Raw genomic sequence first — 288,358 nt, 5'->3', positions numbered from 1 at the left:
GTACACGGCGAGATGTTCCATGTAGTGGGTCTGTGGCTCAGACTCTGGAAAATAGCTGATGCAAACATTGAGAGACACGTGATGTGTTGATCTAAGAGGTGGGTCTTTAAAAAGACCTTTTCTGAGAAACTTGCTCGTAGACAACTGGAGTGTCAGCGTGAAGCATGAAGTGTTACATCATATGTATACCTGTTCTTTATTTATCCTTGCCATTTTTAGGGCATAGACCATAGAAGTCTGCCTGGCACTGGCCTTGTTCCAAAATTTCTGAAGTTGTCAAAAGCACCCGAAAAGCTCCACTCCGGCCTATCCAAATCTACTCAGCCTCTATCAGGGCCCAGCACAGGTTTTCCTACCTATTCTTCCCTAAGCTTCTTTAGATCTAATTCTTCTAAATAGGATTCCTTTGTGTTTGTCCCTTGCATTTTTGAATTCAATTACCGTTTTCATCTCCATCATCTCCCGCGGGAGGGCATTCCAAGTATCTACCACCCTCTCAGTGAAAAAATACTTCCTGACTTTATTCCTGAGTCTGTCCCCTTTCAATTTCAATTCATGCCTTCTAGTTCTACCACCTTCCTGTCTTTGGAAAAGGTTTGTTTTCAGATTAATACCTTTCAAGTATTTGAACTTCTGTATCATATCATCCCTGTTTCTCCTTTCCTCCAGTGTATACATATTTAGGTCAGCAAGTCTCTCTATGTATGTCTTGCTGCCTAAACCCCGTACCATTTTCGTCACTTTTCTCTAAACTGCTTCAAGTCTTTTTATATAAAACCTCCAAAACTGAACACAATACTCCAAGTGGGGCCTCACCAATGACTTGTACAGGGACATCAACACCTCCTTTTTTCTGCTGCTTATACCCCTATGCAGCCTAGCATACTTCTGGCCACGACCACCACCTTGTTGAACTGTTTTGTTACCTTGAGCTCTTCAGACACCATCACCCCAAGGTCCCTCTCCTGAGCCGAGCTTACCAATCTCTCCCCTCCTATCTGGTATCTCTCTTTTGGGTTTCTGCACCCCAAGTGCATAACTCAACACTTCTTGGTGTTCAATTTTAACTATATATAATTTATCACAGGACCACAAAATTCACATAAAATATATTAATACCTTGAATAATATCTGATTGCTAGACAGAGGGAGAAGGAATTATTTCTTACTGCTAATATTGATGACATACTTTTTACTTGTTATGACAGAGAAAGTTGCATCATGTAAATACTATTCCATATTCACATGTAAAGCCTAAAATCAAAAATGATCAATAAACTGAAAATCAACATGACCAGTAATCACACGCACCACCGTGAGCTGAGGTGCATTCTGGGTTGGAGTCCGCCCGGGCTCAACGGTTGCCAAAATATGCGCGTTAACAAGAAAATGTAAAGCGGAGATGCAGCGTGCCTTTTGAGAAAGCGTTGTAGCGAAACCCGGCCAGAGTCAAGGTCAGGCAGCATTGAAGGTTTACTGCATTGAAAACAGATGATCAATTTAAGAGGAGCAGTATACTTTTTCATGGACCAGGACCCGTAAGAAATTTCACTGTAACTCATCCAGTTCAAGAGGAGCAATCATCAGAGGAATAATGTTGGTTACACAGCAGTGTGGGATGATTTGTTACAGCAATTAAGTTGGAGTGGAGTGGAGGAGTGGCCTAGTGGTTAGGATGGTGGACTTTGGTCCTGGGGAACTGAGGAATTGAGTTCGATTCCCGGCACAGGCTCCTTGTGACTCTGGGCAAGTCACTTAACCCTCCATTGCCACATTGAGCCTGCCATGAGTGGGGAAGTGCGGGGTACAAATGTAACAAAAATAAATAAATTTAAATACAAACAAGGAATGAGGAACAATTGCTGGTTGGAAACTAACATTACCTACATAAATGGTTCTGAGAGTTTTTACTCTGCAGGTGTTTTCGGAAGGTGGAGGAGCCAATGATGCTAGCCACTACAGTTGGTGTCCAAAATAGATGGTACCCTGGGCTTATGAGGCTATATTAATTTAAGAAACAATTTAATGACAGTGGATATAAGTGCCAAAATAGCAACCTCTATTCAGAGTATTTGGCAAATTGATAGTTTCTAATTTAATTACTCTGTGCAGTATTTTTTTGAATTTTTGAGAACATTAACGCATGGCCATTAATATAAAAATTGGCCATTTTACTGCTGCACCAAAAATGGCCTTAGTTCGTGGGAAAGACCCGTTTAAGGACATGCTAAGACCAGTTGTTAGGGCTGATTTGTTTAAAAGGGCCCCTATGTGTGTCGGGGAAGGGAGGGGGAGGGAATGAGCCACACTAAAGATATTCCTGAAGTTGAAATTCAGAATAATATGAAAGGGAAGTTCACTCTGCTTGTGGTGCTTCTCTCTATACAACATGCCGCGGCCTTAACACAGAGCAAGTGAAAGCAGGCCTGATTTACAAAAGATTTTTCTCCCATCTGTTCCCGAAAACATTTGCTAAATAAGCACCAGTGTTGTGTTTGCAAGTAGAAAATAATAAACAGCAAAAAAAAAAGTTTTTAAAAATGCAGACATTTGGCTGGTCCTTCTGGGCAAAATAATGGAAGCAGAGAGCCAACAGTATGTAGAAGTGAGCATCACTGTTTACCTTATTTTGTTTTTCTTTCTTTCTGTTTGGCAAGATAATGAACTGGAGATTCAGTAAAATATCTGAAAATAAAAGTCAACGAATGAGCTGCGGGTGATATCTTGTTATTGAACAAACTTAGGGGCTTACAAAGCTGCAGTAAACATTAACGCATGCTTACCGCATGCAAAACAATTGTGTACCGTGGGGTGCGTTGATGCATCCCGTGGTAATTTGGGGCTGTGTGTGCTACCCACGCTCTAAAAGATAACATTTATTTTTTGATGTAGGGGGGGGGGGGGGGCGTGCCTGGGGATGGAGAGTGGACATGTTCTGTGCTAGTTGGTTAGCCTAGCTACATTGCCGTGCGCTAACCAATTAACACTAACGTATGAGCCCTTACCGCCTACATGATGCATGGCAGTATGGGCTCGTGCGCTAATCTGTTTTAATGGTCACATGCTAATGGCAAAATGAGCGTCTGGCCAATACATTTTTAAAAAAGGAAATTTGGCCATTTTACCCCGCTGATAAAAATGGCTTTGGTAAACAGGAAAGACCCACATAAGAGCCCACTAAGGCCACTTTTTGGTAAAGGACCCCTTAATTTATATGACCAGGGCTGGAAAAATCACAGGTGCCAGGTGCTTAGTGGCCTGATGAAGAGACACCGGCAGAGATGAGACCGTAGACTCAGAGCCAAGATGTTATCATGAGAAAGTTACAGTGACTTCTGCTGCAGGGGCCAGGGGGAGAAAATTGAGGCAGTCACAACTGGCAGGGCCAGGACCAGAAAGTCATAGGGGTCTTCTGCAGTCGGGACCCTATTGCTGGGCTCTGGAGAAGCCTGTAGGGAGAGGAAATGGATGAGGTTATGAGCAGGGGCGTAGCCAGACCTCGGCGGGAGGGGGGTCCAGAGCCCAAGGTGGGGGGGCACAGTTTAGCCCGCCTCCCCCAGCCGATGACCCCCCACCACTTTTGACCCCTCTGCCACCGCTGACCCCCCTCCCGCCGCCAGGTACCCCAACCCCCACTAGCTGAGGTCTTCAGCGCCAGTCTCCAGTGCCTTCGCTGATCTGTTTCTATCAGTCATGACTCCTGACGTCCTGCATGCAGGTCCTGCATGGGGCTACATACAGGAAGTGCACGCAGGACATCAGGAGTCAGGAGTGACAGAAACAGATCAGCGAAGGTGCCGGAGACTGGCGCTGAAGACTTTGTCTGGCAGAGGTTGGGGACTCCCACCAGCAAAGGTACGTGGCGGCAGTGGGGGAGGGGCGGCGGCGAGAGGGGGGGATCGAAAGTGGCGGGGGAGGGGCGGCAGCAGCGGGAGGGGGATCGAAAGTGGCGGGGGAGGGGTTTGAAAATAGAGGGGCCAAGGCTAAATCTTTGGGGGCCCATGACCCTGTGACCCCACCTAGCTACACCCCTGGTTATGAGGGAGAGGAGAAAGCTAAAAGGAGGCTCCCTCCAAAGGGAAGCAGAGTACCTGGAGAAGACAGAAAGAGACAGTGAATACAAGTAATCATAAAAAAAAGACCCAAATAGAAATGAGGTGTCTACATGTAGACTTATGACTTTTGGGGTTCCACAAGGCTACACTTTATCTCCGCTTTTTAGAAATATGTTCTTGCCATCACTGGCCCCACTGGTGACTGCTTTTGGTTTTCCAGGTTTTGCACATTCTGATAATACACAGATAATTGTACCCTTCTTCTCCTGGTTATACAATTGTTAAGCTTAATTATTGCTTGATTGAGATCGAAAGATAACTGATTGGTGCTTAACGCAAGAAAACCAGAACTGTTGGTCTTTGGGGACTTAGATTGGATGCAGTTGCCAGCTCAAGTGATGTTTGATGATGGTGTGGCTCCAGTGAAGGATTCATTATGGAACCTGGGAGTTATTTTAGACTTTGATGATTTGTTTCAATTGCAGATTTCCTCAGGGTTTATTAAAGTTTCTAAAGCTGTTGTTTGATTAAAATTTTTAATCATGATTAATCACATTTTTAATTGCGCTCCAGAAGATTCCCCTCACTCCCACCAAGAGCATATGCCCCGTTCCCGATACCTCCCAAGAGCATCCACCCCCATCTTAGGTCCTTCCAGAGCACCCACCCCTTCAAACCCCTCCCCCCAGAGCCTGTACGGTACTCCCAAAACACCCACAAAGCATTTGCCCTCCTCTTAAAGCCCCTCCAGAGCATCTATTCCCTCAAAAGAACCCCCCTCCTGAAGACCCTCCAAGAGCATTACCTCCCTCCTGAGGACCCCCCCCCCCATAGGCCCCCTCTGGCCTACCTGAAAGATGCCCTGGTAGTCTATGGCAGGACAAGCAGCAAGACTACCACTAGATGTCATGGCTGCCATTTGAATCCAGAGACAGCACAGGTTGGTACCACTTTTACTGCAGTGTGGATAATGGTCTCTACTCACTCCTGTACCTCTGAGGCCATAAGGGAATGAGGTTAAGAGGGAAGATCATTTCCAAGGCCCTACTGTGGCTTCTTTTTTGACAGAAGTCTTTCACATTCACACCAGTGTTCTCAATATCTGACCAGGCAGGGCTTGTCTGAATAAAAGCAAAATTCTTAAACCAGTTTTCTGGTGGTAGTCAGTGAAGCAGGACAGGCACAAACTAAAGCAAACTCTCTGATTTTCTTCCTTGTAGCAGGTGGTTCTTCTGGTGCTGGGACAGGGTGTGATCAGCTTACCAGACTCCTCCTCCTCTTTCTTTCTTCAGATTCACCAAGTCCATCATTCACCTTGTAGACTCTCAGAACCTCCATGGACCTACAAAGAGCTTTCCCAGATTTTCGAAACTTTTCACATCAGACTCCAAGTTACTTCTTACTTCAGTGATTCCCAAACCTGTCCTGGGGAAACCCTAGCCAGTCAGGTTTTCAGGATATCCACAATGAGGTAGATTTGCATACCAATGAGGCAGTGTATGCAAATTGATTTCATGACTATTCATTGTGGATATCCTGAAAATCTGACTGGCTGGGGTTCCCCTAGGACAGGTCTGGTAATCACTGCCTTACTTCAGAGTGGAGGAGTAGCTTAATGGTTAGTACAGTGGGTTGAGAACCTGGGGAACTGGGTTCAATTCCAACTGCAACTCCTTGTGACCCTGCACAAGTCTAGGGTTACCATTTTTTGTCCTAAAAAAAAGAGGACACTTGTCCCGCCCATGCCCCACCCACTTTCAGCCCTCACCCCGCCCCTTTCATGCCCTCATCCCGCCCCTTGTCACACCTCACCCCGCCCCCCTGTCGCATTTTCCCCTCCCCCTGGTCACCCCCCTCTCCTCCCCTTACTCACTATCTTCCCTGGTGGTCTAGTGACCTCTTTGGGGCAGGAAAGAGCCCCCTCTTTCCTGCCCGGAGGACTGCTCTGCATCCTGTAATGCTGCCTGTGACGGTCTCGGCGAGATTCAAAATGGCTGCCGAGAATTGAAGTCTTGCGAGGCCGCTTCAATTCTCGGCGGTCATTTTGAATCTCACCGAGACCGTCACAGGCAGCATTAAGGATGCAGAGCAGCGCTCTGGGCAGGAAAGAGGGGGCTCTTTCCTGCCCTGAAGAGGTCACTAGACCACCAGGGAAGATAGTGAGTAAGGGGAGGGGAGGTCCACAGCCCGCCCGTTTGTCCAGAAATCCAGACAAACGGGCAGGCTGGCCAAAACCCATCCGGACGCCCGGACATGCCCTCAAATAGAGGACATGTCCGGGTAAAGTCACTTAACCCTCCATTGCCCCATGTACAAACTAGATTGTGAGCTCACTAGGGACAGAAAAAATACCTTCATATAGTATATGTAAGCCGCTTTGGTTGTACCCACAGAAAGATGGTATGTCAAATCCATGATCCTTTACCCCTTTTTTCAGTGGTGTAGGAAGGGCGGGGTGGTGGGGGCGGTCCGCCCTGGGTGCACGCTGCTGGAAGTAACCTGTTCCGGGGCAGAGGGAGCAGGGAACCAGCGGAGCCGACAGGCGCGCGGCTGCTCTCTGCACCCTCCATCCAGTGACGTAGCCAGACCTGACATTTTGGATGGGCCCAGAGCTAATATGGGCGGGCACTATGTATATAGGTATGAGTCATGTTTCATGGGATAGTCTACATAATGCCTTAACGTGCACTTGATGACAAAATTATCTGCCCAACAGATGTTCTGCATCAACATAAACCACATACATAATTTTATGGAACACAGAAATTTTTTAAATACATTTAAAAATGTCAATCCTGCACTATCCCACAATTCTAGGCAGGTTACAACTGTTATAAACATAAACTTCACGAGAAGAAACTTCTCCCAAAAGTGCCAGCCAAAACACACACCACCTAACCAATTGCACACCCAAAGCATCACAGTATATGCCACTTTGAGTCTGTAAATGGACAGAAAAGCAACAGGTAAGTGTACGCATACCTGTGTAATTGGTAGCTTTAAGTGTGCTATTGGCTAAATAGTGTATGCTCTAGCTGGCACCCCTAGGAGAGGTCTCTTCTCATGTGATTTAAATTGGTCTCTTCTACCCTCTGATTAATAGTGTGTAGAACATACATAAAATTTTGCATATTAATTACTAGACAAGCAACACTTAAACTTGACAAGACATAAGTCTGCTATAATGGCAAACATCTAAACACACATCACAGTATCCTGTAAAAATAATTACAGCAATGGCACACATCCTTCAAACTTTGCTTTATAAGAAATTAAATTGAATTAAAATGAAACTCTCCTTTCATTGGGGCATATGGAATCACATCTTCACTTCATCTCTTTTGTACAAACGGATTATTCCGTTTTGAACATGTTTCAGGGACAAGTGGTTTTCATAAGTCAAAATAATAAAAATATTTTCTTTCATGCAGATCTCTCGTTTGTTTAAACATAACTACATGGGCTATAAGCCCCTAATGCAGTCCATTGGTTTTCTTATATTTTGTCCTTGTGATGACTTATACTGTGCTGAAACTGGAAATGCAGTGAGACAGAGTTGTTCCTCCTTGGTTAATTTGAGGCAAGAAGCTAAGAAATTATTTACTCTGGTCTTACAACAAGGACATCCCATCAAGCTATCATCATTTGGAAAACATAAGCGTCATTCAGCTCCAACTGTTTTACTGCTGCTTTCCCTTAGCCATCATTATTCCTAGGACTCATCTATATACAAACACAGAGCTTGGAGACAAAGATTAACCCCCCACCCCCCCAAAAAAAAAATATATATGCCTTTCACAACCAAACAGACTTTACAGAACTGGAAAATGTTGGCACACACCCCGACTGATCCTTGACTTCTGTATGATGGTAGTTCTGCCCCATCACCCAATATTTCTCTCTTTAATAGCAGCGATAAACAATATTAAGTGCACCTTTATAATATACCACCGTACCCCACAAAACAAAAGGAGCAAGTTCCCACAAACCATCCCCCCTCCCTTGACCCAGACACAGGAAAAAAAATACTTCAAATGCTCCCATGTATCAACCCAATTCATATCCCTTAGTGCATATCTTGGTTGTTACGTACATAAAAATGCCATAAAATAAGTAAATAAATAGATTGATAGAAACTCTGAATGTCAAGCACCTGATTCTCATAATGTCTGCTTTAGTGGCCCTTCACCAGGAGGAAAATATCTCCACACAAATACCTCACGTGCTAGGGTGGTCCCCACAAGCAGCCTCTCCAAATGACACACTGATGATCACAACTCACAATAAATCACAACTCTACCCACGAAAAGTTGTCCCGTTATTATACTTTCTCTGTGTACATCCGCATACTGCACAAGCCGGCTTGCTTAAAAACACAAGCGAGATCAAACAAGAACGCCACCAACAATAAAGAAGGACAACGTGGATGCAGCAGCCCACAGGCCCATTTGCCCTGCCCCGAGTGCACGGGGATTATGGCTGTGCGCGAGGGAGGGAAAACAGACCAACCTCTGAGTCCGTGGCCTCAAACCCTTTGCCGCCATGCTGTCTCCCGCTCTCAATTCAACCCCTTGGGTCCTGGCTGGGGGCTCACTGGAGACGACGAGATGAAACCTGGCCAGAGCGATGCATGCACTGCAGGGCAGACCGCGTAAGTGAGCATATGCTAGAGGAGAGGCAGCAGGCAGCCGTAGGGAACGGAGACAGAGCAGCAGAGAGAAGTAAACCACTATATGGGTGCGGTGCGTAGTGGAGCGGTGCAGAGTGGCGCCTTGCATCTTCCCCCCCCCCCCCCCATCCGATGCTTGACTCCCGAATAGCAGGAAACAAAGCAAGGCGGTTGGAGGTGCTTCACTGCTTTCTGCACATTTACTAATGCGATTGGACTACTGTGTGTAGCTGTGCAGGATTGCTGGCAGCTGATTGGTGATCAATAAGACTGGGTGGGCCTGTGCCCACCCAGGCCCACCCGTAGCTACGCCCCTGCCTCCATCAGAGAAGAATGCACCCTGGGGGGGGCCTGATGCACCGGGGAGGCGGGTGTCATTGCGCTGGAGGGAGGGTTGGAGGGTTGATGAGCCGGGGAGGGGGGTGTCATTGCGCCAGGGGGGGGCTTGATGTGCCGGGGAGGGGGGTGTCATTGTGCTAGGGGGGAGTGGCATGCTGCACCCTAGGGGGGGGGACGCCGCTGCACCCAGGGGGGTGCGCAGTGGCGATCCGCCCCGGGTGGCAGCCGACCTAGGATCGCCACTGCCTTTCTTCATCCATGGAATCCAGGTGGAAGAACCCTACCCTAAAGGTAGGTTCCTTCAGTCACAAAGGGACTTGGAAATAAAACATCCACAATATCAATCTTCTTCAGTCTTTAGGTTACCTTGGCCCTCAAGACCTTTCCCTGGAAGTCCAGATATTCATCTTCTGAGCCCTGACTCCTCACAGGAAGGTTTTCAGAGATGGGAAAACTTCTTCAGGTAATAAATAGAAATAAAACAAAACATAGAAAAGAAAATAAGTTGATACTATTTTATTGGACTAACTTAATACATCTTTGATTAGCGTTCGAAGTACTTGTTAAGTACTTTGTTATATCCTTGTTTACTACCGAAAATAGTTTCTCCTGGGCGCAATGTGTCCAAATAGGTTAGCCTTGGGCATACTGTGACCAGTGGCATAGCTACATGGGGCCATGGGGGCCTGGGCCCCCCAAATTTCCTCTGGGCCCCTGGTTTTGCTGGCGGGGGTCCCCAACCCCCATCAGCTGAAGTGTTGACCAGTGCCGGTCTCCGGCGCCACCGCATTGCCTGCCCTGCTCTGTCTTCCCCTCACATCTGGAACGCTCCTTCGCCAGCCAAGGAATTTGCTGCAACAGTGGGTGGGGAGTGGTAGGGCGGCAGACAAAATGTGCTCCCCACCTCGGGCTCTGTCCCCCTCCCACCGCGAGGTCTGGCTGCACCCCTGACTGTGGCAGTAATGAACTGCATGCTTAAGCCAGGGTGTGTGGCCTGTCATCTCAATCTCTCAAATGTACCGCTAATGCTCACTGTAGAATTTGCATTGTGCCAAAGAGAGATTACGTATAGAGTTCATAAGATGTAAAGTGTGTAGGCAATTTATCAAGGTGTACTTGGAAGTTGTATTTAATTAAGTCTGTGACAACCACCATGATGGAAAATCTTTCTGCCACATTTTCTTGGTTTCTGACTATATTTCTTGGTATTTCAGGATCTTACTACTACTACTACTACTTATCATTTCTAAAGTGCTACTAGACATACGCAGAGCTGTACACTTGAACATGAAGAGACAGTCCCTGCCCCACAGAGCTTACAATCTAATTAGGACAGACAAACAGGACAAACAAGAGATAAGGGAATATTAAAGTGAGGATGATAAATTAAGGGTTCTGAACAAGTGAATATTCTCTTTCTTCCCTTCTCCCTTCAGCCCCTGCCTTCCGATCACCCCCCAGCCTAGTGCAGGGAGCCCTCCCCTCCTTCCAGCACTCTGCTGACCTTGTTCAGCTTCAGCTTCACACACCCAAGCCCCCGCCATTGTCTTTAAAAACTGGCTATGCAGGTCCTCCCACCTACAAAGGCAGCCACAGGAGCTATGAAGTTTTGTCCTGAAGATGACGTTTCATGAGTGCAAGAGCTCTCTCTCCCCCCCTCCCCTCCCCATGTCCCAACCAGAAGCGGAGCCAGGATGAGGCAGGTTGACGGCGTGGGGGGAGCGAGTGCGGACTTCTGCCGGCGCACATTTTTAGTGCAACAGGACGAAAAAATAGGTGCTGGCGCAGCAGAACCCTGGGGGAGCAGCCGCTCCCCTGGCACCCCACCCAGCTACGCCACTGGTCCCAACTACTGTTCTGGACTTCAGGGGCCGATGCACAAAGGTCGCTGTTAAATTTCCATGCATCTCATTTGCATGCCGTCGGTCGCTATTTGATACTCAGTAAGTTCACCTGCGGCTGCCATATTTAACGGTGACCTTTGTGCATCGGCCCCTCTTTCTATCTGGACATAAATTTTCTTCCATCAGAACTTTTGGAGCCAGCTACAAGAGGAGTCACCATTTACAGCTTTTACTTTCAGAATCTACATATACCAGCTTTATCTATGCTTGCTTTCTTCTATCTTGTTAGGACACTTGAAGGAGCTGATCTTATGGCAGATCACTTTCCACACCAGTCCACAGTGGTTAGGAGGAGATGCTCCTGCTACTGGGAACTGCTGAGCTTTTCAACATTTTTTCTCCTACTGTCTATAAAGTAAAAATGTACAGCAATCTGGAGGTGAAGATTTATTTAATTAAAGAAAAGCACTGATTAGTTGCAGTACAGAAATGATTAGTAGTAGACGTACGCAGCGCTGTACACAAAACATGCAAGGGACAGTCCCTGGTCATCAGAGCTTACAATCTATTCAAGACAAATAGGACAAATAAGGGATTAGGGAGTTATTTATTGTGGAAATAATTAAAGCAGACATGGGTACTGAACAGGTGAATAGGAGCTAGGAGTAAAAGCATCCTAAAAAAAGGTGAGTTTTGTTTTTATCTAGGGTTGGATAGACCCATGAGGACCAGCTGTGGTAGGCTGGCAAGCTAGCCATCTACCAGAGAAGGTCCCCTGAAGGCTGTTATCTATTTGGCTGCTATCTGACTCCCAACCGGTAATTGTGTGCTTGGGTATTATCTTACTAGCCAATTTTACCCCAAAAGTTTAACTAAGTCTCTAAATATTCTATAGGAAAGAGTAAGGGAACAAGATGCAAGAATAATCAGCTTTATTATAGCTTACCACAATAATACAGCAGGATCAGGTATACAAGCAGATGGGTGTACAGTCGGACAGCACTTCGTGTGGCAAGTCAAAAGGTCTTCTGACACGCCCTAAATCTTCCTGCCTTATATACTCTCCTAACTCCATTCTAAGTAATGAGGCCCATAAGCTACAATGTTACACTTGTTTACTTCAAATTAGCTGACCACAATCTTGCTTAATTGGAAAGTTGACACCTAGATTTTAAAAGGGTCAGAGATGGTGCAAGACTAACAACTCAGGAAGTTTATTCCTGGCATATAATGGAGTAAGGTGGAAGGTACAGAGGCTGGAGATAGCAATGAAGGAGAAGAGGTCAGATAAGAGACCGAGGGGCCATTTTACTAAGCCGCATAAGCGTTTATGTGCGCCAAAACGGAGTTACTGCCTGACTACCGCATGGCTGTTGCAGTGATTTCATTTTTGACGCGCATCCGATACACGCGTCTGAAAAATGTTATTTTCGGGCGCACGTAATGGGCTTGCGTAGGTCATTATCGCCCGGATTCTTTACCGCTAGGTCAATGGCTGGCGGTAAGGTCTCAGATCCAAAATGGACGCGCGCCAATTTTGATTTTGCCGCACATCCATTTTCGGCAAAAGAAAAGGTCTTTTTTACAGGCACGCTAAAAAATGGATTGGCACGCGCCCAAAACCTGCACCTACACTACTGCAAGCCATTTTTCTACGCGCCTTTGAAAAAGGACACCTTAAAGATGAATGTAGTTCCTGGGGAGAGATACTGAGCAGCAACAGAATGAATGCATTTAATGTTGTCCCAAACACTGTGAAAAAAAGGGCTTGATTTAATGTCTCCTGTCTTTCCTGCTCTTGCAGTCAAGTCTTTCTTCTGGTCACCTGTAACGTGTCTTTTCAAACACTCTGCCTTAAGGACTGATGTGTCTTCTGTGTGATGCCAACAAGCCGCATGACCTGGCCTGGAATATGTCTTTTCTGTTGCCTGTGGGTTCATTGCCAAGTGTGGACTATTGCTGCACAGAGAGAATGATTTGGGATGCTGACAATTCAATTCAGTACAAAATGGCAAAGGAGTGATAGAAATCTGTCAACCTTGAACTAAAGTCTAAAAGTGGAATTATGAGAACATTATTTCTTTGAGAAGAGAATCTCTGCTCTGAAAAGGATTGCTACTTTTTTCAAGGAGAGGAATGCTGCAAAATATTTTTAAAAATTTTTAAATAGGAAAGAAAGTCTCTTCATAACATGAAAAAACAGAATGGATGTTGCTGTTCCATGACAAGGAGATGTAATGGTTGTTGAAAGCGTTGTTCAGTTTCTCTGGAGATTGGAACAATAACTCTTCAGTACTGTCAAATAACTGAGACTGTTGCAAACAAAGGACATTGTTAATAGACTCGCTTTTTATCATTTGCTACTAAAGGTTCTCAAAACAAAGATTAGTCTGCACATGTTTTGCTTGACATTTTGGGTGGACTGCTACAATTTGTCTATGAGGACAGCCTCCTGATGCTCGACCTGTGTGAAATTATTACAAGCGGTGGTGCCTAATGAGGATTCAGCCCACAAAAGTATACTGTAATGAGGCCAGACAGCGCTGAATTACCTGCTGGATCTAATTAATCTTACACCTGCCACCTGCCAGAATCTGGCTGTCTGGAGATCTTCACCTTTCCCTATCTCAGGCTCATCTGTGATGCCAAGATTCAGCGCTTGCTCCTGGGTTCAGTTCCAAGAAGCAGCAGGGACAAGTAGAATATGTCAAGTGACAGGTGTACAATTACCCTCCTCACAGAGGAGCAGAGACCTACTTACGTAAGGCAAAATACCTATGCTAACAGTCAGCCTGCAAAGCATGTATTTATCTAGTTGATAAGGTTCATTGCCATTGTCATGTGATGCTTTAGTGTTACCCCTAATACCCTATCCACTTAGTTAACCCACTCCTTATTTCTGGGATAAGTAGCATAAAATGTTTTGTACTTTTTTTTTGGATCTTGTCAGGTATTTGTGACCTGGATTGGCCACAGTTGGAAACAGGATGCTGGGCTTCATGGACCTTTGGTCTGTCCCAGTGTGGCAACGCTTATGTACTTATGTGCTTGGGATTCTGAATGGAATCTTGCGACTCTTTGGGGTTCTACATGGAATGTTGCTACACTTTGAAATTCTGCATGGAATCTTGCTGTTCTTTAGAATTCTAGAATCTTGCTATTCTTTGGGGTTCTACATGGAATGTTGCTACTATTTGGGTTTCTGCCAGGTACTTGTGACCTGGATTGGCCACTGTTGAAAACAGGGTGCTGGGCTTGATGGACCTTTGGTCTCTCCCAGTGTGGCAATACTTACAGTGGGGGAAATAAGTATTTGATCCCTTGCTGATTTTGTAAGTGTGCCCACTGACAAAGACATGAGCAGCCCATAATTGAAGGGTAGGTTATTGGTAACAGTGAGAGATAGCACATCACAAATTAAATCCGGAAAATCACATTGTGGAAAGTATATGAATTTATTTGCATTCTGCAGAGGGAAATAAGTATTTGATCCCCCACCAACCAGTAAGAGATCTGGCCCCTACAGACCAGGTAGATACTCCAAATCAACTCGTTACCTGCATGACAGACAGCTGTCGGCAATGGTCACCTGTATGAAAGACACCTGTCCACAGACTCAGTGAATCAGTCAGACTCTAACCTCTACAAAATGGCCAAGAGCAAGGAGCTGTCTAAGGATGTCAGGGACAAGATCATACACCTGCACAAGGCTGGAATGGGCTACAAAACCATCAGTAAGACGCTGGGCGAGAAGGAGACAACTGTTGGTGCCATAGTAAGAAAATGGAAGAAGTACAAAATGACTGTCAATCGACAAAGATCTGGGGCTCCACGCAAAATCTCACCTCGTGGGGTATCCTTGATCATGAGGAAGGTTAGAAATCAGCCTACAACTACAAGGGGGGAACTTGTCAATGATCTCAAGGCAGCTGGGACCACTGTCACCACGAAAACCATTGGTAACACATTACGACATAACGGATTGCAATCCTGCAGTGCCCGCAAGGTCCCCCTGCTCCGGAAGGCACATGTGACGGCCCGTCTGAAGTTTGCCAGTGAACACCTGGATGATGCCGAGAGTGATTGGGAGAAGGTGCTGTGGTCAGATGAGACAAAAATTGAGCTCTTTGGCATGAACTCAACTCGCCGTGTTTGGAGGAAGAGAAATGCTGCCTATGACCCAAAGAACACCGTCCCCACTGTCAAGCATGGAGGTGGAAATGTTATGTTTTGGGGGTGTTTCTCTGCTAAGGGCACAGGACTACTTCACCGCATCAATGGGAGAATGGATGGGGCCATGTACCGTACAATTCTGAGTGACAACCTCCTTCCCTCCGCCAGGGCCTTAAAAATGGGTCGTGGCTGGGTCTTCCAGCACGACAATGACCCAAAACATACAGCCAAGGCAACAAAGGAGTGGCTCAGGAAGAAGCACATTAGGGTCATGGAGTGGCCTAGCCAGTCACCAGACCTTAATCCCATTGAAAACTTATGGAGGGAGCTGAAGCTGCGAGTTGCCAAGCGACAGCCCAGAACTCTTAATGATTTAGAGATGATCTGCAAAGAGGAGTGGACCAAAATTCCTCCTGACATGTGTGCAAACCTCATCATCAACTACAGAAGACGTCTGACCGCTGTGCTTGCCAACAAGGGTTTTGCCACCAAGTATTAGGTCTTGTTTGCCAGAGGGATCAAATACTTATTTCCCTCTGCAGAATGCAAATAAATTCATATACTTTCCACAATGTGATTTTCCGGATTTAATTTGTGATGTGCTATCTCTCACTGTTACCAATAACCTACCCTTCAATTATGGGCTGCTCATGTCTTTGTCAGTGGGCACACTTACAAAATCAGCAAGGGATCAAATACTTATTTCCCCCACTGTATGTACTTACGTAACCCTATAGACACATGGAAGGTCCTGCCAAACACTGCTTAGGCCCCACTAGCTGGCTTTCTGCTTGCCTCTGGGCAAGTGCCCAACTCTGCAAGCTATCTATTGGTGGTTTCTAGGGACATTGGACTCTCACTAAATGCAGGGGTCACATAGTTCCACTAAATGCATCTAGAGCAGGGGTTCTTAACCAGTGGTGCCTGGAAGAGGTCAAACGGGGAGGGGGGACAGTGAAGGGTCTTGAAATCTGAGGTAATTTATTGAAACTTTCTAGACAGAGTGAAGACAGAGTGTGCTACTGTAATTTTAGTGTCATGTTAACAATTAGTACTGTTAATAGCAACATATGTAGCTGTTACTAGTCACTAGTGAACATGTGGTTTAGGAAGGGGGTGCTGCGAGTGAGGGTGCTGTGCAGTTCAGGGGGGAGGGGATGACATCTTGACTGTAAGTTGAATACCGTCAGTAATACTTGGGGATGAAATGTGGGTACAACCAAGACTACGTCATGTTTGACTGCCTCTGTGGTTGGCATGGTGGAGACCTGACAACTGGCATTTGAGCATGGGTGACTGGGGCCCACACAGAGTGGCGGGTGTGGCTCGGGCCACCTTGTTGGGCAGACTGGATGGACCATGAGGGTTTTTACCTGCCATCATTCACTGTGTTACCGTGAGGGTTTCATTGCTCAGTTAAAGGGGTGAGGGAAGAGGTCAAACAGGGTGCAGAGAAGGTTCTTGAAATCCGATGCAATTTATTGAAACTTTCTAGAGAGAGTTTATTTTTGATCTAGTAGGGCAATTAGCTAGCTTGTGTCTTGGTTTTCTCACAGACCATAGACAGGCTTGCCTAGCCCTAGCAATGGGCCATAAACTTTAACAAGTGTCTATTTGTTTGCTTCAAACAGGTTCTGAATTAATATAGAGCCATTTTCAGTGAAGGACCAATATGAGTGATAGGTAAAGAGGTTACAAAGGGCAAATGATGAATATTTGAGAAAAATGCCAAATAAACAGAATTATGTGAAGGTGACCTTAGAGGTCAGAGTTGAAGAATACCAGATAAGTAAGAGAGAGAGAGAGAGAGATTTATTTTCTTTATACTGAAATTTGGACTGATATAAATAGTAAATCAATTTTCTGAAATACTGGGATAAAATAATTTTTATTGTAACCATTTATTTACTCTAATACATTTTAGCATTATTATAAAAGAGAAAAACTGAACTCTTAAAGTGTTTTTCCTTTGCCAGAAGGGCTTGCTTTTTTTAGTCTTTTCTGTTCAGCTTCCTTTTAGAGGCAAGAAGAGAGTGCCCTATATACATAGTACATCTGTGTACTAGTGTAATTTTAGTGACATGTTAGCAGTTAGCATTATAGGGGGTCTTTTGCCAAGCTGCATGTAAAAGGCCCTGTGCTAGCAGCAGGGGTTATCGTTCCCATGCGCCAGGACCATTTTTTTTCTGCAGCCAGTAAAAGCCTCCCCCCCCCAAAAAAAAATGGCCACGCGGTGAGATAATTCTTACCGCATGGCCATGCAGCAGGGAGCCCTTACCGCCACCCATTGACATGGTGATAAAGGCGATAACCTGGCAGTAACTGGGCAGCATGTGGCAATGCCTGATTACCTCTCGGTTATCGCCATGCAAGCCATTTCTGGGGGGGGTTTCTTTTTCCGCCCCAAATGGCGCACTCGGGGCGGGACTACTGCTGGCAGCTGCATTGGGCCGGTGGTAGTCCTGGAAGAGCAAGAGGTAAGTCCATGTTAGGCTTACCACCACTCTATAAGAGGGCCCCTAAGTGGCTAACAGTGACATATATAGCTGTCAGTAGTCACTAGTAGACACGTGGTTTAGAAAGGGCTTCACTGATCAATTAAAGGGTTGTGGGAACCAAAAAAGGTTAGGAATTGTATTGGAGTGGAATAAGTTGCCCGATAAGCTTAGTACGCTGTTATGACCTGGTTTTACAGCCTTCCTCACACAATAATTACTGTGGATTCTTTTGGATTCGTATTAGGTAAATGAGACTTTTATTAGAAGTTCACTTAAATGGAGAGTGTATAAGTCATTATTGTCTTAGATACACAATGATTAAGCTACATAGCTGAAGAGAAACAATAATAAGAAAAGAAACAATCATTACATCACTGGTCATTAATTACTACATCCAAGGAAAGCCAGGAGTCTCTCGACCAGGAAAAGCAATAATAAACAATACATCATAATACACATACATCACTGGTCACACATCTCCCAGGCTTTTTACATCAGCTGAGAGAAGCCCCTCTTTCAGCGAAGCCAGAGTGTTGCAACCAGGTATTTAGGGTCCTATACGGCACATCTGCCTTAGTGGTGTCAAAGGTGTATAAAGGGATAACTGAAGGGCCCTTTTTTAAAGCCTACGTGCGTCAATTTTGAGTTACCACCTGGCTACCGTGTGGCCCTTACGGTAATTTCATTTTTTACGCACGTCCGCTATGCGTGCCAGAAAATAATTTTTATTTTCTGGCGCGCAGCAAAAACTGGGCAGTAATCATCATTCTATGCGCGTAGGCGATTACCGAGTGAGACCTTACCGCTAAGTCAATGACTGGTGGTAAGGTCTCAGACCCAAAATGGATGCATGGCAATTTTTGTTTTGCCATACATCCATTTTCGGCAAAAAGTTTAAAAAGGCATTTTTTACAGGTGCGCTGAAAAATGATTCTGTGCGCGTTCATAACACGCGTCTACACTACCACAGGCCATTTTTCAGCGTGCCTTAGTAAAAGGGCCCCTTATTTTTTAAGAACTCTGGTTTGTTTTGTCTGAAGACCTTGAAAATCACATATAGAGTTTTAAATTTAGCCCTGTAAACTTACTGGTAGCCAGCGAAGGGTGTGATGTGGTCATGCCGCTTGCAGCATGGAGTCTAATGGTCAAAGCAGCAGGCTGAGAATCAGGAAAGCCGAAAATGGACGTGTGGCAAAATCAAAATTGCCATGTGTCCATTTTGGGTCTGCGACCTTACCGCCAGCCAATGACCTAGCGGTAAAGTCTCAGGCAGTAACTGGGTGGTATTGACCTATGCCCGTCAAATGCCACTCGAAGCACGTCAGAAAATAAGAATTATGTTTCTGCCGCACTTATCAGATGCGCGCCAAAAATGAAATCACTGCAACAACAGCCACGCGATAACCGGGTGGTAACTCCATTTTGGCCCGCATTGGAGGCGTGTAGACGCTTACACGGCTTAGTAAAAGGGCCCCTTATGTTCTTATGTAGGAACATAGGGGTGTACAATAGAACTCCAGTTCCGAAAAGAACAAGGTCACAGATACAGTACTGCTACTACATCAAAAAAAAGAAAAAAGAAATAAAATATACTCACCAGTTCCAGAGCAGTATCAACACCCAAATGCTGATAATTCAGCCCTTCTTCCTATGGATTAGTCAACAGCTATATATAAAACCAAATCTGGTGTTGTTCTGGGCAGATGTTTGGGATTAGTTGCAAAGGATTTGGGGGTTTCGGGATTCTTTTCTACCAAAGTATGTAATCTGGAAGTCAATTTGCACCCCGTTTATATTTGCAGAGAGTGATAAACTGCTTTTTGACTTCTTGGTCCTATTGCGTTGAAATTAATAATATCGCATTGGAAAGATAACTCTCCAGTCAATGTCATTCTTTGGTGGAATTGGGTCTTATTGTACAAGAAGTATGAGCAACTGGTGGTGGGAGGCGGGGCTGGTGGTTTGGGAGGCGGGGATAGTGCTGGGCAGACTTATACGGTCTGTGCCAGAGCCAGTGGTGGGAGGCGGGACTGGTGGTTGGGAGGCGGGGATAGTGCTGGGCAGACTTATACGGTCTGTGCCAGAGCTGGTGGTGGGAGGCGGGACTGGTGGTTGGGAGGCGGGGATAGTGCTGGGCAGACTTATACGGTCTGTGCCAGAGCCGGTGGTTGGGAGGCGGGAATGGTGGTTGGGAGGCGGGGATAGTGCTGGGCAGACTTATACAGTCTGTGCCAGAGCCGGTGGTGGGAGACAGGGATAGTGCTGGGCAGACTTTTACGGTCTGCCAGAGCCGGTGGTGGGAGGCGGGGATAGTGCTGGGCAGACTTATACGGTCTGTGCCAGAGCCGGTGGTGGGAGGCGGGGCTGGTGGTTGGGAGGCGGGGACAGTGCTGGGCAGACTTATACGGTCTGTGCCAGAGCCGGTGGTGGGAGACAGGGATAGTGCTGGGCAGACTTATACGGTCTGTGCCAGAGCCGGTGGTGGGAGGCAGGGCTGGTGGTTGGGAGGCGGGGATAGTGCTGGGCAGACTTATACGGTCTGTGCCAGAGCCGGTGGTGGGAGGCGGGGATAGTGGTGGGCAGACTTATACAGTCTGTGCCCTGAAGAGCACAGGTACAAATCAAAGTAGGGTATACACAAAAAGTAGCACATATGAGTTGTCTTGTTGGGCAGACTGGATGGACCGTGCAGGTCTTTTTCTGCCGTCATCTACTATGTTACTATGTTACTGTGTATGTTTTTCCCTGTTTTTTCATCCCTTCTCCATCTCATTTAGCCCAGACATTGCTACAGTACTTGACCAAGGATGATACATTATGGTTCTCAGAAATGGACAACTTTCAACCTCTTTCTTTTATCAGCTGTCTAACTGTATTGCCTAATGCTTGATCTCAGCTTAACGTATAACATTGTTTTGTATAGTATAAGTTGTTGGGTTTTTTTTCTTTTGTTTGCTGTATTTTTGAAAACCTCAATAAAAATATAAAAAAAAAAAACCCAAATCTGATATATATCAAAATCAAATCATATTTCTTATTACAAATCAAAGAGATTAAGATAAAACTAGCTTCATAACCAGGAATATTGACTGTATAGGTCAATTCATTGAATAAACGGATGGGATTCCTCAAAAGTAATACTAGAAGAGGGTCTCTGAAATGAGATGAATGTAGCCTATCACACCAATAAATAGATGTAGATATGAAAAAAGTTGATCTGTATCTATCTATCTATTTATGGGGTAATTTTACTAATCTGCACTTAGAACTGACCTGCGCAACGACTACAGCGTGGGTTTCCTATAAAATGGCTGCATTTTCCATTTCCTCAATTAATGGCCATGCGCTAATTTCCCAATTGTGCAAGGCCATTAGCGTGGGAGCCCTTAACCATGCTTATTTTCTAGGCGGTAAGGGCTCCTGCATTAACCACATGCTAATCAGCGTGTTCACAGCCTTAAAGTTGTGACCTGATAACATCAGCTGAGCCATGGGGGGGGGGGGGGGGTGGCTGAGGGGCTTGAGGTAAGGTAGGGTGAACGGTAAGGGTTAGGCAAGCAAATCTCTCTCATGAATATTCATTCTGGATATCCTAAAAACCTGACTGGCTGGGGTGGCAGGTTTGGGAGCCACTGGTGTACTGGAAGATTTCTGATCGGTTTGTTAGGTTGCTAGGGGGCAGGGGGGTTGATGGGATTTTCAGCAGGCAAAAGTTGTTTTGGCTGGGAGGTAGAGGAAAGGAGGAGGTTCAGGGATTTGAGGTAGTCGCCCGCCCTTCCCTCCCTGGGTTGTTGGTTGGTGGGGTTTTTCTTGGTGGGTTGCGGGCAGGGGTTTTTTTGGGTAGTTGATTGGTCGCAGCTTGGTGGGGTGAAATTTTGTGGGCTGATGAAACTGTTTGGGAGGCCTTTTGTAAAGTGGGGAAATAAACGAAAATAATGAATTGGCTACATTATGTGCAACCGCCACGATTATTTTGCAAAGTCCTGCTCTACTGCGGATTTTTGGGATTGGATGGGAGTAAGGCCGAGTGCTTGGTGAGGCCAGTTCAGCTCCGAATGGCTTCATTTTTGACAAGAAAAGAAAGGTCTCTCTAAGATTTGGGTTTTCTGGTAACTTATTTCTGGTAACCACTTCCCTAATTGCAAGGGCTTGAAATACAAGGCGCTGCACGCGTCAACCTTTTCTTACATGAGCACGCAGTTCTGGAATACACTGCCGCGCAACCTGAAAACGATCTACGAGCAAGCCACCTTCCGCAAACTATTGAAGACCCATCTTTTTGAGAAAATTTACGGAAAGAACCAAAACACATAAAGCCCACACTCACTGTTCAGTAATGCATCAATACAGCCACTTCTGAATTCTCATCCCCCCGTAATCTCACCACACTCATACCTTTACTCACAGAAAATATATACCAAATGTTTTCCTGTTATTATACATTGCCCCTTTTTGTTTCCGTTATTTCCTTCCAATGTTTCAGTGCTCTTTTCCATTATTATATTCCTTAACGATACTTTGACTTTGTCTCGCATAACTCATCACAATGTAATCCATAACCGAGTTGTAACAAATTGTATTTCCATGATTCATAATATATTGTAAGCCACACTGAACCCGCAAAAAGGTGGGAAAATGTGGGATGCAAATGCAATAAATAAATAAATTATGGAGTTTAAATGAATATATTTGATAATTATGCAAAGGTGTTAATAAAGCCGCAGCCCATTTTATGCCAAACAGGTGTTTTGTTAATATATTTGTCTGGCTGGGCTATTTGGAGCATGGTGTGAATGTTGATTTTATTTATTTATTTGTTACATTTATATCCCACATTTTCCCACCGATTTGTAGGCTCAATGTGGCTTACATAGTACCGGAGAGGCGTTTGCAGACTCCGGTGTAAACAAATACAAAGTGATGTTGTGGTAAGATAAAGTTCATGTGGCACAGCCACAATCGGGAATCGTACAAATGTTCCATTTGGCTCAAATTAAGCCCTGCTGAAGACTCCAAATTTCAGTGGATCCTAACTCTGACCTCATTTCCTCTCTGAGCCTCAATAAGCCCTCTACAGCTCCCTCTAGAGGAAAATTGTCTGGAACACTGGGCTCCTTTTGCAAAGCCAGGCTAGTGATTCCCATGTGGCAAATGAGAGGAAGCTGATAGGAATTAAATGGGCTTCCTCTCATTTGCTGCGCCGGGATTCACTAGCGCAGTTTAGTAAAAGAGGCCCACTGTTTTAGAAGTCATCCTCAAACATCATTGACCAGATATACAGCAACCAATGATGTCACAAATTATGTACTAATTTCCAAGCGCACTTGAAATATATCACCTGTATATATACTGTATTATGTTTTCCAGTTTCCAGAAAGAAACTGACAGAATGCAAGTATCACAAGGGCTAGCAGTAAATTTGAGAAACTGAGGTCATATCCAGCGTCCTTGGCTTAGAGAAGTTCTTATCTGTCCTGATACTGCAAAACAAACTCCCTTGGTGACACCATCCTGAGAGAGAGAGAGCGTCAGATCTCAGGAGACAAGCTTGTACTAGGTGGAAATTTACTTGGCTGTGTAGATTCTTGTAAGACCCCAGGAGTCGATTCAACCTGGAGTGATCTGAGCTGTTGCAGTAATTTAAATCCAACAGGCTGGGAAGAATTTTGAAATCATTTTTTACAATAAAAAGCATTATGTATATTACCTTCATACACTGGGCTTGCATCTTTGCCATGGCTTGCAAAACGTTTTATTCATGTACTTTGTTTCTAATGCAGACAGGAAGAGGTTAAAAGAACAAGAGACGGAATTTTCAGTGAAGTGTAAACACCTGCCAAACAGCACTGGAAACTGCAATAAATATGCCCACAAACAAACACAAAATAGTATTAAGAAAATTCAACACCCTCCTACAGAACTATTTCTTCCGTCTTGTTTTGGCAACTCCTCAAGCCTGGGTCTCAAAATAAGTGCATGGGAAAGGAATTGCCAGAGTGTAGGGAACCCTTTAGAAAGATCTCTTTTTGCAGCTTCAATACGAGCCTGTGTTGAACCCCACTACGACTTTTTCTCCTCACGCGTTTAACTCTTTTTAAAGCGCTTTTCCATCGTCGCAAACCTGAAGCCTGAATTCTTGGGCTGTGGCTGACGTCATCGAAGAGCTGACGTCACGGGATAGCAGCCCGCAGAGAGATGACGCTGAGCGCAGTCACTCCACGGCTATTGTGCAGCCTTTGCGGACAAAAAGGGGGCGGGACCCAAAACTGAGCGCCTTATTAAATAAAGGCTTCTCTCCCCCCACCACCCTCCCTCCTTTAGAAAGTAATGTCAATAAAATTCATTGAACCATCTTATTTTTTTCTCCTGGACTTTTTTTTTCATTAGTTTTGAAATTTTTCTTCTCCCCGCTGATCCAGTAAAATCTAGAAAACGCACAACGATGAAAGTGCGTTTCTTAGGCTGTAATAATCCCGCTAATTGCGAAAGAGATCTCAAAATGATACAGCTTGAGAAACAGATCAGTAAAACCCAAGGGCATCCCTCCCATTTGGCGCCTGTCAGGAACGATTTTGGGTTTGTTTGTTTTTTTGCTTGTCCGTTTAATATTTTTAGGTTGCGCGATCACCATCAGAGATGAATCACTAGAGACACCGAGAAAGTCCCCGACTTTTAACCTGTAAATGCACGACCCCTGGGCATAATAACCCTGTAAAGAAAAGTAGGAAGGTGATGTGACAGTTGGATCCGGAGCATCCTCCTCAGCCAGCGGCGGATCCCCCCTTTCAGTGCAGCTGAATGAGCATCGGCTGGAATTAAAACCGGGAAGCGAACCCAAACCTTATCCGGTCTCACAGTGCCCTAAGAGGGGAGGGAGGGGGGGACCCCTTAGGGCCTGTGCATAGGACGATCGTCATGGTTACTCCTCTGACAGTGGCTCGATGGTCACCCAGAGAGCCAGCTGCAAGAGTGCATTGATCGGTAGCAAAACCGCTCGCTGGCTCCGGAGCAGGGTCCCCTGTCATCTGAAGCCACCTTAGCACCCGGGTGGCACACACAGCTCCGAGCGCCTGCCCTTCACTAGAAGACGAGTGTGTGTGTGTGTGTGTGTGTGTGTGAGAAGAGCCACATGTTAGATTTCTTGCATCAAACGGACTTCAAGACAGTCATTGACTGATGCGTTTGGGGTGTGTGTGTGTGTGGAAATTCTCCAGACGCCCCTGGAAATCGTCAAGTCCAGGAAGCTTTGGGACGCTGTCTGGGCACCGCAAGGAGATTTGAATGCCACATGTTGCTGAGATTTCTGGGGCTTTTTGGTTTGTTTGGTTTTTTTTTTTGAAGGAGAGGAGCTTTTGCCAGCTGCTTCTTTGGGGGGGTTTCTGTTCTTTTCCTTCCCACACCCACATCTGAACTCGGACAACATCTGAGGGGGCTTCTGTCTGAGATAAAAGGTAAGGCAGTTGCACAGTATCAAACCGGGCTCTTGCTTTTCTGACTTACCTTGCAACTTTCTAGAGGAATAGGTTGCAAAGCACAAATTGCCCGATGTTTTTGGTGTGTTTTCCCGTAGCACTAGGGTCTGTGGTCCTCTGCCCTCCCCGCTTAGACGCGCAAAAGATCAACGTGTAACAATGCAGATTTGCGACACTCCCCTTCTCCGGGGGTGAATTCGTGCCCTTCCAGGGCACCTGTGTCTCTCTGTATCTTAGTAAAAGCAACCTTGCTCTGCCTTTCCAAATCCACAGCACAGCAGCCTTTGCTTCCCTCCAAAACTAACAAGTTCCTGACGTTTCCTCATGAGCGTTATTTGCTGAAAATATATATATTTTTTTGCAAGTGATTTTAAATTGTGATTATTAATTTTAATACATCTAGATCCCTTTCCATTGCCTCACCTGTTATGCTGTGGGTATCCTAGCAAGAGGGGTTTTAACATTATAGAAACGTTTCAGCTCTGGAGAGCGCTTGGGGGGCTCTTGCATTCAGAACCAGATGCTTTTTTGTCATTGCCTTGCTCATAAATACATCTGTGGCTTTCAGGGGCTCAAGCGAGCTAAGGTCTAATACTATGGCAGCCCTTGTTATTATTATTATTTGAACTGGCCACTTGTTTTTCCTTTCATTAGATGCCAGGGATTTAATGCCATGACTGTGTTTTTGTATTAGTCAAGGCAGTGCCTGGATTCATTCTTAAAAAGCCCACACGTGACACCTAACTTGTACGTTTTTATTTTAATTACTCAAAATGCTGAACTTCCTGTTGGGGACTAATGTCATTAACTTAATTAGTGAGTATTGGAAGGCAGATGCTGTGCTGGAGAGATGCCAGTTAAGTAGGGGGTGAGATGGTTCAAGGGGTCAATAGCCGAGTGGTCCTGTTTTTGGCAACATTTTTCTCTGTTTCATTCCTCATCCAGCTCCAGCAGATATGATGAAAGAATGGACAATAGATGTAGAGGGGATGTGCCAGGAAGGAGAGCATATGAAAAACAAACGATATATAGGGGGAAAAGGAATTCAGATGAAGGGACTGGCACAGGAAGTAGTCTCCCACTGCCACAGAGAAAGGCTGGCAAAATGTACTACCATAAAGGGAGAATGGAGAGAGAAGGAGGGAATGGCAGAGCATGGCATTAATATGTAGGCACAGCATAAGGGGGTATAGTCCTGAAGCCTTCATAATTTTTTTCATACATGAAAACAGGGATTAACAAGGAAAAAGAACTAACATGGCAACCACACAACTGCCTCCTTTTATGATTTTTTTTTTTGTAACAGCGGTTAGCGTATCTGGGTTTTAAAACAGTTTGGACAAATTCCTGGAGGAAAAGACCATAGTCTGCTTTGAGGTAGACATGGGAAGCAACTGCTTGCCCTGGGGTTTGTAGTATGGAATGTTGCTACTCTGAGATTCTGCCTGGAATCTTGTCACTCTTTAGGATTCCAGAATCTTGTTATGCTTTAGGGTTCTATATGGAATGTTGCTACTTTTTGAGATTCTGCGTGGAATCTTGTCACTCTTTAGAATTCCAGAATCTTGCTATTCTTTGGGGTTTTACATGGAATGTTGCTACTCTTTGAGATTCTGCATGGAATCTTGTCACTCTTTGAATCTTGCTGTTCTTTGGGGCTCTACATGGAAGGTTGCCACGATTTGGGTTTCTGCCAGGTATTTGTGACCTGGCTCGGCCACTGTTTGGCAAACAGGACACTGGGCTAGATGGACATTGATCTGGCCCAGTATGATTACTCTTATGTTCTTATGTTACAGTTTGTTGCATGGAGGGTGGGGCAAGCAGTGTACCATGGCCTCCCTAATCATTGATTACAGAGACAGTCTTCTTTCCTTCCACAGATGCCAAGCAGACAATACAGATGTATTCTGAACTCACTAAAGAGACACTACCACACATTTCCTAGACATTCTCATACATGTGACTGCTGACACAATACACAACTTCAAGGTTTCTCACCTGTAACACTTGATGGACTGAAAAATGTTTGCACAAGAATAAATGATTATTAATTCATGTGAAGCCTCATTGTCCATAAGATGTTGAGGTAGGAATTGGGATGTCCAGGTCTGGGCATTCAGCATTCAATCACCAACCCCTTGATATTCAAAACTATTTAACTCACCAGAAATGACCACTGACTGGTTAAATAGCATTTTGTTGCCTAACAGCAAACGTTCAGTGCAAGATAACTGGTTATCTCCACTGAATCTTTGCAGTCAGCGCCAAAACGTTAAACACCTCTACCACGCTGTCATTTCCGGCGATTACTGCCAGGTTAGCACAGGAGCCCTTACTAGTAAGTGCTCCCCCTCAAAACGGCCACGCGGTAAGTGCTTTACTTGCCACCTGGCCATTTCCTGCAGGAAAGCGAGACCTTCTCTTTTGCTCACTGCGGTAAAAGGGGGCCTTGGCAAGTGTTTAAAACATGTGACAATGCCAGCACCCTTTTGACGCAGCTTGGTAAAAGGGGCCCTAAGTTTAGTATGCAACTTAGATCACATAGATAGCTATTAAGTTAACTGGCCAGCACTGAGTATTTGCTTAGCTGGTTAAGGGAAATGGTACAATATACTGCCTTTCTGAGGTTTTTGCAACTACATTCAAAGTGGTTTATATATATCCAGGTACTTATTTTGTACCAGGGGCAATGGAGGGTTAAGTGACTCGCCCAGAGTCACAAGTAGCTGCAGTGGGAATTGAACTCAGTTCCCCAGGATCAAAGTCCACTGCACTAACCACTAGGCTACTCCTCCACTAGCAACATTCCATGTAGGATCTCAGATAGGGAAAGGGAAATGGGACTTGATATACTGCCTTTCTGTGGTTTTGAAACTACATTCAAACCAGTTTACATAGTATATACAGGTACTTAGTTGTACCTGAGGCAATGGAGGGTTAAGTGACTTGCCCAAGATCACAAGGAACAGCAGTGGGATTTGAACTGGCCACCTCTGGATTGCAAGACCAGTGCTCTAACCACTAGGCCACTCCTCCACTGGCAACATTCCATCTAGAATCTCAAATAGTAGCAACAGAATCTCATTTAGTAGCAACATTCCATGTAGGAAAGGGAAATGGGAGTTGATATACTGCCTTTCTGTGGTTTTGAAGCTACATTCAAACCAGTTTACATGGTATATACAGGTACTTAGTTGTACCTGGGGCAATGGAGGGTTGGGTGACTTGCCTGGAGTCACAAGGAGTTGCAGTGGGAATTGAACTCAGTTCCCCAGGATCAAGGTCCACTGCACTAACCACTAGGCTACTCCTCCACTCATTCCACCAATAAGAGCCAACCTCATCAGTGATGTCACAATGGCTTGATTGCCCAATACAGTTCCCCAGGATCAAAGTCCACTGCACTAACCACTAGGCTACTCCTCCACTCATTCCACCAATAAGAGCCAACCTCATCAGTGATGCCACAATGGCTTGGCTCACTTCTGATATTGTGATGTCATAAGGGAAATGGGGAAAGGGAAATGGGACTTGATATACCGCCTTTCTGTGGTTTTGAAGCTACATTCAAACCAGTTTACATGGTATATACAGGTACTTAGTTGTACCTGGGGCAATGGAGGGTTGGGTGACTTGCCTGGAGTCACAAGGAGTTGCAGTGGGAATTGAACTCAGTTCCCCAGGATCAAGGTCCACTGCACTAACCACTAGGCTACTCCTCCACCAAAAAAATACCTATATTCAACGCCGGTCACTGGAAACAGCCCGGCATTGTATATCCAGGGTCAGCTCCAAATGAGGTACTTATGCGGGCTGCCTCCCGCTGGCAGAATATCGGCCATGTATTTTACAAAAGGCTTGGCTAAACGTAGAGCTGTTTGAAAAATATGTATAAGGATGCCAACAAATATACATGTATTTGCTGCCATACCCAATGGGAATAGCCACTTCACAGGTTTACACGTTCAAAAAACAAGAGAGCAGCAACATCGCCACTCAGAGATTTACACGTGTAAACAACAGTAAGGGAAAGGAGATGGGTCTTGATATACTGCCTTTCTGTGGTTACAATAAAAGCAGATTTATATATTATATACAGGTACTTATTTTGTACCCAGGGCAATGGACGGTTGTGGCTTCCCAGTGTAACTGTATGGCATGTGCCGATCTTGCAAAATATACCATGCAATTGTTGGCGCTTACACACGTGAATCCTGGGTTTCACAAACCTAGGCGTAGAAGATGAGCAAGTGTTCCTAATTTTTCAGCTGGTGTCCAGGTGAGCAGGTACCTGACATGCCTGCCTCGAATGGGGACATTTTAAAAATATACATGCATTCCCAAATACATGTATATATTTTTTTGGCTCACAACACCACCACCCATTACACACACTCTTTAAGTCCATGTGCTCCAGACTATCTCCACGTCTGGAAATAATCTACATGTATTAATGCCAATATATAGATTCTCCCTAAGCTTCCACAATGACCTCCTATGTTTATCGACTGCTTATGTGTGGAGTGGAGGAGTGGCCTAGTGGTTAGACCACTGACCACTGCTGCTCCTTGTGATCTTGGGCAAGTCACTTAACCCTCCATTACATAGTAACATAGTAGATGACGCCAGAAAAAGACCTGCACGGTCCATCCAGTCTGCCCAACAAGATAAACTCATATGTGCTACCTTTTGTGCATACCTTACCTTGATTTATACCTGTCCTTTTCAGGGCACAGACCTTATAAGTCTGCCCAGCACTATCCCCGCCCCCCAACCACCAGCCCCGCCTCCCACCACCGGTTCTGGCATAGACTGTATAAGTCTGTCCAGCACCATCCCCACCTCCCAACCACCAGTCCCGCCTCCCACCACCGGCTCTGGCATAGACTGTATAAGTCTGTCCAGCACCATCCCCGCCTCCCGCCATGTGACCCCCTATGTTTATCAACTGCTTATGTGTGGAGTGGAGGAGTGGCCTAGTGGTTAGACCACTGACCACTGCTGCTCCTTGTGATCTTGGGCAAGTCACTTAACCCTCCATTGACAGGGAAATACTCAGCGTACCTGAATGTAACTCACATTATGTAGTATACAGGGCCAGTGCTAGTCATTCTGGGGCTCAGGGCAGAAATTTGGGAGGGGGGGGGGCTCAAGGCTGCACTTTTTTCTACTTGGGTAGGGTTGGAGGCACCTAGAGCATGACTCTGTTTACACCCCTCTAATTCAGGCCCTAGTTTTAAGGCCCTGTATCAGCCTGAATAATATTTTGCAGCACTATAAATAATAATCTATAAATAATCATTTGGACAGTTCAGAATAAAGGCCCCAGAAGATAAGGATTTCATGGAGCTTAATGGCTGCCCTAATGGGACAACTTCCCTATGAGGAAAGGCTAAAGCGGCTAGGGCTCTTCAGCTTGGAGAAAAGGCGGCTGAGAGGAGATATGATAGAGGTCTATAAAATAATGAGTGGAGTTGAATGGGTAGATGTGAAGCGTCTGTTCACGCTTGCCAAAAATACTAGGACTAGGGGGCATGCGATGAAGCTACAATGTAGTAAATTTAAAACGAATCAGAGAAAAGTTTTCTTCACGCAACGTGTAATTAAACTCTGGAATTCGTTGCCAGAGAATGTGGTAAAGGCGGTTAGCTTAGCGGAGTTTAAAAAAGGTTTGGACAGCTTCCTAAAGGAAAAATCCATAGACCGTTATTAAATGGACTTGGGGAAAATCCACTATTTCTGGGATAAACAGTATAAAATGTTTTGTACATTTTTGGGGGATCTTGCCAGGTTGTGACCTGGATTGGCCACTGTTGGAAACAGGATGCTGGGCTTGATGGACCTTTGGTCTTTCCCAGTATGGCAATACTTATGTACTTATGTAATTCCATAGCCGATATCTTTGAGGGCTGTTGAGTTCCAAAGTGTCAACCCTATAGTTCACTAATACTGGGGTTTCATCAAATAGTGAGAACAGTTTCTAATAGGCAAAGCCAATGCAAAAGCTTTGCAGGCAATGCTATTCAGAGTGCACAGTCTTTTAGTGCTGGGCAGACTTATATGGTCTGTGCCAGAGCCGGTGGTTGGGAGGAGGGGCTGGTGGTTGGGAGGCGGGGATAGTGCTGGGCAGACTTATACGGTCTGTGCCCTGAAGAGGACAGGTACAAATCAAGGTAGGGTATACACAAAAAGTAGCACATATGAGTTTATCTTGTTGGGCAGACTGGATGGACCGTGCAGGTCTTTTTCTGTCGTCACCTACTATGTTACTATGTTTTGAAAGATTGCACCCTCTTTGCACAGAGGAAGCAAAAGAAGTTATCAGCAAATGAAAAACACAAAGTAGTAAATGGAGAGCAAATGCGGGCTCCGAAAAAAAAGTAACGTGGAGCGCTATTCTAGAATCGGTGCTCCGAATTGCGTGTCCTTTATAGAATAGCGCAGCGGTTCTCAAACCTAGTCCGGAGGCACCCCAGCCAGTCAGGTTTTCAGGATATCCGCAATGGATATTCATGAGAGAGGTTTGCATTCAGTGCAGGCAGTGCATGCAAATCTCGCTCATGAATATTCATTGTGGATATCCTGAAAACCTGACTGGCTGCAGTGCCTCCAGGACCAGGTTTGGGAACCACTGGAATAGCGCTTAGAGGCGATTTCCATGCCAAACTTTGGGCACCAGGATTTAGAGCAACTAATAAATCCTGGTGGGTAAATTAGGTGCAGATTCCCCCCCCCCCCACACACACACACGCACACACTGAATTCTATAATACTGTGCACATATTTAGTAAACACACATGCCCCACCCATGCCCCTCTCATGGCCACGCTCCTTTTGAGCTGCACACTGAAAGATTGGCTTGCGGATTTTTATAGAAGATGTGCACGCAGATCCTAATGATAAATGGGATGGGATGACTTCCCTATGAGGAAAGGCTGAAATGGCTTGAGCTCTTCAGCTTGGAGAAAAGACTGCTGAAGGGAGATATGATAGAGGTCTATAAAATACTGAGTGGAGTGGAACAGATAGACGTGAATCCCTTGTTTACTCTTTCCAAAAATAAGGGCCACGCAATGAAGGTACAAAGTAGTAAATTTTAAAGCAAATCGGAGAAAATAGACAGGTACAAATCAATGTGTAATTAAACTCTGGAATTCGTTGCTAGAAAATGTAGTAAAAGCAGTTAGCTTAGCGGGGTTTAAAAAAGTGTTGGATGGCTTCCTAAAAGAAAAGTCCATTAAGCCATTATTAAAATGAACTTGGGGAAAATCCACTGCTTATTTGTAGGATAAGCAGCATAAAATGTATTGTATTGTTTTGTGATCTTGCCAGGTACTTGTTAACTGGATTGGCCACTGTTGGAAACAGGATACTGGGCTTGATGGACCTTTGGTCTGTCCCAGTATGGCAATACTTATGTACTTATGTACTAATTGGAGCCAATTAATTGTAATGGTTGTTAGTGCCCATTTATTGCTAGTTAATTGCTAGTTACTAAATTAAGATGCGCACACAACGGGCATGCAATTTTGGGCAACATATATAGAACCTGGGGACAAATGTCATGTCTGCTTGTTTTTCTTTGTTAATGACACGTAACGATAGTAACTATCCCCCGAATTCAATGTAGTGCGCCCAGAGATCTGCACCAAAATCTAGGCATAGTCTATAACAATGCGCATAACTTAATTGGCTTATCAAGCTAATCAGTGTTGATAACAGCACTTAACAAGCAATAATGAGCACTAATTGGCAATAATTAGAATTTACGCACACAACTCGCTAAGCGCATTCTGTAACGAACTGCACCTAAATTCTAATGCATGTCTATTGCGGGCAAATGGGCATTTTGTGGGTGTTCCAAAAGTTACACATGCAGTTATAGAATATGGCCTAGCGTGTGTAAATCTATGCGCAGGGATTTAGGCCATGTTTTTGTTGGCCTATATGGACGCACATAGTTTTAAGCGCTAGGATTTCTGCCTAAGCATATTCTATATACTGTGCTTAAATCTAGGTACCGTTTATAGAATACACTTAGGTGGAAATCTTTACCACGCGGATATTTTAACCGCCATATGTAGAATGTGGCCCTATGTCATTAACAATTCCCATGTCTTGGCAAAGAACTGCTCATCCCTAGTGTAGAGCACTGAAGCAGAGTTCCGAAACCTCGCTCCCAAGGAGATTGTCCAGATCTTGCTCTGATATCGTGAAACAAAGAGGGAAGTGGACCATAGCACATGCATCGGTATCTAAAGTCTGCAGATTATTGTCTCGGTAATATGGCTGCCATGTTAATCTGCTTGGATGCATAGTCATCAAGGTCAACAAAGAGGAGGTAGATGAAACAATTTTGTTGGACTAATTGAATACATTTGTGACTGGCTTTTGAAAGTTACGCTCTCTTCATCGAGTGAGTGCAAAATAAGCTAAGTCAATGAGTGGCCGGGCAGATCCGATAGATCTGTATGGGCAATGTGGGACACTTGTATCCTCTGCTGGCATTCGGATCATATCGCCAAAACCTGTCGTTTCTTTACCTACAACATTAGCAAAATTTGCCCCTTCCTTTCTGATTACGCTACCGGAACCCTTATCCACACCCTTGTCACCTCTCGTTTGGATTATTGCAATTTACTTCTCACTGGTCTTCCGCTCAGCCATCTCTCTCCTCTCCAATCTGTCCAAAATTCGGCGGCACGACTTATTTTCCGCCAGAATCGTTATACCCACACTAGCCCGCTCCTCAAGACTTCACTGGCTCCCTGTCCGCTTCCGCATACAGTTTAAACTTCTCTTACTGACCTTTAAGTGCATCCACTCTGCAGCCCCCCATTACGTCTCCACTCTCATCTCTCCCTACATTCCTCCCCGTGAACTCCGCTCACTGGACAAACCTCTCTTGTCGTCCCCCGTCTCCTCCACTGCTAACTCCAGGCTTCGTTCCTTTTCTCTCACGGCACCTTATGCCTGGAATCGACTTCCTGGACCTATACATCTAGCTCCATCTCTACCTGTTTTCAAATCCATGCTGAAAACCCACCTTTTCACTGCTGTTTTTGGCTCCTAGCCTCTACTCATTTGCCCTCCCTTGTTCCTTCCTTTCTTCTCACCCAGTACTTCCCTCACCAGTAACTGTCTTGTCTGTCTGTATTATTTAGATCGTAAGCTCTTTTGAGCAGGGACTGTCTCTTTGTGTCAGGTGTTCAGCGCTGCGTGCGTCTGGTAGCGCTATACAAATAATAATAATAATAATAATCTTAGGTAAGTGGAAGTAACTTTGAATCCCCCTACCAGCATTTCACCCCTTCTCTTCCCCCCTTTCTTCTTACTTGGTGCTTTTTCTTGGTTCCTTTCTTAGAAATGTTTTTGTTCTTAATCTGGATTTCTGTGTAGCATTCATTAAGGCTGTTATTAACGAGGTCCCCCACTGAGATGAGAAAGGCCATTGTTTTAATGAGGCAAATGTCATTGTTGACTCCCACCACATTTATCCAGTATTAAGTTGATCAAAATAAGTTGAAAATACAAATGCATCACATCACGCTATTATAGAATAAAAGGATTGGAGTGAAAGGGGTCTGGGTATGTCTGTGGAGAGTTGAGAAGTTGGAAGGAGGCTGACAGCAGAATTTGCAGGCACAGAAAGATTATGTCTGGCGATGGGTGAGGAAACCAATGTCACTATGACGTCTCTTTGCATTCCTTTCAAAGTGTGATGGTATTCATTTTTCCGGTGTCTTACATTTCCTTTTGGTATTCCAATCCTAGGATTATTGGTGCAGTCCTCTGATGAATTTCTGAAACATTCTTTCGATTAGCACATAGCAAACCAAGAAACAGAAAAATGATGGCTGATAAAGATCAAACAGACTGTCTAGTCTGCTCAAACATATTAACTACTAAATTCTACAATCCTTTACTTCCGAGATCCTCTGTGCTTATTGCATGCTTTCTTGAATTCGGGTATTGCCCTCATCTCCATGACTTTCCCTTCCATGCATTTGCCACCTTTTCCTTAAATAAATATTTCCTTAAATTACTCTTGCATCTACCCCATTTTCCTCTCACCCTATGCCCCCTCATTACAGGGTTTCCTTTTAATTGGAAGAAGCTGTGCAGGTTATAACAGCATTTAAATGTTTGCATCCTATCTCCCCTATTCGGCTTTTCTTCCAAAGTATATATATATATTGAGATCTTTAAGACTGTCTCTATATAGCAGTTGACAAAGACCACTGAGCATTTTAGGAGCTGCCTTCTGGACCATTTCCATCGGGTTTATATCCTTTTTTAAAGCATGGTCTTGGGAATTGCACAGAGTCTTCTAAATGCAGTCTCAGGAGTGACTTATACAGAGGCACTTATCACTTCCTTTCCCCTGTTGGCCATACCTTATTCCAGCGGTTCCCAAACCTGGTCCTGAAGGCATCCCAGCCAGTCAGGTTTTCAGGGTATCCATAATAAATATTCATGAGAGAAATTTGCTTGCAGTGGGGGCAGTGCATGCAAATCTCTCTCATGAATATTCATTGTGGATATCCTGAAAACCTAACTGGCCGGGGTGCCTCCAGGACTAGGTTTGGGAACCACTGCCTTATTCACTTGAGCATCCATCTGGCTTTTGCCGTTGTCTTATCTACCTGTTTGGCCACCTTAAGATCTTCAAATATGGTCTCTTATTCTTTCTTTCATACACAGAAGTACTTCATCCCTTATACTATACTGCTCCCTTGGGTTTCTGTAGCTTAGATAACATAGTAACATAGTAGATGACGGCAGAAAAAGACCTGCATGGTCCATCTAGTCTGCCCAAGATAAACTCATATCTTGAATTTGTACCTGTCTTTTTCAGGGCACAGACCGTATAAGTCTGCCCAGCAGTATTTCCCGCCTCCCAACCACCAGTCCCGTCTCCCATCACCGGCTCTGGTACAGACCGTATAAGTCTGCCCTCCCCTATCCTAGCCTCCCAACCACCAACCCCTCTTCCCCCCACCTGCTCCGCCACCCAATTTCAGCTAAGCTTCTGAGGATCCATTCCTGCTTCACAGGATTCCTTTATGCATATCCCACGCATGTTTGAACTCCGTTACCGTTTTCATCTCCACCACCTCCGGCGGGAGGGCATTCCAAGCATCCACCACCCTCTCCGTGAAAAAATACTTCCTGACATCTTTTTTGAGTCTGCCCCCCTTCAATCTCATTTCATGACCCTTCATTTTTTTTTTTAGCTTTAAATATTAGCTGCCTTGCTCTAGATCATTCCCCAAGCTTCATATGATCCTTCTTGTTTTCCATACCTTCCAGATTGTCTACCTTTACGCAGATTTTGGTATCATTAAGAAAAAGGCAAAATTCATCCAACAGACCTTCTGTGACATTGCCTACAAACGTGAAACAAAAAGAAATGAGGAGAAACCAAGGAGGATACAAAAAAAAAACTTTATTAGGTTTCTAAAAAACGACCCTACAAAAACATTGAAAAGAATCAGACCAAGGATCAACCCCTGCAGCACATCACCGATAACGTCCTTCTCCTCAGAGCAGACTTGATTTAACGTTCTTCCTTGGCTTCTCATCCTTCCTTTCTCATATCCCTGAAGAGTTTGGTGTAAACCTTAAGACAGTGATTCCTAAACCCGTCCTGGGGGAACTCCAGCCAGCCGGCTAGGAAAGCGGATAGAATGTTGGGTATTATTAGGAAAGGTATGGAAAACAGGTGTGAGGATGTGATAATGCCATTGTATCGCTCCATGGTGCGACCGCACCTTGAGTATTGTGGTCGCCGCATCTCAAGAAAGATATAGTAGAATTGGAAAAGGTGCAGCGAAGGGCGACTAAAATGATAGCGGGGATGGGACGACTTCCCTATGAAGAAAGACTAAGGAGGCTAGGGCTTTTCAGCTTGGAGAAGAGACGGCTGAGGGGAGACATGATAGAGGTATATAAAATAATGAGTGGAGTGGAACAGGTGGATGTGAAGCGTCTGTTCACGCTTTCCAAAAATACTAGGGCTAGGGGGCATGCGATGAAACTACAGTGTAGTAAATTTAAAACAAATCGGAGAAAATGTTTCTTCACCCAACGCATAATTAAACTCTGGAATTCGTTGCCGGAGAACATGGTGAAGGTGGTTAGCTTGGCAGAGTTTAAAAAGGGGTTAGACGGTTTCCTAAAGGACAAGTCCATAAACCACTACTAAATGGACTTGGGAAACATCCACAATTCCAGGAATAACATGTATAGAATATTTGTACGCTTGGGAAGCTTGCCAGGTGCCCTTGGCCTGGATTGGCCGCTGTCGTGGACAGGATGCTGGGCCCGATGGACCCTTGGTCTTTTCCCAGTGTGGCATTACTTATGTACTTATATGGTTTTCAGGATATCCACAATGAATATTGATGAGATCGATTTGCATGCAGGCCTCCTTAGTATGCAAATCTATCTTATGCATATTCATTGTGGATATCCTGAAAACCTGAGAGCCTGGAGTCCCCCTGAGACAGGTTTGGGAATTGCTGCCTACTACTACTACTATTTAGCATTTCTATAGCGCTACAAGGCGTACGCAGCGCTGCACAAACATAGAAGAAAGACAGTCCCTGCTCAAAGAGCTTACAATCTAATAGACAAAAAATTAAGCAAATCAAATCAATTAATGTGTACGGGAAGGAAGAGAACTGACAACGTATTAAGATTACAGGCTGTGCGAAGTTTAATCCCGCTTACTACATTTCCTTCAACAAGCAACTTGGAGCCAGGTGTACTTAGCATTTCTCCCACAGACTCAGAATAGGAAAATCCCTACCTGGATACTGTCCCTGTGCTGAGACACAGGGGTTAAGCTCTTGAAGGCAGGGACAGGTATCCACTTGTCTTTTATGGCTGGTCAGTTATAAAAGATAATACATAGGACATGGCAATAAAAAGCTGGTGTCAGATCAGGGCTGTATAAAGAATCTTCATATTGATTGTTTAATAAAGAACAGCTGTATTTCTCCCTTCAAACCGTGCCCTTGAGTGTGTTCTCAATTACGAGGAGAGGCTACTTGTTTTGGAAGTCGCAGAGGAGTGCTTTCTTAGTTAATATTGGAAAATACATTTTTTATTTGCATATGACCCGGCTGTTAAAACCTGATGTGGGCAAAACACAATGCTACCTGGCTTTTTGCTACCTTTCTGAATAACTTTGCTTCCCCACATTGAGAAAAAAATTGGTCTGGTCTGGTCTGGTCTTTTCCAATTTCCACCAATGTAAAAATAAGAATGGAATAAAAAACCCTCGTCATTTTCAGATTGTTTAGCCATTAGATGACTCCTATTTTTTTATTTTTGAATTTGGAAGCCTGGAGTTTGAAAAAAAGAATAGATTTGTTTGTGCATTGTAAATGGCCCATTGGCTAGCCTGAAACTGTGCAGTATCGCTCAGTTTTAAAGAACTGCTAGTGACCCAGAAATTCTGAAAAGCTGCACAGTCTTTGCGCATGGGAAGTGGAGAAAGCGTTTCTGTTCTTGTAGCTTTACCAGTCCCCTCGAGAACTCCGTTCTGTGGATAAATCTCTCTTGTCCATCCCCTTCTCCTCTACTGCTAATTCAAGACTCCGTTCCTTTTATCTTGCTGCTCCTCAAGCCTGGAATAGACTTCCCGAGCCTGTACGTCTAGCCCCGTCTTTGGCCGTTTTCAAGTCCAAACTCAAAGCCCACCTCTTTACCACTGCTTTTGACTCCTAACTCACTTGCCCTGTCCTTTTATCCTCACCTCTTTATTCCCTTACCCTTAATTGTTCTGTCTGTTTACCTGTCTTATCTAGATTGTAAGCTCTTTGAGCAGGGACTGTCTTTTTGTGTATGGTGTACAGCGCTGCGTATGCCTTGTAGCGCTATAGAAATGATAAGTAGTAGTAAAAGAAACTAGATCTTTTGTGGACTACTATACCTTTTATCGTACTGTCCTATTATGGATCCAGAGATGAGATTCAAGACGAATACATCTGAAGGAGAGAGCTGTGTAGATCTGAACACTTGTGCGCATCCCTGTCCGCCTCTGTTCTTCAGTTACAAATAGCAAACAATTTGAGTAAACAGTGTCTTAATGGCTTATGTCTTGTGGGTCAAGTCATAATCTGTCTTGTGGGTCAAGTCATAACCTACCACCTTGGTTTTTGATTTGTATAGAAGATGCAACCTGTTCTGACCTGCACAGCCTTTTTTGAGATTATTTCCCATTATTTACAAGTGGCTTTCTGTTAACAGGAGATATCACAACAGAATACAGAGCTCCTAACAATTCCTTCAAGAGGTGACATCTTTAGATGATAGAATATTCATTGTTTGTCAGCTCCTAAACGAACACATCTCAGACTTGGCAAGCTGATTTCACTATGCAGTAACTGTTTTCATTTGCTGTTCCGCTCTTCATAACTGTGTAATAGAACATGTTTTTTTTTTTTGTTAATGGAGTACAATAAAGTGCAGGGACAGATTTAAGTTTTGACCAAAAATCAGATTCTTTTGTAGAATTTCTCAGTGAGTACTTCTTCTGTCCCCCCCCCCCCCCCCCTTACTTCCTTCCCCGGGTTCCAATTTCCTGTACCTTCAAGAAGGAAAATCAAAATTCACAGAAAAGAAAACTATGCAAGGAAAAACTTGGGCAAAATGTAGAGTGGGATTCTTGCCGGAGGAACGAAGAACCCCAGGGATGCTGTTTACACAAGTTTTCACTTTTGACTCGTAACCACTTGCAACCACTCGCCTCCACCTACCCCTCCTCTCCTCCTTCCTGTACACATTAATTGATTAGATTTGCTTACTTTATTTTTTGTCTATTAGATTGTAAGCTCTTTGAGCAGGGACTGTCTTTCTTCTATGTTTATGCAGCGCTGCGTATGCCTTGTAGCGCTATAGAAATGCTAAATAGTAGTAGAAATAGTAGTAGTCTCTTGTAATCAGAGGTGATATTGTGATGTCATAATGCCTCAGGCCACCAATAAGAGCCAACCTCATCAGTGATGTCACAATGGCTTGATTGTCCTATACTTGGCTCACTTTTATTACATAGCTCTTTGAGCAGGGACTGTCTTTCTTCTATGTTTGTGCAGCGCTGCGTATGCCTTGTAGCGCTATAGAAATGCTAAATAGTAGTAGTAGTAGTAGTAGTCTCTTGTAATCAGAGGTGATATTGTGATGTCATAATGCCTCAGGCCACCAATAAGAGCCAACCTCATCAGTGATGTCACAATGGCTTGATTGTCCTATACTTGGCTCACTTTTATTACATAGCTCTTTGAGCAGGGACTGTCTTTCTTCTATGTTTGTGCAGCGCTGCGTACGCCTTGTAGCACTATAGAAATGCTAAATAGTAGTAGTAGTAGTCTCTTGTAATCAGAGGTGATATTGTGATGTCATAATGCCTCAGGCCACCAATAAGAGCCAACCTCATCAGTGATGTCACAATGGCTTGATTGTCCTATACTTGGCTCACTTTTATTACATAGCTCTTTGAGCAGGGACTGTCTTTCTTCTATGTTTGTGCAGCGCTGCGTATGCCTTGTAGCGCTATAGAAATGCTAAATAGTAGTAGTAGTAGTAGTAGTCTCTTGTAATCAGAGGTGATATTGTGATGTCATAATGCCTCAGGCCACCAATAAGAGCCAACCTCATCAGTGATGTCACAATGGTTTGATTGTCCTATACTTGGCTTACTTTTATTACATAGCTCTTTGAGCAGGGACTGTCTTTCTTCTATGTTTGTACAGCGCTGCGTACGCCTTGTAGCGCTATAGAAATGCTAAATAGTAGTAGTAGTAGTAGCAGTACCGTCTGTTCTTCCCCTTCCTGCTCTTGCTGAAAATGAAATATTTCAAAGATGTGCCAACGCTCTGACTTATGGCTTTTCTTCTCTTTCCTTCCTGCCCTGCTTTGAACTGGACCTTCAATTCAGGCTTTATCCTAGAAGTAATTTATTAATTATGTGTGCATATCCCAAAGGCCATCTTCTTCTTCTAGAGTCTCTTATCAGTTTAATAACATAAAGTTTAATACATTTTCATTAGTGAAATTTATCTTCATACGAGTTGCTCTACTGCAGTACATTCAGACCGTGCTTAATCAAGATCTAAATTTGAAAACAGAGGCAGTGGTCACCTTATTAAACACAGGCTATGGTATTCAGTCTCAGAGCGGCTTTACCTGTAGCACAGTGACTTGTTACCTCTGCTAGTCCTTCAGTTTTAGGGCGACTAGAGGCTGCTAACCGTAGCTTGAACGAGCTGGGAGGGGGCTTGTCTTAAATACTTGAAAGGTATTAATATAGAAACAAATATTTTCCAGCGAAGGGAAAATAGTAAAACTAAAGAACGTGAATTGAAGTTGCGGGATGGTAGACTTAGGAGTAACGTCAGGAAATTCTTTTTCACGGAGAGATCGGTTGATGCCTGGAATGGCCTTTCCGAGGCAGATGGTGGAGAAACAAACAGTGGCGGAATTCAAAAAAGGCGTGGGATGAACGCAGAGGATCTCTAATTAGAAAATGAATGTTATGTTATGTTATGTTACGTGGTGCTTAGAGGGCAACTCTGGCTGTAAAAACTAAGGGCTAGATGCACTAAACTTAACGAGCCAGCAACGTGGGTTTTAAACTGGTTCTAGCCAGTTTAACGTGCAAGTAGTAAACCGGGACACGCACAAAAGGGCACTGTCCTATCACGGTAGCAGCTAACGAAAACGGAATGCAGATGAGCAAATTAGTATTATAATGTGTATAATTCGTATTATAATGAGATGCACTACCGTTTTCCGATCCCCTTACTGTGGAAAACCTAACGGGAGGTCTGCACCTCTCGTTGGGGCTGCTGTGAGGGAATCGGAAGGAAAAAAAAAAAAGAGAAACCCTGCAAGTAGGGCTCACTTTCTCTCAGCGCGTGGGGTTCCCGGGAAGTGGCAGCTGGAGGCGAGGACCGGATCTCCTGCCCTCGCTCCAGCCTCGGGGGTGTCTACCGACAGAAATTGTTTTTTTTTTTGTTTAGACATCATGAGACTACTATGCGCAGGTACTTTCTAGCCCTTCTCTGTTCCCTCTCGGTGGCTGTGGCTGCCGCTCTGCCTTCAGTTTGCTTCTCTATCCTGCTTATAATCGAACGAGAAAAACGCCCAAGTTCCGACCTAAATCGGGAGATGGACGTTTATCTCACAAAAACGAATAAAGCGGTATAATTGAAAGCCGATTTTTGGACGTTTTCAACTGCACTCCGTCGCGGATGCGGACAACGTTGATGGGGGGCGTGTCGAAGGCGTGGTGAAGGCGGAACTGGGGCGTGGTTATCTGCCGATCAGAGATGGGCGCCTTTCGCCGATAATGGAAAAAAAATATGCGTTTTTAGCGAGAATTTAGGGCACTTTTCCTGGACCCTGTTTTTCCACGAATAAGGCCCAAAAAAGTGCCCTAAATGACCAGATGACCACTGGAGGGAATCGGGGATGACCTCCCCTGACTCCCCCAGTGGTCACGAACCCCCTCCCACCACAAAATATGCCGTTTCACAATTTTTTATTTTCACCCTCAAATGTCATACCCACCTCCCTGGCAGCAGTATGCAGGTCACTGGAGCAGTGGACTTCAGGCAGGTGGACCCAGGCTCATCCCCCCCCCCACCTGTTACACTTGTGCTGGTAAATGGGAGCCCTCCAAACCGCCCCCCAAACCCACTGTACCCACGTGTAGGTGCCCCCCTTCACCCCTTAGGGCTATAGTAATGGTGTAGACTTGTGGGCAGTGGGTTTTGAGGGGGATTTTGGGGGCTCAACACCCAAGGGAAGGGTGCTATGCACCTGGGAGCTGTTTTACCTTTTTTTTTTTTTTGTAAAAGTGCCCCCTAGGGTGCCCGGTTGGTGTCCTGGCATGTGAGGTGGACTGGTGCAGTACGAATCCTGGCCCCTCCCACGAATAAATGTCTTGGAGTTATTCGTTTTTGAGCTGGGCATTTTCGGTTTCCATTATCGCTGAAAAACAAAAACGCCCAGCTCAAAAAAAGATAAACGTCCATGTTTTTTCGAAAATACGATTCGGTTCGCCCCTTCACGGACCCGTTCTCGGAGATAAACGCCCATGGAGATAGGCGTTTCTGTTCGATTATGCCCCTCCATGGGTGTTAAGGAGGAGGGGTGAAAGAAAGGTTGAAGGGCGACAAGATGGCGGCTTCCAAGCAGCGCTGCATGCCTGGGTGTTTAAACTAGCCGTCTCTCCCGGCTCTGGCAGGCAGCTAAGCCCTTGTGCAGCGGGATCGGACGTGCTGCTAACACCCCTTGTTGTTTTTTGAGTGGCATGCGCAGAGCAGCCAGCATAAAGCTTGGCTGCTCTGCACATGCTCAGCTGGCCGACTGGCTTGGAAGGAAATCGCATGCAAATGAGCTAGCAGCGAGCAGCTCATTTGCATGCGATTTCCTTGATGCATGCCCGTTTCTTACCGATTCGCTAAGGAATCGGTAAGGGAAGGGCTTTAACGTTGTTGTTAGTGCATCTACCCCTAAGGCTGGTGCTGGGCTGGCTTGTACGGTCTGTGTCTGGCATATGGCAATCCAGTTTAGGATGGGCTGGAGAGGGCTTCTACGGAGACATCAGTAATTTGAAACGTGAGGGCAGTGCTGGGAAGACTTTTACAGTCTGTGCCCCGCAAATGACATGACAGATTCGGATAGGCTGGACTTCTATGGTCTATGTCCCAGAAACACCAAAGAAAGACCACGATCAAGTATATATTCTCATATTCATTGTTAATTTTAACCTTGAATTGATAATGAATGTGACTGCTGGAAGGCTCTGCTGTCATTTACTGTGTTATTATAAGTGTGGCCATTCCTGTACTGTCAGCACAAATTATTATTATTATTATTTATTGCATTTGTATCCCACATTATCCTACCTATTTGCAGGTTCAATGTGGCTTAAGTATGTAAGGTTAAGCAAGGGTAGAAGGAAGAAGGAGAGGGGTGATTAAGGTAGTTATAGTAGTTGAGCTATCTTGACTGAGTGGGTTGTCGGGTGGATTAGTGTGGCCGTTCGTTCTCATTGTATGCCTTGTTGAAGAGATATGTTTTCAGGGATCTGCGAAAAGTAGTTGTTTCGTTGATTGTTCTCAGGTCTGTAGGCAGTGCATTCCACAGTTTCGTGCCCAAGTACGAGAATGTCGTATCGTGCATCTACTTGTACTTTAGTCCTTTACAATTGGGAAAGTGCAGGTCGAGGAATTTGCGGGAAGCTCTTGTGCATCCAGCTTCTGCTATATAAGCACGCAACTATGGAACGCATTACCAAACGCTGTGAAAACAATGCATGACCCATCAAATTTCTGGAAATCATTAAAAACTACCTTGTTCAAAAAGGCATACCCTAATGATCCAACGTAAAACGCCTGAACCCTGCAACACAACGAAACTAATACTCGAACTGGACAAAACTTAAACTCTTCCTCCTTGATTCCCTAATCTGTCTGTCACACATGAACTTTACCACAATAACACTCTATATTTGTCATACCAGAATTGGCGATCGTCATCACGGTACTATGTAAGCCACATTGAGCCTGCAAATAGGTGGGAAAATGTGGGATACAAATGCAACAAATCCTATATAATAAAAGGCACCTCCAACATTCTGAAGCTGACTCATGGCTGAGGCATTCCTGCTCTCTGTATCCATCTCCTGAATTGACATCACGTACTTCCGGGTTCGTCACAAGCAGAAGTGACCAACCACACGAGGTTTCTCGGCTTCAGAATGTTGGAGGTGCATTCTATTAAATAGGATTGGTCAGTTCCCTGAAGCACAGCCAGAGCTCAGCGTCCTGCACAGTAATGTTCAGACACCAGAGAGAGAGGGGGGACCTGACACCAGAGAGGGGGGGGGAGAGGTATCTCTGTCACACACACACACTCTCTCTCTCTCTCTCTCTCTCACACACTCTCTCTCTCTCACAGTCAATGTCTTTCTCTCACACACTCTCACACACTCTATGAGGCATATTTTCAAAGCACTTAGCCTTCCAAAGTTCCATAGGTTTCTATGGAACTTTGGAAGGCTAAATGCTTTGAAAATATGCCTCTCTGTCTCACACTGTATCACATTCACTCTCTATGTGTCACATGGAGGGGCATAATCGAATGAAAACGTCTATCTCCATGGGCGTTTATCTCCGAGAACGGGTCCGTGAAGGGGCGGACCGAACCGTATTTAAAAAAAAAAAAATAGACGTCCATGTTTTATTCAACAATGTGTGAGCTGGGCGTTTTTGTTTTTCAGCAATAATGGAAAATGAAAGCGCCTAGCTCAAAAACAATTAAATCTAAGGCATTTGTTTGTGGGAGGGGCCAGGATTCGTAGTGCACTGGTCCCCCTCACATGCCAGGACACCAACCGGGCACCCTAGGGGGCACTTTTACAAAAACAAAAAAAAAGGTAAAAGAGCTCCCAGGTGCATAGCACCCTTCCCTCGGGTGTTGAGCCCCCCAAATCCCCCCCAAATCCCCCTCAAAACCCACTGCCCACAAGTCTACACCATTACTATAGCCCTAAGGGGTGAAGGGGGGCACCTACATGTGGGTACAGTGGGTTTGGGGGGCGGTGTGGAGGGCTCCCATTTACCAGCACAAGTGTAACAGGTGGGGGGGGGGGGATGGGCCTGGGTCTACCTGCCTGACGTCCACTGCACCTCCTAATAACTGCTCCAGTGACCTGCATACTGCTGCCAGGGAGGTGGGTATGACATTTGAGGGTGAACATAAAAAGTTGTGAAACGGCATATTTTTGTGGTGGGAGGGGGTTTGTGACCACTGGGGGAGTCAGGGAAGGTCATCCCTGACTCCCTCCAGTGGTCATCTGGTCATTTAGGGCACTTTTTGGGGCCCTATTCATGGAAAAACAGGGTCCAGGAAAAGTGCCCTAAATTTTCACTAAAAACGCATATTTTTTTTCCATTATCGGCGAAAGGCGCCTATCTCTGATCGGCCGATAACCACGCCCCAGTTCCGCCTTCACCACGCCCCCATCAACTTTGTCCGCATCCGCGACGGAGTGCAGATGAAAACGTCCAAATTCGGCTTTCGATTATACCGCTTTATTCGTTTTTGTGAGATAAACGTCTATCTCCCGATTTGGGTCACAATATAGGCGTTTTTCTTTTTCAATTATAAGCTGGACAGTCACTCACTCACTCTCTAGGTCTCATACACTCAGTCTCACAGAGAGTCTGTGTCTCACACACACTCTCTCTCTCGCACACACTGTATCTGTGTGAAACACACTCTCTCTCTCTCACACTGTGTTTCACATACACATTTGCACACACTCTCATTCTCACACACATACTCTCTCTCACACAGACACACTCACACCTAGACTAACTCTCTCTCTCACAGACACACTCGCACCCAGACTCACTCTCTCTCTCTCTCACACACACACACTCGCACATTCACTCTCTCTCACACACACAGTCACTCTCACAAACACTCTCTCAAACATACACACTCCGGGGAAAACCTTGCTAGCGCCCGTTTCATTTATGTCAGAAACGGGCCTTTTTTACTAGTAAATAAATAAATAAATCTACAGTGCCGCGTGCTAACCAATTAGCCCAGGATTAGCATGTGAGCCTGACCTCATACAAAATAGGTAGTGGAAAGGACTCACACAATAATTTTTGGCAATCACCACGTACTAGTGGCAACATGAGTTCATGGCTACAAATTTGGTAAATTTATTTATTTATTTATTTATTTGTAGCATTTGTATCCCACATTTTCCCACCTATCACCAATTCCGGAAAAGAGAAATACATAGTTAAAATATGGAGGCGACAGAGTGGAATTAGGTAGTCAGATAAATAAAGTTCATTTTCGTAATAAGAAATAAAAGGTAATTGGATAAAACTTCAATTGTAGTAGATTAGCTTGAACAATCAGGAATAAAGAGTTACGTTTTGTGTAGTTCTGGTGTAAATTTTGTTATTGGTATTTAGGATGGATCTTTGTGGTATGCCTTATTGAATAGGTTAGTTTTCAGTAATTTTCAGAAATTATTTTTGTCGTGTGTTGCTTTTATCGATTTTGTTAATTCATTCCATATTTGCGTACTTATATAAGAGAAACTGGATGCATATGTTGATTTATATTTTAGTCCTTTACAGTTGGGGTAGTGGAGATTCAGGAACGTACGTGATAATCTAGTAGAATTCCTGGTTGGTAGGTCTATAAGGCCTGACATATACCCCGGAGCTTCACCGTGTATGATCTTATGAACCAGAGTGCAGACCTTGAACACAATCCAGCTTATAATTGAAAAAGAAAAACGCCTATATTGCGACCCAAATCGGGAGATAGACGTTTATCTCACAAAAACGAATAAAGCGGTATAATCGAAAGCCGAATTTGGACGTTTTCAACTGCACTCCGTCGCGGATGCGGACAAAGTTGATGGGGGCGTGTCGAAGGCGTGGTGAAGGCGGAACTGGGGCGTGGTTATCAAGCGATCAGAGATGGGCGCCTTTCGCCGATAATGGAAGAAAAATATGCGTTTTTAGCGAGAATTTAGGGCACTTTTCCTGGACCCTGTTTTTCCACGAATAAGGCCCCAAAAAGTGCCCTAAATGACCAGATGACCACTGGAGGGAATCGGGGATGACCTCCCCTGACTCCCCCAGTGGTCATAAACCCCCTCCCACCACAAAATATGCCGTTTCACAACTTTTTATTTTCACCCTCAAATGTCATACCCACCTCCCTGGCAGCAGTATGCAGGTCACTGGAGCAGTTATTAGGGGGTGCAGTGGACTTCAGGCAGGTGGACCCAGGCCCACCCCCCCCACCTGTTACACTTGTGCTGGTAAATGGGAGCCCTCCAAACCGCCCCCCAAACCCACTGTACCCACATGTAGGTGCCCCCCTTCACCCCTTAGGGCTGTAGTAATGGTGTAGACTTGTGGGCGGTGGGTTTTGAGGGGGATTTGGGGGGCTCAACACAACGCCCAGCTCACAAATTGTCGAATGAACATGGACGTCTATTGTTTTCGAAAATACGGTTCGGTCCGCCCCTTCACGGACCCGTTCTCGGAGATAAACGCCCATGGAGATAGACATTTTTGTTCAATTATGCTCCTCAATGCGTTCTCTCAGTGGAAGCCAATGTAATTTTTCTCTTAGGGGACTGGCATTTTCGTATTTCGTTTTTCCAAATACGAGTCTGGCTGCCATGTTTTGTGCAGTTTGGAGTTTCTTAATGATTTGTTCTTTGCATCCGGCATAAATTGCACTGCAGTAGTCTAGTTGACTTAATACCATTGATTGTACCAATCTGCAGAATATTTCCCTTGGGAAGAAAGGTTTTATTCTTTTGAGCCTCCATATTGATTGAAACATTTTCTTTGTTATGTTTTTCGCATGGCTTTCTAGTGTAAGATTAAGGTCAATTGTAACTCCTAGAATTTTCAAACTGAAACAGGAAGGGTTAAGTTTGGGGTACTTATAATGGTGGGTTTGTAATTGTTATGTTGTGATGAGAGGATGAGACACTGTGTTTTATCTGCATTGAGTTTCAATTGGAATGCATCCGCCCATGAGTTCATAATTTGGAAGATGTGTTTGATTTCTTTAGTGATTTCTGTTAGCTCATGTTTAAACGGGATATAGAAATAGAAAATAGAAAATCGTCCATTTCTGGCTGTAGTAAAAACAGCCTTAGCACACGAGAAAAACCTGCGCAAGGGCATTCTAAGGCCACTTTCTTCTGCAGCTTTGTAAAAGGACCCCTTACGCTCCTGTTTACTGAGCTGCACTAGTGGCTTTCCCGGCGCTAAGGCTCTGTCGGCATTAACGCTGGGACATCCGCTAGCACAGCTTAGTAAACAGACCCCTTAGTTTGCTCTCAGCAGACCTAAAGTAAGTATATAACTTATCTGGATAAGGATTGAAAATCGGCACTGTCCGGATAATATTTATTTATGGATTTGTATTTGCTATACCGCCTTTGCTAACTCACAGATCAAAGCAGTTGTGGGGAGTGGGTTTTGGGGGAGGATTTGGGGGGCTCAGCACCCAAGGTAAGGGAGCTATGCACCTGGGAGGTATTTTAATGTTGGTTGGTGTCCTGGCATGTGAGGGGGACCAGTGCACTACGAATCCTGGCCCCCCTCCCACGACCAAATGCCTTGGATGTGTTCGTTTTTGAGATGGCCGCCTTTGGTTTCCATTATCGCTGAAAACCGAGCCCGGCCATCTCAAATCCGCCCAAATCCTAGGCATTTGGCCGGCCCCAAGCGTATTATCAAAAGAAAAGATGGCCGCCCATCTTTTTCAATAATACGGTTGGGACCGCCCCTTCTCGTAGCCTTTTCCGGAGATGGGCGCCCTTAGAGATGGGCGGCCCCTTTCGATTATGCCCCTCATTGCCGCATGCTGCCTGATTACTGCCCAAGTAGGTCGTTAGTCCTTACCACCAAGTAATTAGGTGGCGGGAAGGACTCAGGCAGTAAATAGCCGCATGCTACTTTTAATAGTAGTGCATGGCCATTTTACTGCCCCATTAAAAAAAGGCCATTTTATCCACCCTAGTAAAAAATGTCCCAGTACAGGCCGATTTCACATGTCCAAACTAGCGCAGGCCACTTTTTACCTCACCTTAGTAAAAGGGCCCCTATGTTGATTATTATCCTAGTGTACTGCTAGTGCCCTAGAACAGGGGCATAGCCAGACTTCGGCGGGAGGGGGGTCCAGAGCCTGAGGTGAGGGGGCACATTTTAGCCCCCCCCCCCGGCGCTGTCGACCCCCCCCCCCGCTATTTTTGACCCCCCCTGCCGCCGCTACCACCACCAACTTTGACCCCCCTGCTGACGACCCTCTCGACCCCCCTCCCGCCGCCAACCCTTCCCCGCCGCCGTCGGCTACCTTTGCTGGTGGGGGACCCCAACCTCTGCCAGCCGAGGTCCTCTTCTTCCGGCAGGACGTCAGACTCAAAGAAACAGAACGAAGCCTTGCGCCGGAAGAAGAGTTCCAGAGTTTAACTACTCGTTGAGTGAAAAAATATTTCCTCCTATTGTTTTTAAAATATTTCCATGTAATCTCGAGTGTCCCCATGCCTTTGTACTTGTGGAACTAGTAAAAAATGGATTTACTTCTACACCACTCAGGATTTTGTAGACCTCAATCATATCTCCCCTCATCTGTCTCTTTTCCAAGCTGAAGAGCCCTAACCTCTTTAGCCTTTCCTCATACGAGAGGAATTCTATCCCCTTTATCATTTTGGTCGCTTTTCTTTGAACCTTTTCTAAATCCACCATATCTTTTTTGAGATACGGCATCCAGAACTGAATGCACTACTCATGGTCCGGTCGCACCATGGAGCGATACAAAGGCATTATAGTAAGGGCTGCTGAGAGGGGGCGGAGGGGGGGGGGTGGGCAAGATTCCCCCAGGACCGGTCTCCAAAGGGGGCCCGGCGTCAGGGTCTGTCCCTCTCCTGCCCTATGTAATGTCTTTCTGCCCGACTGTGTAATTCTTACTGTCACTGGTCCTCTTTGTAACGTAATCCGCTTCGAACCTTTTGAGGTGTGAGCGAAATATAAGTCTATACAATTCCATTCTATTCTGTGACTTTGCTTTTATCTCAGCAATTCAAAGCGGATTACAAAAGATAACACATTCCTAGCTGGAAGGAATTACATCAGAATAGAGACATGGAAGCATTTCCCATTCATTAAAAGATATGAACCTATTTATAAAACGAAAACAAATACGTTTTAAGAGCTTTTGTTAACCAAAGAAAATAAGTCTTAATTAAATGAATCTCAGCCGGTGAAAGTATTTCACATTCCTGTACCCTGAAATGAAAAAGGATGCTCCCACAATGGTTTCTGATTCAAGATCAACTATATACAACAAACAAGTTATTGACGATTTGCCATAGAAATTATTAGGAGGAAAAAGAACTTTAGTGGCTGGGGTTATGTCTTAATTTTTCTTTAGACTAATAACCCGCCTACGCTCTGCAGCACAGCTGTTTCACCCCGGCTTTGTCAGGAGCGATTTATTACTGCAGCTGTTCCTAGAACCTTAAAAAACATATATAGCAAATAAAGTTCAGTTTTGACGTTTTGGATATGGGCTTAAAATGGTTACATTACCTAACTATATTGCGTATAAGAGCGTAGAACTTAGCAGCAATGATTCAGATAAATACTGGAAGCATTTGAATGAAAATAAAACGAATTAATTAAAGAGAAAAAGAAAATATAAAGGTCATTAACAATCGGAGGTTCTTTAAGAACTGATGAAGAAGTAGGCGGGTTATTAGTCTAAAGAAAAGTTAAGACGTAGCCTGAGCCACTGAAGTTCTTTTTTCTCCTAATAATTTCTAGGGCAAATCATCAATAACTTGTTTGTTGTATGCGGAGGGGCATTTTCGAAAGGGACGTCCAAGTTGCGATTTCAACGTCCTTGCAAAACGGCCGGATCCAGAGGTGGGGAAACCCGTATTTTCGAAACAAGATGAACGTCCATCTTTCGTTTCGAAAATACCGTCAATGACGCCCAAATCCTTAAATTTTGCCGTCCCTAGATTTGGATGTCCCTAGGCATGGGCATTTCTGATTATCGGCGACTTTTGAAACTAAAGACGTCCATGGCGGGGATGGTGCTGGGCAGACTTATACGGTCTGTGCCAGAGCCGGTGGTGGGAGGCGGGACTGGTGGTTGGGAGGCGGGGATAGTGCTGGGCAGACTTATATGGTCTGTGCCAGAACCGGGGGTGGGAGGCGGGGCAGGTGGTTGGGGGGCGGGGATAGTGCTGGGCAGACTTATACGGTCTGTGCCCTGAAAAGGACAGGTACAAATCAAGGTAAGGTATACATAAAAAGTAGCACATATGAGTTTATCTTGTTGGGCAGACTGGATGGACCGTGCAGGTCTTTTTCTGCCGTCATCTACTATGTCACTATATGTTACTATGTTACTATGTCAAAAATGACCAAATGCAAGCAATTTGGTCGTGGGAGGAGCCAGCATTTGTACTGCTCTGGCCCCCCTGACATGCCAGGATACCAACTGGGCACCCTAGGGGGCACTGCAGTGGACTTCCTAAATTGCTCCCAGGAACATAGCTCCCTTACCTTGTGTGCTGAGCCCCCCAACCCACTACCCACAGCTGTACATCACTACCATAGCCCTTATGGGTGAAGGGGGGACCTAGATGTGGGTACAGTGGGTTTGTGGTGGGTTTTGGAGGGCTCGCTGTTTCCTCCACAAACGTAACAGGTAGGGGGGGATGGGGCTGGGTCTGCCTGCTTGAAGTGCACTGCAGTACCCACTAAAACTGCTCCAGGGACCTGCATGTGCTGACATGGACCTGAGTATGACATCTGAGGCTGGCATAGAGGCTGGCACAAAATATTTTTACAGATGTTTTTTGAGGGTGGGAGGGGGTTAGTGACCACTGGGGGAGTAAGGGGAGGTCATTCCCGATTCCCTCCGGTGGTCATCTGGTCATTTCGGCCACCTTTTTGTGCCTTAGTCATAAGAAAAACAGGTCCAGGTGAAAACGTCCAAGTGCTCGTCAGTGACGCCCTTCTTTTTTTCGATTATGGGTCAAGGACGTCCAAGTGTTAGGCACGCCCGAGTCCCGCCTTCGCTACGCCTCCGACACGTCCCCTTGAACTTTGGACGTCCTTGCGACGGAGTGCAGTTGAAGACGTCCTAAACCGAGCTTCGATTATACCGATTTGGACGTCTCTGGGAGAAGGGCGTCCATCCTCCGATTTATGTCGAAAGATGGACGTCCTTCTCTTTCAAAAATGAGCCCGATAGTGATTCTTTCAGTCTATCAAGTAAAGCCAAAGAAGAGAGTTTGTATGATTCATGATCAAGCAATAATGTCTTCGAACTTCTCAAGCCAGACCTATTTTGAAAAAAAAAAAATAGGAGTGGGCCTCCAATCATACCTGAATTTAGCCCGTGAAAACATTTATAAATCAAACAGGCAATTGAAAAATAAATCCGAGATTCTATTCTCAACTAATTCTTTCAGATGAGAAGTAACCTCACTATGGGGCCCTTTTGCAAAACGGCGGTAAGCCCAATGTGAGTTTACCGCTCACTAAAAAGCAAGCACCGCCGGGCTACCGCAGCAGCCCGGCGGTAGTTCTCACCCCCAGCGCATCGTCAAATCCGTTGCTACAAAAATCTTTTTTCTTTTTGTAGCACAGGATTTTACCTGGCGGTAATCGGGCAGTGTCGTGTGCTGCCCAGTTACTGCCGCGTCAGCGAGGAAGCTCTTACCTCAATGGTGGCGGTAAGGGCTCCCCCCCCCGAAATGGCCGCGCGGCAAGTGCTTCACTTGCCGCACAGCCGTTTCTTGAAGGAAAGAAAGACCTACCTTTTACCCGCTGCGGTAAAAAGGGAGCGCATCGTGCATCATAAACACATGCCGATGTCGCAGCTTGGCAAGAGGGGTCCTGGATTTACTTATTCTGAAAATCAGTCTGGCAGTAGTTTTTTCGCAGAAGTTATCAATAGAAATCAAACAAAATAAAACATGGAAAAGAAAATAAGATGATACCTTTTTTATTGGACATAACTTAATACATTTCTTGATTAGCTTTCGAAGGTTGCCCTTCTTCCTCAGATCGGAAATAAGCAAATGTGCTAGCTGACAGTGTATATAAGTGAAAACCTTCAAGCATTACTATGACAGTAAAATAGATACTATTGGAGATTCTACATGGAATGTTGCTACTATTGGAGATTCTACATGGAATGTTGCTATTCCACTAGCAACATTCCATGTAGAAGGCTGCGCAGGCTTCTGTTTCTGTGAGTCTGACGTCCTGCACGTACGTGCAGGACGTCAGACTCACAGAAGCAGAAGCCTGCGCGGCCACATTGGTGATCTACAAGGGCCGACTTCTACATGGAATGTTGCTAGTGGAATAGCAACATTCCATGTAGAATCTATAGAAATCAAACAAAATAAAACATGAAAAAGAAAATAAGATGATACCTTTTTTATTGGACATAACTTAATACATTTCTTGATTAGCTTTCGAAGGTTGCCCTTCTTCCTCAGATCGGAAATAAGCAAATGTGCTAGCTGACAGTGTATATAAGTGAAAACATTCAGAAGTTGCAATCTCTTCCTTTGTTGCCTATTTATGTATTGTATAGTATAATGAATTATACTGGTAAAATGCATGAAAGTAAAGGATAATGTGTAATTTTGCATACCATTTATAGAATTCGGGGTTAGGTGTATAAATCTACTTGAAAACTGATCCCATGGGAATAAATCTGCTTTGGAACAGAGTAAATGATGGCTGACAGGTACTGGCTGGGCTCAGCTAATTTAAATGCGCTGGTTTGGTGCCAGGGTTTATACAGATACAACTTTCGCTGTGTCTCCTGCGAAGATCAGCAGCAGTTGAGATCAAACCTTTGAGATGCTGGCTAGGAACAGACACATGGACTTAATGTCATGTGTCCAGGCAACTGCTTTCCATAATATCTGGATCTCAGAGATGTAATTGCCTTAACTGACCAAGAGATATCACCATAGATTTATGCAAGGGCTGCTGAAGGACTATTTACTGAACAGAGGGTGATTACGCTGAAAGGAAAGGCAGCCTGAATAAGCACACATCAAAGTATGATTTTAAAAAAGCTATAATGAAACCCATGGAAAACCCTATTTAACAAGCGAGGAGAGAGAATATTCAGCCTACGGGACTGCAGAGGACAGTGAGCTGAGGTGACAGACTAGTAGCTGGTTTTTCAGGAGGCTCCATCTGTATCAGGGACCGATAATCAAACCTGGTAATGTCATAAGTACATAAGTACTGTCACACTGGGACAGACCATTATAGGTCCATCAAGCCCAGCATCCTGTTTCCAACAGTGGCCAATCCAGGTCACAAATGCCTGGCAAGATCCCGAAAACGTTCAATGCATCTTATACTGCTTATCCCAGAAATAGCAGTGGATTTCCCTCAAGTCAATTTAATAATGGTCTATGGACTTTTCCTTTAGGAAGCCGGCTAGACCTTTTTTTAAAACCCCGCTAAGCTAACCGCCTTTACCACATTCTCTGGCAACAAATTCCAGAGTTTAATTACACAGCGGTGCAAACTCATTTATGGGTTACTTTCAACCTGCCTGCTTCGTGCGCAAGCCAACACTTTTGCTGTGGTTATGGCTCCAGGCGACTGGGCCTGCTTTCTAAGCATGTAGTTTTGATTAAAGACTGTGCACTTTGCTGAAGCCCTTGCCCTCTTCGTGCCCCTGGGAGCACCTCTTCACATTTGAAGCTGGGAAGTAATGAATGCTGCGATTTCCACCACTAAATTGCTATTTTTCCCCAGGAAAGGGCTTTCCTTATTACTCTCCTCTTAGTGCTGTTTAATAAGTTCAGGGCTCAGCTTCTGGAAGCTTCTACTCTACATAAATGCCAAGACTAAGTGTCTGGGGCTTCTGCTATATAATAAGAAAAGGGACTGAGCTCCTGATATAGGGCAGGGACTTGTCTCCGGGGTGTTTCTGCGGTATGATAAAGAAGGGACACAACTGTGAGCTGTACCAAGAAGGGGAAATTTGATAACAGGTAACAGGGTAGATAGGCTCTTCCAAAAAAACAATGAGATGTGGGGTTAAAAGGATGATCTTTATTGGAACAATACAGTGGATCTCAGTGTCATTGTTGATGATACGTTGAAACCCTCTGCTCAGTGTGTGGCGGCGGCTAAGAAAGCAAATAGAATGTTAGGTATTATTAGGAAAGGAATGGAAAACAAAAGTGAGGACATAGTAATCAGTCCATGGTGCGACTGCATCTCAAATATTGTGTTCAATTTTGGTCACCGCATCTCGAAAAAGAATGAACAGAATTAGAAAAGGTACAGAGAAGAGTGACGATAATGATAAAGGGGATGGGTTGACTTCCCTATGAGGAAAGGTTAAAGCGGCTAGGGCTCTTCAGCTTGGAGAAAAGACAGCTGAGGGGAGGTATGATAGGGGTCTATAAAATAATGGGTGGAGTGGAACAGGTAGACATGAATCATTTGTTTACTCCTCCAAAAATACAAGGACTACGGAGCATGCGATGAAGCTACAAAGTAGTAAATTTAATACGAATTGGAGAAAATGTTTCTTCACTCAACGTGTAATTAAACTCTGGAATTCGTTGCCAGCGAATGTGGTAAAGGCGGTTAGCTTAGCGGGGTTTAAAAAAAAGGTCTGGCCAGCTTCCTAAAGGAAAAGTCCATAATCCGTTATTAAATTGATGGGAAAAATCCACTGCTATTTCTGGGATAAGCAGCATAAAATGTATTGAACTTTTTCGAGATCTTGCCAGGTACTGGTGACCTGGATTGGCCACTGTTGGAAACAGGATGCTGGGCTTGATGGACCTTTGGTCCGTCCTAATATGGCAATACTTATGTACTTATGACTTGTGGTACAGCTGCTCTTGGATGTCTGAGTGTGTGGCTTCTACTGCGAGCATAATACTGTGCAAGGCACAAAGGTAAATATATGCAGACCATTCCTCAAGCTTCGCTAGATCCGTTCTCATGCCGGCCACACCCTCCACCTTTCTTGACCCGCCATACCTTTCTTGGCCTCTCATTTTGTCATTTCTCTTCACCTCTTTGATCTCAGCACCTTCTCCCGATCTACCCTAGTATCGTCCTATCTTCTTGCCTTTTACAATTTGATTCTCTTATTCTCTCCTGACTCTGCTGCGTACTTCGGATGTGATCTGCAGCACAATACAATTGACAGCTGATTTTGGCGTTCTAGCTGGTGCTTTGAAGGTTACTATGCTGAGAGAGCGTGCGCTTGGCTTTCCAGGGAGTGACAGGTTTTCCTCTCTCTCCCCTTCCATTGTTTGCGGTTCCTGTCCAGGTGTCAGGTCTAATGCAGGTCTAATAAAACCCGGTATTAGAGAATGACTCGGGGACAAACTTTGTCCCCGTTCCCACCCCATCCCAGGGCCGCCGAGAGGGGGGGACAGGGGGGATAAAAGTCCCCGTGCCCGGGCCTCCCCGGGGTGCTCAGCGCCGCCACAGTCCGGCCCACCCGCTCTCCATCGCTCCCACAACTAACCTGAAGCGCCTTCATCTTCGATGCAAGCAGCAGCAGCAGGGCAGGCCACTCCTTTCTTCCATGTCCCGCCCTCGCCTGACGTAGCGTCCATGAGGGTGGGGCAGGGAAGGAAGGAGAGGTCTGCCCTGCTGCTGCTGCTTGCGTCGAAGATGAAGGTGCTTCAGGTTAGTTCAGAGGGCCCGACACTGGCAGCGGCTGGAGGGGGGCCCGGCAACCTCGGGTGGGGGGCGCAACGTGATGTGACCTCGGGAGGGGGGGCCCGGGAGCGGCCTGGTCCTGGGCCCAGCCCCGGCTCTCGGTGGCCCTGCCCCATCCCTACGGGTTCTCTTTCCATCCCCACACCGTCCCACAGGTTCTGCGTCCGTCACCATCCCGTCCCCGCTGTGCAACTGTTATTTATAAATCACAAATAGAAAAGAATAGTAAAAACGAACAACTTGTCTTCTTAGAAGATGTGCTGGTAGCAGGAATGTACAGGTTCCCCCGTGCAAATATTGCAGGCTTTAACTCAGATAGGAGAGGTTCCTCCCTACGGTTGCTAATCCATTAGCTCCCCTGAAGACGCCAATACCTTGGTGAAACGTGGTCCATGTCGGGAACCATGAATAGTGAACAATGGACATTTATTTTCATGAATATGAAGTAAAAAAAAAGTTTCGCTCCGGCTGGAGGCTCGCACAGTTCCAGCATAGCAACATCCCACTGGCTAATGAACAATATAACACACCAGCTATAATCAACACAAGCTAAGTTGATACCCATTTTTTTGAAATGCTGTGAGCATAGATTGTTTAAGCTGGTTTCTACTCTATAGGTGTGGAGGCGGGGAGTGCTATGATGGTGGCATAGGTGGTTTTACAATATCTCGAGCCTTCGAGTCGCAGTAAAACACCAAAAAAACTGAGCACAATTTGAAATTTTTATTCATATGACACACATTTTTTTTTGCACATGTAGATTGTTTTTTAAAGTCAGCTTATTTTTGGTTTCTGTGAGAATTTGTAGATACAAATCAAGGTAGGGTATACACAAAAAGTAGCACATATGAGTTTATCTTGTTGGGCAGACTGGATGGACCGTGCAGGTCTTTTTCTGCCGTCACCTACTATGTTACTATCCTGCTTATTTTCAAAAGAGAACGGCACCCGTCTTCCGACACAAATCGGGAGATGGGTGCCCTTCTCTCAGGTGCGGCCAAATCGGCATAATCGAAAGCCGATTTTGGCCGCCCACATCTGCAGTCCGTCGCAGGAGCGGCCAAAGTTTAAGGGGGCGTGTCGGGAGCGTAGCGAAGGTAGGAATGGGCATGGTTAACACATGGGCATCCTCGGCCGATAATGGAAAAAGAAGGGTGGCCCTGACGAGCATTTGGCCGACTTTACTTGGTCTATTTATTTTCAGGACCAAGCCTCAAAAAGGTGTCCGAACTGACCAGATGACCACCGGAGGGAATCGGGGATGACCTCCCCTTACTCCCCCAGTGGTCACCAACCCCCTCCCACCCAAAAAAAATTAAAAAACATTTTTTGCCAGCCTCTACGCCAGCCTCAAATGTCATACCCAGCTCCATCACAGCACTATGCAGCAGAGGCATATCTGAACTTCGGCGGTAAGGGGGGCCAGAGCCAGAGTGAGGGGGCACATTATAGCCCCTCCACCACCACCACTGCCATTACCGACCCCCCCCCCCCCCCCGGCCACCACTGCCGACACCCCCCCTGCCACCGTCACCTACCTTTGCTGGTGGGGGACTCCAACCCCCGCCAGCCGAGGTCCGCTTCCTCCTGCCGCTGCCTTTAAAAATATTCCTTCAGCTGGCGGGGGACCCCAACCCCCGCCAGCCGAGCCGAGGTCTTTTAAGTTCTTCTTCATCCTCCGTGCTGTTCAAAGCTGCTGAATCCAGTTTCGGAGTCTGATGTCGCAGCACGTTGTACGCACGTAGGCGCCTTCGCGCCTTAGTGAAAGGGCCCCTTAGTCCATCTTTTAAGGGAATAAAATTCAAAAAGGTTTTTGGAAAAGTCCTTCTCTTATCAAGCTGTTCAGGCTTGGAATAATTTACCATTCAATTTAAAGAATCAGTTTGCTTACGTGTCATTTCAGAGGATTTCAAAACCTTTTTGTTTGAGAATATTGTGAACTCAACTGCCTAACTTTTGCGATTTTAACTGTAATGTATAATTGTAATATGTTGTGGTAATCTTAAGACGACCTTTTACGAAGCTGCGGTAAATGGGGCACTGAGGTGGCATCAGCGCGTGGATTTGTTAAGCGCTGAGGCCCCTTTCACTGCAGCGTTTTTGTTTTTTAAAATAAGAAATGGCTGTGCAGTAAGTACAAACTTGCCGTGTGGCCATTTCCTGGGGGAGCTCTTACCGCCTCCCTATTTAGGACTCCTGCGCAGCGCTGCCCGAATACCGCTGGTGGTAAAAATACAAAATATTTCTGGTTGTGCTGGAAATGGAACGCAGTGGGGGCAGCAGTACCGCTGGTGGACCGGAGGTAGTGCCCGATTGACGCACGCTACCGTGGCATTGTAAAAGGATCCCTTAGTTTGTCAGTTGGTTTTGGACCTTAAGAGAAATAAGCGAGTTAGAAATGTCAATTTAGATTAGATCTTCAGCGACAGTAACTAGTTAAATGCCACTGAATGTCAGAGGATGGGCCCTGCAAAAGCGATTTAAAAGGCCCAGGGGCATCTTCTGCCCAGTTAAATCACTTTGAGTATCGACCTGATAGTGCTTTTAAGAATGTGGTACTTAAATCCATCCATCCAACTGGAGGCGCTATAGCTTACCTGGAAAGGTTGACGATGGGCCCATCATTTACTCTATGGAAAATTACTTGGATCTGATAAGCTTGAGATCATTTTCAGTAGGACAGAGGTGGAAAGTGCTCTAAATCCAGGCACGTAGATAATTACCTCTCCCTCATTTTCACTGAGATTGAAAAGACCTGAAAGGACAGCACTGAATAATTTAGAGACGTCAAAATCATCTCCTGGCAGAGATTTAAGGGGCAGTTGGGTGATGTGTTAATGGCTGTAGCTTCATAGTCTGATGAAAAGAGAAAGGAAAGAAGGATATTCTGCGAAGGGCAGATTTTCATCATATATGAAAAGGCTTCAGGAAATAAGGGGGCTCAGAATATCCTGTTTCTTCTTTATAACATCAATAAATGATCATCAAAAGATCCGCATTTGCATTTTCCCCTAATATATGCCATCTGGGTAGTTCTGGGATGGGCAAATAAGAAAAAGGAGGTAAAAAAAAAAAAAACCTCACGATGCCGTGAGATGTAAAACAAAATAGTGAGGAGAAACCAAGGAGGATACCAAAAAAACTTTTATTGGGTTTCTAAAAAAACGACCCGACACGGCCGTGTTTCAGCCCTAAGGCCTGCCTCGGGGGTCTTGATCAATCTCAGGTGTTGCAGTGTAATAAAATATTCAGTTTCTGTAACTGACAACAGGCCATTTGCAAAGGAGAAGAGACCAAAGAAATTTTTGATTTTCCTAAAATTGTGCATAAATTCTCACCGGTGTATAATATTACACTGCAACACCTGAGATTGATCAAGACCCCCGAGGCAGGCCTTAGGGCCGAAACACGGCCATGTTGGGTCGTTTTTTTAGAAACCCAATAAAAGTTTTTTTGGTATCCTCCTTGGTTTCTCCTCACTATTTTGTTTTACATCTTTAGTTCTGGGATGGTCAATGGCTGGAGCTGGGCAGAGTTGGCATTTACCCAGTTAGAGGTCCGCTAAGCACATGACTGCCCGGTAAAGTTAGGAGGAGAAGAAAGTACCAACCTGAATATCACCAGGTACCCAAGAAAGTAATGCCGGGCAAGTTTTACATGAATATTCAGTGCCCATCGGTATAAAAAAAACCCACTGACTGCTGCGGCTCTATATTGGGGGGGGGGGGGGGGGGGGGAGAGGGAGGTTAGTGTTGATTTAACACACTTTATTATAAGGTTCTAACTGTGTTAAAAAAAATTTTTATTAACATAGATGCTAATTGCAAGCACTCTAGTATTTGCTAAGCTCTTAGAAGGCTTGGTTTCAATTCACTTAACTGCATATTTGGATTGACGTGGAGGGGCATTTTCGAAAGGGATGTTCAAGTTTTGATGAGGACGTCCTCACAAAACGTCCCGCTCCAGGGGTGGGGAAACCCGTATTTTCGAAACAAGATGGACGTTCATCTTTCGTTTCGATAATACGGTCAGGGACGTCCAAATCCTGAAATTTGGTCGTCCCTAGACTTGGTCGTTTCTCATTTTCGGCGATAATCGAAACCAAGGACGTCCATGTTGGAAACAAATCCAAGCCATTTGCTCATGGGAGGAGCCAGCATTTGTACTGCACTGGTCCCCCTGATATGCCAGGACACCAACCGGGCACCCTAGGGGGCACTGCAGTGGATTTCCTAAACTGCTCCCAGGAACATACCTAACCTTACCTTGTGTGCTGAGCCCCCCATCCCCCCCCAAAACAACCCACTACCCACAACTGTACACCACTACCATAGCCCTTACGGGTGAAGGGGGACACCTAGATGTGGGTACAGAGGGTTTTGGGTGGGTTTTGGAGGGCTCGCTGTTTCCTCCACAAACATAACAGTTTCAGGTACACCACCGCAGTAACATCAAAAAGACGGGCACGTTCTGAGTGACCACCCAACTGCAGCCATAAAGGGACAGGAGAATTATTTCTGTCATTTCATCTCCTCTAAGCGTTCGCATATTATTGAAATAGCTTGCAAACAATGTGGCTCATTGCACAGTCCTTGACTCCTTTTATGGATTAAGAACTGGTTGAAAGATAGGAAGCAGAGAGTAGGATTGCGTGGCCAGTATTCTCAGTGGAGGAGGGTAGTTAGTGGGGTCCCGCAGGGGTCTGTGCTGGGTCCGTTGCTTTTTAATGTATTTATAAATGACCTAGAGATGGGATTAACTAGTGAGGTAATTAAATTCGCCGATGACACAAAATTATTCAGGGTCGTCAAGTCGCAGGAGGAATGTGAACGATTACAGGAGGACCTTGCGAGACTGGGAGAATGGGCGTGCAAGTGGCAGATGAAGTTCAATGTTGACAAGTGCAAAGTGATGCATGTGGGTAAGAGGAACCCGAATTATAGCTACGTCTTGCAAGGTTCCGCGTTAGGAGTTACGGATCAAGAAAGGGATCTGGGTGTCGTCGTCGATGATACGCTGAAACCTTCTGCTCAGTGTGCTGCTGCGGCTAGGAAAGCGAATAGAATGTTGGGTGTTATTAGGAAGGGTATGGAGTCCAGGTGTGCGGATGTTATAATGCCGTTGTATCGCTCCATGGTGCGACCGCACCTGGAGTATTGTGTTCAGTACTGGTCTCCGTATCTCAAAAAAGATATAGTAGAATTGGAAAAGGTACAGCGAAGGGCGACGAAAATGATAGTGGGGATGGGACGACTTTCCTATGAAGAGAGGCTGAGAAGGCTAGGGCTTTTCAGCTTGGAGAAGAGACGGCTGAGGGGAGATATGATAGAAGTGTATAAAATAATGAGTGGAATGGATCGGGTGGATGTGAAGCGACTGTTCACGCTATCCAAAAATACTAGGACTAGAGGGCATGAGTTGAAGCTACAGTGTGGTAAATTTAAAACGAATCGGAGAAAATTTTTCTTCACCCAACGTGTAATTAGACTCTGGAATTCGTTGCCGGAGAACGTGGTACGGGCGGTTAGCTTGACGGAGTTTATAAAGGGGTTAGATAGATTCCTAAAGGACAAGTCCATAGACCGCTATTAAATGGACTTGGAAAAATTCCGCATTTTTAGATATAACTTGTCTGGAATGTTTTTACGTTTGGGGAGCGTGCCAGGTGCCCTTGACCTGGATTGGCCACTGTCGGTGACAGGATGCTGGGCTAGATGGACCTTTGGTCTTTCCCAGTATGGCACTACTTATGTACTTATGTACTTATGTACTCATGAACTTTGCAAACACTTTTCAGATGGAAAGGATAGGTGACGATATGCATAGCTTTGCATATGAGGCAGTAGCGGTCTCAGTGTTTTGATCTGTGAATTCAGTACCTGTCTGATAGAATTATGATATGCTGATATTTTTTTGACATAGTTGTCCAACACATCCAATACAGACTCCTGAGGCAGGCCTTTGGCCGAAACACAGGCCCATGTTGAGTCAGTGGATGTGATAAAGAAATGGATTTTACAGTGTCATCTTTCAGCTTATAGGCATCTTCACTGCGTTTGTATGCTTACACTGTCATTTACTGGGCCATTCTTTCTTTCTAATTATTAAAACTAAGGGATCCTTTTATTAAGGTGTGCCAAAAAAATGGCCTGCGCCGGTGTAGGCTTGTGTATTGGGCACACGCAGGTTCATTTTTCAGCACGCCTGCAAAAAAGGCCTTTTAATTTTTTGGGGCAAAGTAAAAATTGGCGAGCGTCCATTTTGGGCCTGAGACCTTACCACCACCCATTGGCTTAGCAGTAAGGTCCCACACATTAACTGGGCGGTAATCGTCAGCACGCGTACACTGCCGATTACCGACTGGTTAGCACCACGTGGTAGAAAATAAAAAATATTTTCTGCCGTGCGTATCGGACACGCCTAAAAATTAAAATTACCGCCCGGGTAGCCAGGCAGTAATTCTAATTTGACCCACATTGTATGCCCCTAAATGAATTGAGTATTTCTGGGAAGGTACAGCAGTGATTTCGAGGGGTTTTGACAGGAAGGATTTATAGTGTTAAAATGAAAGGAAAGGGAACTTGATATACTGCCTTTCTGAGGTTTTTGCAACTACATTCAAAGCGGTTTACATATATTCAGGTACTTATTTTGTACCGGGGCAATGGAGGGTTAAGTGACTTGCCCACAGTCACAAGGAGCTGCAGGGGGAATTGAACCCAGTTCCCCAGAATCAGAGTCCGCTGTACTAACCACTAGGCTACTCCACTAGCAACATTCCATGTGGAAGCCTGCCCTTGCAGATCAGCAACATGGCCACGTAGGCTTCTGTTTCTGTGTCAGACTTACAGAAACAGAAGCTTGCTCGGCCGTGTTGCTGATCTGCAAGGGCAGGCTTCTACATGGAATGTTGCTAGTGGAATAGCAACATTAACATTCCATGTAGAATCTCAAAAGTAGTAACATTCCATCTAGAATCTCCAATAGTAGCAACATTCCATGTAGAATCTCAAATAGGGAAAGGGAAATGGGACTTGATATACCGCAACTACATTCAAAGCGGTTTACATATATTCAGGTACTTATTTTGTACCAGGGGCAATGGAGGGTTAAGTGACTTGCCCAGAGTCACAAGGAGCTGCAGTGGGAATCCAACTCAGTTCCCCAGGATCAAAGTTCACTGCACTAATCACTAGGCCACTCCTCCACTCATTCCACCAATAAGAGCCAACCTCATCAGTGATGTCACAATGGCTTGATTGCCCGATACTTGGCTCACTTCTGATATTGTGATGTCATAAGGGAAAGGGGGGGGGGGAAGGGAAATGGGACTTGATACACCGCCTTTCTGAGGTTTTTGCAACTACATTCAAAGCGGTTTACATATATTCAGGTACTTATTTTGTACCAGGGGCAATGGAGGGTTAAGTGACTTGCCCAGAGTCACAAGGAGCTGCAGTGGGAATTGAACTCAGTTCTCCAAGATCAAAGTCCACTGCACTAACCACTAGGCTACTCCTCCATGGAAAGTGACCTGTGGGGTTCCCCAGGCTCCCCACTGTCCCCAATTCTTTTAAATATTTTGGTGAGCTCTTTTGGGGTTCGGTCTACCAGATTTGGGAATTTGTTTTTACAGTTACGCAGATGAGATTATGCTGCTAATACTGGTATTACTAAGTATTTGTGATGCTATTTCAAATTTTACAATAATGTTTTAGAGTTGTGGGCTACCTCTCATCAACTGAAAATAAATAAGGGAGAAAACTAAACTTCTGTGGCTATATATCTGACAGCGGAACCAAGACCCTTAACAAATGTGGCTATTGATAATGTCGCTATAGCTTTGCAATCCTCCTTGAAAATACTGGGAATTATCCTGGATCCTTTGCTGAAATTGGATTTACAAGTTAATGCAATAGTTCGCAGTGTCTTTTGGAAGATAAGAAAGCTGAGTCACCTATGCTGTTATTTTCATATAGATCAATTTTAGATCAGAGTTCAGGCTTATATCTTATCACAGCAGGACTACTGTAATCTTCTCTGCGCAGGCTGCTTTAAAAAATTAAGCAATGAGCTCCAGGATCCAGGGCCGCCGAGAGACTGGGCCAAGCCCGAGACAAGGACGCCCCCGGGCCCCCCCCCAACCCAGGTCGATGGGCCCCCCTCCACCCGCCACCGGGTCCCCTCTCCACCCCTGGGCCCTCTGTACAGACCTTAAGCACCTCACCTTCGAAGGCGCAGCAAGCAGTGGCAGACCACTCCTTCCTGCCGCTGCTTACTGCGCTTTCGAAGGTGAGGCGCTTAAGTTCAATGCCAGGGAGCGACGGAGGGCAGGCGGGCCGGACTGCGGCGGTGGTGGCGGGCCCCCCCCAGAGGCCCGGGCCCGGGGAATTTTGTCCCCCCTGTCCCCCCCCTCTCGGCGGCCCTGCCAGGTTCTGCAGAGTACTCTGGCCCGACTTACATTCAATGGAAGCAAATTTGAGAGAGCAACCCCATTGCTATACAAATTGTACTGGTTGCCAGTGGAGGTCCAAATATTTTTTAATTGGCCTGTATGATTTTTAAAACAATACCGTATGGCTGAGTCCAGAATTTTAGGTGTTGTCCGGGCTGTACCACTGTGATGCTGGCTTAGAATTCTAATTTATTTATGAGTAGAGAGATGTGGTAGCCGTGTTAGTCCAATTTTAAAGGTAATCGATAGAAATAGAATAAAATAAAACAGACAAGAAAATAAGATAATACCTTTTTTATTGGACTAACTTAATACATTTTTTGATCATTTTTTTGATTAGCTTTCAAAGGTAACCCTTCTTCGTCAGATCAGAAATAAGCAAATGTTGGTAAATAACAGTATATATAAGTGGAACTTCAAAGCATTTCAGTCACAGTCTAACAGGATGAGGGTGGGTTAGGTGAGGGACAGGAAGGGCCGGGTGGATGAGGGACAGGGACATAGGTGACAAAGCAGTAGAATTTTATGATCTTTGTTAAGTCCTGTCTGGTGGGTGTCAAAATATTTAATCATTCTGACGTCAAAGCAATCAAAGAAACATCTATCTTTCGGAAATCTCTGAAAACATTCTTCTTCAACAAGGCCTACAATGAGAACTTAGTGAGGTTATAAGTTCTCATTGTAGGCCTTGTTGAAGAAGAATGTTTTCAGAGATTTCCGAAAGATAGATGTTTCTTTGATTGCTTTGACGTCAGAATGATTAAATATTTTGACACCCACCAGACAGGACTTAACAAAGATCATAAAATTCTACTGCTTTGTCACCTATGTCCCTGTCCCTGTTCCTGTCCCTCACTCAACTATGAGCGCACACTTCCTATAATTACCCTAACAGCTCTCTTCCCTCTTCCCTCACCTCTTCCTAAGTGCTACACATTACTAATTGTATCCGATATCCTGTTATGACAATGTTATCAAATCTATGTAAGCCACATTGAGCCTGCAAATAGGTGGGGGAATGTGGGATACAAATACAATAAATAATAATAATAATAATTACGTTCCTGGATTGTCATAAAGTTTCCTTTTAGTATTGGAACCATAAAATCATTGATACAGTGTTCTGGTTTTGTAAACTGCTGTCCCAATATCCTGGTTGGCACTGGCATTTTTCATGTGATGTCTATGTAAATTAAATCTTTTCTTGAGCATCTGGCTTGTTTCTCCAATGTAGCACCCTTCCTTGCATTTTTTACACTGAATGCTATATACCACATTGGAAGATGAGCATGTGAAGGATTCCTTTATGTTGAATATTTTTCCTTTGCGAATGACCGTGGGATCCTGTGAAATGTTTTGGCATAGGGAAGTTTGAATAGCCCGAGTCCACTGGCGGACTAACAAATGGTTTAAACAATTACGGATTCAAAAACATCAAATCAAGTAGCCACTGCTCACCCTCGGATTGAAAGCATGGAGTGGTGCTACTCTTTGAGATTCTACACAGAATCTTGTTACTCTTTAGGATTCCAGAATCTTTCTATTGTTTGAGATTCTAAATAGAATGTTGCTTCTATTTGAGATTCTACATGGAATGTTGCTACTAATTGGGATTCTTCCAGGTACTTGTGACCTGGATTGGCCGCTGCTGGAGGCAGAATACTGGGCTAGATGGACCATTGGTCTGACCCAGTATGGCATAGTTTGCAGCTGGATATATTGCGAGGATGTGTGCCATTCTCTTCTTTTTGAGACTGTGTTGGGAGCTTACGTCTCATAGTGGGACTAAATGAAATAAGAAGTGTTATCAAAACCAAGGCACAAATTAACATCTCCTCATGAGCTACTTGTACATCGTAATGTGTGCAAGGGACCCTAAGGCTTTGCTTTGCTTTCACTGACAGCTGAATAACTCGCCAGGCTGCTGTGACATTTGCTATCAGGATTTCACCTCCTGGCCTGCAGTTCTGAGCTGCAAAGATGAACTTGGCTTTCAAGTCCTGGATCCCAGTGTAGTATGGTTGGCAGATAGCTGCAGGGTACAGAGATGTACAGACATTTCTTTCTTTCACATAAAGCAGCAGCACTGAAAGCGACCTTCAGAGATTTCTGTTAACTTGTTTCTTGTCTCTGTTTTTCCCTTCTAAAGCCTTATTTCCTACATTTATATATTTTCTCTTTTTCATTTTTAATAAAATATGTGTCTCTTTTGATTATGGCCGTATGTCTGTTGGACTCAGTTCAATTGTTTGGAGTCATTTCTTTACTGGTAAGATACATTTCAGAGGATTGTGTGGGATAAACATAAAGGAATCCTGTTCAGAAGAAATGGATCCTCAGGAGCTTAGCCGAGATTGGATAACAGAGCCGGTAGTGGGAGGCGGGGCTGGTGGTTGGAAGGTGGGGATAGTGCTGGGCAGACTTATACGGTCTGTGCCAGAGCCGGTGGTTGGAAGGCGGGGCTGGTGGTTGGGAGGCGGGGATAGTGCTGGGCAGACTTATACGGTCTGTGCCCTGAAGAGGACAGGTACAAATCAAAGTAGGGTATACACAAAAAGTAGCACACATGAGTTGTCTTGTTGGGCAGACTGGATGGACCGTGCAGGTCTTTTTCTGCCGTCATCTACTATGTTACTATGTTACTATGTTGGGAGGCGGGGATAGTGCTGGGCAGACTTATACGGTCTGTGCCAGAGCCGATGGTGGGAGGCGGGGATAGTGCTGGGCAGACTTGTACGGTCTGTGCCCTGAAAAAGACAGGTACCAATCAAGGTAAGGTATACACAAAAAAGTGGCACATTACTTGGGCAGACTGGATGGACCGTGCAGGTCTTTTTCTGCCGTCATCTACTATGTTACTATGTATTTCAGAGGATTGTGATATATTGACTAATAAGTTACTCCTTGAAGATGCCTATTCTTCAGGTTTTTACATCGATTGCATTTAGGGGGCAAGAAAACTGCTCAAAAGAAGGGTCTTTCTAAGACAGAAGAGAATCTATTCCTGTTACAAAATAATCCTTGACGATATTACTACTACTACTACTACTACTACTATTTAGCATTTCTATAGCGCTACAAAGTGTACACAATGCTGCATAAACATAGAAGAAAGACAGTCCCTGCTCAGAGAGCTTACAATCTAATAGACAATAATAATAATAAAGCAAGCAAATCAATTAATGTGTAGAGAAAAGAGGAGAGGAGGGTAGGTAGAAGTGAGAGGTTACAAGTGGTTACGAGTCAAAAGCAATGTTAAAGAGGTGGGCTTTCAGTCTAGATTTAAAGGTGGCCAAGGATGGGGCAAGACGTAGGGGCTCAGGAAGTTTATTCCAGGCGTAGGGTGCAGCGAGACAGAAGGAGCGAAGTCTGGAGTTGGCAGTAGTGGAGAAGGGAAACAGATAAGAAGGATTTATCCATGGATCGGAGCACACAAGAGAGTGAGCATCTTTAAAAAGTTGTGGTCATACACATTAGGGCCATAAACATTACACAGAAACAAGCGTTTTCAATTAATAGTAGCTTTAACAAAAAGAAACCTATTATTGGGATCTTTCCAAATCTGGTGCACACTAACATCCAGCCCCTTCCGAAAAAGAATCAAGAGTCCTGCTTTACCATTCAAAGCTGGAACCTCTACTAACTCTCCAACCCACCACCTCTTGAACTTCAAAAGTGCTCTGTGGTAGATAAGTGTGTCTCTTGCAAAAAAAAGCCAGGTCCGCTCTCTGACCATTCAAAGCCTGCAGGACTCTGCTTGTATTCTGAGCCTCCTCCAAACATTATACAAAGTTCAAGCAGCCACTGCCCCTCACCCCTTCCTCTTGTTTTCTGTTCCTGTGTGGGGGTTTATAGGATCAGCATAATGACAGATTTTGCCTGCCCCTTGACCTTGTGATCCTAGCTTCCACTGCCACCCATCCTCGCAGTTTCTCATCAATTACCCACTCCTACGATACCATTGTTCATAGTCGCAAGTTATGTGTTTCTTACATAAGAACATAAGAGTAGCCATTCTGGGTCAGACCAATGGTCCATCTAGCCCAGTATCCTGTTTTCCAAACAGTGGCCAAGCCAGGTCACAAGTACCTGGCAGAAACCCAAATCGTGGCAACACTCCATACTACAAATCCCAGGGCAAGCAGTTGCTTCCTATGTCTGTCTCAATATGGACTTTTCCTCCAGGAATTTGTCCAAACCTTTTTTAAACCCAGATACGCTAACCGCTGTTACCACATCCTCCAGCAAAGAGTTCCAGAGCTTAACTATTCGTTGAGTGAAAAAATATTTCCTCCTCTTCGTTTTAAAAGTATTTCCATGTAACTTCCTCGAGTGTCTTGTTGGCGCTTACGTTTCATTGGCTGCATCTCTACCTGTGCAACATATGTCATTTGACCTCTAACCCACGCAATCATTTGTTATATTGCACAAAGCTGGCAACCTTCTTGATTACACATTTCACGCTATTTCTGAAGTTAGCAAGTGTCATCCTATCTCTCTTACGTCCATGTTATACAATACTCTGTAGCTAAAACTATGAAGATAATAATCATTGACATTTCTCTGGGTAAAACAGCATTTTTGAAAACCTTTTATTTTGATCAGGCACGCACTGAAAAGACACATTTATAATATTTTTCAAAATACAGTTATACAAGAGAAAAGAAGAACAGAGGAAGATCTCATCATTACGTCAGAAACAAGTTAAACACACCTATAATCATGAGGTTACACTTTACAATCGTCTAGTGCTCAAACTAGATACTTCCAGTTGTTACCTCATGGCTTATTCATTGAACTATTGTTCCTCAACATGAAATTCAATTTCTCAGTCAGAACAATCTTAGGAAACTATCCATGCCAATGTATGAGAATCGGGGGGAGACTTTCATATACTACCTATGATATACTGAGTGGCCTGAATCAAACATCTCCTGATGGTACTGAAATTATGGGCACCCCATGATCTCACCAGGCTCAGCTCTGCTCCTACTATTTTAATTATTTCTACCTGCCCAATATTTCCGACCTCAACTGGATTTAAGATTATGGCGCCCATCGGCAGAGGATAGGTGAGGAGGGGAATCCCCAAGAGAGTTTGAGGGTCTTCAGCTCCAGTTTTTGGGTACCTTCAGAATATGGCACCTTAGGCACACGTCTGTGTTCATTGTGCTTGCAAGAATGTCTCCCCTTGAGCACAGGGTCGCCAGCACGACTCTAAAGAGATCTAGTGAAGAGCAGTGAGTAGTGGTATGTTTCCTGCAGGAGTCTAATTAATAATTCCTGTCTTCAAGTTCAAGTAGGTATGACATGTGCCCTTTTCCTGCTCTAAGTATAAATGCTCATTTCATTTAATAATCAGAGCCAGTCTGAGGGGGGGGGGGGGGGGGGGGAGAAGTCTTTAGCCAATGTCATACCCAGCATAGATTTATAAATGGCTGTTAAATGTTTGTTTGATCATCTAGAATGTTTGCAGATTTTATCCAGATTCATTAGCCTCTTTTCTGTATCGGAAATTTCTTTTTACCTGACCCGGAACTCTGTGTTTTTTAATAGCCTCTAGTATTTTACTGTGCATGGGTCTGGAGTCTTCTAGAATATCATATTCCTTCTTAAGCTCTTAAAAGGATTTTGATCTCTCTTCGTTCCGAAGCTGTTCTAAAAACCTAAGTTCAGTAGCCAACCAAACCTCCATAGCTGGACTGAATGTGAGAGCAAGATTGTGTCATATGAGTATAGTTCCCACAAGGGGCCCTTTTACTAAGCCGCATAAGCGTATATGCGTGTCTAATGCACGCCAAAATGGAGTTACTGCCCAGCTACCGTGTAGCTCTTGTGGCCATTTCATTTTTGGCGCTCATCTAATATGCGTGTCTGAAAAATAATTTTTATTTTCAGACGCGTGAATCAGACGCGCGCCAAGTGGCATTTGATGCACGTAGTTTATTACCGCACGGTTACCGTGTGAGACTTTACCACTAGGTCAATGGCCGGCTGTAAGGTCTCAGACCCAAAATGGACGCACGCCAATTTTGATTTTGCCGCACGTCCTTTTTCGTCAAAAAATTTTAAATGGCATTTTTTGCAGGCGCGATGAAAAATGGATCTGCGCGTGCCCAATACACACGCCTACACTACCACAGGATATTTTTCAGCACACCTTAGTAAAAGGACCCCTGTATGTCTTACCATTCTCCACCATACCTTCATTGTCTGAGTAATCCTAGGGCATGCTAGAAGAAAGAAGACTTCTTAACAACTAAGCTAAGATGCGATCACATATTAAGCATATTATATAACATAGTAACATAGTAAATGACGGCAGAAAAAGACCTGCATGGTCCATCCAGTCTGCCCAACAAGACAAACTCATATGTGCTACTTTTTGTGTATACCCTACTTTGATTTGTACCTGTCCTCTTCAGGGCACAGACCGTATAAGTCTGCCCAGCACTATCCCCGCCTCCCGCCACCGGCTCTGCCACCCAATCTTGGCTAAGCTCCTTAGAATCCATTCCTTCTGAACAGGATTCCTTTATGTTTATCCCACGCATGTTTGAATTCTGTTACCGTTTTAATTTCCACCACCTCCCGTGGGAGGGCATTCCAAGCATCCACTACTCTCTCCGTGAAAAAATACTTTCTGACATTTTTCTTGAGTTTGCCCCCCTTCAATCTCATTTCATGTCCTCTCGTTCTACCGCCTTCGCACCTCCGGAAAAGGTTCGTTTACGGATTAATACTTTTCAAATATTTGAACGTCTGTATCATATCACCCCTGTTTCTCCTTTCTTCCAGAGTATACATATTCAGGTCATCAAGTCTCTCCTCATACGTCTTGTAACGCAAATCCCTTACCATTCTCGTAGCTTTTCCTTGCACTGCTTCAATTCTTTTTCCATCCTTCGCAAAGTACGGCCTCCAAAACTGAACACAATACTCTAGGTGGGGCCTCACCAACGACTTATACAGGGGCATCAACACCTCCTTTCTTCTGCTGGTCACACCTCTCTCTATACAGCCTAACAACCTTCTAGCTACGGCCACCGCCTTGTCACACTGTTTCGTCGCCTTCAGATCCTCAGATACTATTACCCCAAGATCCCTCTCCCCGTCCGTACCTATCAGATTCTCCCTGCCTAACACATACATCTCCCGAGGATTTCTATTCCCTAAGTGCATCACTTTGCATTTCTTCGCATTGAATTTTAATTGCCAGACCGTTCTTCTAGCTTCCTCAGATCCTTTTTCATGTTTTCCACTCCCTCCCGGGTGTCCACTCTGTTACAGATCTTAGTATCATCCACAAATAGGCAAACTTTACCTTCTAACCCTTCGGCAATGTCACTCACAAATATATTGAACAGAATCGGTCCCAGCACCGAACCCTGAGGCACACCACTACTCACCTTTCCCTCCTCCGAGCGAATTCCATTCACCACCACCCTCTGGCTTCTGTCCGTCAACCAGTTCCTAATCCAGTTCACCACTTCGGGTCCTATTTTCAGCCCATCCAGTTTATTTAAGAGCCTCCCGTGGGGAACCGTGTCAAAAGCTTTGCTGAAATCTAAGTAGATTACATCCATAGCTCGTCCCTGATTCAATTCTCCTGTCACCCAATCAAAGAACTCAATGAGATTCGTTTGGCACGATTTCCCTTTAGTAAAACCATGTTGTCTAGCTCTACACCAAGTACCCTTGTTGACTTCTCAAAATGAAAACAGTCTGTTCCGATATTAAATTGTAAACAACTAAAAGGATAATCCACAGACCCCCAACCAGAGAAATGTTGTCTTTATTCATGGGATTCACCACTGTCAGCCCTCTCGATATGCTCAAGGGTCATGGTTCTGGCACTTGATCCCCCAGCAGTTGCTCCCATAATGCCATTCAAGTCCTTACTGGCCTTGTGGTTCAAACCTCAGTCACTCCAATGTGCTGATTCCATGGTGAACAGTCACTGCTGCCTCTCACGTTTGGGTACAGCCATCTGCCTGGCACTCATTGCATCCATGTATCACGTTTTTGGAACGATAGAGATATATTTACAGACTTTTAGTGAAGTGAAGAGAGGAGAACTTTAATTCAAGCATCCATTCTATTTGGCTGCTCTCTAGCATCACCAGTAAAATGGTGTTTTAACTGCAGAGATAGGAGGTTTTAATTACTTCTCTCTCTGAGTATTGGCCAAATTACCTATAGTGTTCTACATCTTCTGGGAGGTAAGGAATGGAACACCACCTAGTTTATATCATCAAAAGCACGTGTGTTATTTCTGGCAGAAAACTCATGTGCTGGAAAGGCAGATGCAAATCTCCATGGCAGTGGCGTAGCCACAGGTGGGCCTGGGTGGGCCAGGGTCCACCCAATTAGGGCTCGGGCCCACCCAACAGCAGCACACGTATTAGCGGTAGCAGGTGGGGATCCCAAGCTCCGCCAGCAGAAGACTTCCCCCTGATGGTAATGAAAACGCTATTCTCCAGGATACCGTCACCTGCGCATGCTCACTTTTCAGTTTCAGCGCATGCCTACTGAAGACTGCTAAGGTGGAAAGAAGCGTTTTCCCGCCAGCTGAGATTTTTTTTTTTGGTGGTGAGTGAAGGGGAGAACACTTGGTGCCCACCCACTTCTTGCCTAGGCCCACCCAAAATCTATAGTCTGCCTACGCCCCTGCTCCGTGGGTGATTTCTCAGGGGAGCAACCATCAAAGCAATGCTTCACAACCTGGGTGGTTTGATTTTTGTGTATTGTGTTTCCCACCTGTGTATATCCTGCAGTGACCCCTGTTTCAAGTATCTTTCCTTGAAATCAACTCTTGAATGGCATCCATTGTTCTTTAAAAAGACCTTTTGCTTGGGCAGCTGGTTTAACTCACACCACGGTCAGAGACAGGGGCTTGATGCTTTAGGGCCGTCATGGCACAAAAATAAAAAGGTGCAGATGAAAAAATCTAGGCTGTTTTAATGCATCCACAATGGCTCCCACTACTATATAAAGAAGGAGAAAAAAAAAAACAAAAAACAGGAGGCTGTGTATTCTTCTGACCACTCTGATAGAGAGTGGAGGAGTGGCCTAGTGGTTAGGGTGGTGGACTTTGGTCTTGGGGAACTGAGTTCAATTCCCACTTCAGGCACAGGGCAAGTCACTTAACCCTCCATTGCCCCATGTAAGCCGCATTGAGCCTGCCATGAGTGGGAAAGCGTAGGGTACAAATGTAACAAAAATAAAATAGATACTATTGGAGATTCTACATGGAATGTTGCTACTATTGGAGATTCTACATGGAATGTTGCTATTCCACTAGCAACATTCCATGTAGAAGGCTGCGCAGGCTTCTGTTTCTGTGAGTCTGACGTCCTGCACGTATGTGCAGGACGTCAGACTCACAGAAGCAGAAGCCTGCGCGGCCACATTGGTGATCTGCAAGGGCCGACTTCTACATGGAATGTTGCTAGTGGAATAGCAACATTCCATGTAGAATCTCAAATAGTAGCAACAGTGGAGGAGTGGCCTAGTGGTTAGAGTGGTGGACTTTGGTCCTGAGGAACTGAGTTTGATTCCCACTTCAGGCACAGGCAGCTCCTTGTGACTCTGGGCAAGTCACTTAACCCTCCATTGCCCCATGTAAGCCGCATTAAGCCTGCCACGAGTGGGAAAGCATGGGGCACAAAATGCAACAAAAATAAAACATAGTATTGAAAAATATGGGGGGAAAATAGCCTCAAGGTGCTTAAGGATCAAAACATGACCTCACAAGCATCAAATGATCCTGGTGACCAATCATTTGGACATAAGGGGATCAATACCTCATCATGGGCAAAAAAAACCCCACCCCAGACTTCTCAATTATTCATTTAAACAAAATAGAGCACGTATAATGCTTTTGTCTCCTGATGTAGGTTATAACTACGTAACTGCCACTAGGCATATAATCACAAGAAATTCAAAAAATGACTTAGCTTCTTGGTCAGTGTTCCATTCAGATGGTTGCCTCACCCTCCTCTTCCTTGGCCGACGTTGGCCAGCGTTTCGCTATGTATATTGCTAGTTAAAGCTGCGTCAGGGTCCACATAGGAAGAAGGGTGTCTCAACTGTAATGAAACTCAACATGCAATTATCACCACAAAGCACTCTAATTGTATACTGACAAGATTCAAACTCCTTACATAGTCAACGGCTTTCAGTGGCAACATTGATGTCTTCAAAAAAATGGCGCCTATAAACCTTTGCTATTAGTGACGTCAGACGCCTCTATCCCTCGCAGTCTATCCAAAAAATGTCAACAGCCACTGAAAAAGTGTCACTGCCAACGGAGAAATGTCCACGCCCATTACAAAAAATGACTCCATTCTAATCGCGAGTTTAACCCATTTGGTTCGATTGTGTCCATACGGAAAATCCATCGCTGTTCAGTTTGTATGAGTTGTCTCCTAAAGTCTCCTCCCCTTTTGTTTTAATGCATCAGCATCAGGAAAACTGTAAATACATGGGGCCAATGATGTGCTGATCCAAACTCTATGCAGGCTATCTGTGGCGTTCCGTGTGATTACAGGAGAAACTGCTGCAGAGAGGTCTCGGGGAAGGAAATGTTTAGAAACAGTGGGCAACTTCCTTTGGATTAAAGTACCTTCACCTTTCCTTCTGAAGGATAATGACCTCAGGAAAGGTCAAAGTTTCTTGACGATGTTTATGTATCTTTTAAGTACCAGTGACAGATGTAATATTGCCCATGAGACAGAGAAGTTGAAGACAGAGGGGGAGAAGCAAGAAGGGTGAATATGTAGTTTGTCTCAGGGTCTCTCTGATCAACAGGTTGGCAAGAGATGTAGCAGTGGATAATATCTCTGGAGCTTGACTGATCAAGAGTTTTGCCTCTTTCTGTGCCCAGAGGCAAAATCCTTCATAACTCAGGCTGAGGTTAGACGGACTGTTGCTGGTTCTAAACTTGATTTGATCAGTTTCAAATTTTATTTTAACATATATAAGAAAGACTGGCTAGCAGGTCAATAATTTTACCCAATGCTGGTAACACTGAAATTGGCCTACAATTAGAAAACAAACAAACCAGGAGAAATTTCTTCCACAGACGATCAAAGATAGTTCACAAGAGTGGAAGAAGCCAACCACAAACTCCAAGAAAATCAACAGCAGTTTATTATGTAGACACAACGAACCCAACACGGGCCATGTTTCAGCTCTCAAGCCTTCCTCGGGGGTTCTTGTTTAGCCAACAAAAAGAGCATAAATATGAATAGTATAAGAGAGATAATCATCACTATTAGGGTCCCAAAGGGCAGAAACACCTAATAGTTGGTAGATGTAATAATAAAAACAGCTCAGCAGCAGGATAAAGAGAGTGTCTCCTCCTTTCTCAATAGTATACCAAAGGAAGAGACAACTCTCTATATCCTGCTGCTACCTGCTGAGCTGTTTTCATTGCTACATCTACTAACAATTAGGTGTCTGTGTCCTTTGGGACCCTAATAGTGCTGATGATCTCTCTTACATTATTCATATTTATGCTCTTTTTGTTGGCTAAACAAGAACCCCTGAGGAAGGCTTAAGAGCCGAAACACAGCCCGTGTTGGGTTCATTGTGTCTACATCATAAACTGCTGTTGATTTTCCTGGAGCTTGTGGCTCTCTTTCCCTCTCCCTTCCCAGTCCCCAGTCCCAGTCTCTTTCTCCCCAACCAGTTTTCACCACTCTCTCTCCCTCTCTTCCCTGAACCAGTCCCCATCAACCTCTTCATCCACCAACCAGTTTTCACTGGTCTCTCTCTCCCTCTCCTGAACTGGTCCCCGTCAGCCTTCTTCTCCCCCAACCAGTTTTCTCCTGTGTGTCTCTCTCGCTTTCCCTCCTCCAAACTGGTCCACATCAGCATCTTTCTCCCCTAACCAGTCCACCAGTCTCTCTTTCCCTCCCCTGAGCCAGTCCCCATCTGCCTCTTTCTCCCCCAACCAGTCCACCAGTCTCTCTTTCCCTCCTGCTAGTCACCTCTGGTCCTACCCCATAGCTGCTGCTTCTGTCCTGTCCTCCCCCCCCCCCCCCCCATAACTGCTGATGCTGCTACCGCTATTCCACTGCCCCTGCTTATACAGCAGCCTCTGTATTCTGCTCACATGAATTGTAGCTGCATGAAGATACTTTTTTCTCTGTCTCCTGCAGGTCCCTTCTAATGTTCTCACAGACCCCCCCCTAGGGATCTACAGATCATGAGTTGGAAACCACTCACTCTGCATTTTGTTATCTGTGCAGTGGGGGAATCCTGGACTCAGTACTTGTATCCCTCAACCCTCCTTCAAATTGGAAGTACTGCAGAGGCTGATGGGGCTTTGGTCTGTTTTAGCCCCCTGTTAGTTCTTTCCATGTTCACCAGCAGGACTGAGGAAAGGCATCTAATTCATTCAGTGTTTTATTTGTCTATGTGTCTGTGATATATTTACGGTGAAATGGAAACACTGTGAGCAAAACTGGAAAATAAGATGTTACTTTTTCTCTGGGTTTCTATTGGGGTCAATGTTTTGCACATAACGTGACAGTATTGAACCTCACTACTAGATCAAGGGATACAGAGTATCAGCCTCTTAAATGTACTGCTAACACTCGCTGTAGTATTTGCATCTTGTCAAAGAGAGCTTCCTTCTGGAGTTTATGAGATGTTACTTGCATAGGCAACCCGCCGAGGATGTTGAGATCGTGCGAGTAAGACAATTTGAAAAAAAATAAATAAACCTAGCCAGCTGTGTTTCGAAACTCTTTTTAATCAAGCCTGTGGCACCTAAAATGATGGGAAATATTTCTGTATCTTTCTGCCACATTTTCTTAGTCTGTGACTGCATTTCCGATTATCTGAAAATCGTCTCCCTCTTCATCTGATTCATAGAATAATTGCTTTGGACTGATACCTGTATGAACAATGCTGTTCTGGTGTTTTTCTAGTAGTAACACAAAATGGGTGCGGGATTACAAACGCAATTAGCAACAACACCAAAATAATCCACAAATGTCACGGTATGAAACTCAAATATAACAAACTTGTGAAAAAAAGAGAAGGAAAAGCCTCAAAGTAGTTCAGAACCAAACAAATGTTTCTAGAGCTATATCGATCTAAATAGATCTCTACTTCTTCATCGGCAAAAACATTCCCCAAAATAAAGTGACTTGATTTGAAATTGAAGACAAAATACAGTCTGTGCATGGTACAGTGCTCGAGAAAAAATGAAAACCACTTATCTTATTGCTTAAATGAAGCAGAAGAACAGCATCTGGTGGATGTTTCAAGATGCAAACTTACCCCCTGGCCAACGATGGCTTTTCGCTTGGAGAAGAGACAGCAGAGGGGAGACATGATACAGGTATATAAAATAATGAGTGGAGTGGAACAGGTGGATGTGAAGCGTCTGTTCACGCTTTCCAAAAATACTAGGACTAGGGGGCATGCGATGAAACTATAGTGAAGTAAATTTAAAACAAATTGGAGAAAATGTTTCCTCACCCAACGCGTAATTAAACTCTGGAATTCATTGCCGGAGAACGTGGTGAAGGCGGTTAGCTTGGCATAGTTTAAAAAGGGGTTAGACGGTTTCCTAAAGGACAAGTCCATAAACCGCTACTAAATGTCAAGTCTTTGCTTAAAGCCCACCTCTTCAATGCTGCGTTCGGCACCTAACCCTTACCGTTCAGTGAATCCAGACTGCCCCAATTTGACTGCCCCTATCGGACCGACCGTTCACTTGTCTATTAGATTGTAAGCTGTATGAGCAGGGACTGTCTCTCTTTGTTAAATTGTACAGCGCTGCGTAACCCTAGTAACGCTCTAGAAATGTTAAGTAGTAGTAGTAGTAAATGGACTTGGGAAAAATCCACAATTTCGGGAATAACATGTATAAAATGTTTGTACGTTTGGGTAGCTTGCCAGGTGCCCTTGACCTGGATTGGCTGCTGTCGTGGACAGGATGCTGGGCTCGATGGAGCTTTGGTCTTTTCCCAGTATGGCATTACTTATGTACTTAAAACTGCTTCAGGGTCTCAGATGGCAAAAATGATTCTGAAAATAAACACACAAACATGATTAGAGGAATTCCAAAATGCATAAAACAACCAAGGTCCACTTACAAACACATACTTAATAAAGCTGCATTCAAAAGGTCTCAAAAACCTTGCACGTCTACAGAGTATTTCCAAGATGGCTCCTATTTAACAAAAAGATGACGTCTTTAATTTCAAATGAAGTCACTTTATTTTTGGGAAGGTTTTTGCCGATGATGAAGTAGAGAATCTATTTAGATCGATATAGCTCTATTAACCTTTTTTTTTTTTTTTGGTTCTGAGCTACTTTGAGGCTTTTTCTTCCCTTTTTTTCACCATAAGTTTGTTATATTTGAGTTTCTTACTGTGACCCTTTGCGGATTATTTTGGTGTTGTTTTTCTAGTATGCTCATTTGTCTTGTATTGAGCTTTTTATCTGTTGGGATGGGGTTGTCCCATGTGATCACAGCCTGTTCTCCATAATTCTCTTAAAGGTCCTTTTTACTAAGGTGGACTAATGGATTTAACGTGCTGTAATGATTAGTGTGTGCTAAATGATAAGAAGCTCATTATATTACTATGGGCACCTTATCATTTAGCACCTGCTAAATCTGTTAGTAAATGAACCCCTGAGGGTCATGATCCCAGTGGTTTTCAGCTATAGCCGTTTTGTAGAGTTACAAAGTTTGCAGTGGAGGAAAGAAACGTGCCACTTTGTTGTGACTTTCCGTATAGCGATTTTATGCCATTGGCACTTCATGAGATGAGTAACCATGTCCATCTCTTTCTCGCAGACTCTTCATATATTTGCTGTAAACCATCTTCTGCCCACAATCCACCGTCTAGTGAAGTGGGAGACAATATGTATCATTGCTTTAAATCTCTAGCAAATAAATGAGTCCTCTGTGTTGGCGGGATTGTTACATAAAATCTCTTGAAAATGGAAAAGGTTATTAATCTGAGTGACAGTTCTCTTTTTTGATTACACTTCGAGTTGATGGCAGATCTTTGCAAATTTGGTGCTTGTAATTCCCTCTCTGGCTTATTGACGTTGTGATGAGTTTAGTAGCATATAATTATAGTGAAAGTGAGATTGTGGAGCTGCTTCCTCACCTGAGGCTCACTGAGTATCCCCTGCATCTCATTGTAAGCATTGACCACTCAGAGCTCAATAAAGTGACTCAGGGGTGGGGTGGGGGGGGAGTATTTTGGCCCTGGGGATGAACCTGCAAAGACCAAAACACATGAAACACATACACGCTAATAGAAAAGCACCAATACACTCTCTTCTGAGTTCTCTTCCCCCGTACTTTCACCACACTTAAAACGCCACCCACAGATAAAATTGTTACACCCTAATGTTCTCCTGCTATTGTTCTATCACCCTATCATTTCCCCATTGCTACATTCCATTGTTCTATTCCCAGAAGATACTTGACTTTGACTTTGTCTTCCCATAACTCTCCACAACGTACCCCATAATCGTACTGTGACCATTGTATTTCGATCATTCACAATGTATTGTAAGCCACACTGAGCCCGCAAATAGGTGGGAAAATGTGGGATACAAATGCAATAAATAAACGTATGGTGCTACCTTCTGGTTCCTTATCGGTGTGTAGCTGCTAGTTGCACCCACAGAGATTTTGAGAGAGGATTAGCAGGGAAGGAGATAAGCTACACAAGCAATAACAGAACGGAGACTAAAACTTTAATTAAAGGTAGAATTCCCAGATGTTTTCATGGATGTATTCACACTTTGCGGGCCCCAGGGAAGGGTGGGCACAAGCTCATGAGTATTGCTTTTGTGCATTTTAGAAATGAATTTTCTTCACCCTGCTTTCTTGTTTTCATACACATCTGAGCTAGAGGCTGCAAAACTAAATTCTGATCCACATTGGCTTGAAAAAAAAGGACTGTGAGGGGGGAGGGGAAATCAAAGAACAGCAAACCAGGTCAGTTAAAAAAAGCTCACCCTCTTCTCCTACAGATCTGAAGGCCATCTGCATCAATCGCAGGATGCCGGGGCTTCTGAATCGAAGCAATGGCACCCCCCTGCCTCTCACCAGCGCGGAGATCAGCTCCTGTGTCAGTGGTTATGCTCTAGGGATGACCACTTCCCTGACCTACAGCAACCCGGAATCTCAGCCCATCGAAGGTAATCCATACTGTTATATGTGACAGTGTCCTCAGTGATGCTAAGCTATATGGTGCTTTGTCTTGTGATGATGGGTAAATGTGAATCGATTTGTTACTCTTCTTTCAAAAAGTACAAAGACTAGGGGCAGTATGTGGAGTTACGTGGAGGGGCATAATCAAACGGGGCACCCAAGTTTTCCTAAGGACATCCTCGCAGGACATCCCCGTGAAGGGGCAGGGAAACCCGTATTATCGAAACAAGATAGGCGTCCATTTTTCGTTTCGATAATATGATCGGGGACGCCCAAATCTCAACATTTAGGTTGACCTTAGAGGTAGTCGTCCTTAGAGATGGTCCTCCCCAATTTTCGGCGATAATGGAAACTGAGGACACCCATCTCAGAAACGACCAAATCCAAGCCATTTGGACATGGGAGGCGTCAGCATTCGTAGTGCACTGGTCCCCCTCACATGCCAGGACACCCGGGCACCCTAGGGGGCACTGCAGTGGACTTCAGAAAAAGCTCCAAGGTGCATAGCTCCCTTACCTTGTGTGCTGAACCCCCCAACCCCCCCTCCAAAACCCACTCCCCACAACTGTAAACCACTACCATAGCCCTTAGGGATGAAGGGGGGCACCTACATGTGGGTACAGTGGGTTTCTGGTGGGTTTTGAAGGGCTCACATTTACCACCACAAGTGTAACAGGTAGGGGGGGATGGCCCTGGGTCCGCCTGCCTGAAGTGCACTGCAGTACCCACTAAAACTGCTCCAGGGACCTGCATAGTGCTGTCATGGAGCTGGGTATGATGGCTGGCATAGAGGCTGGAAAAAATATTTTTATAGTTTTTTTTTAGGGTGGGAGGAAGTTAGTGACCACTGGGGGAGTAAGGTGAGGTCATCCCCGATTCCCTCCGGTGGTCATCTGGTCAGTTTGGGCACCTTTTTGAGGCTTGGTCATAAGAAAAAATGGACCAAGTAAAGTTGCCTAAGTGCTCGTCAGGGATGCTCTTCTTTTTTCCATTATCGGTCAAGGATGCCCATATGTTAGGCACACCCCAGTCCCGCCTTCACTATGCTTCCGACACGCCCCCGTGAACTTTGGTTGTCCCCGCGACGGAAAGCAGTTGAGAACGCCCAAAATCAGCTTTCGATTATGCCGATTTGGGCAACCATGTGAGAAGGACGCCCATCTTCCGATTTGTGTCACAAGATGGGCGCCCTTCTCTTTCGAAAATAAGCCTGATAGTGGCACATTAAAAACAAATAGGAGAAAATATTGTTTCACTCAGCATATAGTTAAGCTCTGGAACTCTTTGCCAGCGCATGGAGTAAAAGCAATTAATGTAAATGGCTTTAAAAAAATGTTTGGATAGACTCCTAGAGGAAAGGTCCATAAACCATTTTTAAATTAGACCTAGGGAAGGCCATTGCTTACTCTTGGGATTACGTAGCAGGGAATCTTCTTACTTTTTAGGGCTCTGTCATGTATTTTTAACCTGGACTGACCACTGTTAGAAACAGTCAGATTATCTTTTAATAAATACCTGCTGTGTGTCAAAGCCCTGCCCATGACTTCTGCTCTTACTCTTCGATGGACTTACCGCTCCGCGGTGCTCCAAGTGACGGCATCCTCCCTCCCTCCCGCAGTTGTGTTCTGGCCTTCTAGGGCACACATGCTCACCACAGTCCATAGTTTATAGGGCTAGGGGCAGGAATCCGTGTGGGTGTGCTGGGTGTGATGTCATAGGCCTGGGCGGATTTAAGGAAGCCCAGGCCCTGCTCCTGTGCCTTTGTAATGGGTCTTCTGGTTTCTTCCCAGCCTTGTGTGCCTCGTATTGTCTTCTGTTTCAAGCCTTGCCTTGTTCCAGTTTCCAGTCCTGCCTTGTTTCAATTTCAAATCCTGACTGGTTCCAAGTCCTATCTTGTTCCAGTTTCAAGTCCTGCCTTGTTCCTGTGCCTAGAACTGCCTTGTCTCCAGCCTTGCCAAATCCCACTTTGTCTTCAGCCTTGCCTTGTCTCCAGCCTTGCTGAGCCTTGCTTTGTCTCGTCCTGCCTTGTCTCCTACCTTGCTGAGTCTTGCCTTGTCTCCTGCCTTGCCAAGTCCTGTCTTCTTCTAGCTCCTTGTTCCAGTTTCAAGTTCTGCCTTGTCCTGCCTTGCCTTGTCTGGACCCAAAAAACAGAAAGGCAATCAATCTGCAAGCTCCAAGATGGAAATGATAATAGCAGATCAGTGATAGATATGTAAACTTTATTCATGCAATAGAGATGCAAGGAGATTGCAATTTGCATGAATAAAGTTTGCATATCTATCACTGATCTGCTATTACCATTTCCATTTTGCCTTGTCTGGATCCAATTCTTGCCCTGTCCTGCCTTGCTCTGTCTGGACCCAGCCAAGCTCAAGCCAAATCTACCTTGTTTCCAGTCCTTCTTGCCAAGCCTTGATTCGTCTAGCCTTGTTAAGCCTTGTTTTCTTTTCTTTTCCTGTCTTGCTTGCCTTGCCTATCTTGTTTCCAGTGTAGCCTTGCTAAGCCCTGTCTTCTCTTTCTGCTTTGTTTGCCTTGTCTCCAACCAAGCCTTGCCTGCTCTGCCTGCTTCCAGTCTGAGTTCTCCTTGCCTAGTATTATGTGCTGTGCCTAGCCCGAGTGACTCACCTGCACTAGTCGGTCCATGACTATGACCCAAGGCTCACCTTCCTCTTGAACTGTGACACTGTGTCACTTCCATCTGGAATGTGTTCTGTTTTTTGGCTTAAGTTCGTCCCATGACCACAGAATTTCCTGTGTCCAGAGTAGCCAATAGCACACATGCATTCATGTAAAGCCTGCCCGAACCACACCCATGACACCCCTCTTCAAAACTATTTGCACCACGGATCTACACTTGTGAGTAGTGACGTTTCAAAAATCACTATTTAAATATATAGGGCATTTACATATGTAAATCTGCTATTTATATATAGAAATACTATATACATACTTTAGGCGTGGCTTATAGAATAACGCTCAGCATTTTTTCTGGGGCCGATTTTTTTCCGACGCCATTTATAGAATCTAGCCCTTGGTGCACATCGCAAACTGTGGTATAGTATTAACATAGTAAGGAGCTGCTTTACATGCATTTGCATTTTTCACATCTCATTACTCCTATAACATGGGGTGACTTATTTAATGATGGGTTAGTGCAGCACAACCAGTGCTAGAGCCCTTTAACATGCATTAAGAGACATATAACCAGGGCTTTTTTTGAGGGGGTACTTGGGGGTATTGAGTACAGGCATCTTTTCCATTGGCTGCTAAAATTGACCCATGATCCCCAAGTTTTGATGAAAGAGCTCAGGCTCTACACAACAATTCTGCCTTGTCATAGATTCTGTGACTGGTTGCAGGGGGCCTGGCTATTGTGGAGTGGGTCCCTCAGTGTTCACCTCACCCCTGAAGGGTGGCCTGGCATTTGAGTACCGGCACCTTTTTCGCTAAATAAAATGCATATAACACACGTTAGTACCTTAGTGCAGCTTGATAACTTTTCCCCTTAGTCACTGTCTTCTGGCTTTGTCTGTTCTAGAAAGCTAGCTTACTCTTTCCATAATTTTTGATGTGCCATCTTGTATGTTGCACAGGAGATTAGAATAATGTCTTGTGCCTTTGTGGTGATGATGTGCCAACTGTAATTGGTTCTGCTTTTGAGTATCTAACAAGTTTCTTTCTTCCTAGGTCTTTTTGTTTACCCATTGAATGAGTATACGACAGTGGTTGGGTTTGAAGCTGTGATTTGCAGGCGGATTGTAACCGTGCAGATAAAGGACAAGGCGAAAATAGATGACTGCTACTATGACTGCTGTGGCCTTTCCAATGGTCGATTTCAGGATGGAAACGGTAACTCCATTGCTCTGGATCCATTTTGTCATTGGAGAGGAACTGGAGGGCAAAGAGAAGTAGAGGTTGCTGGGGTACTGGTGGGAAAGGTGGGCAGTGTTGAGGATTTAAGGGTATCTGGTTGAGTCTGGACCAGTTTGAATTCAGATTCCGAACATGCTATGACCTTTCACAAACCGTGAATTACTGTGATCTGTGAGATGACATGATTGGATCCAGCTTAACAAGATGGAAAAAAAAAAGAAAGCCAATATACTGTAGATAAAGAATGGTTTTGTGTGTACTTTGGATCCTCTAGGGTTCATGTATTACAAGTTTTGAAGAGAATTTGGATTCCCTTCAGTCCCTAGGGCATTCAGTAAATCTTTGCTTTCCATGCTTCGTTTTATGGGTCACAATACCCTACGGCATCGTTTTAGGCTGAAGTTTGTAAGATAATCAACATGAGAGGATGTTTCTCCCCAGGGCTTCTTATACAGCCTAGAAGAGATGGACAGCTAGAAAAGTTTCATTTTGGGTCATTTCCCCTGTCGTTTCCAGTAGTGTTCATTTTATTTTATTTGGGGGATTTTTTTGTCCATTTTATCATTATGGGAGCAATCTTGATCAGTGTACTCTCATTGCAAAGAGTGCAGACTGTTACTGCCAAACGAAAAGCACAAGATATCTTGTCTTTTTCTGCTTGTTTTCATTTGTTAATGACATGGGATGTATTGTTGACATTTCACATGTTATTACAAACGATAGCTCATCCCTATAGCTTCAAAGGATCAGTGTTGCTTAAGTTTGAACCTGTCAGAACCTTCTCCTTTTCCCCTTTTTTGTGGTTTGGTTATTCCACCTTGTAAATACGCTACCTGAAATGGAGACATTTTCATGTTTGGGCTGGGTAAATAGAAGAAATCCTCTTAAAGGAGTGTAACTATTTTTCAAATATAGCAGCTATCGAGCAGCTTCAGCCAGCTCCCTGCCAAACACACCACCAAGCCTGTAAATGCAGCCACAGTTCTGGGAAGGTTACAGATTCTAGACAAATATAATTGTTCTCTCCTCCACCTCCACCATCAGATCATCACCATCCTAACACAGGGAATGATGGAGTTCTATGACCTTTCTATATATTGTCCTTCTAGGATGATCCATGGAACTTGCTCATGCAGCCTTGGTTGTAGGAAGATTACAGGGTTCAACACCGACATCATTGTTCTCTCCTTCACCTATATCATCAGATCATGACCATACTAACCTAGGGAATGATGGATATCTATGTCCTTTCTATATATTGTCCTTCTAGGATGATCCATGGAACTTGCTCACACAGCCTTGGTTGTAGGAAGATTACAGGGTTCAACACCGACATCATTGTTCTCTCCTTCACCTATATCATCAGATCATGACCATACTAACCTAGAGAATGATGGATGTCTATGTCCTTTCCATATATTGTCCTTCTAGGCTGATCCATGGAACTTGCTCATGCAGGCTTGACTGTAGGAAGATTACAGGGTTCAACACCGACATCATTGTTCTCTCCTTCAACTATATCATCAGATCATAACCATACTAACCTAGAGAATGATGGATGTCTATGTCCCTTTCCATATATTGTCCTTCTAGGCTGATCCATGGAACTTGCTCATGCAGCCTTGGTTGTAGGAAGATTACAGGGTTCAACACCGACATCATTGTTCTCTCCAACTATATCATCAGATCATGACCATGCTAACCTAGAGAATAATGGATGTCTATGTCCTTTCCATATATTGTCCTTCTAGGATGATCCATGGAACTTGCTCATGCAGCCTTGGTTGTAGGAAGATTACAGGGTTCAACACCGACATCATTGTTCTCTCCTTCACCTATATCATCAGATCATGACCATACTAACCTAGGGAATGATGGATATCTATGTCCTTTCTATATATTGTCCTTCTAGGATGATCCATGGAACTTGCTCACACAGCCTTGGTTGTAGGAAGATTACATGGTTCAACACCGACATCATTGTTCTCTCCTTCAACTATATCATCAGATCATGACCATACTAACCTAGAGAATGATGGAGGTCTATGTCCCTTTCCATATATTGTCCTTCTAGGCTGATCCATGGAACTTGCTCATGCAGGCTTGACTGTAGGAAGATTACAGGGTTCACCACCGACATCATTGTTCTCTCCTTCACCTATATCATCAGATCATGACCATACTAACCTAGGGAATGATGGAGGTTAAGGTCCTTTCTGTACATCTTGTCCTCCTTTTAGGCTAATCCATAGGTTTTGTAGACCGTATTTCTTTTCTAAAGAAAGAAGAGAATTAAGCAACATGAAGAAAGGGAAAGTTACGAGTCATACCTGTATGAAGATGAATTCCAAATCGAATAATCATTTTATTAATACTAGAATTATCCTAGGAAATAATGAACTTTGGTTATTTTTTTTCTGTATTGGTATGCAAATTCCAGCAACATTTCTTTGTACACAAGAAAACAGTTTTACAGTGCTGGGCCAACAGTCTATCATCTACTGCAGACTGCTGCTGTAGAATCACAGCTCACGTAGTTAGTTAATGTTACCACTCAAAAGAAGTCAAACCAGTTTTCCTGGCTAAAAAAATTAATAATATTAGGGGGGATGCATGAGGTAAGGACACTAAGTGGGAAAGTTATCAATGTGGGCTACTGTTAAGACATGTTATTTTACTGTTAACCTCAGTTATTAGTAACTAGGTCTCATTGCATATAATGGGATCTGAGGTAAAATAGCACGAGTTAGTGATAATATAACACATCTTAGCAGCCCAAAAATTGATAACTCCCCCCCCCCCCCCCCCACACACACACAAACACTGGTAACTAGAGCTGATATTGTGATGTCATCCTGCTGAAACCGAATCTGTGACTGAAATTGACTGCTCGGTTTTGGCAGAAACCAAAACCATAAAAAAACTCCCTCCCTCCACACCTGATCCAAATGGTCCCCCTCCTGAACTGACCCCCGGGAGCAGCCCCCCCTCTGTTCTCCCCCTCCCCTGCAATTTCTTCCCCTATCCTACCTGTGGGCCTGCCTCCTGCTACGGAAAGACCCATTTTGTGAGTGGAACCAGCATGGGTAGGAGACTCACTCCTGTCCGTGCTGGTTCCAGTCGCAAAATGGCTTTCTGGGACGTCCTGCAGCGGTCTGTTAAGGTTGCTGTGGGAAGTCTTAGCAGCCATTGTGATGGAACAGTGGAACAGTGCAGGAACAAATGGAGCTTGTTCCCGCCCCCAATAATGACACTAGACCACCAGGCCTTCTCTCTGCAAGTGGATGGGGGGAGCGGAAGTGATAGTGGGGAGGGAGGAGTGATCGAGAGGGGAGGAAAAGTGAGTTTGGGGTTTTAGCTTAAAATGCCTGTGCATTTTCGGCTGAAACCTGAACCCATATTTCAGTCCAGTTTCGGTGCCGAATAATGAAACCGAAACTGAAATTCGGTCGGCCTCTAGATGTCATAATGCCTCATTCCACCAATGCCTAAGAGCCAACCTCATCAGTGATGTCACAGTGGCTTCATTGATCTATACGTGGCTCACTTTTATTACATATAGTAGCCATTTCAATTTCTAGAGACATTTCTTTTTCCTTAAAAAAAAAGAGGGGGGGGGGGGAGTTATCAATGTGGGTTACCATTAAGACATGTTATTATTTTTTAATTTATAGAAATCTGTATTAAGCTTTGTTGAGACATAGCAAAGCAAAAACAGCATAGCACAATACACGAAGAATAAACATTTGAAATGTAACTAACATAAAGTGCTAGGCAAGCAAAGAACGAAATATGTAACACTTGTCTAATCCGTTACAGCAAACAACCAGGTCTCATTGCATAAAATGGGACTTTTGCTAAAATAGCATGAGTTAGTGGTACAATAACATATCTTAACAGTAGCCCATATCGATAATTTCCCCCTTTAGCGTGAAGAGTTTGTCTGGTAACCAGAGCTGAGATTATGATGTCATAATACCTCATTCCACCAATGCCTAAGAGCCAACCTCATCAGTGATGTCACAATGGCTTGATTGCCCTAGACCTGGCTCACTTTTATTATATATAGCAGTGATTTAACCAGAGCTGAGATTGTGATGTCATAATGCCTCATTCCACCAATGCCTGAGCCAACCTCATCAGTGATGTCACAATGGCTTGACTGTCCTATACTTGGCTCACTTTTATTACATATAGCAGTGATTTAACCAGAGCTGAGATTGTGATGTCATAATGCCTCATTCCATCAATGTCTGAGCCAACCTCATCAGTGATGTCACAATGGCTTGATTGCCCTAGACTTGGCTCATTTTTATTACATGTAGCAGTGATTTTAATTAGTTTAACCTCCATTATTAGTGACTAGGTCTTACTGCATACAATGGGATCTGTGTTAAAATAGCATGAGTTAGTGGTAAAATAACATGTCGTAATAGTAGCCCACATTGATATCTTCCTCCCTAAATATCTGCGTTCCAGAATAGAGCTCATCTGAGAAAAGGCACCCTAAGACCAAAGCCAAAGAATAGTACAGGACCCTGCAACATGTGAACTGAAGTCTCTACTATCATGAATATGAGACTGAAACAGAACCGAAAATAAGACATACACAAAACAGCTTTAAAAGTCACAGGGTGTCTCTGCATTGCCAGATGTTTTCCGTACTGCATTATGATGTGCATTTTTCTGTTAATTAAGTTCCTCAGTGGCTCTCAGGTTGCTAGTTTTCATTTTCATGCATTTCTAATTAGAAAATTATTTCTCATCTTATAAGAATTCAGCAGATTTGTCAGGTCTGCTGCGGCAGCATGTGTAGAGATGGAAGGTGGAAGGGTAGAGCCCCATCTTATTGTTAAGCACAAGTGAGATCCCTTCGCAAACACGTACCTTATCTTTTTATACATTGCATACATGTACGTCTGATACAATATGACAGAAAAGCAAGGAAGAGAAGGGAAAAAAGAAGCATGATCTTAACTTTTTCTGGTTTAACAATTTGCTGTCAGCCAGGCTTTATTTCTTGTAATCTGGGTGCCTTCAGCCAAACGCTCTCATATCCTGTTTTGTTCCCTCAAATGTCGGAGCACTGGACCTCTTCCACGGTGGTGTTGCATGCCTTGTTGGGTCTGATGTTGGTGAACATGTCCCATCGCATGACTGTGACACCTGCTGGCAGTGGTTTGCTAGCGCAGCAGCTGGTCTTCCTAGGTGGTCTTCCGCCCATGGACTAGCCAGGCCTCATTCCTGCCTAGCTTCTAAGATCTGACTGGAGTAGGCTCATGCAGGATTGTGCTGCTGAGGAAGCCTTATACAATGTGGACCCAATATTCAAAAGAATCATGTGGTCATTGCCAATGACAAAGGCATAAGTCTTTGCCTTTTGAAAATTTTCAGCAGTTAAACGTGACTATGTGGAAAATGCACTGTTATAGGTTGCATACATAAAAGGTATGTGTATTTGGAGAGGAGAAGTTAAGGGCAGTCAATAGGGACACTGGCAATTATACATATAAAAGGCAATTCTATAACCCAGGTGTCCTCATTTCCGCACATATTACACTTGTAAACACTTAGAATAATGGCATACAAGCATGTATGTGCACACATAACGTGTGTAAATGCAATGTATTTGCAAAGCGGGTCATACAAACTGCTATATGTAATAAAAGTGAGCCAAGTATAGGGCAATGAAGCCACTGTGACATCACTGATGAGGTTGGCTGTTAGACATTAGTGGAATAAGGCATTATGACATCACAATATCAGCACTGAGGGACATAGACAGAGATACCACTTACTGTAATACTGTAAGATGTGAATACCTGCCACATTCAGGAACTTGCACTTATACCAGCACTGTGGGTGGTATAAATATGTGTGCCTTAATGTTAGGCATGGTGATACCGGGTTATGTTAGTATTCTAAAACAGAACTTTGGTGTCTAGGTTCCTTTATTGAATAGCCTCCTACCACATGCCCTTGAGACACTTAACAGGAAACACCCAGTAATAAAATTGCCCCCATAATGCGGCTAAATATACAAAACAAATTAATGATGATAATAATAAAGCACCTATGGCTACCACTGATGCTGAAAATCTAGTTCCCTGTTTTTTTAAAACCAGGGATATGAAGTTAGATGCACCCTAAGATCATTTCCATGCTCTGCATCCAGTGTAAATACAGTAAAATTATGAGCCCTCATACTGATAGTAGAAGTTGAACCTTTGTCACATTACTTCTTTCTTTATATAATCTTCAAAGACATCTTCCCATTCTTGGAAGGATGACTTGTGTCAGAGCAACTTCCACCCTCATGCTGCATGCCACCTTCTAGCTTCTGTCCTCATGGCCATGTACGTCTACCTTCTACCCTCATTCCATATACTCCCAACTTCTATCCCCTTGTTGCCAATGTCCTGCCACATCTTTTAACAATACTCTGATTTCTGGGATGTGAGGAATAGGATAAGTTAGAGCAATGTGACCAATAAAAATGACACTTCTAATAAAGGAGAATATTTTGTCATAAAATGAAAACATAGTCCAAGGTGGTTGATTTTCTTAGGGTGAGCATGGGATTTTCTTTTGTAGGACTTATTCTCTTCCAACCACTTTACCCCTCTCATCTGTGATGTTTTTTTTCCTAACTCAGGAAGAATTGTTTTGGATGAAGATTTGGAAAGAATTATTTTTGTGGCCAACCTGGGTGCCATCCCTCCTCTGGAAAATGTATCCATCTTGATCAGCACCTCCTCTGAACTGCAGACCTTGCCCAGTGGTGCAGTGAGGGTCATTCTCCCTGCCGTATGTGTTCCCAGAGTCCATCACTGCATACCAGAGAACTCTCTCTTTCCAACAAACCAGCTCCGATTGTAAGAATCACATTTTATAATTTCTCTCGGTTTTAGTATTTTTTTTTTAATTGGTGATGCAGCAGCCTCATATACCCTTCATATGTCCTTCACATTCCAAAAATTCTGATTGAACCTGGCTGGATATTTAACCAGTGTTCTAGTCTAATTAGTGGGATGCATTCCTGCCCTCTGAATTTCCAACCATCATCACCTTCCTATCAGTACTTGGTTGAGAAGTGTTGTCCAAGATGGAGTATGGAGAGGCAGTGATTCCCCAGAAATATTCCTAAATTCCACACTGCTCTCCTGACATGCCCACTGTATTCTATCGCAGTCACAATGCACTAGGGGAGTGGTCATAGAGATTCCTGCAGCAAACCAAACACAAACGACCTCCGGAACTGGAACAATGGTACAATCTTTAATGAAATGGATCCGACACGGGCCATGCTTTGGTGCACAAAACAGCCTGCCTCAGGGATCAATCTAGTTTTCCTCTATGTTGGAAATAACCCAGATTGTCCTTTTATAAAAATGTTTTAGTCTGTAGAGATTGTACCAGAAGCTCCCAAATGCAGTAGTGGAGGTGAAAAAGGACCGCCAAAAAGAGATTCCTGCATTCCCAAAAAGATTTGTAAATAACAACCTTGTCCTCCTCACAGTCAGTTATTTCCCAAAATCCATTCACCCATAGTTCAAAAATGTAGTCCTTTTCTAAATTATAACTATCCCTTTTAGAGTCATCATAATGTTATAAAGCTTCAGAGTCTGGGAAAGAAAACAGACAGTAGGAGACAGTATTCTAACCAGATTGATTTGTTGAGTCTCCTCAATGACTCTTCGCCTGACTGGCCTGTTCACTGATTAAAAGATTGATTGACAGGTGGATTTTTGTTGGAGTTACTGGTAGCTTGATTGACTGATTCAATTATCTTTAGATATGTCTGGTTGACAGCCAACTGACTGGTCGAAGGATTGGATGAATGAACATTATTTGATTTTGTGATTGGTTGGTTGAAGCATTGATTGGTTGTTGATATAAAAATCTAGTTAAAGAATGGATTATACAGTTGCTAATCACCTCTTTGCCTACTAATATTTTAAAATATTATTGCAATTGTACTAATTAACATTAACAAGATTCAGAGATTATATGATTTATTATTAGATCTTTCAATTGTTATTTTAAGTATCACTGAAAGCTGGTTGATAGAATTTTGATTTGGCAGTTATTTTCCAATTAACTCCACCGGCTTATACTGCTTTTTCTCATTCACAATCTACGTAAGAGGTGGTGTATTGGTGATTGCTAAAGATTATTTACAATTTCGGATTAGTGACAAATACATTCCTTGTGAACAGGATTCCTTTATGTTTATCCCACACGTTTGAATTCCGTTACTGTTTTCGTTTCCACCACCTCCCGCGGGAGGGTATTCCAAGCATCCACTACTCTCTCCGTGAAAAAATACTTCCTGACATTTTTCTTGAGTCTGCCCCCCTTCAATCTCATTTCATGCCCTCTCTTTCTACCGCCTTCGCATCTCCGGAAAAGGTTCGTTTGCAGATTAATACCTTTAATAAAAAGATTTAAATACAAAATCATAATTGTTCGAGGCTTCTGCAGATGAGGATAGAGCCCATGGGGATGGGGAGGGAGGGGGACAGAATCTGCGGGGATGGGGCAGAGATGGAGACAGGGCCTGCGGGGATGGGGTGGGGATGCAGACCGAAGCCACGGGGACGGGGCGAGGACAGGGACAAATTTTGTCCCCGTGTCATTCTCTACTTGCCACCTTAACTGGCACCTGTCCCTGACATAATGGTTTCCCCCATTCCTCAGCCTCAATGGCATCAGAAAGGAACCAGGGGAAGAGTTTCAGTTACTACAATGAAGAACAATAGATTTCTGTCAAACCTAGCAGCCCAGATTGTCTATTTGCGGGCTGAACTATATTTTAATTGTTTGCACAGGAAAGAAAGGCATCAGTGTGGCACTGGAGTTTCAGATCAGACTAACCGACTGTGCTTGGCAACCCTCCTTGAGACAGAGGCTGTGAATGCCACAGAATATGAGTTCAGCTTCCACTTGGAGATTCGAGGGCCGTACCTACTCGCAGGTGAGTCCGATTCCGAAACAGCAACATTCGGGAATTTGTGCATCTTTCAGTGGCTCTAAATGCGTACAGCAGTTGCAGAGGCACAAACCTTTTACAAATAACACATGAGCATCCAGGCAGGCATAGAGGATGCTAACAAGATAACACTGCAGTAACGACATCAAGTTTCAAGTTAAGAGGCTTAGATTCCGTTACCTTTTCTGATCCATATAGGGAATCGCCGTATAAAACATTTTCCCAGGCAAAACCTGTTTTACACACAGAAAAAGGGTTTTTCTAACATTGTGCAGGGAAAAGAGTGCATCTGTGGAACAAGACTTTAATTCTCCTTAAATGCTTTTACAATAGGAATGTCCATATCAGAGATGAATAAAATCGAACAGTCCATTCAAAGTTTAGCTGCCCAGTGGTTCTTTCTGCAATGCTGTTATAACCAGGCAGCCCCTCTTCTCCACTTACTACATCCATGTCTGAATGCAGTTCAGGGTTTTCCCACTCACCTGGAGGAGAGAATTGCGATTGCCCACTTGGATATGGGGATATAAGGGTCGGCAATTACATTTATTTATTTGGATTTATTTACCACCCCTTTTGAAGACATTCACCCAAAGCAATGTGCAACAAGTTGTAGGTGACAGCTTTTTATTGGACTAACTTAATGAGTCTTCAACAAGCTTTAAAGAGTTATCTTCTCTTCTTCAACCCCCCCCCCCCCCCCCCCCTCCCCAGCAGTCCCTCGTAGTTAAGGTGAATAGATATGGTTTAAAAACCACTTTAAAATGAGCTAGATGAGGGAGTGAGTTCCAGCATAGAAGGCTGTAGAATGAAAAGAAGGAGTGTCTTGGTGTGTCTCAGCAATAACTAGAGGGGGGGGGGGGGGGTGGAAGTGATAGTTGGTTAATCTTCCAGCCAGAAACAGACTCAGTTCATCACGTACTTATCTGAACCTTCACTATCCAAGCTGCATTGGACTCAGATACAAATCAACCTATGCATCCAATTTTTTTTACTTAAGTACGCAAATGTGGAATGCATTACCAAAGTGTGAAAATGACGCACGACCATCAAAACCTTAAGCGAACTTTAAAGACCTATCTGTTTTGCAAGGCCTACCCTATTGATTCTACTTAAATGCCTCAACTCTACAATACATCTATACATACATTGCAATGGACATTTTACTTCTTATTTCCTTGTCCCTTATTGTACCCATTTACCCCTACCTTACCTGACCCTTTTTCTAATTGTATTTGTTTAATACCTACCGTATTTGGCGTCCACCATTACGGTATTTTGTAAGCCACATTGAGCCTGCTAATATGTGTGGAAATGCGGGATACAAATGTTACAAATAAATAAATATGTTGGTAATGCATTGGGTGAGAAGAATTAAGAGGTATAAGTAAATTAAGGGCCCTTTTACAAAGGCACATCAGAGCGTCCAGTGGGCACCAAATCAGCATTTACCAGCTGGCTACCATGTGCCCCGGCCGGTAATTCTGAATTTGGCAACTGCTTAAAACAAGCAGTGGAAAACATTTTCTATATTCTGCCGCATGGCGCTTACTTGGTGGTAAATGGCGGTGAGCGCCCGGGTAGCGCATGAGACCTTACCGCTAAGTCAATGGGTGGCGGTAAGGCCTCAGGCCAAAAATGGACGTATGCTGGTTTGTATTTTGCCGCAGGTCCATTTTTCGACCCCTTATAAAAGACCCTATTTCTAGTACACGGCAAGAACGGGCCCGGTGCGGGCCCAAAAGACGCACTCGCACTGCCGCAGGCCACTTTCGCCATGGCTTAGATATACTGGAATCCCCATATGTATTACTTTATGTTTTACTGTAGTCAGTACACTTCTGAGGCTCGACACGGTGCCGTGTTTTGGCATTGTCGCCTACGTCAGGAGTCTGTTAGAATGTAGTATGGTAATGAAAACAAGGAGTCTTGGAAAAGCTCTTTATATACACAAAGGACAAGGCACCTTTGGAAGGTTGCCGTCAAAGTAATTGCGCCATGAAGCGTCAACATAGTAGTATTATTATATGTTGACAGTCTGTAATGTGGGACTGTCGGTAATGTGTTTGTCTAGTTATGCAACAGAGACGAGATGTTGTAATGGTATAAACAGCAGGGCCGTCGAGAGGGGGGGCAGGGGGGACAAATTCCCTGGGCCCGGGCCTCCAAGGGGGGCCCGGCGCCGCAGTCCCCTCCACCCGCCCCCCTCCATCCACCACCGGGCCTGGCCTCCCTGAATTCAAATCATAGAGCCTCACCTTGACCTCGCTCCGTGTGAAAGAAGCGCAGCAGCGGCAGTCTGCACATCTCCTCCCTTCGGGCCTTCCCTCCCTGTGTCCCACCCTTGTCTGACATAACTTGTGTGAGGGCGGGACACAGGGAGGGAAGCCCCGCAGGGAGGCGATCTGCAGACTGCCGCTGTTGCGCTTCTTTCACATGGAGCAAGGTTGAGGTGAGGTGCTATGATTTGGATTCAGGGGGGCCCGGCCCAGACTCTCAGCAGCCCTGATAAACAGCATTAACTGAGACTGAAACTGATTGAAAATAAGATTCTGGTCCTGGCCCATAATAATAATACTTAAGATCTGTACAGTGCGGACGGACATAAACTGTGTTGTATAGTGCTGATATCTTTTGGAGTATATATGTCCCTGTCCAGAGGAGCATAACCTCGGGTTAAATAAAGGCCGCTCAAATTTGGGTACCCAAAACTGGGCGCAGATCCCAGATTGCCACCCAAAATAATTAGTTAATGGGTCGCAATGATTTAAGTATCGGAGCTAACAAACAGGGGGTCTTTTATTAAGGCGCGCTCACGTTTTTGGCACGCGTTAAAATTAGGCGCGCACTAAACGTTAGAGACGCCCATAGGAATGCATGGGCGTCTCTAACTTTTAGCACATGCCTATTTTTAGTGCACGCTAAAAACGTGAGTGCGCCTTAGTAATCGACCCAACCTAAGTGCCTAAACCTTGCAACACAACGAAACCAAAGCTCGCAATAGACTCTACACAACTCTTCCTCGCTACGATTCCCCAATGTGTCTATAACACACCAACCTTATATCGTCCACAACAACTCTCTGTATTTGTTTCTCTACCGGAAATGGCGAACGCCTCTACGGTACAACGTAAGCCACATTGAGCCTGCACATAGGTGGGAAAATGTGGGATACAAATGCAACAAATAAATAAATAAATAAATGTATTACTTTATTGCATTTGTATCCCACATTTTCCCACCGTATGGCAGATTCAATGTGGCTTACATATTGCTAAAAAGGCAGTTACAAAATTTAGATTTGTAGAAGTCTAGCACAAAATACAGAAGTACAATAAATGCTTAGGTTGATGTATTAGCAGACTAGTAAAAAAAGGCCCATGTCTCAAAAAAAATGAAACGGGTGCTAGGAAGGCTATCTTGTAATGGTGATTATGTTTTTAAGGATCTCATTGAAGTGATTTCTCCTCTCTCCCCTGCCCTCCCCTCCATGTCCAGCGATTCTTCCCTTCCCTCACATCCCCTCCATATCCCACGATTCTGACCTCCCCTCCATGTGCAGCGGCGATTCTCCTGTGCCCTGCCGTCCTCTCTATGTCCCGTGATTCTGGCCTCCCCTCCATCTCCAGCGATTCTTCCCTTCCCTCACATCCCCTCCACATCCCACGATTCTGACCTCCCCTCCATGTGCAGCGGCGATTCTCCTGTGCCCTGCCGTCCTCTCTATGTCCCATGATTCTGGCCTCCCCTCCATGTCCAGCGATTCTTCCCTTCCCTCACATCCCCTCCATATCCCACGATTCTGACCTCCCCTCCATGTGCAGCGGCGATTCTCCTGTGCCCTGCCGTCCTCTCTATGTCCCGTGATTCTGGCCTCCCCTCCATCTCCAGCGATTCTTCCCTTCCCTCACATCCCCTCCATATCCCATGATTCTGACCTCCCCTCCATGTGCATAGGCGATTCTCCTGTGCCCTGCAGTCCTCTCTATGTCCTGTGATTCTGGCCTCCCCTCCATGTCCAGCGATTCTTCCCTTCCCTCACATCCCCTCCATATCCCACGATTCTGACCTCCCCTCCATGTGCAGCGGCGATTCTCCTGTGCCCTGCCGTCCTCTCTATGTCTCGTGATTCTGGCCTCCCCTCCATGTCCAGCGATTCTTCCCTTCCCTCACATCCCCTCCATATCCCATGATTCTGACCTCCCCTCCATGTGCAGCGGCGATTCTCCTGTGCCCTGCCGTCCTCTCTATGTCCCGTGATTCTGGCCTCCCCTCCATCTCCAGCGATTCTTCCCTTCCCTCACATCCCCTCCACATCCCACGATTCTGACCTCCCCTCCATGTGCAGCGGCGATTCTCCTGTGCCCTGCCGTCCTCTCTATGTCCCGTGATTCTGGCCTCCCCTCCATGTCCAGCGATTCTTCCCTTCCCTCACATCCCCTCCATATCCCACGATTCTGACCTCCCCTCCATGTGCAGCGGCGATTCTCCTGTGCCCTGCCGTCCTCTCTATGTCCCGTGATTCTGGCCTCCCCTCCATCTCCAGCGATTCTTCCCTTCCCTCACATCCCCTCCATATCCCACGATTCTGACCTCCCCTCCATGTGCATAGGCGATTCTCCTGTGCCCTGCCGTCCTCTCTATGTCCTGTGATTCTGGCCTCCCCTCCATGTCCAGCGATTCTTCCCTTCCCTCACATCCCCTCCATATCCCACGATTCTGACCTCCCCTCCATGTGCAGCGGCGATTCTCCTGTGCCCTGCCATCCTCTCTATGTCCCGTGATTCTGGCCTCCCCTCCATGTGCACCGGCGATTCTCCTGTGCCCTGCCATCCTCTCTTTGTCCTGTGATTCTGGCCTCCCCTCCATTTCCAGCGATTCTTCCCTTCCCTCACATCCCCTCCATATCCCGCGATTCTGACCTCCCTTCCATGTGCAGCGGCGATTCTCCTGTGCCCTGCCGTCCTCTCTATGTCCCGTGATTCTGGCCTCCCCTCCATTTCCAGCGATCCTCCTCTGCCCTGCCATCCCCTCCGTGTCCCCCTTAAATGGCAGGTCCCTTTGCTAGCAGTAGTCATCATGGTAGCTGAACTCCTCTTTCTTCCCTTTCTACGCATCAGGTGGAACACTTGTTCTAACCTGTGAAATTGTATTTTTGAAGTTCAATCGGCCACTGATTTCAAAGTGATTCACTGCATGTGTTACCCACAGAGACAGACCCTGGAAAATCACCGTCCCCTCCTCCACATGGGGTGAGGATGGGGGGTAGAAGTAGGAGTGGGGGTGGGATGGAGGGGGCAGAGGTGGAACCACGGAGAGCAAGAAGAAGTAAGAGCGGGCGTTTCATTTTCAAATCTCTGTGCCTGATTTCTGCAGATTTCCCCTGCATTCTCTGCAGGGTGTGAGACCCAGCAGTACACCAGCCAGCTTATTTAAGGTTTCAGTTGGGGTAACAACAGAGTGTCAAAATGTTTCCATGTTCTCACTTCCTCCATCTCTGCAGGATTTTGTCTCTTTTTTTTTTTTTCCTGTCAGGTGTTGAAAGTCCAACTCATGAGATCCGAGCTGACGCGGATCCCTCTGCTCCCTCGGCAAAAAGTATCACCATCACACTGGCGAACAAGCACACATATGACCGACCCGTGGAGATTGTCATTCATCCGAGTGGTATGGTCTGCTGTGTTAAGCATTTTCTCCTTTTCAGATTCAGGACACATTACTGGCCTAACAATCTGTTCGTGGGCTGTCAAAGGAAAACAGAGAGGAGGTCATTTTTGGAAGGGATAGGTTTGTTTGTTGTTTTTGTTGTTACATTTGTACCCCACACTTTTTCCCACTCATGGCAGGCTCAATGCAGCAGGTAATGGAGGGTTAAGTGACTTGCCCAGAGTCACAAGGAGCTGCCTGTGCTGGGAATCGAACTCAGTTCCTCAGGACCAAAGTCCACCACCCTAACCACTAGGCCACTCCTCACCATTTACACATGTAAAGAGCTGATTATAAACATGTAAAATGGCATAAAAACATACGGAGAGATTTTAGAAAAGGTTCTGCTCAAATACGCAGCAATGCGGAGAGATTTGAAGACGGCATGTTCTGGTTATGAGATGGGCAGACCTTCAAGATATACAAGTCATTCCCAATTTCAAAAAGGAGTGAAAAAGGAAGCAAATCACCAAAACTCTTTCATAAAAAGTTGAATTTATTCACCAGAATCTTTAAATATATAAACAGTCATGAGCTCATGACTGTCTAAGCAACAGCATAGAGTGATTGATCGCATCAAACGCTGCAGAAATATCAAACTGGAGCAGAATGACCTGTTTCCCTCTACTCAAAATAGATTTAACTTTTGAAGTGAGAACCAGAAGCAGTGTTTCAGTAGTATGCCTAGATCTGAAAACCATGTTGCATATAATGTAAAACATTAAACAATTCTAGAAAGGATTGTGTAGTTCATTTTCCAGAAATCCTATCAGTCTGTGCATCCGAGAAATACCGTCCACTGGCCGGTAATTTGGTAACGGAGGAAAATTTATGTCAGTAAGGTTATCCAAATAATAACCATTTTATAAAGAGAGATTTACAAACCAAGGACCCCTTTTACCAAGCTGCGGTAAACGGGAGCCTGCGCTGATAAAGAGCAGGCATCAAGTTGATGTAACTGTTGGTTCTGATCCCTTGACGAAGCGACAGCAAAACTGCTGTCCGTCAGGACTCGCTGAGCCAGAAGATAAGTGTTGTCTTGTGTGCCAGAAAAGTTTCCGGCGCACAGCGCTAACCGGGTGGTAATCGAAAATACGCTTGGCTCCTCACGCTTACGGCGCTGGCCCCGAAGATGGCCGGCCATCGATTTCGCCAGCGCCGTTCGATTATGCCCCTCCTAGGGATATAGGGGGAGGGATATAGTAGGGGCGGGTTAGAGAGGTCCCCGATTCAGGCCTCCTGAACTTAGGTTCCTCAGGTTTTATGGATTTAATGGGCTCAAACTTGTGGATCCCAGGTCTCTTTCTTGTTGATTTTTTAAACTTGCATCTACTTCCCTCAGGGCTTGAAGTAAAGTTTCAGCCCTATACTGGAACTAAAATGTATTCTAATTTTTTGCCTGCATTGCTGCACTGTAACTAATTCCATATGCAGCTCATTACATGCATTAGCATGGAAAGTATGTTAAAATTAGCTCACCCTTTTACTTCCTGCTAAAAACGTTCCCGCTTTAAAAGTGATTTTAACGTACAGAGACTTTGCGCTAATGCCAAAATAAACCACTGCATGAAGCCTGCCACAGTTTATAACATTGGCATAGATCAAGGATTGTCAATCCAGTCCTTGGAACACATCCAGTCAGGGTTTCCATATTAAATATGCATTGCATGGAAATCTGTCTCATGCATAATCATGGTTTGTAGGTATTCTGAAACGGTATGTCTCAAGGACTGACTTGAGGCCCACTGACCTAGATGACCTTAGCTGGCTAATTAATGCTTTTAAATGCTGACCAGGATAAGGGACTAAGGGGGAAAGTTATCAACGTGGTCTACCATTAAGATGTGCTATTTTCCCACTAACTTGTGTTATTTTACCACAGATCCCATTTTATGCGATGAGACCTAGTTACTAATAACTGAGGTTAACAGTAAACTAACATGTCTTAACAGTAGCCTACATCGATAACTTCCCCCTTAATTAAAGAAAAAAAGAAATGTCTCTGTAAATTGAAATCACCGCTGTTGGGCTCATTTTCAAAAGTGAAGGACGCCCATCTTTCGACATAAATCGGAAGATGGGCGTCCTTCTCACAGGGTCGTCCAAATCGGTATAATTGAAAAGCAGATTTTGGACGTCCACAACTGCTTTCCGTCGCAGGGGCGACCAAAGTTCAAGGGGGTGTATCGGAGGCGTAGCGAAGGCGGGACTTGGGCGTACCCAACACTAGTACGTCCTCAACCCATAATCAAAAGAAACAAGGATGTCCCTGATGAGCACTTGGACGACTTTAGTTGGTCGTGTTTTTCTTAAGTTCGAGACACAAAAAGGTGCCCGAAATGACCAGATGACCACCGGAGAGAATCGGGGATGACTTCCCCTTACTCCCACAGTGGTCAATAACCCCTTCCCACCCTCAAAAACATCTTTCAAGATATTGATTGCCAGCCTCTATGCCAGCCTCAGATGTCATATTCAGCTCCATCACAGCAGTATGCAGGTCCCTGGAGCAGTTTTAGTGGGTGCAGTGCACTTCAGGCAGGCAGACCCAGGCCCATCAACCACCTACCTGTTACGTTTGTGGAGGAAACAGCGAGCCCTCCAAAACCCACCACAAACCTACTGTACCTACATCTAGGTGCTCCCCTTCACCCGTAAGGGCTATGGTAGTGGTGTACAGTTGTGGATAGTGGGTTTTGGGGGGCTCAGCACACAAGGTAAGGGAGCTATGTACCTGGGAGCATTTTATGAAGTCCACTGCAGTGCTCCCGTAGGGTGCCTGGTTGGTGTCCTGGCATGTTAGGGGGACCAGCGCACTACAAATGCTGGCTCCTCTCATGACCAAATGGTTTGCATTTGGTCGTTTTTGAGATGGGCGTCCTAGGTTTCCATTATCACCAAAAACCGTGGATGACCATCTCTACAATCGACCTAAATGTTGAGATTTGGGCGTACCCTACCGTATTATCGAAACAAAAGATGGACGCCCATCTTGTTTCGATAATACGGGTTTCTCACCCCTTCGAGGGGACGTTCTGCGAGGACGTCCTCAGGAAAACATGGGCGCCCCGTTTGATTATGCCCCTCTAAGTGTCTCTGCCCCCACCTTATGGAATAAATCTTCCCCTGTATCTCAACTCAGCACCTTCCCTCAATAAATTCAGATCTCTGCTAAAAGGTTACTATTTTTCAGCAGCCTTTCAGACTAACTCCCTTTCTCCCCCCAACACCTTCTCATGGCCTCACCCTGCAATTGAATAATGAGTAAGAGATGTTTTTATGTCCCTCCATCTTCCCTTCAATGTGTTTGGAACCACACTTAACCCTTTGCTTCCTTTTGTGCCTATTATGTCTTCTCCTAAAATTTCATGTTTTTGTGTGTATATTGATTTTCCTCCCTCCATCTCTTTGTAAACCACTTCGATTTTAACTATCTAGATGGTACGGGGAAAATTCTATAAATAGCACTCAAAATTAGCGCCGGAAAAAAATTGTCACTAAGCGCAATTCTATGAATGGCACTTACCCTTTATAGAATCATGCTTAGTGCTGATTCCCATTGCCTAACCTTTGGTGCCAAACAAGATGATAGCCAATGTGGTGGATACCCGGGAGGGAGTAGAAACCGTATGAAGAGATCTCCAAAAATCAGAAGAATGGTCAAAGGTCTGGCAGTTAAAATTTAATGTGAGCAAGTGCAGAGTGATGCGCTTGAGGTACAGAAACCCAAAGGAGATGTATGAGACAGAAGGAGAGAGATTGGTAAGTACAGCTCAGGAGATGGGCCTTGGGGCGATGGTATCTGAGGATCTCAAGGTGACAAAATAATGTGACAAGGCGGTGGCCATGGCCAGAAGGATGCTAGGCTGCAGCTAGCATCATTCTGGCTTTGGCCACTGCCTTGCCACATTTTTGCCACCTTGGGAATCTGACACTATGACCTTGAGGTCCTCCTCCTGGTTTGTGCACATCGGCCTCTTTCCTCCTACTGCTTACAGCTCCTTTCTATACCCATGTTGGGGAAAATCCACTATTTGTGGGATACGCAGTATAAAATGTTTTGTACCTTTTTGGGATCTTGCCAGGTATTTGTGACCTGGATTGGCCACTGTTGGAAACAGGATGCTGGGCTTGATGGACCTTTGGCCTTTCCCAGTATGGCAATACTTATGTACTTATGTAAAATGCAGCACTTTACATTTCAGTTTTAGGCAGTTAGATTTAGGTAGATTTTCATCTGACATCCTAGCCAGCAAGATTCGACTAAAAATCTGTAGATTTTCATCTGACATCCTAGCCAGCAAGATTCGACTAAAAATCTGCTTAACATGCTGCTTAAATTGGGGATGTGGACGTTTTATTGAATATTGGAGTAGTGGAAACAAGCAGACGTTTCAGAGACCTTCAAGGGTAGAGCCTTGTTCTAATTCTCCAGCTACTTTTGAAAGGCGTAAGAGCACTGGAGCTCCTCTGGCAACTGATTTCACTTCTAGTAGAATGAGTTATTCTTATACTGTCTGCATTCCTTCCCAGCCATCCCAAAATCATCCAATCAGTATCCCCCCCCCCCCCCCCCAAATATTGAAAGCTATTTAACTGGCTAGACACGGCCGCTGACTGGTTAAATAGCATATCGGCACCTAACCGCGTATATTCAGTTAACCAGTTATCTCCCACTAAATATCTGCAGTTAGCTGCTAGCTGCTGGCCAGCCGCATTGCACAACTTAGCCAGTTAGGTGTGGATATTCAGTGCTTAACCAGCTATGTTCAGCAGTTAAAGTAGGTTGCATGAATAGCAGGCCTATCTTTTTTACCGCTAAAAAGTTAACCGGTTAACGCTGAATATCGGCTTAACCGGTTAACTTTTTAGAGGTTAAAAACACCCCAGATATTCAAACAGCCTGGCAATATCCAGAAACACCCCCTCAATTCACACCCAGGGCAAGGGGCGACTGGCTTCCCAAGATAGAAAGGATCTAATCTGCACCACCCAAAAGTATCTGTTTAGATTGGATACCCCCAGTCCGCCCTCCGCTCTCTCTCATCAGCACCATCTTGGAAACTTAGGGCGGGTGTTTCCTCCAGGTGTCTTGAAAACGTTTACGTTGCTAAAGTGTTTAATGTTCCCCAATGTATCTATTATATATGGACCCTGTTCTAGCACAACCACACCTTGTACTTGTTCACACTTTGTATTTGTTCAGACCGAAACCGGCGAACGCCGCTACGGTACTATGTAAGCCACATTGAGCCTGCAAATAGGTGGGAAAATGTGGGCTACAAATGTAACAAATAATAATAATATCCAGGTTTGACGCTAGTGACAGATAACAAAAGCGCTGCCCATCACCGGTTGAATATCAGGCCCTATAGGACCACCAAAGGAAATTCTGCTGTAAACCTAGAATGCATTGATTCTTTTACTGTGTCTGTTACTGACCTTCCAGAACCACACCTGCCTCACATCTTAATGGAAGAAGGTGACATGACTGCAGCAGAGTACGAACAGTACCTGAAAGGCAAAAGTGACTTCATTAAAGGGACTAAAAAAGACCCAAGTACTGAGAAAAAGGTAAGAACGAGAGTGGGTCTCGTTTCTTCTTTCTTTTAGGGTTCTTCTAATTACTTAGGTGCAGGCAAAATGTGTCTCATGATGCTGTAACATCCACCCCTGGATTGATCACATTTGTGGAGCATGTTTCTCCCTTGATAGATCTGACAAGCAGGATCCTGGAATTCTACCTTTGGAGACCAGGAAGGTTCTTCTCATCCTAGTGGTCAACATTCCATATATTCAACTAGAGATCTCGACCTTGCCTCTTGGAAACCGGACTTTACGATAGATAATATTCCTTGTTCTCTGCAAGCATGAGATACTGGCTCTCTCTTATCCCATGCTGCACTGGATATAACGCTGCTCTCTGATTCAGTGGCATTCCTAAGTTGACTGCCTCCCAGGGCTGATTGCCACTGCGCACCCCGGTGCATCACCTCCACCCTGGCGCATTGCCTCCCCCGGCGCTTTAACTCCACCCCCACTGGTGCATTGCTCTTACCTCCTGGGGGTGCTGGGAGCAGCTGTACGGTTGTCGGCTCCGCCGGTTCCCTTCCATGGAACAGGAAATAACATCAGAGGGAGCAGGGAACCAACTGACCTGACAGCCGTGCAGCTGCTCCCTGCACCCCTCTGCAGCGTGCACCTGGGGCAGACCACCCCCACCGCCCCACCCTCGGTATGCCACTGCTCCAATCCCATAGCGCACTGGATTTTATTATACCTCTCTATGCTGCAGGTCCAATGCTGTGGAATAAAATCCCCAAATGAATCGGAGAAATTAAAGTTTTGAGAGATTTTAAGAGAGAACTTGACATTGTTAGTTGTTGAAGCAGATGGGTGATTCCAGCTCGTTCATATGAGAAAGTATTATCTGCAGTGATGTTTGTATAGTAGGTGAAAGATACATCACATGGTGGGTTGTGTTTGTTTATAATCTATGTGTAGTGTATAACTTGTAAGGTGACTTTTTATGTATGTAAACTTGTAATCCACCTAGAACAGTGGATAAGGCGGAATAAAAATTTGTTTAATAAATAAATAACAGATTTTTATTTAAACTATAACTCTTCTGTCTAAGACATTAGACTTCACTGTAATGATGCCATAGATGGAATCTTTCTGTCAGCCTTTATTATTTGATGGCATAAATGTTTGATGATTTTGTTGTCATTTCTCTGCAATTGTCTGTCGTGTGCTCCACTTGCAGGTTGCATTTTCTCATTTCAAGTGGTTTCCTTCTAATATCTTTCTTTCCTGTAGTGCTCTAGAATTCATTAGCACACATTTCTTTCCTCTCCTTTGCGCCGGACTTCATTATAATGCATCTGGTTTCCTCCACACAGTAGAATTTATTGTAATGTATCTCTCTGTCCCCTTGTGAAGTAGATTTCATTTCAGTATCTCTGTTGACTCTTCAAATATTAAATTTAGTTACGACATTTCTTCTGCTCTTTAGTGCACTAATTTGATTTGAACACCTTTCCCTTCTCTTTGCTGTACTGGAATTTATTGTAAAAAAAATCTCTCTTTCTTAGAACAAGGACTATTTACTGTATCCACATTGTGGAGTTGATCTAATACAAATCAATTATTTTAATCTCCTTTTAGACTGAAATCATCAGGAAGCGTCTCAGCAAAGATATCTCGCACAATCCTGTCATAATGCTGAACTTCTGCCATGACCTGCACAAAATCCAATCTGACTTAACCAAGTCCCGGGGCGAGTTTATCTTTCTCCTGGACAGAAGCGGTAGCATGAGTGGTGTCAACATCAGCCGAGTCAAGGTACTGCAGCACTGAAAGATAGAGATGCTCCACAAGAGATTTCACATCTCTAGCAAATGGTCTCAATCCAGAGTATGAAAGGCCAATGCCCATCTCTAGTAAATGGTCTCAAGCCAGAATATGAAGGGCGAGCACCCATCTCTAGCAAATGGTCTCAATCTAGATTATGAAGGGCCAACGCCCATCTCTAGCAAATGTTCTCAATCCAGAGTATGAAGGGCCAACGCCCATCTCTAGCAAATGGTCTCAATCTAGATTATGAAGGGCAAACACCCAACTCTAGCAAATGGTCTCAATCCAGAGTATGAAGGGCCAATGCCCATCTCTAGCAAATGTTCTCAATCCAGAGTATGAAGGGCCAACGCCCATCTCTAGCAAATGGTCTCAAGTCAGAGTATGAAGGGCGAACACCCATCTCTAGCAAATGGTCTCAATCTAGATTATGAAGGGCAAACACCCATCTCTAGCAAATGGTCTCAATCCAGAGTATGAAGGGCAAACACCCATCTCTAGCAAATGATCTCTATCAGAGTATGAAGGGCCAACACCCATCTCTAGCAAATGGTCTCAATCCTAGACATGGAGGGTCAACACTTATCTCCAGCAAATAGTCTCAAGCCTGACAACACCCATCTCTATCAAATGATCACATTTCCGAGTATGGACAGCCAGCATCCATATCTACTTTTGAAAAGGACTTTATAGGTGGGTTTGGTCAAATCTATTTCTAGTGGACACTAAAACAGTTTTATTTTGACCAAAGTGTTATTACTCTAATCTAATCCTCCTGCCCAGGGCAGGTTTACGTAGAGGCGTATTTTCAAAGCACTTAGACTTACAAAGTTACATTGGGTTCCTCAGTCTTTACTACATCAGATGGTGTAGCTCTAATGCTTTCACTTGACTCCCCGAACATTTCATTAACAACCACCACACCGTGATCATTCAGTCTCATTCTTTTACACAGATAAGATTAAATTACAAAAAGGAAAATCAGTTATGATTAGAGCTTCTGTTCCTAACTGTTTACAAATTGTAAATTTGATGTTTATTGTCTAGCTAATTAGGGGTTATTTGAGGCTACAAAAATAGGTGTTATCAATGTTATCAAGCCACAGGTACTATTGCTGGGAAGCTTTTCTGGTGGAATCAAATATGTCTTCTTGTTTCACCCAGGAGTCATTCATGCAGAAAAGTCCCAAAAACATCAGTGAAGGATACAAGGCAAGTTAGGGGAGGGGTGACAGAGCACTAGAGGGAGATGTTTTTCTGGTATTTATCCAGTGAATACCTATTGTAATTATTTTGCATCCGAGATGATCTATTGGTGTTTATCAGTTAAAAACTAAAAAATCAGAAACCCTAATTATAGTTCATCAACTCTCAGACAAATTCCACAGCTTGGTCCAGTATATGATGAACAGAATTAACCTCATATTTTGCCCCATATATATATACTTATTTTACAGTCCTGATCTATGCCAAACCCTGAGCTTGCAGTTTACCCCTACTTGACACATTTTTAAAGATAATGTTGTAAAAGTTGTAAGGCATGTAAAGCCTTTTTATAAAATTGCACAGTGATATATTCATGTGCTGACAGTACAGTCTCAATTATCTTACCTTCGCTAATCCAACCATCCAGCATGTCCAACAGACCCCCCCCCCCCCATTGATGTCATCATGTTGCCATTAAGAAATGCACAGGTTCTCTTCCTGTTTTTTGGCTTCACACACTGTAAGGAAGCCATGGTTGATCTGTTGCTGGTTAGTATTAATAAACAATATTTTAAATACAGATACCCTATGCGGTTCTTTATGCATAAAGTATGTTTTCTGTGCATTTTTAAGGGGTTGCCATTTTTTTCCGTATTACCTGACTTTTCACTTATCTATTTAGTTATTATTACATCTGTACCCCGCGCTTTCCCACTCAAAGCAGGTTCAATGCGGCTTACATAGTAATATGGATTACATAGAATTGGTAGAGAAAAATATAAGTTAAGTATAACAGAATAAAAAAGAGATGGGTAAGTAGAGATGGGCAAGGGAGAAGGGTGTAGGAGAGGTGTGAACAATGGATAAACGAGCACGGGAGGAGGGGTAGTGTAGGCGGGAGGGGGGTGGGACACGGGATAAGCAAAGGGAAATGAGGTGGGAGATATAGTCTGGGTCATAGTCATAGTCTTCTGGATATGTGTTGCGTAGACGTATTCATAAGATTAGTCTGGATCGTTTGGGTAGGCTTGCTTGAATAAATGGGTTTTCAGTGATTTCTGGAAGGGTAGATAGTCACTGATTGATCGGATAGGTCTAGGGAGGGCATTCCATAGTCGGCTGCCTAAGAAGGTGAAGTTGGATCCATAATAGGTTTTGTATTTAACTGCAATCAATGGCTTGGTCCTGTTTATGTCGGATAATTGAGATTGTACTGTACATACATATATATATGTGCACTGCATATTGGAATTTCTAGTGTTGCAGTATTTTTAAAAAAGCCATGAGTACACATATAGAGTACATGCATACATTTCCACCAGCCTCAGAACAAGTGTAAAATTGTGCATTGGTGTTTGAGCGCTGTAGGGGCTGGATCTGAACGTCTATTGTATAAAAGCACAGAAGTGCATATGTTGCTGTTTCGCACAGCTAGGGGGCACTCCTGCATCCATTCCCAGGTTCACTTCTCTGCCTGGTGACGATTCCCTGTTCTGCAGCCAGCACCATCCAAGGAAGCGCTGTTCTAAAGAGGGAGATCTATTTGCACAGCACCTCATCCCTTAGTGACGGGTCTTCCCATCTCTTTATCCTGGGTTGTTCGCTTCCTGGAAGCTTCTTTTCCACACAGTAAAAGACCACACTCTAGACTTTATATGCACTGCTAACTCTTTATTCAATTTAAATAACACAGAACCTCCTTCCTTTCACACAGGAGGATAAATACTGTCTGCAAAGTCTCTACCTTTATCCTAAAAACTAACTATTTGATTCATTCTTGGGGTTTCTGATAAAGCTCCACAGGATTCAAAGTCCCTCATGATGCCTACATGTAATATTCCTACATTATCACAGAGCTAGACATTCCTACTATAAATTCCCAAACCAACGAGATAACCTTAAGATCACATGACACAGTACCAGGCTCTCTTTGAAAATTAGCTAAAAGAAATGCTAGTAGAAAAGTAGCTGTAGACCTCCCAGCTAAGCAGTCAAGTGAAAATTGTGTGCATGTAACTGGTGAAGTCTTATGCTCCATTCTTTTAAAAATACACATTCATCTTCCATTTACTGCACTAACATACAGGAGAGAGGAAACCATGGCGGAAACTAGCGAGGAAGAGATAAAGAAAAGCAGGAGAGAGAAACAGGAAAGAAAGACAAATGACAACGAAAAGCTGAATGAAAGAGAGAAGGTTACAGTGAAATGAGAGGAGAAGGAAGGGAGTAGAGAGAATAATTGGAAAAAGGATCGATGGAGAGGTTGTGTATCTTTGAAAACAGGTGGCTTTTTTTTTTGTTTGGCAGAGAGAAATTCCACATTCTGTCTACTAGGTTTGGCAAATGTATGTTTGACTTAGGAGCTAAAATCACCCTGCCACAGACCCATGGCTCACAAGTGGCTCCAGCATTCCCAAATGGAAGAGGTCGATTGACAGAGAATGAAGGATAAAGGAGAGAAGGGAAAATTAATAGAGAGATAAGTGAGCATCTCAGTTTGTTTATCACTTTCTAACTTTCCCTGATCTAGATCAGGCATGCACTGGTTTTCTGTGAATGGTTAGGCAATTATTCCTAATAAATCATTCAGAGGAGAGAGAGGCAAAGACAGAAGGCTCTACTGCCGTGCTTGCCAATCTTATTGTGGCTGTGACCCCATGACTGTGGCCAAATAAAATTGTGTGACCCCCTTGAAGTGAAGAATATTGATATACCTATGGAGAGTCCACCCAAGTCTTGATCCCAAATGCAGGGTTTGCCACAGTTTGGGAAGCTTTGCTTTACCAGGTGCTCCCTTTTCTCCTAGTCCAAGCTGTGTCTGAAGGAGCTGTCTGTGGTGCTGAAACAGTTAGTCGGCGTTCTTTTCAGTCTCCAGGTACAGCAAAGAACCAGAGGCTTCTCTTAGGTAGCAAAGAAAGATTTGTCTTCAGAGTTCAGTAGCATTTAGAGTGTTTGGCATATTGAAAAGGGACTAAATGCATTAGCTAGGGTATTACAAGGAATTATAATTTAGAGTTACAAAGCACTTTTCATTCAAGCAGGATGCATTACAGAGAGGATTTTAACTTCTCAGAATTTTAGGTAATTCCCTTGTACAAGTCATTAGCAAGGCCCCACTTGGTGTACTGTGTTCAGTTTGGGGGACAATCTCCTTACAGGAAAGCAAAAAAAAAAAAAAAAGTATAGGATTTGTGCCAGAAGACATATGAGATTACACATGAAGACTTGAACATGTATACCCTAGGAAAGGAGAGACAAGTGTGATGAGGCGGGTAAACGAGGATATAGCAAAAGGTCATGGGCCCCAGAACTACAAGGTCCAGAATTCCCCGGGGTACTTGGAGAAAGGGGAGGGCCCAAAAACCCGGGAAGGATTCTCAGAAAAAGTGGGAGGGAAGCTAGCCCAGGATATAGAGAGCCAGTCTCCTCAGTAACCAGCAGGGGGAGAAACAGCCAGGAGGAGGTCCGGTTCCCATGGCTGCGTAATCAATATCGGATTCCTCCCAGCTGTGAAGGGGGGGGGGGGAGGAGAGATTTTCTAAATGTTCTGAAGTTGGAGAAGAAGGAGGAGGAAGCAGAGTTACCTGAGGAAATGGATTACAAAGAGGCAGAGCTGGACATGCCTGCTGAACTGCCAGTTCCAGGAGAGCCAGCCAGCCAGCCAGCCAGCATGGACTGGGAGAATACCCAAGGTTAATCTCTCCAGCACAAGAGCATGTGGGAGACCATAGGTGTTTGTTCTGTGAAGAGGGTGTGCTACCAGCTTTGCAAGTGACAGAGCTGGTAGAAGTGCTGGAGGAAAGGTAGGACGTTTCTGGTTCATAGGATTTCCTCCTCTTCCTTTGGAGAGTTTTTGTCCATTTTGTGGAACTGAATTTTGCTAAAGACTGAACCGCATTGGACTGAATGCTGAACTGAACTTTGCTAAAAAGGCTGGGTGAAACCAGTTTGAGAATAGAACTGAACTTTGGGGGCGTGCTGAGTGGAACTGGGCTAAAGTTAAACTTGAAGAAATAAGGTAAAGCAGAACTTTGCTACCAAAAGAAGGGGCAGGGAGGATAATTAGAACTGTTCCCAAAAATTGAGAGGATCTTTGTTTCTTTTGTGTGCAAGTGAAGTTGGCATTAAATTTTTTTCTTTCTGTCCTGAACTGAGTCCTGCTTCAAGAGTTACTGCATAAGTGTGGAGGCGGGGTCTGAATTCCGGGACACATTCACCAGGAGAGGGAAGAGGGATCACACAAGGGAGATATGAAATAGATGTTTAAATATTTGAAAGGCATTAATAAACAAAACAAAAAATCTTTTTTTAATGGGAAGGCTGCAGAACTAAAGGACACAAAATGAAGCTGCAATGAAGAAAACTAAAGAACATCAGGAAATAACTTTTTCCTTACCTCTCTACCCTCATCTCCCCTTACGTCCCTACCCGTAACCTCCGCTCTCAAGACAAATCCCTCCTTTCAGTACCTTTCTCCACCACCGCCATCTCTAGGCTCTGCCCTTTCTGCCTCGCCTCACCCCATGCTTGGAACAAACTCCCTGAACCCATACGCCAGGCCCCCTCCCTACCCATCTTCAAATCATTGCTCAAAGCCCACCTCTTCAATGTCGCTTTCAGCACCTAATCACAACACCTCTACTCAGGAAATCTAGACTACCCCCAACTTGACATTTCGTCCTTTAGATTGTAAGCTCTTCTGAGCAGGGATCGTCCTTAGTTATTAATTTGTACAGCGCTGCGTAGTAGCGCTCTAGAAATGTTAAGTAGTAGTAGTAGGGAGGTGGATGTCTGGAATGTCCTCCCAGTGGAGGTAGTAGAGACAAAAACAGTGATGGGATTCAAAAAGGAGTTGGATAAACATAGAGGAACCTTACATTGCAGGAAGAAATAAAGCAAAACAAATGATTTTCACACTTCAAAAAAGGCATAGAGAAGTGTAATGTGCACTGAGTGGCAGGTACAACTCTAGCTACCTTACTGGTCAGAGTATGGAGACCATACTGGTCTTTATCCGCCATCATTTACTATGTTACTATCAGGCTCATTTTCAAAAGAGATGGACGTCCATCTTCTGACATAAATTGGGGCAATGGAGGGTTAAGTGACTTCCCCAGACTCACAAGGAGCTGCAGTGGGAATCCAGCTCAGTTCCCCAGGATCAAAGTCCACTGCACGAACCACTAGGCTACTCCTCCCTTGGAAGTGAAGAACTAGCAGTCACCAAACAGGGAAAAGATCTGAGGTTTATCAACTCTGAGTCAGAGTGAGAAAGCAGGTGAAAAAGCGAAGAGAATGATTAGGTGCATAACAAAAAGCATCTTTATTAGAAAAAGGAACATAGCATTACCTTTCTACTGGTCTCTGGAGAGATCCCATCTTGAGACCTGTGTTTGTTTCAGGAGACAATATCTACAGTGAGACATTGACAAGGTAGAGACAATTCAATGGAGACCATCAAAATGGCCCACAATGTAAATCTGAAATAAACCTTAGTTGGTCTGTGGTTTTCTCTTTATGAGAGCCAGAGGAGTAAATTCAAGGAAGGCCATTTAAAGCCAGGTGCCATATTGGCATTTCTCATGCGCCAGCATGTTATTTTAAGTTCACTTCATTTGTACTCTGGCAAATTGTTTGTATTAGATTTATTGTTCATTTTATTTTTTTATTCCTTATTTTTTTTGTATGTTGCTTTAAGCTCACATCATTTGCATTATTGTAAATTGTCTGGATTCTGTTGCATTTAATTTTGTTGTATTTCATTTTATGTTATTGTAGCTTATGGGGTTTTTTTAAATTTCATATCTTGCATTTTGATATTTATGTTTATACCAGTATTTATATGTTTTATATTTTGCATTATGATATACATGTTTATACCAGTATTTATATGTTTTATAGACTCCTGACATAGGCACTTTGGTCACCAAAACACGTCAGTCGTGTCGAGTCATTTGATGCTTTTCAATAAAAACCATATTTTTGAATAAGCATCTGCCTTGGTTTTCTTTGGAAGAGCCAGCTTACCCTACTCTTTGAACTTCCTTTAAACCTAGGTATCAAACATTTGGGTGCTAGGTGGCAATTCTAGAATGACAGTTCCACATTTTCATGCCTATCTTGCGTCATGTCAGTGGCTGGTGTAAATGCTCATGCTTAAGTACTGGCAGTTAGGTGCATAAATGACAGTATTGCATCACACCTAATTGCTTGGTCTGCCCCTAACCTGCTCAGTTCCAGGCTACTGTTCCCTCTAAGCTGAGTGGGAGACCTCCAAATGCATTTCTGCAAGTGGGGAGCAGTGCGTCGATATTGTATTTTCAATCTCTAGGGACAGGCAGGTACCCTTGAGTTCTGCAGAGCTTGCCTGTCCCTCACTATTGAAAATGTGGTAGTGAAACAGCACCCCCTACTGGCAGGACTGAAGGTGAAGGACTCCCGCTCAGCTTAGAGGCAACAGTAGTCCAGGCCCTCTTTGGAGTAGAGCACCATAGATATTAGGTGCTCAGTTTACAGAATAGAGGCGTAAGTCAGTTATGTACGTAATTACAAATTATTGCCAATTAGTGATTATTAATATCAATTATTGTTGCTAACTAACTGCCAGCTAGCAAATTAGGGTCAGTTATATGTTTAACTTAATCTATAAATGGGTCTCCAATTACGCCCTTAACTTTGAACGCTATTTATAGAATTTGGGGGATAGTCGCAACTACAAATGAGCAGACTGAGTGAACCAAAAAGTCATATTCTGCGGAACTATTTCAGGTTTTTCTGTCTCCTTCTCATACTGTTTGATTCCCTGAGTTGCGTAATCTGTTTAAGGTGCTCTTTACTTTCTTTTAGGATGCAATGCTGGTCATTCTAAAGAGCCTAATGCCGGCTTCTTTGTTCAATATTATTGGATTTGGTTCAAGTTTCAAGACTCTCTTCCCTTCCAGTCAAAGTTATGGCGAGGTGGGTGTGGCAATATTTATGCATGTGACTAGGGTAGATCTCTCTTTCCGCTTGTTCCTATTTTGAGTCATCTGGTAGCTAACTAGCTCGTTTGTACACGTGATATATTGTATCTTATGTACGAACTTTTGTCCATTGAGAATCAAGAATGTGTTGAGCTCCTACATCCCGAAAAGGGTTTTTTTCTACTTGTTGCTTATTGGGTTATTTACAAAAGGTTTAGGCATCTAATTTGGGGAATTGTTACAGAATACCAGTGTAATCTAGTATCTGTGTGCCTAAAATTTAGGTACCTGCAATTACATCAGCCATAGGGTTGGCATAAGTGTGGATGTCGAACTGCATCAGGAATGCGCCCAGCTTACTGTACAGTATTCTGTAAGTTATGGGCTATGTTCTATCTACAGCGCCTAAAAAATCAGCATTAAAAAAAATGCCCATGTAAACAGTACTCTGTAAGCCATGCCTAAAGTTCGGCATAGTTTATAGAATACATGCTTAAGCGGAGAGGCATGGCCATTTGAACCAATGAAAATGTGGTGCAAATGCCCAGGCGCGGAGCACCGTTATTCTGTAATTGCGTGCGTACTCAAAATCGCATCCCATTCCACCCGAAAACGCCCATGATCCTCCCATACCTGTGCCCCCTTTTTTGGACCACATATAAATTTTAGGCATGGATCCCGTGCCTAACTTTGCACATGTTGTTAAAAGGCCAGTTATTGGCAGTAATTGGCTCATTATTCTATTAAATTGTGCAGACAAAATTGTGAATGTGCCTAACTTTGCCTGCACAAATTTTGGTGACCTTTATAGAATCTGGGGGTATGTGTGTTAGAGGATTTATTTATTTATTTCCTTCTTTTGATTGTACCACCCCTGTCACCCCATAGATAAATCCAAATCAAAGAAATTCACAAAGTTGATTCAGCATAAAAAAATAATCAAATTTTAAAAAGTGTCATAAAAATATGCACATGAAACATGAAACATTGGACACTTATAAAGATCAACAACAAAATCCAACAGTATAGTAATTGAAGGGAGTGTGTGCAAATGATATTTCTGACTACTATTTATGTTTGTATCTTAGGGGGGAAGTTATCGACCTGGACTACCATTAAGATGGGTTGTCTTACCACATTGTGCTACTTTCAAACAGTGTCTCTTTGCATAAAATGAGACCCTGAGCTAAAATAGCATGACCTGTGCTAAAATAACCCATCTTAGCAGTATCCCACATTGATAACATCCCCTTCCGTCCCTTCGTTGTCAGACTGACTCCTATGCAAGTACATTCTTCGTAGCAAGGTTCCTTACCACAGTAACGAGTATGTTCCTATGTAGGAAAGTTTGGCTGCGGCATGTGAGAGTATCAAGAAGATTCGAGCTGACATGGGTGGAACCAACATTCTGTCTCCTCTGAACTGGATTATCCGTCAGCCTGTGCATCGGGGTCACCCGCGCCTGCTCTTCCTGTTGACAGACGGGGCTGTGAGCAACACTGGAAAAGTCATTGAATTAATGCGACATCACTCCTCCTCCACTAGGTATGTATCATTTGAAGTAAGGTGTCAAAAACAACAATTTAGTTCATTAAAAGCCGAATGTAATAACTTGGGCTACGGAGTTGGTGAGCGGCAAAATGCTGTAGGTATAATAGAACCCTTCACTCTTTTGAATGTTGACAAGGTGTTCAGATTACTCTGGAAATGAAGGCATATCAGATCATATTTTCAGGTTGATGTCTTCCGATTGATCGTACAGATGTTGCTGATGGTGCATCTAGACTACTGTAACAGCATTTTTGTCGGCTGTACTAAAGCTATTCAGAGGCGATTGCAAGTATTACAAAATATCGCAGCACGATTCATTTATAAAGTATCCAGGTTTGAGAGCACCAAACAACGTTCCCTCTAAAGAATGACCTGCTGCTTGCAAAAATATTTTTGTGTGAGTGTTGAAAACAGCCCAACAGCCAAAAAAGAGAGGAGCAAATTTAGTTTTAATTATTTGTAAAAAAATTATTTCAAATAATAATTTCAGTGCTAGGGATCTAGAGATAGTGAGGGTAAGGGATATATACAGAGGGAAAGATTCAGAGATAGGCAGAAAGAGTGAATGAAGTAGAGACAGGAAGGGAGACCTTTACCTCCTCGCCTCCCTGTGTCCCTCCCTCTGCCTTGTCATCTGCAACTGCCTCTGACAGATAAACAGTTTCTTACTTGTTAATCTGTTTACTTTCCTTCCTGGAAGATTTCAGTCTTCAAGAAGAGATCAAGTTGGGTTTATAATAACATCGGAAATAATTGTAGAAACACAGACTATAACTCTGGTTCATCAAGTTTGTATGTAGTGCATGCTAAAATGAAACATTAAATGAAAAGAAAAGAAAAACCAGAATGTAATGAAACATGCAGAAAGTCTTCAGCTCCATACTAAAGATGTAAAAAGATTTGAAGCAGTTCAGTGAAAAGCGACACAAACGGTATGTGGAGAAAATTGAGGACCTGAACTTCTACACCCTGGAGGAAAGGAGGGACAGGGGTGACAGGATACAGACATTCACATGTTTGAACGGTAGAATCTACAAACAAACCTTTTCCAAAGACGGGAAGGTGGTAGAACTAGAGGACATGAGTTGAGGTTGCGGGGGGGGGGGGGGGGGGGGGGGGGCCCGACTCAGGAATAATGTCAGGAAGTACTTTTTCATGGAGAGGGTGGTAGATACCTGGAATGCTCCCTCCATGGGAGTTGGTAGAGATGAAAACGGTAATGGAATTCAAAAATGTGTGTGATAAACACAAAGGAATCCCGTATAGAAGGCAAGGAACCAAACAAGCTTGGGAAGCAAAGCCAGGGCTGGGCAGACTTCAACTTGTAATTAAACTCTGGAATTCGTTGCCAGAGAATGTGGTAAAGGCGGTTAGCTTAGCGGAGTTTAAAAAAGGTTTGTACGGCTTCCTAAAGGAAAAGTCCATAGACCGTTATTAAATGGACTTGGGGAAAATCCACTATTTCTGGGATAAGCAGTATAAAATGTTTTGTACATTTTTGGGATCTTGCCGGGTATTTGTGACTTGGATTGGCCACTGTTGGGAACAGGATGCTGGGCTCAATGGACCTTTGGTCTTTCCCAGTATGGCAATACTTATGTACCCTGATCGTGGCTGCACAGATTTGGATGGGCTGCAATGGGGCTTCATTGACAGCTTCAGAAGTTAGAGAACAAGGTCTGTGCCCTGAAAATGAGAAGGAGAAATCAAGATCCAGTATACATGTGTAGTATCACATCATACCTTATGCTATGAGTTTATCTTGTTGGGCAGACTGGATGGACCGTATGGGTCTATATCTGCATTCATTATACTATGTTGCTATGTTAAATGCCAGGTGTACATGTGACAAGAGTTGACGTGCATTACTTGGTGCCACACTCATGATTCACCCAGATTTTTGCGTACCTTGCAGTTATGCGTTATACCACTTGAATACTAAATTATAGAATAGCACCTGGTGCACTTATGCAGAAAAACGCCAATTAGAGACACCTTTCATGTGAGAAAATGGCAAGTAGCTCTAAAGCGAGCTTATAGCATTGACAGTGCAACAAACACATCCTGAGCTTCAGCATCCATTTGCACTGTGCAGGATCCAGAAACACCTAAAAGTTATTTCAGCTAATAAATGAAGCAAAATTAGAGCTGGGCATTATAAAAACCACACAACAAAATAGTCTCTCTAGATATACTCTGCAAAGTACTTCACAAAATACTGAATTCCTATGAAGTGCAAGATTTTCTTAATGAGAAAGGGACAAAGCCTCCACCCAATATTGTAATTCCTGGGATAAGGAGGAAAATATCTGGGTATATTTTCTTCATTGGCATAAAAAAAACCCTTATCTCAATTGTTTCTTGCTAAAAACTTCATAGGAATATTGGATCCAAGAAAAATGATAAAACAAGCACTTAGCTTAATAGTTTAAACTGCTTCTGAAGACAAAAATGCAGGAAGAGTCAGTCACACCAACTGTGGCCAGAGTTTCGCTATTGTAAGCTGTTTCAGTGCGTGCATGACATCGATAGTTTAAGTGTGGTATGTCTTCTGTTCGTAATAAAAACCACCACACACAGAAAACTAAAAGTTATCATTTGCAGAAGGTGACTTTTGTTTTTAAGAGAAACCCTTCTCATCTACAAATCAGAAATCTAGTTCTACAAGGAGAGCTTTCCCTCTTGTGGACAAGGTGATACTGGTGGAGAGTTCATTTATTTATGTACATTGTGGCATCGCATAAGAACATAAGTGTTGCCATACTGGGACAGATCAAAGGTCCGTCATGCCCAGCATCCTGTTTCCAACAGTGGCCAATCCAGGTTAACAAGTACCTGGCAACATCTCAAAAAAGCTCAATACATTTTATGCTGCTTATGCTAGAAATACTAAAATATACTGGTAGGAGAAAATCAATCAGAGTATTCGCAATCAGCAATCAGGTGGAGTCTCATCTCTTTTGCACGAATATTCACATCACTCCCTTGGTGACTCTTTTACCGTGCATAGGTTTTAATCATCGACTTAAACCACCTCCACCCTGATATTGTGAAATCTTAAATTTAACGTACCCACAATTACAAACTTATGTGAATATATATCAAATGTATCAAATATACTAAAGACACTTAGCTTCTGGAGCGATTAAAACTCCCTAATTCAGACTCAGTGTGTAGAGGCCCCGACAGTGCCTGTTTCGCTGTGCTTCTTCTGGGGGAACCCACACAATATTAGCCTGGTGAAATAAATCATAAAATATATACAGTGTCAATCTCTTGTTGCCATTGCAAATCCTATACAAATAACTATTGTGGACTTACTGAATCGTGTCTTGACACAGTCCTTAAGGACTGTGTCAAGACACGATTCAGTAAGTCCACAATAGCAATGGCAACAAGAGATTGACACTGTATATATTTTATGATTTATTTCACCAGGCTAATATTGTGTGGGTTCCCCCAGAAGAAGCACAGCGAAACAGGCACTGTCGGGGCCTCTACACACTGAGTCTGAATTAGGGAGTTTTAATCGCTCCAGAAGCTAAGTGTCTTTAGTATATTTGATACATTTGATATATATTCACATAAGTTTGTAATTGTGGGTACGTTAAATTTAAGATTTCACAATATCAGGGTGGAGGTGGTTTAAGTCGATGATTAAAACCTATGCACGGTAAAAGAGTCACCAAGGGAGTGATGTGAATATTCGTGCAAAAGAGATGAGACTCCACCTGATTGCTGATTGCGAATACTCTGATTGATTTTCTCCTACCAGTATATTTTAGTAGCCTAACTTTATTAGGAGTTATTTAAGCCATTTAGTTTTTTTGTTTATGCTAGAAATAAGCAGTGGATTTTCTCCAAGTCCATCTTAATAATGGCTTTTGGAATTTTCTTTTAGGAAGCTATCTAAACCTTTTTAAAACCCCGCTAAGCTAACTGCTTTTACTACATTCTCTGGCAATGAATTCCAGAGTTTAATTACATGTTGAGTGAAGAAATATTTTCTCCAATTTGTTTTAAATTTACTACTTTGTAGTTTTATTGTTTACCCCCTAGTCCTAGTATTTTTGGAAAGAGTAAACAAGCGTTTCATGCCTACCTGTTCCACTCCACTCATTATTTTATAGACCTCTTATCATATCTCCTCTCGGCTGTCTTTGCTCCAAGCTGAAGAGCCCTTCTCTGTACCTTTTCTAATTCCACTATATCTTTTTTGTGATGCGGTGACCAGAATTGCACCATGGAGCAGTACAAATGCATTTTAACGTGCTCACTTTTGTTTTCCATTCCTTTCCTAATAATACCTAACATTCTATTTGCTTTCTTGGCTGCCGCCGCACACTGAGCAGAGGATTTCAACGTATCATCAAAGATGGCACCTAGATTCCTTTCCTGGTCGGTGACTCCTAATGTGGAACCTTGCGTCATGTAACTAAAGTTAGGGTTCCTCTTTCCCACATGCATCCATTTGAACTTGCTCACATTAAACGTCATCTGCCATTTGGATGCCCAGTCTCCCAGTCTCGTAAGGTCATCTTCTAATTTTTCACAATCGTCTTGTGATTTAACAACAACTGTCAGGGGCATTTCCGAAAGAGAAGGGCACCCATCTTTCGACACAAATCGGGAGATGGGCGTCCTTTTCTTAGGGTCGCCCAAATCGGCATAATCAAAAGCCGATTTTTTTGCGTCCTCAACTGCTTTCCGTCACGGGGACGACCAAAGTTCCCAGGGGCGTGTTGGCAGTGTACCGAAGGCGGGACGGGGGCGTGGTTAAGAGATGGGCATCCTCGGCCGATAATGGAAAAAAAGAAGGGCGTCCCTCACGAGCAAATCGATTTAACAACTTTGAATAACTTTGTGTCATCAGCAAATATAATTACCTCACTAGCTATTTCCATCTCTAGATCACTTATAAATATGTTTAAAAAACAAGAGTGGAAAACAAGCCAGCAGATCAGTATAATATCCAAAAAGACGTTATTGAAGATACCGTACATGAAACAAATGCCCGACACAGGCCGTGTTTCGCCCAACAATAGGGCTGCATCAGGGGCTATGATAAATAACAAACATATAAAGTTAGAAGCATGAAATTATAAAACATAAAATATAAGGATATCTATAAAGTATATATAAAAAATATAAAACATCGATAAAAATTGTAATGTACGTGTAAAACATTGACATGAATTATAAACATAGAGAGTCCCTATTGGATCGAAAATAAAATGGGTACTTAAAGATTATATAAATAACAAAGATAATATAGAAATGCTTATGAACATGCATAAAATATATATACAGTGGACATGTAAAATAACACCAACATCAAATCATTATTTGAAAATCTAATATAAAAATGCATATAAATTAGAAACACATATAATGTGAATTATATTGTAAAATACCAGCAAAAAAAGGGCACACACACATAAAAAATGGTTCATAGAATGAGTTATGAAACTTATACAAAACAAAAAATTAATTAAAAACATTAAAAAAAAATATTAATTAGAATTTAAAAAATATATTAATTTAAAAAAATGAATGAAATGAATGAAAAATTGAGGACACCTACCTAGTCAGTGTCTTTATTAAATAAGATCGGCTGAAAGAAGAGGAACGAATGTATAAGAACCACATAATTATCTCCAACATACGAAATGACACAACAACTCCAAAAATCAAAAATGATAAAATAATAAAAAAAAAAAATAATAATAAAAATGTCAAACCAATAAATATGTGGTACTTACTATCAAATTCTCTATTAGAACAAATATATATGAAGTCTTCTTTACAAGCTTGAGCAGCACAAAATAGCATATCCCTGGATGAATGAAAATGAAAGTGCAAGAATAGAAAATATAATAAAACCAAAATATCAATCATAAAAGAATGGTAATGAAACAAAAATAAAAATAAAAAATACAAAGTCAAAAAATGAATAGTAAATGAATATGTGAGTCAATGGGACGCCTTCTTATTTGAGAGAGGCTTATGTATAATTCAACATATATGTCATGTAAATGATGGTAATGCACTTAAGAAAAAATGATGATGAATAGTCAGATCATTTTTACATTTTCAAAAAACTGTACTTTTATATAAGCTATGTACTCTGCAAGATCACTTAACCATCAATGATACAGTAACATAGTAACATAGTAGATGATGGCAGAAAAAGACCTGCACGGTCCATCCAGTCTGCACAACAAGACTAACCCACACGTGCTACTTTTTGTGTATACCCTACCTTGATTTGTACCCGTCCTCTTCAGGGCACAGACCGTATAAGTCTGCCCAGCACTATCCCCGCCTCCCAACCACAAGCCCCTCCTCCCACCAACAGCTCTGACACAGACCATATAAGTCTGCCCAGCACTATCCCCGCCTCCCAACCACCAGCTCCTCCTCCCACCAACAGCTCTGACACAGACCGTATAAGTCTGCCCAGCACTATCCCCGCCTCCCAACCACCAGCCCCTCCTCCCACCAACAGCTCTGACACAGACCATATAAGTCTGCCCAGCACTATCCCCGCCTCCCAACCACCAGCCCCTCCTCCCACCAACAGCTCTGACACAGACCGTATAAGTCTGCCCAGCACTATCCCCGCCTCCCAACCACCAGCCCCTCCTCCCACCAACAGCTCTGACACAGACCATATAAGTCTGCCCAGCACTATCCCCGCCTCCCAACCACCAGCCCCTCCTCCCACCAACAGCTCTGACACAGACCGTATAAGTCTGCCCAGCACTATCCCCGCCTCCCAACCACCAGCCCCTCCTCCCACCAACAGCTCTGACACAGACCATATAATTCTGCCCAGCATATCAATGACATTAATATGTCATTAATATTAATATATCGCTAGTGGTCGATTTAAAGATATATGTCCTGATCTTCATCTCTATAGTGAGAACGGACAGCATCAAAAGTATTTTAAAAGAAAGGTGTGCACAACCTGTTACTGATCACCTGGTGCTCTCACTGAAAAAACTGCCTGAAAACACCTCATGTGCTATTGTATAAGCTATGTAATTTGCAATGGTACTCTGCAGGATCGCTTAAACATGTTTTAAAAGGAGGGTGTGCACAGACCCCTGGGAAACTCTACTATGCACCCTTCTCTACATCATAGACATCAACATTTCAAAATTGGGGATTGGGGATGCCACACACAATGCAGATTACTCCTACCTGGATACAATGAAGGAACTTGCTCAATATTGGGGGTGTTTGGCCCCCACTGGCACCCACAGAGCTGTCTCCTGTATATCACAATGTGTCTTGGCATTGCATGTACTGAGCAGCAGGCCTGGCACTGCAGAGATGAGCTGTTTTTGTTCCTTTACCCAGATGCTACAGCTTTGGAATCGGTCAGAATGCCTGCCGGAGGCTGGTGCAGGGTCTGGCATCTGTTTCCAGAGGAAGTGCTGAATTCCTGGTGGAGGGAGAGAGGCTTCAGCCAAAGGTAATTTCAGTCACTGGCATCAAAAAATTCTTTGTCAAAGGCAGTAGCACCCAGATGGAGACTTTGCAAATCTCGTAAACTATGTTGTAGGCTTTCTTGTCATTCTTGCAAGTTACGCAGTGGTTGTGATAGCAGAAAAAGATACTATTTCACATGTAATTTACAGGTTTACCATACTTCTGTAATTCTAACCTTGAGTTCCAAGAGGATAACTTTTATATAGGTTGTTTAGGTGGGGAAATGGGGCTTTTTAAGTCTGTCCATTCAAAATTATGCAAATATTTTATAAAAGACTTCTGGATTGCTGAGCCTTTTGTAAAATACATCTCCCTCTGCCAAAGAAACAAGTGTATTTGGTGCTATGTACATGAGAGAGTGTGTTTTTTTTTTAAAATAAATATAAACGCAGAAAAAAGTGCAGTGTCACAATGGGAACATGTGTATGCTGTGATTTTTATGAACAGCCATGTCATATAAACATATGCAAATTTCTACTTACAAAACAAATTCTGTAATATAGCACACACCAAAAAATGAATAAATCAAAAATGTGTAAAAGAGGGAAACCTCGTAAGTCTTGGTCAAGCCATCAATCCATCGAAACATCTACAAGAACTGGACAAAATTGAACTCTCTCTCCTCATTAATTTTTTTTGTTACATTTGTACCCCACGCTTTCCCACTCATGGCAGGCTCAATGTGGCTTACATATTATATACAGGTACTTATTAGTAGATGATGACGGCAGAGAAAGACCTGCACGGTCCATCCAGTCTGCCCCATCCATCAACTCCTCTTACTCTCTTACCTATCTATGGGGCCCTTTTACTAAGCTGCGTAAGAGTCTACATGTGCCCAATTCATACCAAAATGGAGTTACCGCACGGTACCACGCGGCCCTTGCAGTAATTTCATTTTTGGCGAGTGTCCGCTATGCGCACCCAAAAAACATCTTTTTTATTTTCCGGCGTACGTCAGTGGCATTTGGCACACATAGGTCATTACCGCCCAGTTAGCGTGTGACATTTTACCACAAGGTCAATGGCTGGCGGTAAGGTCTCAGACCCAAAATGGACGTGCGGCAATTTTCATTTTGTTGCACATCCATTTTCGGCACAAATTTTAAAAAAAGGTATTTTTGCAGGTGCACTGAAAAATGATTCTGTGCGCCCAAAACACGCGTCTACACTACCGCAGGTCATTTTTCAGCGCAAAAGGACCCCTATATGTTCTATCTTTGCTTATACCCCATGCCGTCTATTAAAATGTTCTATTACGTATTGTGTTGACATGTAATTATTATACTATTCCATATTTTGTATTGCTATTTGAATATTTTTACTGATGTAATTGTTTATTGCTTATGTTTAGTTTATTCTTACTGCCTTGAGTGAATTCTCTCAAAAGGACAGTAAATAAATCCTAATAAATAAATAAATAGCACTTATATCCAGTTCTCTCACTTGGAGGGGCATAATCGAACAGTGCACGCCAAATAGATGGCTGGCCATCTATTTGGCCGGCGCCACAAAGAGCAGTCCCGAACCGTATTATCGAAAAAGATGGCCGGCCATCTTTCGTTTCGATAATACGGTTCGGGCTGGCCAAATGTCAGAGATGGCCGGCATTGGTTTTCACCGATAATGGAAACCGAGGCTGGCCATCTCAAACCCAGCCAAATCCAAGGCATTTGGTCATGGGAGGGGCCAGCATTTGTAGTGCTCTCAGATGCATACCTCCCTTACCTTGAGTGCTGAGCCCCTCAAATCTCCCCCAAAACCCACTCCCCACATTTGTACACCATTACCATAGCCCTTAGGGGTGAAGGGGGGCACCTACATTTGGGTACAGTGGGTTTTGGGGTTTTTTGGAGGGCTCAACATTTACCGCCACAAGTGTAACAGGTAGGGGGGGATGGGCCTGGGTCCACCTGCCTGAAGTGCATTGCACCCACTAAATACTGCTCCAGGGACCTGCATACTGCTGTCAGGGAGCTGGGTATGACATTTGAGGCTGGCATAGAGGCTGGCAAAAAATATATACATATTTTAATATTTTTTTGGGTGAGAGGGGGTTAGTGGCCACTGAGGGAGTAAGGAGAGGTCATCTCCGATTCCCTCCGGTGGTCATTTGGTCAGTTGGGGCACCTTTTTGAAGCTTGGTCCTGAAAAAAAAGGGACCAAGTGAAGCTGGCGAAATGCTCATCGAGGCCGGCTTTCTTTTTTCCATTATCAGGCGAAGCCGGCCATCTCAAAGCACGCCCCCGTCCCGCCTTCGCTACCCTACCGACACGCCCCCTTGACATTTGGCCGGCTCCACGACGGAAAGCAGTTGCCGCCGGCCAAAATCGACTTTCAATTATACCGATTTGGCCGGGTTCAGGGGATCGCCGGCCATCTCCCGGTTTGTGTCGGAAGATGGCCGGCGATCCCCTTTGAAAATGAGCTGATTGGCCTCTTTTATTAAAATACACTAGAATCTGGACTGAATGTGTGGGAATGTGGAACTTTACAGCACTAAGCTCAGATTTAACACATCACTTTTGGGACGTGCAGGTCACGCACTAATGTCATTAGCGTGCGGTACGTACATAGAGTTAACACAGGAGTAACTTATCATCTCCTATTTAAGAGGCAGGAAGTGTTCCTGCATTAATTCTGCATTATGGGATTGATTCTAGATATGGTGCCGAACGATGCTTAAACAGTATTCTATAAGCCATGCCCAAAATTTGGCATGGTTTAGGTGCTCGTCCCAGGGGCGTAGCCAGACGTTATGGTGGGAGGGGGCCAGAGCCGGAGGTTGGGGCACATTTTGATTGCCACTCCCCACCGTCATGCCTCGCTTCGCCTCACCTCCCCCCCACCGCCTCGCGTCTTCTCGCACCCCCTCGCCTCGCAAATTCCTTTGCTGGTAAGTGTCCTGGCGCAGCTGCATTCCTGCCCTGCTCTTCTTGCTCCTCCCATCCTGTGCACGCTAACGTTCCTTCTCAGTTTCACGTAAAGGAGCGCCAGAGACGGCACTGAAGAAGGCTTCAGCTGGTGGGGGTTGGGGACCCCCACCAGCCAAACCAGGGACCCCGACATAATTTGCGGGGGGCCCAGGCCCCCGTGGCCCACCGTAGCTACGCCCCTGGCTCATCTCAGAGTGAATGTTGTATTCAATATCTTGCTTGCTTTTCGCACCAACAGTGGTTGTAACGTATAACCACTTCCAGACTGACCTCCTAAGCACAACTTTTTATGAAGAACATTACCACAAGTTCAAGGATTCTTTAACGTGTGCTGAATATCAAATCCATTCAGGGTCATCTAGGGGCTAAGGTGGCAGATGTGTATTAACACGGAGAAGGTCCAGTTTGAACCCAAGTGAAGTTTTTCACTTGCACAAGTGAACTGGGTCTAGGGATGCTGTGGAGGAAGTTCATTGGCAGTAATTAAAAATTTTTTTTTTTACTTTAAAGTTTTTATTGAGAGCTTAACAAGCATAACACCTCATAATACTGAACACATGTTACATTCCTCGTAGAACAATATACCTCCAAAGTTAAACATTTACATGTATAAGTGCATAGTTCTCTTTTCGACCTACCCACTCTCCATTTTTATCCCGCCCCCCCTCCTCCCTTCCTTGAATCTATTTATTCCCCTTCCCCCTCCCTCCCTTTCCCACCCAAACTAACTCCCTTCCCTTCCCCTATACATAGTAACTTAAACTTCACATTTCACCCAGTATATTATCCAAATGTACCCACTCCTCAGCATCTAATTTTAATCGCCCCAGTCTGCGATCTGTTAGTTTCTCCATTTCAGCCACTGTTTTAATTTTTGCTGCCCATTGCTGTCCGGTCGGTCCCAATTTCGATTTCCAATGAAAAGCTATAAGGGACTTCGCTGCCGCCAGACTTATGCGTTTTACGCGTCTATGCCATTTCATACCCCTTCTATTCCCTCCCCCCAGAAGGCACCATTTAGGATCACAGGGGAACTCAACCTTCAGTGCTTTGGTGAGAGAGCTTGCAACATCTGACCAAAAAGTTTGCAGAACAGTACATGACCACCATATATGCCAATAGGTTCCCACTGCTTTTCCACAACGCCAACACTGATCATCAGCGTCAGGATACATCTTTTTCACACGGTCAGGTGTGTAGTACCATCTGCTTAATACTTTGTATGCATTTTCTTTAATCAATACACATATTGACGCCTTATTCACCTCCCTGCATATAGATTTCCACTCAGTCACATTCAGCTCACTCCCTAAATCTCGCTCCCACTCCTTCATATATGAAAATTTAATGAATTCCTCCCCCCGGAGATGGCGATAAAACAGAGTTATACCTTTCCCCCTTTTGCTCACAAAACTCCATGTGTCTTCAAAGGTCTCCGCCTTCTCCATTGCAGGAGTACCCCATCCCTGCTTACCAACAAAGTGTTTAACTTGCAAGTAGGCAAATATATCTTTCTGTGTTAGTCCGTATGTTTCCTGTAATTCCTCAAAGGGTCTAATTTCCCCTGAATCTAGTAAATCACTAAATTTGACCAATCCCCTGCGTGCCCACCCTACAAATCCCCTACCCTGTCTTCCCGCCGGAAAGCTGGGTTCCTGAGTAATTAATGCATTGGTGGATAATATTCTCGTTCCTCTTAATTTATCCCTTTGTGACCCCCATATCTTTAACAAGTGAATGATGAATGGATTCCTCGTTATAAGTTTATAAGTTTTAGTGGATATGGAAGCCCATAATACTCCCTTTAGAGAATATCCCTTCACAAAATGCTGTTCCAACCTTGTTAATGCTGTCTCATCCCCCCTATTCCACTCCGTCATAAATTTTAATTGGGCCGCCCCGTAATACCATTGTAAATTGGGAATACCTCTACCCCCTAGATCCACTGCTCTCCACATGATCTTCCTGGAAAGTCTGGCCCCCTTCCCTCCCCAAATGAACCGGAATATTTCAGATTGTAATCTAGATATCTCTCCCTTAGGGACTGAGATTGGCAAGGTTTGAAAAAAGAATAAAAGCCGGGGGAGCAGATTCATTTTTATTGCTGCTATCCTGCCCCACCATGACAGCCAGCCATGCCTCCATTTACTTAGGTCTCTCCTTATTTCCCTAAACAGTGGGATGTAATTCAACAAATATAATTGAGATAAATCCCTCGGAATCTGAATTCCCAAATACCGAAAATGCCCTGCCGCTTTTTTAAATGAGTAGGACTCCAGCAATCTATTTACCTCGCTATCTGAGAGAGTCACCCCCATCAATTCAGATTTATCGTAATTGACTTTAAAGCCAGACATCCCCCCATATCTATCCAGTTCCCGTTTAATAATAGGCAATGTCAATAGTGGATACCCAACATAAAACAAGACATCGTCTGCAAATAAAGCTATTTTATGCTCTGTGTCCCCTATCCTCGCCCCTTTAATATCTGTTAGGATTCGCACCCGCTGTGCAAGGGGTTCGATGGAGATCGCAAACAATAATGGGGAGAGAGGGCAACCTTGCCGTGTCCCCCTTTGAATCGTGAACTGTCCTGTGTAACCCCCATTCACTTTTATTCTGGCTACCGGTGATTTATATAGGCACTGTAACCATCCCACAAATCTCTCCCCAAATCCCATTTCACTCATCACCTCCCTGTCGAATGCCTTCTCGGCATCCGTTGTCAAAAAAGCCAGCGGCTCTTCGCTTTGTTGAGTACCCCATAGGATATGTAATGATCTCCTTATATTATCTACCACCTGTCTCTTGGGCACGAAACCAGATTGATCTTCATTTATCAAATACGGCAGCACTATCCCCAGCCTATTGGCCATTATCTTGGCTAAGATCTTAATATCCACGTTTATCAGGGATATCGGTCTATATGAACCACACACTCCTGGATCACGCCCCGGCTTTAACAGAACCGATATCCCCGCCTCATGCATACTAGGTGGGAAAGGTCCGCCTGTCAAACCACTGTTACCCACTCTACATAGGACAGGCACCAGTTCCTTGGAAAAGACCTTATAAAATTTGGCCGTGTACCCATCGAGTCCCGGAGCCTTCCCCCCTTTTAAATTTTTAATTACTTCAAACACTTCTTTATGGTTTATGGGTTGCTCTAACATCTCCCTTTGAGATCCTGATAACCGCTGGAGTCCCAACTCCTGCAAATATTGTTGTATTTCCCCTCTGGAAACCTCCGCCCCTCTCGCATATAAAGTAGTGTAGTATTGCACAAATTGGTCACGTATAGCCCTGTCGCTGTACAAAGGAACCCCCCCCTGTCCCTTAATCATCGATATTGTACTATTGACCTGACGTTGCTTAAGAAAACGGGCTAGCATAGTACTCGATTTGTTACTAAATTCAAAGAATTTCTGTTGCATGAGATGCCTTTGAAATTCCATTTTTTCCACCTGCAGTTTTTGTAATTCAGCCCTACATTCTAATAAACTTTGCAAGACCTCTAGATTCCTTCCCTCCTGATGTTCCGCCTCTAGTTGTGCTAATCTTTCTCTAATCTCCAATTCCCTAGATTCACGCTCCCGCTTCCGGATCGCTCCATTTTTGATGAGGCGTCCCCTTATAACCACTTTAAGAGCATCCCACAAGCTCCCATCAGACACCTCACCCATATCATTAAATTCCATATATTCTTTTATGGCCCCCCGGATCTCTGTACAGATCTTATCATCCCCTATTAATGATTCATTCAACCTCCAATAGGTAGATTTCCTTTCTTGCCCTAGATCCGAGAACGTGATCCAAACCGGGGCATGGTCAGAAGCATGAATGCTTTCTACTTCTGTTTCTCCCACCCTTTCCCATAGGGAGCGGCTAACCCAGATCACATCAATTCTTGTGTATGTCTGTTGTGCGTGCGAGTAGAATGAAAATGTTCGTTGCCTAGGATGTTGCAGCCTCCAGACATCAAGGAGATCCAACTCCTTGACTAAAGCCTTTAGTTTACTTCTATGTGGTTTGAGATTACCTCCTTCACCCTTAGAATGATCCAGCCCTGCCCAGGTCATATTAAAATCTCCCCCCATTATTACCCTGCCTGCTGCGAACTGTGCTAATTCTTCTCGAAGAGATTCAAAAAATTGTCCCTGCCCTGTGTTGGGAGCATATAGATTTATAATTGTTACAGTCTGATTATATAGTTTCCCTTTTATCGCAATGCATCTCCCCTGTGCCTCTGTGTACATATCTTCCTTGTGAAATGGAACTCCCTCCCTAATATATGTAGCCAGGCCCCCCATTTTGCCTCCCCGTGGGTCTGCCAGTGCATAATAGTTTCCAAAATTCTTATGTTGCAGCAACCTTTGATCTTTCTTTTGTATGTGTGTTTCCTGGAGCATAATAATGTCCCACTTTAAACGCCTGAGTTCATTAAAAATAATACTTCTTTTCCCTGGGTTGTTTAAGCCATTAACATTCCATGAACCCATCCTAACCCCCTCCCCCCTCCCCCCTTCCCTGTCTTCAACCGGCCTCCCTCCCTTCCTGCCAGTTAGTTCTTGAAGGAAGTGTGTCAACTACCGGGTGCCACTGTGTACCCTCTTATCCCATTCAATCTCACCCATCCATACATCCACCCTTCATGCGCTCACCCTTTCCACAACATTTCCTATATTTGAGCCCTAATAGTTCCTTAACCACTTCAACAGCTCATTCCCACTACCATTTTGTCCATTACAGTCAGGTTTGATCTCCTTGCGCTGGGCTAGCTGTGCTGGGTAGTGATGTTCATCTCCTGCCTCTTCTAACTGTTGTCCATCCCGATTGCGACCTGATCCCGGAGCCCGAAGTCTCTCCTTTCTGCCTCTGTCCCTCTGCCGGAAGATCTTTACACCCCAGGTCCAGCAATGCTTTCCACGCTCCCTCCGTGGTCTGACATTTTTTGGATTGATTGCCCATTGTGAATTGCAGGCCAAATGGGTACAGCCATTTGTACCTTAAACCCTTTTGCTGCAGATAGGTTGTCACCATTTTGAAGTCTCTTCTTCTTGTCAAAGTCGCCTGCGCCAAATCTTGAAAAACTTTAACACTACAGTTCTTCCATGCTATGTCCCTCATGCTTCTTGCTTTTTTCCAAATCAATTCCTTTGCTTGAAACTCGTGAAAACAGACTATGATGTCTCTGGGTGCATCTCCTCTCCGAGGACCAAGACTCCTGTGCGCCCTATCAAGCTGCACAGTATCCATTCTATGATTGGGAGTTCTCCCCCGAAGATGAGATGAATGCACACAATTCCTGAATTACTTTCACATAGTCCCCAAATTGATCCTCCTCAGGGATCCCTTTGAATCTCAAATTACCTCTCCGCGATCTGTTCTCCAGATCTTCCATCTTCATTTCCAACTCCATTCTGATTCGTTTTTCCTCTTTAAGGGTGGCTTGCACAGTTTGTAGCTCCTCTCCCATTGCCTCTATATTTTCCTCATTTAGGGCCACTCTGTTTCCTATGTCTTGAATTTCTCCACGCAATTCTGCAACAGCAGCTTGAATTTCTTTTTTTGAAGTTACAACCTCCGTCTTCAATTCCTGAAACCATTTGGCAACATCCCTCTTAGTGAGCTCCATTTCGCTCTCTGAGCGCTCTTCATGCTCCAGCTCCGAGTCCGAGACATTAGCCACCATTTTGGCTCCGCGCTTCCCCGCTGTCTTCTCTAGCGCCGCTTCCGCCTCTGTTTTGTCCGCTTTGAAGTGGTATTTCTCCAGCTTTTTTCGGGTCGTCATGCTGTCGGACCTTAGCGGAGCTTCGGTAGCGCGATTTTCCTCAATTTCTCAGGTGAGATCTTATTTTAATATCGAAGCACCTCCGGAGCTTCTCTTTCATGCGGCCATCTCCCAGTGATGACGTCACTTCCTCTCCCAGTAATTAAAATTTGCATGCACATTTCCCCATGCCCTATTCTAAAACCCTGTACGCCTAAATCCCCTATGCACAACTGAAAAGGGGGCGAGGCCAGGGGAGTGACAGGGACATTCCTAAGAGCTGTGCACAGGGTTATAGAATAGCCCATTTCCACACCAAAATGCCCAGAGGTCGGCACGGGGCATTTGCACCGGGTTTCAGCACCCAACTTGTGACATGGAAATGGGGTCTAAGCGCTATTCTATAAAGAGCGCTCAACCCGGTGCGCCACTTATAAAACGGTACTCCTTGCCGATTTTTTTCCAGTGCCAAAATCTCAGTGTCATCTATAGATTCCCTCCAAAATGGGTTTAGTCTGTTTATAAAACCATGTGGCTAGTAGCGTACCAAGGGCGGGGCAGTGGGGGAAGGTCCACCCTGAGTGCAGGCAGCAAGAGGGTGCGTGGACTGGAGCAGTCGTGTGGCTGTTGGCTCTGCCGGTCCCCTGCCCCCTCTGACATTACTTCTAGGGGACCGGCAGTGCCGACAGCCACACGACTGCCCCTTGCACCCCCTTGCTAGGAGGAAGGGTGGTGGAGGTGATCCACTTCGGTTGGGGGTGTGTGTGTGTGTGACATGCCTCAAGGGTGTGACACACCTCGTGGGATGTGACGTGCCATGGGGAGATGCAGCAGTGCCCCGCCCCAGGTGGCAAGCAAACTGGGTATGACACTGCATGTAGCAACTGCACTGGGTTGAGAACCTTGGAAGCTGAGCTTGATTCCCGCTGTGGCTCCTTGTGACTCTGGGCAAGTCACTCCAGGAACAAAAACTTAGATTGTGAGCCCTCTAGGGACAGAGGAAGTACCTATAAGTTTAAATCTGTTTATTCAAGCAACAGTACTATTCATAGGAAAAGCGATACAGAGTGATCTGAAGCAATATTAAAGAAGAAACATTCAATGCGCATCATTTTTATCCCCTTATACGACAGCCTCTACTCCCCTCCCCCATCCCAACCCCACCCCTATCCTTCCAAGGAAGATGGCCGGCCTTCTCGTTCGAAAATAAGCAGGTTAGTAATCCAGGTCCCTAAGTTTGCACCTGAAGCAACAGAGGGTTAAATGATTTGCCCAAGAGCACACAGAAGCTGCAGTGGGCTTTGAAGGGGGCTTTGTCGTCTGCCAGCCCCACTGCTCTTCCCAGCCCACCTAAAATATTTTAAGTAGGCGTTTGTTTCGCTGATTTACAAGACAGGCCCAACACTTTCAACATGAAAGAACAATTATAGAAAAAAAATCCAAAAAGCAATTAAGAAGAAGAAGAAGCCAAAAAGTCTTGATTGCATAAGATTTCACACAGTGTCATAGCGAACCCAAATTAGCTCTGCTTTCAAAAATTGCCTCAACAGTGAGACAGACTCCTACAGGAATGCATTTGGGATTGTACTTTGTAGACAGCAGAATGTGAAAAATCCACACAGGTGTGAAGACTTTTGGAAAGCACTGTATATGTATAGCACGTAAATATTTTGCTTTGAAAATTATCCAGAAAAGCTAACTGCACAGCAGTGGCGTAGCCAAGGGTGGGCCTGGGTGGGCCCAGGCCCACCCAGTAGCAGCACACCTTTGATGTGGCTGGCAGGGATCCCCAAGCCCCACCAGCTGAAAACTCCCAACAGCTGTCCCTCCTACGTACCTTGTAAACAGCAGCGAGAAGCAACTGATACATACTGCTTGCACCAGCCCCACAGCCTTCTCTCTGATGTATTCCCAGTTCCCACCTATGTGGAAACAGGAAGTTGCATCGGGGAAGGCTGTGGGGCCAACATGAGCAGTGTGTATTAGTTGCTTCTCGCTGCCAGTGAAAATCTATTTAAAAGGTATGCGGGGGAGTGGAGGAGTGGCCTAGTGGTTAGGGTGGTGGACTTTGGTCCTGGGGAGCTGAGGAACTGAGTTTGATTCCCGGCACAGGCAGTTCCTTGTGACTCTGGGCAAGTCACTTAACCCTCCATTGCCCCATGTAAGCCGTATTGAGCCTGCCATGAGTGGGAAAGCGCGGGGTACAAATGTAACAAAAATAAAATAAATAAAAATAAATATGGCATGCGGGTGGGAGGGTGAGAGAGAGAGGCCAAATCACTTGTGGGACAGGGCAGAGTTCTGCCCACCCATCTTGGGCCCAGGCCCACCCAAAATTGGGTGTCTGGCTACGCCCCTGCTGCACAGGCCTAGTCCTGCTATTTAGGGAATGCTACAGCTTGAAGAACGTTCCGGCAATTGGCAACTCATGTTTAATGCTCAAAAAAATACAGGGTCATACACTTAGGAGTCCTTTTACAAAGGCCTGCTGAAAAATGGCTTGCGGTAGTGTAGGCGTGGGTTTTTGGAGCCCACCGATCCATTCTTCAACGCACCTGTAAAAAAGGCCTTTTTCGAAAACAATTTGCCAAAAATGGACATGCGGCAAAATCAAAATTGCCGCGTGTCCATTTTGGGTATGAGACCTTACCGCCAGCCACTGACCTAGCGGTAAGGTCTCACACGGTAACCGGGCGGTAATGACCTACGCGTTTCAAATGCCACGTGGCACGCATCTGATACGCGCGTCCGGTAATAAGTATTATTTTTCTGACGCACGTATCGGATGTACGCCAAAAATTAAATTACCGCAAGAGCCACGTGGCAGCCGGGCGGTAACTCCATTTTGGCGGGTTGGGTGCGATTTAGTAAAAGGGCCCCATAGATAGGTAAGCGAGTAAGAGGAGTTAGAAAATTAAGGTAACTCATTTAAAGAAAGCTGCATATGAGGTCAGAGAGATGATTAAATCAGAAGCATAACCAGGTTGACGGCATGGGGGGAGTGAGAGCAGACGGCCGCTGGTGCTTAATTTATATGTGACAGATCGCATCAAAAATAGGCACCAGCTCCATCGGAAGTCCGTTTGGGGGAGCGGCCATTCCCCTGGTGACCCACCTGACTACACCTCTAGATAAAATGTTATCTCAGCTAGGGGAGGATTGGATAAACATGTCCTGCTGCAGTATGTGCAGCCCATGTCACTCCTTGTGTGTGTGAGTGAGACTAACAAGTTAGTTACTTCTTCCATTAAAGGCTTGGTTGAAGAGCCAAGCTTACACCTGCTTCCTGAAGTAGAGGTAGTCTTGTGTTAAGCGGAGCCTTTCAGGCAATGCATTCCAGAGTGTGGGAGCTACTCCGGAGAAGGCTCGCTTGCGGGTATCACATCCTGTAATGTCTTTTGGAGAGGGTGTAGTTAGTGAAAGTCCTTGGGAGGACCTTAGTGTCCTTGGCGGTGTGTGGAGGATCATCCTATTCTTCAGATACTCTGGGCCATTTCCTTTCAGGGCCTTGAAGATCAGACATAGAGTTTTAAATTTAGCCCTGTACTGTACCGGTAGCCAATGAAGTTTTTGCAAAAATGGTGTGATGTGGTCACGTCATTTGCAACCTTGCTGCAGCATTCTGAACCAACTGGAGCTGATGCAGACCCTTTACAGTCAGACCATTGCAGAGCGCATTGCAGTAATCCAGTCTTGATGTTATCAAGGCTTGTTTTTCTGCACCTAAATATGAGCCTTGCACAAAGTGTTTGCACTTGGAAAATTTTTGAGGGGCTCGTATTTAGGCGCAGAAGAACAGGTGCCGATGTGTGTTTTCACTTTCAGTTTTGGTCGGACAAGCGCACAGGTTCGTAACTCACTATCTGCCTTTAAAACTCGCACGGGCTTCCTTCGGCTTACATAGCAAGAGAAAACCAGCACTTAAATGTGAAAGATTGACGAGAAATCCTCTTTGTAAACCTTCTACATTACCCTGGACCCTCGTGGAAAAATTCCCACGTTGTGTGCATTTGTTAAAAGTGGGTGGAGTACTCTCTGCATATTTATTATTTTATTTAGATTTTGCTCACACCTTTTTCAGTAGTAGCTCAAGGTGAGTTACATTCAGGTACTCTGGATATTTCTCTGTCCCAGGAGGGCTCACAATCTAATTTTGTACCTGAGGCAATGGAGGGTTAAGTGACTTGCCCAAGATCACAAGGAGCAGCTGTGGGATTTCAACTGGCCACCTCCGGATTGCAAGACCAGTGCTCTAACCACTAGGGCACTCGCAACATTCCGTGTAGAATCTCAAATAGTATCAACAGAATCTCATATAGTAGCAACATTCCATGTAGAATCTCAAATAGGGAAAGGGAAATGGGACTTGATATACTGCCTTTCTGTGGTTTATGAAACTGCATTCAAACCAGTTTACAAATACAGGTACTTAATTGCACCTGAGGCAATGGAGGGTTAAGTGATTTGCCCAAGATCACAGCAGCAGGATTTGAACCGGCCACCTCTGGATTGCAAGACTGGTGCTCTAACACCTAGGCCACTCCTCCACTGGCAACATTCCATGTAGAATCTCAAATAGTAGCAACAGAATCTCAAACAGTAGCCAACATTCCATGTTCCACTGCACTAACCACTAGGCTACTCTTCCACTAGCAACATTCCATGTAGAAGCCTGCCCTTGCAGATCAGCAACGCGGATGCGCAGGCTTCTGTTTCTGAGTCTGACGTCCTGCACGTACGTGCAGGACATCAGACTCACAGAAACAGAAGCCTGCGCGGGTTGCTGACCTGCATGGAATGTTGCTAGTGGAATAGCAACATTAACATTCTATGTAGAATCTCAAATATTTATTTAGATTTTGCTCACACCTTTTTCAGTAGTAGCTCAAGGTGAGTTACATTCAGGTACTCTGGATATTTCTCTGTCCCAGGAGGGCTCACAATCTAAGTTTGTACCTGAGGCAATGGAGGGTTAAGTGACTTGCCCAAGATCACAAGGAGCAGCTGTGGGATTTGAACCGGCCACCTCTGGATTGCAAGACTGGTGCTCTAACCACTAGGCCACTCCTCCACTCCACTAGGCCACTCCTCCACTAATATACCTAAATTACCTCATCAACACACATTTTACTACAGTTTGTGGCCGTCTTCCGCACAAGTTATGACCCGCGCACAAGTCCTCCTGCATTCCACAGAGTGTACAACCAGCGTCCAACCCTCAGTAACTCTGCTGCTAAATCCCACGGTAACGGTTGCTTCTTGCATCGACCTCTGTACGATTAAGTGCTAAATATCCCGGGACGGCTCATTGAAGGGGCACCTTATCTATTAACTTAATCCTCGTTGGATATCGACCCATAGATTCTTTGCAGATGGTTATATCTTTTCTGTAGCCTGCGTAGGACTAATCCATAAAATGATGCCTCAAATTAACTTTGGAGACCTGCTAGGTCCTTTTTAGAGAAATGATAGCGTTTGAAACAAGTTTCCAGGTCGTTTTTTTAATCTTCACTACAAAAGCTGCAGCACATTCTTTCTGGAGACCTGAGGTGATTAATTCCTGGTCTTGATTCCGCTATCAAGGCGATGTATTGTTTGATGAAGTAATCCCCTGCATGTATTCCTTAGAGATAGCCCCACAGGTCTCGCTTCCTCCAGTAGGTATTAAAGAGACTAGTTAATTGTATGTGTTTATTCTCTTTGGATATGTAGAAGCCTTTTTCCTGTTTTAAAAGGTTCTTGGGTTAACTCCAGGTTCTAGGCTGTTTGTCATCTGCTGCTATTTGCAGTCCACATCCTGAATCCTAATGAGATCAGTGTAGAAAGGTCTCGGCCAGGGAGACTCATAGAAGTTTTAATGACTGTCTTGTCTGTTCCTGGGGGAGGAGGAGGCCAGAAGCCTTCTGTCTGCAATCTCCTTTTCATTTTCTGGTTCCCAGGGGCTGTGTGGGTGGAGGTCAGGCTCTCAATCCCTCTGGCTCTGATTTTCTCACTCCCACTCTTTGTGTGGGTGGATGTGTTGGTCTCTGAGCTATTCCAGAGCAATACAGTTAGATTCACCCCTTGTGTGCCAGGGAGAATAGAGTGTACACACTTGGTCAGTTCTAGGGACTTCAAGCAAATGACTTTTACTATGGGGAGGAGAAGGAGGCAAACTAAAGAGAGGAAATGGAGGGAGACCTCTCTGACACGGATTACGGCAGGAACTCTCACACTCTGTGAACGGGTTGCAGTGAATCCCTCAGGGTGAAACCTGGCCAGGAAGAGCACGGCCCGAAGATTTATTAATTTATTTCACTTCATATATTGCACAAGGCCCTGCACATAGCCAGCTTTCTCAAGGACCAAGTGGACACAAGTGGGCCAATGTTCAAAGCGATTGAAGTGGGCAGGAGGGGCTCCTGCCCACTTAAATTGCTGGGGGCTGGCCAACCACTGATATTCAGCGGGCAGTGCCGCTGAATATTGGCTCTGACTGGTCATCAAAAAAGTGGGCAGTTCAGTGGGAGTACAGGGAAGGAGCCGGCAGCTGTGCGGGTGCTGGAAATATTGAGTGTCAACATCCACATAGCTAAGCGGGTGAATTTAGAACAGCTCAAGAGTCATCCTAAATTCAGGTGCTTAGCTATATGGACCCCAGGATTGGCATAACAAAAAAATCTGCAGATCTCCCCACCCTCACAAATACCAGGGGGTAGAAGTGAAGCCAGCTTGCTCACGCTTCTAGCGGTTGCCTTTCCAAAATGGCTGTCTTGACCTCTAGTGGCAGCTTTGCAGTACTTCCATTTTGGAAAGGGGGTGAGAGCAAGTTGGCTTCACTCCTTCCCCCCCCACCATCCTTGCTAGACCACCAGGGATTGCAGGTAGGCCCTGGTTGGGGGGGGGGGGGTACTATCCTGAATGTTGGAAGGGTGAGAGATTTGTGTGGTTGGGGGAAGGGGAGAGGAGGCTTGGAGTTGTGTGACAGAGAAGAGGGATCAGGATCAAAGAGAGGAATGGGGCCAAGGGAGGATGAGAGGGATTCTGCAAATTTTTTTGTTATGCAGATCCTGGGGTCCATATAGCTAAGCACCAGAATTTAGGACAGCTTTTGAGTGGTTCTGCCCCCTTAGCTATGCAAATGCTGGCACTACATATTTCCAGCACTTGCATAACTGCTGGCTCCTTCCCAGCTTTGCCCCCTGTAATGCCCAGAACTGCCCATTTTTTTTTTTGATGGAGTGTATCCTGCAGGTTGGAGAGGTGGGAGGGGGTGGAGGGGCTACATGGTCAAGGGGGTTTGTGGTAAGGGGAGGGGATTTGCAGTTGCATGACAGGTTGGGAGGGGATCGTGCAGGATGTCAGATTCACAGAAACAGAACGAAGCCTTGCACCGGAAGAAGAGGACCTCGCAGGCTGATCTGCAAGGCTTCGTTCTGTTTCTGTGAGTCTGACGTCAGACTCACAGAAACAGAACGAAGCTTTGCGCTGGAAGAAGACCTCGGCTGGCGGGGGTTGGGGTCCCCCGCCAGCAAAGGTAGGCGACAGTGGGTTGGCAGCAGGAGGGGGGTCGAGAGGGTCATCGGCAGGGGGGTCCAGGGCCAAATCTACGGGGGCCCAGGCCTCCGTGGTCCCACGTAGCTACGCCACTGCTTAGCACTTGAGTCCTTATCGCCTTCATAATGGGTGGTGGTAACAGCTCGTGCACTAATGTCAAAATTAGCGCATGGCCATTAATACAAAAAAATAAGAAATTTGGCCATTTTACCCCAGGAGTCAAAATGGCTTTAGTGCATGGGAAAGACTTGAGTAAGGGTGCACTAAAACCACTTTTTACCCTTTTACTGGGCCCCTTAGTGTTTTAAAAAAAATAAGTCAAGAATGAAAGTGAAACCTGAACCTTTTAACGACAGAGTTCCACACCAAAGTGCTGCTTTCCGGAATTTTTCTGCACAGAAGTTGATGGGTGTGGATTTTCTCTGTAAGTGGACCAACTTCTCGTGCATTTCAAGGTGAGGATCATAACAGAAATAATTTAGGCACACGAGACAGATGGCTCAGCAGACCTTACCTGCTGCAGATTCCACGTTTCTGTGTAACAAATTATCCTGAAGCTGGCGATGCCTACCCCTGTCCTGTTTTTTTGTTTCCCTTTCCTGGCAGATGATAAAGTCGTTGAAGAAGGCCATGGCACCAGTTCTCAGTGACGTCAGCATAGAATGGGTCTTTCCCGAAACCACTGAGGTCCTGATCTCACCTGTGAGCGCCAGCTACCTCTACCCTGGTGACAGACTGGTGGGATACGCTGTGGTGTGTGACACCTCTCGATACCTAACGAATCCTAGATCGGTGGGTAACAGCACGAACCAGCCAAACGTTAACACTGCACATGACATGATTCACTCGATGCAGATGCTCTTCATAAATGAATACTTTCAGTAATGGATTTAATCTTCCAGGGTTCCTAGGCACTGCTGATATAGGTCGACCCCCCCCCCCCTCCTCCTGATATGAACCTTTAATCACTCAATCCTGAACCTCAGATCACTCCAATTCTTCCCCCTCAAGCACACACCCCACACTGATCTTCAGTCTCTATCACATCTACCCCAACCTCCTAGTTGCTTCATTAGTTGTATCATATCAACAGCAGGTTGAATGTGCCTGGAGACCGAACCAGCCTTTGTTCTCGGACGCTGCCTCTGGCGTGGATTCCAGGAAAGGACGGCGCCATTGGCACTGAGCATACTGGTCTCCACATCCAGCTGTTGGTGCTGCTGCTGCCACTGAAGCCAGGAGGTCAAGGGTAGTGGTGGAAGAGGTCTGATGTCTACACCGAAAGTGCGAGAGATTGAAGGTCTCTGAAGTTGGTGGGTTGTCTGTGTGGGAGAGAGAGAGAGAGTTCCAGAATGGAGAGATTGAAGAGCTATACGGGGAAGCAGGAAGGATGTGACGGGGAAGAGTTTTACCGTCCTAGGCGCAGGCCTGGTTGTGGTGATGGATGACTCCTACTACCAAAAATTATTTCAGCAGCAGTAGCGATTCAAATACTGAAGCCAATCCAGTTAACAGTTAAAACAGAAACAAAACAAAAAAAAAAAATCTGTTCCATGCTCTCCTTTTTCTTCTGATTTAATTTTATTTACATTTCAGGCTGAGGTGATATTCATATGTTTGAAGATTCATATAGCTTCGCCTGCTTCTCCACTCCCACCACTATCAATCTTAGTTAATTGGAGTGCTGTTCTAGTGATCCTTATCCACGCTCATGCAGCGTCCCCCTGATACATGCAAACTGAACAAAATGTGCTTAGCAGAAGCAGAGCTCAGGGAAGGAGGATTTTAATAAGATGGAATTCTGTGGGGCAGATAAAGACCAAAATGACCCATGCAGGTCTGCCCAGCAATAATTTACCCAGATGTATTTCCATATGGTGCTTTAGTCCGTCACTTACCCTGCTCTGCACTGTCACTAAACACGCCTTTCTGCTATGCGTGTTTCCACCTGTGTAAATATAATGGGAAGTAGGAGCCACAATGGGGCAGGGCTTAGTGCCAGTTCTGTAATGACATTTAGGTATATCTACGCGGTTATAGAATACTCCCACACCAAAAGTCAGGCGAGATCACTTAAGCCAGGTCATTGGTTGATGTAAACGCCAATCGACACGTACAACTGGTAGTATTGAATAAGTTCTGCGTGTTCTTTGGTGACACTCCCATGGCCTGCCCGTGGTTTACCCACATGTATGTCCCCATGCAATTACGTGCTACCTTATAGAATAGTTCCAAGTGCAGAGATGCGTTTCACTGCAGATTATTGATGCCAATGATGCTTACAAGTGGTTCCCATTTATAGAATTGTCCTGAGTGAACATGATCCTTCCTTGAGCACTGTGACTGTGCCAGGCTCTATTATCATGTTCCTTCAACACTGCGGCTGTGCCAGGCTCTATTGTGACATCACCTTCCTTGAGCACCATGGCTGTGCCAGGCTCTATTATCATGTTCCTTGAGCTGTGTCAGGCTGTATTGTGACATCACCTTCCTTGAGCACTGTGGCTGTGCCAGGCTCTATTATGACATCACCTTAATTGAGCACTGTGACTGTGCCAGGCTCTATTATCATGTTCCTTGAGCTGTGCCAGGCTGTATTGTGACATCACCTTCCTTGAGCACTGTGGCTGTGCCAGGCTCTATTATGACATCACCTTAATTGAGCACTGTGACTGTGCCAGGCGCTATTATTTTGTTTCCTTGAGTACCGTGGCTGTGCCAGGCTTTATTATCATGTTCCTTCAACACTGCAGCTGTGCCAGGCTCTATTGTGACATCACTTTCCTTGAGCACTGTGGCTGTGCCAGGCTCTATTATGACATCACCTTAATTGAGCACTGCGACTGTGCCAGGCTCTATTATCATGTTCCTTGAGCTGTGCCAGGCTGTATTATGAAATCATTCTCTACGATCTATAATTCCTGGTGCCACAATGTATGGTTTCGGCAATCTTCAGCAGCTCGTTGTGTCTGTGATATTACCTCTTATGGATTTTCATGATGGGGGGAGGGGGTAAGAGTGGATTTTCAAACTTCACTTGTTTACTGCTCCCTCTAAGCTCAGCAGGTGTCCTCCAACTGCATTGCTACCAGTAGGGGGTGGTGTTTCAATGTTGTATTTTCAATCTGTAGGGACAGGCAGGTTCCCTGGACTCTGCAGAACTTGCCTGTCCCTCTCTATTGCAAATGTGATAGTGAAACAATAACCCCCTCTCTGCTGTAAGCAGTGGCGTTCCTAGGGTCGCTGACACCCGGGGTGGTCGCCGATGCACCCCGCCCCCCCACGTGCAACGCGAACCCCCCTGTTCCGGGGCAGAGGGAGCATGGAAACAACGAAGCTGACTGGCGCGTCACCCACCCCCCCCAGTGGCGTGCACCTGGGGCGGGCCGCACCCACCGCCCCCCCCCCCCTTAGTACGCCACTGGCTGTAACCCAGGGGCATAGCCAGACCTCGGCAGGAGGGGTGTCAAGAGCTGAAAGTGGGGAGCACATTTTAGGCCACCTCCCCCAGGTGCCGCCCCTCCCCCACCGCTTCCACCCCCCCCCCCTGCTGCCCATCGCCGCTGCAAGGTGCCTTTGCTGGTGGGGGTCCCCAACCCCCTCCAGCTGAAGCATTTATCTGTCTGGCGCTGGTCTCACACCTGCTTCTTCTCCTGTTTTCAGCGCGCTGTGCTCTGCATGCTCGTTTTAATGAAACTAAGCCTGCGCGAGCATTCTCAGTTTCATTAAAACGAGAGCATGCACGGCGCGACTGGAAACTGGAGAGGAGGCAAGTGCGAGACCAGCACCGGACAGATGAAACGCTTCAGCTGGTGGGGGTTGGGGTCGGGGACCCCCTCCAGCCAAACCGGGGGCCCCAGAGCCAATTTGGGGGAGCCCAGGCCCCTCATGGCATTAATGTACAGGAAGAGAGCCTTTTTCAACTGAAGGAGAGCTCTGGAATGAGGGGGCATATGACAAAGTTCAGAGGGAATAGGCTTAGGGGTAATCTATGGAAGTACTATTTCACAGAAAGGGCGTTGGAGGCGTGGAATGGCCTCCCGGTGGAGGTGGTGGAGTCGAGGACTGTTCCAGAATTTTAAAAGGCATGGGATAAGCATGTGGGATCGCTTCGGAACAGGAAGAATTAGGGGTTACAGAGGATGGGCAGACTGGATGGGTCATATGGCCTTTATCTGCCATCATGTTTCTATGTTTCTATTCCACCAATGCCTAAGAGCCAACCTCATCAGTGATGTCACAATGGCTCAACTGTCCTATTCTTGGCTTACTTTCCCCCCTTAGTGTGTTTCAGTCTGTTAACCAGAGCTGATATTGTGATGTCATAATGCCTCATTCCACCAATGCCTAAGAGCCAACCTCATCAGTGATGTCACAATGGCTCAACTGTCCTATTCTTGGCTTACTTTCCCCCCTTAGTGTGAAGAGTTTCAGTCTCTGGTAACCAGAGCTCATATTGTGATGTCATAATGGGAATAGGCTTAGGAGTAACCCAAGGAAGTATTATTTCACAGAAAGGGTGGTGGAGGCATGGAATGGCCTCCTGGTGGAGGTTGTGGAGTCGAGGACTGTTCCAGAATTTTAAAAGGCATGGGATAAGCATGTGGGATCGCTTAGGAAGAGTTAGGGGTTACAGAGGATGGGCAGACTGGATGGGTCATATGGCCTTTATCTGCCGTCATGTTTCTAGCAGAGTTATTGAAGGGCCCACGTTCCATCACCTTTTTCTCATGAAGCTCACCTGTCTCCCTCTGTCTGTCTCTTTGCCTCCCTTTGTGTCTTGTACAGACTGAAAGTGCTGTCTACCCCTCATCCCCACCTTTCGTTCTATTTTTCCGTAGGATAAAAGGCGTCGGTATGTCATGATGCATTCCCAGGAGTCAGGAAGCTCCGTCTTTTTCCGATCGCAAGAGGATTCTACAGGAAATGATGACTGGAGAGGTCCAAAGGAGGACTTATCAGACCGGACCCCAGAGTCCTTAGCAGTCAATGATGACCTACATAGAGACTCCGAGCTGGAACTTGGTCAGTTTCTCTGAACTGAACATGAACTTATGGGATTTTTTTATTAGGGATGGGCAGCCCAAAATGTTTCTTTTGTTTCGCTTCCCATGTCCTTTGCAGCATTGTTCATTTTGGTTTGTTTCGGTCAGTTTTCATTTTCGTTTTGGGAGCCATTTCGTTAAGAGTGCCTGCTCTTTACCGACAGTCGGTGCATATGCGATGCTTTGCGCAGGCACAACAGTTCATACTCTTTGCAAAGAGTACGCACCATTATTGTTTGGCAGATGGGAAAACACAAAGAGGGCTAAATTGGCACATCAATCTAGCCATCCCGGTGTGCAATTGAACTCTGGAATTCGTTGCCAGAGAATGCGGTAAAAGCAGTTAGCATAGCAGGGTTTAAAAAAGGTTTGGCTATTTTCCTGAAAGAAAAGTCCATAAGCCATAATTTAAATGGACTTGGGGAAAATCCACTGCTTATTTGTAACATAAGCAGCATAAAATCTGTTTTGCTGTTCTGGGATCTTGCCAGGTCCTTCTGACCTGGATTGGCCACTGTTGGAAACAGGATACTGGGCTTGGTGGACCTTTGGTCTGTCCCAGTATGGCAACACTTATGTACTTATGTTCAATGCTGTCCACATAGCATCAGTTCCATTATGGCATCTTGGCACCAAGATTGTGTTGTAGAATAATAACAAAATGTTTAGGCGTGCCCCCTCACAGCATGTCGATGTCAGGTGTAAGTTGGTGTGCATCTGCGCCAAGAGATGTGCGTAATTTATAGCAGTGGTGTGGCTACGTGAGGCCACGGGGGCCTGGGTCCTCGTAGATTTGGCCCTGGACCCCCCTGCCGATGACCCTCTCGACCCCCCTCCTGCCGCCAACCCTCCCCCGCCATCGTCTACCTTTGCTGACAGGGGACCCCAACCCCCGCCAGCCGAGGTCCTCTTCTTCCGGTGCAGGCTTCGTTCTGTTTCTGCACATTGTACGTGCAGGACATCAGACTCACAGAAACAGAACGAAGCCTTGCGCTGGAAGAAGAGGACCTCGGCTGGCAGGGGTTGGGGTCCCCTGCCAGCAAAGGTAGGCGACGGCAGCGACGGGGGAGGGTTGGTGGCGGGGGAGGGGGGTCGAGAGTGTCATCGTCGGGGGGGTCAAAGTTGTTGTTGGTGGTGGTGGTGGCAGCAGGGGGGTTGGCAATGGCGGGGAGGGGGTCGGCGGTGCCGGGGGGGGGGGCTAAAATGTGCCCCCTCACCTCGGGCTCTGGACCCCCCTCCTGCCGAAGTCTGGCTACGTCCCTGATTTATAGTGTGATCTAAACTGCATGTCAAGCTGTGTTCTGGATGATTTGCAGTTTTTTCTGATATTTACTTAATACCAAGAAATAGAACGTTACAGTAATCCAAGTGAGGTAGGACTAACATTTGGACTAATAGTGCTGTCTCATTTTGAATAGTGTTTTCTTCCATAGCTGGTTAATATGGGAAGAGAAGGTGAGTGAAGAATCGAGCACGACCCTAGTAGTCTGGTTTCAGATTCGACTGTAAAGCTTTGACCACTGGACAAAGATATTGATGATGGGACCTCAACTCCATGATTTCGGAACCACAGGACCTTGGGTTTTTTCCAGATTCAATTTCAGTTTATTGGCCAGAACCCGGGTGCTAACAGCAGTCATGCCATTCACTACACACTGAATTGTATCTTTGTTTCATGCTGTCATTGGCCAGAGAAGCAGGATGTCATCTGCGTAGGATTACAGTAGTTCATTAAGACCCAGGCGTATTGAGGCATAGGCGTGGTTTTGAGTTATGCATGTAATTGGAGCACCAGGTGAAAAGTTAGATGTGGGAATGCCCACCACATTTTTATTGGTGAAAATGGTGGCACCTAAATTTACACGCCTAAGCAATATTCTATAAACTGTGCCTAACTTTAAGCATGGCTTATAGAATAGCGCTTTATTTGGCACAGATTTAGATTTTGCCGCCATGTATAGAATTCACCTCTGTTTGCAGGTACTTTCTCTGTCCAAAATCTAAGTTGCACACTACTTGTAAAGAAGGCACACTTGCATGCTTATTTTCGAAAGAGGACGCCCATCCTTCTCGCAAGGTCGTCCAAATCGGCATAATCGAAAGCCGATTTTTGACACCCTTGACTGCTTTCCATCACGGGGTTGACCAAAGTTCACGGGGGCGTGTCAGTAGGGTAGCGAAGGTGGGACTGGGGCGTGATTAGGAGATGGTCGTCCTCGGCCAATAACAGAAAATAGTGCATCCCTGACGAGCACGTGGCCGACTTTACTCGGTCCATTTATTTTTACAACCAAGCCTCAAAAAGGTGCCCCAACTGACCAGATGACTACCGGAGGGAATCGGGGATAACCTCCCCTTACTCCCCCAGTGGTCACTAACCCCTCCCACCATAAAAAACAAGTTTAAAAATACTTTTTTGCCAGCCTCTATGCCAGCCTCAAATGCCATACTCAGGTCCATCGCAGCAGTATACAGGTCCCTGGAGCAGTTGTAGTGGGTGCAGTGTACTTCAGGCAGGTGGACCTGGGGGGGGGGGGGGTTGGGGGGCTCAGCACCCAAGGTAAGGGAGCTATGCACCTGGGAGCAATTTCTGAAGTCCACTGCAGTGCCCCCTAGGCTGCCCAGTTGGTGTCCTGGCATGTGAGGGGGACCAGTGCACTACAAATGCTGGCTCCTCCCACGACCAAAGGGCTTGGATTTGGACATTTTTGACATGGACGTCTTTGGTTTCGAAAATCGCTGAAATGAACTTTTCTGGAAATGACATGAAACAAACATTTCCTGGCTTTCCAACCCTACGGTTAAATTTAAATCATGTGTATAACTGAAACACAGCTGCTCTTTAGAGTTAAGATCAGCTGTGTTTCAGTTATACAATAGCCGAGGCTATTCTGGCTGGCTTCTGGAAGACTTGGGTTTGATGCTCAACCCAATGGTCTTCTGGAGGACGGCACCCTGCTGACTCAGAAAAGTGCTTCAACGTGTATGCTGGAGATAGGAGGACGAAGACCATGATTGATGATGATCTTATAGATGAGAAGAAATAAGGAGACTGGGGGGTCCTTTTACTAAGGTGCGCTGAAAAATGGCCTATGGTAGTGTAGACGTGTGTTTTGGGCGCGCACAGAATTATATTTTAGCGCACCTACAAAAAATGCCTTTTTAAAAAAATTTTCCGAAAACGGACGTGCGGCAAAATAAAAATTGTTGTGCGTCCATTTTGGGTCTCAGACCTTTCCAGTAGTAAGGTCTCATGCGGTAACCGAGCTGTAATGGTCTATGCGCGTCCAATGCCACTTGACGTGCATAGCTGCCACATGCCAGAAAATAAAAATATTTTTCAGGCGCGTAGTGGACATGCTCCAAAATTGAAAATACCGCAAGGGCCACACGGTAACCAGGAGTTAACTCCAATTTGGCGCACGTTGGGCACACGTAGGCGCCTACACGGCTTAGTAAAAGGGCCCCTGGTGAGAGGGAGGATAAATTGAGAGCAAGGGCAACATTCAAGACGGAAAAAAATAAAGAACTTGACGTGACGTTTATTCTGAGGGGGGAAGAGTCATAGCGAAAGAGGAAAAAAACAAACATTCTAAATGAGACACTTGTACTATCCTGTATTTAAACTGTTCTATTTACTCATTAAGCGTGCGGATAGAGGCTGAGGTTTTTTATGGCTGATTGCAAATTATCCCAGCTATAATGAGTTGTAAATGCCAATCATTTGCTGGTGGGGGGGGGGGGGGGGGGGGAAGTGCAGAAGGGAGTGAATAGACCATGCTGGCAGCTTCGTTTAAAAAAAAAAAAAGGAAAAGATTAGAAACTTTCTGCTCAAAATACTGACTCATATGCAAGTCCTACAATAAGCAATTTAGATGCATGTCTAAAAATTAATGTTTGTTTCCTAACTGTTGCCTCTCTAAATTGCCAATTAAAAGCAGGTTTAGCTTTTCATTTTTTCCGAAGCAGGAACTGTTTCTATTTAAACCCTTCTGTCTCGCTGCACCCTACGCCTGGAATAAACTTCCTGAGCCCCTACGTCTTGCCCCATCCTTGGCCATCTTTAAATCTAGACTGAAAGCTCACCTATTTAACATTGCTTTTGACTCGTAACCACTCGCCTCCACCTACCCTCCTCTCCTCCTTCCTGTGCAGTGCTGCGCACGCCTTGTAGCGCTATAGAAATGCTAAATAGTAGTAGTAGTAGTGTAAGTGCAGTTTCTCCACTTACCTGATGAAGATGGGATAACTTGAGACCTAGTCCCAGACGTACTAAGTTAGTCCAATAAAAAAGGTCTCACCTATCATTTTGGTTTGACTCTTAATTCCGCCAATACACGTTAAAACTTCTTTTTCTGGCAATGTGTCTCCTGCTTCCCATTGTGCTAACAGATGATTAGAATTTATTTGTCGACTGCCATAAACCAGATTAAGACAGAGGTTTGGTTCTCAGTGGGCTGCTGGAGGCAGAGGGAAGTGAAATGGCTTTGTCTAAAATGGATGTCATTTCAAATGACATTCTAACCCCAGCACCATTTGTTTTTCACTTCATGTGGTTTCTAATCTGAAACAGTACCAGAAGAAACAGTGTTTTGTTTCTTGTCTACATTTTTACATGCCCCAAACCAGTGGTTCTCAACCATAGGAGCCAACTTTTCAAAATGATTGGGGGTGCTGAATTTTTTTTAAACAGGTGGTGCATTCCCCCTCCCCCTGTCCCCCCTCCCTCACCCCCCTCCACCTCCCTCCGAGTTCCAGGGCCCCCCTCCCTCCAAGTTCCAGGGTCCCTCCCTCCTCCCTCCCAGTTCCAGGGTAGTCGTCCCTCCCTTCCTCCCTCCCTCCCTTCGAGTTCCAGGCCCCCTCCCTCCGAATTTTAAAAGTCATCTATCTTACTTCGTCAGGGTTAGGGCGGCAGCAGCGGTAAAAAGCATGCAGGCTCGGCTCGGTGCTTAGTTGTTTACCCTTCTCTCTCTCTCTCTCAGCTCTGGTCCCGCCCTTGCGGAAACAGGAAATAAGGGCGGGACCAGAGCTGAGAGAGAGAGAAGGGAAAACAACTAAGCACCGAGCCGAACCTGCATGCTTTTTACCGCTGCTGCCGCCCTAACCCCGATGAGGTAAAATAGATGACTTTTAAAATTTGGAGGGAGGGGGCCTGGAACTCGATGGAAGGAGGGAGGGAGGGAGGGAACTTCCGGTGGGTGAACGAACTTCCGGTGGGTGAAATATTGGGGGTGCTCGAGCACCCACAGCACCCACGGAGTCAGCGCCTATGTTCTCAACCCAGTCCATGGGACACATCTAACCAGTCAGGTTTTCAGGATATCCACAATGAATATGCATGAGATAAATTTGCGTGCACTACCTCCATTCTATGCAAATGTATCTTATGCATATTCATGTGGGTAGCCGAGAAACCTGATTGCTGGGTGTAACCTGAGGACTGGGTTGAGAACCCCTGCCCTAAACTCATGCAGCATGTGCTGAAATGCAGACATAAGAACTGAAGAATAGCCATACCGGGTCAGACTAATGGTCCATCTAGCCCAGTATCTTGCTTCCAACAATGGCCAATCCAGGTCACAAGTACCTGGCAGAAACCCAATTGGTGGCAACATTCCATGCTACTAATTGGGTTTCTATGCACACCCCTATTGTCCACAGTCACACCAGGGGCATAGCCAGACCTCGCTGGGAGGGGGGTCCAGAGCTGGAGGTGGGAGGGCACTGTTTAGCCGCCCCCCCCTGAGCCGCTGCCGCCGCCACATTGGATCCCCCTGCTGGCCTGCCGACGATCCCCTTGAACCCCCCTCCCGCCACCAACCCTCCCCCGCCATCGCCGCCCGCCCCGCCGCCGCATCAGATACTTTGCTTGCTGGCGGGGGTCCCCGAACCCCGCCAGCTGAAGAGAGTCTTCTTCAGCGCCGGAGTAGCGCCTTCGTTCAACTAAGTTCCTGGTGTGATCAGCTGTTTCTGATGCCTTACGTCCTGCACCGTGCCGTGCAGGACGTAAGGCGTCAGAAACAGCTGATCACACCAGGAACTTAGTTGAACGAAGGCGCTACTCCGGCGCTGAAGAAGACTCTCTTTGGCTGGCGGGGTTTGGGGACCCCCGCCAGCAAGCAAAGTATCTGATGCGGCGGCGGGGCGGCCGGTGACGGCGGGGGAGGGTTGGTGGTGGGAGGGGGTTCAAGGGGATCATCGGCAGGGGGGCCAGGGCCTAATCTACAGGGGCCCGCCTCTCATAGCTACGCCGCTGAGTCACACTGGGAATAAGTTACCAACTGGGTTGTGAACCACTATGATGTATGTAATACCTGGTAGAGGAGTAGCAGTGCATGCAAATCTCTCTCATGAATATTCATTGTGGATCTCCTAAAAACCTGACTGGCTGGGCTGCCTCCAGGACCAGGTTGGCAGGGCCGCCGAGAGACTGGGCCAGGCCCGGGACATGGCCGCCCCCCCCCGGGCCCCCCCCACCCAAGGTTGCCAGACCCCCCCCCCCCCCCACCTGCCACCAGGCCCTCTCTCCACCCCGGGCCCTCTGCACAGACCTTAAGCGCCACACCTTCGAAGGCGCAGCGAGCAGCAGCAGACCACTTCTTCCTTCCGTGTCCCGCCCTCGTGGGTTACGTCAGGCGAGGGCGGGACACGGAAGGAAGGAGTGGTCTGCCGCTGCTTGCTGCGCTTTCGAAGGTGAGGCGCTTAAGTTCAATGCCAGGGAGCGACGGAGGGCAGGCGGGCCGGACTGCGGAGGAATTTTGCCCCCCTTCCCCCCCTCTCGGCGGCCCTGCAGGTTTGGGAACCAGTGCTCTAAAGTCATGCAATTCAGTTTATGTCAACTCGTTCATTAAAAATACTGGTTCTTGGTCATGTTCAGTGTGGCAGCGCATCAGTGACTTACTAGAGAACCTTGATGGTGGGAATTGGGAAATTGGAGAGTCTTTTATCAAATATTTATTTCACCTGTGGGTGGAAGGGTGACAAGGAAAATAGAAACCAGAAAGAAAACTCCATGACTATGTTGATATACTTGTTACGATGATACTCATCGCGTTTGGTATTCCCTCTCCAGCTGCTGGCCAGAAATGATACAAACTGCATTCATCACTACTGTATGACTTAGCCATCATCATGTCTCTTGGTGTTTCCAGGGACAGACCCCAAGTCCCCATCTCGACGGAGGACGTACAGTACAAATCAGGTTACTGATCATAATCCCTCAAGGAGGTTCTATACCTCCAGTGACCCGAGTGCAGCAGCTGGGAAAAATCCACTTCACAGAACTCAAATCCAGGAGCTAGCGGGCCAGACCAGCCCTGAATCGTGGCATGCAGACCAGCAGGTAACTGGCCAAGGGTTCCTTTTCTAGGCCTCTGTGTCATCTGAGGATAAAGAATTGTTTACAGCTGAATTAATGAATTATCAGAATGGCATTTTAGTGGCCAAGAGAGAATATTTTAATAATAACATTTCCGCTTCCATTTCTCAGTCTAGAGATTGAGAAATTTTAAGCAGTGAAGAATTTAACTTCTGCTGATCAGAAGGTAAACTCTGGAATTTCTGCCCAGATGTTTGCGAATGCATTGCTTTCTAAGGTTTCAGATGTTATTCAAAAGTTTATAGATTTACTATTACCATTGCCAGAGTCTGATTTTTAATTTTGGAATAAAGTGGTATAAATTCACACCAGTATCTTCAAAACAAATGTCTAAAAGAAATTCAGGTTTAAATAATACTTTTTGTAAACTGGATGTCTGTTCTATCACTATTTTCAAAGCTATAAGAGATTCAATTACTGAAATAATTGGTACATTAAATAATAGATCATTCGTTCAGAGGTTAGTGCTTACTATGTTGAAGAGAGCATCATTTACTCTGCTTTTAAAACGTAAGAAATTGTGTTGGGGGGGGGGTCCTTTTACAAAGCCACAGTAAAAAGTGACCCGTGGTAGTGTGGGCACAACTCTTGAGCCCTCGCAAGGCCACTTTTTACCCGCGGCTGGGAAAAAGGCCATTTTTTAATGGGTAAGGAAATGGGCGTGCACAAAAATTAAAACTAGCTTGTACTTATTTATGGGCTGAGCCCTTACTGCCCTTTGACTTCGTGATAAGGGCTCACATGCTACCCGTGCGGTAACTATGCAGTGTGCGCCCATGTGGTCACACTGCCGATTACCGCTGGGAATGCCCCCTGTGGTAGAAAATAGAAAAATATTTTCTACTGCGGGATTTGGTACAGGGCAAACTCGGAATTACCGCCAGGCGCACATGCTACCCCGATGGTAGTGATGATTTGGCATGCGCTACCCACGTGTCAGCTCTCCCGCAGCTTTATAAAAGGGCCACTGGATGTGCAGGTTCCAACTAATTATCCTCCAGAGCAGGGGCATAGTCAGACTTAAGCGGGAGGGGGGTCCAGAGCCCGAGGTGAGGGGGCACATTTTAGCCCTCCTCCGGAGCCACTGACCCCCCCACCACCATTTTGACCCCCCCCCCACCACCACCATCTTTGACCCCCCCCCCAGTGCCAACCCTTTCGACCCCCTCTTCCCACCGCCACCAACCCTCCCCCGCTGTCGCATCACCATCGGGTACCTTTGCTGGCAGGGGACCCCAACCCCCGCCAGCCAAAGTCCTCTTCTCTGGCGCGGCCGCGTTGCTGGCTGATCTGCAAGGCTTTGCTCTGTTTTTGTGAGTCTGACGTCCTGCACATTGTATGTGCAGAATGTCAGATTCACAGAAACGGAACAAAGCCTTGCAGATCAGCAACGCGGCCGCACCGGAGAAGAGGACCTCGGCTGGCGGCGGGTTGGCGGTGGGAGGGGGGTCGAGAGGGTCATCGGCAGGGGGGGCCAGGGCCACCCGTGGCCCCACGTGGCTATGCTCCAGCTCCAGAGTCTTCTATCCCATTCTTGGCAAAGGTTTTAGAAATGGTGGTATTACAGCGGCTTCAGGATTACACCAAGACTCACAATCTATTGGACTTATATCAATTTAGAGTTAGGCCAAAGCATAATATGGAGGGGGTCTTTCAGTAAGGCGCACTGGTGTTTTTAGCACGCGCTAAAAATAGGCACGCTATGTGCTAGAGACACCAATGTGTTTCTAGCACAAAATACGAATGACCACCTAAACTTCCGGAAAAACCTAAAAACTCACCTATTCAAAAAGGCATACCCCACTGATCCAACATAAATGCCCGATCTCTGCAACACAACGTAACTAAATCACAGTACAGACTGGACACAAACCTTCCGTTGCACGATCCCCAATGTGGTTGCGCCATATTAGCTCTATCGAACTACTTAACCACAACATCACTTTGTATTTGTCTACACCGGAGTCCGCAAGTGCTGCTCCGGAACTATGTAAGCCACATTGAGCCTACAAATAGGTGGGAAAATGTGGGATACAAATGTAACAAATAAATAAATGTATTCCTATGGGCGTCTTTAGCTTTTAGCGCGTGCCTATTTTTAGTGCGCATTAAAAATGCCAGCTCGTCTAAGTAAAAGACCCTGTTACTGTCAACACGTGACATGATCAAAATGGGATTTGATGATGGGAAACAATATTTTATGGTCACATTGGATGGTCTCAGTGGCATTTGATAAAATTGGCCATCAAGTACTGCTTACGAGACTGGATAATTTTTATTTTACTTTATACTGGGCTTATGTCCCATGAATAGCTCCAAGCGGGTCACAAAGAAATAAGCGTGAAGCAGATGTTCAGATAATAGATCAGCCACATTAACAAATACAAAAAATAGAGGAATCAATAAAAATCTGAATTATGCATTAAAATATTTCTGAAATAAAAAAAGTCTTAAGCGACTTCCTAAAAAGAAAATAATTATTTAACTTTCTAAGGTCTAATGGTAATGAATTCCAAAATGATACTGCCTTATAAGAGATAGAAGTGGTCAGCAATCTCTTAAATCTTAACACTGTGTCCTGATGGATAGTACAATAAAAATCAGTTTTGAGTTGGTTCCAATCCTTTCTTGAGAACAGAGCATTTCAAGTGAAGACAAATGGATATCTCTGCTTAGATATCTATTTCCTCAGGAGGTCTTCAAGGCTCGGCCTTGTCTCCAGTGTTGTTCAATTTATATATGATACCTATTTGCAAAATCGTGGCCTGTCTTGGTCTGCATTATAAACTTTATGCAGACAATTTAAAATTATTTTTTCAGGATGAAAACTATGGAATCCTCTCTGGCCTATCTATCATATGTCATTAAGATGATTCAACGTTGGATGACAGCCAATAGACTTCAACTGAATGTTGGAAAAACACAAGTTTTGCTTTTCTCAAGAATGGGTTGGACAAATTGTCCTTATAGATTTTCAGGTAGATGGATGCACCATTTTGATTTTGAAAGAAATTAGGTATGTTGGGATATGGCGGTCACATTAGATATGTAATTAAGACTTTTTTTTTTTTTCAATTTAAGATTACTACGTAGGTTATGAGATTAACTCTCTTTTGAGAATTTTCAGGCAATTTTGCAAGCTATTATTTTTCCTCACTTTGATTTATGTTTTATTGTTTGGGTTGCCAAGCTCTATGCTACGAGCACTCCAAGTTGCCCAAAGTTCAGTGGTGTGATTGTTGACAGGAAACTCAAGTAAGGAACGTATTACTTCTACATCAGCACGATTGAACTGGGTGTCAATTGTTTATAGGATTGGAATTCAAGGTCCTTGCATTGAATAATGCAGGTCCATATCTGTTTGCTTCTACTCTTAAAGTTGATAAACCTACACGTTCTTTAAGGTTTGTGAACAAGCACTTATTGGGTGTTCCGAGTTTTCGCTCAGTGAGTTCGTTAGGTCTCCGTGCTACTACTTTTCAAATTGCGGGGCCTAAATTATTGAGCACTTAGTGGGTACTTGCTAAAAGCCTTTCTTTCTAATACTCACTATATAGTTGCAAGTTTATCTCTCTTTATTTATTGGAGGAAAAAGACGTCAGACTCTTGCATTTCGGCCTTATCGGTATCAGTAGGATTGCAATCTGCTACCTCTCCTTTGCAGGTGAATCAGCTGCTTTAATATGGACCAGGTGCAGAATCGTCATCAGTCTAAAAAACCTCCGTTGTTTTCTTAGTACACGACCTATTCGTGGTGCATTGTTTTTATATGGTCTGAATTTATTATCGCCAAACACTTATCTGGGCTGTAGAGCTTTCCTGATGAATGTTCTACAGCCCAGATAAGTGTTTATTTATTGGGATTTATTAACTGCCTTTATGAAGAGATTTGCCCAAGGCTTTATTGTGCGTTTAGCACAGGACAGGCACAAAACCTGACTAGAAGATGCAAAAAAAAAAAAATGGTGTTTCTCTGGTATTTATCTTATAAATACTTATTTTAATTTATTTGGCATCAGGGGTATTTTATTGGTTAAAAAAAAAAATCTAAAATCAGAAGCCCTGGCTTCTGGTTCGAGGGTTACCTGCTTTTATTTCCTTCCTCCCTTATTGATTTTCTGTGCTTTGATGTCTTACATCAATTTTTTCCTAAGGATTGAAACCCATCCAATTCATAGCTCACTGCTTGAAGTCACAGGGTGAACCATAAAATGAATCCTGAGGCAGAGTCCCTGGGGATATATTGACCTGTCAGGAGTAATAAAATGAGTGTGTTTCTGGAGCTGAGGAGGAGGCATGTAGCAGAGTCCATGTTTAACCTGCCTGCCTGCTTTATACACTCTGATGTAAGGCTGCCAACTGGATCCAGATTCACGGGACAGGGTTGATCCAGTCCCGGGTTTACCCTGTTGCATGCAGGGACTTGTAGTTTTGATTTCCCCATTGTATTTCCTAAGAAAAGGAAGACTACAAGTCCGAGCACGCACTGGGGTAAACCCAGAACTGGATCAACCCTACCCCGTGAGTCTGGATCCAGTTGGCAGCCTTAGTCTAATGTTTTATAGGGTGCTGGGAGTTAGCAGGTTAATGGCAGATGTGTTTATTCCAGGTAGACGCCGACATTTGAAAACCCTTATAAAGGAAGATTTTGGAAGCCAAGGGCAGTGAGAATATTTTTTACGAGGGGTACAATCAGGGTTACCACAAGGCTCCAGAAAAAGGAGGACACATTGATCCAGTCCAGGTTTTGCTTCAGTGGAAGTAAAACCCAGACTGGCTCAATCTGTCCTCCTTTTTCTGGAGCCATGTGGTAACCCTAGGTACAATGAAAACACAGTAATAGGTTTTGATCAAAAACCAAAGGTTAAGGGTCTCTGTCATATCTAAATTCAAATCTGATTTCACTGGGCTCAGTGGACAAGCTTGTCTGTCTGAATTAATGAGATTGTAAATCACACAGAGTAGGGACTGTCTGATATTGTCAATTGTCAATAATCATATTGTCTAATAACGTGAATGTTCTTTTGTAAACCACCTAATTATAGGCGGTATAGAAATTTTTAAAATAAATAAATAAATGAATTTGTGGGTCGCGGGAGGGTAAGAAGGTCATTTTAGGGGGCCTGATGTGGTGTGTTTCCGCTTTTAACAGAGCATCAGTCTAAGAGCTCACCACTGTAGCCTTCCTGGTTGGACCTGGACTTCTTGGGATGTCAGAGACTTGATAGGATACAGGGAGTATAAAGGGAAACACATCAGAGGACTAGGGGGTCAGGCACAAATCTTCCTGTAGGCGTTTGATACCCTGGATGTGCCTAGATGTTAAAAGGGGGTTTGGACAGATTCCTGAAGGAAAAGTCCATTGAACATTATTCATTTAAATTTTTGTTTTGTTTTTGGGTTTTTGCCAGGTTCTTGAGGCCTGGATTGGCCACTGTCGGAGACAGGATGCTGGGCTTGATGGACCCTTGGTCTTTTCCCAGTATGGCGGTGCTTATGTTCTTATATAAAATGAGATGGGAAGATGGTAGAACGAGAGGACGTGAAATGAGATTGAAGGGGGGCAGACTCAAGAAAAATGTCAGGAAGTATTTTTTCACGGAGAGAGTAGTGGATGCTTGGAATGCCCTCCCGCGGGAGGTGGTGGAAATGAAAACGGTAACGGAATTCAAACATGCGTGGGATAAGCATAAAGGAATCCTGTGCCGAAGGAATGGATCCTCAGGAGCTTAGTCAAGATCAGGAGGCGGGGCTGGTGGTTGGGAGGCAGGGATAGGGCTGGACAGACTTATACGGTCTGTGCCAGAGCCGGTGGTGGGCAGCGGGACTGGTGGTTGGGAGGCAGGGATAGTGCTGGACAGACTTGTACGGTCTGTGCCAGAGCCGGTGGTTGAGAGGTAGGGCTGGTGGTTGGGAGGTGAGGATAGTGCTGGGCAGACTAATACGGTGCCCTGAAGAGCACAGGTACAAATCAAAGTAGGGTATACACAAAAAGCAGCAAATATGAGTTATCTTGTTGGGCAGACTGGATGGACCGTGCAGGTCTTTTTCTACCGTCATCATCTACTATATTGGAGGGATTCACTCTCTAGAGAACTTTAGTGGCTGGCTTGGAAAAGTGGTTAAAAGGATGAGTGCTCTCTAGGCAGCCTGAAACCATCGTAGAGTCTCTTCCCTTGGAAGGGAGAAAACATAAGAAAGTCTGGAAAAACAGTTCAGCATATATACACTCATCCTTTCAAGCTTCCTCCCTGCCACAGCTGGAAACTGAAAGAAGAAATTACACACTTACACTCAAGCTATGCGAGAGGCAACAAAGATTGAAAAGGAAATCACTTCCTTTAGGGAAGGAACCTTTTCTACCAGGCCAGTCAAGGACCCTGTGAAGAGAACATGTCCTCTGTGATATATTTTAAACTTCATTTTCCAAAAAGAGATAGTTCTGTTGCTGGTTGGTGCAAAACTAATTCCAAATCTAGTCACCCACTTGAATGTAAGACAAATCTCAACCAATACTGTACAAGTGCCGGACTCTAATAATGAGTCTGTGATAATATTTATTAAGAGGCAGGAGGAAAAGACCTCAGTCAGTGGCTCAACTATTGAAATCAAGAATCTTTATCTTAAGATCAAATAACTTGCAATTAAGCAATTGCACTGTTCAGTGATATCTTCACAGGTCTTAAAAAAACCTCCTCCCCCGTATTTTATTTTAACAACTGTTCTATGTTCATCTATCAAAACTTTTTCTTGTAACTTTTTGTAATTACTTTTTGTCTTCACTTTTATCTTGACTGTAATTAAAATACAAAGCAAAAGGCTTGGCTGGAAAATAGCAACTTATGTGACTAATGGGTCCCACTCAACAGACCACTGCTGTTTCACTCTTGGCTTCCTCGGGAGCTTCACCTATTTAACTGCCAAGAAGTCCTAAAATAAAAATGACAGACTCAATAATTATATTGAACAAGGTACAGAGCAAGCACTATGGAATGTTGGCTTCAAAATACCTGTTTCATTACAAGATCTTCTGACTGCCATTATCTAGCCGCTAATAGTCCAAACAAAATGGCTCCCATGGATTTAAAAGGACGCTATAAATCACATAGCCAATCAGGGCACAGAAACGTTTTCAAGACACAAAAATCTTTTTAAAGAACCCCCCCCCCCCCCCCCCCCCCCCATGGAATAAAGGTGATGTATCTCAAAAAAAGACTTTCCAATCAATATGGACATAATGGCCAGCAGGAATTAAAGATTGTAATCTATAAATCCAACCTAAAATCTGACAGATGCCCTGGCTGCTGGCCTTAGATCTCAATCCATCTACCATAGAAGACAGCTCTGTCTGTTGATTGCTTCATCTACTGCAGGTGCTATTGATTCATTCTTGTGATGTCATTGGTGATGTCATGACATGTACAGGGATGCCTGAATTACGACTGCTGTGGGGGCCGTAACTCAACATTTTATGGCCTCGGTGTGTCTGCAATGTAACCATAACACTGTCATCCACAGCGAAACACAATACTACATGAATTAAATCGGACAGTTTAGACAAGCTTTATGGTTCTTATCTACTGTTTATATTCTATGAGATAAAGTTGGAAAAGTGAGATAAAAGTCAAACATGTAGATAAAGGTAAGCCGGTTGATGTAGTGTATCTAGATTTTCAGAAAGCTTTTGATAAAGTTCGTCATGAGAGACTCCTGAGAAAATTAAAGAGTCTTGGGATAGGAAGCAAGGTTCTGGTGTGGATTAGGAATTGGTTATTGGACAGAAAACAGAGGGTAGAGTTAAATGGTCATTTCTCTCAATGGAGGAGGGTGAACAGTGGAGTGCTGTGAGGATCTGTACTGGGACTAGTATTATTTAACATATTTATAAATACATAGTAACATAGTAGATGATGGCAGAAAAAGACCTGCACGGTCCATCCAGTCTGCCCAATAAGACAACTCATGTGTGCTACTTTTTGTGTATACAGGAATGGATCCTCAGGAGCTTAACCGAGATTGGATAGCAGAGCCGGTAGTGGGAGGCGGGGCTGGAGGTTGGGAGGCGGGGATAGTGCGGGGCAGACTTATACAGTCTGTGCCAGAGCCAGTGGTGAGAGGCGGGTCTGGAGGTTGGGAGACAGGGATAGTGCTGGGCAGACTTATACGGTTTGTGCCCTGAAGAGCATAGGTACAAATCAAAGTAGGGTATACACAAAAAGTAGCACACATGAGTTGTCTTGTTGGGCAGACTGGATGGACCGTGCAGGTCTTTTTCTGCCATCATCTACTATGTTACTATGTATTTATAAATATGTTAAATAATACTAGTCCCAGTACAGATCCTCACAGCACTCCACTGTTCACCCTCCTCCATTGAGAGAAATGACCATTTAACTCTACACTCAATGAATAGTTAAGCTCTGGAACTCTTTGCCGGAGGATATGGTAACAGCGGTTAGTGTATGTGGGTTTAAAGAAGGTTTTGGATAAGTTCCTGGAGGAAAAGTCCATAGTCTGTTATTGAGACAGACATGGTAAGCAACTGCTTGCCATGGGATTTGTAGTATGGGGTGTTGCCACGATTTGAGTTTCTGTCAGATACTTGTGACCTGGCTTGGCCACTGTTTGGAAAACAGGATACTGGGCTAGATGGACCATTGGTCTGACGCAGTATGGCTACTCTTATGTTCTAGTAGCACTATAGAAATGATAAATAATAGTAGTAGTAGTAATGTTCTTATGTTCTCTGGTGCTAGCTTTTGTGAATGAATGAGAATGTGTTCAACAACGTTATGGGGCACTTGAAGGCACCTTGAGATATGGGTGTTTTGACCTAGAAAGGACAAAACTTTGGAAACGCTACTTCTCCTTAGTTTCCTAGCTGGAAGAAGGACTTGTAGGGAGACTAGAGACATGGTCACTGAGTCCACAGCCTCTGGAAGAAAGAATTAGAATGAACCTTGGGAATTTCACTGGGGAGCCTGACATTTCTATTTGCATTTTTTGGATGTTTGGGTTGTCAATGTGTTTTCCTCTATTTGATATTCTCTGAATTCTGACATTAGCTAGCAATAAGGGAGAGAGGGTAGTGAGCAGCTAGTGCCCTGTCAGTGTTTCCATGGCAACTCAGAAAAGCATTTGACAAGCCATTAATGCATCCCCGCTCACCAAAGGTTAGGCACACCAGTAATGCAGGAAGCGAGTCAGGAATCACGAGAGGGGTGATTGAGAATGGGGGATGGAAGAAAAGAGGGGAAAAGAAGAGCAATAGGCTGGAGGTAGTAAGCTAAGTCTTTTGGACACTTCCATGAAGCCAGAGACCCAGGTAGATTCATCCAGTGGCGTTCCTAGGGGGGCTGACACCCGGGGCGGATCGCCGATGCGCCCCACCCCCTGGGTGCAGCGCCCCCCCCAGTGCAGCACAACCCCCCCCAGTGCAAGGACACCCCCCACCCCGGTGAAAGAACCCCCCACCCTGGGTGCATGCCGCTGGGGGGGGGGGGGTGCCGCGCGCCGGTCAGCTTCGTTCGTTTCCATGCTCCTTCTGCCCCGGAACAGGTTACTTCCTGTTCCGGGGCAGAGGGAGCATGGAAACGAACGAAGCTGACCGGTGCGCGGCACCCCCACAGTGGCGTGCACCCGGGGCGGACCGCCCCCACCACACCCCCCTTGGTACGCCACTAGATTCATTACTTTGTACCAGTATCAATGGAGATTCTGGGCTGCAAAGCAAGACATTTGGGCCTGTGCTTCCGGTGTGATTTAACTAGATTGTAAACTGCACAGAACAGGGATTGTGTATATTATCCCCAAATTCTAAAAAGAGTGCTAAAAATTGTGTACACAGGGGCCACTTTTACATGTAGCTAGATTAGCTAATGGTGCTAAATTGGCATTAAATACCACTAATTTGCATCAACAGGCACAAATCACCTTTAATTTGTAGTTACATGCGTAAATGACTTATGCTCCTATTCTAGAAACTTAGTGGCTGATAGTCAGCCCACGGGAGGTAGCCTGGCTAACTCTCGCGGCTGGCGCTGAGCCCGGACATTCAACGTCAGCTCAATTCCGGTGACGGGAATTGAATATCCGTTTTTTTTTTTAAACCTGGTTTAAACTTAACCAGCCAAGTCAATAGCCAGCGCTGGCCCGTTAAGTTTATAGTGGCCAATGATAAGACTGCTATTTGGGCAGCCCGACTTGGTCACCAAATTTAGCCAACCCAGGTTTGAATATTCATGGCTAGCCAGCCAGCTATATCGCGCGATGTAGCTGGTTAGCCGCCATGTACTGTGACTATTCCGCGGGAGATAGCCGGCTATCCCCCGTTGAGTATTCATGGATAGCTGGAAGAGAGTTCCAGAGAGAGGGAACGAGAGAGAAAAAGGCAGAATGGCGTGTAGATTCAAACCTAGCACAGTGCAAGGGTGAAACGGAGAGGTAATTACCAAATGAAGAACGGAGTGTACGAGCTGGATAGTAAGGAGTAATAAGAGTGGTCAGATAAGAAGGAGAGGCAGAATAAAAGACCTTTAAGATCCTTGTGTTGAATGCGGAACAGAATGGGAAGTCAGTGATATTGCTTCGGTAAGGGGGTGACATGATCTAATCAATTGGCATGGGCCAGAATATGGACAGAGGTGTTCTGGATTATTTGAAGTCTCCTCAACGCAATAGCCAGAAGCTCAGCATAAACGATGTTACAGTAGTCTAGTTTTTTGGTAACTAGCTTATAAAGTAGAGTAACACAACTCATATCATCCAAATAAGGGCAGAAAAGACACAGGGAGTAAAAACGGGAGCGAAGAACCAAAGAGCTCTGTGACTGGAAGGAAAGTGTGGAGTCAAAGACAACATCCAAATATTTAAAAGAGTCGATAAGTGTGATGGGGGAGTCATGCAAGGAAAGAGCAATAGAAGGGCTGGATATGTGGCCTGTCACCCACAGGCCAACAGTCTTTTGTGGGATGCAAGACAGGCAATGTTGAGAGAGCCCAAAATTAATCTTCTCAAGGCAAGCCTGAAGAGGAGAAAGTTTTGGATTATATGGGTCATGGGAGGAAACTCGGAGAATATCATGAGTGTAAATATAGCATCGAATACAGGACTCCTGGATCAGAGTTGCCAGAGGGCTAAGAAAGATGATATAAAACAAAGGTGAAAGCACAGAACCCTGAGAAACACCACATGTAAGGAGAGTGGGAGAAGAGCTAGATGATGCTAAAGAAATCCGAAAGGATCTATCGGAGAGGAAAGAAAAAAAAATACCAGTTCAAAACTGTACCAGCAATACCAATAGAGAAAAGCGACTCTCCACATGGCCAAATTTAGTCACGTCCATTTAGGCCATGTTCAATCTTACTACATGCACAAAGCAAAGAGTAGGAAAGGTTGGCTCCTCCAAGAAACCGGAGTAGACGTATGTTGAAAATCAAACCTTTATTCCAAGAAAAACAGTGACAAACTCGACTCAACACAGCTGTGTTTCGGCGCTAAAGTGCGCCTTCATCAGGAGTCTTATAGTGTATAGCTGAAGTGATTTACTGGAGTGATTCGTGCACCACGGAGATTCCTTTGGCAGAGACATCGGATAATACCCTTATCTCATATTATATAACACCATCATATAACAGGTAATCGAATATGCACAATCAGCTATACACTATAAGACTCCTGATGAAGGCGCACTTTAGCGCCGAAACACAGCTGTGTTGAGTCGAGTTTGTTTTTCTTGGAATATCAATAGAAATCAAACAAAATAAAACATGGAAAAGAAAATAAGATGATACCTTTTTTATTGGACATAACTTAATACATTTCTTGATTAGCTTTCGAAGGTTGCCCTTCTTCCTCAGATCGGAAATAACCTTTTTCTTGGAATAAAGGTTTGATTTTCTACATATGTCTACTCCGGTTTCTTGGAGGAGCCAACCTTTCCTACTCCTTGCTTTGTGCACTTCCTTGCGTAGGAACTTAGCGTACCTCTACCTTTTTGGTGGTATTTCCCTTTTTTTCAATCTTACTACATGGCCATTTATTTTTTTCTACCTTTTTACCGGCTTAGTAAAAGAGCCCCTAAATTGGCTAACAAACCAATTATAATTGGGTCCTAAAAATCAATTATTGGCATTAATTAGCGACAATTTGGATTAGTTTGCGCATCTTCCTAAGCACTATTCTATAAAAATCTGCATGCAAATTTTGAGATGCAACTCAAACGGGGGCATGGCCATGGGAGGGGCATGGGTGGGTCAGGCTCCATATCCCTGGCTCCATGGACAGGACAAGGCACTGAAAGGTGAACTCTTGGAGAAAGCTCCCCACCAAGAGGGCATCTTGATATCTGCTCAATCATCAGGAGAAGTTGTGAGAAGATAAAGGATAAGACTATAAAAGATAAAATGATTGCTCTGCTCATGAAGGTGGCTATAAAAAGGTAGTGGGAAGTGAGTTTTTGAGATGATGGGTGATTTGATACCTATGCAGAAATCATTTTATTTCCCTGCTCTAAGGAGAGACCCCGACCCTTCTGAGAAAGATCCCAAAGATTAAGCACTGCTCCACCTTGACTTCAGAGGGAAGTTAATTCGGATGTGCATTCTTGATCAGAGATTCTGAGAGTGAAGCTTTCACTTTGCCTTGCCGAAGGACACCTTTTTTTCTCAGGGTTCTTCTCCCCCAAAACAGATGGTAGGAGCCATGGTACCTTCACAGCTCCTTGTTGCTAAGTAACTAGCTTTCTGGTTCTCTGCTCATCTGCCTCTTGGGCTCTGTGATCAAAATAAGAAACAGCTTAATTAGTCAAGCTGAACTTTCTTTTTTACTTTTAGAAGCTGAGCAAGCCCGTTGCTTAGATGAGGCTGGGAAAGAATTCCAAATGCTTTTACCTCGGTGGACAATTTTGAAGGATCTGATTGGCTGACTGTCGAATTATTAAAACGTAACATAAGAATAGCCATAGTGGGTCAGACCAAAGGTCCATCTAGCACAGTATCCTGCTTCCAACAGTGGCCAATCCAGGTCACAAGTAACCGGTAGAAACCCAAGTAGCGGCAAGATTCCATGCTACCAATCTCAAGTCAAGCTGTGGCTTCCCCCATGTCTGTCTCAATAGCATAAATTTCAGAACGCCCATGCAACACCCATTTCCCCACCCAGAAGCACTCCCTTTTGCCTGCACGCATTAGAAGTTCAGCGCACTTTGTTACAGAATACACTTAGCGAGTTGTGCGCGTAAATTCTAATCACTTCCTATTAGTTCTCATAATTCCTAATTAAGTGCTGTTATCAGCACTCATTAGCTTGTTGAGCTTCTTAAGTTACGTTTTGTTATAGAATCCACTTGGATTTTGGCGCAGATCTCTAGGCGCGCTACATAGAATCTGGAGGAGTACGTTAATTACGGTGTCAACGCAACACACTCTAAATCATAATAGACAGCAGCGGTTGAACATATAGACTGAAAGAGTGCCAGGAGCAGTGGCGTACCAAGGGGGGGGCGGTGGGGGCGGTCCACCCCAGGTGCACGCCGCTGGGGGGGGGGGGGTGCCGCGCGCTATCGGCTCTTCATTTTCGTGCTCCCTTTGCCCCGGAACAGGTTACTTCCTGTTCCGGGGCAGAGAGAGCATGAAAAAGAAGAGCCGGCAGGCGCGCGGCACCCCCCCCCCCCCCAGCGGCGTGCACCCGGGAGGGGTTCCTTCGCCGGGGGATCGGGGGTTCTTTTGCTGGGGGGGCGTCGCGCTGTTCCGGGGGGGGGCGCTGCACCCCGAGGGCGGGGCGCATCGGCGATCCGCCCCGGGTGTCAGCCCCCCTAGGAACGCCACTGGCCAGGAGTTAGATAGAAAATAAAGGTAACTAACTTAAAGAAAGATTGCATATGGAGTCAGAAAATGTGCATGAAAATGATCTCAACTAGGGTAGGAGTGGGTAAGCAAGTCGGGCTATGGTATGTGCAGCCAGTGGCATAGCTATAGGTGGGCCTGGCTGGGTACAGGTCCACCCATTTTTGGCTCAGTCCTACCCAGCAGTGGCACCACACTCCCCTCTCTCCCTCTCCTCTGCCAGTGGCCTGGTATCTGCCCCCATCTCTGAATCCTCTCCTCGATATACCTCATAGGCAGTCATGACGATTCATTTTCACTGCCTGCGCCAGCCTGGCAAGGCACCCCTCTGCCATGCTCCACCAGTAAGGAAACAGGAAGTGATGTCAGCAAGGGTGGGACATGACAGAGGAAAGCCTGATGGGCTGGTGCAAGCAACAAAAATGAATCACTGTGGCCGCCTCTGAGGTACACCGAGGAGGGGGGGGGGGTTCAGAGACAGGGGGAGTTGCTGATCACCCCTACCACTGCAATTTCCCCACCCCTAGCTGTCTGTTCGTCTGTACAATTTAGATTGTAAGCTCTGTTGAGCAGGGACTGGCTTTTCATGTTAATTTGTACAGCGCTGCGTAAGTCTAGTAGCGCTATAGAAATGTTTAATAGTAGTAGTAGTAGTAGATCTGCGGACAGGGGACTGGGGAGAGAGGGAGAGATGTTGGTTGACTGGGGGGGGGGGGGGGGGGGGGGGGGGGGGGGGGAGCTGAGGGGAAAGTAAAGAAAAAAAAACCAAAAACATTTTATATATCTACAGGGAAGGAGGCATCCAAGTTAACTCTGGGCCCTCCCAAAATATTAGGTCTGGCTGGCATTAGGCCTTGTGTATGTGACTAGCTTATTAATTGCTTCTTTCATTAAAGGCCTGGATAAAGAGTAAAGCTTTTACCTGCTTTCAGAAGTAGAAATAGCCTTACATTAGATGAAGAAGCCTTTCTGGGAGTGAGATCCAGAGTGTGGAGGCTACTCCTGAGAAGGAGCCTGCTGTCGTGAAAATTCAAATAGCCCCAACCTTGAAGAAGTCAGTTATCTTGACCCTCATATTTTAATTAAATAACTGTTCAATTTTGAATCCTTGCAAAACAGAGAGAATATATTTCATGTTGGAAAAAATTCTTTTACTAGCTTAACCTTCATAGTGAAACGTCATTTATAATTACAAACACATGGCAGTCAATTAATAATAAGGCTGAATTGGTCTCCTGGGGAAAGTGTCGTTTTCAGTGTGTGTCTATCCAATAAAACTTGATGTCAGCAATTGAATCCAATCCAAACAGTCAATTTGGAATCTAGTGAAATAAAATTCTTGGGGTTGGCAACAAGTTCAAAATATTTTGAAGCTTGATATTAGGGAAATGTGAAACATGGAATTTTATACAGAAAAAGAACAAAAGGGTCCTTTTGTGAAGATAGGGGAGAACTTGAGGACATGTTTCTACACAAGAAGTGAGGGAAACCCAGACTGATTTTAAGCTTCTCTGGAACCAGGGGTGTAGCCAGACAGCCAATTTTGGGTAGGCCTAAAATGGAGGGGCACAGAATTCAGCCCCTCCTTCCCCCCCCCCCTGCTCTCCGCATTCTGCCTCTCCCCCTACCCTCAAACGCAAAATATTAAATACCAGAGCTGGTGGGAATCCCCAAACGGCACAGCTGAAGATTTCCTCCTCCTCGGGCAGCCAAAGCTCTTCCAAACAGCAGCTGGCAGGCACTTGACTTGAACTGACGCCGCTGCCCGTAGTCCGTACGTGCTCAGTGCCTCCGCTTGGTGAAAACTGAGCATGTGCAGAGGGGCCGGTGTGGGGTGCCAGCTCCCATTTGGAAGAGCATTGGCTGCATGAGGAGGATGAAATCTTTAGCTGGTGGGGTTTGGGGATTCCCACTAGCCACAGCAAGAGTGCCACAATTTTGGGTGGGCCAGAGTACAAATTGGGTGGCCCACAGCCCACCCAGGCCCACCTGTAGCTATGCCACTGTCTGGAACAGATATAGGGGGTCATGGAAATAACTAGGCATGTAGAATTTTGAAACTTTTTGCAGAAGTGTTAAGACCTTTTTGTTTAGCTAGATAGGACTTAGTATCTATGATACCGTGTCTGTTTGGAGCTGTTAGCTTTCTGATTCTGGATAGGATTTATGGTTGTACTAGTGGAACCAAGCCCGTTTCGTCAACAATGAAACGGGCCCTAGGAAGGCTCTCGTGTAAGTGTTTTTTTCTCTTTCCCCTACATCCCCCTCCATGTCCAGCGATTCTTCCCTCTCCTCCCATCCTATCCCATGCTCTCCATGTCCAGCGATTCTCCTCTTCCCTGCCCTCCCATCCATGTCCATCGATTCTCCTCTGCCCTGCCCTCCCCTCGATGTCCCACAATTCTCTCCTCCCCTCCATGTCCAGCGATTTGTACCTGAACGTTCTTTGGCTGGCTGGCTTCCGTTCCGTTCGTAACATCTTGACGTCAGCTCGCCTCCAGCGTTCCCTTCCCTCTCACTGTTCCGCCCTCCTCTGATGTCATTACGTCTTTACGCGAGGGCGGGACAGTAAGAGGGAAGGGAACGCTGGAGGCTTGCTTTCCAGGAGTCGCAAAGAACTGCAGTGGGAATTGAACCCAGTTCCCTTGGTTCTCAGGCTGCTGCACTTTCCATTATTCTATTCCACTCCATAGTGATGTGTTACCACCTAGAGGTTTTTCTTTCTTTCTTTCTTTCTTTCTTTCTTTCTTTCTTTCTTTTCCTTGACTTGTGTCACTTCAATGTATATTTTTGTAAAATGAGGTGCCTGAGCCTCTGTATATGGTTGTCAAAAAGCAGCATTTCCACGTATAAGCCCTAGCATTTCTCTTTGAAAGATGCTGGTTTTGTGCGTATGTATTGTCATAACCTCGCTACTCCTGTTATACAGGCTGGCAAATACAGGTGCATTTGCCAGAGTACTAATATGAATTTTACAACAGGCTGTGTGTTCAATAAAGCCTTTTATAAAATCCCAGGGAAGCTGTGAATGTCCCAACCTGGAGTTTCCACATCCTACTTCGATGTTCTGTGCTAAAGAGGGCTTAATGTGCGCTATTAAAAAATAGCAACGCATTATTGCAAAATAAAATGGAATCATGCAAATGAAAAACAAAAACAATGGGGAATGGAAAACATGAAAAGAAATAAAAATGTTCCGTCTGGACACCTCTAATAATAACTGGGTTGAGAAATCGGGCAGAAGAGATTGGCTGAGAGGGAGAGAGGATCTGGTTGTTGGTTTAAGTATGGGAATTCCTCAGCCCAGAATGGTGGACAGCCAAAGAGTACAGAAGACAAAAAACTTGAACATAGAAATGACGGCAGCTAAAGATCCATCCAGTCTGCCCATCCATACCACCCTCTTGCTTAGACATCCCAAGTGCTTGTCTCGTGCTTTCTTGAATTCAGATACAGCCTTCGTCGCCATCACCTCCACTACCTTATAGCTCAGCATTGTTCGCAACTGAGATATATCTCTAGCAGGAGCAATACGGATGGGACTAACTGGACAGACTGGGTTGGCCAGTTTGATTCTTATTTGCTACCAACTACTACACTATTATTTTATGGTCCCTTACAACCTAGTATTAGCAGTGTACTCTCATTCAACAACCACATCATATTTTATTTATTTATTTAGGATTAATTTGTTTTCTGTTAGGCAATGGCCCACTGGTGAGCATAATTAAGTCTTTTTCCCCGGATTGTATATAAGGCGTGGCAAGTTGGGCGTGTTAAATTGAGCACATGCCCAATTTTTGTGCACACCTTAATTGAGTTACGAGCCAATCAGTGATGATTATTGGCCGATAACAGCCAATTAGAATCACTGATTGTCGATACTTGGAATTTAGATGTGCTTCTTTTTAGGCGCATTCTAAAAAGAGGTGCGGGTAAATTCTAACGTTCACAGCTGAAAAGAAGTTGTGGCCATGGGAAGAGTGACAGCATTCCGCAAATTTATATGTGTGGTTATATAATTCAGGGGAACGCGCCTACATTTGGGCCCGGGTGTCTACACCAGGTTTTCAGTGATGTAAAAGGCTGTGACTAAATATAGGCATGTTCCCTGGTCCTCTACACTATTCTATAAGCCGTGCCTAACTTTAGGCATGGTTTAGAGAATAAGAGTGCGTGCTATTTTTGGACATATCTATTTTTAGATGCCATTTACAGAATCTGGCCCTTTGACTTTCTGCTAAATTATCATCAAAGGTTGATCCTTGGAAGGTTGGGTGGTTCATTGGAGTGGTTGGGTGTCTCCATGTTCTTTGTAGAATGGAGGTTGGATACTTTCAACATTTACATTTGAGCAGTTCTAGATCTTTTCCTTTACAAAAATGCAATATTCCGAGGTTTACATAAATAGTTCTGAACTTTCTGGGGTGAGTTATTTCATTTGGATGTTTTTTTGACTAGGTTTGGATATGTCTTGGAAGTTTACTTGAGGAGGAATTGGTTGGTGACTTAGACAAGTTGTGCGCTTTTATATCCTTCTTTCCTGGGGATTGTCGTTTCTGTATTTTTCGTATTGGAGACTGGATAGTTTCCAGATTTTTTAGAACCATAACTGAAAATACATACCCAGACTCACTTACCATACAAAAAAACGTATCCAACCCTATATCTCTTCCTACGTAAAGACTGGCTTTCCCAACACCAACTTGTTATTTTTCACAGCCCTATACAGCCAGTCCTTACATCTCTACAACCAAAATCCGAGGTGTTGGTGCCAGGCGCCCCTCTCTACTTCACCAAAGTTGTCTTTCCTTTTGTCATGATGTGGATTCTCCTCAGTCACAGGATGGCCTGCAGCTAGCTATGGCAGGAAGGTTTCCTGGTCAGCTTGAGATCCCGTCAGCTCTGAGCACATCCTCTGACAGCCAGTCCTTCAGCAGCCCTGGGGACTTTGGTAAGTGATAATTAGAATTTTCTCAAGAATAAGTTGAAGAGTGTCTTGTTGCATGGAATGTTACATGAGAGATTGTAAGGTTCAAGATGAAGACCTGCATACTGAACAGTCTTGCTTACATATTGGTGAATAAATTGAACATTGCAGTAATTGTCACTAATATAATAAGGTGAAGGAAGGGAGAGGGGCTGGAGAGAAAGTTGGGTGCATTTAGGGTTACCATACATCCGGATTTACCCGGACATGTCCTCTTTTTGAGGACATGTCTGGGTGTCCAGACGGGTTTTGCCAGTCCTCCCGTTTGAACCCAGTTCCCCTGGTTCTCAGGCTGCTGCACTTTCCATTATTCTACTCCACTCCATAGTGATGTGTTATCACCTAGAGGTTTTTCTTTCTTTCTTTCTTTCTTTCTTTCTTTCTTTCTTGACAAATGGGCAGGCAGGTGGCGGGCCTATCCTAGCCTCCCCTCCCCTTCCCTTACTTACTATCTACTGCCCTGGTGGTCTAGTGACCTCTTCAGGGCAGGAAAGAGCCCCCTCTATCCTGCCCGGAGCGCTGCCTTGCCCTGCATTCTGTTGCTGTGACAGTCTCAGGATTCAAAATGGCCACTGAGAGTTGACGCGGCCTCGCGAGACTTCAACTCTCGGCGGCCATTTTGAATCCCGAGACCGTCACAGCAACAGGATGCAGGGCAAAAACAGAGCTCCGGGCAGGAAAGAGGGGGCTCTTTCCTGCCCCGAAGAGGTCACTAGACCACCAGGGCAGTAGATAGTAAGTAAGGGGAGGGGAGTTGACGGGGGGCAGGGGAGGGAAATATGTGACCCGGGGGGGGGAGGGGAATATGTGGCAGTGGGCGGGGCGAGGATGTGGAGGGGGTGGGGTGTGGGTGGGGTAAGGGGCAGGCATGTGTCCTCTTTTTCAGAGGACAAAATATGGTAACCCTAGGTGCATTACTCTTAAAATCTGTTAAAAGGGGCAAGGAATGGAGTTTCATTATTAATGATTGTTGGAATACTTGGTTTCTATATGACTTAGAGGTCTTCTTACTAAGCTGCGCTTACCGCAGGTTAAAATGCACTACCCGCAGGGTGCCTTCAGGCATATCACAATACAGAAGTACATAAGTATGGCCATCCTGGGACAGACCGAAGGTCCATCAAGCCCAGCATCCTGTTTCCGTTTCCGTGGCCAATCCAGGTCACAAGTACCTGGCAAGATCCCAAAAAAGTACAATACATTTTATGCTGCTTATCCCAGAAATAAGCAGTGGATTTTCCCCAAGTCCATTTCAATTGTCTTTTAGGAAGCCATCCAAACCTTTTTTTAAACCCCACTAAGCTAACTGCTTTTACTACATTCTCTGCCAACGAATTCTAGAGTTTAATTACACACAGTGCTTTTTTGGTAGAAAAAAGGTGCCGGTACTCAATATGGGTGGGGTCACCACATATGGCTCCACCCCTATTATAACTACACCCACATTAGCCACACCACTTATACCAGCCATGGCGCATATAAACAGACATCATTGAAAATATTATACTAGTATAGGAGAAAAAAATTAACGTAATTTTATTCATTATAAATAATTTCTGTAAGCTGTTACAGCTCCAGTATACCCAGTGCAAAATAAGACAGCAGATGTAAATTCTCAAATTGGACATTTTCCAAACACTAAAATGAAAATAAAATTATTTTTCTACCTTTGTTGTCTGGTGACTTTGTTTTTCTATCCATATTGATCCCAGTCTCTGATTTTGCTGCTCTCTATCTGTTCTCTTAACTCAGTTTCCAGGGCTTCCTTTCCATTTATTTCTTTACTTTCCTCCTTTCTTCTTCATTTCTTGCCCTACATCCATAAGTAAAAGCTGGGCCCTCCTCCGTGGAATTGACTGTAGGAGGTATAACGTGGATCCAGCTTTTGCCTATTTTCTCCATCCATGTGCAGTTTTTCTCCTCTTTCCGTTCCCTCATCTCCATCCATGTGCATCTTCTTTTTTCTTTCCTCCCCTCCATCCATGTCCAGCACTTCTCCTCTCTCCTCCCCTCTATCCATGTCCAGCATTTCTCCTCTCTCTTTCCTCACCTGTATCCATATAAAGCAATAATTCTCTCTCCCCTTTCCTTCATCCAAGTCCAGCATTTCTCCTCTCTCCCCGCCAACTCCTCCATCCATCCATGTCCAGCAATTTTCCTCTATCTCCTGCTCTCCTCTCCATCCATTTCCAGCATTTCTCCTCTCTCTCCTGCCCTCCCTTCCCATCCATGTGCATCTCCTTCCTGTCTTCCCTCCCCTCTATCCCCTGCCCTCTCCTCTCATCCATATGCAGCGATTCTCCTCTGCCCCCTGTCCTCCCCTGCTATTCATGTCGAACGATTCTCCTCTCTCCCCTGCCCTATCCTTCCATCCATGTCCAGTGATTCTCCTCTTCCCCCTGCCCTTCCCTCCCATCCATGTCCAGCAATTCTCTCTTCCCTGCCCTTCCCTCCCATCCATGTTCAGCATGTCTTCTCTCTCCACTGCCCTCCCCTCTCATCCATGTCCAGCGATTCTCCTCTGCCCCCTGTCGTCCCCTGCCATCCATGTCCAGCAATTCTCCTCTCTCCCTTGCACTCCCCTCCCATTCATGTCCAGCATGTCTCCTCTCTCCCCTGCCCTCCCCTCTCATCCATGTCTAGCGATTCTCCTCTCTCCCCTGCCCTCCCCTCTCATCCATGTCTAGCGATTCTCCTCTCTCCCCTGCCCTCCCCTCTCATCCATGTCCAGCGATTCTCCTCTCTCCCCTGCCCTCCCCTGCCCTCTATGTCCAGCAATTCTCTCTTCCCTGCCCTCCCCTCCCATACATATCCAGTGATTCTCCTCTCTCCCCTGCCCTCCATGTCCAGCAATTCTCCTCTCTCCCCATCCCCTCCATGTCCAGCGATTCGTTCAAACCCCAGACCCCCCTCCCCGCCCTTCCTCAGATTCCCGACTTTCTGTTCGTGCACCCATCCTCCCTGCCTTGAAATCTTTAGTTTACCCGGTCGCAGCGAACCGGCAGTAACAGCAGCAGGCAGGCAGGCTCACCTCCTTGTCGCTTCCCTTCCCTTTCAACGCGTCCCGCCCTCGCGGAAAGGAAATTACATCAGAGGAAGGTGGGACACGCTGAGAGGGAAGGGAAGCAACGAGGAGGCGAGCCTACTTGTCTGCTGCTTTACCTGCTAGTTCGCCATGACTTTGGGTAAATTAAAGATTTCAAAGAAGGGAGCACGGGGGCACGAACAGAAGGGAGCTGGCAGGTGAGCAGGACCTCACAAAAAGGTTGTTGCTTGAATATTTTTACTGCTGTAATTGTCTATTGCTTATGTTTGACTTATTCTTGCTGTGCACCGCCTTGAGTGAATTCCTTCAAAAAGGCGGTAAATAAATCCTTATAAATGAATAAATAAAATAAAATAAATTCTATCAAGCCCTTGACCTGGTATGCAAGCTTCCAGCCATCTCATTCAGACTGTTGACTAAATTGCTCAACCTTTGCCACAAAGGTGTCCCATTGATGTCCCCGATACCACCTCTAGTAGCATCCAAGTTATTGTCCTGATAAGAGACCCTTCCAAATTTGATCAGTTATGAGAAAATACATCCTTTTCAGGAGATTGTCATTGAGAAGTTTATGTTGCCAGTTATAGCAGTCATGAATACAGTTCTAAAAAACTTCACAACACAATTGATAACATTTTTTTTGGGGGGGGGGGGGGATTGATAGCTGTGATGCTATAAATAGATTGTAAGGAAAATGTTGATTATAATATAACTATCTTATTTGGCATGTAAGCGCTCAGGGCAAGTCACAACAATTAAAATGCAAATAAAACATCAAAACAAGTTTAAAAACAACATATGAAACGTTCAGAATAGTAAAAAAAAAAACTAAAAATAGCATAACACAAAAATAGTCAGGAATTAAACTTCAAAGGGGATGGAGGGGGGAGAAATTAAAAGCTGCCATGACAAAAATCAATCAGAACTTCCTCCTTTCCTCCAAGTAAGTCAATGTAACTTCTAGAAATCAATAAAATTGCCGTATATTAAATAACTAAACTAGCATAAAATGTAGAACGGTACTAAAATTAACTACTATGATTATAGACCTGTTTAAAAAGGCCAATTTTAATGGGCACCTAAAAAGCGCATAATTTTTTAAAATAATTTTTTATTAACCATCTCGAAGGGATTTAACAATCATAACATAATATCATCGACTGTAGCCATTTTGTCCTGGTCTTGCACTGCGCTGCTCTACAGTTCTTATCAATGAGTTAAACTACGCCAACATCCACAAGAGAAGACTCAAACTCTTACCCGCCGATATTCAGCCAGCGGGAGGCAGGCCGGCTCAGTGCTGTAATCAGCACTGAGCCCAGATATGCAATGCCGGGCCATTTCTGTATACCTTAACTATCCAAGTTACTATTTTCATTGCCGGATGGGTTAAGTTTATAGCGTCCAAAGATAGGACTGCTATTTAAGTGGTCCGATTTGGCTGCTAAACTTAGCTGGTGAAGCGCTGAATATTCATGGCTAGCTGGTTATATCACGTCATATAGCTGGTTAGCCGCTAACCCCCAGATTCTATATAGCGCCTAGAGTTCTGCACCGAAATCCAAACATATTCTATAACAAAGCGCATAACTTAATTGCCTGAACAAGCCAATCAGCATTGATAACACTTAACAAGTGATAATGAGCACTAATTAACAATAATTAGAATTTATGCGCACAACTCAATAAGCATATTCTGTAACACAGTGTGCCCAACTTCTAACGCGCACAGGCAAAAGGGGGCGTGGTTATGGATGTGGAAATGGGCGTTTCATGGGTGTTACAAAATTTATGCACTGTTATAGAATATGGCCCTCTACATGTCGGAATTTATGCCATGTTTTTTTTTTGGTGGAAATGGAGGCATGTAGATTTAGGCGCTATAATTTCCAAACAGTGGCCAAGCCAGGTCACAGGTACCTGGTAGAAACCCAAATTATGGCAACATTCCATGTAGAACCCCAGAGAATAGCAAGATTCTGGAATCCTAAACAGTGACAAGATTCCATGTAGAATCTCAAAGAGTAGCAACATTCCATGCAGAATCCCAAAGAATAGCAAGATTCTGGAATCCTAAAGAGTGACAAGATTCCATGCAGAATCTCAGAGTAGCAACATTCCAAGCTACAAATCCCAGGGCAAGCAGTTGCTTCCCATGTCTGTCTCAATAGCAGACTATGGACTTTTCCTCCAGGAATTTGTCCAAACCTTTTTTAAACCTAGATACGCTAACCGCTGTTACCACCTCCTCCGGCAAAGAGTTCTAGAGCTTAACTATTCTTTGAGTGAAAAATATTTCCTCCTATTTGTTTTAAAAGTATTTCCATGTAACTTCCTCCAGTGTCCCCTAGTCTTTGTACTTTTGGAACGAGTAAAAAATCAATTTACTTCTACTCGTTCTACAGCACTCAGGATTTTGTAGACCTCAATCATATCTCCCCCATCCGTCTCTTTTCCAAACTGAAGTGCCCTAACCTCTTTAGCCTTTCCTCATATGAAAGGACTTCCAACCCCTTTATCATGTTGGTCACTCTTCTTTGAACCTTTTCTAATTCCACTCTCTTTTTTGAGATACGGTGACCAGAACTGAACACAATACTCAAGGTGCAAATGCACCATGGAGCGATACAAAGGCATTATAGTATTTTCAGTCTTATTCACCATCTCTTTCCTAATAATTCCTAGCATCCTGTTTGCTAGGTGCATCTTATAGAATAGGCTTTGGCAGAAATGTTTTCCACGTGGATATTATAGGCACCATATATAGAATCCCCTCAATGCACTAAATGCCAATATTCAGCAGAGATAACCAGCTGTCTCTCACTGAATATTAGCACTTAGTCGGTTAAGTGCTATTTAACCTGGCCAGTTAAATAGCGCTGAATATCAGCCAGTTAGCTCTCAATTATTTATTTAATGGATATAAATAAACACCCTTACTGCATCAAGTGTAGTTGAAACAAGAATTTTTGCCCAGGTGCAGGAATAACCTGTCTGATGCTGCTTCAGTTCAACAACTCAGACCAAAGGGCTGCTAGGATAAGATAACAGTGGCAAAAGAAACGAGATGGATGAGGTAGGCAATGGGGATGGTGAGGAACAAAGGCAGAAATCCCCCCTCGAGAATCCCGGGGTCTATCTACAATGGGGTTGCAGGTCTGAATTATTTCTGTTGTTCTTGTTGTCTTTATCCATAAATCCACCAAGGCTGGGCATTCTAGAAAGGAATGTTTATATGTCTGCAGATCAAGAAATACATATGAGACTTTTGTTCCCTTCTTGCAGATTCTGCACAGCATCCTTCTTTCACTTTCGAAACCGAGACAGCTTTGGACTTTACCTCCCAGGACCAGGACCTTGATGTCAAGGGAGAAATGTCCCAGGCAAGCTCTCTTTGCAAGGCTGTGGTGAAGGGCTTACAGGGCAATAGACCTGTCCAGTGGGAGGTGACCTTTGACATTCGTTCGCTTTTCCGAGAGCGTGAAAGCAGGGAAGAAGTGGATGGCGACCTGTGGAATGAGACTTTCCATCATTTGGCAGCCAAGTCGATCATCCGGGATTTTGAGCAGCTGACAGAGAAGGAATGTGAAATTGAACACGGTAATGACCCATCACACGAATGGTTGGCTGAAGCAATGTATAGAGAGCCAATGAAGTATCAAATCGTTTATAACTGAAAGAATTTCCCTAATTCAGTCATTCCTAAGCATTCCATCACTCTCTAGTAGAGAGCTGGACGTCAACAGAGTTAGCGGGAATCCCCTCCAGGTCTACGGGATCCTGCGGGGATGGATGCAGGTCCTGTGGAGTTCCCGCAGAAGTGTAGTACCAGGCCAGCCTACTTATCCTTTCCTTGTGTTTCTAAGCTAGCTGAGCAATTATAATACCTCTAAAAAAAATTAATGAATATGGTTAATAGGCATTAAAATCCCTATAAGCACTGAGAGAGGAAGTTATCAACATGGGCTAGTGTTAAGTTGGGTTATTTTACCATTAGTCGGGTTATTTTAGTACAGGGGATGGGCGGGGATGGAGGTGAGCCCAGTGGGGATGGGCGGGGATGGTGAAATTTCTGTCCCCACGCAACTCTTTACTCTCTAGTGCTCCAGCGCAGGGATGGAGAGATGGGAAGAAAGAGAGATGTGGGGAAGGAGGTAGAATAATCGAGATAAAGCAGACAGAGAAGACAAATAAGGAAAGACATTAGCCCCCTTTATTCTGTAACAGGGGGCTTAAAGTTAGGCACCGTCCTCCTGATTTTATAAAGGTCGCCAAAAATTGTGCGTGCAAATTTAGGCGCGCTCCTGATTCGCGAATGTAATTTAATAGAATAATAATGAACCAGTTAGGGCCAATAATTGGTTTTTAATAAGCAATTATTGGCACTAATTAGGTTTAATTGGGACTAATACACATAAGTTTAGACGTAAGATCCATGCCTAAAACTTACACGCAGTTCAAAAAAGGCAGTGTGGAAATGGGAGGGTCATGGGCATTTCAGAGCAGATCGGGGGTGTGGTTTTGAGTTACATACGTGCTCCGTGCATAAATTAGGCTTGGGCATTTGCAGCACGTTTTCGTTGGTGCAAATGGTGGCACTAAATTTACACGCAACCTGTCCGCTTAAGCGTTAATTCCATAAACCGTGCTGAGCTTAGGCGCGGCTTCTAGAATGCCACTGAAGCGGGTCTTTTTCAGCGCTGATTTTTTTTAGGCATCATAAATAGAATCTAATTCCACTTGTGTGTGTCTGTTATATGATACCCAATACCAACACACCCAGCTCCCTACATACTACTTATTCACAAATAGTAGCAGAAGTTTGTTATTGGATCAGTCAGAATTGCATGCTACCACCACATCAGCATTATACTGAAGCCAAATCATTGATCTGGGTGGGCATGTAATTGATCCAACTTTGCAATTTTATATATATTTTTTGTATAATATTTTTTTCCATTTTTATATATTTTTATTTAGATTTTGCTCACACCTTTTTCAGTAGTAGCTCAAGGTGAGTTACATTCAGGTACTCTGGATATTTCTTTGTCCCAGGAGGGCTCACAATCTAAATTTGTCCCTGAGGCAATGGAGGGTTAAATGACTTGCCCAAGATCACAAGGAGCAGCAGTGGGATTTGAACTTGCCACCTCTGGATTGAAAGACCAGTGCTCTAATCACTAGGCCACTCCTCCACTGGCAACATTCCATCTAGAATCTCAAATAGTAGCAACATTCCAAGTGGAATCTCAAATAGGGAAAAGGGAAAAGGGACTTTGATATACTGTCTTTCTGTGGTTTTGAAACTACATTCAAACCAGTTTACATAGTATATACAGGTACTTAGTTGTTCCTGAGGCAATGGAGGGTTAAGTGACTTGCCCAAGATCACAAGGAGCAGCAGTGGGATTTGAACCGGTCACCTGTGGATTGCAAGACCTGGAGAAACATAAACATACTTAGTTCCATATAGGTTGTCTTTTTCACCCCAGTGTTCCATTTGATAATTCAAAATCCATCAGGAGCCTTTTCTTATCCAATTAGTAAGGAGACTTTTCTTACCCCCTTCCTGTTTGAAATAATCAGGGTGCTGAAAATATTGAGTATTATACGATACTGTTACATACACCCGTAGACTGTACACATACACACGGATGAGCGAGCTATGCGCACAATGGTATTCTATAACATATATACACAATTGGCTTAGCATATAAATTTCAAGGGGAGCATACATGTGAGTGGGACGTGGGTGTCTCTGTCACTTACACACACAACTTATAGAATACTGGGGGCCTTTTTACTAAGACGCGTAGACGCCTATGTGCATACAATGCGTATCAAATTAAAACTATCACCCGTCTACCGTGTGCCCTGGGCGGTAATTATAATTTCTACACACACCTAAAAAGTGCAGCAGAAAATGATTTCTATTTTCTATCACGTGGCACTAACCGTGTAGTAATTGGCAGTGAACGCACGCTGACGATTACTGCCCAGTTAATGAGTGAGACCTTACCACTAAGTCAATGGGTGGCGGTAAGGCCTCAGGCCCAAAATGGATGTGCACTGATTTTTATTTTGCTGCATGTCTATTTTCAGCAAAAAAAAGAGGCCTTTTTTTGCAGGCGCCCTGAAAAATGGACCTGCGCGCATCCAATACACGCATCTACACCAGCGCAGGCCATTTTTCAATGCACCTTAGTAAAAGGGCCCCACTGTAAGATACACCCATAAATGCCACAGGTAGGCATTCCCATATACACCTGCCATAGACCTGGCATGTGGGTGTGTCTAAATCAGTGGCGTAGGAAGGGGGGGAGCAGTCCGCCCCGGGTGCACGCCACTGGGGGGTGTCGGCTCCGCGCTGGTGCACTTCCCTCTCTGCCCCGAAACAGGTTACTTCCTGTTCCGGGACAGAGAAAGGAGTGAACCAGCGCGGAGCCGACACACCCCAGCAAAGTGCAGTTGGGGCGGATCGGCCCTCCCGCCCGTCCCTCGCCGCAGGTATGCGCTCTGGGGGGGGAGGTATACGCTCTGGGGGTGCGCTCCAGCGGGAGGAGGGTGCGCCATGCTGCACCCGGGGGGGGGGGGGGGGTGCGCAGCGGCGACCCGCCCCGGGTGTCAGCGCCCCTCGCTACGGCTCTGGTCTAAATGTACATGGAGCCGATATTCAGACCACGGAAGTTAGCTGGGCTACTTCTTGCAGTTAGCACTGAGCCCAGATATTCAATGCCATGACTGGCACTGAATATCCGGTTTATTGTTAGCCGGTTTCAACTTAACCGGCCAAGTCAGTATTCAGCACTGGCCGGTTAAGTTGAAAGTGGCCAAAGATAGACCTGTTATTTTGGCAGCCCAATTTGGCCACCATAAGTACATAAGTGTTGCCATACTGGGACAGACCGAAGTTCCATCAAGCCCAGTATCCTGTTTCCAACAGTGGCCAATCCAGGTCACAAGTGCCTGGCAAGATCCCAAAACAGTACTATACATTTTATGCTGCTTATTCTAGAAGTAAGCAGTGGGTTTTCCCCAAGTCCATTTTAATAATAATCTATGGACTTTTCCTTTTGGAAGCCATCCAAACCTTTTTTTAAACCCCACTAAGCTAACTGCTTTTACTACATTCTCTGGCAACTAATTCCAGAGTTTAATTATACGTTGAGTGAAGAAATATTTTCTCTGATTCGTTTTAAATTTGCTACTTTTTAGCTTCATTGCATGCCCCCTAGTCCTAGTATTTTTGGAAAGACTTAACCAGTGATTCATGTCTATCCATTCTACTCCATTCATTATTTTAAAGACCTCTATCATATCTCCCTTCAGCTGTCTTTTTTTCTCCAAGCTGAAGAGCCCAAGCTGTTTCAGCCTTTCCTCATAGGGAAGTCATCCCATCCCCTTTATCATTTTTGTTGCCCTTCTCTGTACCTTTTCTAATTCCACTATATCTTTTTTGAGATGCGGTGACCAAAATTGCACGCAGTATTCAAGGTGCGGTCACACCATGGAGCGATACAAAGACATTATAACATCCTCATTTTTGTTTTCCATTCCTTCCCTAATAATACCTAACATTCTATTTGCTTTCTTTGCTGCTGCAGCACACTGAGCAGAGGGTTTCAAAGTATCGTCAACGATGACTCCTAGATCCTTTTCCTGGTCGGTGACTCCTAATGTGATGCAGTGAATAACAGATAGCTGGCTATATCACACAATATAATTGGTTATCCACTAAGCACTAACCAACGATATTCAGAGGGAGATAGCCAGCTGTCTCCCACTGAGTACTACCGGATAGCTGGTTAAATGCCATTTAACTGGCCAGGAGCCATTTTAAATACCGGGTGGCATGTGTTTCTGCCAACTTACGCTACTGTTTTATATCATAATCTGTGTGAAAAGATACTGTTATATAATATGCATGCCCTACATTGCATCTGACTGCCCAAATAGAAGCACTTCACAAGCAATAATGAGCACTAATTGGCAATAATTAGAATTTATGTGCTCAACTCACTAAGCGCATTCTGGAATGAACTGCGTCTAAATTCTAATGTGTGCAGTTCAAAGGGGGCATGGCTATGGGCGGAGAAATGGGTGTTTTGTGGGCATTCCCAAATTTACGTGCGTCGTCGTAGAATTTGGCCTTCTGTGCCTAAATCTACGTGCCGGGATTTACGCCACATTTTCAGTGGTGTAAATGGAAGCATGTAGTTTTAGGCACTGTAAGTATTTTTTTCTAGTTTGTACTCTACCCAGTTCAAGCGTTCACACTTTTTTTGTTAGAAGCAAACAGCAAGGTGTCGCTAAGAATCCCCATACATGCAATAGAAGACCCCTGAGGAAGGTCTTTTTTTGGCCGAAACACGGCTCTTGTCGAGTCTAGGATGTTAATAAAGCCACAATGTATTGGACATCGTCTGCTGTTCAATCTTTTGTCACCCTCGCTGTGTTTGACTTGTTTGTGTGACTACAAGGGTTGCTGTTCTTCTGGGGGGGGGGGGGGGGTTGCCGTAACCGTCAAAGAACATTCCCTTTTCTGCACACACACTTTCTGAATCTGGTTCTTGTTCAGTAATGGCTTTTTCAAGGCCTAATTATTTTAAGGCCTGGCTTGTCTCTGACGGTACAGTACTTGTGACTTGGATTGGCCACTGTTGGGAAGCAGGATACTGGGCTAGATGGACCATTGGTCTGACCCAGTATGACTGTTCTTGCGGTCTTATGCTCCAGAGAAATGCAGATGTGCAGTTCATGCAAAACTAGGTGCAAACTTTCTACACATGAACTCCCAAAAGCAATTTTACAAGGGCCATTTTGCACATTCAAAACTTGCTTTGCATGCAGAAAAAGCTTTATAAAATAAATGCAAATAAGCCCATTAGTTGAAAGATGCCTGTACTCTATCAAGGGACTTTATCATAAAATGCTTATCTATACTTCCCTGAGGTGTCGTTACATTTTTTTTTGCGATATAACATTTGGGAAATGCAGTTTTACAATATATTTAGAGCTAATGAGCTGCTTTGCATAATTTGGTATCCCTGGCACTCATTAGGAATGAATTTGTTGCAAAACTCACAACAGAAATAGTTTGCCTCCTAAAATCACTATTTGTGGAAAAAAAGTTATATCATGTGCATTAAATGGGCAATACTGCACATTAAAGCTCTCAGAAAGATGTTTACAAAATGAAGTTAAGCAACGTACTCGGGTATTAAACATTACGGGGCTAATATTCAGATTACAGGAGGTAGCCGGGCTGCGTCCCGTGGTCAGCAGTGAGCCCAGATAATCAATTCCAGGCCCAGTAGTGTTCCTTGGTCAGCTGCAACCCGGGGCGGATCACTGCAGTGGCAGCAGCTGGCCTTACGGAGTTTAAGGGGGGTTTGGACGGATTCCTGAAGGAAAAGTCCATTGAACATTATTAAAAAATTATTATTTTTTTTTTGGGGGGGGGGGGTTGCCGGGTTCTTGAAGCCTGGATTGGCCGCTGTCGGAGACAGGATGCTGGGCTTGATGGACCCTTGGTCTTTTCCCAGTATGGCGGTGCTTATGTGCTTATGGCTATTTTCAGCCTTTTTTGACCCACTGCGGTAAAAAGGGCCTCAGCACGCAGCAAAAACAGCCCCCACCGCTAGCGCAGGGCCTTTTTTTACCGCAGCTTGGTAAAAGGACCCCTAAGCTTGTATTCTTTGAAGGTCATATCATGTAGAATGCCTTATATAGAGCGCAGATCATCCTGATGTCTGACTTGGGGTATCATTTATTGAATTCCCCATTATGTGCCAAAGAGGGTGCATGTGTACGTGATAACGCATGCGTACGTGAACATCATGAATGCTCACACTATCGGGAAAGAGTGTGCATTCTTTAGGGAAAGTCTTCCTTCTTTCCACTTTGGGCTAAACTCCATATATGGTGCCTTAAAAATCGACACCGATAAAAAGTGCTATTCTATAAGCCGGGCTTAAAGTTAGGTGCAGTTTATAGAATAACACACCTGGGAATCGCACCTAAGTTTAAGTTCAGCCATTTGCACCAACTGAAATGGATGGCGGTAAGTGCTCTCCCCACCACCCCCCACCCCCGAAATGGGTCACTTGCCGCACAACCATTTCCTGAAGAAAAGGGAAACCTGCCTTTTACTCGCTGCGGTAAAAGGGGGCCTCGGCACGTGTTCTAAACATGCAGGCCCCCTTTTGCCGCAGCTTCGTAAAAGGACCACTAAACAACTTCAGAAGACACAAATACATTTTTTGGGAGAATAGTAACATAGTAAATGACAGCAGATAAAGACCTGTAGGGTCCATCCAGTCTTTCCAACAAGATACTCATTTTACATGGTATGCGATACTTTTATATGTATACCCGAGTTTGATTTTCCTTGCCTTTCTCAGGACACAGATCGTAGAAGTCTGCTCAGTACTGTTCTTGTACTAAGTTCTGAAGCTAACATCGAAGCCCCTTAAAATTTACACTCCAGCCCATCCCTATCTATTCAGTCACGATCAGGGCGTAGATCATAGACGTCTGCCCAGCTCCCGTTTTGTTTCCAATTACCGGCGTCACCACCCAATCTCCGCTAAGATTCCATGGAACCATTCCTTCTAAACAGGATTCCTTTGTGTTTATCCCACGCATGTTTGAATTCCATTACCGTTTTCATCTCCACCACCTCCCGCGGGAGGGCATTCCACATATCCACCACCCTTTCCGTGAAAAAATACTTCCTGACATTAGTCCCGAGTCTTCCCCCCTTCAACCTCAATTCATGTCCTCTAGTTCTACTGCCTTCCCGTCTCCAGAAAAGGTTCGTTTGCGGATTAATACCTTTCAAATATTTGAACATCTGTATCATGTCACCCCTGTTTCTCCTTTCCTCCAATGTATACATGTTCAGGTGAGCAAGTCTCTCCTCGTACGGTTTGCAACGCAGGTGTGTTGCAGTGGAGACTCTCACTATTCTCCCTTTCCCTTCTTATCCTCAGGGTCAACAGTATTTACTATCACAATCTATTCTCACAGTCCAATAATTCACCCTTCCTCCCCCCCCCCCCCCCCCCACACACACACACATAGGAAGATTGCAAGACTAAGGGCAGGATTGGGGTTGGTACCACTAAATCCAGAATATTGAACCCAGGTTTCCTTTGAACTGAAAATGCTCTTCTGACATCCACATTAATAAAAGAACTGGTATCGAATTGATGTAGTCACAGATTGATTTTGAAGCATAAATGTCTCACACCGATCCGGGGCTCGCATCAGTTCCTGCATAGCAAAATCCAATTGAGGACACTAAGAAGACCCTCCTCCTAAGCCATTGAAAGCTAAGTAGTTGCTGTTTAAAATACTTTTTTTTTAGATTGTTTCATCTAATATGTCATCGTAGTTGGGAGTGGAGGTAGGGAGTGCTATGATGGTGGAAGGGTGTTTTTACATATCTCGAGTCTTCGAGACATTGTGATACACCAAACAAAAACTGAGCACACTAAAAAATTTTTAAAAATATTTTTTACTTAATTTTGTATCACAAGTTTTAGATATATAGGATATATTTTTGTTTTGTTTTTCTTTTGGTTTCTTTAAATAATTTATAGTTCATTAAATTTTAACTGCCAGACCCTCGACCATTCTTCTAACATTCGGAGATCCCTTCTCATCGTTTCTACTCCATCCAGGGTATCCACACTATTGGCTATTTTCGTGTCATCCGCAAAAAGGCACACCTTTCCTTCCAACCCTTCAGCAATATCTCCCGCAAATATATTAAACAGAATAGGCCCCAGCATCGACCCCTGAGGAACTCCACTGCTCACCTTCGTTTCCTCCAAGCGGATTCCATTTACCACCACCCTCTGCCACCTGTCGGTCAACCAGTTTCTTATCCAGTTCACCACTTTCGGTCCTAAGTTCAACCCTTTCAGCTTATTCACAAGTCTTCTGTGGGGGACCGTATCAAAGGCTTTGCTGAAGTCCAAGTAGATTACATCTAGCGCACGGCCTTCATCCATTTCTTTTGTCACCCAGTGAAAGAAGTCAATGAGATTCGTTTGGCAGGATTTTCCTTTGGTAAAGCCATGTTGCCTTGGGTCCTGTAACCCATCGGTTTCTAGAAAGTTAACTATCCTTTCTTTCAGCAGCAACTCCATTATTTTTCCTACCACTGACGTGAGACTTACTGGTCTGTAGTTTCCCACTTCTTCTCTGTCTCCACTTTTGTGAAGAGGGACCACATCCACTCATCTCCAATCTCGCGGAACCTCTCCCGTCTCTAAAGATCTATTAAATAAATCTTTAAGAGGTCCCGCCAGGACCTCTCTGAGCTCCTTCAGTATCTTGGGTTGTATCCCATCCGGCCCCATAGCTTTGTTCACCTTCAGATTCTCCAGCTATTTATAAACTCTTTCTTCGTAAACAGCGCAGTATCCACTCCATTCCCAGACGTTCCCTCGGCAGCCAACCGCGGTCCTTCTCCAGGATTTTCCTCCGTGAACACCGAAGAGAAATATTAGTTTAGCACGTTCGCTTTATCTATGTCACTCTCCACATAGCCATTCTCATTAGTGGCTGTGATAGACTAGCTGCTTCAAATCCCGCATTTGGCATTGGGAAGATGTTTTCGAGAATTAGCTCTGGATGCAAAGTGGAGGTTTTTCATGTTTTGCCTTCCTTTAGCTTCCAGGATGGAGAGAGCTTGCAGGCAATCAGAAGGTTGGACTTGATGAACCTTTGATTACTGTTTAATTTTTTTCTAATTATCCTAATTAACTCTCTCTCTTTCTCTTCCTGTTATTTACTTACTCTGATATTTTTCTCAAAACTCCTACAGGAATTCTGCTGCAGACTGACTAATATGCGCAGAATTCTGCACAGGCCAGAAAAATCCCTCACTATGTTCCTCCCCACCCCCCTCCCCGCAGCAATCACTCTGGTTTCTCCTTATACAAAGAGAGTTAACTGAGTTCAGGATGCATAACAAGGGGGGGGGGGGGAGGGTGATCAGCTGCTCATCAGGCACATCCTCCTCCTCTGTCAGAGTTAGGCTGCTCCTTTGAACCATAGGGTTGTACCCTGTACTGAGCAGTTCAGTGAGCCACAGCTGCATGTGGGGGATGGGGGAAGCAGGGGTGTAGCCAGACCCCAGGGTGGGAGGAGACCAGAGCCCAAGGTGACATTTTGGTCTGCTGCCCCACCACCGTCTCACCCGCCCCCCTCCCCCCGCTGCCTCACCACCACCCTGCTGCTCCCCCTCCCCCTCTGCCCTGCCGCTCCCCCAATTGCTAACTGCATTTGCAGCAAATACCTTGCTGGCACTGGACAAGGCTTCAGCTGGCGGGCGTTGGTGACCCCGCCAGCAAAAACAGGGGCCCGGTGGAAATTTGGGGGGCCCAGGCCCCCATGGCCCCACGTACCTATGCCACTGGGGGGGAAGAGGGAAGACACTTGGGGTTTTTACACACTTAGGGGGTTTGCTCTGTGTGTGTGTGTGTTTTGGGGATGAGGGAATAGGTCAAATTGGAGGGGTGCCTGGGAGGAACAGAACAAGCTGAAGGGATTGGGGGGGGGGGGGGGAGGAGAGAGAAAAAAACTGGTGGGAGTGTTCCTGGGTAAGAAGAGATAACTGGGGAGAAGGGGAGCGTGGGGGGGGGAGGGCGAGTTTGGGGAAAGAGATCTGTGGAACTTAAGAGTTAGTGAAAGAACTTGGGGGAGGGGCAGGCAGCGAGGACTAAGGATCATACTGGGGAAGAGAGAATGGGGAGCAGAGAGGGAAAGAAAGCTGATAGGGCAAGAAGGAATAAAGAACAAAGGGTCCGAGAGATGAAGCTGGGGGTTGAAGCTGCCAAGAGGAAATGAGCAGCATAGGAAGCTGAAGTGCAGGTAGAGCTGGACAGGTTTGAACATGGGGAGAGAAAGTTGGAGGGAGCCAGCCAAGCCTTCCAGTGGGGGAGCTCAGCACAAGAAAGCTATATAAAAAGTATGCCAGAACTTGGCTGAATTTTGAAAATATTGAGCAAAGAATTTTTGAACATTTTTTGCAAAATTCCTCCAAGAGTAAAGAGTCCTGTTACTTCATTACATCTTTCTAACTTCCCATACTATTTAACCCTTCTCCTTCTGCACAGCAAAATGACAAATGTTGGGGGGGAAATCCTGTTTCTTCTTGATATTAAATCTTGAGTTTTCATCTCTGATAGGCTGTGGGAGGCGATACCAGTTGAATGCCATCCATGCCAGTAAAGCATGTAATGTGATCAGCAAATACACAGCCTTTGTCCCTGTGGATCTGACCAGCAATGCCTACCTGCCTACCATCGTAGAGTATGCAAACACAGGTAATTGGGAACCTTGACATGACTATGTGTCCAACAGTAGAGAGATTGATGAAGCTCCATCTTCTTTCCCTTTTCCAAATATTGCTCAGTAGCCGTAACTTCTCACAATTTTGGTTCATTCCCTTGAGCTCAATATTCACCCTCCTAGGCACTGCTCAGATGAATTCTCTCCTCAGGACTCTTACAACTCATGTGAGGACAGCAAGGAAGATCCACTGCAGAAGATCCATACTAGAGAAACGGCCCGCCCACCAGTCTGCCGTTTGTCCAGAAATCCGAATAAACGGGCAGATTGCTAGCCTCCCCTCCCCTTACTTACTAGTGCCCTGGTGGTCTAGTGACCTCTTCCGCCTTCGGGGCAGGAAAGAGCCCCCTCTTTCCTGCCCGGAGCGCTGCCCTGCATGCATCCTTCCTGTTGGTGATCTCAGTGCTGATTCAAAATGGCTACCGAGAGTTGAAGTCTTGCGAGGTCACTTCAACTCTTGGCGGCCATTTTCAATCGGCGCCAAGGATCACCAACAGGAAGGATGGGGCGGAGCATATTAGCATATTTATTTGCATATATATATATATATATATATATGCAAATGAATATGCTAATATGTTTCTATCCATCCCCTTCCCCATTCTATCCAGCGTCTCCCCCCTCCCCTTTCCCAGCATCTGTCTCCCATAAAGAACAAGTGGATGCAGCAGCTCACAGGTTTGAGTGAACGGTGACGGCTGCGCGGGGGAGTGGAAGCAGAGATTTACCAAATGGCTTCCTACCTTCCAGTGGACTAGACAGGAGCGAGGAGCCAGCATTTCCCAGCGGCGAACAGGCGGGTCGGCGAGCGAGCGAGCGGAGGTTGTAAAAGCAGCAAGCAGGCACGCTCGTCTCAGTCCGCTTCCCTGCCCTCTCCGAGTCTGTGTCCCGCCTTCTTCTGAGGTCATTTCCTTTCGGGCGGGATGCTGAGAGGGCAGGGAAGCGGACAGAGACGAGCGTGCCTGCTTGTTGCTTTTACTCAGTGGTGCCCCGCCCGCCAGTTCGCCGAAGCAACGTTGGGTAAGTCGCTCGTCATTTGGGGGGGCACTGCCCCCCTCACCCCCGCCAGTCTGCGCCCATGCCACCCAGTTGCCCGGACATGCCCTCAAAAAGAGTAACCCTACTCACATGTTAACTCACATGTTAACCGGTTTTGGCTCAGGTGCTTACCAGGAATATTCAGCGGCAGGGGCAGCCCAAGGCAAGATGCTGCCTGAGGCAGGGCTGAAATGCCGCCCCCCCCCCCCCCCCCCTGCGGCCAAGTTTTGGCTTCTCCCACCTTCCTTCCTCCACCACATTCCCCGATTTTACCTTCTTTTTACGTTACTTTAAAAGCTGGCGGCAGCGATTCCCATACACTGGGACCGGCCTCTTCCCTACTGTGGCCATCGCTGAGGAAACAGGAAGTTACATCAGAGAGGTGGCTACAGTAAAGGGAAGAGGTGGAGCCGGAGGCAGGGCAGTGTATGGGAATCGCTGTTGCCGCCGGCTTTTAAAAAACATAAAAAGAAGCTAAAATCAGGGAACGGGGTGAAGGAAGGGGAGATGTCACTCCCAAAAGGGTGTGCCTGAGGCCCCACCCTCAAGTGGCCTAATAGTTGGGCCGCTCCTGTTCAGCCACACTAATTGGTTAAGTATTGTTGAATATTCAAGATTAGCCAGGTGCCTCTCTGGGCTGTTTAAATCACTTCAAATACCGGGAAGATTATTAATTATTATAATTGCTATAAAATCTTTAAGAAATTCAACACCAGAGCTGCAATCTTTGGAGAATTTGTGTGGGATTGGGGTGGTGGTGGTACTGCCTAACACTGTGTTTCTGTCTCTGTTTCTTTCAAGGTGCCAGCTTGAAGCAGAGGGGTCACTGGAGCTCAAGCAGCAGGCGTCATCGAGGTTTCTCCATCGGGCTTGGACGCTCCCAGTCAACCTGTGGGCCAGAGGTGGCTGATGATGGCTTTTACATGATGAGTAAGAACCGTCTTTCTTCCCCTGCACCAGAGCTAACAAAAGCAGATCCATTAGCTAAATGTCTCAAAAAAGCCGGTTGTCTGCTTTCTGACTCTCTCACCTCCCTCTGTGGGCCTAATCTCAGGTGAATCAAAGGAAGAACATGGAACCAAGAAAATCTTTTGTTCACAAAACAATTTTTATGAGATTATTCTTCCCGTGATTCCTTCTTTATACCTTTTTGATCTCATGTTTTTTTTTCCTGGGGTTTAGGGTTTAGTTGTTTTGTTTTTTTTAATTAATAGAAATGTGTTTACCTTTTTCTGTAGTGGTCACAACCACTGTTTTTAATAATCTTCCCACTCAGTTATTCATAATTTCAAGAGGCGCTTTTCAGACTGTCTGCGCTGGGGCAGAGATCACATGCTGCTTCTTACTTTTTGGCTTTCCTACACCAGTTTTTAAAATTTTGTTTTCAACAACAAAAAAAACCCAACAGGCCCACAAAGTTCACAGCAGCAAATTCTCCTAAATTTAAGCCTGCAATTCATTTGTCTACATTTAAGGGGCAGTTATTACACCACACCATCATTTTTCATGGGAGTAAGTAACCTGTGGTATCACAGTTCTGCACAGGGCCAGTAGCGTAGGAAGGGCGGGGCGGTGGGGGCGGTCCGCCCCAGGTGCACACTGCTGGAGGGTGCATAGAGCAGCCGCGCGCCTGTCGGCTCCACTGGTTCCCTGCTCCCTCTGCCCCGGAACAGGTTTACATATTATTCAGGTACTTATTTTGTACCAGGGGCAATGGAGGGTTAAGTGACTTGCCCAGAGTCACAAGGAGCTGCAGTGGGAATTGAACTCAGTTCCTCAGGATCAAAGTCCACTGCACTAACCACTAGGCTACTCACCAATAAGAGCCAACCTAATCAGTGATGTCACAGTTGCTTGATTGCCTGATACTTGGCTCACTTCTGATATTGTGATGTCATAAGGGAAAGGGGGAAAGGGAAATGGGACTTGATATACCGCCTTTCTGAGGTTTTTGCAACTACATTCAAAGTGGTTTACATATATTCAGGTACTTATTTTGTACCAGGGGCAATGGAGGGTTAAGTGACTTGCCCAGAGTCACAAGGAGCTGCAGTGGGAATGGAACTCAGTTCCCCAGGATCAAAGTCCACTGCACTAACCACTAGGCTACTCCTCCACTCCTGAAGAGTGTTGCCTGAGGTCCCCACCTCAGGTGGCCTAATGGTGGGGCCGCCCCTGGTTCTGCAGGCTAATCACTCCTGCGATATATGAATAATATATCTTGTGATCAACTTCACAAGCTGCAAATTCATAGAGGCCTTTTTACTAAGGTGTGCTAAGCCCTAACACAGGTTTAATGTGCAAAAAAAGGCTTACCGCAGATCTTGCTAAAGTGTCTTGCAGTGGCTGTGGCAGTGGACAAGATTCACTGCGGTATGCACGTGCCCTTATCCCATCTTCCTCCGCAGCATCTCAGTGAATTCGCTGTAGCGCACAGTTTTGGAAATGCTGCCTTATCCCCCTTCCTCTTCCCTCCCACTCAACCTAGATGGTAGAAGGAGAACGACCCTCTGCTGCTACTATACCTGAATGTAACTCACCTTGAGACACCTCCTTAAAGGTATTGCCTAAATTTAAATACCCCCCTCCTCGCTTTTGCCTACTGAAGGGCCATGCTTGCTCTTTTTTTTTTATAACCATTTAATTTTTTACAAGCGATAAAACAACTTGCTGGAAATACAGAGAAAGTAATATATAGGAATTATTTCAGTCAGGTAATTCTATTCTCTTCCTTAGACCACTAAATAGGGAGAGTGAAACAAGACAAGGAGATCAATTAAACAGTAAACAAAAACGTGGTATTAACCTGATTATCCCCAGATATTAGTCATCTAATTCATTATTCCACATTGATCATCTGGTTGGCTTCTTCAAGGCCAATACGGTGTATAGTCAAATCATTTCATTGAAAAACATACTTATTGTCCAATATTAGTTAGAAATAATACATCTGATTACATTCTTTCTCTTTTAAAAACCAGAAGTTATTTAACAATACATATCCTTAAGTCTCTAATTCAAATCCCACTGATTAAAGTAATCCCAGTCTTCACAGGCTTCACTCCTTTTAAAGTAATAACTGAGGGAAATATTTCTGAGGAAAACTTTAGGAGTCATACCCGGAACTCTGGGAAAAACAATAATCTCGATATTAATCATTTATTTATTGCATTTGTATCCCACATTATCCCACCTCTTTGCAGGCTCAATGTGGCTTACAATTCACCATGGATATTGGAAGTGGAAGAGAATATACATTTGGTTACAGAGGATTAGGTGTTACATGGTGATGAAATATATAACATAAGCAGCAGACATTATAAGACAATTCTGGAAGTTTTAGAGGTTATGAAGTTACTCATGTTGATCTTTGTGATATATCTTGTCGAAGAGAGAGGTTTTCAGTAATCATCTATAATAATATTAATTTTATTATTCAAAGTTTCTGGTCTATTATCATTTTCAAAATCATAACCACTTCTTGCTCGTGTAGAATCATTTGTTATATCAAGTTTTCACTCTCAAAGATGCTTGCTCTTAAGGGTGGAAAAACGACTGGAAGAGGTTTGTGCTTCGCTTGCCTACCCCTCAATACAGCCCTGATGGTGGTTATTTTGCAAATTAACAAATCTGTTGTGATGAAAGTCATCCTAAGGGAAATAATGATTGTTGCCGTATTGAAGAAGCCAAAATGAATGTAGGCAAGTCAAGCCCCTTGCAACTGTAAAATAATAGGTGATGTTACCAAACAGCATATTACTTGGTCATTAAGCTGAAGAGTGATTACCCTGATGCCTTTTTAATGGGAAAACTACAGGGTGACAGCATAGAGTCAGATCAAATCACAGGTGTCAGAGAGAATCTCTTTAAAAGCATATATTAATATATTAATTTGCTATTGTTCATACCAAGCAAGTGTGCGGAGCAGATTGGCTACTCTAGAGCATGTCGTTAATATGGGTGAGATTAATAAAATGGAAAGACTCTTTATCTCCAGGGGCACGAGTGCAGACTGGCAGATGGTCTTGACTTATGGGAAGTTACAGGGCTGTGAAGATGGCTTGGGCGAGGGGGTTAGCTAAATGAAAGCTGGATTCATTTCATGTGCTTCCCAATGAAGTGTAAGGATTTTGCAAAGTTACCACTTTGAGCCGTAATTAATAAGCACAAGCTCATCAGCAACCACAGAAGAGAAAAGGCAATGCAAAGAGCTATTGGAAAATAATTGAAACAGAGAAAATGAGAGCGACTGCTGCACGGGCCCTTCTCTTGCGAAAGCTTTTGAGGACTGTAAATGTTAAGTTTGATATTGAAATTAATAACGGTTTGGGCATTTGCTATCTCATCAAAGACTTGAGGGTGAATGGCAGTATGGAGGATAAGGAGGGAGGATATTATAGGGAATGGGTTAGTTACCAGAGGGTTTATGGAGGTCGCAGAGGATACGAGGACCGGGTCGTGTTGTGTATATGTGCATGTGGAGAAGGCGATGTAGGGTACGTCATGCCCGCTCGTGCCTCAGATGCGTTTCTTGAAGTAAAAGAACACAGGAAACCTCACGAAAGTGTAGAACAACATAAAAGGAATGAGGCAAAAAAAACAAGGATTCTATCTTTAATATGATCAGTAAATCCAACACACCAACAACCTGACACTGCTGTGTTTCGGCATGTGGGTCTGCTTCAGGGGTCATAGAACCTGTGGTGTATGTTGATACAATATAGCCCTGCATATATATGTATAATCAACCATACTAAACAATGAAAAAGGTCAGGTGCTCAGCATCGTGACTATGGGAGAAACCGGCAGCATTCTGCATGAAAATTAGGACCATATTGTACCAACATATACCACAGGTTCTATGACCTGCAAAGCAGGCTCACACGCTGAAACACGGCCGTGTCGGGTCATTGATGTGTTGGATTTACTGATCATATTAAAGCTCCTGTATTGACTTTCTTGAAGGAAAATCACACCCGCCTTACAACTCTGCAAATTCTGCACAACCTTTGTTCTCTTACCCAGTGATTGCAAATTGTTTATCTTACTCTTCCCTTCCATATATAGTGTATCTGAACATACATTGAAGCTTGAGTGTTGTCCGTGGGGTTGAGTAGAATATAGGTAAGAATAGATATTGATATGCCAACTTGCACTGATGGAGCTGTTACTATTTGTTGAATTATACTCAGGTTTAGTTATAAAGCAGCTGTCCAGTGCCTTAGGTGTATGCCTGGTACAATGTGGATGGAAGAAGACATACCGTCATTGTGTTAATTAATGCTTTATTTCTGTAAGCCTGTTAAATAGATCTGTGCAACATTTACTGACATGTGGCTAATTGTTTCCCTCTTATTTTTAAGTTGGAAAAGATGTTACATGTTTGTTTGTGCAAAATCCTAATAAAAATATAGCTACAAAAAAAGAAAAGAAAGAAAATGAAAGTGACAACAGATAAACACCATATGGCTCATCAAGCCTTGCCCGTACATAGCAACTAATAAGCTTTATAGACTCTTCTCATTGAATAGATGCTGGAACACTAGTCAAATGGGATTGATTAGGGTATGTTTTCGAACTGTTAATTAATAAAGAAACTGTGACAAAGGCTGGAAGCCTATTGGAGAAACATTATGTGTAAAATATTAGCCTTGATCCTAGCCTGTAGTTCAACACGTATGAAAGAGAAAAGAGGTCAGGGTAAAATCAGGTCCAGATATATACAACGAGCAAACATTATACTGAGACATCTACTATAATAAAACTCACCCTCAACGTTCTGAGGACACTGACGTCAGTGAAGCCAAGCCCTGACTTCCTTCAAAAAGGTTCGAAGGTTCGTGGTGGTGAAGCCACCAAAATCGCTCCGGGCCCCGCCCTCGAGGGCGGAGCAATGGCAGAACAACGAAGGGGTTGGCAGGGAGGGAGGCAGGGAGGCGGGGGGGGGGGGGGTGGGAAATCGCTCCGGGCCCCGTGCTCGAGGGCGGAGCAATGGCAGAAAGGGGTTGGCAGGGAGGGAGGCAGGGAGGCGGGGGGTGGGAAATCGCTCTGGGCCCCGCCCTCGCATCAAACATCATGACGTTGGGGGCGGAGCAATGGCAGAACAACGAAGTGGTTGGCCAGGGAGGGGGGGGGGGTGTTGGCGACGAAAACCTTGCTAGCGCCCGTTTCATTTGCTCTGAAATGGGCTTCTTTTACTAGTTTGGCAATAAAAGAAAAGAAAATAAGAGGACATGGGAAGAATAAGAACCTAGAAGTAATTCTATAAACAAAGCGGAATTGGGCACCAGAAACCTATGGAAATGGAAAATCAGGCTGAGGAGCATTCCTTTTAAAACACACATTGCCCACTCACTCACACATTCCTCCAACACACACTCAAGCATATGCCTTAGCTATTTGCACACTCCCATCCTACATATATGTATGTCCCACCCACTCTCTCACACGACACCATTCATTCACACTCACTCAGTGGCGTTCCTACGGGGGCTGACACCCGGGGCGGATTGCCGATGCGCCCTGCCCCCGGGTGCAGCGCCCCCCCCCCCCCCCCGGAACAGGGCAATGCCCCCCCTGGCGAAAAAAACCCCGATCCAACGGCGAACCCCCCCCCCAGGTGCACGCCGTTGGGGGGGGGGGTGCCGTGCGCCTGCCGGCTCTTTGTTTTCATGCTCCCTCTGCCCCAGAACAGGTAGTAACCTGTTCCGGGGCAGAGGGAGCATGAAAACGAAGAGCCCACAGGCGCGCGGCACCCCCCCCCCAGCGGCGTGCACCCGGGGCGGAACGCCCCCACAGCCCCCCCTTGGTACGCCACTGCACTCACTCACACACATACGCACATGCACACACACACCACTCATTCACATATTCGTCTGTACACTTTCCTCTCACCATCTCTCACAACACACTCACCATCCATTCACACACACACACACACACACACACACACACACACACACACACATGTAGAAACACATCTACTCCCCAACACCACCCCACCTGCAACTGAGCCCTCAGATGGGGATGTCTTAGGAATTAGGGATCATACCACACTTTAGTAGTGGAGGAAAGGGGAGTTAACACCCCTCCCTTAGGCTTTTTCCCAGTGTGGCAACACATATACTTATGTTCTTGGGATTCTATATGGAATGTTGCTACACTTTGCGGTTCTGCATGGAATGTTGCTACACTTTGGGATTCTACATGGAATGTTGCTACACTTTGGGGTTCTGCATGGAATGTTGCTACACTTTGGGGTTCTACATGGAATGTTGCTATTCTTAAGAATTCTAGAATCTTGCTATTCCTTGCAGTTCTACATGGAATGTTGCTACTGTTTGAGTTTCTACCAGGTACTTGTGACCTGGATTGGCCACTGTTGGAAACAGGATGCTGGGCTTCATGGACCTTTGGTCTTTCCCAGTATGGCAATACTTAGGTACTTATGGTTCTCTTGGTGGCAGCAGCCACTGTGGTGCTGGCAGTCAGGTTTGGTGTTGCTGGTTCTGGTAACAAAGGCAACTGAGGAGAGATGTTAACGGTCATGTTGATATGACAGATAACAATTAGAAGAGGAACAGTTGATACAAACTTGGATTCTTCTCTTCCAGATCCAGACGAGAACCTTCTGTCCCCTTGCAGCACCCCTTCTTCCTCGGGTTGGGAAAGATGCAGTTTTCCAGATGGTAAGCAATCATTTTAATGTATGAGGGTTGCACTCTGAAGCGTTTTCCTAGCCTCTCTGGGTTGTGCCTTTTTGAGTTGAGAATAGATTGAAGCTGTCAGCCACCGTCTACGATTCCTGGCTGCCATAGAGGTTCACTCTGACAAGTCTACCATGACTGTGCCTCAGTGATGAGGTGCAACATTACAGGAAGGTCCTGGAGCCTGGATCACTACGGCTTCTTCTCTCACTGCCCCTAAGCCCTTTACTTCTGCGATACGAGGTAAGCTGTGGTTTTCTGAAATGCAGATCTGTTTCTGCAGTGTAGGCTTGATCAATAGCTCATCACTCTATGAGTTCAGTTAGGTTTATAAAATATTTATTTTTAGGGCTACTTTTCGATTAAATTTTTATGAGTGATTAAAGGTATGTTATCTATTAATTTTTTTCCACCACTGCGGCTCCTTGTGACTCAGGGCAAGTCACTTATCCCTCCATTGCCCAGAGTCACATGGATCTGCAGTGGGAAAAAAAATAACCTACCTATAAGTACGTGATTAATCACTCAATTAATCACGCTTATAAAATTTTAATCGAACTTCACCCTAAAATGGTACAAACTTAGATTGTGAGCCCTCCTGGGACACAGAAATATCCAGTGTACCTGAATGCAACTCACCTTGAGCTACTACTGAAAAAGGTGTGAGCAAAATCTAAATAAATAAATTACATGAATGAATTAATTAAAAACTGAAAAGTAATGAAAAGATAAGAAACACAAATTTCAAATGAAAGTATCTAAAACAATAAGCAGAATAGCTATAAGAGTAAAAATAGAGAGGGTTCCTAGTACACAACCCCCCCCCCCCCCCCAAAAAAAAAAAAATAAAAAAAAAACAGAGCAAGCCAAAAAGCACAAACGGACCTCCAGGAACAGGACAAAGAGAAACTTTATTGCAGAATAGCTATAAAAGGCCTTACAATTTTTACAGCCTACTTCAGAAATTCAGCCCTTTATTTTGCATTATCACGGCTTTTGCTCTTTGGGCACTTATACCATAAATATTTACAAATGCAAAATATCCATTAGCTTCATGATCCACACCAGATCACGGTGAATAATATTTATTTATTTATTTGGATTTATTTACCGCCTTTTGGAAGAAATTCATCCAAGGTGGTGTACAATAAGATCAATCTGGACATAGGCAATAGACAATATCAATAGAAAAAATATTCAAACAATGGTTCATATTATAGCATAGTGTACTACTTACAATGTCAACACAATACACAATAAAACATCTTAATAGTCAGCATAGGTCCTATAGGGTGTAAACGAAGATGGAGCATATAGACAGCAGATAAGGCCAAGGAGACCAAAAAGCCACAGAAATTGCACCAAAATAACATGCATTTATTCTTGCAAAGACCCGACACAACTGTGTTTCAGCATGTACCGCATCAGAGGTTGTCTAAAATGAGACGGCTTAAATAGAGTAACAGGAGTTAGGTAGAGATTGGGGCATAGCCAGACTTCGGCGGGAGGGAGGTCCAGAGCCCGAGGTGAGGGGGCACATTTTAGCCCCCCCCCCTCGGCAGCACTGACCCCCCCTCCATTGCCGATCCCCCAAGCTGCCACCACCATCAACTTTGACGACTCCCCCCTCCTGCCGACGACCCTCTCGACCCCCTCCCACCGCCAACTCTCCCCCAACGCCGCCGTCATCGCCTACCTTTGCTGGCGGGGGACCCCAATCCCCGCTAGCCGAGGTCCTCTTCTTCCCGCAAAGGCTTCGTTCTGTTTCTGACGTCCTACACGTTGTTTGTGCAGGACGTCAGGCTCACAGAACAGAACGAAGCCTTGCAGATCCCCCGCCAGCAAAGGTAGCCCACGGCGACAGCGGGGGAGGGTTGGCGGTGGGAGGGGGGGTCGAGAGGGTCGTCGGCACGGGGGTCCAGGGCCAAATCTATGGGGACAAACAAAGCAGATCAATCAGTGATATGGTTCAAAACTTTATTTTCAGCGATTCCCCCGACATAGACTGTTTCGCCCACAAGGGCTGCATCAGGGGCTCTAAGTGGCTTCAATGTTTTGACGTCATGCCGTCTCTGGTTCTCAAAATCAAATCTCCTCGTTCTCACCTATCCCTGTACTAGAGACGCTAACCTCTTGGGCGCGGTCGAGATTCAGCGGAACCGGAGCGCATCTCTGCGCGTTAACTGCTAGCATTTCATGAACGACAAGCTGCTGCTGTTTTGCTACCTGTGTCGGGCAAATCTCTGAAAATAAAGTTTTGAACCATATCACTGATTGATCTGCTTTGTTTGTCTCCACGTTGGATTTTGCGGATCGTTTGCCATCTTGTTTCTTAGGCAAATCTATGGGGGCCCAGGCCCCCCTTGGCCCCATGTAGCTACACCACTGGTAGAGAATAAAGGGACTAATTTAAAGAAAGTTGCCTGTGGAGTCAGAAAGGTGCATGGAAATGATTTCACCAAAGGTAGGAGTGTATAAGGAAGTCCATCTACAGTATGTGGAGCCGATGTTAGTCCTTCTGGAGGAGATTCTATAGATGGCGCCTAAAACCATCGGCGCTGAAATCAGTGCCGTCTAGGTGTCGATTATAGAATACGCTTAGTTCATATTTCAGAGCCTAAATCCATTTACACTAAACAAAAACTCGGTGTAAATTCCTGTGCGTAGATTTAGGCGCACTAGGCCGTATTCTATATCTAGGTGCGTAAACTTTGAAACGCCCATGAAACACCTATTTCCCTGCCCATAACCATGCCCCTTTTTGCCTGCGCACATTAGAAGTTCAGCGCACTTCATTACAAAATACGCTTAGCGAGTTTATCGTTTATTCATTTACTAGACCGTCACTTATTACAAAAGTACGTCAGAACGGTTTACAATGTAATATAACATAAAAATATAACATTAAAACACTATAAAACATACTCTGAAATCCATTTATGATAGGAAAGCAGAGCAAACCAGTCAATTAAACAGTTTATACGAATTACTTAAGCTATAATCATAATCATAAAAACATTTAATAAAATTTGAAAAAAAAAATAAAATAAAAGTATATTCTCTCTTATTTTTTTCCAACCTTTCTTTCCCCTTTTTTCCTATTCTCTCCCTCCCCCTTCTTCGTTCTTCTCTTCTCCTATCACATAAAAACTCATCAGTGCCAATTATGCTCATTATTGCTTATTAAGTGATGTTATCGCTGCTGATCAGCTTGTTAAATTATGCACATTGTTATAGAATCCACGCCAATATCGGCGCCGATCTTTAGGTGCGCGATATAGATTCCGAGGGTTCTGTGTGCAGTAGCTGGCAATGCTGACAAAAGTCCCAGCCTGAGCTGCAGTTCATGGTGAAGCACGCTACTCTGCGGTTGGAAAACTGCTAATTTTCTAAGGGTGATACCTAGATAGCAAAAGGAAGAGAGAGCATTTTAAAATTCTGTTTATTATCTCATGTAATAAAAATGAACTCAAAGCGTTTTTATTAGGTATTTTCGGAGAAGCTGTTCTGGTGACTTTAGTTATGGTTTCCCAGAGAGAATCACATAGGACTATAGATATCGAGCCTAATTGCTGAAGAAAATACACCTGGGCGTATTCTATAAGATGTGCTTAAATTTATTGCGTTCTATAACAAGCGTGCATAAATTTTAGAAATTCCCATGACCTGCTCATGGTCGTGCCCCCTTTTCAAAAATGCGACTTAGAATTTACGCACATCACGTTACAGAATACACTTAGACAGTTGTGCGTGTAAATTCTAATTAGTGCCAATTAGTGTCAATAATTGCTTGGTAATTGGCAGTTATCAGCACTGATTGGCTTGTTAACTAATGAAATGTCACGTGCAAATCCAGAATACACCCGGATTTGCATATGCAACTTAAGTCGCGCCATATAGAATCTGGGAGATAATGTATATTTTATATCTGCATTTTATTTTAAATTGCTTTGATTTGTTTTCTAGGTTAGTACTTATTCAAACAGAGTAAACGAAATGTCCATGCTCACACCCTTGTTTCTTGTGTCTCTTGTTAGTTCCCCAGCGAAGTCCGTCAGTCTCCTCTGTCCACTCACAAAGGTCCATCGAGAGTCTCTTTGCTGCCAGGTGGGGTCATTATGCTGACCAGTCTTTGAGCTTCAAAATATGACTGCGGGGGGGGGGGGGGGGGGGGGAAGGCACTCATATTTATGTTAAATTGAGGCAGTGATTAAACCTTTCCATTGTAGTTCTTAGAAGTTCATTATAGACATATTGGGATCATAGAGCTTAGTTGGTATGGATAGACTGACTGGATATTTTTTTTATTTTAGTTACATTTGTACCCCGTGTTTTCCCACTCATGGCAGGCTCAATGCGGCTTACATGGGGCAATGGAGGGTTAAGTGACTTGCCCAGAGTCACAAGGAGCTGCCTGTGCCTGAAGTGGGAATTGAACTCAGTTCCTCAGGACCAAAGTCCACCACCCTAACCACTAGGCCACTCCTCCACTGTTGCTACTATTTGAGATTCTACATGGAATGTTGCTATTCCACTAGCAACATTCCATGTAGAAGTTGGCCCTTGCAGATCACCAATGTGGCCGCGCAGGCTTCTGCTTCTGTGAGTCTGACGTCCTGCACGTACGTGGAATATTGATTGTAGAGAGCTGCCTTTTACACCTATGGATCATCACCACATCTAGATAGCAAAGAGGCCTGGTTAGGACATGGTTTTGGTGGGACTACAATATTGCCATTTTACAAGGGGAATACACGGCAATATTAAATATTGTAGACATTGGTATTTACTCATAAATGTCTGCTTGAAGGAGCAGGTGTAAAGACCACGGACAGCCCTCTACTTCGCCCCCTAAATATCTATACCCCCCTGACATCAAGCCCCCATCTGTCTCCAACCTCAAGGCAGCTAGCTACCCAGTCCCCAGACATTAAGCATCCCTTCTGACCTCCCCCCACCCTTGACACCAAGGCAGCCACTGATATCAAGGCCCCCCCATGAGATCCGTCAAAATCCCTCATCACTCAGGATCAAATCTCCTTGATGTCCCTCCTAGATTTCCCATGCCCATGCCCTATTTTCCCCATGTCCAGCACTGACCCCTAGTGGAAGTACCATGAGATTACCGTTAGGGTCAGGGTGCCATTTTGATCTACAGACTGTAGCAGAAGTGACTGAGGAATTGCTGCCTGCTTCCTCTAGACTACAAAGGACTTGGTAAAAACCATGGATGTGATTGGGGGCTGGGAAGCTATCAGGAAGATTTGATACCCAGGAGGTGCTTTATGTGAGGGGTGAGGGTTAGGTGGCAGCCATGATGTCAGGAGGGCAGGGAGTGTGGCTTGGTGCTGGGTGGGTCACCAGGGAGAATGATGCTGGGGGGTGGGGGGATCGAAAGGTGAGGGGGATAGATGGTGTTGGGAGTGGTTAGTTTGAAAAGCTGCATGCTTTCTTCCCCGTGTGCAGCTTTATGCAACTGTTGCCTCCGCTGAACATGGAGGGACTCAGACGTGCAGTCTTGCATGTCCTTATATGTCTTTTACTCTAGGAATTTTCCATGTCCCGACCTGGATGTCCTAATTCCCATCTCTATGTCTTTTCTAAACTTGTGCTCCACTTATATTAAGTCAGTCCAACAAAAAGAATAACCTAAGCGTTCTTGGACTGATTATTGGAAAGGAGCCGTTGCTGAGATATGTTCCTGGTGTGTTATTTTAGTAAGAACCCGATACAACAGTGGCTTTGGAACCACACTGCAAAAACTGACATCTCTTTGGCACTGCAGAATGCTGGAAAACTAGTCTGGCTTAGCTGCTGAAGCATAAAACCAAAGTTACAATGTAACATTGACCCGGAACGTGTTTGGGAAGGAAAGAAAGAGTATTTTCCAAAGTATAATAACAGTTCATTGTTGTTCCCCCTCCCTCATCTCCTTTTCATTTTTCATGCTTCTTCAGGTTGACCCTAAATAAAACACGACTATTAACCCGAGCAGCCAAGGGATTCATGAATAAATCACCAGGCAAAACAAATGAGCAGAGCAGCGAGACAGAAAATGAAAACATTGATTATTTACCATTGGTGAGTAACAATAGATGAATTCTTCAGCGTCAGTCAACTGGCTCAACACTTGATGAATAAAAGAGGTCCAAACGTTTTCCATTAATGTTCCCGAGCAACTAGGTTGCAAGACCCAAAAGGCAAACTGTGCTATCATACGTGTTTTCACTTGGAGAAGGTCAAACCGGCTCCACTGGTCAAGTAATGGGTACATAGGTTAAGTTAGCAGGTAGTTTGGGTTTTCCTTCGGGTACAAATTCTCTGCATGAATTTTAAAAATGTGCTTCATTTTTCTGCATGTAACTTTAAATTGACAGGAACGGAGAAGGCTAAAGAGGCCAAAACATCACAGGAATCTCACCAAAATAAAATGTATTTATTCCTTCAAATATCTGACACAGCTGTGTTTCAGCATGTACCTGCATCAGGGGTCATATAAAACAAGACCATTTAGATGTAGACATTATCTAATCATATCATGGCACAGTAGTTTGGGCAAAGGTGTTTTCAAGACTGAGTGTCCTCACCTGTTGATATCCATAACATAAGAACATAAGAGTAGCCATACTGGGTCAGACCAATGGTCCATCTAGCCCAGTATCCTGTTTTCCAAACAGTGGCCAAGCCAGGTCACAAGTACCTGGCAGAAACCCAAATCGTGGCAACATTCCATGTAGAACCCCAGAGGACAGCAAGATTCTGAAATCCTAAAAAGTGACAAGATTCCATGCAGAATCTCAAAGAGTAGCAACATTCCATGTAGAATCCCAAAGAAGAGCAAGATTCTAGAATCCTAAAGAGTGACAAGATTCCATGCAGAATCTCAGAGTAGCAACATTCCACACTACAAATCCCAGGGCAAGCAGTTGCTTCCCATGTCTGTCTCAATAGCAGACTATGGACTTTTCCTCCAGGAATTTGTCCAAAGCTTTTTTAAACCCAGATACACTAACCGCTGTTACCACCTCCTCTGGCAAAGAGTTCCAGAGCTTAACTCTTTGTTGAGTGAAAAAATATTTCCTCCTATTTGTTTTAAAGGTATTTCCATGTAACTTCCTTGAGTGTCCCCTAGTCTTTGTACTTTTGGAACGAGTAAAAAATCGATTTACTTCTACTCGTTCTACACCACTCAGGATTTTGTAGACTTCAATCATATCTCCCCTCACCCGTCTCATTTCCAAACTGAAGAGCCCTAACCTCTTTAGCCTTTCCTCATACGAGAGGAGTTTCATTCCCTTTATCATTTTGGTCACTCTTCTTTGAACCTTTTCGATTTCCGCTATATCTCTTTTAAGATATGGTGACCAGAACTGAACGCAATACTCAAGGTGCAGACGCACCATGGAGTAATACAAAGGTATTATAGTATTTTCGTATCACTATCGTATATGTTTGCTGTTGGCAGTATACTAGTGGAAGGCTTCTTTTAAGATATGATTAGATAACATCTAGGTCTGAGCTGCTTCATATTATATGATCCCTGATGGAGGCACTTGCCAAACCATGGCTGTATCAGGTCTTTGAAGGAATAAATTAGTTTTATTTTGATGTAATTCCTGTGGCTTCTTGGTCTTCTCTACTCCCAATTCGTTCCTGCTTAAAATGGAATGTGCTTATTGTTGCTTATGAGTAACTTCAAATTGACTACAGAAGTTCCCTGCAAGTATGTGGACTACACCCATTCATTCCCTGACATGCAGGTACACTGTTGGAACTCCACAGTTGTACATTTATAGGAAGGTAAGCTATCAAAGATCTAGACAGGCATTTCCTTTTCCAGCATAACTGCTGCTCCTACTCATTTGTTGGGCTGGTCATTTGAATTTGGTCTTCTTCCACCCCTGGTCTGTATTATTTCCTTTTCCAGCACATACATAGTACTGTATTCTGTGTAATCAAACTCTCATTCATAGCCGCCGAGAGGGAGGGGGGCAGGGGGGACAAAATTCCCCAGGCCCGGGCCTCCAAGGGGGGCCCGGTGCTGCAGTCCCACTCGCCCTCTGTCGTCGACTGTCTGCCACCAGGCCGAGCCCCCTGCATTGAAATCACAGCTCCTCTCACCTTCGTGTGAAAGCGCTGAAGGCAGCAGATCGCCTCCCTTCGGGACTCCTTCCCTCCCTGTGCCCTGCCCTCATCTGTTGTAACTTCCACGAGGGGGGAGACACAAAGAGGGAAGGCGGGCCGAAGGGAGGCGATCTGCTGCCCTACTGCCTGCAGCGCTTTCACACGGAGGTGAGAGGCGCTGTGATTTCAATGCAGGGGGCCCGGCCCGGTGGCAGACGGAGGGGGCAATTGGAGGGGGAGGGGGCGAGTGGAGGGGGCAAGTGGAGGGGGAGCGGCGGTGACCTCGGGGGGTGGAGGGGGGAGCGGCGATGGTGACCTCAAGGGCAGGGGCGGGGCCCTTGGGGCGGCCTTGCCCCGGGCCCAGCCCAGTCTCTCGGCGGCCCTGCTCTCATTGTGTTAGAGGGCCTCGTATGTTTCTTGCATGGGACTCTTTGAGGATTTGTTGTCTTTCTCTACAGCAGTGGAGCCTAAATCTGTCCTGGGAATCAGCCTGTCGGGTGTCAGGATATCCACAATGAATATGCATCAGAGAAATTTGCATGCAATGGAGGGTTGTGTATGCAAATCTCATGAATATTCATTGTGGATATCCTGAAAACCTGGCTAGATGGAGGTTTCCTGGGACAGGTTTGGGAATTACTGCACCTACAGATTCTAAAGATAAAGAGATAACCTTTGGTAATTGAGATATGGAGCTCTCTCCGAGTTGATTTTAGAAGGTTCCCACATAATCCTCTTGCAAAGTTCAAATAATCCAGTTGGTCAACTAGCCAGGTTTTCTAAAGCTTTCTGTTTTGTCACACTTAGGTCTCACTGCAGTTGGCCTGTGGTGCTTTCTTGCTGAACCAAGCGTTCTCAGATGCCATCAATATTCCACTGGAGAAGTTAAAGTGGACCTCACCTTTCAGCTGCCACCGGGCAGCCCTCAGCCCTATCTCTCATAGCTCTTCCTCTACTTCATTCAGCACCAAGAAAGCTGGCCCAAAAGGGGAGCTACGCAGCCCAGGGCACTCTGCGCAGCTTCTAGCACCTGAAGGGGACTTTCCATCCAGTACTATCAACGGCTACACTGAAGGATCTGATGACCAACTCCGTCAACGTCATTTTTCTGGGAGCACGGCAGAGAGTCTGGCCAAGTCCCTAAAATCCGAAAACGAACTCTCTCCACCAGCCATCACTATCCGCCGCTTCTCCTCACCGGAAAGCACCCGGGCACCTTCCCCATCGCAGCCCGACAGCGGCCGAGGCTCTGAGACAGATGGCTCCGAGCTTCAGTCCTTGCTGGACGGTATTGAGCTGCAGCAACGGATGGAGCCCGAGGGAATGCTATGGGCAACGGCAGTCGCCCTGGCCTGGCTAGAACACAGCTCGGCTGCTTATTTTATTGAATGGGAGCTGGTGGCAGCCAAAGCCAGCATGTGGCTGGGCGAGCAGGAGGTTCCCGAGGGCAGGAACTTGGCAACGGTGAAAGCCACGGCCCAGCAACTCTTTGTTCTGCTCAGGCACTGGGATGAAAACCTGGAGTTCAATGTGCTGTGTTACAACCCTAGTAGCGTGTGATGTGTGGCTGATGTCAGGCGACACTTGTTGTTGTGTCCATTTTTGCATGGGATTGGTCATTGGGCCTTGAGGGGGGGGGGGTGGGGAATGATGACACCAGATGGCACCATTAGGGCAGAGAGGGGGAGAGAATGTATCATGATTGCTGCCTGGTGTGCACAGAAAATGTCCAGGCTTTAGTACTGATAGGGATTAGTGGGCAAATTAATGGCAGTTTGTTTATTTATTTATTTATTTATTAGGATTTATTTACTGCCTTTTTGAAGGAATTCACTCAAGGCGTGCTTTTTTCAGGTTTTTTTTTTAAATGATTATTATTATTATTTCCCTTCCTAACATAATTTATGTCCCTGAACAGTTGAAAATCTGTTGCAGTAAGAGAAGGGGGGGAGGGGAACGAGAAGAGAGACATTTAATAGGATTTTCCAAGACTTGATGGTTTCATGATTGCATGGTACCACAGAAGGTACACTGAGGGTAGAGGGCAGTTGGCACATCGATTCGGTGTAGTAACCTCGGATAACATCCAGCATCAACTCCATGGCACTCACGTATCGATATTTCAAAGCTCGGTGAAAAGTTTTCCGCGGTTGGCATTTTGTGCTCGGGGGAGGCTCAGTTCTGCGTTATCAAGGGACGTAACAGATTGGCAGAGCTGAACACGTGCGCAGCAGCGGAATGGCAGAGACGCCTGCAGTCTTGAAAGGAAAGAAAATAATTACGTTTGATATAACCCCCCCCCCCTTCTAGATAATTACCAAATCAAAGTGGTTTACACGAATGATTCAGCTGTGAAATGTGGTACGTTTAACCCAAGTAACAATAAAAACATGCACAGAGAAAAATCCTATAGGCAATATATAGTGCAATATATAGTGCAATATATAGTGCAATAATCCTATAGGCAAACGATCCAGTAGAATGTGAAGTAGTTTCATTCCCAAACCTGCGCTCCTTCGAGCCTTTCATGCCCACGGAAAAGGCCATCTTCAAAAAATGCATTCTCAATCCTTTCTTAAAAGGATTGTTGCTGCCGCTTTGAAAACTGTGACCTATTGAAAAGGAGACAGGAAAATAAAGGTCAGTGTTTCTTGAAGCAAGTTAAAAAAAAAAAACAAAAAAACTTGCTATCTGTCTGTTCCCGTGAGCAGCTTAGCTTATCCACATCAGGCTGTATGCTTTAGGGAAGTGGTTCTCAACCTATTCTTTGGGTCACTCGTAGCCAGTCCTAATGGATATGCATGACACAGATTTGCATGCACAGCTTCCTTTGTATGCAGATCTCTCATGCATATGCATTGTGGATATCCTAAAAACCCGACTGACTGAGTCTGCCTCAAGGACTAGGTTGAGAGCCATTGTTTTGAGGGACATGAAAGGTGCATTTGGGGGGGGGGGGGGGGGGGCGCTGGTTCTATTAAAAAAAAACATCAAGCAGCAGAGAGAAAGGCAGAGTTGGGGAATGTGCGGGACATTTTTTATAATATTAGCATTTAGGTGGGAGGGGTTACTCTAAGACTGGGCTTTACTCCTAGTAGTAGTAGTAGTAGTCAGTTAAGGCTATATTTCAGCTGTAAATACAGCTGCTCAAATGACCAGCCTGCATCTGGACAGTCAAATATGTGACTAGCTACACATAGGAGAGTTTTCAGCTAAACCCTATCCTGCTAAGTTCAGCTTAAAATTCTCGTAAAGATAACTGGCTACAATGAGCTAATTACTAAAGCTGCCCCAAGTAGCCAGCATCCCCTCCCCCAGATAGCCAGCATCCCCCTTCCCCCTCCAGCATTCCCCTCCCTATCTCTACCCCCTCCCCCCAGTGGCCAGCATCTCTCTTCTCCCTTTCTTGCCCCACCCCCCTCAAGTTGCCCGTATTTCCTCTTGCCTTCCCTACCTCTACCCCTGGGTCCAACATCTCACCTCTCCTTCCCTACTTTGCCTGTCTTCAGCCGCTACCTTCCCCTTGCTACTGTCCTACCTCTCCCCGGGCTGAACTTCCAAACATACTCAGTGTTGCTGGGGAGGATGGAATGTGGCAGTGCCTCACATGAACCTCTACTGAAGGGCCCCATGCTGGCACTGAGTATCTTTGAAGTTTCATCCTAAGCAAAGGTAACAGCAGTGGCAGCAAGGAGAAGAGAGAGACAGAAGATGCTGGACACCGGATCTGGGTAGGAAAGGGGAGATGAGATGATGCTGTCCTGCTGTGCCACCCCCTCCTCCCCCTAAATGCTGCTGTTCTAGAATGGTTTCTTTTATTTTGGGGCAGCTATCGGAATGGAAGTTTGATGAGATGTCAGTCTGCCAGCATACGTGTTGCCAGCTTTAAAACATTTTCCCCACCCAAAACCAGCCCCAATCCAGCCCAAAACTACACAAAATCAAACCCCGCCTCCGACGTCATTAACCCCACCTCTGACGTCACCTCCGACGTCATTAACTCCGCCTCCGACGTCATTTGCGGGCTCTCAGCTGGCACCTACACAGCTTCTCTGTCTGTCTCTGGGGGGGGGGGCTCCGCAGGGCTTCTATTGGACCAACTTGGACCAATAGAAGCCCCGCTGAGGCGGACTGCAGGCTGAAGAGGGGAGGGAATGCTCTGGGCTTCCAAATCGGACCAATAAAAAACCCCGCGGGAAAAGCACCCAAACCCGTACCCCGGCTGCGAAAATGCCGCCCAATTTCCCGCAGCCTTAGAAATTTTCCCGCAGCCGGTCGCGTAAACCCACCCAATTGGGCGGGAAAACCGCCCATCTGGCAAGCTGTAGACAGATACTGCCTGTTGGCTGCTGGGAGTTGCACTGGACCCTGTGGTCATGGTGGGAGGAAGGGGTTGGGACTTTGGAAAAGTCTGTCTTCCCAGGTTCTTGGTGCTGAAAGCATCCTCCTGCATTCTGAGAGCTGACAAAGCAGCAAACAATCTGAAGTCAATTTCTTTCGGACTCTGAAGCAAGTTCATTAACTGTAAATAAACAGGCTTGTGACAATGTGATGCCTTCTTGTAAGTTTCGAAGGGACCCTGTCACCCTTTCATTGAGTCTCAGCTTATTAGGTCTGCAGTTCATTAGCATTTGGTATTAAACCCATCAGAAAGCTTAAGGCTGCACTGCTTCTAGCCAGCAGCTACAGCTACACAATACACTGATTAGAGTTCCCCCTTAGCTGTCTGATCTTTGGCTCATTCCAAGGAAGAAACAAACTCTGAACAGTGGGGGGAGGGGGTCTCTTAGCCTGCTCTACCTAATCTGCATACAGGATGCTGTTGTCTGCACCAAGTGACAGCAACAACCTAAATGGAATGACAAGGGGGGGGGGGGGGGGAGGATGTAGATATACCCTTCACAGAGTGGTAGATGCAAACATTAAACAGAATGGCACCAGGTGGGGGTAACCTGTATGGAGAGGCAGTTACATACCTAACTGGAATGGCACAGGATAGGAGGGGGTAACCGGCACAGAGTGGAAGATACTGCCCTACCCAGAACACCGGTCACTCTGGATGGACATTTCAGTCTTTATCTGCCTTTATTTACTGTTACCCTGATATTGGAGTGGAGGAGTAGCCTAGTGGTTAGTGCAGTGGACTTTGATCCTGGGGAACTGAGTTCAATTCCCACTGCAGCTCCTTGTGACTCTGGGCAAGTCACCTAACCCTCCATTGCCCTTGGTACAAAATAAGTACCTGAATATATGTAAACTGCTTTGAAGGTAGTTGCAAAAACCTCAGAAAGGCGGTATATCAAGTCCCTTTTCCAAGTCCCTTTCCCTCACTTATCTAGGTAGATGTGATTTCTATGCGGATAGATGACATTCACCAGAGCCACAGCCAGATTTTCAGAAGTGTGATGGGATAGTCTTGCTGAAAATCATCTTTAACTGCCTTGGCACATAGGGGGTAATGCTGAAAAGCTCGACAAAATGTAGGGACTAGAATGCTGAACCTTAAACACAAATTCTAGAATCGTCAATTACACGAGTAATTGCTGTTATAAGAAGCTAGCGTTAAGTCAGCATTTACTGCACCAACATTTATGCGTGGCCGCTTATACCATATCAATGGCCCGGTGTAAATGACCGTGATGGAATGTTGCAGTTGCATGTGTAACTGACAGTATTCTAGAAGCTTAGCGTGTAAGACCTAGGCCCCTCCCACATGCACGCCTCCTTGCAGTTACACGTTATATCTTCCAGGCACTAACTCCCAGATTCTAAATAGGTTCACCCAAATTTGGGCACAGATCCCAGATCTGCACGTCAATTAGACGTTAACAATCAATTATTGGAGTAAACAAGTCTTTAATTGGCAGTAATTTGGCGGATCTGCCCTACACCCTATTCTATGACATGCACGCTTAAATTTCATAGTGTACAACTCCAAAGACAGCAGGGCCATGGGAAGGGTGTGGATGGGTCAGGGGTGTTCCCAGAAATGAGGTGCGATGTTGTAGAATATCTGGATTTTCACGCCTAACGGCCACCAGGGACAGGGACACGCAACCACTAGGCTTCCTCCTCTGCTCTGCATGGATGTCTGTGTTGCCATTTTCAAAGAATACTGCCAGACAGATGTCTATATCCCTTGTGGTCCCCAGTTCAGAATTTGGACGTTGCAGCTTGTAAAATGGATGCTGATGCTGGATGTTTCCCGTGTATGGGCATCCATCTCACATGCAATATATAAAGAAGTTTTTGAAATCTATGAAAGAAAAAGAATGAAGACGCGGCCAACCTGTTCGTGGCACTATTGTAACCTGCCATGTAAAAGGACTTGGGTTGGATATCTGGGTTAGCCAGGGATGCTGTGTAGGACACGCGTTCACAAATCCTATGTTGTAGGGAGTCCTAGTCCTGGTGCAATGGTGACACCTTGTGGCTGGATTTATAATCTGTGACCACAGGGTCCTGGAAAGACCTTGGTATTTTTGACGGCACTGAAGTAAGTTCTGAGGGGATAAACTAAGAAACATAAAACATACAGGTGCATTCTCTGGGCCTTACCTTCTTGGGATTGGTATTTTGAAAGAGCTTTAGTTTTAATATTCAAAGGATTTATACTCCTAACTTTGGGAGTCTTTTACTAAGGTGCGTTAGCATTTTGAGCTCGTGCTAAAATTCAGCTGGCGTTGAACACTGAGACGCTCATGCCAGCTGATTTTTAGCGTGAGCTAAAAATGCTAGTTCACCTTAGTAAATGACCCCCCCCCCCCCCTTGAGAGTTCTACTCATAAATTGGCCTCTTTGAAAATGTACTAGGGCTGAGTGCCTAAATGTATTCTCAAAATTTCACTAGACTCCTAAATTAAGGAGCAGAAAAAGTGAGTGGCAAAAAGGGTGGATTGGGGAAGAGGGAGAGGTAATAGATTAGCACTGATTTCCAGCACTAGGCCATTTTTCAGCACACCTTAGTAAAAGGACCCCCTCAATGTCTTAAAATCCAGGGATTATCAGAATGGATCCATCTAGCCCAGTATCCTGGATCAGAAAGTAATAACCAGTGGGCGCTTGGGGAACAGAACTTGTGTGGAGTTGTCCATTCTCTGACATACCTTCCAGTGTCTCACAGAGTTTGCTCTATGATACATCTCAAGAATCCATGCCTTGCTTTTAGCTATCAACCTCCAAGAACAACTTTTCTCTTTGCTGTGGTTCTTTAAGGTACCAATTTTTACCAAAACATTTGCAAGGTATTTGGTTGGTTCACATTGTATAATGGTTTCCACTGGTGTCATCTAATCTACTCCAACCCCTCCCCCCCCCCATTTGAATGTCTTGTAAAAGAAAAAAACAGAGAGTGGGGGTGGACACCTGGTCAGTCCAACAAGAGGGCAATACCTCCAACGTCTGAAGAAAAAGTTTATTCTCTTGTCAACTATCCAATATGGTTAGAAACCATAGAACATGCACCAAAAGGCTCGTCAAAAAGACTCAACACGGATCCGTGTTTCAGCAATAACGCCTGTGTCAGGAGTCGTAACTTCTGAAAGATCTTAGGAAAGCACTTATAAGTGCCTCTTAAAGTGCCTCAGACGTTATGACTCCTGACGCAAGTGTTATTGGAAGTTGGAAAGACCAAGCGTCTGCCACACTCTCTGTTTTTTTCTTTTTCATGGCAATGAGGTCCAACAGGGTACTTTTTGGAAGCCCTGATTTAATCACTGGAGGAGTTTTGTATTTGATATAGTCATGTATAGTTTGCTGATTGTTCATCACCATCATTTTATTACCTCATACCGAGGCCGCTTTACTAAGGTAAGTTAAAATGCATTAAAATCCAGTGTTAACGTATTAATGCACATTTCTGATAAAGCATACATTTGCTTTACCATTAATGTAAAAAACAAAGAATCCCGCCGTAATACACAAAAAATGGCGGTGAGCTGCGTCACATTCAATTCTTGAAAAACAACTCATTACTATGCAAAAGAGTTACTGAAAATTTCTGTTGATCCTCTGGCTAAAATTAATTGGACTCTACCTCGAGAAGTGTAATTAAGATGGAATGGTAGCCATTCCTGATACTGTGATCCTCGAGAGCTACAGTCCAGGGCCACTGAGAGACTGAGCCGGGCCTGGGGCAGGGCCGCTGCCCCCTCTCCAGGATCGTCGCCCTCCCCCCCCCCCCCCCCCCCCACACACACACAGAGGATCGCTGCCACAACTCAAATACCTTGGGGCCCACGATCACCCGGGTCCTGTCAGGAGCAGGAGAGACTCCGGCGCCAGGACCCCCCTTGGAGGCCGGGCACAGGGAATTCTCCCCCTCCCCCCCCTTCTCAGCGGCCCTGCTACAATCTCTCTCCAACTCTAATGATCAGAAAGCCCTCTGTGGGGTCGAAGATCCCCTTACCCTCCAGTCAACAAATGGCCTCATTGGGCTAAAGATCACCCTCACTTTCATGATAATCACCCCGTTATGCAAGAAATGCCCCCCTCCCAAGCTGAAGAATGAAAAGCAAGATCCCCCAGTGCTTATTTCCTGCGGTTTTATTACGATTGTCATCAGTTCAGCTGAGGGAACCAACCTTGCTCTCTCTGCTGCTCCCTTCATCAGTTGAACCATAAGATTTTCAGCTCTCTATTCCTTGTACTTGGAGTTAAAATATAGAACTCTCTACCTATTGTCATCAGATCATAAAACAGCTACCTTAGCTTCAGGAAGAGGCTAAAAGCCTTTCTCTTCCCAAAGACCTGCTTCATAACAATCATAGTAATATAGTAGATGACGGCAGAAAAAGACCTGCATGGTCCATCCAGTCTGCCCAAGACAAACTCATATGTGTATACCTTACCTTGAATTTGTACCTGTCCTTTTCACGGCACAGACCGTATAAGTCTGCCCCGCAGTATTTCCCGCCTCCCAACCACCAGTCCTGCCTCCCATCATCGGCTCTGGTACAGACCGTATAAGTCTGCCCTCCCCTATCCTAGCCTCCCAACCACCAACCCCTCTTCCCCCCACCTGCTCCGCCGCCCAATTTCAGCTAAGCTTCTGAGGATCCATTCCTTCTGCACAGGATTCCTTTATGCATATCCCACGCATGTTTGAACTCCGTTACCGTTTTCATCTCCACCACCTCCCGCGGGAGGGCATTCCAAGCGTCCACCACCCTTTCCGTGAAAAAATACTTCCTGACATCTTTCCTGAGTCTGCCCCCCTTCAATCTCATTTCATGTCCTCTCGTTCTACCGCCTTCCCATCTCCGGAAAAGATTTGTTTGCGGATTAATACCTTTCAAATATCTGAACGTCTGTATCATATCACCCCTGTTCCTCCTTTCCTCCAGGGTATACATGTTCAGGTCAGCAAGTCTCTCTTCATACGTCTTGGAACGCAAATCCCATACCATCCTCGTAGCTTTTCTTTGCACCGCTTCCATTGACTTCTACCTCCTAGTATCATCCATGATCCTTTCCTATAATGTGTTTGGTCTCATGCATTACACCAGCGGTCTCTAGTTTTCTCATACCTCACACTAACATTATCAGTTTTGGTCTCACCTAGAATGTAAACCACACTGAACCCTGGAAAGGAGATATTAGTGGTATACAACAATTGATTTGATTTGATAACCAAAGGGAGAAGGGGTCTGGAAGGCTTGGTTCAGCCGAAAGTACTCTTTTTTTTTTGTTTTTTTTTTTGCACAAGGGGAATGGGAAGATTAACATGACAAGGGTAAGTTTGCCTTTAGAACACTTCATTTGTTTTGTTTTGTTTTTTTGTTACTAATTAGCAAGCCTTCTCTTCAAGTATTCTGTTTCACACTGTGCTACTTTTGAGGGCAAACCTGTGTCTTGGATCTCATTATGGAATAGTTATTCACGAAACATCCAGGCAGCAACTGAAGGATAAACAAGCCTGGAATATACACTCACAACACACATGGAAGTACACACGCCATCCTGTAACCCTATACTAGATATCTATGTGGTGTATGTTACATAACGCCAAGAATTGCCTGGAAATAATATCAGACACAGAGTATGCAACAAGGTGGAGCTCTCTTTGCATTGTATTATATTTTAATTATGAATTATCACCTGGCTCGGTTAATATAGCCAGTGTCATAAACTGTTCTTTTTTTAATCCTGAGGGAAAGGGACATTCTCTGGCTAATACCTGTGGGGCGGAGCTACATCTTACTGTTTTGATTGGTGCATCCTGTGTTATTTGTCAGTTGATTGATTACTTTCACAAGAAGAGAGCGCACACTCTCTGATGCTGTCACCCGGTGTCCTATGCACTGGGATATTTAAAGCTTCTCCTGTGTTGAGTCCAGACTTATCTTTGTAGGTATTTTATTGATAGGTGACATGTGCACTGTAATTTTTTTGTCAACATTCTTCTTTCATCCCCTCTCCCTACAGTGAGTAGAGCTTATTTACTGTGGTTCCGTGATTTTTACAGGTGTTTATACTCTAGCGTCTGAAGTGCCTGTATTCAGTATTCCCATGTGATGTCCCAAAAGGACAGCCTGCCTGGATTCCCCTCGGCTGTCCAAGGGAGACCCTCTTGCCTTGTAGTCTTGCCTGAGACATGACATCCTTTTGCCTTGTGTGGTGGGCTTTGATCTGTGTGTGACAGAGGGGGGAGGGCTCGTCAGTGACTCAGGATGCTTGGTTCGAGCCCAGACCCCCTCCCCTCTCAACGTTTGCTGTGATCTGATTGGTTGTGTACTCTGTGATTCTCAGGCTGAGGTGAAATGTTTCTGGATGCACTTTTCAGTTGTCCTTGATGCATCACCAAGTAAAATGCGAACTGTTTAAACGTTGTTGTCAGCTCGTATGTTCTTGCTTACTGGTCATTTATTTTTGCTTCATCAGTTGATATCTTATAGAGCATGACCGTCAAGATGGAAGCAGGCTTCTTCTAATGCACGATGATCAATAATGCAAAATGCAGAGTTGCTCTCGCCCTCTCTATGTTTTGAGATGGGCAGTGGGACACCATTGTGGTTAGAGGGGCAACCTACGCGGGCTGCAAAGAACAACTCATAAAAAACTCCAGACCGCCCAAAATACAGCAGCCCGGCTGATATTCAGCAAAACATACTTGAAAAGTGCCAAACCCCTCTGAGAAATGTTGCAAAGGACTGAAATACAAAACAACTTACGCAGCAGGCTTCTCCTACATAAGTGCACAACTATGGAATGGGCTCCCAAAAGCTGTGAAAACAATCCACGACCACTTGAACTTCAGGAAATCACTAAAAACCTACCTCTTCAAAAAGGCCTACCCCAACAACCCCATGTAACCCTCTTCACCTACCAACACAGCATGACTATGATCGAACAGGACAACACGCAATCTTCATCCATTCTGACCCTCCACTTTTACCTCATACGATCACTATACAACTTTGTATTTGTTATCCACCGACTGGGCAAACGCCTTTGACGGTACTATGTAAGCCACATTGAGCTGCAAATAGCTGGGCAAATGTGGGGTACAAATGCAACAAATAAACAAACCAATCCCTGGCTTGCCCCTGAGCTGTCTAGTTGGTGTTGTGTTGGACATAACATTGGTTTAACAGTGACCCCAGTGATCCGCCCCCTTCCAATGCTGTGGTTAGAGAATATCTGATACTCTACTAACCTAAAACAGTTACCTGGTGTCCACTTTCTTCCTCTGAACAATTCCAATGAAATCATTAAGCATGCAATTAAGAGACAACGGATTCTCTTAAGTGCGTCTCTTAAGATGTTTCAAACACTGGGACGCAGAAGTACAGAACAGAGCACTTCCAAGAGATTAGTAAATCATGCCTGCTAAATAATCGTTCTTGCCTCTCAAAAATGCACCACAAAGCTTCTGACATGTAAACGTTTTCAAGATTTTAGTCTTACATCAAAGTGAATCCCCTCTATATTAATCAACCTACATCTTCTCTTCACAGTTTACCCTTCCCTGGTTTTCAAACTCCTTCAGAGTGCCCGGATGGTAGAGCAGATGTGAGGCAGAACTAAGCTGAGTTCAATATTTTCCAGATCTGGTTTAACCTTTCTACAGTTATGAAAGGAGATGTAAGATTAAATTTATTTTATAAGTGTTTGATACTCATTTGCTTTAGAAATATTTATATGATAGTAGTTGTTAATGATTATTATAACGGGGGGGGGGGGGGGGTTGGCTGAATTACTGATGTATTTATCTTTTATTGTTTCATATGTAAACCACTTTGGATCTTATTGGGAGGAAATGGTCAATACATATCAAGATTAGTTTAGATTAGATCAAAGTTGGCCTGCCCAGTTTATGGCTTGCAAATCCAACACCAAGGAGTTGCTGCCTTCGTCAGGAGTGTGCAGTCATACAGGTTTTGCAACGAATGTATTGACCTTGAATTGCCAGTCCACATTCACTGAACAAAAATGCATTTTGGTCTATCCTGGGCCTTTGTTGGTTCTCACTGCCAAGTTTTCCATATGTGGAAAAGGTCAACTGAGTGAAGGGCTAATAGAACAGTAATTTTTGCAAAAAAAAAAATGGGCAGAAACAAGCTGAGGCAGATCCAGGGGACAAAAAAAAAAAAGCAGAGACCTCAACAGCATAAGTGGTCGCTGAAACCCATGGAAGGTCAACTCAAGATACAAAGTCTAATTATTCAGACACAGCAAGTTTCAAAACAAGCCTACATTCGGACATAAGTACATAAGTACATAAGTAATGCCATACTGGGAAAAGACCAAGGGTCCATCGAGCCCAGCATCCTGTCCACGACAGCGGCCAATCCAGGCCAAGGGCACCTGGCAAGCTTCCCAAACGTACAAACATTCTATACAATCAAGCCATTGTGACATCACTAATGAGGTTGGCTCTTATTGGTGGAATGAGCCACTATGACATCACAATAGGTTAAATCACTGCTCTATGTAATAAAAGTGAGCCAAGTAGAGGACATAAGTACATAAGTAATGCCACACTGGGAAAAGACCAAGGGTCCATCGAGCCCAGCATCCTGTCCACGACAGCGGCCAATCCAGGCCAAGGGCACCTGGCAAGCTTCCCAAACATACAACGTTCAGAGATGCTTTTACATTCAGTTTTCTAAAAGGCGAAGTCTGAGTATACTTCCATGTGAATAAAAAAAATGCCCACGGAGATTTCCTTCCTGCATTTTAGGGACACTCTTTCCTTCAAAATAATGGAGTCGATATTCAAAAGCCAATTTTATAAGTTCTTTCATAAATATATCTTGGCAACAAACTCAGATAACTTTTGCCTTTTGTATCACTAAGCAGCCAAAGTTATCTGTTTTAAAAAGGGACATAGCGAGGGGCTATTCTTGGTCTTAGTAAAATGTTATCCATTTAAGGGTGGGAGTTATCAATGTTGGCTACTGTTAAAATGAATTATTTTACACTAATTCATGCTATTTTAGCACAGGTCCCATTTTATGCAATGAGACCTAGTTACTAATAATGGGTTAACAGTAAAATAACACATCTTAATGGTAGCCCACATTGATAACTTCTGCTTTTAATTAAAGGAAAAGAAATCTCTCTAGACATCAAAATCACTGCTATGTGGAATAAAAATGAGTCAAGTACAGGGTAATCAAGCCATTGTGACATCACTGATGAGGTTGGCTCTTAGGCATTGGTGGAATGGGGCTTTATGATGTCACAATCTCAGCTCTGGTTACATCACTGCTATATGTAATAAAAGTGAGCCAAGTATAGGGCAATCAAGCAATTGTGACATCACTGGTGAGGTGACTCTTAGGCATTGGTGAAATGAGGCATTATGACATCACAATATCAGCTCTGGTTACCAGAGACAAACTCTTCACACTAATGGGAGAAGTTATCAACGTGGGCTACTCTTAAGATGTGTTATTTTACCACTAACTTGTGCTATTTTAGCACAGGTCCCATTTTATGCAATGAGACCTAGTTACTAATAATGGATTAACAGTAAAATAACACATCTTAATGGTAGCCCACATTGATAACTTCTCCTCTTAATTAAAGGAAAAGAAATCTCTCTAGAAATCAAAATCACTGCTATATGGAATGAAAAATGAGTCAAGTACAGGGTAATCAAGCCATTGTGACATCACTGATGAGGTTGGCTCATAGGCATTGGTGGAATGGGGCTTTATGACGTCACAATCTCAGCTCTGGTTACATCACTGCTATATGTAATAAAAGTGAGCCAAGTATAGGGCAATCAAGCAATTGTGACATCAAGGTAAGGTATACACAAGAAGTATCACATATGAGTTTATCTTGTTGGGCAGACTAGATGGACCGTGCAGGTCTTTTTCTGCCGTCATCTACAATGTTACTATGTTACTGGTGAGGTGGGTCTTAGGAATTGGTGAAATGAGGCATTATGACATCACAATATCAGCTCTGGTTACCAGAGACAAACTCTTCACACTAATGGGGGTAGTTATCAACGTGGGCTACTCTTAAGATTTGTTATTTTACCACTAACTTGTGCTATTTTAGCATAGGTCCCATTTTATGCAACGGGACCTAGTTACTAATAACCTGGGTTAACAGTAAAATAACACATCTTAATGGTAGCCTACACTGATAACTTCCCCACTTAATTAAAAAAAACAGAAATGTTTCTAGAAATCAAAATTACTACTATGTGGAATAAAAGTCAGCTATGGATTGGGCAATCAAGCCATTGTGACATCACTGATGAGGTTGGCTCTTAGACATTGGTGGAATGAGGCATTATGACATCACAATATCAGCTCTGGTTACCAGAGACAAACTCTTCACACTAAAGGGGGAAATTATCGATGTGGGCTATTGTTCAGCGGGGTTATTTTACCAGTAACTCATGCTGTTTTAGCAAAGGTCCCATTTTATGCAAAGAGACCTAGTTACCAATAACCTGGGTTAATAATAAAATATCTTAATGGTAGCCTACTTTGATAACTTCCCTCCTAAGTGGCACTATTCAGACGCTAAAAGGTTAACGAATTGGAGTGGAGCCGCTCAAATAGCAGTACAATGATAAATGGACTTCTTATCTTATCCAATTGACTTTATTCATGGATTTTCAGGGGCAACACCTAAGCAGAGTTATTTATTAATTTACACAGATTTATATTAGATCAATCACAAGCTTAAGCTAAATGCCCTCCATTTAATGTTGCCCTTAATAGGGGTAAGATCATAACAGGGCACCAGTAAAAATATATTAAAAAATGCATCTATTTTATGCCTTTTTGTAAAGGTCAATAACCAAAACGCCCCACTTTCAAACTCTCTATTCCAAACCATTTAGAACATTGATATGATGGTCTTTTAAATAATTTTCCAAATAGTTTGATATAGAGAGTTTGAAAGTGGTGGCGGTGGTAGTTGGGGGGGGGGGGGGGGGTTGGTTATTGATTTTTGATATTCCCTCACTTTTTTGGCTGGGTTGTTTCTTGTATCAGATGTTTTATAAAGGCAAAATGGACACCTATGTGCCTTTATAATTAGCTCTGGGAGCCAATCTCCAGTAGCAAACAAATGCAATCACACAAATTTACAGCTGTTCCAGGACAAGAGAATGTAGTCCTTGGGCACAATTCAGTAAATGGCAGCAAAAGTTAAGCTCCAGGAAGAACCGCACTAAGGGGCCTTTTTACTAAGCTGTGGTAAAAGGAGTAAAAAGGCTGAAAATAGACATGGCCATGTGGCCATGCGGGGGAGGGGGAGCACTTACCGCCACCCATTGTGGCAGTAAGGGCTCCCGCACTACCACAGCGTTAACTGGACAGTGCCGAGTAACTGCTGCGGTAAAAAAATAGGGACTTATTTTCCCTAGCGCCGGAAATGCTATATGCTGGGGCTGAAACTACTGCTGGCGCCCACGTTGGGCCGGCGGTAGTTCCGGATTGCCGCATGGTAAGTCCATGGCGGTCTGTAAAAGGGCCCCTTAGATAGTATTCAGGTTTCAGGTTTATTGAAATTTTGATATACTGCACTAGAGAAAAATTCAGGGCTCCCTTTACAAATTGGCAGGGACTCACACCACTGCTTTGCCGTGCGTCACTTCGGCACCGCCGGGCCACCGCAGGATCCTTGCGGTAATGCCTGCCCCCAATGACTACCATTTCCGGTGCTTAAAAAGTAGTTTTTTTATAAATTTTTTAGCACTGGGGGCTTACCCAGTGGTAATCGGGCAGCCCTGTGCACTGCCAGGTTACTGTCAGGTTAGGGCGTGAGCCGCTACCGCTTCCTAAATGAGTAGCACACCGCGTTCCCTGCCGGAAGAATAATACAATGGCTCGAAAAGGTGTAAGAGTCAAAAACATCTTGAACGAGAAAAGTTTTAAGGGAAGAATCAAAAACCGAGTGAGCTGTTTCCAAGCAGAGATGGGGAGACAGACGATTCCATAGCCTATGGCCCATGACACCGAAAGACGTATAGCGTGAAAGCAGATTTGACGGAAAGAAGGGATAGTCAGAGAATTTGATTGAGAGGATCTTATCGTTCTGGAAGGGGCGTAGGGAGTCAAGTGCCTAGAAAGATATAAGGTGATAGCAGAATGATGAATTTTGTGAAGCAGAACAAGAATTTTGAAGGTGACCCTATGAGTGATAGGCAACCAATGCTCCTGACTGAGGAGCGGGGTAAGACGGTCATGTTTTTTAAGAGCCTGTCCGTAATTTAATTGTTGTGTTCTGCACCAGTTGAAGAAGTGTGAGTTCTGACACTGTTGATCCATGAAGAAGAATATTGCAATAATCTAAGTTGGTAATGACTAAAGAATGAATAAATATTCAAAGTGCTTTTCTTTGTGAATAGATGTTGAACTGTAAAGATCATCCTGAGCTTAAAGAATGATTGTTGGACAATGTTAGAAATGTGGGAGTGAAATGTAACATTAGTGTCGAAAATAACCCCAAGAATTTTTAAAGATAGTTGAAAATGAACCGGGATCCTACAATTGAGATGGGAAGATCAAAACTAGGACAGGTGATGAGAGAGAGGGCTAAATCACATATTTTCTCTGGATTTAGCTTCAGTTTAGAGGTCAAAAGCCAATTAGCTATTGTAAGAAGTTTGGGCATTGAAATCATGTTAAGTAGTTAAAAAAAACAATGGTAGACCATGTCAGAAATACTTAAATCTTTAACGTGTGCTCCACAGAGAGCACCCTTTACAGAATACTTAGTGCGGACCTCATGTCTAACTTTGGGTGCCGCATTTATGCCTGCTAACATGCAACCAATGTCAGCTGGGTGCATAAATGACCCTATTTTATAAAATCGTGTCTAATTTCTGGGAATGCCCCTGACCCGCCCATGCCCCTCCCATAGCCATGCCCCCTTTGATTTGCATACTATAAAATTTACATGCACATTTTATAAAATAGGGCGCAGGGCGGATCTTTCTGCACGTAAACCCAAATGGCAGCCAATTAACACCAATTTTGTTAATGGCTCATTAACTACTTAGTTTACACTCTAATCTAGGAACTGTGCCTAAATTTGCAAACTCAACTTTGAGCGACCTATAGAGAATCTGGTGGGGGGGGGGGGAACTCATATATTTCATAAAGAATGCATGTATTTTGCACCTCTGTCCCTGCTCCTCCCAGACTACATCCCAGAAGCATCTACAATAAAAAGAAAAAAAGAAAAGTATTTGCAATGTTTCTGTGCATCCTCCTATGCAGTTTTTATCATAACCTTTTTTTTCTGTGTGTCAGACATGCTCTACAAAGAAGAAATGCTTAGTAAAATTACCCCTGTGTGTCCTACATTTGACGAAGCAATATGGGTGTGCTAGCGGAGTGGAGGAGTGGCCTAGTGATTACAGCACTGGTCTTGCAGTCCAGAGGTGGCCGGTTCAAATCCCACTGCTGCTCCTTGTGATCTTGGGCAAGTCACTTAACCCTCCATTGCCTCAGGTACAAACTTAGATTGTGAGCCCTCCTGGGACAGAAAAATATCCAGAGTACCTGAATGTAACTCACCTTGAGCTACTACTGAAAAAGGTGTGAGCAAAATCTAAATAAATATTTGAGGTTCTACATAGAATGTTAATGTTGCTATTCCACTAGCAACATTCCATGTAGAAGCCTGCCCTTGCAGGTCAGCAACCCGTGCAGGCTTCTGTTTCTGTGAGTCTGACGTCCTGCACGTATATACAGGACGTCAGACTCACAGAAACAGGTGTCTGCGTTGCTGATCTGCAAGGGCAGGCTTCTACATGGAATGTTGCTAGTGGAGGAGTGGCCTAGTGGTTAGAGCACTGGTCTTGCAATCCAGAGGTGGCTGGTTCAAATCCCACTGCCGCTCCTTGTGATCCTGGGCAAGTCACCTAACCCTCCATTGCCTCAGGTACAAACCTAGATTGTGAGCCCTCCTGGGACAGAGAAATATCCAGTATACCTGAATGTAACTCACCTTGAGCAACTACTGAAAAAGGTGTGAGCAAAATCTAAATAAAATAGTTTCTTGCCCTGATCTATAAACGTGCCCCCAAGACTGCCCACTCGCTATTCCCAGGTGCACTTTTACCCAGGCTGAAGGAAAACAGAGGGAAAGAGCAACTTCTCCTGACTTGATCAAAGTTGCAGGTATATGGCTTCCAGAGGGATTCCCAGTCTGTGGCTGCGGTAGTTGAGCTAACTGGTTAAATTTGGGGGGAAAAAAAGAAGCTGAGATGCATGATGCTAATTCTGATTGAACTGAAAGCCCAAAGGATCGGGAGGAAATTGACAAATCCCTAAAGCAATAAGTAAAGGAAACTAATTCCATTTGCCTTTCACTTTATTTGTCTGCTCTGTGCAAAGGGGAACACTTGAAAATGTAGGAAAATTGGCTATTATGAGACTCATCTGGACCTGCAGATGAATCCATAAAGTGGCCATTTACAGCTTGAGTGGTGAGCGCTGTCTGCTGGATTTGAGCTGTTAAATGCATCAAATAGCTCTGGAGACACCGCAAACAGAGAGGCCAAAGACCAAGTGGACGGAAGCGTCCCCAGGCAACTGAGAGGCATATATTATCTGTCATTATGGGCTACTGCTTTGAATGCAAGCTGCCAAGGTATACAACTCATGTGCATCACTGGCTTACTGTATGTTAGGGAACTGTACAGAAAATGACCTGAGGTCCGAAATGCGTCAGCAAAATATTTATTTATTTATTTATTTAGAACATTTGGATCCCACATAATCCCACCATGGCAGGCTCTATGTGGCTAACAACATTTATGAAAAGTACATCATACTAACTCAAGGTCAAACAGACCTGAGGACCTGAGTTCAATTCCCACTTCAGGCAGCTCCTTGTGACTCTGGGCAAGTCACTTAACCCTCCATTGCCCCATGTAAGCCGCATTGAGCCTGCCATGAGTGGGAAAGCGCAGGGTACAAATGTAACAAAAATAAAATAGATACTATTGGAAATTCTAAATGGAATGTTGCTACTATTGGAGATTCTACATGGAATGTTGCTATTCCACTAGCAACATTCCATGTAGAATCTCAAATAGTAGCAACAGTGGAGGAGTGGCCTAGTGGTTAGGGTGGTGGACTTTGGTCCTGGCGAACTGAGGAACTGAGTTTGATTCCCACTTCAGGCACAGGCAGCTCCTTGTGACTCTGGGCAAGTCACTTAACCTTCCATTGCCCCATGTAAGCCGCATTGAGCCTGCCATGAGTGGGAAAGCGCGGGGTACAAATGTAACAAAAATAAAATAAAAATAATGAACATCTGGGGAAATGGGAGAAATTATCACTATGAGGCTTTCAGTGTGGTCTGAAGATAGAATCTGCATTCTGCTTGGTTTGGTTACTGATTTCACACTATATAAGCCAGTGGTTCCCAAGCCCGGTCCTGGAGGCACCCCAGCCAGTCAGGTTTTCAGGATACCCACAATGAATATTTATGAGAGAGATCTGCATACCTCCACTGCATGCAAATCTCTCTCATGGATATTCATTGTGGGTATCCTGAAAACCTGACTGGCTGGGGTGCCTCCAGGACCGGGTTTGGGAACCACTGATATAAGCAATGGTTTAATTCAAACCTTTCCAGTGGTAGCTCAGGGTGAGTTACAGCTATTTCCCTGTTCCCAGGGAGCATGCAATCTAATCTACCCTTTTATGAGGCCATACCAGCTATTGCTAAAATGGCTGGTGTGTGTGTGTGTGTGGGGGGGGGGGGGGGGGGGGGGGGGTAAGTTTGTAGAAGCTATAAAGGGAAATGGAACTTGATATACTGCCTTTCTGAGGTTTTTGCAACTACATTCAAAGCGGTTTACATAGTATATACAGATACTTATTTGTACCTGGGGCAATGGAGGGTTAAGTGACTTGCCCAGAGTCAGAAGGAGCTGCAGTGGGAATCAAACTCAGTTCCCCAGGATCAAAGTCCACTGCACTAACCACTAGGCTACTCCTCCACTCATTCCACCAATAAGAGCCAACCTCATCAGTGATGTCACAATGGCTTGATTGCCCGATACAGTTCCCCAGGATCAAAGTCCCCTGCACTAACCACTAGGCTACTCCTCCACTCATTCCACCAATAAGAGCCAACCTCATCAGTGATGTCACAATGGCTTGATTGCCCGATACAGTTCCCCAGGATCAAAGTCCACTGCACTAATCACTAGGCTACTCCTCCAGTCGGGTTCTATACAGCATGCTTAAAGGTCCACGCCAAACTCCAGGCGGATTCTATAATAACGCGTGTAACTTAATTGGCTTAACAAGCTACTTAGCATTAATAACAGCACTTAACAAGCAATAATGAGCACTAATTGGCAATAATTAGAATTCACGCTCACAACTCACTAAGCATATTCTGTAACACACTGTGCCTAACTTCTAACACGTGCAGACAGAGAGGGGTGTGGTTATGGGTGGGAAAATAGGCATTTCATGGGCGTTCTGAAATTTGCATGTGCAGTTATAGAATATGGCCCAGTGCACCTAAATCTACACCCCAGGATTTACCTCATGCTCTTGTTGGTATAAATGGATGTCCGTAGTTTTAGGAGCTGGGATATCAACTAAGTGTATTCTATATACCACGCCTAAATCTAGGCGCGCCGCTGCTTATAGAATACACTTAGGTGAAAATGTTTTTGTGTGGATTTTTGAGGTGCCAAATGTAGAATTCCCCCCCCCCCCAAATGACTTGCCCAAGGCATGTTACTGGGATTTGAACTCTGATCTCTCTGATTTCTATGGTGCCACTCTAATCAATAGGCTACTCCTTCATGCTATGTCATTGGTGGCTCAACAAACACTTTGACTGGAGCATCAACCAAAGCAGTATCAGGTTCCCCTTGATTGGTTGAACTGTGCTCAAGCAGTCACTGGTAGGCTGAACTTCCTTAGTCAGAAGATGCTGCAGCTGGCTGCCTGCAAAACGATAGGTCGAAAATGTCGAAAGGGAGGCCAAAGTAACAAGAAATGGACATCTAACCATAGACCATCCCCACAAGCACACGTAAGTGGGAATTCAGTAAATGGCTCCCAAAGTTAGACACTGGGATGATCTGCATTCAGCTAGTATTCTGTGAAGGGTGCTGCGCGCCAAATGGTCTTCACAGAATACTAACTTAGCATGCATTTTACGCCTAACGTTGGGCATGAGCATTTTTACCTGCCAAAGGCTAATGTATATACTGGTGCCCAACTGATGGAAGTTAAGCATGGAAATGCACGCCTACATCTTGGGAATAACCATGACCCCTCCCCCACCCCCCGGCCACACTCCCTTCGGATTTGCATGCGAGATAAGTTAGATGCAGAGGGCGAAGGGCAGATCAGCAAGTAATTACTAATAACTGCCAATTAGTTCTTGTTAATACCAATAATTGATTGTGATTGCCTAATTAGCTAATTAGTTTACATAAGGATCTGCGATCTGCACCCAACTTTGAGTGGGGGCCTGGAACTGGGAGGGAGGGAGTAAGGAAGGGGGGCCTTTACCTCGAAGGAAGGAAGGAAGGAAGGAAGGGAGGGGGGACTTTTAAAATTCTGCCAGGGAACTCTGGTGGTAGGTGAAATATTGGGGGTGCTCGAGCACCCATGGAGTCGGCACCTATTTCGGGCAAGGGAAGGAGGTAGGCTCAGTGACTCCTCTGTCCTGTCTGACAGCGATTCTGTCAGCTGGCCGACGGAAATCGAATGCAAATGAGCTAAAGAGCGAGCAGCTCATTTGCATGCGATTTCCTTGATGCATGCTCGTTCCTACCGATTCGCTAAGGGAATCGGTAAGGGAAGGGCTTTAACGAGTCTTCAGTGCATCTTCCCCTTGGTCTCTACCCCACAGCTCCTGAGCAGTACCAAAAGCAAAGGATGGAAGTAATTTATTACAAACTGATTCAGTCTATTCAAAACAGACAGTCAAAGATAAAATGAGTTTGTGTCCTGTACTGGGGGGATCTCAGCAGCCCCTGGGAGCCTGTAACATTTCGGCCTATTTCCAATGAATATGCTTGGGCTCTATTTTCATACACTGGAAATTCAGTAAAGCTACCTTTCTCTCTCTCATGCATAATTGTTGTGACTATCCTGACAACCTGATTGCGTCTGAGACTCCAAAGACAGGATTTGGACCCACTGCAGTATAGAAGCGACTCATTGGTACAAGGGATAGATGATCCTACCGACTGCACCAATCTTTGGAATAATTAACATCTGCTTTCTTAGATTAGTATGCAGATTAAGTTAACAAATGGATATTCGTAGCTTATACACCGAGAGGCAGTTCTGTTTATCTTTTTGGAGATGAGCAAAAAAAAAAGTGGAGATCCCACAAACAAGTTGCAAGATGACCAAGAGCATTTAAAAGGTTTTATTCTCCAATATTAAAAACAGGATGCACTGGTACATATGAGCCAACATGGGCCATGTTTCGGCTATGAAGTCTTCCTCGGGGGTCCTATGAAGAGGAATTCCAGAGGACAGTGTCAAATCCCAGGACTTGGGGGCCATAATGCAAACCACTTTTACTTTGTGTTTTAATTTTATTTTTGCTTTTGAGGACTGTAAATACTTTCATTCAGGGGGTTAATTGGTGGCCACTGGTATTTCTGCCATTTGTCTTTCAACCCATTCCAGTTCAGACTTTAGTCTCCCCCTGTCCGTCAAGAGCCTTCTATTATTTCGTTGCACTGATGTATTTTTCCTACTTTCTCCCTCAATGAAGCAGCAGCCACTACTTATAAATTATTTAGTATAGGTCAGAGGTCACCACCACCCCCTAGTGAGAGGCTGGTGACATCATGCAAACCTTTCATCCAATGTCCACAAAGAAACGGTGCCATTTTACTGTTCATGGGTCCTGGTAGTGTGAGCAGCAGGGGGCAGCAGTGAGTCTCCCAACCGGAAGAGTAATCACACTACATCCCTAATACTCACATAGACCACCCCATCCACTGAGGTACCAAAATATATTACTTACCAAACATTACATCAGAACATTATGCAAATCCTTGAGCCAATGTCTACAGAGAAACATTGGTAATTGCCATTTTACAGTTCAGGATCCTGGTAGTTAAATGGTTAAAAAAATGTTTGGTAGGTTCCTGGACCAATAGCCAACTCCTATTCCATCAAGCTTTCTGTGGTGCACTGGAAACTGCAATTCATACAGATCCTGGGGACAAAACACAGAGTAACTCAGCCTAATGACCTAGAGGGATGGTTCCCAAACCTGGTCCTAGAGGCACCCCAGCCAGTCAGGTTTTCAGGATATTGACAATGAATATTCATGAGAGAGATTTGCATGCACCGCCTCCCGCGGGAGGCAATGGCGTAGGAAGGGGGGCGGTGGGGCGGTCCGCCCCGGGTGCACGCTGCTGGGGGGGGGGGGGGTGTCGGCTCTATTGGTTCCTTGCTCCCTCTGCCCGGAACAGGTTACTTCTTGTTCCGGGACAGAGAGAGCAAGGAACCAATGGAGCCGATGCAGCTCCCAGCGACGTGGACTCAGGGGCGGATCGGGCCTCCCGCCCGCCCCTCGCTTCTTCGTTTCTTCGTCAATTAAGAATGCGCTCAGGGGGGGAGGGGGCGCCGAGGGGGGAACCATGCTGCACCCGGGGGGGGGGTGCACAGCGGCAACCCGCCCTGGGTGTCAGCCGCCCTCGCTACGGCTCTGGCGGGAGGTGGTGGAGAGGAAAACGGTAACGGAATTCAAACAGGCGTGGGATAAACATAAAGGAAATCCTGTTCAGAAGAAATGGATCCTCAGGAGCTTAGCCAAGATTGGGTGGCAGAGCTGGTGGTGAGAGGCGGGGCTAGTGGTTGGGAGGCAGGGATAGTGCTGGGCAGACTTATACGATCTGTCCCAGAGCCGGTGGAGGGAGGTGGGGCTGCTGGTTGGGAGGCGGGGATAGTGCTGGGCAGACTTATACGGTCTGTGCCAGAGCCGGTGGTGGGAGGCGGGGCTGGTGGTTGGGAGGTGGGGATAGTGCTGGGCAGACTTATAAGGTCTGTGCCCGGAAAAGGACAGGTACAAATCAAGGTAAGATATACACAAAAGGTAGCACATATGAGTTTGTCTTGTTGGGCAGACTGGATGAACGGTGCAGGTCTTTTTCTGCTGTCATCTACTATGTTACTATGAATATTCATTGTCGATATCCTGAAAACCTGACTGGCTGGGGTGCCTCCAGGACCAGGTTTGAGAAACACTGACCTGGAGTGACTTCTTAACTCTATTTCTTGCCTGTGAAGATGATCTGGCTCCAGGACCTGCAGCCAGTCAGGTTTTCAGGATACCCACTATGAAGATGCAAGAGTCACATTTACCCACATTGGAGACCCCGTATTTCTAGGGGAAATAGACTGCTTTGAGGTTTATAGCCGTTCTAAATGTTTTGTCTGATTTTTCTATCTCATTCCCTGCCTATAGCTGTTTGCCTTCTGCTCAGGTTAAGGCTCTGCACAGCTGAGAACAACCAGGAAGAAAATTGTTGCCTTTCTCTGTGTGGTTCCAGGACAAATCAGCAGAGTAAATGGATCAGAAAAGGGTTAGACTCAAAGGACTCTGCTCTTCTTTCAGTCCAGCCAGCCGTGGCTATGTAAATAGAGCTGGCTTGGACTGTCTCTATTACCAGGAGTTTAGAGTCAGAGCTATTTGGGAGCTTTATGTCTCCCTAGGCGAGTCAATTCCTTTAATGAGCTCACATGTAGAAAGAATGCTGTGTGCATTCATTGTACAAACACCAGGGGGCGCTCTTCTGCTAGCTGAACAAGATGCGAGGTTGATAATGTCAAGAAAGACGTACCTGCGAGACGAGCTTTGGTTTTATTAAAATGCAGCATGCAAAATGGATAGCCTATTAACTATAATGCCTGCTCTCCCTAGTCCCCACTTCTCTGATTGCCCCCATTTCTGGTACAGATTGCTCACGCCTTCTCTCGCTCCGTCTTCTGGTTACTTGACAGGCTTTTTGATCACGATCAAAGTGGAAAACATTTAGGAGGGTAAATGCATTAGATTAGAAACTAAACCAATTAGCAAATCTCCATTACCTTTGAGAATGTGGGAAGTGAGGTCCAGAAGGAAATTAAATGCTGCTGGAATATTCACCTGCATAGAGCATCCTGCCATTCGAAAAGTCTGAGAGCTCAACCTAGCGATTCCTTGAAATGCAAAGGCACTGGGGGGGGGGGGGGGGGGGGGGGGGGGGGGGGGTGCTTTTACTAAGCTGAGGTAAAAACTGACCTGTGCTAGTTTTGGCATGCTAGGCCAATTTTTTTACCACAATGGGGAAAAGGCCTTTTTTTAAATGGGGCAGTAAATGGGAAGGGCTCATGCGCTCCTCATGCAACAAATGGGCACTTTCCGATTGCTTAAATCTAGTCGCCTCCATGTAGAAGCACCAGTATTTATTTATTTATGAACATTTATACCCCACTTTTTTCCACATGACGCAGACTCAAAGTGGCTTACAATGCACAGGTGAATCAATTACAATTACATTAGATAGGGGAGAAGGAACAGGGTAAGAAGGGGATGACCCCCAAGGAGAATCTAGCAGGTGTGCAGGCTCTTAAGAGTGAGTGGAGGACCCGAGACCAACAGATACAGAGATGCCCCAGGCAACGATTCTCAACCTGTTCTGGTGACTTCCACGACCAGTTCAGGATACCAACATTGAATTTGCATGAGACAAATTGACATACCGGGCCTTCCAGTTCATGCAAACATTTTTTAACCCGTGTTCATTCCAGAGATCCTGAAAACCTAACTGGTTGTGGGAATCACCAGGATAAGATTGAGAACTGCTGCTCTCAGATTCATATGAAAAAAGTAGCTGTCTCTGTCAGAAATAACAGACTATCCAATGCTGGGTTTTAGGGATGGGCTGTTGTTTCCTGTGGCATGAGAAATATCAATTTATTTATTTAGATTTTGCTCACACCTTTTTCAGTAGTAGCTCAACGTGAGTTACATTCAGGTACACTGGATATTTCTCTGTCCCAGGAGGGCTCACAATCTAAGTTTGTACCTGAGGCAATGGAGGGTTAAGTTAATTGCCCAAGGTCACAAGGAGCAGCAGCAGGATTTGAACTGGCCGCCTCTGGATTGCAAGACCGGTGCTCTAACCACTAGGCCACTCCTCCACTGGCAACATTCTGTGTAGAATCTCCAATGGTAGCAACATTCCATGTTCCACTGCACTAACCACTAGGCTACTCTTCCACTAGCAACATTCCATGTAGAAGCCTGCCCTTGCAGATCAGCAACGCGGACGCGCAGGCTTCTGTTTCTGTGAGTCACGTGCAGGACGTCAGACTCACAGAAACAGAAGCCTGCGCGGGTTGCTTACCTGCAAGGGCAGGCTTCTCCATGGAATGTTGCTAGTGGAATAGCAACATTAACATTCTATGTAGAATCTCAAATATTTAATATTTATTTAGATTTTGCTCACACCTTTTTCAGTAGTAGCTCAACGTGAGTTACATTCAGGTACACTGGATATTTCTCTGTCCCAGGAGGGCTCACAATCTAAGTTTGTACCTGAGGCAATGGAGGGTTAAGAGACTTACCCAAGGTCACAAGGAGCAGCAGTGGGATTTGAACTGGCCGCCTCTGGATTGCAAGACCAGTGCTCTAATCACTAGGCCACTCCTCCACTGGCAACATTCCATCTAGAATCTCAAATAGAGAAAGGGAAATGGGACTTGATATACTGCCTTTCTGTGGTTTTGAAACTACGTTCAAACCCATTTACATAGTATATACAGGTACTTAGTTGTACCTGAGGCAATGGAGGGTTAAGTGACTTACCCAAGATCACAAGGAGCAACAGTGGGATTTGAACCAGTCACCTCTGGATTACAAGACCAGTGCGCTAACCATTAGGCCACACCTCCACTCCATGTCATTGCATGTTGTTAACAAATGAAAGCGATCTGAAAAAAAAAAACCGTATATTTTCTGCCGGATTCTATATAATGCACCTAGTGTTCTGAGACAAAATGCAAGCATATTCCATAACAACACGTGTAACTTAATTGGCTGAACAAGTTAATCAGTGTTGATAACAGTACTTCACAATAATGAGCACTAATTGGCAATAATTAGAATTTACATGCACAACTCACTAAGTGTATTCTGTAATGAACTGTGCCTAAATTTGAATGTGCGCAGTTCAAAAGGGGTGGGGTTATGGGTGGGGGAAATGGGCATTTCATGGGTGTTCCAAAATTTGGCCCAGCGCACATAAATCTGTGTGCAGGAATTTCTGCCACGTTTTCATTGGTGTAAATGGAAGCGCGTAGTTTTAGGCGCTGGGATATCAACGAAGCATATTCTATATACCGCGCCTAAATTTAGGCACCGCTTATAGAATACGCTTAGGTGGAAATGTTTACCGCGCTGATTTTTTAGGTGCCATATATAGAATCTGACCCTTTGTGGGGGATTCTATGAATGGAGCGCCAACTGCGCAAAGCTGCAAGGGACTCAAGTGCAGATCAACTTATGCGTCCAGCTTTTCCTATATGGGCGCACAACTTTGGAATGCACTACCAAAAGCTGTGAAAACAATGTATGACCACCTAGGCTTCCGGAAATCACTAAAAACTTACCTGTTCAGAGAGGCATACCCTACCAGCCCTACTTAAATACCTGAACCCAGTAACACGATGAAACCAAAGAACGTAATGGACATAATGTAACTCCTCCTCTATATGATTCCCTAAGATATTTGTTTGTTCCACATGAACCCTATTCTACCAAAACATCACTGTGTATCTGTTCACACCGGAGCCTGCAAAGGCCTCTCCGCTACTATTGTAAGCCACATTGAGCCTGCAAATAGGTGGGAAAATGTGGGATACAAATGTAACAAATAAATATATAAAGTTAGGCACACTGGGAAAATCCACGGTATTCTGCAAAGGGTGTTCTGCGCAGAGTGGCCTTTATAGAATACTAGTTTAGCGCGGATCTTACGCCTGCCGAAACCTGGTGTAAATGCTGGCAGTTGGGTGCATACATGACCCTATTCTGTGACATCACGCTAAATTCTGGGAATGCCCCTGACGTGGCCACACCCCTTTTTGAGTTGTGTTGCTGTAAAATTTAAGCATCTCAAACAAAAATTCCAACGCTTGCCAAGTACCTTCTTTCAATCTTTCGCTTTTTTAATTACAAATCTACTCTTCTTGATAGCGTCCTGAAACCAGCGCCATTTTGAAAGACTGTAATGTTCAACAAGTTCGAGAATGCTCTGGCTTGATGTGAGTACCTTCATTATGGTCTTTATAGTTTGTATATTTTGAGTGTATATATGTTCGTAAGTAATTATTTTTTGTAACTAAAATATTAAGGGGCTCTTTTACTAAGGCGTGTAGGCACCTACATGCGTCCAACGCATGTCAAATTGGTACTACCACTCTGCTACCGCGTGCTTCGGACAGTAATTCCATTTTTGGTGCACACCTAAAACACGCAGTAGAAAATATTTTCTATTTTCTACTGCATGGCACTTACCCGACGGTAATCGGCCCAGTTTACGCGCATTGAACCCTTACCGTCCAGTTAGCCTGTGAGACCTTACTGCTAAGTCAATGGATGGCGTTAAGGTGTCAGGTTGAAAATGGATGCGCACTGGTTTTAATTTTGCCGCACGTCCATTTTCCGGCACAACAAAAAAATGTCTTTTTCCAGGCGCGCTGAGGAAATGGAGCAGCGCACGTCCGAAACACGTGCCTACACCAGCGCAGGTCATTTTTAGGCAAGCCTTAGTGAAAGGTCCCCTAAATGTGTTGTGTTGTAGGACCATCTCCGATGCAGTCACGAAACACGGCCCGTGTCGGTCAGTCTGTTATTTTCACAAGAGTTGATTTGTAATTTTAAAAAAAGTGAAAGATTGAAAGAAGCACTTGGCAAGCATTGGGATTTTTGTTTGAGATGAGTTTTTTGCCCCCTCATTGAAGACTGCCTCCACTAACTTGGATTTATAAAATTTAGGAATGCATTTTATAGAATAGGATGCAAGGCAGATCTGTGCAATGAGTGCCAATTAACGCCAATTATCAATTCTTAACGTCTCATTAACTAATTAGTTTGCACGTGGATTTGGAATCTGCCTGGGTGCCCAAATTTTGGCGACCTATAGAGAATCAGGGGGGTTGTGGTTTTTTCATTTGCCGATAACAGTGACCATTATTTGCGAAGAGGACGCATTCATTTCCCGATAATCCACCCATTTAAAGCACAGCAAATACACGAACCATCACATGTACGTGAACCACTGACATACATGCACTATCGGAAAAAGAGTGCGCTTTTGAAAGAGAACGCACTCAGAGGGGGAATTCTATATATGGCGCCGAAAAATGCGCTTAGTGCTATTCTATAAACCTCACCTAAACTTAGGCGCAGCTTATAGAATATGCGTAGCGCCCGTCCCCATGACTAAATTTAGGTGCAGCCATTTACGGCAACTAAAACTTGTAAATACCCACACCTAACCTAGGCGCGGATCGGGAGTATTGTATAACAATGCGCATAATTGTTAGGAACACCCATGGCCTGCCCCTCCCTTGGCCACACCCCCTTTTGAGACCCAGGCAGTAAAATTTATAAGCATCACTTTGTAGAATACGCTTAGCAAATTGTCCACATAAATTCTAATTAGTGCCAATTAGTGCTAATTGCTCATTAGTGCCCGGTTATCAGCACTGATTGGCTTGTTAAACAATTAAGTTTCAAGTTTATTAAAACTTTCTATCCTGCCCAACAGTACAACCATCTGAGCGGCTTACAATGTAAAGGACAGAAAAGAGATAAAAAAGACAAAATCCACAGTCACAAGACACAACCGGAAAGGGGGAGGAATACAATTGTATAGGAAAAAGAGACAAGAAAGGGAAGAACAATAGGAGAAAGGGAACTATCAGGTAGCCATGACCGAAGACTGCAGGTCTTAGGAATAAGCATCCCTACCAAGGAAAGTTGCATGGCCAAAATTGGTTGTGCAACTTTAGTCGTCATATATCGAGTTTCCCCCCCCCCCCCCCCCCTCAATGTCGTTGTTCCTGTGATGACAAAATGGCTGAACAAAAACAAATCAAAAGAAACATTCCACGGAACCGGCACAGGAAATGACCTGGAAAAAAAAATTCTGGACGCTCATCCCTACTGGATTTACCCTCTATTGCATGCACGGACTTGAAATTTTAATTATCTTTTGGAAATTCAATGGGGCAATCAGAACTACAAGCTTTGCACCTGGGGGAATTCTGCACAACTGCGCAGTGCAGAATTCCCCTCTCCCTGCAGTTTTTCTCAATATCCCACAAAATCTGGCAGCCATCCAGATTTAACATTAAAAAAAAAAACAGCCTGTCTCCTTATTAGTTAGCTGCTCCACACAGCTCTGAGGGAGCCTTCCTGAAGTGCCTGGAATAGCTAATATGCTCTGACCCTGCTTTTCAGAGCTCAGGGCGAGAGCACAGGCATCTCATGATTGGGACACACTGAGAGTCGTACATGCAGTGCCCGAATGTATCAGCATTAGAAAGTGCTGCAGAAAGACTGCAGCCATAGAGCAACACAGGCGCATCTAACTGGAGAGAAGCATTTACTATTTTTTGAGGTGGGAGCAACCAGCTGTTGGGAACTGACTGGCTGCCTCTATGGGTGAAGGGGGAAGCAGTGAACTGCAGAGCTACCTGGTTACCCAGTTCCAATGGGGAGACTTCAGACCAGTCCTAGATTTCTGGCAACTCTATCCTGATGCATTATGGGATCTCCAGTACTGATTTCAAGGGACTACAAATTCCACACTGCTTTGACATTTAAATTCAAAACCAGAACTGGCCAACTTGCCAGCTCTGGAACTAGCTATCCGCTTGAGCAGGGATTCTCAACCCAGTCCTCGGTACACATCTAGCCAGTCAGGGTTCCAGGATGCCCTCAATGAATATAAGTAATGCCACACTGGGAAAAGACCAAGGGTCCATCGAGCCCAGAATCCTGCCCACGACAGCGGCCAATCCAGGCCAAGGGCACCTGGCGAGCTTCCCAAACGTGCAAACATTTTATACAAATTATTCCCGAAATTGTGGATTTTTCCCAAGTCCATTTAGTAGCGGTCTATGGACTTGTCCATTAGGAAACCGTCCAACCCCTTTTTAAACTCTGCCAAGCTAACCGCCTTCACTACGTTCTCCGGCAACGAATTCCAGAGTTTAATTACACGTTGGGTGAAGAAAAATTTTTGTCCTATTTGTTTTAAATTTACTACACTGTAGTTTCATCGTATGCCCCCTGGTCCTAGTATTTTTGGAAAGCGTGAACAGACGCTTCACATCCACCTGTTCCACTCCACTCAAGTACATCTCAATTTATGCATAGCATGTTATAGAATACGCCTAGACAGATCTGCTTGTAAATTCTAATTAATGCCAATTATTGTCAATAATTGCTTAATTGGCAAGTGTCAGCACTGATTGGCTTGTTAACCAATTACGTTATGTGCATCGTTAAGGAATATGCTTCAATTTCCGCGTAGAAATCTCAGCGCGGTATATAGAATCCAGGGATTATGTTTAAAGTAGGTTGATGTATTATGATCTACTAGTAAAAAAGGCCAGTTTCTGACACAAATAAAACGGGCACTAGCAAGGTTTTCCTCGGAGTGTGTATGTTTGAGAGAGTGTGTGTGAGAGTGACTGTGTGAGAGAGAGAGAGTGAATGTGCGAGTATGTGTGTGTGACATAGAGAGAGTGAGACTGGGTGCGAGTGTGTCTGTGAGAGAAAGAGCGTGTGTGTGTGAGCAAGAGAGTGTGTGCCAGGGCCCCCACTTCCCTCCCAGTTCCAGGGTCCCCCCTCCCTCCCGCCCTCTGAGTTCCAGGGTCGTCCCCTCCCTCCCTCCCTCCGAGTTCCAGGGTCGTCCCCTCCCTCCCTGCCTCCGAGTGCCAGGGTCATCCCCTCCCTGCCTCCCTCCGAGTTTCAGGGTCCCCTCCCTCCCCTGCATTATGCTCTCTCCCCTGCATTCATCCATATGCAGGCAACGTCCTCTGTGCCCTGCCCCCTCCATCCATCCATGTGTAGCATCTCTCCCCTGCCCCCTCCACCTCCCTCTGAGTTCCAGGCCCCCCTCCCTCCCTCCCATTTCCAGGGTCCCCCCTCCCTCTTTCCCTCCGTCCCTCCCTCCCAGTTCCAGGGTCCCATGGAACTGGGAGGGAGGGGGACGGAGAACGTTGGAGGAGTGATGTCAGCAGGTGGTTACAATCTCAGTGACACACATTGGAACGTTGGAGGAGCAAATTATTATATTAGATGTTTGTAGATATTTTAATGATTGTTATGTTTTGGTGCTGGCCAGCAATTTGATATAAATTTTGTAATCCACATTGAACTGGATAGGTGATAGCAGAATAAAAGTCTTGATATGTAATGTAATGCAATACCAGAGTCAGATCAGATATGAATCAGTGTGATCTCTGCATGGGCACCCTCCCCATCCCATAATATTCAGGGAGCTTTCAACCAATTTAAACACGAAGAACATAAATGAGGAAAAAGAGGAATGTACTGATTTCGTTTAATAGCTACATGACCTAATTAAAATTTTGCAGGCAAAGCTGCTTCAATATAATGAGGGTTGTAAAATGCACAGAAATTACCCCAGCATGGGAGCAAGTTTATTTATTTTTAAAAATGTACAAACTGCCTGTCAAAAGCAGTGTATAAAAATATAAAATACAGCATTAAACAAACAAAAATAGCATATCTAACCCCCTGCCCCCCCTTAAACAAAGCCGCACTAGCCCATCACCCACCATTAAAAATATTTATATAGCTAGCATTTAAAAAAGAAAAGATATACTTAGCCCCTATGGAACACTGACCCTGAGGGGTCCATCAAGCCCAGTATCCTGTCTCCGACAGCGGCCAATCCAGGCTTCAAGAACCCGGCAAAATCCCTCCCCCCCCCCTAAAAAAATTTAATAATGTTCAATGGACTTTTCCTTCAGGAATCTGTCCAAACCCCCCTTAAATTCCGTAAGGCCAGCTGCTGTCACTACATTGTCCGGCAACGAGTTCCAGAGTCCAACTACACGCTGAGTAAAGAAAAACTTTCTCCTGTTTGTTTAAATCTATCATATTCTAGCTTCATGTTGTGTCCCCTGGTTCTATTATTGTTTGAAAGTGTAAACAAACGCTTCACATCTGTCCGCTCTACTCCGCTCATTATCTTGTAGACTTCTATCATATCACCCCTCAGCCGCCTTTTCTACAAGCTGAAGAGCCCTAACCGTCTTAGCCTTTCCTCATAGGGAAGTCGTTCCATCCCCTTTATCATTTTCATCGCCCTTCTCTGCACCTTCTCCAATTCCTTTATATCTTTTTTGAGATGCGGCGACCAGAATTGGGCACAATATTCAAGGTGCGGTCGCACCATGGAGCGATACAACGGCATTATAACATCCTTGTGTTTGTTTTCCATCCCCTTCCTAATAATACTCAACATTCCGTGCGCTTTCTTAGCCGCCGCAGCACACTGAGCAGAAGTTTTCAACGCCTTATCAACGATGACTCCCAGATCCCTTTCTAGGTCTGTGACTCCTAACTACTACTACTACTACTTAACATTTCTAGAGCGCTACTAGGGTTACGCAGCGCTGTACAATTTAACAAAGAGAGACAGTCCCTGCTCAAAGAGCTTACAATCTAATAGACAAGAGTGAGACAAATATAGGACAATCAAGCCATTGTGACATCACTGATGAGGTTGGCTCTTAGGCATTGGTGGAATGAGGCATTATGACATCACAATCGCAGCTCTGGTTAAATCACTGCTATATGTAATACTACTACTACTACTTAACATTTCTAGAGCGCTACTAGGGTTACGCAGCGCTGTTCAATTTAACAAAGAGAGACAGTCCCTGCTCAAAGAGCTTACAATCTAATAATGCGGAACCTTGCGTGACATCTCAGTTAGGGCTTTACTTTTACAGTTAGCATGTGGGAGGGTGTTGGTGCAGGGTTACAGGAATGGAGAGGGCTGCCAACATCTAAAGAAGACATAGAAACAAAAACAACAACACACACACAAGAACCCGAAATTAAATTTTTAAAAACCAAAGAGTTTTTATTAAATAGACAACCCTAGAGATTAAAATGATGACCTAGGGAGCCTTTTAATAAGCTGTGGCAAAAAGCGGCCTTAGTATTCCCTTGTGAAGGTTTATCCTGCGGGCTAAGGCCATTTTTGCTGCAGCGTAAAATGACCAGTTTTCCATTTTTCATATTAATGGCCATGTACTAATGTTGCCATCAATAAAAATGGCTGCTTGAGTACTTATTACCACACCACCCATTTTGTAGGTGGTAATCCTGTGCTGACCAGTTTGCACGTGGTAATATGGCTCCGTTGATTAGCGCAGGAATGCGCCTTGAAAAACACCCTCCAAAAAACAATAGAAAGATTTTTTAGCACATGCTAAAATGGCACATACCAGAGGACATCTGAGCGTGTCCTGCGATACGCCATTTTAAGCTGCATTAGGCATGCATTGACATCTAATGAAGCTTAGTAAAAGGGCCACTTAGTTACCTCAGTGCAGAGAATTGCCCGAGTGCTGTGTGTGGTTAGAGAGGGGCAATTTGTGGATTACAAAGCTGTGCACTGCAGGGCCGCTGAGAGACAAAGCTGGACCCAGGCAAACAATCTTCAGGGCCTTGCCGCCACCCCCTCCCCTCCCACTATCGCTTCCCCCTGCCACCATTTCTCCCCGCCACCGCATCCCCCCCCCCTCCCGCAGCAGTGAATGAGAGAGTGCTCTGCCAGATCCTTCTTCCTGTCATGTCCCACCTCCTGTGAAGTAACTTCCTGTTTCAGCCGAGGCAGGACGCGGCAGGAAGAAAGACCTGAGGCTGGCAGAGCAGTGTTTTTTGATCACTGATGCCAGGCCTGGGGAATCTTGCCCCCCCCCCCCCCCCCATACACACACACCTCAGCGGCGCTGGTGCACTTATGTTATCGGTGCAGAGGAAGAACAGCCTTTAGATAGCTGTGTACAAATGTGTCATGAATCGGTTTGGGTTCCGGCCTTACTACGAAGGAACTGTTTTGTGAGCTACAGCAGGTCACTCTGTATCCTGTGTGCACTGCTCATTATTCTCGGCAGAATTTATAACAAGGAAGCTTTCTTTGGTGGTTTCTCTCCTGGGTTTAGACGGAGAAGTGCTCACAATTCTATTTACCCAGCAGCAGGCTATGCCTGGCTTTCATCTGACAACACTGTAGGAAATATTGCACAGGTACAAAGTCCATTCTTCTAATTAGACCCACATCATCTCTCTGCTAAATCAAAGCTGCGCTGCCTTCCATGGACAACTGGCAACAAGGAACAGGATGACCTGTGTGGGCTGGTGGGGCTGTGGGAAGGCAGACTAAGCTGAATTGTGATTGTGCCTGGCTACTCTATACCTGAAAAGGTTTTGCTCTCTTTTGTGGATACGGATGAATTTCTTTTTTAATCAGGCCCTTCATTTCTGCTTGTTTCTGTAACACATGACAGCACTTCCCAGCCCTCTGGTGGAGATAGGGTTACCATACGTCCGGATTTACCCGGACATGTCCTCTTTTCGAGGGCATGTCCGGGCAACCGGGCGGGTTTTGCCAATCTGCCCATTTGTCCGGATTTCTGGACAAACGGGCAGGCTGGTGGGCGGGCCGTCCTATAGGACAGGGGGGAGGGGAGGGGAGGAAGGGGAAAATGTGACAGGGGGGAGTGAGGGTATGACAGGGGGCAGGGCAAGAGTGTGAAAGGGGCAGGGCGGGTGTGGTGGAGCGGGGCATGTGTTCTCCTGTTTGGGGGACAAAATATGATAACCCTAGGTGGAGGCATGAGATGTATTTACATATATTGGAAACTCACTGTATGCAAATTCATCTCATGTATATTCATTGTGGTAATTTGAAAACCCAACTGGCCAGGAGCATCTATAGGACCAGTTAAGAAGCACTGAGATATGGAGGTTATGGCAGGGGTGGCCAACCTTGAAACTCCAGGGCCCGCAACCTAGTTGGATTTTCCAGATTTCTCCAATAAATATGGGAGTGTGGTAGCCGTGTTAGTCCACTCTTAAGGTTATCAATAGAAATCAAACAAAATAAAACATGGAAAAGAAAATAAGATGATACCTTTTTTATTGGACATAACTTAATACATTTCTTGATTATAATGGGCTAGGAACCCCAGATCCTTGTTAAGCCCAAGAACGTAAGACCTTTGAAGTCAGAATGATTGAATATTTTAACACCCAACAGAAAGGACTTAACAAGGATCTGGGGTTCCTAGCCCATTATAAACCATAAAGCTGTATTTCTCTGTTGATCACCCCACCCCTCACCTATCCACACCCATCCTGTTAGAATATCAATGATATGCTTTGATGTCCCCATGCATACCTCCTACCCACCCCCATCCTCCCACCCTGTCAGACTGTCATAGTAATGCTTGAAGGTTTTCACTTATATACACTGTCAGCTAGCACATTTGCTTATTTCCGATCTGAGGAAGAAGGGCAACCTTCGAAAGCTAATCAAGAAATGTATTAAGTTATGTCCAATAAAAAAGGTATCATCTTATTTTCTTTTCCATGTTTTATTTTGTTTGATTTCTATAGATTCTACATGGAATGTTGCTATTCCACTAGCAACATTCCATGTAGAAGTCGGCCCTTGTAGATCACCAATGTGGCCGCGCAGGCTTCTGCTTCTGTGAGTCTGACGTCCTGCAGGACGTCAGACTCACAGAAACAGAAGCCTGCGCAGCCTTCTACATGGAATGTTGCTAGTGGAATAGCAACATTCCATGTAGAATCTCCAATAGTATCTATTTTACTGTCATAGTAATGCTTGAATGTTTTCACTTATATACACTGTCAGCTAGCACATTTGCTTATTTCCGATCTGAGGAAGAAGGGCAACCTTCGAAAGCTAATCAAGAAATGTATTAAGTTATGTCCAATAAAAAAGGTATCATCTTATTTTCTTTTCCATGTTTTATTTTGTTTGATTTCTGTTGATATCCAATAAATATGTAAATTAATCCAGTAACTACCATACTTTAAAAAAAAAACTATTTAATACATTCCTTTATTGAACCTTTAAATATTGACCTCATGTAAAAAATGTATACAATATTGATCTCACATGTCTTCCCACTCGCACTGACCTCACCATTCACTCCCTTATAGCTTTCATACTACCACATGGATACTCACTATTTATTTATTTATTTTGCACATTTATACCCCACGTTTTTCCCACAGTTTTGCAGGCTCAAAGTGGCTTACAATGTACTGATAGGCTATCGCCAGATCAGAGGAGATACGGTTACACATTACTATCACATTACATCTATTATATTGTGCTTCTCTCATTCCCTATAACCATTTCCATAAATTTATATCATTATCTATAGTGATAGCAAAGTTCCTTTAAGGGCTCTGTTTACTAAGCAGCGTTGTAGGCGCACTAACGTTTTTAACGAGCATTAACCATGTACGTGTGTTAACCATGTACATGCCTACAATATCCCTATAGGTGCCTACATGGTTAGCGCATGCTACAAACACTAACACACCTTAGTAAACAGGGCCCTAAACATTCAATTCCTTTCATTTACTGCACATTTATGTCCACTTATCTCTTTATAAAATTACAGCGAGTATATTTTCTCCATGTGGATCTCCTTAGCTCTCAACCAAGTCCTCCGATGGTCATGTTCTTAACTCAAAACCGACCAGTTCTCCATTTCCTTGGTTCCGCTCTTTTCCCAAGGCCACAGGCAAATCTTCTTCTCAACCGTGCACTCACTTAAAACTTCATCAAACCCTACAAAGGACTGTGTTTCTCTAAGTGACCTATAAGTGCATTCACTCTGCAGCTCCTCAGTACCTCTCTACTCTCATCTCTCCCTACATTCCTCCCCGGGAACTCCGTTCACTGGGTAAATCTCTCTTATCTGCACCCTTCTCCTCCACTGCTAACTCCAGACTCCGTTCCTTTTATCTTGCTGCACCATATGCCTGGAATAGACTTCCTGAGCCGGTACCTCTATCTCTGGCCGTCTTCAAATCTAAGCTAAAAGCCCACCTTTTTGGTGCTGCTTTTAACTCCTAACCCTTATTCACTTGTTCAGAACCCTTATTTTATCATCCCCACTTTAATATTCCCTTATCTCTTGTTTGTCCTGTTTGTCTGTCCTAATTAGATTGTAAGCTCTGTCGAGCAGGGACTGTCTCTTCATGTTCAAGTGTGCAGCGCTGCGTACGTCTAGTAGCGCTATAGAAATGAGAAGTAGTAGTAGTAGTCTTTGGGATTCCGGAATCTTGCTGCTCTTTGGGATTCCGCACAGAATGTTGCTACAGTGGGATTCCAGAATCTTGCTACTCTTTGGAATTCTGCACGGAATCTTGCTACTCTTTGTCCTTATCCCTTATTTGTCCTGTTTGTCTGTCCTAATTAGATTGTAAGCTCTGTCGAGCAGGGACTGTCTCTTCATGTTCAAGTGTACAGCGCTGCGTACGTCTAGTAGCGCTATAGAAATGATAAGTACTAGTAGTAGTAGTAACTGCGTCATCGGGGGTTTTGACTAGAAAATGTAGATCAATATTACTTAGGGGCCCTTTTACTAAGCCACGTAGGCGCCTATGCATGCCAAACGCGTGCCAAGTTGGAGTTAACGCCCGGTTACCGCATGGCCTTTGCGGTAATTTCAATTTTGGGGTGCGTCCGCTACGCGCGTCTGAAATATATTTTTTATTTTCTGGCGCGCGGCAGCTACGTGCGTCAAGTGGCATTTGATGTGCGTAGACCATTACTGCCCAGTTACCGCGTGAGACCTTACCGCTAGGTCAATGGCTTATGGTAAGCTCTCGGACCCAAAACGGACGCGCATCCGTTTTTGGCAAAACAAAAAAAGGCATTTTTTTTTTTGTAAGTGTGCTGAAAAATAATTCTGCACACGCCCAAAACATGCGTCTACACTACCGCAGGCCATTTTTCAGTGCACCTTAGTAAAAGGACCCCTTAGACTCTATAAACTATATCTCAAACCAGCGGCGTAGCGAGGCCGGCTGACACCTGGGGCGGGTCGCCGCTGCGCACCCCCCCTGGGTGCAGCACGGCACACACACCCCCCCTCGGCGCGCGCAACCTCCCCTCCGGAGTGCATCTTTACCGCTGGCACTCCGCCCCGCCGAGTGCACGTCATCTCTGGGCGTCAGCTCCGTTGGTTCCCTGCTTTCTCTGCCCCAGAACAGGAAGTAACCTGTTCCGGGGCAAAGAGAGCAGGTAACCAGCGGCGCCGACACCCCCCCAGCGCGTGCACCCGGGGCGGACCGCCCCACCGTCCCCCCCCTTCCTACGCCACTGTCTCAAACCCTCCCTTGTATAAACCCAGAATTTACAACAATCTCTTAAATCATAGTTTTGGCTGCATTACCCAGGTGGGCTTCCAACCGATGGCAGAAGTAATGGCGCCAGGGCCACCGAGAGACTGGGCCGCCCCCGGGTCCCCGCCCCTGCTGCCCTCGCCGCCGCTTTGAACGTAGTTGCAAAAACCTCAGAAAGGCAGTATATTTTATTCATTTATTTATTTATGGCATTTATATCCCCACATTATTCCCACCCATGGACAGGCTCAATGTGGCGTACAATAGTCTATTAAGCAACATTAATACAAAATACAGGAATTAGCGTCAGAGAAGGGAAAGAGGAACAACAGGAGGGAGAGGGAGAGAGGGGAAGGTGGCAATTCGTCGATGTGGCTGCCGTGGCTCAGAGGGATGTAACACCAGGAGGGCCCACGGCATATGCTCTACCGAAAAGGAAGGTCTTCTTGAGCCACTTCTTAAAGGTCGGGTGATCTGGGGTGAAGTTGACCACTTGGGGCAGTCCGTTCCAGGACTGAGTGCTAAGATAAGAAAAAGAGGAAGCATAGACAATCAAGTCCCATTTCCTTTTCCCTTTCCCACGCCTCCTCTTTTTTTCTCTCTCCCTTTTTCTTCACCTTTCTTCACTGTCCAGTCTCTCATTTTCTTTCAATTTCACATTGCTCCACTTTTTTCTGTACCTTTCTTTACTCTTCAGACTTTTATTCTTTCACTTTTAAATATTTTTTTGAATAACACTCAGAATACAGTAATATACTGATGTTAAATCTAAGGGTCCTTGTCTACAGCAGGCAAACAGAAGTCCCATGGATCTAATTGACTACAGGAACCCAGAGCAGCAGCTATGAATTGGCTGGAAATTACTGTTGCTCCTAGCAACCTGTCTTTTCTCTCTCTCTCTCTCTCTCTCTCTCTCTCTCTCTGTATTTTTTTTTTTTAAATCTTTTTAACAGTTTGGCAGGTGTAATGATAGCCTCTGGGTCGGGTATGTTCTCTTCATTAATGTCTCGGTGAGTTTCAAGGCGTTAATTGCCTTCAAATGTGTGGCCAAAAAGTCATTATTTTTGCATTTCCATATCACTATTCATCCTTTACAGGATAGAAAGGAGCTGAAGGTGCAGGCCGAGGCCTCAGTGGAAGCAAGCAGCAGTTCTCTCAGGATTCGTAATGGGGTTTTTAAGACCCTCCTTGAATTTTTTCTTCCCTAAGGTTGCACCTCAGGCACTTTTGTGTTAAGTTGTGCTTCTTGCCTGTCTACTACTGACATATCATGATTCTAATGCACTGAAAATTTTCGGGACAACTCTTTTTTTGACCTGGCGATTTGTGTCTGCTTCTTTGGCGCTTCAGCTTAGTCAGAATTAAGCCTGGGATCCTGCTACCTTACACCTTCATTTGTAAATACCTGGGGATTTTCTCCCCTCTTTTATATCCCTGGACTCCCAATACATGTGGTCTGGTCATGGTAGTCAACACACCTTGGCCAGGAACCATGCACCAGTGTTCTACGGTCATGGGTCTGAATCTGACAACTAAGTGTCACTGTCACCCTAGTGCAACGACTGTAGTCTCCTCCCATAAAGAGCCATGAATGATGCTTCTGCAGTATCCCTAACCCCAACTGTATTGGTGGTTGAACCAGGGATCTTCCATTTGGCAGTACATCCACTGACTCCCCAAGCTGGCCCTGAAAATCTTTTTTATTGCTTCACCGGTAAAATTTTGGAGGGTGAGTCAGTCTGAAAGGACATGCATGTTGTTAATATATCCGATAGTCGATAAGGTCTACTGCACCTTCAGCCTATTATCGATTGTATTTAAGATCATGTAATGACTACATCATAACAACACTCTGTAAGCCACATTGAGCCTGCAAAAAGGTGGGATAATGTGGGGTACAAACGCAATAAATAATAATAATAATAATAATGCACCAGGTGTCATAGATCTGACTTGGGGGCTCCAACAGTGTACGTCAGTTGCTTTCAGTTTAGTTACTGTTCTCACTGATCTGTCATTGTAGAGATCTTACTTATTCTGTCTTTCAAGCTATATCAAGATAGAAAGCCATGAGGCTCATTTTCAAGGTACATAGACTTACAAATTATCATATGTTACTATCCAGCTCATTTTCGAAAGAGAAGGGCGCCCATCTTCCGACACAAATCGGGAGATGGGCGTCCTTCTCTCAGGGTCGCCCAAATCGGCATAATCGAAAGCCGATTTTGGGCGCCCTCAACTGCTTTCCATCGCGGGGATGACCAAAGTTCAAGGGGGCGTGTCGGTAGTGTACCGAAGGCAGGACTGGGACATGGTTAAGAGATGGGTGTCCTCGGCCGATATTGGAAAAAAGAAGGGCGTCCCTGACGAGCATTTGGCCGACTTTACTTGGTCCCTTTTTTTTCACGACCAAGCCTCAAAAAGGTGCCCCAACTGACCAGATGACCACCGGAAGGAATCAGGGATGACCTCTCCTTACTCCCCCAGTGGTCACTAACCCCCTCCCACCATAAAAAACAAGTTTAAAAATACTTTGGCAGCCTCTATGCCAGCCTCAAATGCCATACTCAGGTCCATCGCAGCAGTATACAGGTCCCTGGAGCAGTTGTAGTGGGTGCAGTGTACTTCAGGCAGGCGGACCTGGGGGTGGGGTTTGGGGGGCTCAGCACCCAAGGTATGGGAGCTATGCACCTGGGAGCAATTTGTGAAGTCCACTGCAGTGCCCCCTAGGGTGCCCGGTTGGTGTCCTGGCATGTCAGGGGGACCAGTGCACTACAAGTGCTGGCTCCTCCCACAACCAAAGGGCTTGGATTTGGTCATTTTTGAGATAGATGTCTTTGGTTTCCATTATGGCCGAAAACCGGGTCCGACCATCTCTAAGGTCGACTTAAATGTTGAGATTTGGGGGTCTCCGACCGTATTATTGAAGCAAAATATGGACGCCCATCTTGTTTCGATAATACGGGCTTCCCTTCCCCTTCGCCGGGACGTCCTTAGAGATGGGCGCCCCCATTCGATTATGCCCCTCCATGGGGCTCATTTTCAAAAGAGAAAGACATCCAAAAAGTGTCATAAAGCACCATTTGGATATATTTCTTCTCAAAATGTCCAAATCGGTATTTTTCAAAATCTGTTTTGCAGACGTTTATCTATGCATTTTGTCTGCAGTGCATCCAAATCACAAGGGGGCATGTTGGGGGGGTTGTGGCTGGTCTTTCTTGATGATTGTCCTTTTACATCATGCTTTCTGCAATTGGACCACTACTGGCCAAGAGCTGGTGGCACCTTTACATACTTCTGTTCTCCAAAAAAATAAGGGTGAGCCATGTTTTCTCTACCGTAAAATTATGGGCTGCTCTCAAGAGACTGAAGTCCCTGTTGACTCCTCCCTCACATCAGAAACTAAGGGGCCCTTTTACTAAGCCACATAGGTGCCTACTGACACCCAATACATGACAAATTGGAGTTGCCACCCAGTTACCACGTGGCCCTTGCGGTAATTTCAATTTTGGTGCACGTCCGCTACGCGCGTCTGAAAAATATATTTTATTTTCTGGCACACGGCATTTGACGCTCTTAGACCATTACCACTCGGTTACTGCATGAGACCTTACCACTAGGTCAACGGCTTGCGGTAAGGTCTCAGACCCAAAATGGACGTGCGGCAATTTTCATTTTGCCGCACATCCGTTTTCGGCAAAAAAAAGGCATTTTTTTGTAGGTGCGCTAAAAAATAATTCTGCACACACCCAAAACTACCGCAGGCCATTTTTCAGCGCACCTTAGTAAAAGGACCCCTAAATCCTTCTGGAGTCCTGTGCGTAGGAATTTTGAAAACCACTTCATGATCTGCAAACCTAGAGACATGGAAATTGTGACAGGAAACACTGGCCATTTTCTTTTGTCAACAGTACAATTGTACTTCTAAAGTATGAACCAATCCATATCAAGATTTTTTTTTACAAAAACAACTAGTTATAAGGAGAAAATCTGTTTTCTAACATGATTCTGTGGGTATGAATTAGTTGACAGTGGACTTACGGGTTCCACCAAACATTGAACCATTACATTTGAATAAGCTGATCCAGGAGTCCTTCTTCCTAATGTCAAACCCACTCCCCTTCCTTTCCTTCTCGCTCTTTCATTTACCCTATCCTATAATCCTTTAACTCTCCACCCCCCCCCCCCCCCCCAGCTCACCATCTCCCGTAGATAGCCAAGGCCAAAACAATTGGGTCTATTCCTGGGGATGCTCTGTCAGAGTTGTTAATTAACTGTCTCTCTCCTTAGTCCTGGCATCAGTCTCATTATGAACACCTAGTTGTAGCTGGCCTTGCTGGCCTCAGCCATGTGCTGCCCTGTAGGATGCTATGCATATTCATGAGCTAGCTGGGAACATGGCCACCTGGAGCTCTTGGTTTCCTCTGAGCAGCAGTGAAACAGAATCACAGCGAAAAGGAAAAGTTCTTGATGAAATAAACTAGGGGAAGAGCTCCTGGACTGAAAAATATGAACCAGTAGGCAAGATCTTTACTGTTTATAACAATCTGATTATTCTGGAGTTATCAAAAAAAATCTCAATTTTTGTATTTCCCTTTTGCCTTACTTTTGCACTCTTCTTCTCCTAGTTTATTTATCATATTTTAAATCATCTTTCCAGAGTTACTCGAATAGGCAAACAACAATAACACACAACAATAATAAAACATTCTAAAATAATAAATAGAATTTCAGCTATTACATATAGAAATCAAACAAAATAAAACATGGAAAAGAAAATAAGATGATACCTTTTTTATTGGACATAACTTAATACATTTCTTGATTAGCTTTCGAAGGTTGCCCTTCTTCCTCAGATCGGAAATAAGCAAATGTGCTAGCTGACAGTGTATATAAGTGAAAACATTCAAGCATTACTATGACAGTAAAATAGATACCATTGGAGATTCTACATGGAATGTTGCTACTATTGGAGATTCTACATGGAATGTTGCTACTATTGAAGATTCTACATGGAAGGTTGCTATTCCACTAGCAACATTCCATGTAGAAGCCTGCGCGGCCACATTGGTGATCTACAAGGGCCGACTTCTACATGGAATGTTGCTAGTGGAATAGCAACATTCCATGTAGAATCTATAGAAATCAAACCAAATAAAACATGGAAAGGAAAATAAGATGATACCTTTTTTATTGGACATAACTTAATACATTTCTTGATTAGCTTTCCAAGGTTGCCCTTCTTCCTCAGATCGGAAATAAGCAAATGTGCTAGCTGACAGTGTATATAAGTGAAAACATTCAAGCATTACTATGACAGTCTGACAGGGTGGGATGATGGGGTGGGTAGGAGGTATGCATGGGGACATCAAAACATATCATTGATATTCTAACAGGATGAGTGTGGATAGGTGAGGGGTGGGGTGATCAACAGAGAAATACAGCTTTATGGTTTATAATGGGCTAGGAACCCCAGATCACATTCAGCTATTACATAAAATCTAGTAAAGAAAAACAAGCAACAATCTAAAACAATACATATACCAATACAATGGGATAGACAGGAGTAGTGGGAGGTGGGATGAGGTAAAAATTAATGCCATGAGTTTATTTGAGAAGAGTGATTACTTCTTTAAAGCCTAGACTGAAGAGGTGAATTTTCAATAGACCGTAATAAGAAATAATCATTGCTGCTTTTGATGGTTTTAGGTTAGGAGTTCCAAATTTTAGTGCCTTGATATGAAAAGTTAGCAGTGTGGTTTGTTTTGTAGGTTACTTTCTTACCATTCGGGAAATGTAGATATTCTCTAGACAATTTAGAGACATTATGTGAGGGTTTTAATGAGGTTGTTCGTGTGTATTGGGGCCGAACCATACAAAATGTTGTGAATGAAGGTACATAGCTTGAATGATATTCTATCATTTATTGGCAGCCAATGCAAATTGTACAGAAGGGGGGGGGGGGTTGATTTGGTGAAGTGTGGTAATCTGAATACGGGACGTGTGGCAGTGTTTTGAGAGGTTTGTAGTTTTTTGAGGAGATCCCCTTTAAGTTCTGCGTAAATAGAGTTGCAGTAATTACATTTTGTAATCAAATAATACACTTCATCTACTTCAAACTGGATTCCACCTACACCATAATACAGAGACCACACTACTAGGCATAACACACTCATTTTGTACCATCTAAATCAAGGTAAAACTGTCCTTGTTCTTTCACTTGACTTGACATCAGCATTCGATTTGGTTGATCATGCTCTTCTCCTAAAATGATTTAGCAATGTAGGAGTATCAGGGAGTGCCTTAAATTGGTTCTGTTCATATCTTGAGAACAGAGCCTAACATGGAGGGGAATTTTAGAAAGAAATGTCCAAGTTGCGATTTGGACGTCCTTGCAAAATGGCAAAATCCGGGTGCGGGGAAACCCGTATTTTCCAAAAAAAGATGGACGTCCATATTTTGTTTCAAAAATACCATCAAAGACGTCCAAATCCTTAAATTTGGACGTCCCTAGATTTGGACGTTTCTGACTTTCGTCAATTTTCAAAACCAAAGACATCCATGTCAAAAATGTCCAAATGCAAGCCATTTGGGCATGGGAGGGGCCAGCATTTGTAGTGCAGGACACCAACTGGGCACCCCAAGGGGCACTGAGTGGACTTCATAAAATGCTGCCAGGAACATAGCTCCCTTACCTTGTGTGCTCAGCCCCCCCAAACCCCACTACCCACAACTGTACACCACTACCATAGCCCTTACGGGTGAAGGGGGGTACCTATATATGGGTACAGTGGGTTTGTGGTGGGTTTTAGAGAGCTCGCTGTTTCCTCCACAAATGTAACAAGTAGGGGGGGAGGGGTATAGGCCTGGGTCCGCCTGTCTGATGTGCACTGCAGTACCCACAAAAACTGCTCCTGGGACCTGCATGCGCTGTCATGGTCCTGAGTATGGCATCTGAGGCTGGCATAGAGGCTGGCACGACATATTTTTAAAGATGTTTTTTGAGGGTGGGAAGGGGTTAATGACCAAAGGGGGAGTAACGGGAGGTCATTCCCGATTCTCTCTGGTGGTCATCTTGTCATTTCGGGCACCTTTTCGTGCCTTATTTGTAATAAAAACACGTCCGGGTGAAAACGTCCAAGTGTTTGTCAGGGATGTCCTTGTTTCTTTCGATTATGGGTCAAAGACATCCAAGTGTTAGGCACGCCCAAGTCCCGCCTTTGCTACGCCTCCGACATGCCTCCTTGAAATTTGGGCGTCCTTGCAGTTGGAGACGTCCAAAATCAGGTTTCGATTATACCGATTTGGACGTCTCTGGGAGAAGGACGTCCATCTTCCGATTTATGTTGAAAGATGGACGTCCTTCTCTTTCGAAAATGAGCCCGATAGTAACATAGTAATGGACGGCAGAGAAAGACCTGAACGGTCCATCCAGTCTGCCCAACAAAATAAACTCATTTTACATGGTATGTGATACTTTATACCCGAGTTTGATTTGTCCCTGCCTTTCTCAGGACACAGACCGTAGAAGTCTGTCCAGCACTGTTCTTGTGCTAAAAGTTCTGAAGATTCTGGAATCCTAAAGAGTTACAAGATTCCGGAATCCCAATTAGTAGCAACATTCCATGTAGAACCCCAAAGAGTAACATAGTAAATGACGACAGATAAAGACCTGTACAGTCCAGTCAGTCTGCCCAACAAGATAAACTCATTTTACATGGTATGTGATACTTTATACCCGAGTTTGATTTGCCCCTGCCTTTCTCGGGGCACAGACCGTAGAAGTGTTCTTGTACTAAAAGTTCTGAAGCTAACGTCAAAGCCCCTTAAAATTTACACTCCAGTCCATCCGTTTCTATTCAGACACGATCAGGGTGCAGACCGTTTTTTAATGAGCTTGTGAGAATGACTATATTATTATTATTATTCTTTCCTACGCCACCCTTTTCGCCTTAAGCCATTTTCTACTTTCCTCTTTCATTTTCTGACTAGCTTTTTCCATCTCTTCCTTTTCCTAGTTCTCTCTTCTAATCTCACTGCTTCAATCATTTCAACTTGATAAGCTCTATTTCCACTCATTACCCTTTGTTATTCTCTCTCCTTTCGCCTATTTTTTTTTTGTCTTTCTTTTCCTCCCTCTATTTCCTCTTCCTCTATGGCGTTGGAGTTGGAGTAAGAGGTATCAGGAAGGTGATCTAATGAGAGTGCACAGAGAGAGAAAAAAAATGAACATTTCCTAAAGTGGTTAAATGGAGTCTGACCGTTATCGCCATTAGATAACAGATGGCGGAATACTGTGGTGAAATGAGGAGCAGTTCTGAAAAGATGGAAAGCAGTTTATCCCCTGGAGCACAAAACATCTTTCTTTGGCACATAAGAAATGTCTTCAGAGCTCCAGCTGAGCCGCTTTAATGCAATGTGCTCCCCTGACCCTGCCTTTCATCTCTGTTCTGCCAAGCTTAGAGCAAAGAACAACCTACACAGCAAGGGAATGGTAACATGAGCAGTGTAAAACTGAATCTTCAGCCCAACAGACCCACCCAGGAAGGTTCCTGTTTTGCTCATGGTTAATAGGGAAGGGGGAACAATTCCTCTTCCCCACGGTTGCCAGATGGGCGGTTTTCCGCAACCTGCCGTGGGAAACTTTTGCCCGCGGCGGGTTGCGGTTTTTTGGGCTCGTTTTGTTTTTTCTGTGCGGGTTTTGGGGCGGTTTTTCGACCGGCGGGGGGTGGGGCTAATGGCATCAGAGGCGGGGTTTGTGGCGTTTTGGGCGGGATTTGCTGATGTATTGGGCGGGGCGATGGCTGTGGGGGCGGGGCTGATGACGGCGGGGCGGGGTGATGACGGAAGGGGTGGGGCTGATGATGGCGGCGGCGGGGGTGATGACGGAAGGGGCGGGGTTGATGACGGCGTGGGTTGGGTGATGTCCAATAAAAAAGGTATCATCTTATTTTCTTTTCCATGTTTTATTTTGTTTGATTTCTATTGATAACCTTAAGAGTGGACTAACACGGCTACCACACTCCTCTACATGATCGCTGAAAAACATAACCTCCCAGCTCAAATCTGCACAAATCCGATGCATTTGCCTGGCACAAACCGTATTATCAAAAAAAAAGATGGGCGCCCACCTTTTTCAAAAATACGATCTGTCCCGCCCCTTCCCGTACCCGTTCTCAGACATAGACGCCCATGGAGATGGGCATTCGCGTTCGATTATGCCCCTCTATGTTACTATGTTACTTTGATGTGCTTTGCATGAAACACTGTAGAAGGCAGTGGCGTCGCGAGGGCAGCTGACACCCAGGGCGAGTCGCCGCTGCACACCCCCCCCCCCCCGGGTGCAGCGCGACGCACCCTCCCCCCCTCCGTAGTGCAACACACCCCCCCCGCCCCGCCCACGAGAACATACCTGGAAGGCGGTGAGGGGCGGGTCGGCGGGGCAATCCGCCGAGAGCACGCCGCTGGGGGGGGTGTCGGCGCCTCACTGGTTCCTTGCTCTCTCTGCCCCGGAACAGGAAGTAACCTGTTCTGGGGCAGAGAGAGCAAGGAACCAGCGAGGCACCGACACCCCCCAGCGGCGTGCACCCGGGGCGGACCGCCCCACCGCCCCCCCCCCTTCCTACGCCACTGGTAGAAGGACATATAAGAACGTAAGTGTTGCCATACGAGCTGCAGCATTCTGAATTAGTTGGAGCTGGTGCAAATTCTTTTTGGTTTGAACAGTGTTCAGGGCATTACAGTAGTCTAGTCATGATGTAATCATGGCATAGACCACAGAAGTATCACACCATACTTTATGCTATGAGTTTATCTTGCTAGGCAGACTGGATGAACCGGACAGGTCTTTATCTGCTGGTTCTATGGGTAGCAGTAAGTGAATAATCTTCCCGAATGGCCATGTCTTTTTTAGGGGTTTTTTACCCGCTGCGGTAAAAAAGGGCCCTGGTGCACTGCAAAAATGGCCCCCGCTGCTACTGCAGGGCCCTTTTTAACCACACCTTGGTAAAAGCACCCCTTAAGAAATAATTTTAGGATACCCTTAATTTTGAAATTGTATATTCCAAGTATTTTTTTTTTTAATCTGGCTAATCTCTTTGTGATATGTATCAAACCGCTCAGGTGGGATTTTGCAGTGTATCAGAGATGGTGGCTGCAACAGTGTAAATTGTTACCTATAAGTTGCCTGACCTCCTGCACTAATTAGCATAGCTTGCCAGACAGGAACACCTGAGTTTTCACAAGGACTTCTAGCTATTATTCTATGTACAGCCTGCCAAATAGACCTGCTCGTTAATTCTGTCTCAGATACACAATGTTATTCACCTCATTCTTAGTCTAAGAAAGTCAACTGAGCAGCCTGCAAAGGAAGATTTATAAGAGAGGAGACGGTCAAAGCACAAAAAGGAATCAGTCAAGCGTCAGGTTCCAGTACCCCGTTCAAGTGTCATCTTCAGGAGTCCTCATACAGTCATTATCTCTTGCATGACCTTGGGTCAGCTGAGCTCAGAGAGCTGCACACAAGTTCAGCCCTTGAAAAGTCAGCCACACCCACTCTCTGACCCTCATTTTCAAGATATACTGAACAGCTACGGCAGATAAGTACTGAGCTGCAGCCCTCCGCCTTAGCACTTATATTACCAAGCTTTGAAACTGATGTTCATGCAATGAAATTGAGCTGTTAGGGGTCCTTTTACTAAGGTGCGCTGAAAATTGGCTCGCGGTAGTGTAGGCGCAGGTTTTGGGCGCGCGCCGATCCATTTTTCAGCGTGCCTGTAAAAGAGGCCTTTTTTAATTTTTTACTGAAAATGGACGTGCGGCAAAATCAAAATTGGCACGTCCATTTTGTGTGTGAGACCTTGCCACCAGCCATTGATCTAGCGGTAAAGACTCATGTGGTAGCCAGGTGGTAATGACCTATGTGCGTCAAGTGAGTCTGCCCCCCCCCCCTTCAACCTCAATTCATGTCCTCTAGTTCTACCACCTTCCCGTCTCCAGAAAAGGTTCGTATGAGGATTAATACCTTTCAAATATTTGAACGTCTGTATCATGTCACCCCCTGTTTCTCCTTTCCTCCAAGGTATACATGTTCAGGTCAGCAAGTCTCTCCTCGTATGGTTTGCAACGCAAATCCCATACCATATTCGTAGCTTTTCTTTGCACCGCTTCCAGTCTTTTTACATCTTTAGCAAGATACGGCCTCCAAAACTGAACACAATACTCCAAGTGGGGCCTCACCAACGACTTGTAGAGGGGTATCAACACCTCCTTTCTTCTGCTGGTTATATCCCTCTCTATGCAGCCTAGTATCCTTCTAGCCACAGCCGTCGCCATGGCTCGAAGGATGCTAGGCTGCATAGAGAGGGGTATAACCAGCAGAAGAAAGGAGGTGTTGATGCCATGCATTTAACCAAGATGTTCATGTATTTACACAATAGAGGTTAGGTGGATTTTCAGCATTAATTTATTTATTCAGATTTATACACTATTTTCCTGATTTAAAAAAAATATCATTCAAATGATTTACAAAATACTGTATAAAAGAATTTAAAATGCAGTCAAGAAAAACAAAGATTAAAACAAAGACAATAAATAACAAACCATCTTAGATGGAAAGTAGAGATAGAAGGAAAAGAGAGCTTTTCAATTTCTTCTGAGAACTCAGTAAGTTGGACTCCATTCTCAAGTCAGTGGGAAATTTGTTCTGTAATTCAGGACCTAAAACCTAAAATGCTTTTGCTCTTCATCTCACTTCCCTTATATGGTCCTGCATAGAAATTCCCGGAAAATTCCATTGCCCTCCTAGGTACATTTATTTATTTATTTATTTAGACGCGTGTTTTGGGCACGCACAGAATCATTTTTTTAGCGCGCCTGTAAAAAAAGGTCTTTTTAAAACATTTCGCTGAAAATGGACGCGCGGCAAAATGAAAATTGCCACGCATCCATTTTGGGTCTGAGACCTTAACTCCAGACATTGTCCTAGCAGTAAAGTCTCACGAGGTAACCGGACGGTAATGACCTACGCGGGTAGCTGATGCATGCCAGAAAATAAAAAATATTTTTCAGATGCGTGTAGTGGACGTGCGCTAAAAATGAAATTACTGCAAGGGCCGCACGGTAGCCAGGCAGTAATTTGGAATTGGCGTGCATTGGGCGCGCATCGGTGCTTACGCGGCTTCGTAAAAGGGCCTCTTAGATTATAAACTCACTAGACACATATAATAGCACATATATAAGCACATAAGCACCGCCATGCTGGGAAAAGACCAAAGGTCCATCAAGCCCAGCACTCTGTCTCCGACAGCGGCCAACCCAGGCCCCAAGAACCTGGCAAAAACCCAAAATGTAATAACGATCAATGGACTTTTCCTTCAGGAATCTGTCCAGACCCCTTTAAACTCAGCAAGGCCAGCTGCCGTCACTACCTTCTCCGGCAATGAGTTCCAGAGTCTAACTACACGCTGAGTAAAGAAAAACTTTCTCCGATTTGTTTTAAACCTACCACATTCTAATTTCATCTTGTGACCCTTAGTTCTATTATTGTTAGAAAGCGTAAACAAACGCTTCACATCTGTCCGCTCTACTCCGCTCATTATCTTGTAAACTTCTATCATATCACCCCTCAGTCACCTTTTCTCCAGGCTAAAGAGTCCTACCCGTCTTAACCTTTCCTCATAGTGTAGTCGTCCCATCCCTTTTATCTTTTTTGTCACCCTTCTCTGCACCTTCTCCAATTCCTTTATATCTCTTTTGAGATGAGGCGACCAGAACTGAACACAATGCTCCAGGTGCGGTCACACTATGGAGCGATATAACGGCATGCTGAAACATGCATTATGATTCTCTGAGCAATGTTATCCTAGATAGTGGCATATGCAAAAAAAAGTGTTAGGGAATCAATTGACAAAATGAGATGATGAAATTAGTCTACAGCTAGAACAAGTTGGCTTCCTCTAAAAATGGCAAGTAGCCTCAACTTCCCCTGCACTGCAGTTAAAAAAAACGAAACCAAAACACACGTAAAAAAATAAAGAGCAAAACTGTCTCTATTTAGGGAAGTGTGTGGAAATGGAGCTCACGCTTTCGTCCCCCTGAAGCAGGTTAGGATGGAGGTGTGATTTGCACCCTTAGATCAAGTCTACCAGCTCTCTAGCGGCTTCAGGAGCCTCACGGGTTGCCATGGCAACAGGTCCTGTGCCAAAGTGACAGCAGGACACCTGGAACAGGGAGAAAAGTGCAAATGCAGAGGCGCATCTTGAAACTGAAGTACCAACAAGGATTAAAGAGATGAAATTTTAAGCTTTTCTTCTCTCTCTCTCTCTCTTCCTCCTTCCACACCTGAATTTCATGAATTATGCAACAGAAAGAATAGAATCATTAACGTGTCTCTTCTCCAGCTGTTGCGGGGTTTAGCATGGGTGGAATGTGCATGGATTTTAAATTGCTCAGGCTGCTTCAGGTAAGGAAGTCCTAGCACACAAGTTGCCCAAAGAAAAGAGATATGCAATGAAACTACAGTCTAGTAAATTTAAAACAAATCGGAGAAAATGTTTCTTCACCCAACCCGTAATTAAAATCTGGAATTCATTGCCGGAGAACGTGGTGAAGGCGGTTAGCTTGGCAGAGTTTAAAAGGGGGTTAGACGGTTTCCCAAAGGACAAGTCAATAGATCGCTACTAAATGGACTTGGGAGAAATCCACAATTCCAGGAATAACATGTATAGAATGTTTGTACGTTTGGGAAGCTCGCCAGGTGCTCTTGGCCTGGATTGGCCGCTGTCGTGGACAGGATGCTGGGCTCGATAGATCCTTGGTCTTTTCCCAGTGTGGCACTAGTTATGTACTTATCCTTTAATTCCTATTTATGGGCCCCTTTTACCAAGCTGCGGCAAAAGGGGGCCTGCGTTGGTGCCGGCATGTGTTTCTGACATGCGCCGAGGCCCACTTTTACCACAGTGGTAGAAGGTAGGTATTTCTTTTCTTCAGGAAATGGCCGTGCAGCCATTTCAGAGGGGAAAACCCTTACCTCCACCCATTGAGGTGGCAATAAGGGCTCCCACGCTAACCCGGAGGTAACTGGACAGCGTACACACCGGCGCTACAAAAATAGAAATATTTTTGTAGTGCCAGATATGAAGGCACGCTGGGGGTGGAAAGTACCGCCAGGCTGCTGCGGTATCCCAGCAGTATTTCCTTTTTAGCAAGCGGTAAGCCCGCATTAGGCTTACCGCTGCTTTGACAAAGGGCCCCTGTATGCAGTGGTGTGCTGCAGCCGGCTCGCAGCAGCTCGCAAGAGCCGGTTGTTAATTTTTTAAATACCTTGCAAGCCGGCTGTTCAGCACAGCGAGCCAGACGTCAGGACGTCAGACTCACAGAAACAGAAGCCTGCGCGTCCGCGTTGCTGATCTGCAAGGGCAGGCTTCTACATGGAATGTTGCTAGTGGAAGAGTAGCCTAGTGGTTAGTGCAGTGGAACATGGAATGTTGCTACTATTGGAGATTCTACACGGAATGTTGCCAGTGGAGGAGTGGCCTAGTGGTTAGAGCACCGGTCTTGCAATCCATAGGTGACCAGTTCAAATCCCGCTGCTGCTCCTTGTGATCTTGGGCAAGTCACTTAACCCTCCATTGCCTCAGGTACAAACTTAGATTGTGAGCCCTCCTGGGACAGAGAAATATCCAACATTACCTGAATGTAACTCACCTTGAGCCAGGGGCGTAGCCAGACTTCTGCAGGAAGGGGGTCCAGAGCCCAGGTGAGGGGGTACATCTTAGCCTCCCCCCCCCCCTCGTGACTGCTGCCACCACCAACCTTGCCCCCCCTGCCAACAACCCTCTTGAACCCCCCTCCTGCTGCCATCGTCACCTACCTTTGCTGGCGAGGGACCCCAATCTCCGCCAGCTGAGGTCCTCTTGCTTCCCCCACAAGGCTTCGTTCTGTTTCTGACGTAGGATGTCAGACTCACTGAAACGGAACGAAGCCTTGATCTGCAGGATGTCAGAAACAGAATGAAGCCTTCCGCGGGAAGCAAGAGGACCTCGGCTGGCGAGGGTTGGGGTCCCCCGCCAGCAAAGGTAGCCCACGGCGGGGGAGGGTTGGCAGCGGGACGGGGGGTCTAGAGGGTCGTCGACAGGGGGGTCCAGGACCAAATCTACGGGGGCCCAGGCCCCCGTGGCCCCACATAGCTACACCCCTGCCTTGAGCTACCACTGAAAATGGTGTGAGCAAAATCCAAATAAATAAATAGAATTTGCCCTTAACCTGCAGGTTCCTGGCGCCTAACAATTTGCAACCTGTAGACAATTATCCCTAATGCACGGTTAACACACAGAAAGGGGGTGTGGTGTGAGCAGCGTGTACACAGAAGGCATTTGGCAGTTAATGCACTGCAGTTACTTCATGCTAACTGCCTAATGCAGAGTTAACGCAGGACCACTTGCCACTCCCTAAGCAGGAGATGGTAAGTGCTTCTGTGTTATTTTGTAGCAGGTACCACGTATTAATCCAAATGTTAACACATGCCATGCATGAGAGCATCCCTTCTAAGGGGCCTTTTTTAGTAAAGGGCTACCGTGTGACAACTCAGAACTACTGCCGGCCCAACGTGGGTGTTGGCAGCAGTTCTGTCTCCAGCGTGCACCATTTCCGGTGCTATAGAGAATCAGGTCTGATTTTTCTAGCGCAGGGGTTACCGGTCGGTAATTGGGCAGTGCCGCCCGGTGACCGCTGGGTTAGCCCAGAAGCTCTTACCGCCACCTCAGTGGGTGGCGGTAAGTGCTCCCCCCCAAAATGGCCGTGTGGCAAGTGCGAATTTACCCCACGCCCATTTCTTTTTTTGGCCTTTTTACCCTGGCGCATGGCAAAAACGCCACCACTGCCAGCATAGGACCCCTTTTACTGCATCTTGCCGTGCATGAAAATCCTGCGTTATAGCACATTAACTTTAGTAGCAGGGCTCCTAAGTGTTCAGGGATAATCAAAATTCTTTTCAAGCAATATATGATGAAGCGCAATAAAAAATATATGAACATGGAATATGACAGGTAATAAAATTGGCTATATTTTAGTCTTGCTGCTCTGAAGCAGGCTGGGAAAACTGTAAGGCTGTTTATAGCTATTCTTCAGCCTGTTTTAGATTCTTTCATTTGTAGTTTGCATTTCTTCTCTTTTCATTACTTTTTATCCTTTACTTAGGGCTCCGTTTCAATTAAAATTTGGAATCGCAATTAATTGTGCAATTAAAAGTATGTTATTTTTTTTTTCTCACTGCAACTCCTCGTGACTCTAGGCAATGGAGTGACTTGCCCAGAGTCACAAGGAGCTGCAGTGGGAATTTTTTTTTTTTTTTTAAAAACAACATACCTTTAATTGTGCAATTTATCGCAATTAAAATGTGAATTGAAATTCAGCGCTACTGTATTTACAACAAGGTGCTACTGGGATAGGATGCACTAACATGTATTAATATGCATTATCTTTTTGTAATGGGATCTATTGATAGTGTATATTAACAGCATTTGTGTGCCGCAGTGCAGCACCTGCAATATGAAATTGTGAATATTTTATGTGCATTAACAGTATTTGTGTGCACTAGTGTAGTGTGTCTGATGTAAAATTGTGCATCATTATAAGCACATTATGTTTCTGCAATGATATCTATTGACAGTGTACATTAACAGCAATTGTGTGCACTTGTGCGGTCCCTGCAACAAGAAATTGCACATATTTTATGCACATTATTTTTATGCAACAAGATCTATTGATGGTGTACATTAACAGTATTTGTGTGTAGCAGTGCAGTGCCTGTGAAAGGAATTTGTGTATATTTTACGCACATTTCCCTCCTTTTACAAAGCCACGCGGTAATGTCGACACAACCCATTCACTTTGAATGCGCTGTGTCAGCATTACCGCACTGGCAGCCTCTAGCACAGCTTTGTAAAAGGGGGGATTATTTTTATGGAATGGGATCTATTCATAGCGTGCATTAACAGTATTTGTGTGCAGCAGCGCAGTGCCTGCGATAAGAAATTGTGCATTATTTTAAGCAATGGGATCTATTGATTTGGTACTCCACCTTGGGACAGGCAGAATCTAAGCAACAATAAACTCACATTAATAGCGTTTGTGTGCATCAATGCAGTCACGCACGTTAGTAAATCTATCACAAAGACTCCAAGGTCCATCTCATGTGTCCAGTATCGTTCTACAAGCAATGCTAGAAACCAAAGTTGACCTCTGGCTTTTTATCTCCCACTTCTTCCCATCCCTGCTTAACCCACACCTTCATGAATTCTGTCACTGTTTCTCCATTCATGCTATTCCTGATTCTTTCCTCTAGGAACTTCAAACAGTGACCTTGAGTTCTAGAGTCTTCTTTCCTCCGCAACTTAAAAATGAGCAGAACAAAAAGCAGTGAGGATATGGAGTGGAGTGGAACAGGTGGATGTGAAGCGTCTGTTCACGCTTTCCAAAAATACTAGGACTAGGGGGCATGCGATGAAACTACAGTGTAGTAAATTTAAAACAAATCGGAGAAAATCTTTCTTCACCCAATGCATAACTGGAATTCGTTGCCGGAGAACGTGGTGAAGGCGGTTAGCTTAACAGAGTTTAAAAAGGGGCTAGACAGTTTCCTAAAGGACAAGTCCATAAACCACTACTAAAAGGACTCGGGAAAAATCCATAATTCCAAGAATAACATGTATAAAATGTTTGTACGTTTGGGAAGCTCGCCAGGTGCCCTTGGCCTGGATTGGCCGCTGTCGTGGACAGGATGCTGGGCTCGATGGACCTTTGGTCTTTTCCCAGTGTGGCATTACTTATGTACTTATGTACTTTATGAAACCAAAACTCCTTTATTACAGTCCAGCACAATGTAGATGACCCGACACAGCTGCGTTTCAGCAGAAATTGCCTGCTTCAGGGGTCTACAATAATACAACAAACATAAATAATTAATAAAACAGGAATACTAAAAATGACATCTATAACCATAATAGGAAATGTCTTTAAAAAATATATGAATAAATAAATACATAAATAAATTTTACGTAAAAAATTTAAAATACAAACGCTAACAATATACATATATAAACGTCCGTGCAAGCACAACCCTGCTCAACAAATTATGGTGCAGCCTATTGCAAAGCAGTGCAGCATGGTGCAGAGTTTTGCCCACAATAGTATCCCAAAATATCCATCACTAACTTACACAGTTCCTCCAGCAGGGAATTTCTTAAATACTTATGTAGCTGTGGACCACATCTGTTGCATTGTTATATAATACGCCTACCGGTTACATAACAAGCTGTTCTGTTTCTCAGTGAGTTAAAATTATAAATTGAGATCATGGAGGGCTTTAACTTTTATTTTTTGCATTTAATTGAAAATATTACACTTGCATCATTATCTCAATTCACACAGTAAGTGATTTAGTAAACATCTCCCAGGGAACAGATCTAACAGCCCTGTGGAATAGATGTCATGACTAATGCGTAGCCTGATGTGTTAGAAAAGGCAGGGGCCAAACTGGTAAAGTGTTTAAAATGGAGTGAAATTTAAAAATAACTGGAAACCAGGCATTTCTGTCCTTTCTTTCTGAAGTGGGAGAGGGAGGGGTGGAGCACAGCAGATGGAGGGGGGGGGGGGGGGGAGGGGGAGAAAGAGAAAGAATTGCCCTGCAGTTACTAAAATAGAGAAACTAGATAATTCTGGCACTTTCTGCACCTGCCTTCCCCCTTTTTCTCTTCCCCCCCTCCCCCACCACACACATATTTATTTTTATTACATTTGTACCCCACGCTTTCCCACGCATGGCAGGCTCAATGCAGCTTACATGGGGCAATGGAGGGTTAAGTGACTTGCCCAGAGTCACAAGGAGCTGCCTGTGCCTGAAGTGGGAATTGAACTCAGTTCCTCAGGACCAAAGTCCACCACCCTAACCACGAGGCCACTCCTCCACTGTTGTGACTATTTGAGATTCTACATGGAATGTTGCTATTCCACTAGCAACATTCCATGTAGAAGTCGGCCCTTGCAGATCACCAATGTGGCCGCGCAGGCTTCTGCTTCTGTGAGTCTGACGTCCTGCACGATGTCAGACTCACAGAAACAGAAGCCTGCGCAGCCTTCTACATGGAATGTTGCTAGTGGAATAGCAACATTACATGTAGAATCTCCAATAGTAGCAACATTCCATGTAGAGTCTCCAATAGTATCTATTTTATTTTTGTTACATACCCCGCGCTTTCCCACGCATGGCAGGCTCAATGCAGCTTACATGGGGCAATGAAGGGTTAAGTGACTTGCCCAGAGTCACAAGGAGCTGCCTTTGCCTGAAGTGGGAATCGAACTCAGTTCCTCAGGACCAAAGTCCACCACCCTAACCACTAGGCCACTCCTCCACTGTACATAGGGGTGTACATAGAAAAATATTTTCATGTTGTCGCAGAGATGGTGGAAATGAGAAGAATGCACGGGACAAGCACAGAGGATCTCTAAGGGAGAGAAAGGGATTGTAGAGCGTAGAAGTAGGGATGGATGGGCAGACTGGATAGGCTGTGTGGTCTCTATCCTTTCTCACTTTCTTTGTTTCTCTGTTTTTCTATTTATTTTTGTCATCATTATAGCATGTGCTAAACTAGTTTAACACTCACTACATAGTTATAATACACTTTAAGAAAAATAGGAGTCCGTTTACTAAGGTGCGTTGATAAATAGCTTTTGATAGTGTAGGCGCAGGTTTTGGGCGCGCGCAGATCCATTTTTTTCAGCGCACCTGCAAAAAGGGCCTTTTAAAATTTTTTTGATGAAAATGGATGTGCAGCAAAATCAAAATTGGCACGTGTACATTTTGGGTCTGAGACCTTATCGCAAGTGCCAAACAGCTCCGAGAGAAATTACATTGGCTTCCTGTCAAGGATTGAATCACCTTTAAAATCTGCTCCCTAGTTCACAAAATTCTATATGGTGAAGTCCCTGGCTATGTGATTAATCTGATCACCCTACCGCCCAGGAATGCATTAAGGCTATCCCGTTCATACCTAAACCTTCATTACCCAAATTGCACCGGACTTAAGTACAAATCCACATATGCTTCATCCTTCTCTTTCGTCAGCTCGCAACTATGGAATTCTTTACCAAAAACTATGAAAACTATCCGCAACCATCTAAATGTCAGGAAATCACTTAAGACCATGTTATTTGGCAAAGCTTATCCCAAGGACTCAGCATGTGTCTCCTCTGCTTGATACACATCAATCAAGTGACAATTTTGGACACATTCTCGCTTCCCTCCTCTCTCCTGGTTTTTCTGCTCCTTCCGTCCCTTCCCCATCCCTCTCATTATTACTTATGTAGGTTTTCTGTTGTATTAGCTTAATCTTACTGCATTGGCATCTGCCTTTGCGGTGCGCTGTAAGCCACTTTGAGCCTGACGATGTTGGGAAAATGTGGGGTACAAATGAGATCATAAATAAATAAATAAAGTCTCACGCGTTAACCGGGTGGTAATAACCTATGCGCGTCAAATGCCACTTGACGCGCGTAGCTGATGCATGCCAGAAAATAAAAAATATTTTTCGGACACACGTAGCGAAAGAGCACCAAAAATGAAATTACTGCAAGGGCCACACGGTAGCCAGGCGGGAACTCCAAATTGGTGTGCATTGGGCAAACATAGGCGCCAACGCAGCTTAGCGAAAGGGCCCCATAGAAACGGAGAAAATGAAGGGAGATAAAGAACAACCCCAGGATTCTATAAATCGTGCCTTAATTTCTGCGCAGAAATGAAAGCGTATAACTTAATTGGCTAACTAGCTAATCAGTGTTGTTAATTGCTTGTTATCAATTACCAGCACTTATTGACATTAATTATGATTTACGTGCAGAACTCGCTAAGCGTATTCTGTAACGGGGGGGGGGACCTAAATTCCAAGTCACACAGTTGAAAAGGGGATGTGGTTAAGGGTGTGGAATGGGCGGGTCAAGGGCATTTCAAAAATCTATCTGTATTATTCTAGAACACACCCCCTCTGCGCCTAATTTAGGCATCAGGATTGACGCCAAGTAAAACATGGCCTAAACGGATGCGACCAAAGCTGGTCGTGTGGAGAGGTGCTCGGCATTATTCAATACAGCATGCAGAACTTTAAGCCTATTCTATAAAATTTAGTCTTACTTAAGAGAATATGCTTAGGCGTATTTTTTTTATCATGCAGATTTTTTAAGCGCCATATATAAAATCTAGCTCCGTATGACCTCTCCAGTCTGCCCATCCATGTCATCCACTCTTCCTTCCTCTCTCTCTCTTAGATATCCATCTAAATAATTTTAACACACACCTAAGCCATTTCGCACGTGCTAAAATGACAAAAATGGCATTTTAAATAGCTTTTATGTTCTTTCAATGGCAAATGAAAAACCAGCAAATGTTGTGTCCATGGCATCTAAAGCCGCATAGCACTACATAAACTGTATCTGTTGTAAACCACCTTGGGTGAATCTCTTCATAAAGGTGATTAATAAATCCCAATAAATAAATAAATATGTGCTCTCACACACATACATGCCTGTTCCCCCCGGAAATCGCACCTAAATTTCAGAGCGGCCATTTGCATCAACTGTACATTTGCAAATGTACGCACCTAAATTAGGTGCATATCCCCCTTATTTTATAACAATGTACGTAAATACTAGGAACACCCCCACTCCACTCATGACCTTCCCATTTCCTCACCCCCTTTTTGTACTCATGTGTAAAATTTAGGCACAGATCCCACGCCTAAATTTACATGCATAAGTTCCAATTAAATCTAATCAGTGCCAATAATTGCTTGTTGAAAAGCCAATTATTGGTGCTAATTAGCTCATTATTTAATTAAACTGTGTGCACAAATTGGGTGCATGCCCAAATTTGTGCGCACAATTTTTGGTGACTTTTGTAGAATTAGGGGGATAGTGGTAATATTCAGGGGCCCTTTTAAAAGCCGCGTGACCGTCTACGTGTGCCCAACGCACACCAAAACGGAGTTGCCACCCGGGTACCATGTGGCTCTTGCAGTAATTTCATTTTTGGCACATGTCCAATACGCACGTCTGAAAAATAATTTTTGTTTTCGGCACGCATGTCAAACGCACACCAAGTGGCATTTGACATGCGTAGGTCATTTCCGCCTGGTTACCACGTGAGTCTTTACCTCTAGGTCGATGGCTGGCAGTAAAGTCTCAGACCCAAAATGGACATGCACCAATTTTCATTTTGCCGCACATCCATTTTCATCAAAAATTTTACAAAGGCCTTTTTACAGGTGCGCTAAAAAGTGATTCTGAGAGCGCCCAAAACACGCGACTACACTACCGCAACCCATTTTTCAGCACACCTTAGTAAAAGGACCCCTCAGTCTGTTATCCGCATCACGGTGTTTAAATATCAGACCATGCGTTTCTGTGCAACTACGCTTCTGACAGCAGGGTTTCCCATGCAACGCCATCTTTCTTCCTAAGGCCTGAACTTATTGCCTCTATGACATATCTAAGTCCCACCAGCTCGGACAAACAAGAAACTGAAGTTCAGTTGAGTTCTGCCATGGCCCAGAACCGCCACAGGGAGAAAGAAGATGCCAAAATAAGCTTCAAGATCCTGGTGATGGAAATAATTACTGCCCGTGGCTTTATCGGCAAGAGCATCTCAGTCTGGATGGCTCTATGGGTTGGCACAGAGATACAGTAGCAACCCCGGAGCTGGAAACTGTCATGCAAGCAGATTTGGGGTGAATAGAGAGGGGTGGGGAAAGGGCTGGAAAAACAAGTGAAAGATGTGGGAAGAGGACGCTGGGTTGGGCTGGGTGTGAGAATCATATTCACGTTTATACAAGTGCAAAAATCTCAACTGGTCAGACTAATGACCCCCTTTTGGTCTTTATCTGCACTTCCAGTTCTCAAGTTTGAATCTGGCTCACTCTATTATAGATCAAGTTATACCCATGACCTGGAATAACTCAGTTATCTTATAAAAGAGCTAATTATAGCCTTGTATAGAGTTTAATACAGCAGCAGAGCTGTGTGATCAGGGTTTTTTTTTTCCATGTTCATCAGTTTTATTGTTATCCTTTTGCCTTAATCTAGAGAGATCCACCTTAACGCAGATGAATGCCGTGTGGATGACAGAGGGTCCCTCCTCCTCTTCATTCAATTTGCAGGGCTTTTACCTGTCTTTCATTCCTGTTGCATCCTTTGAACTAGAGGTGAATGCAGGTAACATTAGTAACATAGTAAATGACGGCAGATAAAGACCTGTACGGTCCATCCAGTCTGCCCAGCAAGATAAACTCATTTTACATGGTATGTGAGACTTTATATGTACACCCGAGTTTGATTTGTCCTTGCCTTTCTCAGGGCACAGACCGTAGACGTCTGCCCAGCACTGTTCCTCTACTAAAAGTTCTGAAGATTCTGGAATCCTAAAGAGTAACAAGATTCCGGAATCCCAATTAGTAGCAACATTCCATGTAGAACCCCAAAGAGTAACGTGGTAACATAGTAAATGATGGCAGATAAAGACCTGTACGGTATCCAGTCTGCCCAACAAGATAAACTCATTTTACATGGTATGTGATACTTTATATGTATACCTGAGTTTGATTTGTCCTTGCCTTTCTCAGGGCACAGACCGTAGAAGTCTGCCCAGTATTGTTCTTGTACTAAGTTCTGAAGTTAACGTCGTAACGTCGAAGCCCCTTAAAATTTACACTCAAGCCCATCCCTATCTATTCAGTCATGATCAGGGCATAGACCGTAGAAGTCTACCCAGCTCCCGTTTTGTTTCCCAATTACTGGCGTCGTCACCCACATTCTGCTAAGATTCCGTGGAACCATTCCTTCTAAACAGGATTCCTTTGTGTTTATCTCATGCATGTTTGAATTCCATTACCGTTTTCATCTCCACCACATATCCACCACCCTCTCCGTGACAAAATACTTCCTGACATTAGTCCTGAGCCTGCCCTCCTTCAACCTCAATTCATATCCTCTAATTCTACCGCCTTCCCGTCTCCGAAAAAAGGTTCATTTGCGGATTAATACCTTTCAAATATTTGAACGTCTGTATCATGTCACCCCTGTTTCTCCTTTCCTCCAAGGTATACATGTTCAGGTCAGCAAGTCACTCTTTGTACGGTTTGCAACGCAGGTGTGTTGTAATGGAGACTCTCACTATTCTCCCTTTCCCTTCTTATCCTCAGGGTCAACAGTATTTACTATCAGAATCTATTCTCACAGTCCAATAATTTACCCTTCCTCCCCCCCCCCCCCCCCCCCACGCATAGGAAGATTGCAAGACTAAGGGCAGGATTGGGGTTGGTACCACTAAATCCAGAATATTGAATCCAGGTCTCCTTTGAACTGAAAATGCTCTTGTGACACCCACATTAACAAAAGAATAATTGTGTCCATCTACATGGCCCTCTACAGAAATGAAGCATAATATAGAGTGTGAACATTATTTCCAACAACGAACCCAAACCTTTAAAACTCATTAAGATTCCTTACTAGCATAAAAGGTTTTATTCAAAAAAGGCTTTTTCCCATTTTTTGCCTAGGGAGAAAATCTTTATTGAATAAGAAACAAAAGTCTAAAAAAATGTAAATTTGTAGAGCTCAATATTCAAAATGATGTAACCGGCAGATTAAACTACTCTGAGCAGGTCAGGAAGGGGGGGGGGGGGGGGATATGCAGAAGTACTTAACTAAGCAGTGCCACTGAATATCCTTTCTGACTTCTGTGGTACTGTCTGGACAGTGTTGGGAAGGTCCAGGAGGAGACTCTGGGCAGAGCAGTGAATTATATGGGCACTGGTGATATTCCATATTAGTGCCCTCAGAGCTAACCAGGCAAGTAAGACTGCTTATTTCGAATATCGGCCATATCTGCCGCCGCTAACGCGGATACACATTGCTAGTACCCGGATCTAAATGCTGACCGCCAAAACTCTAGAATTCATTTCCAGAGAATGTGGTAAAAGCATTTAGCTTAGCAGGGTTTAAAAAAGGTTTGGCTAGCTTCCTAAAAGAAAAGTTCATAAGCCATTATTAAAATGGGCTTGGGAAAATCCACTGCTTATTTCTGGGTTAAGCAGCATAAAATGTATTGTACTGTTTTGGAATCTTGCCAGGTACTTGTATCCTGGATTGGCCGCTGTTGGAAACAGGATATTGGGCTTGATGGACCTTCGGTCTGTCCCAGTATGGCAACACTTTTGTACTTATGTAACGGCTCAATATTGGCCCAAAATATATTTTTTACCTGTGTTAACAAAGCCACAGCTTCTGCAGTATGAGCGACTGCAGTCTGAATGCACGGCAGCTCTCATTTAATGTCCACTGAGTCGAGAGGAACAGCGCAGTCTTTCTCCAGACATCCAGCTGTTTCTTTCACAGCGGGGTTAATCAAACTCTTTCTCCGAGGCCAAAGGAGAGCGAGAAGGTGGATGGTATAAAAATAATCTACTTAATGTGGATGCTTATGATGACTTAGCAGCTGTAAAACCCTTTAACCATCCAGCAATGTTAATATAAAATTAAATAGCTGCAATGTCCCTCCAGTAACGGAACCTACGGGGTGGGGGGGGGGGGGTTGCAAAGGACAAGCCATTTAAAATATTTTTGTAGTTATAAAACATGTGAACTATGAGAGATTCACTTCACAAATGATACTTTCAGGGTCTGATATGTCTAAGGATTTACTAAGCTGCAGTAAAAGCGGCCACTGCGCTAGCGACAGCAGCTGGTTTTGCTGCGCACCAGGGCCCCTTTTACTGTAACGGGTAAAAAGGCAAAAAATGAAATGGCCGTGCGGTAAGTTTGCACCATCTGAAAATAACAAGAAGCAGCATAAGGAGTGTCAAAGCAAATGCAAGGCGCAGATAAAGAAGGCCAAGAGGGATTACGAAAAGAAGATATCATTAGAGGCAAAAAACATAGTAAAAATTTCTTTCGGTATATTAAAAGCAGGAAGCCGGCAAAAGAATCAGTTGGGCCGCTGGATGACCGAGGGGTAAAAGGGGCGATCAAGGACGACAAAGACGTAGCGGAGAGATTGAATGAATTCTTTGCTTCAGTCTTCACCGAGGAAGATTTGGGTGGGATACCAGTGTCGGAAATGATATTTCAAGCGGACGAGTCGGAGAAACTTACTGACTTCACGGTAAACCTGGAGGACGTAATGGGGCAGTTCAGCAAACTGAAGAATAGCAAATCTCCTGGACCGGATGGTATTCATCCTAGAATACTGATAGAACTGAAAAATGAGCTTGCAGAGCTACTGCTAGTGATATGCAATTTATCCTTAAATCGAGCGTGGTACCGGAAGATTGGAGGATGGCCAATGTAATGCTGATTTTTTAAAAAGTTCCAGGGAGATTTGGGAAATTATAGACCGGTGAGTCTGACATCGGTGCCGGGGAAAATGATAGAGGCTATCATTAAAAACAAAATTACAGAGCGCATCCAAGGACATGGATTACTGAGACCAAGTCAGCATGGCTTTAGTGTGGGGAAATCTTGCCTGACCAAATTACTTCAATTGTTTGAAGGAGTAAACAAACATGTGGACAAAGGGGAGTCAGTTGATATTGTGTATCTGGATTTTCAAAAGGCGTTTGACAAGGTACCTCATGAAAGGCTACAGAGGAAATTGGAGGGTCATGGGATAGGAGGAAATGTCCTATTGGGAAATGTCCTATTGTGGATTAAAAACTGGTTGAAGGATAGGAAACAGAGAGTGGGGTTAAATGGGCAGTATTCACAATGGAGAAGTGTAGTTAGTGGGGTTCCTCAGGGGTCTATGCTAGGACCGCTGCTTTTTAATATATTTATAAATGATTTAGAGATGAGACTAGCGAGGTAATTAAATTTGCTGATGACACAAAGTTATTCAAAGTCCTTAATTCGCAAGAGGATTGTGAAAAATTACAGAAGGACCTTACGAGACTGGGCGGCTAAATGGCAGATGATGTTTAATGTGAGCAAGTGCAAGGTGATGCATGTGGGAAAAAAGAACCCGAATTATAGCTACATCATGCACGGTTCCATGTTAGGAGTTACCAACCAAGAAAGGGATCTGGGTGTCGTCGTTGATAATACACTGAAACCTTCTGCTCAGTGTGCTGCTGCGGCTAGGAAAGCAAATAGGATGCTGGGTATTATTAGGAAAGGTATGGAAAACAGGTGTGAGAATGTTATAATGCCGTTGTATCGCTCCATGGTGCGACCACACCTTGAGTATTGTGTTCAATTCTGGTCGCCGCATCTCAAGAAAGATATAGTAGAATTGGAAAAGGAGCAGCGAAGGGCGACTAAAATGATAGCTGGGATGGGACGACTTCCCTATGAAGAAAGACTAAGGAGGCTAGGGCTTTTCAGCTTGGAGAAGAGACGGCTGAGGGGAGACATGATAGAGGTATATAAAATAACGAGTGGAATGGAACAGGTGTATGTGAAGCGTCTGTTCACACTTTCCAAAAATACTAGGACTAGGGGGCATGCGATGAAACTACAGTGTAGTAAATTTAAAACAAATCTGAGAAAATATTTCTTCACCCAACGTGTAATTAAACTCTGGAATTCGTTGCAGGAGAATGTGGTGAAGATGGTTAGCTTAGCAGAGTTTAAAAAGGGGTTAGACAGTTTCCTAAAGGACAAGTCCATAAACCACTACTAAATGGACTTGGGAAAAATCCACAATTCCAGGAATAACATGTATAGAATGTTTGTACGTTTGGGAAGCTTGCCAGGTGCCCTTGGCCTGGATTGGCCGCTGTCGGAGACAGGATGCTGGGCTTGATGGACCCTTGGTCTTTTCCCAGTGTGGCATTACTTATGTACTTATATGTACTTATGTCATACACCAAGTGACTGATCATACTTAGGTCATGCTAGGGACCTAAAGTGACTGACTGGGTTAAAAACTGGTTAAATGAGAGGAGACAGAGGGTAATGGTAAATGGAGCTTGCTCTTGAGGAAAGATTGAAGTTGGGCTGGTGGGGATGGATGTCATGGACACACACTAATCGACAAGCACAGAACAAAAGTCTTCTGCACAGGTACCCAGGTAAACAAGCACAGCGGAGGTGACATAAAGGATGATGCAGAATAAAAATGTCCAATGGACTAAAAAGTTCACATCAGAAGCTTTATTCACAGTAAAATGGACACTGGTCAGCAATGAGAAGATATTTGGTGATTCTTCTTCAACTCATTAGAATCCAGGTTTCCTCTTATCTCCTGCAGGTCATCAAGCTCTCTCAGTGTCAGACATTAACAATTGCCATTGTTCTCAGCATTCTAAACAAGAAAGAGCAGAATCCTAAAACTCACAGCACTGTGGGTATCATACAACCGCCTTGCATTTAATGGACAGTGTGTAGTCCTATCTTGTTGCCCATGACAACCCACGTGAGTATCACTCAATATTTGCTTAATACCTGAGCCGCAGCATCTGGCTGAATAACAACCAAGATATTACCATTTCTATCTGAGGCAGTTAACAAGAAGGTTTGGAGGGGAATGGAGGAGGGGGCTGTCCACTATAATCTATTGCATTGAATTGGTAGAAACAAGAATGCAGAATATAAACTAAGTAGCATATAAAATATTATGAAAACACAAGGGGGTCCTTTTACTAAGGTGCGCTGAGAAATGGCCTGCGGTAGTGTAGAGTGTGTTTTTGGCGCGCATAGAATCATTTTTCAGTGCACCTGCAAAAAAAATGCCTTTTTTATTTTGCCGACAACGGACATGCAGCAAAATGAAATGGCCATGCGGCCATTTTGGGTCTGAGACCTTACCGCCATTGCATTGGCCTAGCTGTAAAGTCTCACCGCGGTAACCGGCGGTAATTACCTTAATAGGAGTTTTTCACACTGATTCTTTTTTTCCTCTCAGAAGCCGATGATATGAACTGACTCCCAATTATAGTAGAGGGTGATAAATGTGAAGTACATTCCCCTGTCAGGAGATTTGAGGTTTCAGTTATTCAAGTATCTAATACAGGAACATTGAATGGAGTATTGCTTTATTATTTAACAAACTATTTGGATATTAGGTATTGTCATTTTTGATAGTTTGTATCCCTTTAGACAGTATACGTACCTTAGAGCAGGTATAACTGTGTCAAACCATTTGTGCACCTACGGGACATATACTAGAAGTCAATTTTATTAAAACCATATAAACCTGTATTAAAGTTTTATCTTCATAATATAAGCATAAAATAGACACATTTCTTTACCTTTTTATAGGTGCCTTGTTATAACCCCACCACCACCACCACCATCTTGGCATCATAAGAGCAAGGAAAAACTTGACAATAGCGGTTCTTTTATCACCAATGACTGTAGCTAGCAGAGGGAATAAAAAAAGGGGGTGGGGCCATGAATTAGTTGCCCTTTCTTTTTTGTGCTTTCTCTTTCAAAGGAAACATATCCTTATTCCTTGAACCCTGAGAACAAAGCTAAAAGCTAGCAACTCAGGTACCGTCAGCACTGTAGACAACACACACAAATGAAAGAGCCGTGTGAAAAGCAGGACCTGGCAGGGCTGTATAAATGTTACACGGGTAGATGATTCAAGGCTGTCAGGACCTGGTGCTTGCTGTGACCGCAGCTCTCCTTTTCCATCCTCCAAAAGCCACCACTCTTTGCTAATGCTGGCTTTGCATACCCTGTAGTTCTGGCCCTGCTGATCTCTCTGGGGTTCCTCTGCTAAACCAGGCTGGAGCGCCAGCTGTCCCTGTTCAGGGTTGTTAGAAAGACACCAGAAGACATAGATTACACAAGCCTCCTCCACTTCTTCTGTCCCTTCCCACCACATAGCAGGATCTCATTTTCTAGCTTGTCCTTGCTACTGAAAACACTTGTCTCTTGCATTTTTTGTACCTTTCAGATTATTTGAATGATATCAATTTCTTGTTCCTCTGCCTCTAAGGTATACATATTTAGGTCTTACAGGCTTTATTTTATTTTATTTTGTTTTTTACAGTAACCCACAATGATAACTTCCCCCCTTAGTGTGAAGAGTTTCAGTCCTCTGGGAACCAGAGCTGAGATTGTGATGTCATAATGCCTTCATTCCACCAATGCCTGAGCCAACCTCATCAGTGATGTCACAATGGCTTGACTGTCCTATACTTGGCTCACTTTATTACATATAGCAGTGATTTTAACCAGATCTGAGATTGTGATGTCATAATGCCTCATTCCTTCAATGCCTGAGCCAACCTCATTAGTGATGTCACAATGGCTTGATTGCCCTAACTTGGCTCATTTTTATTACATATAGCTGTGATTTTAATTTATGGAGACATGTTTTTTCTTTAATTAAGGGGAAGTTATCAATGTGGGCTGCTGTTAAAAAGTATTATTTTAGTTCAACCCCCATTAGGATCTGTAGTAAAATAGCATGAGTTAGTGATAAAATAACTCGCCTTAATGGTAGCCCACATGATACTAAGCCTATATTTCCTTTGGAGACGCAGTCTCCTCCAGATTCTAGAAGTACTACTTCAGATGAGGTTTCACCAGTGATCTGTACACAGGAATTATCATCTCCTCTTTTCTAATTGCCACATACCCCTGGGTCTTGCTGCCCTGCCATGGAAGAAGGAAGTCCACTTATGCTAAAAATAAGTTAAGTGCCTATCTGTAACTCTAGGAATTATGTCCCATCATGAAGTGTATCGGACTTCTGCATAGGCCCCTTCAAAATCCACAATACTTCAGAGGCAAAAGGCAGTAGTTTATTGTTTTTTCCATTTTCCATCAGCCAGAATGGTTTTCCTTCCTTCTGCCATTCCAGGGACAGCTTACCTCAGCCTTGTCACTCTGGTTTGCAAGTATTGTATTGTAACATTTATACCCTGCGCTTTCCCGCTTATTAGCAGGCTCAATGCGGCTTACAAATATAACAGGTTTACAAAAATACAAACTGGATAAAACAGCAGAATCTCTCTATATAAAACCACCTCCAACGTTCTATGAAGCCTCTCTTAGCCAAAGTGAAGGGGGGTGCAGATCGCATTGTGTCTGCCCCGCCCACGCGTCAACGTGATGACGTCGAGGGCGGAGCAATGACACTCAACCAATCGCATCGCTCGGCAGCGAAGCGTCAGGGAAGGAGGCGGCGCTCTCGACGTCTAGCCTTCCTTCGCTGTGTTCCGCCTTCTTTTGACATCATCCTTGACGTCAGAAGAAGGCGGAACACAGCGAAGGGAAACCTAGACGTCGGGAGCGCCGCCTCCTCCCTGACGCTTCGCTGCCGGAACCGCCACGGAGTGTAAATTTTAAAAGAAGAAAAAAAAAAAGGGATGCATGGATGCGAAGGGGGGGGGGCAATGGATGCGCAGTGGGGGGGGGAGAAGAGGGCGGGCCAGGCTGGGACATGGGAGAGAGAGGAGCATGGATGCGAGGGGGGGGTCATGGAAGGGGAGAGAGGGGACTTGATTGGAAAAGGATGAATGGAGGCGGCAGGGGACAGGGAGCATGGATGGGCATGGATTGGAGGGCAGGGTCAGGAGAGGGGAATTGCTGGATAGGGATGAATGGAGGGGACAGATGGGCATGGATGATATGGATTGCAGGGCAGGCCTCAGGCACAGAGGGGAAATGCTGGATAGGGATGAATGGAGGGGGCAGGTGACAGAGTAACATGGATGGCCATGGATTGGGAGGGCAGGGCTCAGGGAAAGGGGAATTGCTGGATAGGGATGAATGGAGGGGACAGATGGGCATGGTATGGATATGGATTGCAGGGCAGGCCTCAGGCAGAGAGGGGAAATGCTGCAAAGGGATGAATGGAGGGGGCAGGGGACAGAGGAGCATGGATTGCAGGGCAGGCCTCAGGCAGAGAGGGGAAATGTTGGATAGGGATGAATGGAGGGGGCAGGTGACAGAGTAACATGGATGGCCATGGATTGGGAGGGCAGTGCTCAGGGACAGAGGGAATTGCTGGATAGGGATGAATGGAGGGGGCAGATGGGCATGGATGGATATGGTTTGCAGGGCAGGCCTCAGGCAGAGAGGGGAAATGCTGGAAAGGGATGAATGGAGGGGGCAGGGGACAGAGGAGCATGGATGGCCCACACCACACCACTCTCTATCACACTGTGTCTCACATACACACTTGCATCACACTCTCATTCTCACACACACACTGTGGACTCTCACAAACACACTCACACCCAGACTCACTCTCTCTCTCAACACACATCACACTTTCACTCGACTCTCAAACAGTCCACTCTCACATACACTCGTCCCAAACATACACACTCTGAGGCAAACCTGCTAGCGCCCGTTCATTTGTGTCAGTACACGGGCCTTTTCTACGAGGTATAATATATAAGGAGGCGGGACAATAAAAAGTGGGTAATCATCAGCTACGATTGCCATACAATCCTTTCTCTGCTTGTGCACATTGGTGCTTTCTCCCTTCCCACTTCACATCATGTGCTGTTCTCTTGCATTTCTCTACCCCAAGTGTGCTTTTAGTGCATTCGATTGGAGCTCCCGTTTCTTAGCTGACTTATTTTCTCAACTCCAATTGGAATCTTATCCATACAAATAATATAGTAACGGACAGGAGGTAAAGACCAATATGGTCCATCTAATTTGCCCAGCAAGGTGGCAACAGGCTGCTATGCCTTTGTTTATTTTAATTTTATTTCTTATGTACAGCCTGAAAGGTTATTCAAGCAGTGGACATTCAGGTACAGTAGGTATTTTTCTGTCCCTGAAGGGCTTACTATCTAAATTTGTATTTGAAGCAGTGGAGGGTTAAGTGACTTGGCCCAAGATCACAGGGAGTCACAGTCTCTGGCTCTCCACCCTGTGCTCCAATTATTAGGCTAAACCTCCAGTGCTCCTGCAATTTGGGGGGGGGGGGGGGGGGGTGGGGAAGGGCTCCGCTGGACCACCAGGGAGTATTGCAAGGTTGGGGGAGGGTGGGGAAGGGTCCACTGGACCACCAGGAATACCTTAAAGTTTGAGGGGCAGGGAGGCAGAGCTCCAGGGGTCCAGTCTGCTTGCACTTTATAGTTCAAGCAGACTGATCCCCATAACAACAGCTCCAGACCTGCCGTAAAATTGTTGACATTAAATGAAGGTGTTTCTTTCTCTGTGGTGCACGGAAATGTCTGTGCATCGCTGGGAATGCTCATTTCAATACTAATGAGTTGTTTATAATACATGTAAATAAGATTTTCAGTAGCTGCTACAGCAAACATGTAAAGAGACACTCAACCCCTTTGTGCCCGCTAGATCGGCTACAACTGCTCTAAATCTATTGTTTCCAGCATGGCAAGCTTTGTGCATCGCTGGGCTCTGTTACAGATCTTACTGGCCAGCTTACAGTATCGCATATGCTATTACTGAACACAGTTGGACTGATCCCTGAGAGGCCCTCCCAACAATAACGCCCTATCCAGGGAGTGAGCTCTGTTTTCCATTTCTCTTTCCTATCTATCACTGGGCCAGTTTCTGACCCAGTTTGCCATCTTTGGACCTACACCCTGGCTGCTCAGTTTACTTATGAACCTTGACCAAAGAACAGTGTCAAAGGCCCTGAAACCTAAGTGCACATATCATCCAGTAACAAGGAAAGAGAAGGCCCAGGGAAGCCTGACACAGCTACAACTGATCTCTTTCAAAGGCACTTAAGGGGACAATTTGTTACCATCACTGAGAAAATACGTTTGTTGGCATCGTAGACAAAATTAAGATGAATTGCACTTTAAAAGTCGCTGTGGAGGGTGAATAAGGGTTGAAGGAAGCTGCTGGAGGAAAGGATCACTGTCAGTAAATAAATCCCCAGTGCTCCTCACTCAGAGGACAGCCTGGGAAATGAAGAAAGCAGGACCGGGACAGCCCTCTGCTGGTGGCTGCGGTATTGCAGGCTGCACTGCAGCAAGCTTGGGTTTGGCTTTGCTGTCCGGTGGGGCCACAGAGCTGATAAAACTCAATCCAGAGATGGAGGGGCGAAAGGAAAATAAAGTGACACCTCTTGGCCAGAAGCGACATGTTATCATCTCTGAAGAGACTGCTATCCAGCCTGTGGGTTCCCTGTCCCATGATACAAGCCTTGCCGACTGGGGCGAGAGGTTCAATATAGAAGAAGGGGGGGGGACCAGTTGCTCTCCAGTGCCTGGACTAAGGCCCCCAGCTGAAATTACTATTCCCTCCCCCCCCCCCCATTTTACCCTTATATATTGAACAAGGGTAAAATGGGGGGGAGGGAATAGCAATCTCAACTGGGGGCCTCCAGGCACTGGAGAGCAACTGGTCCCCCCCTTCTGTCCATCCTCTTCCCATATGTCCCCTTTTCCTCTCTCATTTCTTTTCCTCTACCTGGCTAACAGTAGCAATGGAACTAAGTTAGCACAGGGCATGTGAAGAGGTGGCCTTGGGCAGAGTGAGAGCATTTCACTCAGCTATGGCCCATATCGGATTCACACTGAAGCGGGGAGGTCTGGATGGGTAGTAACTGCGCATGTGCAGGGAGGGGGAGTCAGAGAGCCCAGGAATCTCTTAAAAGGAAAGGACAGGAAGGTTTCACTTTCAAATCACTTTTGCTTTTAGAGAAAGAAGTGTCTTGAGCCACTGTATTGACTGTGGATGGACCTATGTTATTTAGGTTTTGTGTTTGATTGTATTGCTAAGATTGTTGATTTGTTTTTATTTTGTTTTATTGATATTGTGTATGTTTTATTGTTACAAGCTTTGGGTTAAGCAGAATATAAATGTAAAAATAAATAAATAAATGAATTTGGGACTGAGGGACAGGTGGGGTTAGGCTTAGGGCTCTTAACCACAGTTCCCTCTAAGCTGAGAAGGTGTCCTCCAAGTGCATTGCTGCCAGGGGGTGGGGCTTCAATTTTGTATTTTCAATCACTAGGCACAGGCAAGTTCCCTGCTTGCCCGTTTCTCACTATTGATAGTGAAACAGCGCCCCCACTGGCAGGACTAAAGGTGGAGGACTCCCACTCAGCTTAGAGAGAGCAGTGCTCTTAACTTAGTGAGTACCTTGGTTACATTAAAAACAGATAAAGTTCCAAGAGCCTCTATCCATACTTACCTTCTTCGGTTCTGGTTGACTTTGAGTGCAGGACTGCAGGTGTACGTGGAAAGACTCATTCACACAGACGAAAGCACAGAGGGTGCTGTCACTTAAAAATGTATTTCTGTCCTGTAGGGGTTCAACTAATTACCCCCCCCCCCCCCCCCCCGCCACCGACCCTTGTTCTGAGGAGTTTCTCCAAAAGTATATGAACCAAGGAGCGTTGTGTTTGAAATGACAACCTAATCTAATCTAGTCTAATACATAGTTTATATACCACACCTGTCCCAACAGGAGGTTCCAGGCTGCAGATACCTATCAATAATACCGCTTTTGAGAGATGGGACGGAGTTAGATTGTCTGTTACAAGGGTACCCTACTACTTTACCCCTCCCCCTCCTGATTGTAGTTCTATCCCTACTACCCGTATTGTGTCATATCCTTTGTTTATATTTCAATTTTGTATTTTTAACTTTTCCTTTTTTCACTATATTAGATTGTAACCTGCTCTGATGGCTTCCATAGGACGGGGTAGCAAATATTAAATAAACTTGGAAACTGCCACTGCTTGCCCCGAGATTGGTAGCATAAATAACACTTAAGTTTATTAGTATTCCTGCATCTATCGGATGCACACGTCACCACTACTAAGGCTCAATTTATTAAGCCAAGCAGTGCTTAGAGTGGGCATGTATTCGTCATTGATCCAGATTTTATTATTATTATTTTTTTTTTTTTAAATTTAAGTTTTATTGATTGTTATAACACAGGTAAACAACGTAACATACTCATAACATCTTACATACATATCGCGGTTAAACTATACAACGTGTAAAGTTCCCTTCCCCCCCCCCCCACACCCCCTGCAACCCCTGCAACCCCTCCTCCCCCCTAGTACTTAGTCTCGGGAACCTACTTACTGCTAACTGAGTGGTTACAAGTAAATACATCAGAACCATATCATACCATCCTCAATGAGCATTAATAAGCAAGCTTCTACCCCTTAGGCTGAGCACCTGAAGATAAGGCATCCATATCTGAAGAAATTGTTTCCTACGTTTAGGCGATAATTTTGAATCTCTAATTTTATTATTTTTTAAACTTTTTTATTTTTAATCTATCTATTATCAGAAGACTTATTTTTCAAACTTCAAGTACTTAGCTTAAAAGCTTCTTCTTTGTTATTTTCTCAGTTCTTAGTTTCCACATATTAGACTGGAGGAGACTTCTCGTGACGTGCATCCGATAGATCCAGGAGTACTACTAGACTTATTTATGAGAAGAATTTGTAATTGGTCTGGAGCTGGGCGTTGTTATAAGAAGGCATAGGAATATTATGGGCACCTACACAATTAGCGCACACTAAAAACACTAACACACTAAAAACACTAACACTGCCCTTAGTGCAGTATTCTGTAAAAGTTGTGATTTAGCCAGCAACTTACGACGTACACCAACATACAACGACTTACAATAGTCCAAGTTAGATAGAACTAACATTTGAACCATCAAAACAAAATGTGACGTATGGAAATAAGGCCTTATCAGTCTCAATTGACACAAACGGAAAAAAAAATTTGTTTTCCAAACATGATTAATCTGAGCTTAAATAGTTAAGGAATAATCCAAGATGACGTCCAAGACCCTAGATTCTTTTTTTTGTACATTCAAAATGAATCCATTAGACAAAACTAGATTAGAAGGTATGTCTTTTGTCAGGAACCGCATAGCACTACTTGACCTTATGTATTTAGGATGTTTGTCTAAAGGTGTTGTCATGGAACGATGATAATGTTGTTCTGATCTTTATTTGTGCTTATTTACCATGGAGTGTTGTTTTTGCTTGCTTTTGTGTTTACTTTTCTGTCTTATGTTCTGAAAAACCTTTAATAAAAATATGGAAAAAAAAAGAAGGTATGTCTTTCTCATAATTAAAGAACCATAAAACTTTAGTTTTAACCTGATTTAGTTGTAGCATATGCTACAAGCAACGTCACATCAAGGCATAATTTTATAGTGGTGCATAGAAGGGAAATGTCAGAAGAAGCAGGAAAAAGAAAAGGCTACAAACTCCCCAAAATTATGTTCTCTTAGGCACCTTCGACCTGAAGAAAGGCAGAGCAAGACGGCTAAAACATCAGCCAAGGACATGCAGACACGGCACCACACAGCTTGCAAAAATCTCCTCAATTTGAGTTTGCTTTATCCAAACCACAGTGAGGAGACTCTGCAGGACTCATTCCCAATATTACCTTGGTCTCTCAAGATTTTTCTTCAGATTGAAAGGGTCCATCCAAACCCAGGGGGCCAGTCGGCAAGCCGCGGAGTGCGGAGACCATTTCTGTGACCTCTATAAGCAACGAAAGGGCAAAGAAAGCGGGTGATCTTGGCCTACGAACTAAGCAAAGCTCACGTCAGTGAACCCCTGACTGCACGGCATTGTTTTCGATGGACTATGCCAGTCATATGGACCCTTTCCAATGGATAAGAGATGCTGTTTAAAATAGTCCCATTAGGCTAAGTGGTGCCATAGCTTAATGCTTAAAATTGTATTATTAGGCATAGGCACAGAGGAAACCATTTAATTTTCATTTTCTACAAATTTGGCTTTTTTTCCATGATTCTCATTGATTTATTTTTCAGTTCATTTCACAAATTTGTGTTAATAAAAAGGTTTAACCAATATTAGAACTTTTTTAATCTGCAGAAATCAACTCTACATGCATTATTTTGTAGATTAACGCGCATTAAGTTGATTTGGTGCAAATTGTTTTTAGGGTGTCTTACTGGACTGAATACTTGCTAATAAATGCACATCCCTACTAGTTATACAACTGCAGGGAAAGCTGATGGGCAAGTCCAATGAGAATGGCTTTGCTAATCCCCAACTTTAGACCAAATCTATTGCCTTCTTGACTTTTTGCAACCAGAGACAGAATGAGCTTGTTGGTCTAGGGGTATGATTTTTGTTTTGGGTGCGAGAAGGCTTGAATCCAACTCCCAGATGAGCTTGTTGCTTTGTGGGGGCGGCTTTGAGGTGGTCAAGGGGTGTACCTGGATACTAGTCAAGCTTGGAGTTTAGGAGTAGCTTAATGGTTAGTACAGTGGTCTGGGGAACTGGGTTTGATTCCCACTGCATGTCTTTATGACTCTGGGCAAAGCTTAGGGCCCTGTTTATTAAGGTGCACTAGCGTTTTTAGCACGTGCTAATGCTAGAGACACCCATGGGCCCTTAGGGGCCCTTTCACTAAGCCACATAGGCGCCTACACATGCTCAACATGCGCCAATTCGGAACTACCACCCGGCTACCGCATGGCCCGGGTGGTTGTTTTATTTTTTACACACTCTGGAAAATTTACAGCACACGGCGCTAACCAGGCGGTAATCAGCATTGTACGTGCGCTGACGATTACCGCCCGGTTAATGCATGAGACCTTACCACTAAGTCAATGGGTGGCGGTAAGGTCTCAGGCCCAAAATGGATGTGCGCCAATTTTCATTTTGCCGCACATCCATTTTCAGCCAAAAAAAGGTCTTTTTTGTAGGTGCGCTGAAAAATGAATCTGCGTGCGTCCAATACATGCATCTACATCAGTGCAGGCCACATTTCGGCACACCTTAGTAAAAGGACCCCTTAGTTTGTAGAAGTATACAGCCAGAAAATGTTCTTTTTTTGGTCTTTTCCATGCTGTATTTTATATTATGTTACGTTATGTTACGCAGTGCTTATATTCCCCAAATACCACGAATGGTTCACTGCGGATTACAACGTAAGTAAAATAGCAGAAATTTGGTACACATCCTTTACAAGTCAACAAACACTAGCATATTTAACAATCATCTCGTTTCTGTAAACAAAAATGTCTGAACAGCCTTTCTAAAAACATAGGGGGGCCATTTACTAAAGGCCACACGGCCACCCGGAACTACTGCCGGCCCAAAGCAGCCACCACATAGCTCCACCTCGAGTGTGCGGCATTTCCAGTGCTACAGAAAATAATTCCATAATTTCTAGAGCGACGCTAACCCGGCGGTAATCGGTTACTGCTGGAGCCCCTACCATTACCTCAATGGGTGGCGGTAAGTGCTCTCCCCCCCCCCCCCCCACAAGGCCACGTGGTAAGAATAATCTTGACGCATGGCCATGTCTTTTTACCGCAGCTTGGTAAAAGGGACCCCTTAGTAATTAGTTAAGTTCCGAAGATGTAAAGGTAACTCATTCCATACAGCGACAACTTGATTATAAAAAGAGGAATCAAACATTCTTCATTTAGTAATCCCTCATGAGGATGCTGCTCTGTTTGATTTTTTTAATATCCATTGCTTTAAAACGTATTATCCAACATTGGAAAGACAATTGTTATCACTCTATCACCCTATGGTGGAATATGGTTTTGCAGTGTAGGAAATAGGAAGATATTATTACAAATTCTGTTCTTTTAAATTGTTAACATAACCGTAAATGGATTAAATTTGATGAACTTCCTTCTAGATACTCTCAATCTCCACCCTTTTACTCTTTTTTTTATATACACACTGCTCAGGTATTCGTTTAGTTGTTTTTATTGTTGAAAATTTTACTGCCTCACTGTTTGTAATTTTTTTTTATATTCAATTTCTGTTCATTATTGTCACTTTACAATTTGCATTCTTATAAAATTCAATAAAAATTATATTGGGGGAAAAAAAAGAAGGCTGTGAGTGGAGCGAACACAACAAACGGAAAAAAAAGCACAATTGGATGAGAATAATAAAGGTTCAGCTTGTACATGATTAAAACAAGAACTGCTCCGAATCCCTGAGAGCTGATGGAAATTTGAAAAAATAAAAAATAAAAAACCACCCTGTTGGGGAAAACTTGTTAATGAGCAAACACCTCTGCAGCTGAGAATGTCAGCCCTTCACAGAAAACTCATCTACATGTCTGCACGGGCGGATTGGTTCAGGAGCAGTCTAGAAAAGAGAGATTATATATTTTTGTTACATTTGTACCCTGCACTTTCCCACTCATGGCAGGCTCAATGCAGCTTACATGGGGCAATGGAGGGTTAAGTGACTTGCCCAGAGTCACAAGGAGCTGCCTGTGCCTGAAGTGGGAATTGAACTCAGTTCCTCAGGACCAAAGTCCACCACTAGGCCACTCCTCCACTGTTGCTACTATTTGAGATTCTACATGGAATGTTGCTATTCCACTAGCAACATTCCATGTAGAAAGTCGGCCCTTGCAAATCATCAATGTGGCCGCGCAGGCTTCTGCTTCTGTGAGTCTGACGTCCTGCACGTACGTGCAGGACGTCAGACTCACAGAAACAGAAGCCTGCGCAGCCTTCTACATGGAATGTTGCTAGTGGAATAGCAACATTCCATGTAGAACCTCCAATAGTAGCAACATTTCATGTAGAATCTCAAAGAGAAGCAACATTCCATGTAGAATCTCCAATAGTAGCAACATTCCATGTAGAATCCAATAGTATCTATTTTATTTTTGTTACATTTGTACCCTGCACTTTCCCACTCATGGCAGGCTCAATGCGGCTTACATGGGGCAATGGAGGGTTAAGTGACTTCCCAGAGTCACAAGGAGCTGCCTGTGCCTGAAGTGGGAATCAAACTCAGTTTCTCAGGACCAAAGTCCACCACCCTAACCACTAGGCCACTGTTGTGTCTAGGTGAGATTCTACATGGAATGTTGCTATTCCACTAGAAGTCGGCCCTTGCAGGACGTCAGACTCACAGAAACAGAAGCCTGCGCAGCCTTCTAGTGGAATAGCAACATTCCATGTAGAATCTCCAATAGTATCTATTTTATTTTTGTTACATTTGTACCCTGCGCTTTCCCACTCATGGCAGGCTGAATGCGGCTTACATGGGGCAATGGAGGGTTAAGTGACTTGCCCAGAGTCACAAGGAGCTGCCTGTGCCGGGAATCGAACTCAGTTCCTCAGGACCAAAGTCCACCACCCTAACCACTAGGCCACTCCTCCACACTTCTTCTACATGCTCACATTATTATTATTTATTATTTATTGCATTTGTATCCCACATTTTCCCACCTCTTTGCAGGCTCAACGTGGCTTACAATACATCATGAATAGTGGAAATATATAAGAAAATATACATTTACTATAACAGAAGGATCTTGGGTAACATGATAATGATAAAACATGATAGTAGTTTGACAAGCAAATATTGTAAAGGCAGTTCTGGATATATGTATAGGAGTTCATATTGTTGATCTTTGTGGTATGCCTTGTTAAAGAGATGGGTCTTCAGTAGTTTGCGGAAGTTAGTTAGTTCATAGAACGTTTTTAAGTTGCGCGGCAGCGCGTTCCAGAATTGTGTGCTC

The 288,358-nt window shown here is 44.7% G+C and overlaps 1 protein-coding gene across 1 annotated transcript; it reads left to right on the top strand.

Annotated features, from left to right (window-relative positions):
• Positions 1-81,890: 81,890 nt before the first annotated feature.
• On the top strand, positions 81,891-208,528 carry VWA5B1 (von Willebrand factor A domain containing 5B1). Its single transcript, XM_030222168.1, has 21 exons — positions 81,891-82,029; positions 85,730-85,891; positions 92,571-92,790; positions 94,747-94,892; positions 100,443-100,574; positions 106,063-106,187; positions 107,781-107,957; positions 116,022-116,132; positions 117,480-117,682; positions 125,057-125,171; positions 142,037-142,222; positions 146,272-146,455; positions 153,627-153,817; positions 172,537-172,651; positions 179,019-179,333; positions 189,938-190,075; positions 191,940-192,068; positions 198,752-198,826; positions 202,882-202,951; positions 204,802-204,925; positions 207,776-208,528. Exons 1-21 carry the CDS (start codon positions 81,891-81,893, stop codon positions 208,526-208,528), a joined length of 3,810 nt encoding a protein of 1,269 aa, XP_030078028.1.
• The last annotated feature ends 79,830 nt before the right edge of the window (positions 208,529-288,358 follow it).

This window comes from Microcaecilia unicolor, chromosome 13 (genome assembly GCF_901765095.1).
Source record: "Microcaecilia unicolor chromosome 13, aMicUni1.1, whole genome shotgun sequence".
NCBI classification, from domain to species: domain Eukaryota; kingdom Metazoa; phylum Chordata; class Amphibia; order Gymnophiona; family Siphonopidae; genus Microcaecilia; species Microcaecilia unicolor.
Note: the sequence above shows the minus strand (reverse complement) of the source record. Positions and strands in the feature narration are given on the sequence as shown.

Coding starts and splice junctions, on each gene's coding strand:
- VWA5B1 (XM_030222168.1), top strand. CDS start 81,891: ATGCCGGGGCTTCTGAATCGAAGCAATGGCACCCCCCTGCCTCTCACC. Junction 94,893..100,442: donor AGGGCCGTACCTACTCGCAG/GTGAGTCCGATT, acceptor TTTTCCTGTCAG/GTGTTGAAAGTCCAACTCAT. Junction 190,076..191,939: donor CGTAGAGTATGCAAACACAG/GTAATTGGGAAC, acceptor GTTTCTTTCAAG/GTGCCAGCTTGAAGCAGAGG.